We start from the raw sequence: 224,329 nt of genomic DNA on the forward strand, positions 1-224,329 counted from the left end.
GCATGAAGGGAGGGAGGGAGGGAGGGAGGGGGCATGGAGACAGAAGCAGGTGGAAAGGCCCTGGGGTATCTCCAAACCCTTCCCTCTTCACTTTCCTGCTGGCGTCAGAAAGCCTCTGCAGCCACAATTAATGGCTGAGGAGCCTGGAGGAAGGCATAGCAACCCACTTCAGTATTCTTGCCTGGAGAATTTCCACAGATAGAGGAGCCTGGCAGGTTACAGTCCATGGGGTCACAAAGAGTCAGATGTGACTGAGCGTCTGAGCACACTCAAACCTGAATCCCAGGAAGGTGGCAGCCAAGGCTACTCATCCCCTTACCCCCTGCCCGTCCAGGCCTTGAGCTAACCCTGTTTCCTGCTACCATGACACTGAATGAGCAGACATGTGATGTACTTTTAACATACACACCCTTCCAAACGTGGTGTTTGTTCTGAGACTCAACAGAGGCCAGGAGCCTGGGCAGTCCCTGCCCTGTGTCCCCCTGGACCAGAACCACCTCTCCTCCCCATATTTCTGCCATAGCCCTGAGCCAAGTAGGCAGGGACCTGGGTAGGTCCTTGGAGGCTCCTACAAGGTGGGGCATTCTGCCAGGCTCAGCCTTGACTGTGCCACATCTCAGGTGGGGTCTCTGAGATGTGGTCAAGGACGCACTCTGGCTAGCAAGTGACAAATGTCTGCCCAAGGTGACTTAAGCAGGAGAGGGGATCCAGTGGCTCAAAGTGCCAAGTGTGCGGTGGCAATGGGGTCCTGGGGAGGCCTGCCCTCATGGCATGGGCTCCTTTGTGCTGAGTGGCCTCTATCTAAGGACAGCTCTGTCTGCCTGACAGCTCATACTCTCCAAGTTTGGGGAGAAAACAGAATTTCTTTCCCCAAACTGCTTCAGCAAAAATCATGGGCCTGACAGCACCAGCCTCAACTGGACTACCTGTCGATGTCTGGGCTGAACCCTGTGGCTGGGGAGATGACCCACATGACCTGCTTTAACCTGGGGCCCCCAACTCCCTCTGGCATGGAGAGGTCCCCAAGGGTGGGGACACCCACGGGCAGTTCAGGATGTGCAGATGAGAGCGGTGCACTGGCCAGTGGCCACTTCTGCTCAACCCAGCTGAGGTGGGTCTCCCAGGAGGCCCCACTCACCCAACAGCCTAACCCTGAGGCTTGAACCCAGAGCTCCACTACCCAGCCCAGGCTGGATCCACTCCCTGTGTTGCCCGTCAATACTGGATCGGGGCCTTCCCTGGCAGTCCAGAGGTTAATACTCTGTGCTTCAAACATAGGGGGTATGTGTTCGATCCCTGGTCGGGGAACTAGGATCCCGCATGCCATAAGGTGAGGCCAAAAAACTCCAAACAAAAAACAACAAATCGGCCACAGCACTGCTCCTGCGGTGGGAGGGAGGCAGGCAGAGATCAGGACTGAGTCTTTTTTTTTTAATGGCTGCATTTCAAAGAACTGTTTTTTAACTAGGGAAACTCCCAGGAAAGGGCTGCATTAGTGCAACAAAGAGGAGTCTTGACCAGACAGGAGACTTTCCAAACACCTCCAGATGGAGACCTTTCAGCCCACGTAGGCCGATGGGGACACAGGGACTGGGCGAGGGGGAGAGGGGGAGGGACACGCAGCCCCTCCCCTGCCCTGTCCCTGGGCTGGAGTCCCCCACCTGCCCCGACTGGGCACTAAGGCACCTGGGCAGGTAGTGCACGGCCAGGCCCACCAGGGTTGGGGCCAGAGCCCCGTGCCATCAGCAGGCTGGCGGCTCACAGCCCTCCACCTGCAGCCCTTTGCTCAGGAGGAAGGCGTCCTGCTTGGGGTCACGACCCAGGAAGAGCTTCAACATGACACTGGCGTCCTCGGAGCCGCCCGGCCTCAGGATGCAGCTTCTGTAGTCCATGCCGACCTGCCAAGAGGGCACGGGGCTTGAGGAGGGTCGCGCACCCCTCCCTGGCTCCGAGGGGCCCTCGGCATCACCAGGGAGGAAGGACACCCAGCGTCTGGGGGCGTGGGGGGCAGGAGCCCTCAGGGTAAAGGGGCCCAGGCCGGCCTCTCACCTTGCCACTCAGGACGCCCTCCTGCTTGAAGCGCGTGTGGAACATGTCAGCAGAGTATACCTCACTCCATAGGTAGCCATAGTACTGGGCGTCATAGCCACCTGCCAGGTGGCCAAAGGTTGCAGGCATGTTGGTCCCTAGGATGGATGCGGAGAGGCTCTGGTCATGGCCCCTGGGCCCCCTCAGGATTTTTCCCAAGAAAAGGGCCTTGAAGCAGCCCCGTCTGAGGCCCATGCCACAGGAGGGGAACTGGTCTAACACTTCTAGAAAACGGGGGTCTTGTGGGCAACTCACAGAGGGAAATAAGTCTTTGCCCACTTTCTGCTCAAGCTCACAAGGGTTCACCCAGAGCACCTTACAAGATTGGCTGTTCAGGCTCTGATGAGTCAGGGCTCACCTGCGCTGGTCACCGCACTCCCTGAAGGATGTCTTAAGAGGCCCACAGAGGAGTGAACGTCGTGTATATACCAACACACACATGCTCAAACCTCCACTACTCATACATCCGGGTACAAACCCTTTCCTGACCCCCTGGGCTTCTCACAAAGCACGTGCAGAGCCGCCAGCCCACCGTGGCCCCCACGCGCCACAGCTGGAGCAACAGGCCCAAGGCTTGTGGTAGGATGAGCCCAGAGGCCAGCGGCTCCTCCTGGGCCTTGGCTGAAGCCTGTCAAACAGTCCCCACTTCATACATCACTAGATGACCTTCCCCACCTGGGCAGTGGCCACCACCCCGACTCCTAAGGCACCCAGCTGGAGCACGGCTACCTGGCGTGGCGGGGACCCCGAGGATCTCCTGGCACAGGCGGGCGTACTCCTTGGCCGGGTCTGCGGCTGTCTGCGTGTGCAAGGCCTGGTCTACCTTGGCCAGGACGATCTGGCGCAGGTTGAAGAGACCTGGGGGGAGGTGGGGGTGGGGAGATGGGGCGCTGGGTGTGTGTCTGAGCCACTTCCCCCGGGGGGAGGGGAGAAGGCAGTGGGGCGCTGGGTGTTTGGTGTCTGGGCGGCTCCTTCCTCCCCATTGCACCTGTATTGGCCTGGCGGGACTTGATGAGCTTGTCCAGCAGCTCCTGGGGGATGGAGCTGCCCGTGCGGTAGTGCTGGGACATCCGGAGCAGTGGCTCTGCCTCCCACACCCAGTTCTCCAGCATCTGTGATGGGGCCTCCACAAAGTCCCGCTCCACATGCGTCCCGCTGAACATGGCAAACTCGGCCTGTGGGGGGCGGGCGAGCGGGGAACTGTAGGAGGACCCAGACCCCAACCAACCCGGCATACAGGGAGGCAGAGAGCCTGCCATCCAGCAGGCCACAGCGCCCCTCCCCACCCACAGAGCCCTAGATGCAGTGGATCTAGGTGGCCGGCAACAGTAGGAGCTCCTTTCTCCTCTTTCCTGCATCTTGACGTTCTTTCTGAAGACAAAGTACCTGATGGCAGTGTGGCTGGAACCCAGGCCTGGCAGACACAGGGCCAGGTGGGCTGAGTGACCTGGCATGTTCTTCCTGGGACCCAAGGAGGCAGTCAGATGTCACTGGCTCCTGGGTCACTGGACCCCTGCCTTTGGGTTCCAGCACCAACTGCAAACAAGCGTCCTTCTCACAGTCTACTGACTGCCCCATGTGTGCATTCTCATGTTTCTGGGGGTGATTTCTCTGTTCTAGATGGCCCCCCAGCGTAGGGCTGAAGTGCTATCCAGCGTCTGGGGAGCGGGAAGGCAATGAGGTGCTCACGGAGATAGTGCGTGTGTCAGATGAGCTTTGTCCAGGTGAGGGTCACAGCCCTGCCAGCCAGGGGCTCAGCATGACTGAACCAACAGCTGGTATCAGACCAGGTGTCATTAAATAGAAACACAGAGCACATGAAGCTGAGTGAGGATCATCCTGAAAACAGGGTGACAAAGACTCACGGGAGGCTGGCTCTGCACAGTCTGCAGGGGTGGTGGCTCAGTAACCGCTCCCTCCACATTCACAGCGACTTTATAGCACAGAACTGCCTTAACACTGAGAATCAGCTCTACTGAGAAAGACATGACGGCTGCGAGGGAGCCATGAGGGTCACTGGCAGAGGAGTGGTTCAGGGACAGCAAGTCATCCCTGAGTGGATCGCGAGGAAGCTGCACAAGGAGAGGGGCGTGAAGGGGGCTAAAGGTGGTGGGGGCGAGGGCTGGGAGACCCCCACCCTCACGCCACAGACAGTAACACCAAAATGAAGAGCTCAACTACTAAACTTAAAGGAAAAAAATTTAGAAGAAATTCTTTGTGCCTTGAGTTAGAGAAGAATTTGCAAAACGTGCGAGAAAACATTTAACAACTTAAAAGTCAAAACATTCTGCTCAGAAATACAGCAGCAGAGGTCCCTCCACACCCGAAAGCATCCCTCAGCCATGAAAAGGAGAGAAGCCCTGACACTCACAACCACGTGGACGGACCGAGGACACGACGCTCAGTGAGAGGAGCAGACACAGAAGGACACACAGGGTGTGACTCCACTGATGGGAAACGTGCAGAGCAGGCCAATCCACAGACACAGACAGTGGGCTCCTGGTGGTCAGGGGCTGGGGGGGAGGGGTTGTGGGTAGTGATAGCTAAGGTGTGTGAGGGACATTTTTGGGGTGATGGAAAATTCCCAGAACACGGCACTGGGATGGCCACACGGCTTGGTGAGCTGTTCTGAACTGTCCCCTCACGCTCCGGGGCAGCTTGTGTGAGCATGGCTCTCAGGCTGAGGGCTGACTGCAAGAGGGCCGAGCACAAGCACATGTGCAGCCAGGTCCCAGGGATGGACGCTCATCTGGGGGGCCCGATGAGGAAAGTCCCTGGGACTTAACACACAGGGAACCGGCTCCACTTATGCCTTTACCCAGGGCTCCCAGCTTCCGGAGCCACGAGGACATCCCTTGCTGTTGTTCACATATCCCGGGCATGGGGGTCAGGGACGGAAGCCAGTACCAACCTTCCTGTAGACCACCACGCCCTGCCCTCCACTCCCCCACACCCACCTGGGAGCAGAGCTGGTGCATCACGTGGCCAAACTCGTGGAAGTAGGTCTCCACCTCGTCGTGCTGCAGCAGGGAGGGCGCATCGGGTGTGGGCTTGGTGAAGTTGGCCACCATGGCAGCGATGGCGATCTGGCGGCTCCCGTCCTTCCGTAGGCAGCCTGGCTGCAGGCCAAAGCAGGCCGCGTGCCCATACTTGCCTTCCCTGGGTGGGGACCAGGGACGTGGGGTCAGTCTTGGCCACTGGGGGTGGGCGGAGAGGGTGCCCAGCCCAGCCTGGCTGACGGGTCCCCCGTGCACACACCGAGGGTAGAGGTCCAGGTAGAACTTGCCAATGAGCTTGCCGGAGGCCGCATCCCGCACGGCATAGAGCGCCACGTCCTCGTGCCACACGGCGGCGCCCTCCTCCAGCTGGAAGCTGAGGCCCAGGAGCTCCTGGTAGATGCCCAGCAGCCCGCGGGTCACCACATGCATGGGAAAGTACTCCTTGAGCAGATTCTGGTCCACACGGTAGCGCGTCTCCTCCACCTGGTTCATATAGTAGCGCATGTCCCAGGCGTTGATGCGCCCGTCAAAAGCCAGGCCGCGCTGCTCGCACTCCGCCCTCTTCAGCTCCAGGATCACCGCCCGCTCCTGCTCCCCGAGTGGCTTCAGCTTCTGCGCCAGCTCATCTGTGGGCGATGGGGGTTGTGTGAGGCTCAGCTACCTCCCTGGGCCACCCCTAGCCCCCACCACTCACCCAACACGGGACCCCCAAGGGTGGACAGAGTGGGGCTCGCAGGCAGCACCTCGTCCAGTTGAGGTGGACCTCAGCCCTCACACCTCCCCCCAGGCACCTGGGGCAAGGGGGCGGGGTTACCTAGGAAAGTGGCCACCACCTGGCTGGTCTTGGCCATGTTCATCTCTAGCACATAGTCGGCGTGTGTGCTGAACCCCAGCAGACGGGACTTCTGAGCCCGCAGCCTCACCAGTTCCCTGAGAATGGCGCAGTTCTCCTAGAGCCCACAGATGGACAGATAGACGGTAGCACTGGAGCCATAGGCCAGGTGCCCGCAAGAGGGCTCTCAGGTTCCTGGCAGCCATGGCTAGTGCCCCCACGATCCACCCCCGCAACCCCCACTGCCCAGATTTCTCTGCACTTGCTCCTGTCATAACACACGGTCTTTATAATCCACGGGGCCTCCCTGGGCTCAGGGCTCTGCCGGCACCTGAGGGCTTCACTCAGCCCCCCCAGCTTGTGGGACAGACACAGAGCAACATTGACTGGGTTCATTTACAAGGAGAAATAGGCCTGTTCACAACAGGAAACCTAACTACACCCAGAAGCTGTTAGAGAACGTCCAGAAGATGAGGGGCCGGGAGCTGGTGGCCAGCAGTGCTGTCTCCACGGCACCAAGGCCCTAACCCAGGATTGCCCCAGTCAAGTCCATGGCCAGGAGAGGGAAGTGCCAACCCCTCCCATCCAGGCCAGCCCTGGGACTGGCAGACTCAACAGCCCTTGGGGCTGAGCCAGACCCAGGGGCGCTGAGAGGGGAGGCCGAGATTGAGCCCCGCTGGGCACTGTGCAATGGGTGGCTCCTTGCCTCCTTGCACCGGCAGTTGAAGGCCTCCTCCACTTTCCTCCGGGTCTCGGGCACGTGGCATTTCTTCAGGAGGGGGAAGTAGTGCGGGTACTTGAGCGTGACCTTCAGTTTCTCATCCTCGGTCTTCTCCAGTGAATTTAGAAAGTCTTCAGGGAGCCCTCCTGTGGGGGCCAAATTGGGGGCTCTGAGGGGACTGGCAGGCTGCCCAGCTGAGGTGGGAGGGGTGGAAGCCCCCGCGGATGGGAGGTGAGGAATGCGATGGCAGGCTGGGCTTCCCCATGCCCTCTGCAAGGGTCTGCACCCAGAGGAGCAATGTTGAGGGCTCTCCCACCTCAAAGCTCTGCTCCCTCAGGATGCCCTCAGGGAGGGGGGAGGTGGAGCTGTGTCCTGTCACCCCAGGTCAGCCTGCACCCCACAACAGACGCCACCCTGGGACGGCGTGGACTGCCGCCTCCTCCCATGTCCTTCCTGGGTGAGAGGCCACAGCAGGAGGTGGAACCTGCCAGGTGGGTTTCCCAGCTCCGGGTGACTGAGGGACCCGGGAGCAACAGCTCCCTGGCAGCCAGACCTCAGTTCTGACCACCCCGCTGGGGCCACGCCAGGGAGAGGACACAGCGAGCCCAGCTCAGTCCATGTGCAACAGGAGGTGCTTCAAGAACTACAGGGACGCGTCCATTTGAAGGGGCCAAACTGGGACAATGAGCATCTAAGAAAGTGAGGACAGCAAGGACACCCCCAGTGGACAGACCAGGGCCCGGAAGCCCGTGGATGCGAGGACACGGCCGGGGCTGTGGGGGGCTAGTTCTGACACGTGGGAGGACACCCACTAAGACAGGGACAGGACACGAGCCGGTGACAGTGCGAGGAGCTGGAGCCGTCAGGATTCTTGGGAGAAATCACTGATCATGAGGGGAAAACAGCCGACACTACAGAGGCGATGCCGGGTGGAAGTCCTAGAACTTCCACCGGTGGAAGGCCTAGAACTTCCACCGGTGGAAGGCCCCACGATGGGGACTTAGAAAAAGAAGACAGGGTTTCATACATGTATACACGACTCTCTCTAGAGGCTGGGGTGGGGAAGAAAACAGAGACACAACACCCTACCTACGTTCCTGTAAAATGACTCTCCAAAGCCTTTCGCAACCCAGAGAAATGACCCGGCATGGCTCCTGCTCAGCAGGGACTGAAACCCTGCCAGGCGGCCACACATGTCCAACTGCCATCCCAGCCCCGTGAGACTGGTCACCGGGCTCTGAGTGGCTGTTCCACGTGCTGGGGGTTCACATTCCTGCCCAGGAGGCCAGGCCGAACTAGCCGGGCCCTGGGCTGGACAGTGGGCAGAAAAGCAGCCCCATAGGACAGTGGACTCCAGAGGCCTGGGATGGCCCTTTGGCCTGAGAACCTTTGGAGCCACATGGGCCTTGCTTCCTGGGACACAACAGTAGGGACAAAAAGTCAGAGTGGCAGAGGTCAGCGTGATGGACCTGAAGCTCCTGCTCAGGACAGAGCACATCTGTGTCCCTGAGTCCCTACTGACCAGAGACCCAGGCAGTATCACAGCGTATGTGACAGCACCCTCGGACTCCCGGGCAGGGCTCACAGGCTATTGCCCACCTGCCTGGATTCTGCAAAATTGTCAGTGTGGGTAAAACGGAAGCAAATCTGTCAACAGGGAAGGCATCTGGAGAGATTAGAATGGAACATGAGGCTTAACTTGAGCTGATTGGGGCCAGAAATGAAAAGCCAGTCATCAGGATGGGTGGGGACCCCATCCCGAGAGGGCCTGTACCTAGGGACACAGGAGGCACCATCCCTGTTGATGGGTCTGGAGGCCCCAGCACAGGAGTTGCACACACACAGGGAGGCCAGGCCCGGGGCATGCATGGGGTCTCCCTGGTACTATTCTCGCCACTTTCCCACAGGCACCAAATTTTCAAAATAAGGCATCTGGGGAAGAAGGTAGAAGCTGAGAAAACCTCCCAGGCCCCAGGCCTTCAAGCCCCCATACACAGCCAGATTGGGAGGACACCATGAGGTTAAAGGATCATACCTCACAGAAAGGGTAGGGCAGAATCTCGGCAGACAGACCCCGGCCCTCTCCAAGGAAGGATCCAGGACCTTGGGCTCCAAACTCCCGGAGTGCCCGTGGTGAAGGCCCTCCCAGGGAATGCTCCCCTCCACCGCCCATCACCCTGTGCACCCTCACGCACCCAGCTCTTCGCGTGTGAACGGTAGGAAGGTCGTGTCCTCGTTCAGGTTCTTGTTGAAGTCGATGCACAGGAGACTCAGCTTCTTCTTGATACTCTTGATTTTCTGATGGAAGAAGACTGTTGTGAGAGTCCAGGGAAATGGAAAGAGTGGGGGTTCTAGATTTGGGGCCCACCAGGGGTTGTGCTGAGCTTAGGTATCTGAAGCCTAGACCCTGACCCCCTGTTCTTGCTTCCCAGTGATCAGTGAAGGACCTGGAAGCAGGGGTGCCCCATAGAGACCACCACTCTCACAGCCCTGGGGAATCTAAGCTTTGGCCATCTTAAGGGACCTAAACTGTTCATTCAGAGTCCATCTGGTTTTCAGAAACAGAAACTGACCAGCCTGGGTTCAGGAACAAGGAGAAGGGGAGCTGAGGAAAGAGCCGGCTCCCCTGGGCCCTGGGCCAGGGTGGGGGCTGGGCCTGGGCCTAGGCATGAGGGTCATCACAGGCTAGGCTCTCACCTCCTGTGTCTCCTCTGGCAGGTGCAGCCCGTTCCTCCGGCCTAGTTTGATTAATCGCTCCAGGTACCTTGATGCCTCGGGTCTCAGTGAGTCCTTCTGGACCTTCTCCTGGAACAAGAAAACCATAGAGACATTGCCGAATGCCTGCGAGGCCATGGAGAAGCAGGACGTCATCACTGGAAGGAATGTAGGATGGTGCAGTCGTGCTGGAAGGGAGTTTACAGGTTTCCTGAAAAGCGAAACTTCCTAACAAAGCAGCTATCGCAGGACTCAGCACTGCAGGCCCGAGCACTGACCCAGGGAACCAGATTCAAGTCCACATAGGACCTTGCGTGACTAGGGACAGCCCCAAACCAAAGCTGCTGGGGGCTGCCCCAGGGCAATGGGTGATGGGGCAGCTGTGTCAATGTTAGGACCCTGCTGTGACACTGACTTGTCACAAAATGTGACTTCAGGGACAAGCAGGCAAAGCTCAACTGGGACCTCTCTGAATCATTTCTTCCAACTACATGTGAACCTACAATGGTCTCAATAAACACTTCAGTTAACACCGCCTGTGCTTTCTGAGGCCCCCGCCCCCGAGTCTGCACAAAGTACCCCAGGGCCTTCCTGGTTCCAAGGCGGACATGTCTGGCAGGTTCTAAAAACCACCCACCAGCCACGCGAGGAGCACCTGCAGCCCCCTGACGCGGGCAGCAGTGCTCGGCCGGCACTGCCAGGGAGGCAGGAAATGCACACACCTGTCACTAGTCCCTTCACCTCACGTGGGAGATGGGATGTCCCCTTGAGGTGACCCCAGCAAGGTCAGGGATGTGAGATGACGTGCGTGTGGGAAGGCCTTGCACGCCTTTCCTCCTCCCGCTTGTCTCTGTCACGTCTCTAACATTGTCTGTTGTGGTAAAACGGCCCCACTGCCCCCTGCAGGGCTCTGTCCACCTCATGAAGCCGGGGGGCAGGAGGTCCATACTCTGGCCTGGCTCTCGCTCACCTGCAGCCAGACAATCCTCTGGTACACGTCCTGCCTCATGCTCATTTCCACATCGAATTCCGACAGCTTCTTGTCCGCCTCTGTGCTTGCTGTGCGGATGTCCTTGGAGGGAGAGACGTGCTGGGGGAAGTCAAGGATGTTCCTCTGAACTGAAACGGGGAGACAGTACAGGTGAGAGAACGGCCTTGCATTGAAATGGGCAGGTGAAGCCCTGGGCGAGAGACGAGCGTGGTTAACCCTGTCCTCAGGGACTCATGGTCCAGATGGGATGGCACTCAGTTCTGGACACCTCAAGCTGAGAAGGACGGGAACAGGAACAGTATGAGACCAGGAGAGGCTGAAGGGACTCAGCGCCAGAAAGGGCCCCGGCGGCCCATGGCCATGCTGCAGGGCACCAACAATTTTATACTTCAAGGCGCACCACGTGCGTGAGATAGGGGGTGTGTGGCAACTGTGAGAACACACGCTTCCGCTGCGTCACCATGTGACCCACAGCCCCACTCCCAGGTGGACACCCAAGAGGAGCAGAACACTGTCCACCCAAAAAACTGTCCACACATCATCATAGCAGCGTGATCCATAGTGACCAACCGTGGACACAACCCAGGTATCTGTCGGCAGACGACTAGACACACATGCGCCTCTGCACATGGGAGCATCACTCAGACATGAAAAGGAGAGAAGCCCTGACACTTGCTACCACAGGGACAGACCCTGAGAACATGATGCTCAGTGAGAGAAGCAGACACAGAAGGACACACAGGGTGTGACTCCACTGATGGGAAACGTGCAAAGCAGGCTGATCCACAGACACAGAGAGTGGGTTCACATTGTCAGAAAGTGACTGCTAATGGAGATGGGGGACCTCTTTGGGGTGATGAAAAGTTCTAGAATTAGATACTGGTGATGGCTGTATATGCTAAATACACTAAAAACCAATGAAATCTAGGCTTTATGTGGGCAGATTACATGGTATGTGAAATGTATCTCAACAGTTCTTTCATACCACTGAGTGGTATACAGGAACTTAGTTGCCCAACCAGGGATTGAACCTGCGCCCCCAGCAGTGGAAGTGTGGAGTCCTAACCATCAGACCATTAGGGAAGCCCTCTTCAACAGAGCAATTTTTTTAAAAGTGTATACTTTTCAGGGGGGAGAGGGGCCTGAAGTACCATCACGGTTTGGTGGCTTCCATGGCCCCAGGCCACTGAGAATGTCCCAGGGCTGGTGGGTCAGCTGCACAGTAGACCCTCCAGAGGTGGTGATCTGCTCAGCTGATTGGACCAAACATGGCAGGGTCTGAGGGGGCCCTGACACCAGCTGCCCGATAGCGAGCCATGTAAAGGACAGAAGCGGCCTCTGTGCATGTGGGATTTGAACGCTGTGACGGCACTGAGCGGACAACAGAACAGCAGAGTGTGGGATTAGTCTGGGCGGCTGGTTGGGCCGAGGGGGCGCGGGAAGGGGCACCAGGCAGGGCTCAGCCTGTACTCAGACAGCCCGACACCCAGCAAAGCAGGGGGAGGGGCTTCCCGGGTGGTCCAGTGGCTAAGACTCCAAACTCCCAATGCAGGGGGCACAGGTTCAATCCCTGGTCTAGGAACTAGATCCCACGTGCTGCATGGCACAGCCCAAAAAAAAAAAAAAAAAAGTAAAAAAATAATATAATTTGGTCTACTGAGGAGAGATGGAAAGGCCACAGGAGTGGGGGTTGAGAGACCAGATCTTGTCTGGCAGGGTTACGCCCCAGGTGGGAATTTGCACCAACCAGCCTCCAGAGCCTCCTGCTGGAGATGAGAGGGGAGACAGGTCTGCCCCACCCCAGCAGGTGACTGGCGGGCAAAACTGGCCTATGGGCTCTTGATCCACTGCCTGCACCATGGCCCCCACCTCTGAGCCCATGGCACACTGGCCTCCATGGGGTGGCCCCTCTGGAGTCTGAGCATGCAGCCGGGCCCGACACACCCAGCGCCATGCAGCATCAGGGACACGTGAGGCTCCTGCAGCCGGAGTTCAGGGATTCTAGACGGTTCTCAGAGAACAGCTTTCCCAGAGATGCAGAGACAGGGGTTTCCCTGGCTCAGCGTTCTCTGCCTCATCAGCCTCTGCAGAGGGGGCTTGGGAGGCGGACTGGGGATCTGTCTGACCACACAAAGTTGTAGGACAGACCCCCATAGATAAGAGGAGGGAAGGAACTCCAGAGTGACAAGAAGGGCGCCCCAGGGGATCAGGTTACTCAGAGCACAAGGTGGTGGCTGGGGTCAGAAAACCAAAGGGGACCAAGTTCAGCCGCTCAGAGGAAACAAACAACCCCTGGGACTCCAGTTTCAAGGCTGGCAGGTGAGCTGGTCTGATGACATGGCCCCGGGGGATAGTGCAAGCCAGCCAGGCCTGGCTGTCTCCCGTTGACCAAGGCCCACCAGGGGCCTTTCCCAGCCAGCGCCTCTCTCCACTGGGTCCCTGGGAAGGAGGTGGCGTTGCCAGGTCTGGGCATGGCTCACCTGTGTAGGACACCTCCACGTCAGCCAGCGCCTTGAGCGTGTTCTCGTAGGACACATCCTGGGGCTCCTGGGCGCCCACGCGGTCATACACGCGCTTGGTCTGCTCGATGAGTTCGGTGGTAAGCTCGGCGATCTGCTGGGCACTCAGGTCCCACCGGAGGTGGTTCACGGCTGAGCACGGCGCCACCACGTCCAGGGCATCCCCTGTGCAGGCTGGACCCGGGAGACAGACCCCACACCCAGCAGGTCAGTGTCAGGCCTGCAATCAGGGTCAGAGTAACAGGGTTGGGGGAGACCCCAGGGCTGTGTGTGGACGTGTGGCACAATTGGTCCTCAAACTTAAGGGGATCCTGCCCCCAGGGAACACTGTGGTTGTCACAATCAGGGAGTGATACCACTGCATCATTGGGGTCAGGCATGCTGCTCAACACCCCAAAGTGCCCAGGACAGCCCTCGCAGGAAGACTCAGCCCCCAAAGTCATCAGTGCTGAGCACACACCTGCGTTTCACTGAAAGAACACCTGCCTGCAGGGTGGAACCCCGAGTTCCCTGAATGTGACATGTGTACTGTGTTATTTTTCTAAAAGAGGGGGAAGCCCTGACAATTAAGACTTCCCTAGCCCCCACACCTCCACCCCCTCCCCCCGCCCCCACCAAGAGTTTTCTGGATGAGAGTCTGGTCTCCACTGACAGCTGTCACTTAAAAATCTTTGGGCAGTATTCTGCAGTGTACTTGCCTCACTGGGTTCCAAGACAGTTCTGTCCTCCGCACCCTAGGTTGCCCCATGTCACAGATGGGAACCCTGAGATAGCCTGATCCCATAGCCAGCAAGCGATAAGGATGGTTCAAAGTCAAGCAGCCTACTTCTCCTCCCATGCCTTGAACTAGCAGATGGCGCTCACCCCATCTTTGGAAATCTGCACACCCTGTGGTTGTCGGGTCCTGTCCCCTTTTCAGGGCTCCACTCAGGATTAAAATTCAAACCCTTTATCAGAGTCTACACCTGCAGTTGCCAAACACTGTCGCAACTGTTTCTGTCTAGCCCCTGAGCTAAAGGTGATTCTGCTGTGACCAAGAAGTTGTGTGGCCTGCCTGCCAAGTCTAAACCACTTGGCCCTACACAGACAGGTTCACTGACCCCTGCTCTACTTGGTCCAGACTCTACTGGGTCCAGCACAGCAGGTTTGGCCAGCTGGTTTGGTCAATTTCTCTGTGCCTGGACACACAGGCTTTTTCTTCGAGAAGTTTCCTGAGCCTTCTTACAGTTGTCCCCTCTGCCCAGAGCCCTACCATATCAGTTCTCCTTTTCACATCCCTTTCTCAGAGAGGGCCCTGATGGCGTTCCTGTAGCATCTGTAGGTTGGCAACGGCTATAGAGAAGGCAATGGCACCCCACTCCAGTACTCTTGCCTGGAGAATCCCAGGGACAGAGGAGCCTAGTGGGCTGCTGTCTATGGGGTCGCACAGAGTCGGACATGACTGAAGCGACTTAGCAGCAGTAGCAGCAGCAGGGTTTGAAAACTTTGAGCAGGCATGTTTGTAAACATTCACTGTCACCTACGTGCCAGGTCTCTAACAATCCTGAACCAAAGAAAGCAGACTACATTCCTGCCTTACTGCGGCCTGAATAACGGTAATTATGATTATCATCAATATAGGCTGCAGAGGATAGGTTGGGCAAGACAAAATTTGAGGTGGCCCTACTCAACATCCTGGGTGACTTCCTAAAACACGGTTGGTATGCAGGTGACATTGCTCCCCTAAAGGAAAACCCTTCTGTGGTGCCCCATTGTGCTTCACATAAAAGGGACCTGCAGCTGTGCCTTAGCCAAAATGACTTATTGCTCCCCAAACGTCTTACTGGTGTGCTTGCCTCCCTCGCGATTCCCACCACCTGGGACAGCTGCTTCTCCCCACCAAATCCAAGCTGAATGAAATGCCACCTCCTCCGAGAAGCCCTCCAGGATCGCCCCCCCCCCCCCCTAAAGAAGCACCACCAGCCATGGCACCGATCACTGTCTAAAGCCCCCGCTTGCTTTTTGCCTGTCGAACGTCCGGCTGTGGACCTAAGTCTAGAACTCCCTTGGAGTTCACCTCAGGGCAGACCCATCCTCAGGAGAAGTAACGGAGTTTGCCGAATGAGTGAAGCGCTGAAAAACCTGAATCATTCATTCGGCAACCGAGGGGGCGGGGTTCCAAGCTCGCCGACCCCCATCCCCAGCCTGGGCCGAGGTCACTCGAGGGTCACTGGCTCCGTTCTAAGGCCCCAGGGGCGACCCCGGGGGAGGGGCATAGGGCTCCCGGGTCCGACGAGCGGGGCCACACCAAGAAACGGCCTGTACCTGCAGGAGGCTTCATAGCTGGCGGGTGTGCACCGGCGGCCCCTGCTTCCACCTGGTCCGTGTCCGCGCAGCGGCCAGCAGCCTCCTTCCGCCCACTCAGAGAACGCAAATGTCCACACCGAGGCGCCCGCCGCACGCGCGCTCACTGAATGCTGGGAGACTCGTGCGCTGGAGAGCAGGGCGCTTGCGCGCCCTAGCTCCGCCCAAAGCCCGTGGCGGTGCTCCAGATGGCTGACTCACTCTGCGCCTGCGCCGGGACCACCCCCGTCCGTCATTTGTTCTCGGTTGTGAGAGGGTGGAGCTTTCGGGGAGGCGAGGAACAGGCGTTTCCGTGGAAACCCGCACAGCTGGCGCCTCCGAGCTTTTTATCTGGGCTCTTTCTGGCAGTAGTTGGCTTGGGCTTCCAGCTCCTGTATTAATTTATATTAGCCTCCTTTCTACATTAGTTGTGTATTTGTGTAGCTTTACAACTTTTCTCCCTTAAGTAAGGTCATCCGTGATCGCTTACCTTGTCTCAGGCGCTTATCCCATTCGAGTATCTAATGAATAAAGAAGGTGCGCCACATACATTAGCTGAAACCAGTTGGTCAATAAAATTAAACACACATTTACTTAAAAAACAAAAATGTGTGTAAGCAAAGTAAGTTGTTGAGAAAGCTTCAGAAAACGGATCCAGGACTTCAAACAACAGGTGTTTTTAAACAGTGAAGTTGCCTGACCTAGGGATTATTGGTTAAAACAGAATCTTGAGGCGGTCCAGAGGTTAGGACTCCACTCTTTCACGTTGGTGTTGGACAGGGAGGCCTGGCGTGCTGCTGTTCATGGGGTTGCAAAGAGTCGGACAGGACTGAGCGACTGAACTGAACTGAACTGTCACTGAAGGGGGCGCAGGTTTGATTCCTTCTCCGTAGGGCCCCAAAGAGTCGGACACGATTGAGCATGCACGTATGCATAGGAAACTAAGCGCAGTGCGCAAAAAAAACCCCCAAATATCAACCTTGAACCACCTGAGTCACCCAGAAACTCACGAGAATTAAATATGCCCCCAAACCCACCTCCTTTATTTATCCTTCATTTCTGCAAAAGAAATGAAAATACCCTGGGATGTTAAGTGTGCGTTTTAAGTAGGATAAAAATGAATTGGGAGAACATTTCTGGCAACTTTCACCCTAATGACGGTCACTTAGTAGGGAATTTCCCATTACCCACCCTCGATTTTTTTCTCTCTTGAGACCGTCAAATTTAATTCTATGTTAGTCTTCATTTTCGCTGTTTCCTATAGCTGGAGTGCTTTTCTCCTGTTCTTCAAATTCACCTGTGGGAGAGAGACCCTCCCTAATCATCCCAGCCAATTTACCCGCCAAACACAACACACCACGTTTTCTTCATAGTGCTTGCCATTGAGTAAAATCTGTTCATTTATATACTAGTTTGTGGCTCAGAGGGTAAAGCGTCTGCCTGCAATGCGGGAGACCCGCGTTCGATCCCTGGGTCAGGAAGATCCCCTGGAGAAGGAAACGGCAACCCACTCCAGTATTCTTGCCTGGAGAATCCCATGGACAGAGGAGCCTGGTAGGCTACAGTTCATGGGGTCACAAAGAGTCGGACACGACTGAGCGACTTCACTCACTCACTAGTTTACAGTGTACCGCAATACAAGGTAATGAGAGCAAACATTTCCCTTTATAGTTGGCGTGCATATTCGTTGACTACTAGGCACCTGCTGTGAACAAAAATCTGTGAATTATACTTTACTCTGATGGACTGAATGAATAAAATAATTCACTTGTTGGAGGATGGATGAGTAAAGAAAATAAATAACAGTTGCTCGAATTCAAAGATAGTCTATGATGCTCCAGGCGCCAGATACCCAAACGCAGCTGCACCACGTGGCCCACTCGGCACCACGTGAAGACTCAGCCAACCCACAAGAATCCTCCACCGTCCCATGATGCACCACTCCATTCCCGCTGTAGAGGACAAGTCAGTCCTGATTTCCGGCCTCCATTCGCTCGCAGTGGTTGGTTGCCCTAACGACTAGCTTGTCCCAGCCTCTAAAGTGCGTCACTTCCCCTTATGCCAGCCTTGATAATTGGCGCGCCTGCGCAGAATGAAAGCCAGGCGGTCTGCGCAGGCGTCTCAGTTGGGGGGGGGCGGGACCGGGAGGCGCCGTGGTGCGCAGGCGCAGCCGTCGGTGGGTCCCGGGTTCGGCTGCGTGAGAGGTGAGTCGGGGGGTTCGGCGCAGGTCCGAATGGGCCTGAGGTCCGCAGTTCGGGGCGTCTGGGGCTTCTGGGGCTCCTGTGCCCGTAGGAAGACGTCGGTCCGGGACCGGGGTCGCCATGATTTGCGGAGTGCTGTGAGTGGGCGGCGCGGAGGGGAAACGGGCCAGACCGCGTCGGGCAAGCCCTTGGCTGCCCAGGTTTCCTTCCTCTGGACTCCAGGCCTATGAAATGCGGATTAGGAGGCCCGGGGGTGGATAGCGGGAGGCATAGCGCCCCGCACGCAGTGAGCACTCGCTGGGTGTCCGCTGTGTCCCGGAAACATGGTCTTTTTGAATCGGGGCCCCGGTCCTTGGGGTTCAAGTCGGGGCTCCCTGACCCGGCTCCTCCACTGTCCACCTGGGTGACCTTGACCAGCCTCTTGGCTTCTCGGAGCCTGTTTCCCCCTCCAGATAACGGGCGTCGTCACAGTCCCTGCATGGGGTAGGGGGACTTCCCGAGAGGACTAAAGCCGCAGGGCCCCCAGCGCGAAGTGACAGCTCCAAGAGATCAGCAGCGGTTAGTCCAATTTCACGAGGACGACCTCTGCCTGTTGTGCCGGAGACGGGGGCGAAATCTGGCGCTAAGGACCGGCTCGTCCACCTCTCGCTGGCTCTGTGAGCTTGGGCAAGTCGCTTGCCCCCTCCACGACCCTTTCCTGCCACGAATAGGGGCTGTAGAAGTATGTCTCTTAGGGTCTTTATGAGGTTAAGTACACGTGGAACCCTCTTTCATTAGGTTCTTGCTACTTGTCTAGAGCTTCCTAGAGGACAGATGGTTTTGTTATCAGATGCCAGGAAATGCGTGAGCACTCTGCATCTCCGCCCAGCAACGTTTCCCATTTTCTTTTGTTTCTCTCTCTGGTTATTTGTTTTGTCTGCTTTTCCTCTTCCTAGGCCAGGCATTCTGTCCTCAAAGGGAACACGGGGCCATGTCTGGGGACGTCTATGGCTGTCACAACCAGGGGCGCTCCTGGTATCAAGGGGGTGGTGACCAGGGATGCTGCTCCACAATCCACAGGATGGCCCCACGGAGAACAGTCTGGCCCTCAATGTCCACAGTGCTAAAGTACGTCCTACCTCAGACTAGTGGTTTTTCACCCGTGCTGTCCAGAAGGGGTGAAGGGTGTGAACCCCCAAGAAATCACATGCAAGGTTTGGTGTGGGTGTCCACATTTGTGGGTGAGGAAAGGGTATTTTGGAGTTTGGAGCTCTAGGAATCAGGTTGCACAGGTTCAAAACTGCAGATATGCATCTTCCCTGGATGACCTTGGAGGTTGCTCCCATCCCTCTGGGCCTCAGTTTTTTATGCTGTACAGTGGGAGTTTGATTAAACAAACGGTGACCAGGGGGCCAAATCCCACTGCAGCCTCTTTTGGCGGGGAGGGATCTAGTTCCCTGACCAGGGATCGAACCAGGACCCCCTGCATTGGGAACATGGAGGCTTAGCCACTGGACCACAGGGAAGTCCCTGCAGCCTGTTGTGAATGAGGTTTTGTGGGATAGAGCCCACTGGATCACACACATGTTACCTGGCACCTGGGAAGCTGAACGTTCTCAGCCTGGCCCTTTTCAGAAGATGTTTGCTGACCCTTGAAATAAGCAAGTGTGGGTAGAGTATACAGCTCAGGTTTGTAAGTGCGGGGCACTCCAAGGATTTCATTCAGGGCTTTATAATTAAGTCTTCCTGGAAGGGTAAGTGGCCCTAAACTGGGTTAAGCACTGCCCTGTATTGAGAGCTATAGTCTTTTCTATACATTTTTGTTATTGTTTGTTTATTTTTGGCTGCACTGAGTCTTTGTTGCTATGCATGCGCTTTCTCTAGTTGCAGATAGCGGGAGTTCTCTCTAGTTGTGGTGTGTGGGCTTCTCATTGTGGTGGCTTCCCTTGTTGCAGAGCCAGGGCTCTAGGGCACCTGGGCTTCAGTAGTTGCCGTTCACAGGCGCAGTTGTTACGGTGCTTGGGCTTAGCTGCCCAGCCACATGTGGTATCTTCCCGGACCAGGGATCGAACCCATGTCCCCTGCATTGACAGGTAGATTCTTAACCACTGTACACCCAGGGCATTCCTGAGACTGGGGTGTTTTTAGTGAGAAAATGGAAAGGTGGATGGAGAGCCAGCAGGGCTTCTGAAGGCACCGGGAGGAACTGGCACTGGGTCCCTGGCCTCAGCCACACCCCAGGGCCATTGTCCATTCCCGGCCAGTCTCCTGCTTGCACCCCATGCCTGCAGCCAGTGCCCCTGCAGCCTTCTGGGCCTCACAAAGCCCTTGCTGTTCTTGTGAGAGAGAACGGTCCTGCTGAGGATTCTGTTCCCCAGCCAAAGCCTGACAAGTCAGAATTGTTCCCGAGCCCCTGGTGCCCAGTAGCAGCTGAGGAAGAGCATGTGCCAGCGTTTCTGTACTCACTTTGCTGGGAGCAGGAAGGTGATGTGGGCCATCCAGAGGGAGGAGAGTGGCCACTCGCATGGTCTGCCTGTGTCCAACAGGTGCCAGTCCCACTGCAGACTCGCAGTCTCTTGTCTGCAGTCCTGAAACCCAGCGTGCATGTGTGCTGAGTTGCTTCAGTCGTGTCTGATTCTTTGCAACCCTGTGGACTGTAGCTCTCTAGGCTTCTCTGTCCATGGGACTCTCCAGGCAAGAATACTGGCATGGGTTGCTGTGCCCTCCTCCAGGGGATCTTCCCGACCCAGGGATTGAACCTGCATCTCTTCTGTCTCCTGCATTGGCAGGTGTGTTCTTTACCATTTGAGCCACCTGGGAAGCCCTGTGTAACCCAAAATACTTGGCGAATGCAGGATTTGCTGAAAGTTCACAGCCGAGTCATTTGGCCAGAAAATCTGCCCTTTATTTTTCCCACTTGGTGTGTATCAGTGACTTTCAGCTGGGGGTTTGGTGACGTCTAGAGACTTTTGTGATTGGCAACACCCTGGGTAGGGTGGGGGGATTTTCCTGGGATCGAGGGTGTGAGGGAGAGGGATGCTGCCCCATCCCAGCTCCCAGGATGCCCCTTGCACAGTGACCTGACCCCTTGTCAGCTATGCCGCGGGGGAGGGCCCCTGCACTCACATTTGAGAAAAATACTGCATTTGATGCCTGCTCACACTGGACACCACAATAAATTCCCGACGGTCAGACAGTATGAACAGGAGGGCCCCAGTGTCACCTCCCCACAGTGGGTCACCTCTCCGCCCTTCCACTCAGGTGTGTATTTAAATATTCTCAGGGTCCCAGGACCTCAAAGGTCACATGGTGATGGAACCCAGTCTTGTCCCATCCCACCCCACGCCCTCTCCCAGAAGATGGATGCAGAGGGTGCTATTAAACACCCTTCAGTGCACATTCTCCCCAGCCCCCCATGTCTGTAGAGCCTGGAGGAGACACCTGCATGAGGTGCTAGAATCTCCCTGCAGCCTCCATTACCCTGTTTTATAGGAGAGAGTGAGGACATCCACTGGGCGCCCTTCAGATGGGGCGCAGAGCATCTCAGCCCTGAGGCAGCGGGTGACGAGGAGCTGGCCTCAGATGGAGACTGCTGGGCCTGAGGCATTAAGATTGTAGGGCCTAGCATCATCCCTGGGTGGGCTCCAGGGCCCTGGTCTTGGCGCTCAGTACGTCAGATTGGGGGCCAAACCTTGGGATAAGGTCCTGTCATAGACCAGAAGAAGCCCTGGAAGTGGGAAACCAGGCATCAGTGGCCTCAAGGGAGGCATCTGTCAGGGGAGAGGGCTGTTAGCAGCACATGCGAAGGTCCTGGGGTATGGTGGGGGGTGGGGCTGGAAGAACTGAGAGTGTGCAGGGAACACATGTGACTTTGTCTCTGAATTCCCTGGACCCCCAGCAACCCCTCAGAGTCACTCCCTCCATCCTTACAGCTTGCTCACATAGACATCAGGTTGCCCTTTATTTTCTTAAGTAAATGCCTGTTGTCACAGAGGCCACATTTATTCCCTGGAAGGGAAAGCAGACCCCCCGCCCCGTACCCTCCCAGCCCAGCATGAATCTCAGTGACCTAGTGCTGCCTCCCATGGGTATGACGGGGGGCCATGCCCCAAAGTGCTGCCTGGAACACATGGGGGAGCCCCAGCTACCCAGTCCTGTGACATTACCATGTCACCTTGACATGTGATCCCCCTCTGGGAGACCCTGACACCCTTCTATCCAGTTCAGTGAGAAGTCAGCAGAGGGGTCGGGGGTGAGCTGGTAAACATGAAGGCCAGGTGGTAAATTCTCTGGGGTTTGGGGGCAGTGAGGAAAACCAAGCATATTATGGAGGCACTTCTGTAGCATATGAATGCAAAAGACATTTTTAGCTAAGTGGATGGCTGCCAGGTGTGGCCCTTGACCCTTGATTTAGAGCAGAATATACAAAAGGACTAGGGTCCTGGGGTCTCAGAGGTCTGCATCCTAAGAGGACCACTTTGAGTGTTGAAAACAAGTTTTTTTCTAATTACAGTAGAAAACACATAATGTAAAATTCACCATCCTAACTATTTCAAAGTGCACAGTTCAGTGGCATAAAGCACATTCAACATTGTCATGCAACCATCCCCACCCTTATCTCCAGAACTTTCTCATCTTCCTGAACTGAACCTCTGACCTCATTAAACACTGACTGCACTCCCCTAGCCCCTGGCCCCACTATCTACTTCCTGTCTCTATGGATCTGACTCCTCCAGGGACCTCCTATGAGTAGAGCAAAACAGTATTTGTTCTTCTGTGTCTGCTTCTCTCACTGAGCATCATATCTTCAAGGTCTGTCCAGGTTGTAGCAGGTGTCAGAACCTCCTTTCTTTTTAAGGCTGAGTAATATTCCACTATGTGGATGGACCACACTTATTGACCCATCGTCCATCCACTGACATTGGGTTGTGTCCGCCTTTTGGCTGTGGTGAATGAAGCTGCTGTTTGCAAAACAAATACCTGTGAAAACCAGGTGGTGAAGATTAGGAAGACAGGGAAGCCTGGTGTGCTGCAATCCATGGAGTCGCAAAGAGTAGGACACGACTGAGCAACTGAACTGAAAAACCAGAACGTAGTTGACATTTTGGGTGGCAGCTCGCTGGTTCAGCTGGGGAATATGACTCAGTGTTGGGGGCTTCACTGTCCTCTGAGCACGTGAGCTGTGTGGGTTGGTCTCCATGGCCCCTGTGTTGTTCCTAAGATCCTGTGGCTGCAGTGCTGGCCATCTGCCCTCTGTGCCCTGGCCCATCCTGACCTTAGACCTCCCGATTCCAGGGATACGCTTGAGCCAAAGGCACTTGCTTGGTAAAGGCTCATTGTGTCCAGAAATGGGGGAGGAAAGTCATTCCACTTCCCCCACCCTGAAGAGCTTTGGGGAGTGGGATGGTGGCCAAGACGCCCTGTCCAGCTGCATAAAACACCACTTCTTCAAGTTCACTTTTTAGAAATTGAGATATTCACATCCTATAAAATTGAGTAGACTTCAGTACATTCACAGTGCTGTGCAGCTGTCACCTCTACTTCCAGAACGTTCCGAAAGAAGCCCCAGTCGCTGACAACCGGGGACCCACTCTCTGTGTCTGTGGATTTGCCTGTTCTGGACATTTCCCATCAGTGGAATCGCACATTGTGTGGCCTTTTGTGTCTGCCTTCTCTCCTTTCTTTAAACTGTCAGTGATGTAGTTTTCTGCAAACCGGAAACAGGGCCCTAAGTGCCTCCAGGGTCACATGTCTTGAACCTGAGGGCCGAGGGTGGACAGCACCCGCCTGCTCTCAGCCAGTGTGCAAACCCTGGGGCTTAGGACTTGCTCTAGTTTGATTTACCTGTCACTGACCAGTGATGGGTTAGTGATAAGTCGGCCGGGAGGCTGCCCCTCGATTTCTAGGCCACGCAGGCTCTTCACCCCATGGGAGCATGTTAGGGGAACCAGGATATTTCACACTGCACATCCCAGCTGCCAGGTCAGCCCTCTGCAGCCCTGGCAAACATGGGCTGCCCCCTCTGAGCCTGTTTACTCTCTGACTGGGAGGTGGTCCCCTGCAGGGGGCAAAGCTGCAGGGATGTGAAGTACCTGGCACATCATGGCACTGTGGGGGCCTGCCTTCCCAGCCATGACAACCATAAGTGTCACCAGGGTGTCCCGGGAATGGTCACACAAAGCCTAGGAATACAGCAGGGTGTGCTGGAACCCAGAGGAGGCCCTTGGGCGGCCTGGAAGGGAGGCAGTCAGTGCCCTCTGGGCCTTTGGTCTGCTCAGGCCCACCAGCTGGTCCTGTCTGACCCTCATGGACAGTGCTTGTTCCCCCAATGTTTGGGACTTGGAATGTCAGAATGTTTTCTTGTCCTGAGTGTAGAGAAGCAGCAGGTAGGGTTGTGGCCCACCCTCTGTGTCCCTGGGGAGCCCTGTGTATCCCATCCAGCTGGTGAGGAGTGACGACCACTGGGCCCAGGGCCATGTCACCCTGAGGCAGGAATCAGGCAGGACTGCCAGGGGCTCTGGGTGGCCTCAGTGTCCCCTATGTGAAATGAGGAGAATTAACTTTCCTGCCTCTCTCGTTGAGCAGATACAGCTAGCCAGTGAGTTCAAGTGGCTCCTGCAGGGTGGGGTGTGTTGGGGCCTGGATGGTCTGGGGCAAGAGGTGCACGATGGTGGATGTGGGGGCAGAGGGGGAAAGGCCTGGCTGTCCCTGCCACCCTGTCCTCATGCCCTGAACCATGTCCGCAGATCCTGAAGCCCCCAGGCCTGTCTCCTTCTATGTCTGCAGGTCCTGAAGCTCCCAGGCGTGTGTCCTCCCACCTCACGATGGACAACAAGAAGCGTCTGGCCTACGCCATCATCCGCTTCCTGCACGACCAGCTCCGGCATGGGGAGCTCTCGTCTGATGCCCAGGAAAGCCTGGAAGGTATGTGGGGGGTCACTGGTCTCCCTCCCTCCTTGGAGCTTGGGTCCTCTGCCCCCTGCTGCCAGCTACTTTCCCCCATCCTCCTCCTTCCTTCCCCCATCAGTGCCCAGGAGCTTTGTGGGGTGAGTGTGATGGGCCGGTCCCCGTCCTCTTTCACAGGGAGGGACGCTGGGCCCCCTGCTGGTTTTCTGTCACTTGCTCTTACAGTCAGGCACAGCCCCCTAGGGTTCTGAATCCCCCCCCAAATGTGTGTCCCTATCCACCAAAGATGGAAATGAGGCTGAGGACCCCAGGCCAGACCCAGCAGTCAGACCACCTGGGTGGCCCCAGCATTGTGACCCCACAGACAGCCCTGAGGTCACCATCTGCTCCCTGCTAGGCAGGGATAGCACTGTCCCCTCTCCTCCCAGCCTCATGGCTCGAGGGGTAGGTCCGTCCTCCACTTCCCCGAGGAATCAGAACCACAACCGATGCATTCCGAGGCCTTGGCAAGCTGGCCCGAGAAGGGAAGCTCGAATCTTGCCTGCCAAGATCGCAGTCTCGGGGCTGAGGTCAGCAGAGTGCACCTCCATTCCCCTGGCAGTTGCCATCCAGTGCCTGGAGACCGCTTTTGGGGTGACGGTGGAGGACAGTGACCTCGCGCTCCCCCAGACTCTTCCGGAAATATTTGAAGCAGCTGCCGCGGGCAAGGTGAGCCTTCAGGTCCCACGGGACCATGGGTCGGTCGCAGAACAAGGGCCTGAGTCACCCCCAGAGGCATGAAGGGTGCTGAGCTGGGTGGGGCAGGGGGACGGTGGTTTCCTACTGCCTCTCCAGCAACTCAATTTCGCTTTGGGGACAGGAGCTGCCGCCAGATCTGAGGAGCCCCCAGGAAACCCCGCCTTCGGAGGAGGACTCGGCCGAGGCAGAACGCCTCAAAACTGAAGGTGAGGAGCGCCCCACAACCTGGTCTCCAGATGCTGCAGGAAGTAGAAGCCAGCCGGTCCGTCAGAGTAGATGGCGAGCCAGCCTTGGAGTCGGGGTCAGGGGCTTCTGCATGGATGTGGAGACATAGAGAAGTCAGACCCTCAGTGGGAGGGATGTAAATGGCAAGGCCACTGTGGACCTTCCCAAGTGGTTAGAGTGACCACATGACCCAGTGGGTCCTCCCAGGGGTATGCCCAGAAGGTGTGCAAACACATCCACAAAGGTGCTTGTGCACTTGTGCTCATAGCGGAAACCATTGCCTATCAGCCGATGAGTGGCTGCACACGTGTGGTCTCTCCACACTCGGGAATGTCACTTAGTCCCAGAAAGCGGTGAAGCACTGACACTCGCTACCACGTGGACAGACCCTGAGGACACGATGCTCAGTGAGAGAAGCAGACACGGAAGGACACACAGGGTGTGATTCCACTGATGGGAAATGTGCAGAGCAGGCCAATCCGCAGACACAGAGAGTAGGTTCCTGGTTGTCAGGGACTGGGGAGTGGTAACAGCTATTGGTGCTTATGTTCAGCTGATGGAGTGTACTGGAGTTAGTGGTGATGATTGGGCCACTCTGCACATACTAAAAACTGCAGAATTATATAGTTTTAAAGGGTAGGATTGTGGTATATGAATTCCATCTCATTAAAACTGGGCTGTTTCTGAAGGAACGAGCAAGAGTGATGGCATTTGAGGCTTAGCTTCCCAAACGGCGCAGCCAGGGCCACAACAGTTGGCACCAGCCTGACCTGTGTTTGAGTGTCACGTCCTGGGCCCTAAAACCCCATCCCCTCACAGGGAAGCCAAGAGAGCCAAGAAGGCTGCCTCCGACCCCAGGATGGATGTATCCTTCCCTTTTTCTTTAGGAAATGAGCAGATGAAAGTAGAGAACTTTGAGGCCGCTGTGCACTTCTATGGGAAAGCCATCGAGCTGAACCCTGCCAATGCCGTCTACTTCTGTAACAGGTGCAACCTGGAGTATAGGGGAGGAGGGAGTTGCTGGCAGGGGCCTGGGCAGGCTGTGGGAGAGAATGGGGAGAGTGGTCACACCCAAGGCTGGGATGGCGATGCCTCAGCTGCCATCCTAAATGACACACCTGGCTGGGTGGGTAGCCAGGCGTGAGTGAGCATGAGCAGGTACCAAGCATGGGCACTCAGCTTGCCAGGGCCTCCCACTCTCGGCGACCCTGCCTCTGCCCCACCAGGTAGCCAGGGAGACCGGGCGAGGGGCTGCGAGGAGGAGCTGGCTCCCCGACCTTTCTGCTTGTCCTCCCCCAGAGCTGCAGCCTACAGCAAACTGGGGAACTATGCAGGGGCAGTGCAGGACTGCGAGCGGGCCATCTGCATAGACCCGTCCTACAGCAAGGCCTATGGCAGAATGGGGTGAGTGTGCCTGCCCATCCACCCCGCGGACACCTTCTGCCTGGGGCGCTTGTGTTAGGGACAGAGCCCCACACCATCCCAAGTCCAGGCTGACACCTGAGCTTCTGACCCCCTGGCGTAAGTCACAGTTCTTATGACCCCTCCCTGGGCTCAGCGATTCCCCATGAGGCTCAAAAAAGTCAGGAGGACATGTCATTTAGGTGATTTTTCTTTTTTTAATATCTCTTTGGCTGTAATGGGTCTTAGTTGTGGCACATGGGGTCTTTTAGTTGTGAATTCTCAGTTGGGGCATGTGGGATCTAGTTCCTGGACTAGGGATCAAACCCAGGTCCTTTGCATTGAGAGTTCACCATCTCAGCCACTAGACTATCAGGAAATTCCTGTGTCATTTAGTTTAATCAGCTTTTTGTGAAGAAACAGATGGACAGCAGATGCAGAGACATGGAGGGCGAGGCTGGGGAGGGTCCCAGGCAGAGCATCTCTCCTCATGGGGTTCAGGGTGCACCCCACCTGGCACTCGGGGGGGTCATCAGTGGAGGTGGGTTTTATAACTGTCTCTAGCACTTCTCTCTGTGGATGTTGGGGGTGGCTGGCTGGTGTCCTGGCCTGCAGCCCATCCTGAGGCGCCTCCTTGGCATGAACTCCCGGGTAGTCCCGGGATGCACCTGAGACCAGCTCTGCCAAGCAGGGAGGTAGGGTTCTGACCCCCCACCACGAGAACTGGGGCTGCCTCCCGGACCCTCCCCCATGCCCTCCGTCCCTCCATCTGCAGCCTGGCACTATCCAGCCTGAACAAGCACACGGAGGCCGTGGCCTACTACAGAAAGGCCCTGGAGCTGGATCCCGACAATGAGACCTACAAGTCCAACCTCAAGGTGGCTGAGCTGCGGCTGAGAGAGGCACCCAGTCCCGTGAGTCCCGTGGGACAGCGATTGGGGGTGGGGCAGCTGGGTTGGAGGGCAAGGCCAGAGCTGGGTGTGGAGACCCTCTGGTGCTGGGGGCTGGTCCTCTGTTCAGCGGGGTCCTGTCCTGAGAGAAGGGGCTGATCCCGGAAACAGAAGGGGGCGTGTCACCCAGGGAAGCCACCCCTTGGGGTGGGGACCAGAGCCTATCAGTGGTTCCCTGGGCAGGAGTCAGCCCTCAGGGCCAGCAGGCTCGGGGTACCTAGTGTGAGTGATCTGAGGTGATCAGGGTGGGGACTGTGGCTCCACCTGTGGGGGCCCCGTGAAGGAGGGGTCATGTTGGCCTGTGCTGGGAGGTGTGCAAGTGAAAGGTGCAGTCATGGACGAGTTGGTTACTGTCTCTAAGGACTTGCTACTCTCGGAGGACACTGTCCTTTCTCAGGCAGCTTCAAAGTAAAAGCTGAGGTTAACATGCTGAGCTCCTCCTGGGTGACCCACACGTGGTGCTTCCTTCTACAAAGCTCCCTCTGGCTGCAGGCCTGGACCGCCTGAGCTGCAGGGATGCCCAGGATTCCAGCACGCCCCCCATGGGAAACTTTACCCCTCACTTCCTGGGGACTAGCCTTCGAGGTCCTGTGTCCCGGCACCACTGACCAGGGTTTTTCTCATCCGCAGACGGGAGGTGTTGGCAGCTTTGACATCGCAGGCCTGCTGAACAACCCGAGCTTCATGAGCATGGTAATGGCCTCACCTGCCCCCGCTGCCCCTGCCTACGGTCAGAACAGCCACAGACGTCCCAGGGAGGGGGTACCTGCAGCACCCTCTGTCAGACTCCTCAATGTCAAGCATAGGGAGCAGACTGAGCCCACCTCTCCCAGCCCTGCACCCCATGCTGAGCCCCTTCTCAGTGTGAACACAATTACTACAGATGGCTACACCTGCTCCCTGAGGTGCAGATGAGACTCGGCAGGGCGTGGGGGCCCCAGAGAAAGGCCACCTTCTGTGCAGAGGTGCGTGTTCTGCACAGGGCGTTCCCCGGGAGCAGGCGCCTGGCGTGTCCACATGCCTGTGCAGTTCCAGGTGGTCTTGCTGGTCCTCAGGGCTCACTGCTGGCTCCAGGGGCCCCAGGGTCTCAGACCATCAGGAAGAGGAGCCCCAGCTGCCAGAGAAATGTCTGTCCTGATGAGACGTGTCCGGCCTCCCATGTTGTAGCTGGGCCTCTGCTCTCATCCAGGGACAGATGGCCACAAGGCAGGACGACACCCAGCCAGGGAACGCAGCTGGCAGTGGCCACTCCTTTGGCCTCGTCCATTGGGGTCAATGGTCACAGCCCCCCGAGGCTTTGTGCAGTGCTGTTAGTACCCAGCCATGCCTGGTGCTCGCACAACTGTGACCTGAGACAGCCACAAAGGGTGGTGGACGGTCCACGGCCAGGTGGTAGCGCTGTCTTGCCCTTTTTGGAAAGAGCCACAACCTGGAAGTCACCTCCCTGACCTCTGCTCATGTTTGTCTTAAAATTGGCCCAGAGGAGATCGTCCCAACTTGGCAGGGGAGGGGATCAGTGCAGGGGAGATAACAGGTGTCATCGTTTATCCACAGAGGAGAACTGGGACCAACTCTTCTGGGGCGTCCCCATCTGGGGTGGTGACGAGGTGCCTGGAATCTCCTAAGATGAGAGTCCAGACAGGATGAAAGTAGGGAAGCGGGGGAGGGTTGCAGCGCATTATGGGTGGTGAGGCCTGGGGAAGAGGCAGGCAGGCGCTCCGGGTGCTAGACTGGAGGCCCATGGTGCTCACAGGGTAACCTTGTCAGTGGCAGGATGTGTTGGGGAGCCTGCCCCATCTGACAGGTCTGTTCTCTTCTTCAGGCATCAAACCTGATGAACAATCCCCAGGTTCAGCAGCTGTAAGTGACCACTGTTCTCCTTTGGGTCTTTCTGAAATATTTCTTTGGCTGTGGTTTTAGTTGCAGCACTCGGGATCTGCATCACGGTGTGTGGACTCTCAGTCGTTCCACTCGAGCTCAGTAGTTGCAGTGCGTGAGCTCAGTTGCTCCCTGGCATGTGGGATCTTACTTCCTCAGCAGGGATTGAACCTGCATCTCCTGGATTGCAAGGCAAATTCTTAGCTACTGGACCACTAGGGAAGTCCTTTCTTCTTTGGACCTTGTGGTTAAAAATTATTGTGGTAAAAGATGCGTACAGTTTCCTATTTTAGCCATCTTAAGGTCTATAGTTCCATGGCATTAAGTACGCTTATAATGTCCTGTAGCTGGTCACTACAATCTAATTCCAGAACGTCCATCACCCCAAAATGAAGCCCCACCCCATGAGTGTGGTCTCCCAGCTCCTGACTACCAGTCACCCGTCTGTTGATCGGCCTGACAGTGTTTCACATCAGTGGACTCAGACATTCTATGGTCTTTTGTGTCACTGGCATGGCCTAGTGTCCCTGGAGAGCAGCACTGCCCCACTGAGAATCACTGTTTTTGAGTAAAAAATGGATGTTCCTGGGAAAGTTGGTGAAACTGACAGGTTGCAGTCAGAAGGGTGGGCTCAGGGGGAGTTGGGTCCCAGGGGACATCTCTTGCCAGCAGAGGGGAAGGGTTAAGCAGGGCCGCAGGGGGAAAAGGGGACTGAGCCGTCTTCAAGTCCAGGACTCTCTTTGCAGCATGTCTGGCATGATTTCGGGCGGCCACAACCCCCTGGGGACTCCCGGCACCAGCCCCTCGCAGAATGACCTGGCCAGTCTCATCCAGGCGTGAGTGGACCTGCCAGGCAGGGTTCCCGGGTGGGGTAGGGTCCAGGGTCCCCGGGTGCTCTGTGGGGCCTCATTCTCCAGGGAGTGGTCCCCCTGCCCTCCAGGGGCATGTCAGGTGGGGAGAGGTGGCTGGGTAGGTGCCTTGGACCTGGCTGAGCCCAGGCATGCCTCCCCTGCCCCCACCTGCAGGGGCCAGCAGTTTGCTCAGCAAATGCAGCAACAGAACCCAGAGTTGATAGAGCAGCTCCGCAGTCAGATCAGGAGTCGGACTCCCAGTGCCAGCAACGACGACCAGCAGGAGTGACCGCCCCGTGAGTCCCCGGGGCTGGGGGGCACCTTGGGCCCTCAGGTCTCTTGCCAGGTGGTCCCACTCAGATGTTTCTCCCTCCAGCCTGCCCAGCGCCATCGGGTCCTTCCCAGCCAACAGGAAGCCTTCTTGACCTTTTCCGTCTCTTTCCATTGGATCGCCCACGAGAGAAAAAGAACTTGGACCTGCATGTTAAGCCAGATTTTTATGATGTTTACTTTTACCTCCTCCCCTCCCTCCCTTTTTGTACTCTCTCACGGCCCCCAGATCCTTCTTGAAACAGAGCCAGCAAGCTGTGAGTGCAGACCAGCACCCATCTCCCTCCTGGCCCCCTGCCCTGAAGACCTGGTCACTAAAGTATTTTCTAGAACATTCTGAGGTGGGGGTGGTCTTCTCACTGCTCTCCAAGAAGTGGCCCATGGGGTGCCATGGCCCCGAAGCCCCTTCAGCCCCTGCCTGCCCCCCCAGTCTGTCTGCAGGGCCTCCCAGCCCCCAAGAAGCCGCTTTCTGAGTTGACTATGGCCTCCCTGGCCACCCCTGCTCGAACGAGCTCACTGCCAGCCAGCCTGGCCCAGCAGACCCGTGTTTTCACACAAGGAACTCCAGTTGCAAGTGCCCTGGAGGCAGTTTCTGCGTCCAGCGGGGGCTGAAGCAGACGTCTTGGATGCACACGACCCATTTCTGGGACTTGAATTCCAGTCCAGTGCTCGGATGGACTCGGGTCTGATCGCCATGCTTTTCTCAGTACTTAAAACCGACAGACTGCGAGGGGCCCTCTCGACCTTTGAGCTGGCTCCTGAGCCTGTCCCAGCCTGGCTGTGTATCCCAGCCACTGTCCTCTGCCCACAGGTGGTCCTGCTGGCCTGGCTTGCCTGCATCCTCAGCGGGCTCTCCTCCCACTTGGGGGTCGGGGCTACGGGGGTCCCTGATGGCCACCTGCCTGGGCCTGAGATCGCCAGGCAGCCACCGTGGATGTCCCTGCAGCTCAGGGCAGGGTGGAGAGGGTCCCTGGCACTGTGGCTCGTGCCACAATGTTGCGATGGGATTGCTGGAGGCTCCCTGGTGGTGTCAGGTCGTGTGGGAGGCGACACCGTACCAGTACTGTGTGTGTAGGTAACTCAGAGAGAGACAGCCCCACACACATCCCGCAAGGCATCCTAACTCATGAGTGCTACCATGGTGACAAGGTAACGTGTGGGGAATAAATAGACATCGTGACCTCTGCTGGCATCTGTGTGGACCTCTCAGTGCCGCTCTGCCCCCACCCCCTCACCTCCCAGAGCTTCCGGGAACCCCCAGCGTGGACCCTGCATGGGTCACCCTGAACCATTGACCCAGGTTGTGTGTGCCTTCCCTGTCACCTTGGAGACAATCTCACAAATTTAGTGGCCTTTAACCACACACAGTATTTCCATCCTGGAGGCCAGAAGTCAGACTGGGAACCCCCTTGGGCTAAATCCATGTGTTGATGGGTCTGGCTCACTCCCTGTCCAGAGGCTGACACGTGTGTAGGTGCAGGGGGTGTCAGGCCTGCACTCTACTCCCCCGGGTCGCTGGGCTGTGGAAATGCTTTTGGGCCATGCCACTTTCTTTGGCTGTGACCTGTGGCTTCCAGTGGGTGTCCTCATAGCCTCTAGTGACCTTGAGCTGCTGTGTCCTGCTGAGGTGACCTCCCCATGTTCCCTGCCACTTGGATGGTGGCTGGTAAGTCACGAAGTTCAGGAAGAAGAGGAGTCCATCCCCCATGCTACTGTGGGCATGAGAGCTCTATCAGAGCAAAGGAGAGGCAAGTCCTGGCTGTGTCCCACGGAAGGGTGGACTGGCATTTACGTCGCTCCAGCTACCTGCCTGAGGAAGTGGTCCCTCTTTAAAAACTGAGATAATAGACTTCCCTAGTGGTGCAGTGCTTAAGACTACCCACTCACTGCTGACGGCCTGGGTTCGATCCCTGCTCTGGGAACTAAGATCCAGCAAGCCATGAAGTGCCACCAAAAGCAGAAGTTGGCACAAACTCAGTGGTTCAGAACTGGTTCCTTCCCAGTGTCTGTGGGTCAGAAACCAGTGAGGCTCAGCTGGGGCCTCTGTTCAGGGTCTCAGCCAAGGCCTCATTCTTATCTGCCCATAGACCATCTGCAGTTTAGTCTTTATGGTGTGGTAAGTCAAGGCCTAACCTCCCTTAGCTCTGTGCCCCCAGGGCTTCCTGTATTCATTTCCTGGGGTTGTCCTCATACTGAAAGGTTGTTGTTGAATCACGTGAATACACCAGGATTCTTGGCCCCCGGAGGAGAAGAATTCAATCCGGGGCCAGAGACGAGGCTTGATCGCTCAGAGCTTTTGTGTAATAAAGTTTTATTAAAGTATAAAGGAGATAGAGAAAGCTTCTGACATAGGCATCAGAAGGGGGCAGAAAGAGTACCCCCTTGCTAGTGTTAACAATGAGGTTATATAATCCAAAGAATGTCTGGAGGTTGTAAAGACCTCATCAGACCCACTCCCATAATTTACATTTTAAGATAACACTGTCCTCAGGCAAGATACGTCCTTGTAAAGACCAGGTCTACTCCCATAATTAACATTTTAAGATAACAGAAGGTTGAATCCAAAGACTGTCCTTAGGCAGGATACATTATTGTTATATAATCCTAAGGAATGTGGAGAAAGAAAAGTTTGTCCTTTCTTCCTCCTTGGGAATTCCAGACCCTTCTCTCCTTGGGGACGCCTAGACTCCCTATCAACCTGCCTAGGAAATAACTCTCTCAATACCACAGACTCAGGGGCTTAAACCAACACACATTGAGCCTCCTAGTTCTAGAAGCAGGAGCATGGAATCAGTTGGTCCGTCCAAAAGCAAGGTGTCTGCCAGGGCCCTGCTGCTTCAGGGGTTCCAGGGTAGAGTCCTTCCTGCCTCTTCCAGCTTCCGAGCCTCGGTGTCCTTGGCTTGTGACCACATCACCGTAGTCTCTGCCTCTCTCTTCACACAGAAGCCTCACCCCTGCTGTCTGTGTCAAAGCGCGCTCTGCCTCCTCATGACAACACAGGACATCCTCCTCCTTGGGTGATCCAGGATCATCTCTTGTCTCAAGGTCCTTCATAATCCCACCTGCAAAGTCCCTTTTGCCATGTAAGGAACCATACTCATGGGTTCTGGGGATTCGGACGTGGACACCTCTGGGGGTCAATAGCTAGCGTTCCACAATTCCCCAGGTATTGCTGTCAGCACTTGCTTCACCCAAGCAGCAGGAGAGAGGAAGTCTGGCTGGCTTCAGCTCCCAGGTTGGAAACTTAGGCAACGTGGCTCAGTCTCAGGAATGATGGTCACCATCTATTCTATTGGTTAGGAGTCTCTGATCTAGCCACACACCGACAGGAGGGGATTACACAGGGCGTGACCTCTAGGATGTGGGATTTTGGAGTGCCTTAGGATCTGTCCACCACAGGCTTGAGTTCAGTGAAGTCTCCCAGCCAACCAGAGGGCTCTGATTGTGCAGCCTCTGTGAAGTGCAGGCATGTTCAAAAATGAATCATCAGGTTCCAGGTCTGGCAGGAGTCTTAGCATCTCGGGTCTTTACGGACCCTCCTGCCACCTCCACTCTTCCCCCAGCTCACCTCTACATAGGTCTCAGTTTATGCCAATCCATTTGAGCAAGAATTCTTCAGAGAGAAAAATCTAAGACTTACCAACCTTCTGGAATGCGCTTTTGGCAAAATTATTTTTTTGGCTGCATAGCATGCAGGATCTTAGTCCCCTGACCAGGGACGGAACCCGCGCCCCCTACAGTGAAAGCACAGAGTGTTAACCACCGGACTACCAGGGAAGTCCCTTAGCAAAGTCTTAATGCTCCATGATGCCAGTTAAACCTGTTCCCTCCTTGTCTGCGATGAGCAAGGATGGGCTGGTGGCCCTCAGCTCAGCGAGGAGGATGAACTGCTCCCCATCTGGGCTGCTGTTGAAGTCATCTGAGGGTCTTTATCCCTGATACCTTCCTCCCACCCCCCGATAAACTCTGAAAATTCACCTGGGTTGGTAGTTGTCAATAGAGGAAACCTTGCCCCCATCAGGGGACGATAGGTGATATCTGGAGATATTTTTGGATGTTGGCACTGAAGGATGCTCCTGGCATCGAGTGGGTAGGGACCAGGGTTGCTGCTCCACACACCAAAGGATTTGAGAAATATTGGTCAAGTCCAGGCATTCTCCTGAATTTATTTAGTGAGCCCTCTACTGGTTCTGAGGGCTCCTCAGATGGATCAGTGGTTAAGAACTCACCTGCCAATGCAGGAGACAGAAGAGATGCAGGTTCAATCCCTGGGTTGGGGAGATCTTCTGGAGGAGGAAATGGTAACCCACTCCAGTATTCTTACCTGGAGAATCCCGTGGACAGAGGAGTCTGGTGGGCTACAGTACGTGGGGTCCCAAAGAGTAGGACACAACCGAGCAACTGAGCATGCATGTGCTACCAGTTCTGCATTTTATTTTTACTTATTTATTTGGCTATGCTGGGTCTCAGCTGTGGCAAATGCAGTCTTTTTTTGTTCTTGCTATTGTTGCGGCATACAGACTCTAAGCTTCAGCATGCAGAATCTAGTTCCCTGCCCGGGGATTGAACCCAGCCCCCCTGCCTTAGAAACACAGAGTCTTAGCTACAGGACCACCAGGAAAGTCCACCAGGTTCTGTGTGTTAAGCAAGCATCTCAGGGGATTGGGACAGACCTGTTTGGAGAAGCTCATGCTGAGCATCAGCGTTGGCACAGGAATAGTTGTGTTTTCCAGGAGCATCTAACATGGCCCATAGGTCTTCTTAGATGGTCTGGGTTCCTTTCCTCCCATCCCATGTGCCCATCTCAGGGAGGCCCTGCACAGCCTCTTCCGAACTGACCCCACACCCAGTCTAAGTGTACAGGAAAGATCCAGAAACATTCTGTTTTGGAACCACTGGAAGCGTGGGGAAGAGGGAAATGGATTTAAAAAAAAATGGGGTCACTGTCAGCATCTCATCCCAGAAGCCAGTGGCTTTTCTAGGTAACCTGATGAGATGTGTATCCTGGAGACTCGCTGCTTGATCCCACACGAGTGCTGTTGTTCAGTCCCTAAGTGGTTCTTACTCTCTCTCTGACCCCCATGGACTGCAGCACACCAGACTTCCCTGTCCTTCACTATCTCCCAGAGTTTGTTCACATTCATGTCCATTGAGTCAGTGATGCCAACCAACCATCGCATCGTCTGTCGCCCATAGGATATTTCTGAATATCACTGTCAGAAGTGTATTGAGTAAAGGAAAAAAAAAAAGAGGCAATTAAACATAGATTTAGCATAAGTTGTGCCTTGGAGAAAGCTTCCAGGAGTGGGTTGAGTCTTGAGACTTAAGGCAGCTGCTGCTACAGTCCATGGGGTCAGGAAAACTGTTCTCTGCATCCCCACACCCTTGGTGCATAAATCCTAGGAGCTAGATGGCAAATCCCACCTGGATTAAGTCCAGTGGAGCAATGAGGTGGAAACAAGATGTGTCTCTCTTTTGCATAAGCAAGAGGACTCACCTGGGAGCAGTTCTGGCTCCTAGAGACACCAGGTGATGTCTGGGAGACAGACATCTGTGCTTATCACCCTGGGGACCAGGGATGCTGCTCCAACCCCCCAGTGCTCAGTTTAGTTCAGTTCAGTTCAGTCGCTCATCCTGCCTTGAATATCAGCAGGGCCAAGGCTGAGAAGCCCTGCCCTACAGCACACAGTAGACCCTTGATAAACATGTCAGAGAAACAAATATACCAAACCATTTTGCCAGCAGCAAAACATAATTTGTTCAGGAGAATTCCCTGGTGATTCAGTGGTTGAGACTCCATGCTTTCACTGCCAAGGGCCCAGGTTCAGTCCCTGGTGGGGGATCCAAGATCCCTCAAGAAGCTTTAGTTCAGTTCAGTTCAGTCACTCAGTCATGTCCGACTCTTTGCGACCCCATGAATCGCAGCACGCCAGGCCTCCCTGTCCATCACCATCTCCTGGAGTTCACTGATACTCACGTCCATCGAGTCAGTGATGCCATCCAGCCATCTCATCCTCTGTCGTCCCCTTCTCCTTCTGCCCCCAATCCTTCCCAGTATCAGGGTCTTTTCTAATGAGTCAACTCTTCGCATGAGGTGGCCAAAGTATTGGAGTTTCAGCTTCAGCATCAGTCCTTCCAATGAACACCCAGGACTGATCTCCTTTAGGATGGACTGGTTGGATCTCCTTGAAGTGCAAGGGACTCTCAGGAGTCTTCTCCAGCACCACAGTTCAAAAGCATCAATTCTTCGGCGCTCAGCTTTCTTCACAGTCCAACTCTCACATCCATACATGACCACTGGAAAAACCATAGCCTTGAGTAGACGGACCTTTGTTGGCAAAGTAATGTCTCTGCTTTTGAATATGCCATCTAGGTTGGTCATAACTTTCCTTCCAAGGAGTAACCACAGCCTTGTCTAACTCAATGAAACTAAGCCATGCCATGTGGGGCCACCCAAGACAGACAGGTCATGGTGGAGAGGTCTGACGGAATGTGGTCCACTGGAGAAGGGAATGGCAAAGCACTTCAGTATTCTTGCCTTGAGAACCCCATGAACAGTATGAAAAGGCAAAATGATAGGATATTGAAAGAGGAGCTCCCCAGGTCGGTAAGTGCTCAATATGCTACTGGAGATTAGTGGAGAAATAACTCCAGAAAGAATGAAGGGATGGAGCCAAAGCAAAAACAATACCCACTTGTGGATGTGACTGGTGATAGAAGCAAGGTCCGATGCTGTAAAGAGCAATATTGCATAGGAACCTGGAATGTCAGGTCCATGAATCAAGGCAAATTGGAAGTGGTCAAACAGGAGATGGCAAGAGATTTCGACATTCTAGGAATCAGTGAACTAAAATGGACTGGAATGGGTGAATTTAACTCAGATGACCATTATATCTACTATTGTGGGCAGGAATCCCTTAGCCATCATGGTCAACAAAAGAGTCCGAAATGCAGTACTTGGATGCAATCTCAAAAACGGATGCAGTCTCAAAAATGACAGAATGATCTCTGTTCGTTTCCAAGGCAAACCATTCAATATCACGGCAATCCAAGCCTATGCCCCAACCAGTAATGCTGAAGAAGCTGAAGTTGAACAGTTCTATGAAGACCTACAAGACCTTTTAGAACTAACACCCCCAAAAGATGTCCTTTTCATTATAGGGGACTGGAATGCAAAAGTAGGAAGTCAAGAAACACCTGGAGTAACAGGCAAATTTGGCCTTGGAGTACAGAATGAAGCAGGGCAAAGGCTAATAGAGTTTTGCCAAGAGAACGCACTGGTCATAGCAAACACCCTCTTCCAACAACACAAGAGAAGACTCTACACATGAACATCACCAGATGGTCAACACCGAAATCAGATTGATTATATTCTTTGCAGCCAAAGATGGAGAAGCTCTATACAGTCAAACAGCTTAGCAGGGCCAAAAAAAAAAAAAAGTTTTTTAATTAACTTGTTCACTGGCTCTAGAATGCTCCTGTTATCTTTGCAGTAAAGATTTCATCCCAACCTAGGTAACCTGAAAACCCCAAACTGAGTTGGCTTCCACGCCCGATCTGACCCCTCCCCAAAATCGACCCCAGCCTTTCAAAATGAATTATTTGAATCTATGATCAGAACACACATTGAACCCTCTGGACTTGGCCCCCGTATGTTAGAAGCTGAGGCCACCAGAGGGCGCGCAGGCGCCGCCTGCATCCTTGAGCATCAGGACCACAAAGAACACCGTCGCGTCTGACCCTGAAACCATCCGAACTTGAGCCTAAAAACGGCCTGCGTCCTAGAGATTGGGAGTTGCACGTTTACAGCCAATTCTCGTTTCAGAATATTAAGTCATCCTCAACAGGGACGTTCTGTGAAGCTCTGTGCTGTGGTGGGAACAAACACCACCTTGATTGCCTGATGTGATTCTCGGTCACAGAATGTGGGTCCCTGCCGTGGTGAGGTTGGAGGGTGCAGACAACGAATTATCTCAGCTTAGGGCTGTTCCCACCGTCTTTGTAAGCTCTCGCGGACCTGGGGAGGAGGTCGGAAATCTCTTTCTCCTTCTCATCACTGTGCTTCTTAAACTTTTTATCTGCGTGTAGCATACGTGCATACATTATAAGCAAACAGCTCAATGAAGTTAAAAAAATTTATTTATTTATTATTTATTTGACTGCTTCAGGTCTTATTTTTTGCATGCAGTATCTATTAGCTGCAACATTCGAGCTCTTATTGCTGCATGTGGGATCTAGTTCCCTGACCAGGGGTTGAACCCACATCGTCCACTGCATTGGAAGGTGGAGTGTTAGCCACTGGACCACGAGGTCCAGTGGCTGACCACCAGTCCTGACATGACATTCTAGAGCTGAGCATCTAGATACCCTAAAACCTCTGGATATACAGTTTCACCCAAGCCCTGCTCCCCCTCACCACCACCCCCCCCCCCCACCGCCCTGGGAATGTATGCCTAACAGCAACCTTCATGAATGGCCACCCAGTGTCATGCAGAGGAATAATGGGGGCAGTGCCTTTAGCAAAGCCAATATTGGAAACTACCCATGTTCAACCATAGTTGAACAACCATGACAGAATGGCAGCTGTTTGGGGATCGGTGGTGGGGAGGGGCAGGAGGTCATTTTTTTCAGTGGGTGCAGTTTATGTTCACTATGTTGATTGTGAGGATGGTTTCTCAGGTGTGTACATATGTCAACACTTATCAAACTGTATACTTAGAATATGTGTAGTTTATTGTACATCATTTACACCTCAGTAAAGCTTTTCAGATGGGTATTTTTGGTGGGTATTTTTGGAGGGGCCATGCCACGTAACATGTGGGATCTTAGTTCCCCAATCAGGGGGACTGCCCCCTACAGTGGAAGCAAGGAGCCCTACCCTCTGGACCTATAGGGAATTCCTGTTCAGCTGGTTTTATTTCCTATTTCCATGATTATCTGCACAGCTTGAGTATCTTTTCCTGTATTTATTCTCCTCTTGTGTTTGTTCTCCTAAGAATTGTCTGTTCATTTCCCTTCCCATTTTTATTTTGGGACGTTTGCTTGCTATCAAGAGCTCTATTTCATCTATTTTCAACATTTCTTCCTGGCCTGTCACTTATCTTTTGAGCTCATTCAGAATCTTTCATGATGGGAGATTTTTCAAGTACTCAATGCAGTCAAATTTGTCAATATTTTTTTCTATTGTAGTCGAAGATACCTGCTCTATTTATATAGGTCCTGGAGTCTAGGAAGCTTTCAAAAATATGTCTGGAACTAATAAAAGCTTGAAGCTATGCAGTTCCTTCTCTGAGCAGCCTCCTCCTCTAAACATTTATGAATAAATATTTAACATTATTGGAGGAGGAAATGGCAACCCACTCCAGTATTCTTGCGTGGAGAATCCCATGGAGGAGCCTGGTGGGCTACAGTCCATGGGGTCGCCAAGAGTCAGACACGACTGAGTGAATAACACACACATTGCCCTTTATGAATTCTCGTATAGGAGGGGGTCCTGTGGGCAGTTACCTAGTGTGCTGTAGTTATGAATGATCTTTCTTGTTGTTGTGAATTATGGAAAACAGAAAAAGAGTCAAGTCACTGTGTGTCCAATGGTAAAAATAGCTACAACACGTATATTGGCTTCCCAGGTGGCACAGTGGTAAGAATCCTCCTGCCGATGCAGGAGATGCAAGAGAGTCAGATTTGATCCCTGGGTGGGAAAGACCCCCAAGAGTAGGAAATGATAACCCACCATGGACAGACGAGCCTGGTGGGCTGTAGTCCATAGGGTCACAAAGAGTCAGACACAACTGAGCGACTGAACACGCACGCACACCCCACAGATATACAATGAATACTATTCAGCCATTAAAAAATGCAAAATAATGCCATTTGCAGCAACATGGATGGAGATCAACATACTAAGTCAGTCAGAAAGAGAAAGACAAATACTGTATAACATCACTTAGACCTGGAATCTAAAATATGACAGAAATAAACTTACCTATTAAGCAAAAACAGACTCACAGACATATAGAATAGACTTGTGGTTGCCATGGGGGAGGGTGGCAAGGAGAGGCTGACTGGGGGCTGGGGATTAGCAGATGCAAACTATTACACACAGAATGGATAAACTACAAGGTCCTACTGTATAGCACAGGGAACTATATTCAATATCATGTGATAAACCATAATGGAAAAGAATATGAAGAAGAATGTATATATATATTGAATATATATAGCTCAGTCATTTGCTGTATAGCAAAAATTGGCAGACCATTGTAAATAAACTATGCTTCATTAAAAAAAAAATAGCTACCATATATTGCATGTTTGTCATGAAGCAAATTCCATAGAGGCAGAAAGTGGCATTAAACGTTAAGAACTTATAGACTTGTCATACTTAAACTCTGCAAAGCCAAACTTAGTCTTCTGACACCTCCAATGTCTGTGCCTCCTCCAGTCTTTCCTATTTTAGTGAATACCACTGAGATCTATCTAACTGCTCAAACTAGAAAACTACAAGTCATCCTCAACACCTCCTACTCCCACAACCCACAGACAAACCAGCACCAAAGCCAAGTCCTGTCAGTTCACTCTCCAAGATGGTTTTCAGATTCATCCACTTCCCTGCATCTCCCTTGTCAATGCCCTTGTGTAAACTAGCATCAGTTCTTGGGACTTCCCTGGTGATCCTGTTGTTAAGACTCCGAGCTTCCACTGCAGGAGGCACGGGCTTGATCCCTGGTCAGGGGACTAAGATCCCACATGCCACACAACACAGCCAAAAATAAAGAAATAAAAATAACCCAGCATCGGCTCTTCCTCAAATTCCTCCACTGGTCTCCCTGCCTTCACTTGTTCCCTTTACAATTCTGTCTTTCTGTGGATCAGGAATCCAGGTTCACTTAGCTGAGTGCTCAAAGTTCAGGATCTCTCAAAGGCTTCAACCGAAGTGTGGACATAGGTCTCAAAATCAATATAAAATGTCAGTTGGATCACAAGCTTCTCCTGCTTGTGCTTAGTTGCTCAGTTGTGTCCAACTCTTTGTGGCCCCATGGGCTGTAGACCACAAGGCTAGTATGCCCATGGGATTTTCCAGGCAAGAATACTGGAGTGGGGTGCCATTTCCTATGCCAGGGGATCTTTCCCACCCAGGGGTTAAAACTGTGGCTCTTGTGTCTCCTACATTCTTTACCACTAGTGTCACCTGGGAAGCCCTCCCCAGCTTAGAATTTCTCAATGAGTTTTCATCACGGAATCACAGTGCATTGATGGGGAAAGCCAAATGCTTTAACATGGCTTCTGGGACTGACCTTCAGCTCTCCTCATCACTCACCAGCATCCAGCCAGCCTGGTTTTTCAGTTTCCCCAATGTGGCCAGCTTTTTTTTTTTTTTTTTTTTGCCATGTGGCATGTGGGGTCTTAGTTCCCTAACCAAGGATCAAAGCCATGCCTCCTGATGGAGTCTTAGCCCTTGGACTGCCACAGAAGTCCTCTTTTTTACTTTCACATCAAACATTCTGTCTCCCCCTGCTACTCCTCACCACTCTTTATTTGGTTAATGCAGAACTCTTTTTTTTTTTCTGAATAATTCTTAGTACAATCTACAGTTTTCCCTTTATACATATGTATTGTTATCTTTTGCTGCATAAAAAATTACCCCAAAACTTAGTGGCTTACCACAACAAGGTTTATTAACTCAGTTTCTGTGGGTTAGGAAGCCAGGTTCACCTAGCTGAGTCCTCAGCTCAGGATCTCTCAAAGGTTGTAACCGAAGTGTCCACTGGGCATGAGCCCTATGAATGCCCAACAAGAGCAGGACCCTGCTCTGAGATCACACATGGTTGTTGGCAGTATTCAGTTCCCTGCAGGCTCTTGTGCCAAAGATCTCAGCTGTTGGGCTAGAGGTCACTCTCAGTTTCTTGCAGTGTGGGCCTCTTCAGCATCGCAACTTGCTTTAACAAAACATACAAGCTGAAGGAATTTCCTGGTGGTCCCACGATTAGAACTCCATGTTCTCACTGCTGAAGGCCAGAGTTCAATCCTTGGTGGAAGGACTAAGTTTCTACAGCTGCATGGCGCAGCACCCTGCCCTCAAAAAAAAAAAAAAAAAAAAAAAGCAAGCTGAAAATGCAATAGAGAGAGTTGTGCTAGGAAGACAGAAGTCAGTCTTCTGAAACCTAATCATGAAAATGACATCGCATCACTTGACAATATTCTCTTCATTGGAATCAAGTCACTGGGTGTACCCTAAGATGGAGAAGGGAAGATTATACAAGGATGTGACTCCTAGGATGTAGGAGTCATTTGGAATCATCTTAGAGGTCTGCCTATTAAGTCTGCCTCTGTGCTAACTCACTCAATTGTGCCTGACTCTTTGCAATCCCAAGGGCTGTTGCCTGCAAGGTTCTTCTGTCCATGGAATTTTCAACCCACTGGAGTGGGTTGCCATTTCCTCCTTCAGGGGATCTTCCTGACATAGGGATGGAACCAGCATCTCCTGTGTCTCCTACATTGGTAGGTAGATTCTTTACCACTGAGCAACCTGAGAAGCCCCTATGGTGAGATATGCATAACATTAAATTTAGCATTTTCACCATTTTAAAGTACACAGCCCAGTGGCATTAAGCACATTCACATTGTTGTACAGCCACCATAATCTCCAGGACTTTCTTCTTTTCCCAAACTGAAACTCTGTCTCCATGAAACACTGACTCCCCAACCTCCCCCGGCCTCTGGTCCCACCATCTACTTCCTGTCTCTATGGATTTGACTCCTCTAGGACCTCCCGTGAGTGGAATTATACAGTATTTATCCTTTTGTGACTGTCTTATTTCAATTAGCCTAATGCATTAAGATTTATCCATATTGTAGCATTCTCCATTTTATTCTTAGTAACTCTCCCATGCCTGGCTCATGGTAGGCTGACAATAAGATTTTAGTTAACAAATGAATACAGTCTCTTCTTTCTTAAGTCTGGTTGCTTTTGGGGGGCTAATATCAAGATATTTTTTTTAAGTCTCCTTCTTCTTGTCTAAAAACTATCCATTTGTCCCAGCAAATTCACTCCTGGTTATATATCCTAAAACAATCAAACAAAAAAACCTCAAAATAGCAATTCACCACCCAGCACTTTATTTTTAAATATATTTTAATTTTATTGGAGTAAAGTTGATTTACAATGTTGTGTTTGTTTCAGGTCTACAGAAAAATGCCTCAGTTATACATATACATACATTCATGCTTTTAAAAAAGTGTTTGTTTATTTTTAATTGATTGATGATTGGTTTACAGTATCAGTTTTTCTTTCATATATCGACATGAATTAACCACAGGTGTACATAAGATATTCATTCTTTTTTAAGATTCCTTTCTCATATAGGTTATCACAGAATGCTGAGTAGAGTTCCCTGTGCCATACAGTAGGTGCTGTTGGTTATCTATCATATATAGTAGTGTGTGTGTATATATCCCAAACCACCTCCCAACACTCTTGATAACCCTCTCTGGGCTCTATTACTCCAGAGCACTTGTCACCTTCTGATACAATTTTATTACTTATTATGTTTATCAATTATTTTATGTCTCTTAGAACGTAAGCTCCAAAAGGGGAGAGAGCTTTGTTTTGTTGACAGAAGTTCTCCAAGAAAATATTCTGGCACATAGGAAGCAGAGATGTTGAAGGGATAAATCTGCTTCTTAAGCCGACAGGAAGGGCATCAGCAGCCAGGACGCTCCGAAAGGGACAGTCACTCGTAGTAAATCCTTTCCTGACAACGGCCAAGCCTCTACCCGAACGGGATTCAGCACCAGGAGCCCCTGGACAGCTCTGGAAGCCAAATACTTCTGGAACCCTTCCTCTAAGGTCTGAGTTTCCCACCGGAGCCGCCCTGTGGCAGTACCCGCCGCTCAGTGGGAGGAAACTACTTTCCCTTGCCAGTGGGAGAGGTGGAGTCGCAGTTTGAGTGGCAACTGTAACAGCCAATGGCGTGGAGAACGTGGCCCGCGGCGCTTGGGGTGGCCAGTGGTCAGAGGTGTGGGCGGGGCGTGGGCAGCGGCGCGCCGAGCTACGGCTCGGCCAGGAGCCCAGCAGAAGGGTCGACACCGCCCGGCAGTTGAGCGGCAGACGGCTCTGGTGGGCGGGCGAGGACCCGACGGAGGTACGTGCGGGCTGGGCCTGGGCGGCTCGGGGCCAGGCGGGCTCTTCTGCCCGTTAGCCGAGGCCCCTCCTTTGATTTGCGTACGGTTTCCCCAGCGGAGCGCGACTTGTCTCCTGTCGAGCTGGGCGCCGGATGCAGCGCTGGGTACACAGATGGTGCTCAATAAATGCTGAGTGAAAGGATGAATGAATGAGACCGTCCCCTCTGCCTAGCCCCATTAGCCCCCGGGTTGAGGGCGTCCAGGCCACACTCACCTCAACGCTGCAGCCTGGGGCATCCTGATCCTCGGCAGGTATTTATTGGGCGCCTACTGTGTATCTGGCTTCGGACTGGGGAAGACAGACTCCTGGATCCTGTGGAAGTCGCAGCCCAAGGTGAGTAAGGACATTCGAGGATTTTATGTAGTTTCCTGTAGCACCAGTGATGCCTAGGGACGGGGTGTGAGATATTTCCCCCCTGGTGGCATCTGAACTGACTAGGGGACGCGGGCAGTGAGAACTGAGAGGTTGGGGAGCAGCCGCAGTCTCTTGTATTAATGGTGACATTTTCAGATCTGTTTAGGGCGAGATCGATTTCAGTTTGGCTCATCAAGTCCCATAAAGAGGTCCACATGCTTCAGCTCATCCGTTTATTCAGCCAACTGATACTGAGCATCGGTTCTGCTTGGAGCCTTGAGGTGGGTACTGGCGGTACCATTTAGGGCAGGGGGAGGCCCCCTCAAGGGGTCCTGGAGGCAGCGATCTGAAAGACAAGCATTACTGGAAGGTTAGGGGAAAGTGGCCTGGGGAAGAGAGCAACAGGTGCAAAGGCCCTGAGGTGGGAGCAGGCTTGCCACAGTCAGGGACCACAAAGGCCAGTGAAGGGAGGCGGTGCAGAACCTTTGTTTCAGGGTAAAGCTGTTGGATTTTACATAAGGGCGAGGGGACCCAGAACATTGTACAATGATGGAAGTGTTCTCTTTGCTGTCCAGTATGGCGACTGCTAGACTCAGGTGCCTATTGGACACTTTTAATATGGTTAGTGTGACTGAGAAGCTGAATTCTACTGAATATTATTTAAATGTTTATATATATATATTTTTTGCCTACACTGGGTCTTAGGGTAGGCATGTGGGATCTAGTTCCCTGACCAGGGATTGAACCTGGGTCCCCTGCACTGGGGAGTCTTAACCTTAGTCTTAGTCCCTGCAGTGGAGTCTTAGCCACTGGGCCAGCAGGGAAGTCCCTATTTCTGCATTTTATTTAATTAACTTACACAGACACATGCGTCTAGTGACTGCCATACTGGACAGCGTAGCCGTGGAAAATTTTCTGCAGGAGACAATGATGCGTGCTAGGCCTGGAGTGGGTAGAAATACTGGGGGTGATGGGCTTGGTTTCTTGAGCTGGTCAGAGGACCAGTCCAACAGCTGATGCAGTTTCCCCTGACATTCACAGAGGCTGGACTGAGGCATGAGCCCCCAGCTGCGTGGTTGGACCCCCTAGCGCATTGTGGGACGGGAGTGTGCTCCCACACATGGTTTGGCCAGGCGGCGACCAGAGCAGCCGGGGGACGCCACCATGGTGAAGCTGTTGGTGGCCAAAATCCTCTGCATGGTGGGCATGTTCTTCTTCATGCTGCTTGGCTCCCTGCTCCCCGTGAAGATCATCGAGATGGACTTTGAGAAGGCCCACCGCTCGAAAAAGATCCTCTCGCTCTGCAACACCTTTGGCGGTGGGGTCTTTCTGGCCACATGTTTCAATGCTTTACTGCCGGCTGTGAGGGAAAAGGTAAGGCTCCTTGGGCTGGCAGTAGTGGCCCATGGCACCTTATGGCCAAGCGTCTCTGCTGCTTTTCTTTCTTCCATTTTTTTTTTAAACCGAGATATAGTTGATATACAATATTTTGTCAGTTTCAGGTATGCAACATAGGGATTCACAATTTTATAAAGGTTATACTCCATTTATAGTTATTAAAGGGCTTCCCTGGTAGCTCAGCTGGTAGAGAATCTGCCTACAATGCAGGAGACCCTGGTTTGATTCCTGGGTCAGGAAGATCCGCTGGAGAAAGGATAGGCTACCCACTCCAGTATTCTTGGGTTTCCCTAGTGGCTCAGCTGGTAAATAATCCGCCTGCAATGTGAAAGACCTAGGTTGGATCCTTGGGTTGGGAAGATCCCCTAGAGAAAGGAACAGCTACACACTCCAGTATTCTGGCCTGGGGAGAATTCCATGGACTGTATAGTCCATGGGGTTGCAAAGAGTCAGACACAACTAAGCAACTTTCACTTTCACTTTCTTCATAGTTATTAGAAGCTATTGCTATATTCCCCATGCTGTATAATACATCTTTGTAGCCTATTTAATCTTTTTAGTCTTTATTTTTTTGGCTGCACCATGTCTTAGTTGTGGCACATGGGATCTTCACTGTTACATGCACAATCTTCTTTGTGGTGTGTGGAATCTTTAGTTGCAAACTCTTAGTTGTGGCAATTTGGACTTTTGGTTGTGACATGTGGGATCTAGTTCCCCTATCAGGGATCAAACCCAGGCCCCCTGCATTGGGAGCTCAGGGTTTCAACCGTTGGACCATTCGGGAAGTTCCTATTTTATACATAATAGTTTATACCTCTTAATCCCCTACCCTTATCTTGCCCCTCCCCCATCTCTGGTGCTTTTCAACCCTGATACCAAGCTTAGGGACCTTGACACTATAAGGGTGAGGGGAAGTAGAAAATGAACTTGCTCTGTGACCATGAGCTGGTTGCTTTTCCTTTCTGGGTCTTACCTGGTAAACAAGGGGTTTGAACAAGACCTGGGGTTCCCAGATGGTAGGCTCATCAGTCGTTGCTTGACCAGACCACTTACACCAGGCATGTGCACTTTGTCCTGAAGCTGACAATTGTGGCCTCTTTTCAACTCCTGTATCAGTCAGATGTTTGCTGCATAACAAATTATTACAAACTTAGCATCTTAAAACAGCATATATTTTAAGACCACAGTTTCTGTGGGTCAGGAGTCTGGGTAACAACTTGGCTGCTGGCTTTCATGAGGCAGCAGTAGAGGTATCTGCTGGGCTGTGGTCTCATCCCAAGGTTCAGCTGGTGACAGGTTGGCATCTGAGCTCACGTGGTTGTGAGACATAGTTCAGTTCCTTCCTGATTGTTGAACTGGGGCACAGTTCCTCCCGAGCTCTTGGCTGGGAGCCACCCGCAGTCCCTGGCCACATGGGCTTCCTCACTGTGCCTTTTGCTTTTATCTACAAGTCCCATCCTGTGCCTGGACTGCTGACATTGAGGGCTGGGCAGTGTTTTGCACTTCTAAGCTTGTGTTCCTCCATTACAGAGCATGGGAAACTTGTGCACTTGGCATCAGTGAGGATGAGATCTGAGTCTTCTCTGGTGTACTCTGCACCCCATTCCTGCATTCTGACAGTGTCACCACCAGCCTGGACTACTGTAATGGCCTTGCCCCTCCCTGTTCCTCTCCAGCGCACAGGGCCCTCTCACAGTCCTCCCAGAACCACTCCTGTGCCGCACCCCTGCCCCAGACTCCCCAACACCTCAGTGGGCCAGGCCCCTCCTCCTGGCCACCTGCCAGCCCCCATCAGAGCTCCTGCTTCATGGTCCAGTGTGGCCGCCATGGACCTGGACCATTCCAGCTGGTCAGGTTTCAGTGAATTGAAGTTGAACACAATTCAACAGGCCAGTCCTCAGTTGCACCAGCCACATTTCAAGTCCTCAAGGGCCATGCGTGGCTGGTTGGTTCCATGTCAGACAGCATAGACAGAGAACATTCCATCATCTGGAAGGTATTGGATGGTACTGGCTCAAGGGGTCTGGTGAGGACAGCCAGATGTGCTGGCGAGCCTCTTATTGGTTCTCAGCACCTTCACCCAAGAGGGTGGAGTGACGGGGGCCCCCAGAAATAGCCTCTGAGTCATTTGGAAGCAAACCCATGGAGGCATCAGGGCCAGAAGGCCCGACTGATGTCATGATCTGGAGGCCAGAAGTCCAAGACCAAGGGGTCAGTGGTCTGGGTCCTTCTGAGGCCATGAGAGTGAGTCTATCCCGTGTCCCTCCTGGCTTGTGGGAATCGTCTGCAGTCCCTGGTGTCCCTGGCCCTTTGCGAGCATCACGCCATCTCTGCCTCCATCATCACATGGCCTCTCCCTGTGTGTCTCTTTGTGTGTTTCCTTTTCTTTCTCAGAAGGACACCTGTCATTGGATTCAGGCCCCATCCTTATCTGGGAAGATGTCATCTCAAGATCCTTATCTTATGAATGAGTTTCCTGGGATGACCATGACAGAAGATCAGAGATGGGGGGCTTGAACAACAGACACTTACTCTCTTCTAGGGCTGGAGGCCACAAGTCTGAGATCAAGGTGCTGGCAGGGTGGGGCCTCCTGTGGCCTCCCTCCCTGCCTTGCAGACAGCCATCTCTTGCAGCCTCTTCACAGGATGGCTCTTCTTCTTCCTGTTAGGACACCACCTAGTGGCTTAGGGCTGCCCCAACAGCTTTCTTTTAACTGAATCTCCTATTTAAAGACCTTTCCTCCAAATAGGGTTGGTTTTGAGGCACCAGGCTTAAGAGTCTGCCTGCAATGTGGGAGATCTGGGTTCAACCCCTGGGTCAGGAAGATCCCCTGGAGAAGAGAATGGCAACCCACTCCAGTATTCTTGCCTGGGAAATCCCGTGGACAGAGGAGCCTGGTGGGCTACAGTCCGTGGGATTAGAAAGAATTGGACACGACTTAGGACTCACACACACACACTTGAGGCACTAGGGGTTGGGAGACTTTCATATAAAAGTTTCTGTTTGTCAGGGACACAGCTCAGCCTGTTGCACCTCAGTTATGTCTGCAAAGACCCTTCTTCCAAATGAGATCACTTTCTGAAGTTCCTGGTGGACATATCTTTAGCACACTACACTATTTTATTTTTTTAAATATTTGTCTGTTTGCTTGTTTTAGAAGCTACCTGTAGAAGGCTGGAGGAGTACAGAAAGGAAGAATATCTTAAAGGGTATCAAATGGTTGCTTTTATTTTTTATTTTTTTGGCCACACCGAGCAGCATGCGGAATCTTGGTTTCTCCATCAGGAATCGAATTCATGCCCCCTGCTGTGGAAGCATGGATTCTTTTTTTTTTTTTTTTAACTATTATTTATTTATTTACTAATTTTTGGCCATGCTAGGTCTTCTGGGCTTCTTACTGAGGTGGTTTCTCTTGTTGCAGAGCACAGCTTCAGTAGTTGTGGCCCAGGGGCTTAGTTGCCTCAAGGCATGTGGAATCTTCCTGGATCAGGGATCGAACCTATGTCCTCCTGCATTGGCAGTCAGATTCTTAACTACCAGGCCATCAGGGAAGTCTCTACACCATTTGCAAGTTGGTCAACAGAGTGGAAGTGGCGTGAGCCCTATTCCCTTTCTAATAGATTTTTTTTTCAATCCATCGAGGATGAGTCACTGTCCCCTTCCCCTTTTAAAACCTGTATGAAGTGGGTATTTCTGTTAATTGAATGGTCATATCTGGTGAACCTGTTGTGTGGGCAGTGGGGTCACAGCCTCTTGCCTCTGAACCTCTCCCATCCTTTCCCCCTGGCACCCTCCGCTCCAGCTCCAGGAAGTCCTGACTCTCGCGCACATCAGCACCGACTACCCGCTGGCCGAGACCATCATGCTGTTGGGCTTCTTCATGACTGTCTTCTTGGAGCAGCTGGTGCTGACCTTCCGCAAGGAGAGGCCGGCCTTCATCGACCTGGAGACATTCAATGCCAGCTCAGATGCTGGCAGCGACTCGGAGTATGAGAGCCCCTTCATGGGCGGCCCACGGGGCCACGCACTCTACGCGGAGCCACATGGGCACAGCCACGGCCTGAGCGTTCAGGAGCTGTCACGCTCCAGCCCGCTGCGGCTCCTCAGCCTGGTCTTTGCCCTGTCGGCCCACTCGGTCTTCGAGGGCCTGGCCCTGGGCCTGCAGGAGGAAGGGGAGAAGGTGGTGAGCCTGTTCGTGGGAGTGGCCATCCACGAGACGCTGGTGGCCGTGGCCCTGGGCATCAACATGGCCAGGAGTGCCATGGCCTTGAGGGACGCAGCCAAGCTGGCTGTCACCGTGAGTGCCATGATCCCACTGGGCATCAGCCTTGGCCTGGGCATTGAGAGCGCCCAAGGCATGCCCAGCAGCGTGGCCTCTGTGCTGCTGCAGGGCCTGGCGGGTGGCACCTTCCTCTTCGTCACCTTCTTTGAGATCCTGGCCAAGGAGCTGGAGGAGAAGAGCGACCGGCTGCTCAAGGTCCTCTTCCTGGTGCTGGGCTACACTGTCCTGGCTGGCATGGTCTTCATCAAGTGGTGACCACTCTGCCCCCACCCAGCCGGAGCCCAACAAGATGCACAGGGCCCTGCCCCACCTCCCCTGAGGGTCAGAGCTCAGCCCCCAGGCCATGCCTGCACATAGAGGGGCCGCCTGGGACCACACTGCACCCCAAATCCTGCACCCTGAGCCTTGGGGCCCCACTCTTACTTTTACAAATTCTTCTCTTAAAAGTATTTCCCAAAGCCGTGTGGCCATGTCATCCTCGGGCGTGGAGATCTGGTGACTCACAGGGGAGGTGGAGTGGGACCCAGACCCTCCTCCCCCAACACTCCAGCTTGGATGATATGGAAGTAGCCAACCTCTGTCCTCCTTGCCCGTGGTGGCCAGCTGGTAAAGAATATGCCTGCAATATAGGAGACCTGGTTTGATTCCTGGGTTGGGAAGATTCCCTGGAGAAGGGATAGACTACCCACTCCAGTATTCTTGGGCTTCTCTAGTGGCTCAGATGTTAAAGAATCTGCCCACAATTTGGGAGACTGGGTTCGATCCCTGCATCTGGAAGATCTCCTGGAGGAGGGTATGGCCTACCCATTCCAGTATTCTTGCCTGGAGAATCCCCATGGACAGAGGTGCCTGGCAGGCTACAGTTAATGGGGTCACAAAGAATCAGATAGGACTGAGCGACTTAGCACCTGTGGCCACCCTCAGCCTCCCCTGGAGCCCTGCAGCACGAAGCTGGCGGAATGTCCCCAGGGTTAGAAGAGTGACACCCTGAGTGGTTTCCATTAGGAGGGCCCTTCAGGGAGCCTCTGTTCAGGGTTAGTTGGAGGCCCTGTTCAGGGTTAGTGGTTCCTGCTGCCTGAGGCTGTGCTTGGTGGGCGGAGGTATGGTTTCAGGAACCCTGGAGACACCTTGTTCCCTGTTTTTGGTGCGGCCTGCCTGCATGGGGAGGTTGTCCCCCAGGGCCTGGGGCTGAGCTCTTTGGTTCTGGCCCAGAGAGACATATGGGCAGGTTCCAGGGGCCTCAGTCCTTGGTTCTTGGCCTCAGGTGCCCAGGGACTCCCGGCAGGCCAGGGTCAGGGGCCACGTGACTCAACTCCCCCCACCAGGCACAAATGAAGCTCAGGTTCAGGAGCGTAGGGGACTAACAGCCCTGTGGGGCTGGCATACACCCTCCCCTCCGTAGGAACGAGCTGTGTTAGTGTTGTCGGGGCAACCAGCAGGCGCCCCCAGGGATGAGCCAGGGCTGAGGGCCCTTTCTGGGGACTTCGCTGCGTCTCTGGCACAGCCTTGGCTCCCCTAGCCCTGACCCCGTTACGCATACCCTTCCTGCCACCTCCTTCTTTCATTCAGCCAGGGGCCCAGGCCCCTTCCTAGAATCTCTAGTCTACTCCTGTCTCAGTCAGGGTCACTTCCCAGACCCATGCCAGCAAGACCTGCTGTGCAGTGGGGTTGTTTGAGCTTCCTGGCGAGGACAGGCCCCTGTGCCCTGTGGGCCTGGGCTCAGCAGGTGCTCTGGCCCCAGGGTGTACCTGGAGCACCTAACTGTTGTTCGAGCAGGCACCCCAGGTCCTGGCCTGCTGCCGCTAGCCAGGCTCCAGAAGCATGAGAATGCACAAGCTCCATTAGTTTCCCTGCCAGTCTCAGGGAACAAGGGTGTATGTCCAAGCAGCCCCACCACTGCTGATGGAACTATTGGGCCTGTTTCTAGGAACATCAATCTGGCTTTTACCAGGACCCAAATCTCAACCTCACCTGGCCTGACGCTGTCCCCATGCCAGGCAAGCGACCCCCGTGGGGGTGGGAGCATCACCTGCACCTTGTCCTAAACCCAGCGTTGCTGGTGACTGCCTGCCCCTGCCTCACTCTGCCCTCAGTGGGCAGTACCCAGCAATCTGCTAGATTCCAGGGCCTGTCTTCAGATGGAGGGGTGTGGCCCATGCAGTGGGTCCCTCAGGGGCTCCTCTCCCCAAATCCAGTAGGAACCTCCCATGTGGTCTGCTCTAGGAGTCCCCACTCCATACGCCTCCCCATCACCTAAAGCACACACACAGCAGGGTCCCTGCTCTCCTGCCTGCCATCAACCTCCTGGGATGTCCTGGGGACACCACAGGCCTGTCCACCCCTCAGTCCCCACATTTTCCCTTCCATCCCCCTACTGGAGCCCTCAAGGCCCGGTCGTTCCCTCTCACTCTGAGCCAGCTTATGGACCAGGAAGGGCACTGCAGCACCAGCAAAGAGGGGGAACCCCAGTGGACCCCACTCATGCCTTGGACACTGCCACCCCAGTCCCTGGCGTCCTTGGATCCCCAGCCTGCCCAGCCTCTGTCTGTTGGGCTCTGGCCTCCCTCCAGCCCCAGGAGAATTGCTTCCAGGCCCCTGGGGATGCTGGAACCCCCAAAATTGGGGAGGAGTGCTGTGTGGTGTAGGAGAGGACGCAAGCTGTCTCATCCACCAGCCTCCCCCAAGGCTACCCCTCCTGTCTGCTGTTGGAGGAGCCAGGGTCAGCCCCAGGGTCTGCTGCTCACTGAGATGATGGTGTCAGTCAGTTGTGGTCAGCCCTCCCCACTTGGGGTGAGGGTCAAAGCTGAAAGTTGAGGTGAGAAGAGAAGTCATCTCATCCAAGAGGGGCCTGGGGGGGCCAACCTCACTCCTGAGGGCCCCTGGCCGAAGTTGGTTGTGTCTGGTCTAGACCAGGGTCTTCTGAGGACAGCTTAGTGGCTCCACCTTCCCACGGGCTCTGACATGAGAGTGCCACGTGGTGACAGGAGCTTTGGCTGAAGGAGCCTGTGGGTTGGAAACCCACCTCCTGGGACCCCGGACCAGCCCTGACACAGAACTGCACACTGGCCACAAGCCTTCACCCATCTCTATTTAACTTTGCACCTTTGAGGAAGTGTCACTCTGAGCTCTGTGTGTGTCTCTCACGGAGGAGAAGGGGGCAGACACCTGCTGATGATCTGTTTAAGGTGTTGCGTGGCGACCAGGCACAACCACCTTTGCTTGGACGTGAGCAATCCCAGATAGTACAAATGCCTTTCTGTTTGAAAAATAAAACACAAAGCTTTCAGCACAAAATACCAGGTGCCACCTTTATCCGGATGTGCCCAGCTGGGTCAAGGCCACCCCTAGCCACTTGGCCCCGACCAGGCAAGCTCCTGGTGGTATGATTATGGGCAAGGGCAGAGGCACTGTTTAGAGCTCTGCAGACAGTAGAGTTGACCCAGAACCTGGCTTCGGTCCTCGGAGCATCACCCTCCCTGGGCCCCGCTGCCCTCCACAGTCTGCCTGGAGAGGAGGGGAGTCGGGGCTCCCAGTGCAGGCAATAGCTGGATGGAGTCGACTGGGTTCCCCTTCCTGATCCTGAGACAAAAAAGGAGAAAATTAGGAGGCGGCACCCAGGCTTCGCAGATTGAATCAACCATAATAACAGTGTGTCTCAGCCTCTGTTGTCTGCTGTTTACATTTCTGGTGGGGAATTCATTAGCATGGGACTGGGAGAAGGAGCTTGGTTCCCAGCCCTTCTGTGTCTTTTGGGCCCGAAAAGCAGGCATCGGACGATTGCTGCGTCCCTGCACACTGTGCCTCCAGGCCCGCCCTGAGCACTAGCCCTGGACCCTCAGTCCTGCTGGGAGGAGAGGGCTGTTGCAGCCCACCTGTCCTTGCCCCTGTTCACCATGAGCAGCTGTCCGTCAGCTTTGTGACAGAGCCAGTGACCTACCCACCTGACCTTCCAAGAGCCTCCCACAGGCCAGGAAGAGGCCAAGAAGGGCTGCTGCAGGGCATGGAGGTGGTTCTGAGAAGGCCCTAGAACTCTGTCACATTGCTGAGGCCAGATTGGGCTGCAGAAGGGAGATCCTTCCCCCATCAGCTCCTGTCACCCCCCAGACCTCTACAGCTCCCAGGGCAGAAACAGCTGACTGGCCAGACAGCAGTGTTCTGGCCAAAGGCCCAAGTGCTTGCTGTGTGCCTAGCCTGGCTGGGGAGAACAGGGTGGGCAGTTGGGCCTTTCAGACCCCCAACCCAGTGCCTACAGGCACAGCTGAAGTGCTGTGTTTAATGCAAAGGAAATGGCCATCATGGTTCACACACTGTCTCCCTCAAGGGACCGGCTGGGCCTCCCTCTGAGCTACTTCTGGTCCTGCCACTCGGGTGGACAAACTGCCCCTAGAAAATGATCCCCACACCCCCCCCCTCCCAGCCCCCCCCCCCCACCCTCCAGCCACCAGCCTCCTGCTTGGCACTGGGGACATTCAGCCCTCCTGAGCCTAATAGGATGTAAGCAGCAGTCCTGGTGGGGGGTGGGGTTAGAGATTTCGCATTTTCTCCAAGCTCCCAGGTGATGCTGGTTGTGGGGGACACGTTTGAGATACATTTTGACCTACACCAAGGTTCCCTCAGAACTGCTGACCTGGGGCCAGTTCATCCCCCGGGGAGGTCATTGTGGGTGCTGTGAGGTACGGAGCAGACTCCCTGCCCCCACCCACTCGTCACCAGGAGCTCACTCTGGTCATGACAGCCACACATGTCCCAAGCTACCTCTCAGTGTCCCTTGGGGGCAGGATCATCCACAGGTGAGACCCACAGTCCTAGAGCCTAAGCAACTCACTTTCCAGCGAGTGAGACACGTGATACATGGACACAGAATGCATTAAGTGCCTTCAAGATGAAAAAAAGCGAAGTGGGGCTTCCCTGGTGGCCCAGTAGTTAAGACTGTGCTCCCAATGCAGGGGACACATCAGGGAAGCAGATGCAAGCTTCTGGTCAGGGAACCAGATCCCACAGGCTGCAATTAAAGAGCCCGTGTGCCACAACTATGACCCGGCACAGCCTAAATAAATAAATTTTTTTTTTCATTGCTTTATTTTTTTTAAATTTTATTTTATTTTTAAACTTTACATAATTGTATTAGTTTTGCCAAATATCAAAATGAATCCGCCACAGGTATACATGTGTTCCCCATCCTGAACCCTCCTCCCTCCTCCCTCCCCATACCATCCCTCTGGGTCGTCCCAGTGCTCTAGCCCCAAGCATCCAGTATCGTGCATCGAACCTGGACTGGCATCTCGTTTCATACATGACATTTTACATGTTCCAATGCCATTCTCCCAAATCTTCCCACCCTCTCCCTCTCCGACAGAGTCCATAAGCCTGTTCTATACATCAGTGTCTCTTTTGCTGTCTCGTACACAAGGTTATTGTTACCATCTTTCTAAATTCCATATATATGCGTTAGTATACTGTATTGGTGTTTTTCCTTCTGGCTTACTTCACTCTGTATAATAGGCTCCAGTTTCATCCACCTCATTAGAACTGATTCAAATGTATTCTTTTTAATGGCTGAGTAATACTCCATTGTGTATATGTACCATAGCTTTCTTATCCATTCGTCTGCTGATGGACATCTAGGTTGCTTCCATGTCCTGGCTATTATAAACAGTGCTGCGATGTACATTGGGGTACACGTGTCTCTTTCCCTTCTGGTTTCCTCAGTGTGTATGCCCAGCAGTGGGATTGCTTAAAGCAAGATGGAGGGAGAGCCAGGAAGGGAGGCAAGAGGCTATTTTACTTTTATTTATTTTTAAATTTTATTTATTTTAATCAGAGGATAATTATAATATTGTGATGGTTCAGAGACTGTTTTAGCATCGTGGTTGGGGGGAATCTCTGAAGGTCTCACTTGAGTCAGAAGATGGGGGAGGAGGATTTCTGGTGGAGGGAGTGGGCTGCAAAGGCCCTGAGGTCTCCTGCACATCATGGTCCTTTCCTCTGACTGATCAAACTTCCCTGTCCATCTCTTTGTTAAAGGGGTTTTCCTGCTGGTGGCAAAGTCTATGCTGATGGAGGCGGTGATAACCACACAGCCCAGGATCTGGAGGAGCCCCTCTGGCCACCTCCAGGAGCCAGGCAGGCAACCTCAGCCAGGGACTAGCCTCTTCCACTGGGGCCTGGGGTCCAGCTTCCACAGGTGCTGGCTGACAGAATTCAGGCTTGAGACACCAGCCTGTTCATTTGTCAAGGCAACATGTGTTTTGACAAACGATATTCTTATTTTTAAATGTTGACACTAAACTTAAACAAAAAACCCTCTGTGGGCCAAACAGCATCAGTGAGAGGCCGTGGCGCCCAGCCTCAGCTTCGCCCACATAATTGCATTAATCCCAGGAGCACAGAGAGAGCAGAGCGTGAGACCCAGCTGGTTTGCTCCCTGCACAGTGGGCCTGGAGTGTCCCCCGCCTGGAGCAGCCAGCGGGAGGCCCTAGGCTGTGAGGCTAGGCAAGGAGCCGGGACCTCCTCCTAGGTGAAGGGATGTCCCATTGCATAAAGGAGGACTTGTGCAGATCAAGGATGGCAAAGGCCAGGTGCAGGTCCCTGGCCCAGGCCCCCAGACAACCAGGGACAGTGGGAGGCTGGCTCAGAACCCAGTGGGCCCTAGTTCTAGCCCCCACCTTGCCTCTTCTCTGCTGGGCCGCCTTGGGAGAGCCGATTCCCTTAGCTGACCTGGAGAAACCCAGCACACTCCCATGCTAGCTCATGAAGGCCAGGGCTCTTTCTACTGGCTGTGAAGGGGGACTGCTGCCTTGGTTTGGGGTGCTCAGGTGGGGGTTGGGCCCCGTGCCCAGGGAGAGCCAAGCAGAGACTCTGGGCCAGTCCTGCTCTGGCTCACGAGGCCAAGAGGCTGGCCTGGGAACTATAAATAGCAGCCACAGAGTGGAACTGCTGTCAGTGCCCACGCTGCTCCGCATGAGTCAGCCTGCCCTGGCCTGGGCTGGCACCCTGAGCAGCCAGAGGGCTGGCCTAAGGCCTGAAACCCAGATCAGCACCATTGTCACTCAGGAGACGGAGGCAGGCAGGCAGTTGGAACAGGAGAGAGCTCGGGCTGTCATCTCTGAGTTCGCAGGTGCCCAGCAGCCCCACCTAGGTGGACGTCAGGCCCAATCGCTCCCAGAAACCCTGACAAGGAACACAATGGTGACCTTCATTCACAGATGGGGAGACTGAGGCTCAGAGGCATGCTGGGCTGGGACACAGAGATGCAAACCAGAGTATAGGACCTGTCTGCACACGGGGCTGTCTCCATCGCTGGCTGAGAGCACTTGGAGATGCTAGCCTGGGACCAGGCCACCTTCTGTGGTACCCCACGAGGCCTAGGACAGGACAGGAGGGAGGTGTGCCCAGGGAACAGCTCCAGGCAGCCAGGGTTGGATGGGGAACTGGAGGGGAGCTTGAGGAGCGCTGAAGGGGGTGGTCCAGGGAGGCCAGGAGGGAGGTGGATGGTCCAGGCATGAGAGGTCGGGAAATGCAGCGGAGGGGCAGAATTAGGGAGAAATGGGGCCCTTCACACCCCAAAGCAGGGCGGACCTCAGGGGTCCAGACTCTGGGTGAACCAGGTGGTCTTGGGGATTGTGCCCACATCTCCAAGGGAGCAGAAAGGGTCTGGCTCAGCTGGAGCCATGAACATGATGGGTCAGCAAGAATCTGGAGCCAGAGGGGCCCTTGGGTTCCAGCTGACCGTCTGCTCACACATCTCATGATGGGGAGCTCATCACCTTATGAAGAGCCTCTTTCACTCTGTGACCACTCTGACCCCAGAAGGCACCTCCTTGTGGGACCCTGGTGTCAGCCTCCTCACCCGATCTAGGGGTACCTGCCTCTAAGAGGTGTGGGCCCTGGGGTGGGCTCAAAGCCACCCCTGCCCGTGCCCCAAAGCCTGGCCTGCTCTGAGAGTTCGCCCCCCGAGTCTGCAGGAGGGAGGGGTGATGGCATCCTGCTGGTTTAAACATGGATGTGTGGACGTCAGACACACAGACACTTCCCAAAGGTAAATGTCTACTCTCAGAGACAACTCTGCTTTGAGACAGAGAACATTTTCCTACAAGAAAACTGCAAATCCAGCCTCCTTGGCTCCCTTTGTTCACCCCTCTACCTTTAGAAGCATCCCCCCACCTCAGAGGCCCAGTTGCCATCTCTGTCTCAGTGACCTGCCCTTATAGCCATCAACCCAGATCAAGTCCCACCCCTGCCAGGAAACAGCCTCCCGTGAGGACTAGTCTCCTCAACACCCACATTGTCCGGAGCCTTCTTGGGCCACCTCTGCCTTCTCACACATCTGTTTATTGATTGATTATTTATTCATTCCATCAATGCACATTCCTTCCCTTGCCCCTAAGCTGGACACCTCCCACCCCCTGGACCAGCCCAAGGGGGTGCCATTCTGTCCCTCAGTACCCTTATCTACTTTTCTGCCAGCTGGCCCCTTCTCTTTGCTCCCGGGTGCCCCTCATCTTGCCCAGCCGCTGGCTGCAGGGTGACCCTGGGGTGCTCCAGCTGCATCCCCGAGAAGCCGACCCCACCCGCGTTGCGTCCCTGGCAGCACTCTGTGTTTGTCAGGCGGCGATGTAGGGGCGGGGGTCTGAGCGGGGCCCAGGAGGGACTGTGGGCGCGCGGCCGGGCGCGGGGCGGCGGTGACCTTGGCCGGGGGCGCGGGTCCCGGGGGAGGGGCGGAGCGCGGCGCCCGGCGGCGGGCGGGGACGGGCGGGGACGGGCGCGGGCGCGGGCGCGGCGGCGGCGAAGGCAGCTCGGGCGGGCGGCGGCGGGCGTGCGGGGGGCGGCGGCGCCCAAGCGGACACGGAGCCGGTCAGCAGCAGCCGCGGCGGCGCCGCAGGGACGAGCGCCCAGGTAGGTGGCCAGGGCGGGGGGCGGGGGGCGCCGGGGCCCGCTGCATCACCCCGCGAGGCCCGCAGGTCCTCTCCCCACGCGCCCCTCCTTTGTCTGAGCCCCATCCTCCGCGGCCGCGGGGCTGGGCCCTCCTCCCCGCCAAGCCCTCCACCGGAACCCCCTCCCCAGTCCGGCCGGGCCCTGGCTGGGCCTCCCTCCACGCGCCCACCTTGGACAGCTCCCTTTTGGCATCACCCCTCCCCCATGGTACTGACCGGGAGCCCTTCGACCAAGCCAGCCCCTCCGGCCCACCGCAGCCCCTCGGTCCCGCCGTCAGGGCCTCTCCAGGAGGAGTCAGGTGGGCCCCGAGCCGGTCTGTTCCGACCACACACCCATTCAGCCCTTCTGCTCCCTCTCCAAGCCAAGCCCCTCATCCAGGAGCCCCTCCTCCGGTGGACACCCCCTCCCCCACCACTTAGATCCTCCTTGGGCTAAGGGGAGCCCCTGGGCTGGCCTCCCCCCACAGGCCTCTCTAGAGCAGGCCCTCTGTCATCAAACCCCTCATTGGTCAGGTAGTCCCTACTAAGTCAGACCCCCTTGGGGCAGCCAGCCCCTGCCCCCAGGCCCTCCCCTGAGCTGGGCCTGCTTTCTTGCACCTAAGGTCGCTCCAACCTTCCTCGCTGGACTCCAGGGCCCAGGACTGGGCAGATTCGTCTGGCCTGGGAGTCTTAAGGTGGGCTGCCTTGCACAGGGGAAGGACCCCAGGCCTTGCAGCCAACTAGGGCCAGTTCAAACCCTGCTCTACTCGGCCACCTCTCTGCTGTGACCTTGAGCCTGTGCCACCCCCTATGGAGCCTCGGTGCCCATGGCCCCCTCCTCCTCCCACCCCAGCCCAGGGGAGGTGAGGGCGGGATTCAAATGGCACCCAGGGAGGCTCCTGGCGTGGGTTTGGGGGTTATGGAATGGGCCTCCCAGTCAGGGATCCCAGGCCCCCATGGACCCCTCCTGGAGGACACCCCTGTGGACATGCCCAGAAACCTTCTGGGGGGTCTGCACTCAGTGCAAGGCAAGGGCTGGGTTGGGCCAGCGGAGCCAATGGTTTACCAGCCACCCCAGATCCCTCGGCCAGTCTGGGCGGTGCCCAGCTGCCAAGTACTGAGCCCACTTCTCGGGGTGCTCACCCAGGAGAGGGCAGTAACTGCAGAGCAGGCTGCCAGCCTCACCAGCCACTGCCCCCCAATGCTATGCATGTCACCGAGATGCCTAACGGTCCCCCATGAGTTAGAGCTGCTAAAGCTCCTACAAGTTTGCCTGGCACGTCATTTGTGGGGCCTGTGTCAGCCGTTAGCTTCACTGTCTGTCTTTTTCCGACAAACCTGTTACTTTTGATCACTGAGAACGTGACTTCCCTACCCGCCACCAGCCAGGTGCTTTACATCCTGGGTCCTTGAGATGGAGAATCATGTCTGTCCATCTTTACTGAGGGCTCTTGTGTGCCAGGCACCCGGCCAAGGGCTTTCTCCAGCGTCTGACACTCTTTGTCCCAGCACCTCCATGGAATGGGTGCTGCAACTGCTCACATTTCACAGATGGCAACACTGAGGCTCGGGGACATCAATTTACTTACTAGGGTTTTCATTGCCAGGTTCACGTCATTGGATCTTGCATACTACCTGCCCCCCCCCCCCCATACCTGAGGGCAGTAGCACGGCCAGGGGGGCAATCTTGCCATGTCTTCTCTGTCTCATTGTGGACACACCCCTCCATGCTGAGGGACCCTTAGAGATGGCTGAGAGGAGGCAGGGAAGGGGATGCTGCTGTTTCTATAGATAAGGATGCAGATACTGGAGACAGGATTCCTGCCTTCTCGCCCCCAGGCCACAGTTCTTCCCCCACGGTCATCATTTTAGGAATTGCTGTGCTGTGTGACCTCCCGAGGTCACTGGACCTCTCTGAGCACAGAGGTGGGGACAGAGGATGAGAGGACTCCCTCGCAGAGAGTTCTGTTCCTACGGACACATCAGACCTGGGTGGCAGGCCAGACTATAGTCTGGGTTTGGAGTTTAGGAAGTGGGGGTTTCTCTAGGCTAAGTTTAGTTTTCTCATCTACAACCTGGAAAACTGGCTTTATGATTTGCAAAATTTTGGACCTCTCGCGCCAGGATCACACTTAGGGGATGTGGGAAGGAGAGCAGCTTTAAAATGCAAGTTCCCAGAACTGTGGCCCTGGACCAAAGGATTCACTGCTTCCAGGGCTGAGGCCCTGCCATCTGCATTTTAGATACCCCACCATGCAGCTCGCATGGGCTTGAGGGAGAGCAGAGAGCCTGTGATGGCTGGAGACAGGCACCACTTCACCTGTTTTGCAGAGGAGAAAACACTCAGGGTGGCAAGGCAGCTTGCCCCAGTCACAGATCCAGGGAAAAGCCAGTGCCTCCTGGGGGCTGGGGGAGCGCACAGGTGGAGGAAGCTGCGGGTGTGCACCCCATGCCGGCATCTCCACGCTCCTTCCAGTCAAGTCTTTCCACACCCCGAAAGGAGCTCAAGCCCCATATTTCATTGAGGGAAAGCAGACAGGCAGAGGGTGCAGTTCTGAATGGCAAAGTCAACCAGATCAACGGGGAGGCAGGAGAAATGCTGCCTCCTCCAAGAAGCCTACCCCTCTCACTCCCTCCCAACCTGGGTGGGCCTTTTGCATCTGACACTCCTCTCTGTGCAGGGTCGGTCTGGGGTTCTAGCAGCCGCAGCTGCGAGCTCTCCCGGCCCCGCCCCACACCCCCGTGTGGAAGATGCCTGAACAGAGCAACGACTACCGAGTGGTGGTGTTCGGGGCGGGCGGCGTGGGCAAGAGCTCGCTGGTGCTGCGCTTCGTCAAAGGCACGTTCCGGGACACCTACATCCCCACCATTGAGGACACCTACCGGCAGGTCATCAGCTGCGACAAGAGTGTGTGCACACTGCAGATCACTGACACCACGGGCAGTCACCAGTTCCCGGCCATGCAGCGGCTGTCCATCTCCAAGGGCCATGCCTTCATCTTAGTCTTCTCGGTCACCAGCAAGCAGTCGCTGGAGGAGTTGGGCCCCATCTACAAGCTCATCGTGCAGATCAAGGGCAGCGTGGAGGACATCCCCGTCATGCTGGTGGGCAACAAGTGCGACGAGACCCAGCGGGAGGTAGACACCCGCGAGGCCCAGGCTGTGGCCCAGGAGTGGAAGTGCGCCTTCATGGAGACTTCGGCCAAGATGAACTACAACGTCAAGGAGCTCTTCCAGGAGCTGCTCACGCTGGAGACGCGCCGGAACATGAGCCTGAACATCGATGGCAAGCGCTCCAGCAAACAGAAGAGGACAGACCGCATCAAGGGCAAATGCATTCTCATGTGAGCCAGAGAGCCCGCCACCGCCGCCAGCACCCCTTTGTCCCGGGCATGGGCCTCTCCCCAAGTCCTGTGCCCTCTTCCTCCTCCCTTTCTCCTCCTCTCCTGGCCTCCCTCCCACTTCTTCCACTTCTCTCCCTTCATCCACCATCTCCAGCGGGGAAACTGAGGCCTTGCCAAGCCTGTGGCAGATCTGGGCTTGTGGCAACCCAGCTCTGTTGCATCACTCTGCTGTTCCCTCCCTCTTTGCTCCAACCCCCCATCCTGTCTGTATCCCTGGAAGGCAAGTGCTGGAGGTGGCCCCCATGATCTGCACGTGGGAAAACAGGCAGTGGGGAGGAAGCTGTTTGTCCCCATCTGGACTGAGGACGCCGGTTTTTTCCCCCATCTCCGTGTCTGCCACTCCTGCCCCTTCCCCTTGGGTCCCCCCATTAGATCACTGTGACCTTGCTGGGGAGGAGGGAGTTGAAATGCACATGGACCTCAGATTTTGTTTTCTCCTATTTGGTGTTTAACATACACTCCCCTCCCGCTTCCATCCCTCATGACCTCTGACCTGGGCCCCCCCAACCCAGGTCCCAGACCACTCCTCTCGTCCCCGTCCCCACAGCTTGGTGGGGGGCTTTGCGGGCTGGGTCTCAGGCTGCTAGGCAATAACCAAACAGGGCCCTCAGCAGTGCCCCACCAGCCCAGAATCCCACTCCACACCCGGCCTGGGCCTGGGGTGCAGGCAGAGGAGGCCCAGAACCAGCCAATGGCCACAGCACAACTCCAGGAGACTGTCTGGGATGAATATGGAGGGCCTTCCTGGACACAGCCCATGGACAGAGAACAAGGGGAGGGGGAGCCGGACCCTGTCAGAGGCAGGCATCTGGACCCAGCACTAGCAGGGTCTGTGGGGCTGAAGGCAGAGCTCTGCCCAACCTGTTGCCTCCCACCTACTAGGCCATGGGGGCTGCCCAGGAAGGCATGTGTCCTGGAGTCAGGGTGTGCCCGCCACCCTGAGATTATGTTTTTGTAAGTGTCTAGATGACACCACACTCATGGGACCCGGTGAGGCTGTGTCGGCCAGTGTGAAGGTGACCTGTAGGCCTAGGGTGGTGGGGGAGAATCCCATGGGATGATGAACTGGGTACCTTGGTGTGCTGGGCGGATGGCTTATGTCTAAGCATGTATGGGGAGGCTCCTGTGTGTGTGACAGTATGCAGTGTGATCACAGTGTAGGGTGTATGGAGATGTGGGTCGTGTGGTTGCCAACAGGACTGGACACTTGTGATGGGTGACCTTGGCACCTGCAAGAGTGTGGCTGTACATGGCTGCATTTTTGGGTGTTGGGTGATGTGATTTATTAATAGCAGAAAGCATTGGTAAACCTTTTTGTCCTGACTGAGGAATGCCACGCCTGTTTCACTCTGTAGTAAGGTGTCTCTTAGCCTGACATCTGTATCCATCAGCTGTTGCTAGGGAACACATGACCACAAACTCAGCAACTTGCAACAGCATGCATTTGTGGCCTCATCTGAAGGCATGACCAGGGATGGACCCACATCCCAGCTCATGTGCTCGTGGGAAGCATTCAGTTGCCTGTGGTCTTGGGATGGAGGGTCTCAGCTGCCTGCCTCCTGGGCCTCTCCCTGGAGCCATTTAGCAGCACTGGTGTCATGAAGTGTGAGGAAGCTGTGTGTGTGTGTGTGTCTGTGTGTGTGTGCATGCACACATATGAGAGAGAGGCCCTGTGGCTGTTGTCATGTGACCACGCGGACTGTATGTGGGTGAGAGGGACTGTTTGTGTCCATCTTGGTAGCAGTGTGTTTTTTCCCCTTGCGTCTGTGTGGCTGTTCATTCCGCAAATATTTACTGGGTACACTGTGTGTGTGCATATGCACGTGTGTGTCACTGCCCGGCATGTGGACAGGCCCATGGAAGAACAGGTAACATCCTATTTGGGTATAGCTGAACCCCCCTGGCCTGTGGTGGGTCCAGGGCCCACAGCAACTGGTGTTGACCCCTCCCACTTGAAGGTGCCAGAGGAAGTGGGGCTGGGTGGGGGTCTGCAGCCCTTTCTCAGGGACACACCCTGATAGCACAATCTCCCTGGGGCCCTGCCCGCCTCCAGGCCTCTCCTGCCCCAGGCCCTGCCCCGACCCTGGGGGACAGAGGGGTTCTGGGGACCGTGCCAGGCCATGCTTGCTGTGATCCCGCCCCTGCCCCTTTGCCCCCTCGCATGTGGGTGTCCCCCTGCCCCCCGTTGTGGGGTCTGTGTAGCATTCACTTTAGAAATAGTCTTCCTGCAATAAAGTCGTGGATTCCACATTCCCCACCAGTGCGCCTTCTTTGGGGGTGGGGAAGTTAGCTCGCCACCTGGAAAGGATGAGGGACTGGAAAGATGGGGAGGTGTGGGGCGGGGCTGAGGGAGGGGGCTGACTCTGGGGCACCGTGGGGACATTTCAGTGCTTCTCCTCTATGGTCCCCACCAGAGATCTCACAGGCCCTGCTGGACCCAGTACTTATTGCGGTCAATGGAAGGGCTCTAGCAGGCATGATGACCCCCATATTATGTGGGGGGGAAAACCTGCAGGGCCTCAGCTTTCCTATCTGCTAAATGGCTCAGGACAGAGTTTGCAAATTTATTTTCTTTTAACTTTATTTATTTATTTGACTGCACTGGGTCTTAGTTGTGGCACGTGGGATCTCTAGCCGAGGCACGTGGGGTCTAGCTCAAACCCAGGCCCCCGGCACTGGCAGCTCGGAGTCTTAGCCACTGAACTACCAGGCAAGTCACCAAGTTTGCCAATTGATAAGTGGGGCTGGGACTAGAGGGAGAAACATTGAAATGTCCCCACGGTGCCCCAGGGTGAGGAGAATGAGGCTCTTTCCACGGGTAAGGGAAAAAAAATACTCAAGTCATCTAGATATATATTTTAATGCAATATTTAATGCAAAGGAATCCATGATGAGCAAAATATCGCTATTTGAAATAAAGATAGGATCTGACAGGGCTGGGGCTAGAGGGTAGCAAGGGAGCTGGTGTGCACAAACACAGAATCAAATCTTGTCTTTCTTTAAAACTGTAGTTATTTTGTTCACCATGGATTATTTCTGCATTTATTTTTAATTTTTAAAATATGACATTTATGGGGAATTCCCTGCCAGTCCAGTGGTTAAGATGCTGAGCTTCCAATGCAAGGGGCGCAGGTTTGATCCCTGATAGGGGAACTAAGATCCCACAAGCTGCACGCCCTGTGGCCAAAAATAAAAAAAGACATTTATATAGTATTTATCTTGATAGTGAATGTTTGGGGACACCCTTTTAGGTTCTAGATTTCAGAAAAGTGTCTCACTTCCCTTGCCCCAGCCCTGCCCGAATCTGTCTTTGGGGTCACTGGCAATCAGTGCCTTCACCTGACAGTTGAAGGAATTGCCAGACCTAATTTTTCAAGAGCTCCTGGAAATCTGAATTTCTTTTCATGAAACATCCTAGTTTTTCAATTTTGGCAGCAAATTTAGAATTTTTATAGGATTTGGCGGCCACATCTTGTCTTGGGGCCACCAGTTTGCCACCCTTGTTCAGACAGTAATTCCTCCTGAGGGATGGAGCTGGGGAAGGAGATGCAGTCCCCAGATCTCTGATTCTGTCTGTGCACTGCAGGGAGTGAGCAGGGAGATTCCTGCGGGGAGGACAGCAGCCCTGGGGGGCCCAGCTGGTAGGCCAGCAGTTCAGATCATAGAGTAACAGTGTTGCATAAAGTTCCTGATGTCCCACAGTACAATGGCTTCATCCTCCTGTATGAGAAACTCTCCTCTCCAAGACTGCTGTATACTTTTATTTTTTTTATTTTTTATTTTTTTGCTGTATACTTTTAGAGACACACCAAATGCTTCCCAACACCACCAGGGGAGCATGTCAACAATGCACACTCCAGGGGTCCAGTTAGCTTCAGGATTCTGATTCATTCCATCTAGGTGAGGGCTGGTAAATTTGCATTTTACAATCAAGACTCAGGAGTTAGGATATTATGAAACCCTGGAGAGGGTTGGGCGAATAACCTTGAGTTTGACCTCTCTGAGACTCAGTTTCCACCTCTGTAAAACGGGGATAATATCATTTCTCCTCCTAGCCTTATGCAAACAATTCAAGGAGAGGGAGCAGTTATTATCATTGTCCGGAGGTCAAGCGACAGATCGGGAGGGGACTTTCTTATGCCCAAGTGAGCTAGGATATGGATTTGAACCCTCGATCTTACCCGGGATTTGAACTGGCAAATCGCCTCGCGCCTCCTCGACATCAGTCTCCAAGTCATCTCTCAAATTCAGCTCGACCCTCGCGGAGCAGTCCACCACAACGTACCTATTTGCATATTAGCATAGCCCCGCCCCCCGCACGTTCTTCCCTTGCGGGTGGCCAGCCGCGATGCCACTCAGCACTCCGCCTCCCGGCCCCGCCCGCACCCCACACCCCGCTCTCTCGGGCGCACCCTACCCCGCTGCCTGCTCTGCGCCCCGCCCCCAGCCCTAGCTCCCGTCGCCGGGGCTCGCGATTGGCCTCATCAGCCTCCAGTGCCCGCCCCCCGCCCGCTGGCCCTGCCCCCGCAGAGGGGAGCAAGTGCTCGCCCGCCGGCGGTGGGTTCGGCTGCGCGGCGGGGCTGAGGCGGCCGCGGTGGCCCTAACGCAGGTAAGGGCTCTTGCTGCCGCTATTCGGGTCTGGGTCTGCCGCCCCCGCCTCAAGCCCCGGGGGCAGGGCGCGGCCGGGGCGGAGGGGAGGCCTGGGCGGCTGCGGGTGGGGGAGTCCTGGAACGGCTCCGATTTGGCTAGGGACGGAGTTGGGGGTCGGGGTCTGTGAGGAGGCGCCCGGGATTCTGGGCGGGAGCTGAAGGTCGGGGTCTGTGAGGAGACACCAGGAATCCGGGCTGGAGTTGGGGGTCGGGGTCTGTGAGGAAGGACCAGGCATATGGGCTGGAGTTGGGGATCGGGGTCTGTGAGGAGGCACTGGGGATTGGGGCTGAAGTTGAGATTCGGGGTCTGTGAGGAGACACCGGGGACCCGGGCTGGAGTTGGCGGTCCGGGTCTGTGAGGAGGCACTGGGGATCCGGTTTGGGGTTGGGGGTTGGGGTCTGTGAGGAGGCACTGCGGATCAGGGCTGGAGTTGAGGTTCGGGGTCTGTGAGGAGGGTCTGGGAATCTGGGCTGTAGTTGAGAGTCGGGGTCTGTGAGTAGGGTCTGGGAATCCGAGCTGGAGTTGGGGGCCGGGGTTCCTGAAGATGGGCTGGGCCCTGGGTTGGGTTAGAGTTGGGGTTCTTGAGCTGGGGGTTGAAGGTTAGCTGGGGAGGGGGCTGCTGATGGAGTTGAGGGTTGAAGAGGAGGTCCCTTGAGGAGGAAGAGGCTGAGGCTGGGAATTTGGATTGGAGTTTGGGGTTGGGGTCCATTGAAAGGAAGCTGGGGATCTGGGCTGGAGTTGAGGGCTGTCGTTGGAGCTGGGGCTCCAGGGTAGCAGGGGAGTGGACTGCGATGGAGTTGGTGATGGTGGAGGAACTTGGGGTCAGGGTGAGCTGGCACAGGGTCAAAGAGCAGACTTCGGGGGAACTGAGAGAAGTGGCCGGGGGTGGGGGCGGTGGTCAGGGTTCTTTCTAAAGGCATCTGATGGCTGTCGGGAGAAACGAGTGTCTGTGAGAGATGAGAGAGAGAGGAGAGTGGAGGGAGATGGGCTAGAGGCTGGGAGACACCCCCCTGCCCTGGACCAGGTGTTTTCCAGGAGGTTGACTATTCAGGAGTAAATAGAGGGGTCTAGGTTCGAAGTCAGTAATGAGGATAGCGGAAGGGAATCCGCCCCCCCCCCACCCCCCGCCACCACCACCTTGGCTAATCATCTGGTGTAGGCAGAGACCCCTTGGTAACTCAGTGAGTTGCAGACAGTGGATGCTGGACACACTGAGGTCTGTTTCTGGCGTGCAGGGCACAGAGGGGAAATGGAAAGGTTTGTGTTGGTGGCTGAATTTTTCAGGAATTTGGGGAGTCAGGAGTTAGGAATCAAAGTAGAAGTTTTGGGGACAATGATATTGAGGGAAGTGGGTGGCACTTGAGTTTCCCCGTGAAGAGGGGGTTGCTCAGGGCTGGAATATGGGTGGGAGAAGACAGGCGTGATGAGCAGCAAAGAGCCTTCACCATTGCTGGATGTCAGCAAGGCAAATGCCAAGTTCTCAAATTTGCTCAGTTGCAGGCTATGGTCTTGCACAGGTTGAGAGTGGAGGGGCTCTGATAGGCGGGCCTGCCTTCTCCTGTCCTCTCTGACTGCTCTTTTGGCTGTATCCCCTCTGGGGGTTCAGTTTACTCCTCTGTAAAATGGGAGTAATAAAACTGGAGCAGGTACCTCACAGGATCGCTGCGAGGGTGAAACGAGGAGATGCGTGTACCTCGCACACTCCTGGCACATGGCGAGGATACGTGCGTGTTGATAATAATGTTCTAAATTAAGGTTTATTGGGGGGGAGGAAGGTGGGTGGGTAGAATTACTGGGTTGTCAGGGAGGAGAGGGAAGAAATCACTTGGAGCTTGATTTCAGTCCCTCAATCTTGGGGTGCACGTAAGAATCCTTTCTGGAGTTTTAAAAAAAGAATCTGCAAAAAATTTTTTTCTTCACATTATTAAAAATGAGGGAAAAACAACAATGACAAAGGACAAGTCTACCTGGTTCTGCCTGGATTCTGAAGCTTTATCAAGGAACAAGCACATCTACTTAAGAGAAAGGTTCTTCGGTCGTTCTGATGAAGTGTACCCCACAGGAACCATTCAGATGTGTGCCCTGAAGGGGCCACTGGGCCACAGTTATATGCTCTTTAAATACATGAGCTTTGCATGGGACTTCCCACTCTGCCTTCCAATGCAGGGGGCGTGAGTTCAATCCCTGATTGAGGAATTAAGATCCCACATGCTGTACAGTGTGGCTGAAAAATAAACTAACAAAAATAAATATATGAGATTTATAAGTTGACTTCCTGTGATGGACCAGGGTCTTTCCGCTTGGCAGTGCTCATAAACAGTGCACTGCTGGCCTTAATGCCAGGCCTTCCTTTGTGGGGGGCCATCCTGGGCCCTGTGGAGTGAGGAGCAGCATCCTTGGCCCCATCCACTCAATGCTAGGAGCACCTCCCCACCAGTGTGACAATGACAGATATCCCAAGATATTGCCCCCTGTCCTCAGGGGGCAGAATCACCCCTGGTGGAAACCCCCTGTTGGAAACAAAACTATGTTATTTTCTCCTTTAAATATCACATCTCACCTTTCACCCTTGGGAAGTATGGCCATTCAGATTTGGATTGGTTTTTATGTCATCTTGTGTTCTCTTGAGAGAAGAAAAAAAAAATCACACCACTTTTAGAAAAATTTAGAAATGTTGAATTCTTTCTAGGTGGGTCTTTCATGTGGCTTTTGAACACTTCTACTGGTTTTGAGTATGTGATTAACTGGTCAGCTGCCGGCACTGAAAGAAGCCAACATTTGTGATTGTTTTCCTCGATTGTAACCGAGTACAGGCGTCTTCCTCAGAAGCTTGAGTTCTTCAGATGGTTCTTGGTCTTTTACTGAAAATGATTGTAATCAGTGCCATTGCTTTCTACTGCTCCATGTTTCATAAAGCCCAGGGCCCTATAGTTTGAAGGGAAAGACAACTGAATATGAATTACCCTGACACAGTGAGCTTTTTGCTTACTGAATGGAGGCATTTTTTTTGGTATACCCTGTAGTAGTGTAAAAAGTGCCTTCTTTCCTCCAAGGTGTTATTACAAGTTTTCTCATTTGCATCTGGTAATAAATAATTATCTTTAAAATAGTATTTTCTGGGGCATTTTTGTGTGTGTTATTTTTTGTTGGGGGGCCGTGCCATGGGTCATGTGGGATCTTAGTTCCCCGACCAGGGGTCGAACCCATACCCCCTGCAGTGGAAGCTCAGAGTCTTAACCACTGGACCTCCAGGGAAATCCTGGGCTATTGAATTCTTGAAACTCCTTTGTAGTTTCTTAGAGAAGCGTGATTGGGCCTGGCCTCCATGACTTTGGAGCTTTCTGGAGCTTTCTAGAGGGGATGGTTCCCAGGACAGTTGTGTGATTGTGGGGTGTGGACACGAACTTTTCTTTCCATTGCTCCCCTACAGGTGGCTGTGTGTTCACAGCCCAAGGATGATCGGCCGAGCTGTGTCTTTGTTCTGGGAAGGTTTGTCTTCTTTAGTCTTCTGTCCTTGATGATGTCAAGGGTCACCATGTTCAATGCTCACTTCAATAGCTCTGAACCTCACTTTTCACCATGTCTTTCTTGTGCTGCCCTTGGGCATGGCCTCTCTTTCTCTCTTCAGGGTCTAGAAGAAAGTGTTTGTTCCATATGACACCCAGGAGACCTCAGAGACCAGAATGGGTCACTGCAAAGATGGGTGACTTGTCCCAGCTGCTCAGGTCCCGCCTTCTCCTCTTCCATCCTGTGCTGTTGCATCTTGTCCCACTAGCTGGCGGGCAGGGGGGCTGGTGGGCAGCTCTGAGACTCTTCTAGGAAAAGTACTAATTCTCCTGGTGGGTGCATGCGTGTCTGACTCTTTGCAACCCCATGGACGGTAGCCCACCAGGTTCCTCTGTCCATGGGATTTTCCAGGCAAGAATACTGGAGTGGGTTGCCATTTCCTTCTCCAGGGGATCTTCCCCGACCCAGGAATCAAATCTGAGTCTCCTGAGTTTCTTGTTTTTTTTTTCTTTTCTCTTCATTTTTGTCTTGCGTTTCTTGCATTGGCAGGTGGATTCTTTACCACTGTGCCACCTGGGAAGCAAGTTCTCCTGGAGAACCTTGCAAAGGGATAAAGTCTTACTGCTTATTTCTTAAATGGAGGTACAATTGCCACATCATAAAACTCAGCCACTTTAACACACACTTCAGTTTTTTGGTAAGTTTATCGAGTTTTGCAACCATCTCCATAAAGCTGATTTAGAACCTTCCAGTACTCCAGTAAGACCTCCATCCCCATGAGCAGTCACCCCCACCCCCTCCCTAGCCCCTGACCACCAGGAACCCACTCTCTGTGTCTGTGGATCGCCGTGTTCTGGACGTTTCCCATCAGTGGAATCACACCCTGTGTGTCCCTCTGTATCTGCTTCTCTCACTGAGCGTTGTGTTCTCAGGGTCTGGCCACGTGATAGTGAGTGTCAGGGCTTCTCCTTTTCATGGTTGAGTGACGTTCCCGTGTGAAAGGACACACATGTTTATCTGTTCACTTGTTGGTGGACATCTGGGCTGTTTCTGCGTTTTGGCGGTGAAGAATCGGTCTGCTGTGTCAATGGCTTTTTTCTTTCCTGAGCATTTGACAGCCCTCCAAACTGAAGCTCCATAGTTGGGGGTCGTTCGGGCATGAGCCCTCTGGTTCTGTTTCTCTTTCTCTTGTCTGCATTTCTTCCCTCCTTGAGTTAAATGCTTCCCTGTTTCTTGCTCAGAACATCCCAGCTGGCAAATCAGCCTCTAGTCTCTCCTGTTCTGGTGGGTTGCCCCTCATGCCCACCATAACCAGAGTCTGGTGGGTTGCCCCTCATGCCCACCATAACCAGAGTCTTCTGTCTAAAGCTGAGATTGGTTCATAATTTTCCCTGCCATCTTCACCAACTCATCATCCACTCGACAAAATCAAATTGCCCCCTGGGTGGGGAGTTGGCCCCACCCCACCTTCAGGCTGACCTTCACTTTGACTCCAGGAATGGCCCTTCCCACTCTGCCCACCCAGCGCATGCCCTCAGCTTTCTTGGATGGTGCAGTTTGCTGTCTCCTTTGTCTGAAACCTTCCTTCCTTCCTTCCTCTCCCCAACAAAGGCTGGTTGTGTGCCTATTTTAAGCTTCAGACCGGGTGCCAGGCGCCGGGAGCACCACGTGAATGAAACGCTTGTGTGCATGGGGGGCGGTGTGGAGACGGGCCCCTGGGGCCATTCTGTCCCTGGGCCGGCTCTCTGAGTCAGGGTCCCTGGAGGGTGGCAGGGCTAGAGGCCCCAGGCTGTGTATTTCAGAAGCTCCCCAGGTGTGCAGTGAGAGGAAGCAGTCTTTCAGGGCACAGAGACATGGGGGTGACACCTGTGCCCAGGACATCAAGGGAAGAGGCCAGAGAGAAGGCCTGTGCTGAGAAGTTTGCTAGGAGACAGGTTGGGGGGCGGTGCAGTCATCATGGGCAAAGTCTCCCTCCTCCCCAGCACTCTGGATACCAGGCCTGGTCATCCTGTCTGAGGGTGCCCTCCTGGGCACCATGCCTGTGGAGCAGCCTTCCCAGCCCCTGCCCCCTCCATGCCAGATGCAGTGCCAAGGGAGAAAGACTGACTTGTAGAAATTGCTCCTTTTTTGGAATTTCTGAAAGTTAACTGTTTGGAGATGATAAAATACAAAAAAGTGACCCATCTTTGCTGCATGACAATTAGTTGAGAGTCTGCTTTTCATAACCATGGGTGTCTGTGGGTGTGTACATGTGTTTTCTGCGCCTCTGTGCTGACATGAGGAAGTGCCAGGGTGAGGGGCCAGGTGAATCTGGGATTCAAATGAATCTGCAACCTGCCTGGTAGCTTTGTGATGGTGACCACTGGTCACATCTTGTCCTTTTTTGTCAAGGCCATGACCTCAGCCTCTGCCTTCTTAAGAAACCCCTTCATTTGGTGGCCTAAAAAGTCAAGAGAAATCAAAGACAGGAGGTGAATTGGGCCAAGTCCATGTAGCTCCTGGGCTGGACAGACAGGCGGTTGCTGGGGGATGGGGTGGGGTCGGGGGAGGTTGAGAAATAATGCGCCAACCCTAGCAACCTTGTCTTTGGCTAATTGTGTGACTTTCCTGGGGCCCCGTTACAAAGCACCACAGACCACATGGCCTGAAGCAACAGAAATCTGTCTTTTCCCAGTCCTAGAGGTCAGAAGCCTCCAATCCTTATGGACAGAGCCATGCTCCCCCTGAGGTCCCCAGAGCAGGGGCTTTCTTGCCTCTTTGGCTTCTGGAAGGTGGTGTGTGTGTGTATGTGTGTGCTCAGTCCCTCAGTCGTGTTCAATTCTTTGGGACCCTTTGGACTGTAGCCCGCCAGGCTCCTCTGTCCATGGGGTTTTCCAGGCAAGAATACTAGAGTGCGTTGCCATTTCCTTCTCCAGGGCATCTTCCTGAGCCAGGGATCGAACCCGCATCTCCTTCGTCTCCTGCGTTGCAGGCAGAGTCTTTACCACTGAGTCAACTAGTAAAGTCAATTCTCTTTCCCTCCTGAGAAGGGAAACCCTTCTGAAAGATGGTGGTTGCCAGCAACCCCTAGCGCCCCATGGCTCACAGACATATTATTCTGGTCTCTGCCCCTGTTGTCACATGGCCTTCACCCTGTGTGTCTGTCAGAGAAAACCCAGAGCTGGACAGTAGTTACAACAGTAAAAACAAGAGTTTACCCAGAAATGATTGCAATGGGGAAAAGAAACCTCATTTTAGAACTGGGCTCCATTCTGAATACAGTGCAGACCAGTGGCAATGAGTAGCCAAGGAGCAGGTGAGGGTCAGGGGATGGGAGATTGCTAAGAGGAAGCACTGGGGTAATTCTGTATAAGGGATCTCTTAGATTCCGGGTGCAGACATTAGCTGGAGGAGGGGCTGAGGAGCCCAGTGAAGTATGGGGGTGACCAGATGTGGAAACTGGGGGAAATCTTAGTCCATCAACTTAGCAGGATTCTTGCTGAAATTGTACAGTGTAGAGATGAACATGGGGCCCAAACGTCAAGGCCCCATTGAAAAGTTCAAGGTAGCCTGAGTAGAACTGGTTAAGGAAAGAATCTGTATTAAGCCTCACGTGTGTCCGCATTTCCCTCTTCTGAGAATGCCAGCTGTTGGGTCAGGGCCACCCTACTCTGTGTGACCTCACTTTAGCTCAATGACACCCCCAGAGACACTATTTCCAGATCAGGTCCCATTCCCAGCCTCCAGGCTTAGGAAGTGTGCATATCTTCGGTGGGAGGGGTACACAGTGTACCCCATACCACCTAGAAAGGGGCCACCCTCGCAAGGTGAGAGTCAGCTTTTTGGGGGGCCCTCTGGTCCTAGTTGCTAAATGCCCTCCTGCCCTGCCCCACCCCATTCCCTCTTTCTCAACACCGGAACAACATTTGCACCATTGCACAGAAAATGGAGAACTTGGGGCCAACTGGGCCCCTGGGAGGAAGTGGGAGTTTTCAAGTTCACTGGGACAGGGGGGTATAGGAGGTCACAGGTGACCTTGCAGCCCCAGGGAAGCTCTTGGTTATTTGTCATCTGCAGGACACCTGTCTTGGCTGCCTTCCTGGTTGAAATGAAAGTATAAGTGTTAGTTGCTCAGTCGTGTCTGAAAAGTGTTAGTTGCTCGGTCTTAACCGACTCTTTGTGACCCCATGGACTGTAACCCACCAGGTTCCTCTGTCTATGGAATTCTCAGGGAAGAATACCAGAGTGGGTTGCCATTTCTCCCTCCAAGGGATCTTCCTGACCCAAGGATCAAACCCAGGTCTCCTGCGTTGCAGGCAGATCCTTTACCGTCTGAGCCACCAGGGAGGTCCCCTTCCAGGTTGTGCAGATCCAATGAAGCATCTCCAGAAGGAGGCGGGGGGAGTTCTCTGTAAATATGAGATGTTGTTGTTATTGACATGGTGGTTCTGATTAAGGCAAGATCTCTCCTTCTTGGCACCGAGGACTGCGAGACCAAGTCATCCACTGTGGGGCCGTCCTGGGTGCTGTGGGGTGAGAGGAGGCTTCCCAGGCCTCCACCCACTCAATGTCAGGAGCACCTAGTCCTGAGGACCACAGATGCCCCAGTCATGGCCCAGCATCCCCTGGGAGGAGGCAGAACCACCTTCTGATGGAAACCATTGGCTAAACTATTTCTAATAAGATTTTATGATTCTATGATTGCACTAAAGTAAGAAGATATTTTCCCGTAAATTTATTGATTTATTTTTGGCTGTATGGGGTCTCCTTGCTGCAAGCAGGCTTTTTCTAGTTGCGGAGAGTGCGGGCCAGTCTCTAGTTGCCATGTGCAGGCTTCTCTTTGTGGTGGCTCTTTGTGGAAGGCATGGGGACTTCAGTAGCTGTGGTGCATGGAGTTAGTTGCTCCAAAGCATGTGGGATCTCCCCAGATCAGGGATTGAACCCTTGTCCCCTGCATTGGCATGTGAATTCTTATCCATTGTGCTACCAGGGAAGTTCGATTTTTTTTTAATAAGCTTTATTTATTTTTTAGTTCACAGCAAAGCTTAGCAGAAGGAACAGAGGTTTCCCCGCATGCCCCTGCCCCCACCTGTACACAGTCTCCCCATCATCAAAGTCCCCCACCAGCAGGACATCCATTTTAATCAGTAGACCTGCATGGACCTGTCACTGTCACCTAATGTCAGTAGTTGACCAGAGGGCTCGTTCTTGGTCTTGTATGAGTTGAGACAGATGTACACTGACATGAATCCACCATGAGAGAATAGTTTCACTGCCCTAAAAATCCTCTATGCTCTGTCAGTTCATCCCTCCCTCCCCAGTATTTTGTTTTTATGGGGAAGGAGCTAAGAACAACTTAGTAACTTGGAGTGCCTGTTGGGAAAGGTCTAACTCTATACTGTGTGGAGTTTTACATGAATCATCCCTCTACATTCTCCACTCCTCAAAGCCGTGCTGTCCAACGGAAACAGGGCTGAGCCTCAAATGTCATTTTATTTTTAAAAAGTCTATTTTGTTGAAGTATAGTTGATTTACAATGTTGTGTCAATTCCTTCTGTACAGCAAAGTGATGCAGTTATATATATATATATTCTTTTTCATATTCTTTTCCATTATGGTTTACCACAGGATATTGAAGAGAGTTCCCTGGTCTGTGCAATAGGACCTTGTTGTTTATCCATCCTATATGTAATAGTTTGCATCTGCTCACTTCCGGTCCTTCCCTCTCCCATCCCTCTCCTCCTTGGCAATCACATGTCTGTCCTCTATGTCAGTCATAATTTTATTTTTTAACACTTTTATGACATCTCATCCTCTGTCACCCTCTTCTCCTCTTGCCCTCAAATCTTTCCCAGCATCAGGGTCTTTTCCAGTGAGTCTTTTCACATCAGGCGGCCAAAGCATTAGAGCTTCAGTTATAGCATCAGTCCTTCCAATGAATATTCAGGGTTGATTTCCTTTAGGATTGATCTCCTCACTGTCCAAAGGACTCTCAAGTGTCTTCTCCAGCACCATAGTTCAAAAGTATCAATTCTCTGGTGCTCAGCCTTCTTTATGGTTCCATTCTCACATCCGTACATTGACTACTGGAAAAACCATAGCTTTGACTATATGGACCTTTGTCGACAAAGTGATGTCTCTGCTTTTTAATATACTGTCCAGGTTTGTCATAGCTTTCCTTGCAAAGAGCAAGCGATGTTGCCTCTGATGCTACCTAGTTTGGGGCTTGGATTCCCAAAGCCTTCTGGGTGGGCAGGGGTTAATGATTTGGGAACAAATGTGTGGAGTGATTGTATTTCCCATAGCATCATCGTGCCCTACTGAGATGGGTCACTGATTTCCTTTAGTGTCTCAAAATGTGAGAGACATGCATCTTAGAAATGACAGGCTCTTAAATTTGATGAACTGTGGCTTCTGATAGCTCAAAAAAAAGTCATATTTTACAACATCAATTATGTTTATTACAACATTCTTTAAAAATGTACAAATGTGAAACTTTGTTCATAAATGTCTGTGCTCATAGCTTTTACATTATAAATCCCCCAAAGCAGGTAAAGTAAATTAAAACAGATGCAATGAACACATATTCAGACAAACTCTTGTAATGGCAGGCGCTGGGTGTTTTGTAGAATGATGTTCCAGGAGTCACAGTTTGCCAGGCAAAGCATCCCAGAGCGAGCTTGGAAGAGGCTGGATTGACGTGAAAACTAAAGCTTCCTGCCCTTGGCTGGGCGCCCACAATGGGGCTCCTCGCTCAGCAACTGCTGAACTTAGCAACGCCTTTCTCTTTAGGTTGAGAAACTGACAGATTAATTCTTCCAGGCTGACTTTTAAATATTTGAGGCAAGAGTGAGAAATGGAATTTTTTTTCCCCTTAAATTGCTGCTTAATGAAATGCAGAGTTGTTTTTGACTTGAATGATCAATAGCAATGGGGTTGGTGGGGCTTTGGGGATGAGCTGGGCATTTATTGTTTGAAAAAATAGATTGGCTTCTCTCTCTCTCTGTCTGTCTTTGTCTCTCTGTGTCTCTTTTTCTGTCTATTTCTTCCTGTCTCTCACTCTTGCTGTCTCTCTTTGTCTCTCTGTGTATTTCTCTCCTTGTCTCTCTGTGTCTGCATCTCTCTGTCTCTCTTTCTCTTATCAGACATGTCCAGGAGCCTCTCCGGGACTGTGTGAAGAAAAACTGAAACACATCCAGTGCTGTTCACAAACCTCAGGTGTGTGTGCGGGTTTGGGGTGATGAAAGACAGGGGCCAGGGTTCTGGAAACTTGGGTTTCAGTCTCGGCTCCATCTCTGATTTCCAAATTGTCAAAGTCCCCCCACTCCTCTGAGCCTCCACTTCCCTCGCTGTGAAATGGGTGTAGGATGAGCTGGTACCCATACCAGCCACTCTGGTACCACCACCAGCATCCCACATGTCATCTCTAGGAAAGATAGTGGACTGAGTTTTGAGATCTATTTCTTTTTATTTAAATTTTATTGAAGTATAGCTAATTTACAGTGTTGCATTAATCTCTGCTGTACAGCAAAGTGACTCAGCTGTAATATATAGATTCTCGTTCACATTCTTTCCCATTATTGTTTATTTCGGATATTGGATATAGTTCCCTGTGGTCTACAGTAGGACCTGGTGGTGTATCCATCCTGTATATACTAGTTTGTATCTATCTGCTAATCCCAAACTCTTTGTTTCCTTTTTCTTTTTTTTTTTTAAATTAACTTTTTATCTTGGACTAATTGCAAATGTCCAGAAGGGTCACAGAGGTAGTACAGACGATCCCGGGTGCCCTTCGCCCAGTCTCTCCCACCCCAGCACCCTTCCTCCCTAGAGCACCTGTGCCACCCCCAGAACTCAGTGTGGGTGCATCACTGTTGACTCAGGCCCTCACTAAGTTTGGATTTCACTGGCTTCCCTTGATGTCCTTTTCTGCCCCAGCCCCGCTCTAGGACCCCACGTGACATTCAGTCATCAGCTCTCCTTCGCCACTCTGAGTGGTGACAGCTCTCTGACTTTCCTTTTCATGCCTGGGCAGCCATGAGGAGGCCGGGCAGGAGTTTTGCAAGATATCTCTCCGTCTGGGTTTGTGTGATGCTTTTCTCATGATTACATCAAAGTCGTGGTTTTGGGAAAGAACACACAGAGCTGAGTGCCTTCTTAGCACGTTCCAGTGTCCCTGACACCCACATGGCTTCACCCAGATGTTAACCTTGATTACCTGTCCCCTCCCCCAGGATACATAGAGGCCTGGATTAGTCTCCTCGGACCCCCAGATCACCTCACTGTGTTCCCAGTCCAATGCCAGATCCTTCACCCTCTGTGCTGAGAAATTTTTTTTTAATATTTATTTATTTATTGAGCTGCCTCAGGTCTTAGTTGCCGTACGTGGGATCCTCCATCTTCATTCCAGCAAGCGAGATCTTTAATTGTAGCATGTGGGATCTAGTTCCCTGACCAGGCTCCTTGCATTGGGAGCACAGAGTCTTAGCCACTGGACCACTGGGAAAGCCCTTGCACTGTGAACTTTGCATTGAGTCTTTGCAGCGTGATGTCAGCTTTCTCCGGGTTCAGTTGTACCCAATGAAGGCTGTGTTCCTGGAGATGAAACTGAGGAGTTGACAGCTCATCATCTTGCATGTGTGGCTGCAGACACTATGGGATGTTGGGGAGAAATGTCTTCATACTACTGTGAGACACATGGGCCCCTCACATCCCAAATCCATGCATGAGGGTTGCGGGCCTTGGGCTCACTGCTGGTGACTGAAATCCCAGTGGAAGCCTGCCTAAGGGTTCTGGCCTGGTTTTGTGAAGGTGCCATGTTCTGATCAAAGGAGGTGAGTGAAGTCGCTCAGTTGTGTCCCACTCTTTGTGACCCCATGGATAGTAGCCTACCAGGCTTCTCCGTCCATGGGATTTTCCAGGCAAGAGTACCGGCTTGCCATTTCCCTCTCCATCAAAGGAGGGGGAGCTTTGAAACCCCAGGGGAGAGTTTTGGCACAGGCAGCCCAAGACTTGGAAGCCCCGTGAAGCTGCTGCTGTTCCTGCCCTCTCGCCCCATCTCCCAGAGCCACATCCTGAGTGCTGGCTCACATGTGGCAGAGTGTCTGGCCAAAGCAGAGGGCTGCTGGAAATCAGGCTGCTTTCTGGGGGGGTGTTTGGCATGTCCTTTGAAAGTGAAACTGGGTGCCCCTGGGAGATGTCCCAGGAGAAGGCAGGCAGGAGTTGCTCCTTCTCTGGGGTGTGAATGGAACCCTTTGTTGAGCCGAAGCCTTTTTCTCAGTGGCCTCTTCACTCAGCCCACAATGGCGGGATGATGCCAGGGGTGAAGGTAGTGACCATCCGTGCTGCCTGTCTCCTGTCGTCCTAAGGGAGGGCCCTGCCGGTCACAGCAGTTTCTGAAAATCAAAAATTAGTTTATCACACACCAGACACAGCCCACCTTCTTTCTCCCCCCTCCCCCCACCCCCATTCATTTCTCTGCTCAGCGCTGCATGGATGAGGAGGTGAGCTCCTTGCATCCACTTCAACCCACTCTGATTTGCTCTGTTTTTTCATTGTGGTGAATTACATGTCACATAAAATTCACTGCTTTAACTGTTTTTAGGTGCACAGTTCAGTAACATTAAGTATATTCACGCCATTATGCAACCGTTCTTCCCCTGTCCCCCATCTACCCGGCACCTTTTCATCTTCTAAATTTGAAACTGTCCCTGTTAAATACTCCAGGCACCAAAGACCTGCCTGTTCTGGACGTTTCCCATCAGTGGAATCACACCCTGTGTGTCCTTCTGTGTCTGCTTCTCTCACTGAGCATCATGTTCTCAGAGTCTGTCCACTTTCATAGTTTAGAGCAGAATCATGTTCCATCATATACGTCTGTTGTGTCTTGATGCCTTCATCTATCAATGCTCACTTGGCATGATTCCACTGTTAGGCTGCCATGACTTGCGCTGCAGTGAACATCCATCTTCAGGTTTTTATGTCGATGGTTGTTTTCAGTTCCCCCGGGTGGGTCCCCAGGAGTGGCATTGTGGGGCCGTTGTCTATTTTTAAACTTCTCGATTGTTTGTGCTTCTCTGCCTGGTGGGGTTTTCGTCCATTTGCTGCTTCTCTCTCAGCTCAGCCTTGGGGACTTTGGAAGGACTTGAGTTCTTCTGGCTGACTGCATTCATCCCCAAGGCCCACTCTCGTCCCCATCCTTGTTAACTGTGCAGCCAGCCCACCGCAGCTTTCTCTGTACTGTTCATTTGTCTCCCTCCTGCATCTGGGGTCACACTCCTGCCTCCCCCAGCCTGGAATGCCCTCTGCTCTGACAAACACCACCTGCTTGCTGTTGACCTGCCCACCTTTCCACTAAGGCCACCTTTCCACCTCACCCGGCCTCCACCTGCCCTCGTGTCCAGTGACGCCGCCCCGAACCCACTGGACTCCCATCGGACTCCCAGCCACCTCTGCTCTGTAGTCGCCAGGGGGCCTCACCCAGCTTTCTTTAGCCAGAGCTTCAGTTTTTGGTTGGTTGGTTTTATCTATAAAAGATGCTCCTCTGTCAAGGGGGGTGGAGCAGGCCACACAGAATGTATGTCTAGTAGCCAGCAGGTATTAAATATGAAGAAAAAAATGGATTAAAAAAAAATTCAGACAAAAACATGGAGGAAAAAATCAGAAGCAAGCTGTGATAGAGTGATGGGGCCCCCAAGGACACGTCACCTCATGGGGCAGAGGCGACTCTGCAGGAGGGATTAAGTTAAGTAAGGCCCCTGAGATGGGGATGACCCTGGACTCCCCGGGAGGCCCAGTGTCATCACAGGGTCCTTATAAGAGGGAAAGGGAGGGTCAGAGGCAGAGAGACAGGAGGTGCTGCGCTGCTGGCTGTGAGGATGGAGGGAGGGGCGATGAGCCAGGGATGCGGTGCCTTTGGAAGCTGGAAAAGGCAAGAGCTTGTGCTCCCCTGGAGCCTCCGAAAAGACTAGCCCTGCCTACGCCTGGATTTACCCCCCGTGCGGCCTGAGCCAGACTCCTGAACCCCAGAACTATGAGAGAATCAATGGGTGTGGTTTTAAGCCCTGAACTGGTGGCAGTTTGTTACAGTAACTGCAGGAAACTGATGTGGTTTAGGGAACCACAGTGTAGATAAAGTTCTGTGTCCTCACAGCTTCTCGTCTCGTTTCTGGTACGTGATGCGGATCAAGAGCCTCCTGTCATGGGCTGCGCTGGACCCTAAAGGGCAGCTGGAATTCCCAACCACATACTTTCTACCAAGTCTGTGGCTGAGCCCACGATGCGTGATTCTATCCTGGAGCCTCTTGGAGATGAACTTTCCATTTTAGTTATGTCACCTGCATGTCTTCAGAGGGGCTCTTATTCACTGAGCCCAGGTTGAATCTTCCAGAATGCTCTAGAGTCTGTGTTCTGGGGCCAATGTGATGACCTCCTGTCCCCAGGGCTGCAGCTGCGTCTCTCTCCCCCTCCTCCTGCCCCAGGTCAAGGTTCTGGTGATGGGCTGGTCACTGTTGACTTGCATTTAACTTTGTGCATAGTGGTTCCCACCCAGGGCTGTATTGGCCCCAAGAGCACCCACCTGGGGTGCCCCTCTGAGGGTCTGTCTTCAGATAAGGAAACTGAGGCTCAGGACTGGGGAAGTGACACCCCAATGTTCATAGCAACACTATTTACAATAAATAAGATGTGGAAGCAACCCAAGTGTCCATTGACAAATGGAAGGACAAAGATGTGTATATATACAATGGAATACTACTTAGCCATCAGAAAGAATGCAGTTACGCCATTTGCAGCAACATGATGGATTTAGAGAGTGTCATACTAAGTGAAGTCAGTCAGAGAAAGACAAATACTATATGATATCACTTATATGTGGAATCTAAAAAGTACTACAAATGAAACTTATTTACAAAACAGAATCAGACTCACAGACTTAGAAAACAAACTTTTGGTTACCAAAGGGGATGGAGAGGCATAAATTAGGAGCATGAGATTAACATATACACACTACTGTATATAAAATAGATAAACAACAGGACCTACTGTATACCACAGGGAACTAAATTCAACATCAATATTATGATCTTTTAATAAACTATAATGGAAAAAAGGTTAAAATAATCTAGGTATATGAGGATGAGATGGCTAGATGGCATCACTGACTCAATGGACGTGAGTCTGAGTGAACTCTGGGAGTTGGTGATGGACAGGGAGGCCTGGCGTGCTGTGATTCATGGGGTTGCAAAGAGTCGGACACGACTGAGCGACTGAACTGAACTGATACATAAACATGTATAACTGAATTACTTTGCTGTGTACCTGAATCTAACACAATATTGTAGATCAATTGTATTCTATACTTCAGTTAAAAAGAAAAGAACCAGGGAGCCAAGCCAGGAAGGACCCAGCCCCAGGCCCGCCACTCTGTAGCTCTTCCATGAGACAAAGCTGATCATGTTGTCTGAATTTTGCACAGGCTTTTTTCTCTCAGTGACAGAACCAGCCATGCTTCCTTCTGGCTGTGTAATTGGGTATGTGAGGCTGGCTTTGGTGCACCTGTCTCCTAGGATTAAAAACTGTGGTGTTGGGAATTCCCTGGCGGTCCAATGAGTACAACTCAGCGCTTTCACTGTTGAGGGCCTGGGCTCGATCCCTGTTCAGTGAACTAGGATCCCACAGGCTGCACAGTGTGGCCAAATCTGCCCCTCTCGGACTATGGTCTCATGAAAAGATTCTCCACACTATTAGCTTTCAGAGAAATGCAAATCAAAAGCACAGTAGGACACCCCTTCACAACTATCAGGATGGCTAGAGTTGAAAGACAGACAGTGACAAGCGTAGGTGAGGGTGTGGAGAGGAGAGAACCCTGTGCCCTGCTGGCAAGAATGGAAATCAGGCAGCTGATTGGAAAACATGGAGTTTCTATACGACTCAGCAATTCTACTCCTGGGTGTCCGCTCAAGAGAAATGAGAATATTCATCCACACAAATCCTGAACATCAATGTTCACAGCAGCATAATTCACAACAGCCAAAAGGTGGAAACCACCCAAATGTCTCATCAGCAAACAAGCAGATAAACAAAACTGTGTTCCCTCCACACACATCCCTCAGCCACGGAAAGGGGAGAAGTGCTGACACTCGCTACCACGTGGACAGACCCTGAGAACACGATGCTCAGTGAGAGAGGCAGACACAGAAGGACACACAGGGTGTGATTCCACTGATGGGAAACATGCAGAGCAGGCAGATCCGCAGACACAGAGAGTGGGTTCCTGGTTGTCAGGGGCTGGGCATGACTACTGATGGGAACGGGGCTTCTTTTGAGATAATGGAATGTTCTGGAACTAGTTAGTGGTGATAGTTACACAACTCTGTGACTGTATTAAATACTATTGAATTGTATACTTTAAAATGATTAAAATTATAAATTTTCTATTATGTTTATTTTACTACAACACCGCCCCCAACCTGTTGGTCTAAGGGGGGTGCCATTTCATGGAGTGAGCCTGCATGCAGTCCTTGATGGGCCCGTGAGGGATGCCCATCTCTGGCTGAGTTCAAGCTGTGATCTGACACTTTCTCCTTCTAAGCCCTGTCCTTCAGAGTCTGGCACAAGGACGTGAACTCTCCTGTGGCCTGGGCTGTTGAGCAGTCACACCTTGGCCATAGCTTTTGCCAGCACTGGGCCCCAACTGGCCATGGGTGGAACTGGGAGGGAATGGGGGTGCTCTGGGGTCCCTGGGAGAAGGCAGCAAGTGGGGCTCAGCACGAGGAGTTTTGAGAGTCCTTCCCTCCTTTGTGGGATGGGGACTCCTGGGAGGGGTGAGATGTGAAGGAGGTGTAAGGTCAAAAATGATGGAAACTTCTGGAACCTTTTGGAACCTGGTGGAATGTCGGGGGCCTTGTGGCACAGTGAGACTTTGGGATTGGGGTGACTACTTAGACACTGGATAACTTTCTCCCTGGGCAATTTTGGGCAAAACCTCTTTGTTTCTGTTTCCTTGTGGGCAAAATGGAATATAAATCACTGTCCAGAATCCTGCTAAGGGCCGAGATGATGGCCAAGGCGGTGACCCAAGTCAGGGGTGGACAGGTTATTACTGCCTTTGATGTAATAGTATTATCACTGTTAATGTTACTATTTTATTATTATTATTATGTAAAACATTTTTTGGTGACACCACATGGCATGTGGGACCTTAGTTCCCCTACCAGGTTGCACCCACGCCCCCTGCGTGGAAACAAGGAGTCTTAACCACTGGACCACCCTTATTAAGGGACACTCTTAATATTATTATTTATGTCACATTAGAGATAATATTCGTGTTACAGTCGGTGTATGTTGTGCTGGGTCTTTGTGGCTGTGGGGGCTTTTCTCTAGCTGCAGCGAGTGGCGGCTGCTCGCTTGTTGTGATGCAGGCCTCTTATTGTGATGGTTTCTTTTGTTGAGAAGCACAGACTCTGGGGCCCAGGGGCCCAGTAGTTGCAGCACGTAGGCTCAGTTGCTCCATTGCATGTGGGAGCTTCCCAGACTAGGGGTCAACCTGTGTCCCCTGCATTGGCAGGCGGATTCTTAATTCCTGAGCCACCAGGGAAGCCCTAAAGTGTATGTTAATATTAATACTATTGTCTTCCCAATGGCTGCCACCACAGCCACGGACCAAAGTGAGGAATAGACAGGTCTGTCCCTGGGGAGATGGGATCAGGTGTGGAGGAGACTCAGTCGTGGTGGATGTGACTGGACACTGATGGCCATCCCTCGGCCCAGGGACTGAGGACCAGGGATGAGGCTGAATGGGCTGGAGGTGAGGTTGGGAAGGAGCTGCCCACTGTTCAGGCTCCGCCCTAGGCTGGACCATCCCATCTGTGCTGCAGACGGGGAATCTGAGGCACCATCCCAGGTGTGGCCCTGAGTTGGGGCAAAGTGAGGACTTGCTCTCGTTTACTGCGGTGCCACCCCCAGAGCAGGTGATTGTCCACGAGCCAAGTGAAGCCAAGTGGAGGAGGACCCAGGAAGACAGCCTGCCAGGTGTCACACTGTGTGGTCACTTGTTGTGGTTCCTTCTCCATCCCTTCCTGGGCTCCCCATCCCAGCCCAGCCACGGGAACTGCGTGCCACACGTCCACCTCCCTGTGTGTAGCTGGGAGCTGGGGGCATCTGCTGCCCCTCTGCTCAGGGCCACATGCAGGGGACGGGACCCCATCAGCTGTCTCCCATGGGCTGCTGACCCTCCACTGACCTTGTTCCCAGGCCCTGGTGTTCAGAGGCAGACGGCCGGAGGATAAGAGGGCTTTGGACAGGGTGAGAGGGCTTTAGGGTGTCACAGGCCGTGTCACAGGCCTGGACTTGTCCTTCAAGCCCAAGGACCACGTCTGTGGAAGGGTGTCATTGCAGGCCACACATGGTTGCTGCTTGGGAGATGGCCGGTTACCCCGGAGTGGCTGGCGGGCTGGGGAGTATCTGTCCCCTCCTCTGCCCTGCTGACATGGGCTGGGTCACCCTCTGGAGGCCGTCCTAGGTGCTGTGGGGGGTGGAACAGCATCTCTGACCCCACCCCTTAGGGGCAGGGATCCGACCACCCTGCCCCCAGTCGTGATGACCACAGATGTCCCCCAAAGTCCCAAGTCCCGGCGGGTGGGCATGCAGCCCACTACGTATGTAATGGGCTCAAAGCCAAAGCTAATATGTTTGAATTGTCAGCGGCAGGTGGTGCTAGTGGTAAAGAACCCACTTACCAATGCAGGATACAGAAGAGTCGAGGGTTCGATTCCTGGGTTGGGAAGATCTCCTGGAGAAGGGAGTGGCTACCCACTCCAGTATTCTTGCCTGGGAAATCCCATGGGCAGAGGAGCCTGGTGGGCTACAGTCTATGGGGTCGCAAAGAGTCAGACACGACTGAAGTGACTGAGCACACACTGTGATGCCTGTTGACAGCAGCTCCGCTCTGACTCAGCACCTCCTGGAACATTCTGTCTCCAGCCGATGTTCCCAAACTGTCTTCCCTAAAAAAGTTCCCGGTAGCACGTATGGAAATGTAATTACGGGACTGTTTTTCCTCCGCGGGCATGACACAGATTTGGGTCTGTAATAAAGACGAACGAGTCCCTCTAGCCCTGAGGGCCAGGCCAGGCAGGCTTTCAGCCTTGGCCCTGCTGACATCAGGGCCGCCATGAAGGCAGGTTGTCCTCTGTGGGGTGTCCTGAGCGCTGTGGGGGTGGTGCAGCCTCCCTGACCCCACCCCCTCGGTCCTAGGAGCACCCCAGCCCCAGTCATGATGGCAGCAGATGTCCCCAGACACCACCTAGTGCCCCCCGGGGGCAAAGTCGTTTCTCTTCCTCATTGAAAACCACCATGCAATATATGTGAACTAAGCCTTTCCTGTGTTTCTCTTGGCGTTCTAGAGGAACGGTCCCCAGCCTTTTTGGCACCAGGGATGGGTTTCGTGGAACACAGTTTTTCCATGGACCGAGGTGGGAGATGGTTTCGGGATGATTCAAGCACATTATGTGTATTGTGCACTTTATTTCTGTTATTATTACATCAATTCTACCTCAGATCATCAGGCAGTAGATCCCAGAGGTTGGGGACCCCTGACCTATAGGACCCTGGGAAAATGTTCCCCAGGACTTCTCTGGGTGGGGGGAGGCGAGGCCCACACATGAACCAGTTTAGGTCACGGCTGTCCTTCATAGTGGTCCTAGGAGAGGGGCCACACAAACTGAGATTTGCAGTCTCTCTCACCAGTCTGGTTTGGTAAATAGTGTTCTCTGCCTTTTTGCCTTCAAGTGACCTCTCTCTCTCCTTGCTGGCCAGCATTTCCCAGTCTTTGCAGTCACGAGTTTTCAAAGGATAGCACTGAACATGGCCATGACATTCTCCCCTCCAGCGTTCCCGTTTCATAAAAGCCAGGATCCTGTTTCCTGTGATGGTCCAGGGGATGTAACCAGGCCTGCTCTGTGGTGGAGAGACCCTCTAGTCCCTCCATGCATCTGTCTCTAAAAGTGTAATCTGTTTAGATTCACTTGAGAATATGACCAACTGTCAGGGCAGTTGGCACAGTCAGGATATGTTTGAAGAATATAAAACAGTTTGCAACCTCATAGAATGTTCCATGTGTTAAAACATTGCCGGTCCCAAGTGTGTAAAAATCTGGACTTTTATCTATTCTGGTCTCAGCCAGAGAGGGAGGCGTCATGGCAGTTCTGTTTTAAGAAAAGTAGTACGATATATATATATATATATGCACACACACACACACATATATATATAACATACAGCGTTGTTTTCTGAATCAGTTTTTCTTTTCGGTGACACACAACAGCACAGCTTTCAAACCCAATAACGCAGAAAAACTGCCTGACGTAGTATATGCAATTGAGTGTGAAAAATCTGGTTATAATTGTCAGCTAAGTAGAATCTGTTTTGTTCATTACCCCAGATTTCACATCTCCATTTTCAAACAATCACTTTGGGAGTCCTTGTCCTTGAAACATTGCTCCAATGTGATTGCCTTCAAGACCAGGCTGGACTGCTTTTGTATATTTCAAATCTAGAAACTTGTATGTTTCAAATACATTTCAGATTTTCACCTTTAGAGGGTGGGTTTGAATTTGGAAATAGTCTGTATTAGTGTACTGATGCTGCTGTAACAAATCACCACAAACTTAGTGACTTGAAACAACGCATGTTTATTGCCTTAGAGTTTCTGTTTCTGTGAGTCAGGAACCCAAGTGCAGCTTAGCTGGGGCTTCTGCTCAGGGTCTCTGAGCAGAGAGGTTGCAGTCAAATTCTTGGCCTGGGCTGCTGTCTTAAAAAAAAAATTATTTATTTATCTATGGCTGCATTGGCTCTCTGTTGCGGCACGTGGACTTCTCTCTAGTTGAGCTGTGCGTGTTTAGTTGCCTTGCAGCACATGGAATCTTAGTTTCCTGACCAAGGCTTGAACCCATGTCCTCTGCATTGGAGGACAGTTTCTTAACCACCACCGGGGAGGACCCCCCTGGGCTGCCATTTTACCTCAGCTGGGAAAGGATTGCTTCCAAGCTCACTCACATGACTGCTGGCTGGAGGCTATTCTCAGTTGTTTGGCTGTGGGCCACTGGGCCTCCCCAGCCTGGAAACTTGCTTCATCACAGCAGCAAAGGAGAGAGCCTGCTGGCAAGGTGGAAGCTGCCTTCTCATAAGGTGGTCATGGAAGTGATGTCCCATCTCAATGCTGTGTGCTAGTACAAGTCATGGGTCCTGCCCACACTCAGTGGGAGGCAGGAACACAGGCACAGGGACCAGGAGTTGGGGATCACTGGGGGACTGTCTCAGAGTGCCCTCCACCCAGCCAGAGGCCACTCAGTGCTAAATAAGGTGGAGGGTCCAATAGGAACAGGGTTGCTTTTGGTTTAACGTCACATGTTATTATTGCTAAGTCACAGGACAGCATCTCTTCTGAGATTTTTCTTTTGTCTCTGATGGTTTCCAAGGACACATCCATGAGATGACATATTGTTCAGAAATAGTTTCTCAAGGCGGCTGTTTGCAGGGAAGGATGTCTGCTTAGTTCTGTCATGGCGGTTCATCACCCAGTTATTAACACTTGCCGTGGATCACTTCATGTGTTAATGGAGAGTTGGAGACTAACTTTTGCGTGTTTGAAGGGACTTGAGATGACAGGGAGGGAGGCATGCTTGGAGTATTCCTGGATCTAGAGTTCTTCAGGTGTGGGTTGCATCCAGGCTGTGCCGTTCAGCAGCTCTGTGATGTTGGCAAGTCATTTAACCTCTCTGAACCTCCATCTTCTCATCAGCAAAATGGAGGTGTAGGAGTGTCTTAAGGATTAGGGATGACACGTTGCTGTTCAGCCCCTAAATTGTGTCCGACTCTTTGCAGCCCCATGGTCTGCAGCACGCCAGGCTTCCCTGTCCTTCACTGTCTATGAAGTGAAGAGTTTCCTCAAACTCATTCCCATTGAGTTGGTGATGCCATCCAACCATCTCATCCTCTGTCGCCCCCTTCTCCTCCTGCCCTCAATCTTTCCCAGCAGCAGTGTCTTTTCCAATGAATGCAATATGGTATCCTAGATGGGATCTGAAACAGAAGAGAGCCTTTAATGGAAAAACTAGTGAAATCTGAATAAATGGTGGAGCTTGGTTAGTAGTAACGCAGTTACATCGATGTTTTCATTGTGCAAATGCACCTTACAGAGGCAGCCAGGTGAAGGATAAATAGGAGGTTTATGTGTTATCCTCGCAAGCAGTCTTGTTCAAACCTAAAATCACTCCAAAGTTAAAAAATTATTTTACAAAATCCCAAGAAGACTCTATTTTTCACCTTTAAACTGGTGAATATTAATAAAAGTAATACCCATGATAATGAGGATGTGGATACCAGGATATTATCAGTCAGTTCAGTCGCACAGTCGTGTCTGACTCTGTGTGACCCCGTGAATTGCAGGATAATATAAGATGGCATAATCTTTCTCAGCACCAATTTAGTAGTGTGTTTCAAGAAACTTAAAAATGTGTAATGGTTTCTGATCCCATAGTGCCATCTCTAAAAATATATATTAAGAGGTACATCATGGGACTTCCTTGGTGGTGAAGTAGCTAAGACTCCGAGCATCTCCTGCATTGGTGGGCAGATTCTTCACACAGAGTCACTTGGGAATTTTTTTGTGTGTGTATACATCCACATATACAAATATATCTTTTTTAAAAAAAGATTTTAATTTAGATGGATTGTACTAGCCAATGTACTGGTCTGCAGTTCTTGATGTGGACCTTTTTTTGTCTTTACTGAATTTGTTACAATATTGCTTCTGTTTTACGTTTTGTTTTTTTGGGCCCTGAGGCCCCTGGGATCTTAGCTTCCTGACCAGGGCTTGAACCCACACCACCTTCATTGGGAGGCAGGTTCCTAACCACTGGACCGCCAGGGAAGTCCCTGTCCTGCAATTCTTGGTAGTCAGAAGTACCTGGGGTGACTTCCAGTGTTAGTACACATGGGTCTGGGCATATGACAAGAGTTAGTCCCCACCTGTTGAGCAGAATCTCTTGCTCAGCTCTGTTGACATTTGGGTCCAATCAGGCTCTGTGTGGGGCCATCCTGGGCACCGTGGGGTGTGGAACTGCATCTCTGACCCCCACGCACTTGATGGATGCCTGGAGCGCCCCCACTGCCCTACCTGATGTCTCCAGACAGCACTGAGTGTCGCCAAGTGGGAACCGTTGGGTTTTCCCTTTCATGAGCTTTGGACTTAAACTCAAGTTTAAAGTCTTTCTTTTCCACTTACTGACTTTGGGCAATGTCTTATGTTTTGTGTTGTTGTTATTGTTCAGTCGCTAAGTCACGTCTGATTCTTTGTGACCCCATGGACTGCAGCACACCAGGCTTCCCTGTCCTCCACTATCTCCCAGAGTTTTCTCAAATTCATGTCCATTGAGTCAGTGATGCCATCCAACCATCTCTTCCTCTGTTGTCCCCTTCTCCTTCCGCCCTCAATCTTTCCCAGCATCAGGGTCTTTTCAAATGAGTCAGCTCTTTGCATCAGGTGGCCAAAGTATTGGAACTTCAGTATCAGTCCTTCCAATGAATGTTTTGTCTAGCTTTTTTTTTTTTTTTTTTTAAAGCAGGTTTTTTCCTTACCTTAAATAGACAGGAAATGGTTCCTGACCTTGCAGGTGTACTGACCTCAAGATTCCCCAGGGCGCCAGCTCTGAGCTGGGCAGCCGTGGTCACTATTCCTGCTCCAGAGTGGTGTCCACAGACATGGTTTTAAGGCCTTTTTTGACTCGGAGGCTGCTGGGGGCCAGGGACCTCTGCGCCCCTCGGTACCATAAATGGCTGTACCCCGTGTCTCCTCTCAGGGGCTCCCCACCTCCTAACTTTTTGCGCCATCATTTCAAATGCCTGGGAGCTTAACTAACCTAGCTTTTCTTTATTATTCTCATTATTGATCTTTTACTGCACCAGGCAGCATGTGGGAAGTGCAGAGTCTTAACCACTGGACCGCCAGGGAAGCCCTTCCCCAGTGGTTTCCTAATTTCTAAAGAAAATGGTCATAACTATATGCTTACGTTTATATGGTGGTCCCCTTGGAGAACAAGCCCGTCAAGTTTGGAAGACATATTTATAAGGTTCTGAGCGTTCTGCAGTGTCTTATGCTATATACCTTGTTTCTAGCGGTCAAGGTTTTCTTTAAAGTAATCTCTTGAACCCACGCTGGATTTACAGAAAAGTACAGACAGTGCAGGGAGTTCGTTCCCACCTGCCCCGTACCCAGTTTCCCCTGCTAGCAGCATCTTAGGTCCAAGGCTGTACATTTGTCACAGTGGTTGAACTGAGATTGATAAATTTTCTCTTCATAGTCCATACTTTATTTAGATTTCCCTGAAAGTGTTAGTTGCTCAGTCATGTAGGACTCTTTTCGACCCCATGGACTGTAGTCCACCAGGGTCCTCTGTCCATGGGATTCTCCAGGCGAGGATACTGGAGTGGGGCGCCATTTCCTCCTCCAGGGGATCTTCCCAAACCCAGGGATCAAACCTGGGTCTCCTGCATTGCATGCAGATTCTTTACCACCTGAGTCTTATTTTTCCCCAGACGTCCTCTTTGCTGCCTCAGGGCACTTTCTAGGACCCCACATGGAGTCACCGTGTCTCCTTAGGCCCCTCCCGGCTGTGACAGTTTCTCCAACTGTCCTTGTCCCTGACTTTCTCAGACCGTTGTGAGGACAGGTCAGAAGTTTGGCGGCACCTCCTCTGACCTGGGCGTGTCTGGTGCTTTCTTGTGATCAGACTGCGGTGTGGGTGTGGGTGAAGAACCCCAGAGGTGAAGCAGCCCTTTGTCACACCCCACTGTGGGGCTCATCCGGCCCACAGCACTTATCACTGTTGGCTGCCTGAGGCAGAACCCAGTGTTGTTTGTTTGTTTGTTTAATTTTAATTAATTAATCAATTTTGGGCTTCCCTGGTAGCGTAGCGGTAACGAAGCTGCCTGCCAGTGCGGGAGACGGTTTGATCCCTGGGTCGGGAAGATCCCCTGGAGGAGGAAATGGCAACCCACTTCAGAATCCTTGCCTGGAAAATTCCACAGACAGAGTCTGGTGGGCCACAGTCTACGTGGTGGCAGAGTCAGACGTGGCTGAGTGCGCGTGCACACGTGTATTTTTTGGCTGTGCTGAGTCTTTGTCGGTGTGCAGGCTTTTTCCTAGTTGTAGCAGGGGCTCCCTCTAGTTCCGGTGCCTGGGCCTTCACTGCTCTAGTTTTCCTTTTGCAGAGCACAGGCTCCAGGCGCACAGGCTTCAGTAGTTGTGGCGTGTGGTCTCAGCGGTTGTGGTGCTCGGGCTTAGTTGCTCCTTTGCATGTGGGGTCTTCCTGAGGGATCAAGCCCATGTCCCCTGCACTGGCAGGTGGATTCCCATCCACTGTGCCACAGGGGAAGTGCCCCAGTGGTTTGAGACGTTGAATTATTGTTGTTCACTCACCCAGTCATGTCTGACTTTTGAGACCCCATGGACTGCAGCACGCCAGGCCTCCTGGTCCCTCACCCAGAGTTTGCCCAAGTTCATGTCCATGGCTTCGGTGATGCCGTCCATCCGTCTCATCCTCTGACGCCCTCTTCTCCTTCTGCCCTCAATCTTTTTCAGCATCAGGGACTTTTCCAATGAGTCGTCTGTTCACATCAGATGACCAAAAATACTGGAACTTCAACTTCAGCATCAGTCCTTCCAGTGAATATTCAGGGTTGATCTCCCGTAAGATTGACTGGTTTGATCTCCTTGCCGTCCAAGGGACTTTCAGGAGTCCTCCAGCACCACAGTTTGAAAGCATCAGTTCTTTGGCATTCTGCCTTCTTTACAGTCCAGCCGTCATAACTGTACGTGACCGCTGGGAAGGCCATAGCCTTGACTGTATGAACCTTTGTCAGCAGAGCAGTGTCTCTGTTTTTCAACACATTGTCTAGGTTTGTCATAGCTTTCCTGACAAGAAGCTGTCGTCTTCTGATTTCATGGCTGCGGTCACCATCTGCGTTGATTTTGGAGCCTAAGAAGAGGAAATCTGTCACTACTTCTACCTTTTCCCCTTCTATTTGCCATGCAGTAATGGGGGCAGATGCCATGATCGTAGTTTTTTAATATTTAGTCTTAAGCCAGCTCCTTCACTCTCCTTTACTCTCATCAAGAGGCTCTTTAGTTCCTCTTTGCTTCCTGCCCTTAGAGTGATATCATCCACATGTCTGAGGTTGTTGATGTTTCTCCCACCTATCTTGATTCCAGCTTGTAATTCATCCAGCCCAGCATTTCTCCTGATGTGCTCAGAGTGTAGATTAAACAAGCAGGGTGACAGCAGACAGCCATGTTGTACTCCTTTCTCATCTTGAGCCAATTCATTGTCCCATACAGGGTTCTAACTGTTGCTTCTTGACCCACATACAAGTTTCTCAGCAAACAGGTAAGATAGTCTGGGATTCCCAGAATTACTGAATTACTGCCAACATTTAAAAACCAGGAGCTTTTGGACTTCTCTGGTGGTCCACTGGTTAAGACTCTGCACTTCCACTGCAGGAGCCCCAGGTTCGATCCTGTTTGGGAAACTAAGATCCCATAAGCCAAGTGACATAGCAAAAAAAAAAAAAAAAAGTGGGAGCTTTTACATTTAAAAAACAAAAACAAACCTCCCAGCTTCTCAGGACACTTGGAGGGGCTGATGACATTGGGGCCACTTCCCATGTGGTGACAGCTGAGCCTGGAGCAGTGCCCCTGCCAACAAGCCAGGTGTCATCTCTCCAGGGACCAGAACTGCCGTCACCTGCCCATCTGCCTCAAACTTGTGACCCCGGGACGGGCATGGAGCTCAGCGCGCCTCCTCCTCCGGGGGAATGTTCCCAGTGAGCTCACAGCCCTCCAGGTGGGAAGTCAGGGAAGCAGGTGGGACGCCGGAGAGATGGCGACCTGGGAGTGCTTTCTGATGGGCATGAAGGACACAGCTGGAGGGTCAGTACAGTATGTGGGGGTCAGGAGAGCTGGGGTTCAGGGCAAGGCTGGGAGAGCAGGCAAAAGGCCAAAGAGGGGGTGTTGTGAGCTGAGCTCTGTTCCCCCCAAAGCTGGCTGTTCCCCCCGGCCAGCACCCGGGCATCTGGCCTCTTGTGGAATTAGGGTCTCTGCAGATGTAACTAGTGACAATGAGCCAAGGACCTCCCTGGTGAGCCAGTGCTTGAGACTTCGCCTTTGATGGAAGGGGTACTGGTTCAATCCCTGGTCAAGGCTAAGATCCCACATGTTTTTGCAGCCAAAAAAGCAGAACATAAAACAGAAGCAATACTGTAACAAATTCAATAAAGACCTTAAAAGAATGGTGGTTTAGTTACTAAGTTACGTCCAACTTTTTGTGACCCATGGACTGTAGCCCGCTAGACTTTTCTGTCCATGGGATTTTCCAGGCAAGAATACTGGAATGGGTTGCTACTTCCACCTCCAGGGGATCTTCCCAACCCAGGGATCAAATCTGCGTATCCTGAAGAACTCCTCTGGATTCTTTACCACTGAGCAACCTGGAAGGAAGCTCAGCTCATATTAGCCACCAGAATAAACCCCTGATGGTCAGATGGTGTGAACCAGGGTGGCCCCCAGCATCTATGAGTTACCTCCCCTCCATCTCACTCAGGTGTGTATTGAAATGTAAGCAGCCTACCAGACCTCGGAGATCAGATGGTCACGGGACGCATGACTTCCTGGGAGTCCATGAAATCCCTACCACAGGGGTCTCACTCAGGGTGAGTCCACCCCCAGGGGACACTGGGTGACATCTGGGGACATCTGTGGTTGTCACAACTAGGGGGTGCTCCTAGATGAATGGGTGGGGGCCAGAGAGGCTGCTCTACCCTGAAGAGTGGCCTGAACGCCCACAGTACTGGTGAGGAGAAAGCCTAGACGGAGGTGACCTTCAGATGACAGCACGATCCATGGGTCTCAGCACTGGGACCAGAGCGACACTGAGGCACTGGGGCTCTGGGAAGATGAGCTGGGGCAGCTGCGTGCGTCCTCGCTCAGCACACTCTACCCTCCGGAGGCTGCAGGGCTGACCATGCAGGCTCAGGGGAACATGGTTCCGTGAACCCCAGAGCTCAGAGCAGAGGCCTGGCTCCATCCCATGGGAGAGCAGGGTCAAGATGAGAGTGCAGCCCACACACCTCGGGTGACGGGCTGGCATGCTGCCTGTTGCCAGTCAACCCGACAGTCCCACGCACCTATGATGACATGTGCTCCTCCCGCCAGGGCAGGACTGGCGGGTGGGCAGGGGTCAGACCCCCTCCTGGCCGAGGAGCTGATGAGTCCAGGGACCGGCCTCCTCATCCTGAACCAGGCAGAACCAGTCCAGACTCCTTTCACTGCCAGCGAGGCTGTCTCTGCTGTCTTTATTCCTCCGACAAAGTCTTTAGTGAGCGCTCAAGAGTCTGGAAAAACCATGCAGGGCTCTGAGGTGGTGATGGAGGACCTCTGTAAGGAGCCAATAAACTCTATGAAGGGCCAGCCGGTCCTTTGTAGGCATGAATGTCATATGTTGTTCAGTTGATAAATTGTGTCTGATTCTGCGATTCCATGAACTGTAGCATGCCAGGCTTCCCTGTCCTTCACCATCTCCCTGAGTTTGCTCAAATTCATGTCCATTGAGTCAGTAATGCTATCTAACCATCTTATCCTCTGTCATCCCCTTCTCCTCCTGCCCTCAATCTTTCCCAGCATCAGGGTCTTTTCCAAAGAGTCAGCTCTTCACATCAGGTGGCCAAAGTATTGGAGCTTCAGCTTCAGCATCAGTCTTTCCAGTGAATATTCAGGGTTGATTTCCTTTAGGATTGACTGGTCTGATCTTACAGTCCAAGGGACTCTCAAGAGTCTTCTCCAACACCACAATTCAGAAGCATCAGTTCTTCAGTGCTCAGCCTTTATCGTCCAATTCTCACATCCATACATAACTACTGGAAAAACCATAGCTTTGACTATATGGACCTTTGTGGGCAAAATGATGTCTCTGCTTCTTAATATGCTGTCTAGGTTTGCCATAGCTTTCCTTCCAAGGAGCAAGCGTCTTTTAATTTCATGTGAATGTCATAGCTGATATATAAATCAATGGATGTGGCTGTGTTTCAACAAAACTTTACGGACACAAGAGGTGGGCTGTATTTGGCCCTCAGATGCTGACAGGTCAACACTGCTGCCCCCTCCCCAGGCAGAGGCCTCTCCTTGTTAAACGTGGTATTGGCCACTCCTGACTACCCGTTCTCTGAGACTTCCTCCTGGTGACCAAAGGCTGGCTTTATCGCCTCTCTGAGCCTCAGATTCCCCATCTGTAGAATGAGGATAATTACACTCCTATGGTCCTGTGTGTACATTGTTAGTTGTTGTAAATTATTGTATGTCAGTGTTTCTCCTCAGGACATCCTGCCCTGGGGGACACTGTCTGGGACATCTGTGGTCGTCAGGACTAGGAGTGCTCCTGGCATCATGGGAGCAGGGTTCAGGGAGGCTGCTCCAAACCCACAGTGCCCAGGATGCCCCAACAGGGAATGACCTGTCCCTAAATGTCTGCAGGGTGGAGAGGGAGAAACCCTGGTCGAGATGAAGGTGTCCAGTAAGTCAGCTTGCAAAGACCAGGATCCATGTCACATCACCCGTCTGTTTGTCTGTCTTTGGACCATGGCTTTACCCTCACGTTCCAGAGCTCTCCATCTGTAAAACCACCACCCTCCCCAAGCCCAGGCTCTGGCTGTGCACTCAGCAGGCATTGCTCCTGAGCAGATGTGCCTCATTGCCCCTGTCCGCCTGGGACGTTCCAGACATTTCCTCCCGTGGAGCAGCCCCAGGGCCGGGGTCCACCCTGATTGTCTCGGGAACCACTTAGCCACCTGTCTTTTCTCCCCCTCCTCACTCCTCTCCTAGGAGCCAACTTCCCCTGCTGATTAGCATATCCTGTTTTTAGCGTCTTTCTTCTCTGGGCTTTATATAACCCTGTCATTATCGGATGCTGTCACAGGAACTTAATGTTCCCTCAATCACATTTCAAAGCCTCCTCAAGCATAAGCAGCTAATTGTCGTCACTCCCCTCTCTCCTTTTTCTTCTTAGATGAACTTTTCATTTCAGACTCGTTTTAGATTCACAGGAAAATTGGGAAGACAGTACAGATAGATCCCACGTACCCTGTCACCCCTGCTCTTCACATCTTGCATCAGACCTGATACGTTCATCCCAATTAAGAAACCAACACTGATATGTCATTATTATTTTTAATTTTTTTTGGAGTATAGTTGCTTTCCAATGTTGTGTTAGTTTCTACTGTACAGTAAAGTGAATCAGCCGTATATATACATATATTCCCTCTTTTTTGGATTTCCTTCCCATTTAATTCATCACAGAGCATTGAGTAGAGGTCCCTTGGCTGTACAGTAGGTTCCCAGGTGGCACAGAATCTGTCTACCTATGCAGGAGGCACAAGAGGCGCAGGTTCCATCCCTGGTTCAGGAAGATCCGCTGGAGAAGGAAATGGCAACCCACTCCAGTATTCTTGCCTCGAGAATCCCATGGACAGAGGAGCCTGGTGGGGTGCGGTCCACGGGGTGGCAAAGAGTCGGACACGACTGAGCACAGCACAGCAGAGCAGCAGGTTCTCGTTAGTTTCTATTTCATGCATAGTAATCTATATATGTCAACTCCAGCATCCCAGTCCATTCCCCTCTGCCCCATTTCCCCCCTTGACATCTGGGTCTCTATTTCTGGTTTGCAAATAGTGTCATTATTAACTAAAGTTCACACTTCATTTGGATTTCTTTAATTTTCCCCTGACACCCCTTTCTACCCCAGGACGCACACAGATCCATAGGACACTGAGTTGTCACATCTACATCTACACTGAGGTTTTCTCAGTCTCTCCGTCTGCAGAAACCATTTCTCCCTCTGGGGATGGGTTCTTCGGGGCTGTTAGCGGTGGCAGTTTTGCAGATGGTAAACTGCCCTGTCTAGAATGATCGGAAAATAGTTTGCTCACCAGGTCAAGAGCTTTAGGATGCCTTTTGCAACCAAGGTTGATAAAGAGCTTCTATACTTGCTAACAGAGGTTGGCCCATGGATTTTTCCCAAGGTATTGAGAAAGCAGCAGCCCCTTCTCTGAATCTGAGGGAAGTGGTGTCTCTGTGGTGGCGACCTTCTGTGTAGTGGATGGCCTGGGGTGAGGGGCAGCTGAGGGCTTTCTGATAGGACCCAGGATCCCATTTCCCTTTGCACTGGTGTCCCCATATGAGGCCTGGTGCCATCTGCTCACAGACCATCTTCCAGTCTCGGGGTCTAAAATTCCAGCCTCCAACCTCTGGGCTGGATCCAAGTCGCCTGGGTTTGTCAATTTCTTTCTTTCTTTCTTTTTTGGCTGGACCTTGAGGTGTGTGGGATCTGAGTTCCCTGACCAGGGATCAAACCTGCACCCCCTGCATTGGAAGCATGGAGTCTTAACCACTGAACTGCCAGAGAACTCCCAAAATCAGATTTCTTTTTTCTTGAACCATGCAGCATATGCAACTTTAGTTCCCCAGCCAGGATCGAACCTGCATCCCCTGCTTTACTGGCACAGAGCTTCGCCCACTGGTCCATGACTGGCTGGGTTCAGTAGTAGCGACAGTGACCAAAAACATTTGTCACCTGGTCCTTCACAGAATCACTCTGCTGAGTCCTAGCCTTGTCAACAAAGCAGTTACTAGATGTTCTAGGATTGTGAAAAAGTTCCAATGGTAAAGAAGTGATCCGCTATGAACAATATGCTAGGACTGATTTATCCATTTGCTAGATATTCACTTGTTTAATCCAAGAACCCCACCCGCTCAGGGGGTGCCACCTTCACCCCCACCTTGAAGCTTTGGAGACTGAGGCCCTGGGGGAGTTAGTCCATTTCGAAGTTGGGGTAGAATGAAACCATGCTGCCTGTCAAATACGGGAATATCTGTCCCTACCCACCGCCTTCTGGGGGACAGACAGAAGCTATTTTAATTTTGAGAGGAAAAAGAAATCTGTGCATACACATTTTTTTTTAATTTGTTAATTGATCCTCTTCCCAAGTCAGTTGCCTGTCCCTCCATACAGGACAGTGCCAGGGGGTAGGAGGTCTGATAATCGATGCCTGGCTCAGCAGGTGATCCTGTCCCCAAGGGGACACTAGTGTTGTCTGGCCACATCTGTGTTGGCCACACTGGGGGGCTCCTGACATTGAGTGGATGGGGGCAGGGAGGTTGTTCCACACCGCACAGCTCCCAGGACGGCCCTGCATGGAAGATGATGCGCCCAGTGTCAGCAGGTCTGGGGATGAGACTCTGTGTTCATTATTTGGAAAAATGTTGAGTTTGGTCCCTGCTTACATCATGTTGTTGTTGTTTAGTCACTGAGTCATGATTGGCTCTTTTATGTGATCCCTTGGACTGTAGCCCTCCAGGCTCCTCCATCCATGGAATTTCCCAGGCAAGAATACTGGAGTGGGTTCCCGTTTCCTTCTCCACGGGATCTTCCCAACCCAGGGATTGGACCCACGTCTCCTGCATTGGCAGGTGGGTTCTTTACCACTGAGCCACCAGGGAAGCACTAGCAGAACAAAGCTCCAGTGATTAGAGAGTAAAGCAGGGAGATGCTGAGATTTCCCTGGTGGTCCAGTGGTTAAGACACTGAGCTTCCAATGCAGGGGGCTCAGGTTTGATCCCTGATCGGAGAACCAAGATCCTACTTGCTGTGCAGCTTGGTCAAAAATAGGAAAGTGGGGAGACCCCACCCAGTGTTAGGTGGAGGAGGGTTGAGAGACTCAGGACACAGAGCCAGGGTCAGCACCCTCCTCCCCCTACATCTGCTGGGCTCCTGGAGACCTTTAGCCCCTGAGTCAGCCCTCCGGGCCCTTTTGTCCCATTGGACTGGACTGTGCTGGCCCCTGATCTGAGTCAGTCTCAAGACTTTGGAGTGGTGTGTCCATCCCAGGCACTTCTCCAAGAGACTCCGAGGGCTCAGGGCTTGGAGCTCAGGTGGCGAGGCTCAGGCTGCCGTCCCCCACTCCAGGCTTCTCCTCCTGCCTCATTTGCAATCAGAGCTCCTCGGGGTGACACATTTAGATGGTTGCTGTGGTGATGAGTGAAGGCTGGGGTGATAACTGCAGTGCAGGTCTATATCAAGCCTCCAGCGAGGCAAGGTGTTCCTGCCACGCGCTGGTGGGATGTCGTGTGGGGAGGGAAGGGGGCGCAGACATCCCAGGCCCACCTGCTTGGTTCCCAGGAGTGGGGAACTGTATCCCAGGCAGGGGGGCTTCCTGTTGCCAGATGCTGAGTCCCTGCTGTGTCTGTCCATGAGGGATGTGCTTGGAGCAGGGATCTCAGTGGGGGTGATCTCACCTCCCAGGGGACTCTGGACCACGTCTGGGGACATCTATGCTTATTACAATTGGCAGGTGGCTCCTGGAATGAGGGGTGGGGCCAGAGAGGCTGTTCTACCCACCACAGTGCCCGGAAGGATGCCCCCACCTCCAGCAAGGAATGACCAGCCTCCACATCAGTAGCACTGAGGGAGACCCTGCTTTATTTTTTATTTACTTTAAAAAATATTTATTTATTTTTTGTTTATTTATTTGGCTGCACAGGGTGTTAGTTGCAGTATGCAGAATCTTTAGTTGAAGCAGGTGGGATCTAGTTCCCTGACCAGGAATGGAACCCGGGGCTCCCTGCATTGGAAGCACAGAGTCTTAGCCACTGGACCACCAGGGAAGGCCCAAGACCCTGCTTTAGAAGGAAGCAGATCAAAGTAGTGGATTCGTTTGGTCTCAGAACCAGGCGATGGTATCTCTTGATAATCTGTGAATCCCAAAGGCTTCATTTTCTCACCTTAATTGTTCTACTGCTCCCCCCTTGTTGAATTTACCAAGTCCCTTTAGTCTCTTAAGTCTCCCAGATGATCAGATCTATAGATGGGGGAAAAACCAGAAAGTGAAAAATCCAGTGCTGTTGGTTGCTTGCCATTAGAGAATTGTAGTGGTTGACAAAGAAAAAATAATGTGGAGCTGTCAGGTGGATCAGCCTGGATGACAGGTGTATCAGTTATCTCTTGCTGTGTAACAGATTACCCTGAAGACTTATTTTATTTTTTATTTTATTATATTTTATTTCATTATTTTGACTGTACTGGGTCTTCATTCCACTGCATGGGCTCTCTAGTTGTGGCTTGTGGGCTCAGTTGCAGTATGTGGAGCCTAGTTCCCTGTCCAGGGGTGGAACCTGGGCCCCTGCATTGGGAGCACAGAGTCCTTGCCACTGGACCACCAGGCAAGTCCCTGAAAGCTTAGTGTAAACCACCAGTGTTCCCTTTGTCACAGTTTCTGTGGGTGGGAAACTTGGAAACAGCTTCCCTTGGTGGTTCTGGCTCAAGGGCCCTCGGGAGGTTGTGGAGCACGTGTTAGCCCAGGGCCGCCTCGTCTGAAGGCCCAGTGGGGTCAGAGGAGCCGCTTCCAGGATGGTGCCCCTCGTGGTCCCTGTCCACGACGTCGCTTCCTCACTCCGTGGTGGCTGGCTCACTGAGTGCAGGCAGAAGCCACATGTCTTTTATGACAGATCTCAGAAGTGACCTGCTGTCACCGCAGGTGATCACGCAGAGCCGCCCTGACCCCAAGCAGGAGGAGAACTGATCCCGAGTGGCAAGTGGGAGGAGATAGCACGTAGGACATGAGCTGAATCTCTGGAGGCTGGCGATGTTGGAAACGCTGCCACAGCAGGTGAACGGAGCTCTGGAGATCAGGATGGGGGGGCATTAAGTTACTTGCCCAATGTCCCTAAAAAAAAAACGATGCACCACTGCCACCAAAGGAGAAATGCTCTGCGGAGTGACTGTCTCAGTGATTTCACCAGGAATTAGGGTCACAGTCCGTTCGCGGGCAATCTAGGGAGAATTGCAGTTTCGGGACCCCTACTTGGGACACCTGTGCCCACTTACTTCAGCTGCTTTTACCCTCCTCCCCACAAAGCTTTGGCCTCAGAAACAGGGTGGAGGGACTTCCCTGGAGGTCTCATGGCTGACTCCACTCATCCAATGCAGGGGCCCCAGGTTGGGGAACTAGATCCCACATGCTGAAACTTAAGACCCAGCCAAATACACAAAATATTAAAAAAAGAGAGAGAGGGAGATTAAAAAAGAATGGGTGGAGGACAGGTTTCTTCTGTCTCATTTCTGCATTTGCACGCACCTTGGAGCAGAGGGAGGAAGAGGGGCCTGGCCGATGCTGCATGCCAGGAGGTGGAAGGGATGGAATCTCTCCAGGCGGAGTGGCAATGGGAATGGTGAGGGTGGGAATGGTGAATGAGCGGGAAGGAAAGAGGTTGCCTCCTGCCCTCAAAATCTGCAGAAATCGGCTCAGCACCAGCCAGAATATGCTTTCCACTGGCCAAATGGGATTTGGGAGTAATCCCAGGGCACATTCTATTAGGCTCTTGTCTGATCTGCCCATAAGTCCGCCCTGGTCCCCTGGCCTGGGGACAGCTTTGGAGTAGGTTAATCCAGGCTGGAGGGGCCAGGAGGTCTTGATCTGGGCAGTGTGATCCTGTTATGATACTGGCAGGGGCCTTGGGAGAAACGTAGAAAATCCACTTGGCAGGACTGACCAGCTTGTGTCTGGGTCTTGGTTCACAACAGCCTGACCCACCTGCTGGTCATGTGTGTGTGGAGCCTTCACCCGGGCTACGATGGCCTCACCCTTCCTTCCCTCCCTCCTTTCTTTTCCTCTTCAGAATTCCTGGTTCTCAGTATAACTCTCCCAATTCATCCCACTTTTTTTTTTCTTCTTTTTAAAAAATGTTATTGATTTACTTTTGGATGCGCTGGGTCTTCATTGCTTTGCGAGGGCTGTCTCTAGTTGCAGCGAGCGGGGGTCACTCTCTAGTTGTGGCGCACGGGCTTCTCGTTGCAGTGGCTCCTTGTTGCACAGCGTGGCCTTTAGGGTGTGTGGGCTTTGGTAGTTGCAGCACGTGAGCTCCGTAGTTGTGGTTAGTGAGCTCTAGCGTGCAGACTCGGTAGCTGCAGTTCATGGGCTTAGTTGCTCCTTGCCGTGTGGAATCTTCCCCGACCAGAGATGGAACCTGGGTCCCCTGCGTTGGCAGGTGGGTTCTCAACCACTGGACCACCAGAGAAGTCCAATTCACCCAGCTTTTACTAGGCTGATTTTTAGAGTACTTTAGGGTTATAGAAAAATTAAGCAGAAAGTACACGGAGTTCCTATATACCCCCTCCACACACATGGGCACACACACCCACACATACACTTTTCTCTATTATTACCATCCTGCATTAGTGTAACTCAGTTATACTTGATGAGCCAATATCCATATATTGTTACTTTAAAAAAATATTTGTTTATTTACTATTTATTTGGCTACACCAAGTCTTAATTGCAGCACATGGGATCTAGTTACCTGACCAGGGATGGAGCCTGGGCCCCCTGCGTTGGGAGCACAGAGTCTTAGCCACCGGACCACCAGGGAAGTCCCCATATGTTGTTATTAACTAAAGTCCATAGTTGACATCTGAGTCTAGTCTTGGGGCTGTGTGTTCTGTGGGTTCGGACAAATGTATCCATTATCGGTCATTTCACTGCCTCTGGGCCCTACCTGTTTATCCCTCCTCCCCACAACCCCCAAAACCACTGATTCTTCTAGTCTCCAGAGTCCTGCCTTTTCCAGAATGTCCCACAGTTGGAATCACAGTGTATAGTCTTTTCAACCTTTTAACGAATTAATCAACTTTTTTGGCTGCACTGTGGGGCATGCGATATCTTAAGTTTCCCGACCAGGGATTGAACCTGAGCCCCCCTGCACTGAAAGCACTGAGTCTTAACCACTGGACCACCAGTGGAGTCCAGTGCGTGGCCTCTTCTACTGGCTTCTTTCACTTGGTGACTTGTATCTGAGGTTCCTCAGTGTCTTTCCCTGCTTCATAGCTCATTTCTTCTTTAGCACTGAGTAATATTCCTTTGAATGTAGGTCCTCTTTAGTGTGTATATTCTTAATAGTGAGCACCCACAAACTCACCACTGAGCACAAAAACCAGAGCCTTGCCAGCTCTCTTCCGTTCCTGAGACCCTCCCCACCCAGCCCACCCACCTGGCTCCGGTCTCCAAGTCAGCCGAGGTGGAAGCTCGCGTCACATTTCCCGTCCTTTGTCTAATTCTGTCTTGTTTACATGTACTCCTTAACAGCATACTTGGAGTAGATTTTTACTCCTAAAAATCTGTTTTAGAAAGTTGAGTTGTTTTTAGCTTTGTAAATAGGATATCATGCTACATTGTACTCTCTTGGGATCTGTTCTTAAATGCAAAGTTCCAGGGCTAGATTCACACATGTCAGGTATTACAGGGTGCAGATGGCAGCATAATGGCCCCCCCAAAGATGTCCGTGCCCCAGTCCCCAAAACCTGTGTGTCACCATACGTGGTAAAAGGATTCTGCAGATGGGAAGAAGTTAAGGCCCCTAGGATGCGGCCAACCCTGGATCCTCTGGGGGGTGCCCAGTGTCATCACAAGGTCCTTATAAGAGGGAGGGGGAGAGTCAGAGGCAGAGAGAGACAGGAGGTGCTGCGCTGCTGACTGTGAGGATGGAGGGAGGGGCCGTGGGCCAGGGATGTGGCACCTCTAGAAGCTGGAAAAGGCAAGAGCTTGTGCTTCCCTGGAGCCTCCGGAAAGACTAGCCCTGCCCAGGCCTGGATTTAGCCCCATGAGGCCCAGCCCATGTTGGAGTCCTGACCGTAGTGCTGTGAGATGAGGGTTCAGCCAGGCCAAGGGTGCTATGTCCTGGCTCTGACCATCCCACTCCTGCTTGGCGTTGCGTGTCAGGCCTCCTGCCCCTGGACACCAAACCATTCCAATCCGCCTCCACATGATGGTCAGGGAAGGTGGTACCTAGGGTGGGCCTCTCCCAGCACCACACAGCTCTGTGTGGGGCCTGCACCCTCTCCCCAGACCCACCGGGCTCCTCACACTGTGCCCTTGGCACCAATTGGATTGTGCAGAATCCCCAGAACTAGCGAGATCCCATCATGGGCCGGCTCAGTGATGGTGGCATGGACTGCATGGCAAGCAGAGCACCCTTGGCTCCTGCAGCCTAGGATCTTGCGTCTCCCTGGGAGCCTCAGCTTTGAACCATGTGATACTGATGAGTGCGACAAAGGTGTCCTGGGATTAGTGTGATGGTTGCAGAACCTGTGATTTTCCTGAAAGCCATCAAACTGGACATTTTATAGTAGGTGAATTCTATCTTAATTTTTTAAAAAGAATAAAGAAAGGAAAGCATGTGGATGAGGTGGGGTGCACAGGTTGTAAAAAGTTTTACTCAGGGGACTACCCTGGCGGTCCAGTGGTTAGGACTCCATGCTTCCAAGGTAAGAGGCACAAGTTCGATTCCTGGTGGGGAACTGAGATCCGAAAGCCATGTGGTGCAGTCAGAAAAAAAGAAGTGCCGCCCACGACAAGAGTGTGCAGTCATCCTATCCTCTTGGGTCCCTGATTGCCACCGTTGTGAGCTTGGCCTCTTTCCTTGCAGTGAAGTCACTTGTCGGCAGTTCCAAGGGCAGGGTATATGTGGGGTCGGCAGGCCCGGCTTCTTACAGCCCCTGCACCCCAGGTCTCTGCTGTCACTGTTTTGAAATTTGTCATAATTTTTGAATGAGAGGTCCCACAGTCACATTTTCCACCAACTTTTCAGATTAAAAGATGAAAATTGAAAGATACTTGCTCCTTGGAAGAAAAGCTATGACAAACCTTAACATTGTATTAAAAAGCAGAGACATCACTTTGTTGACAAAAGTCCGTATAGTCAAAGCTATAGTTTATCCAGTAGTCATGTACGGATGTGAGAGTTGGAACATAAAGAAGGCTGAGTGCCAAAGAATTAATGCTTTCAAATTGTGGTGCTGGAGAAGACTCTTGAGAGTCCCTTGGACAGCAAGATCAAACCAGTCAATCCTAAAGGAAATCAACCCTGAATATTCATTGGAAGGACTGATGCTGAAGCTGAAGCTCCAATACTTTGGTCACTTGGTGCAAACAGCTGACTCATTAGAAAAGACCCTGATTCTGGGAAAAATTGAGGGCAGGAGGAAAAGGGGACAACAGAGGATGAGATGGTTGGATGACATCACTGTCTTGATGGACATGAGTTTGAGTGAACTCAGGGAGATAGTGAGGGACGGGGAAGCCTGGCGTGCTGCAGTTCATGGGGTCACAAACAGTCAGATACAACTTAGTGACTGAACAAGTGCAGATTCTACAGGAGATCCTCCTGATGGCCACCTCCACAATTCACGGGGGCCTGTCATGGGGGCTTGGAGTTCACCCTGGCGGGAAGGTGAAAACCCAGCGTTTCTGTCGCTGAAGGTCACGGGCACAGCCTGGCACCAGCCGGTGCACCTCGCAGCCTGCTGTCTGTGCGCCCCAGGGATGGATTTTGTCCTCACTGCTCTCTGTTCTAGTCTAAGCTGGTCTGGGCTGAGCGTAGCCAGGGTGGGGGGCTCTGTGGGGCTCATCTCCCTGCCCAAGTCCAGCTTCAAGGGCTAGAGGACAGCCCGCAGCTGGCGCTAAAGGGCTGGGGATAGGGAGACTGGCAGATGGTAGATGTGAGGGCAGAGAAAGATGCCGTCTCTGCAGTGATTCATAAGCTGCCCGTGTTCACAGCAGTGTGATTCACAGGACCCAGAAGTGGAAACAACCTGAACATCCATCAGGGGACAGTAAACACAGGGTCCCTCCACGCACTGGAGCATCACTCAGCCACACAAGAGAGAAGCCCCAACACTCGCTACCACGTGGGCAGACCCTGAGAACATGATGCTCAGTGAGAGAAGAAGACACAGAGGGATGCACAGGGTGTGATTCCACTGACGGGAAACACGCAGAGCAGCTGATCCATGGATGCAGAGAGTGGGTTCCTGTTGTCAGGCTGGGGAGCAGGGGAGTGACTGCTGATGGGGACAGGGCTTCTTTTGGGGTAAGGAAAATATTCAAAAATTGGTTGTGGTAATGGTTACACAACTTTGTGAATGTACAAAAAGACCACTGAGTTGTGCATTTTGAATAAGCAAATTGTGTGGCATGAGAATTGTATCTCAGTAAGACTTAAAAAACAAACAAACAAACAAACAAAAAACGGTGCCTAGTTTATCAGTCACTTTCTCCAGTTTGGATAATGTTCCCCAGTTGTGTAAGGAGCGGCCATCAGGGAGCTTGGTGAAGAGTGTTCCCTGGCACCCTTCTGTACTAGTTTTGCAACTTCTCATGAGCCTTTAATTGATTCAAAAATGAAATGAAGAATCAGACGAGCAGATGGTCCCTGCAAGGTTGAGGCAAGTCTTGGCCTCGGGTCTGTGACGTTGCTCCAGCCCTGTCATCTCTCATCCCTGTGGCCCACTGTGCTCTACGCTGTCCAGGGCGCCCCTCTGGTCTCAGTGGCCAGAGAAGCTCCAATCCTAAGGGGCTGGGCCAGGTAGAGCAGATGCTGCTGCTGGCTGAGTTTTTATTAGAGCTGCTTCTAGAGCCCAGAGGGCGTTCCTGAGGCTGCAGCACCACCTGCAGGTGGTGGTGGGGACGTCGCTTCTCCATCCTGGCCTTTAATTGACAACCAGTTAGATAGAGGGCAGGAGGAGAAGGGGGCAACAGAGGGTGAGATGATTGGTTGGCATCACTGACTCAGTGGACATGAGTTTAAGCAAGCTCTGGGACGTAGTGAAAGACAGGGAAGTCTGGCCTGCTGCAGTCTATATGGTGTTGCAAAGAATGGACACAACAGCAACTAAACAAAAAAAATAATATAGCATTTACATGTTTTAAATTTAATTTTTATTTTATATTGGGATATAGTTGGTGTACAGTGTTGTGTTAGTTTCAATGTATAGCAAGGTTGTTCAGTTATACATACACATGTATCCATTCTATCTTGTATTTTCCCATATAGGTTGTTACAGAATACCAAGTAGAGTTCCCTGTACTATATACAGTAGGTCCTTGTTGATTATTTATTTTATATATAGTAGTCTGTATATGTTAATTGCAAACTGAATTTATCCCTCCTCCCAAAATCAAAAATTTGTTTTTGAAGTCTATGAGTCTGTTTGTGTTCTATAAATAAGTTCATTTGTATAATTTTTTAGACTCTACATATAAGTGATATCATGGTATTTGTCTTTATGATTCTTCACTTACTATGATAATCTCTAGGTCCATCCATGTTGCTGCAAATGGCATTATTTCATTCTTTTTTATGGCTGAGTAGTATTTTGTTGTGTGTGTATATATATTGGGGCTTCCCTGGTGGCTGAGACGGTAAGGAATCTGCCTGCAATGCAGGAGACTCAGGTTTGACCCCCTGGGTGGGGAAGATCCCCTGGAAGAGGAAATGGCAACCCACCCCAGTATTTTTGCCTGGAGAATTCCATGGATAGAGGAGCCTGGCGGGCTACAGTCCAAGGGGAAACAAAGAGTCGGACACAACTGAATAACCAACACTTCGTGTGTATATATATATATATATATCTTATGTTCTTCATCAGATACACCATATCTTCTTTATCAGTTCATCTACTGATGAACTTTTAAGTTGCTTCCATGTCCTAGATATTGTAAACAGTGCTGCTATGAACACTGAGGTGCATGAATCTTCTCCAACTAGAGTTTCTCCAGATACGTGCCCAGCAGTGGGAGTTTTGGATCCATGGCAGCTCTGTTTTCAGTTGTTTGAGAAATCTCCACACTGTTCTCCATAGTGGCTGTACCAGTTTACATTTCCACCAACAGTGTAGGAGCGTTCCCTAAATTTTTATGTATTTAAGACTTTATTTATTTTGGGGGCACACTACGCAGCTTGTGGGATTTTATTTCCTCAACCAGGGATCAAACCCACACCCCCTGCGGTGGAAGCTTGAAGTCCTAACCACTGACTGGACCATCAGGGAAGTCCCTCCCTAAATTTTTAAACTGAAGTTTTTTAAAAAGTTTTTTAGAATAATTTTAGATTTTCAGAGGTATTTCAAATTACCCATCACCTAATTTCTCCCAATGACTGGGTCATTCATAAGCATAGTGTGTTTGTGATAACCAAGAGGTGGACATGGATACATTTCTGCCACCTCAATCCACTCTTTATTCAGATTCCACCTTGCATTTAGTTGGTCACATGCCTCAGGCAAAGCTGGATGAGCTGGGTACTCCATGGCAGGGAGTTGACTCAGTTCTCTTGCCTTCCTCCCAGGAGACCATGGGGGTCCAATGATGCTGGTGAAAATCTTCTATAAACTATAAAAGGTCATGTGAACATCCAGTCCTTTCATCCAGTTCAGTTTCGGAACACGTGGAAACTTCATCACGGGTACCACCACAGATCGCTAGCAAACCTTTCTGGCAAATTGCCGTTATTCTCATCTCTCTGCATTTCTGAAGCATCCTGTCTGTACCATCCCCGATGTCTGGCAGAGTGACCAGAAGGCAGCCCTTCCACACTCCCCACCCCCAGCCAAAGGATTTTTCTATCTCATCATAGTACCACTGACCCATGTGGCAGTTCAGGCCAAATCAGACCCAGCTAACACGGTTCGTTTTTCTTCCAGGGAGCGGACACTGGGTTTCTGAACCTCGTCGCTGAAGACGGCCAGGACTTAAGAAGCACAGGTTGGTGTCACGAGGTTTTTCTTTTCTCTATGTTTAGAGTTCACTCAGGTGTTTGGCTGGCTGTTTGGAGCCAGGATGAGTTAAGAGGCGACCTCGCCGTGCACGCCTGCATCTTCTTAGCTTTGCTCACTTCTGGGGGTTTGTCTCACCTGCCAAGAGCCTATGGGAGCCACAGGGAATGTCTTCCATCCAGGCTCCGGGGTTGGGGGGACATGGGGCTGACAGGTCAGGTTCTAGCGCACCCAGCATGGGCACATGGCCACAGTGGCACCTGCTTCCCAGCTCTTAGCTTCCTCCTCGAAAGGCTTGATTAGGGTCTGCGGCGCTTCATCCCGTTTCCCATGTGCGTGGAGGGTGACCCATCAATGCCGTTCACTCAGAGCAGAGCCCGTTCATGGGACTGAACAAATATCTCAACCCTATCGCTCCCCTGGTGGGACAGCAGATTGGGAAATGTGCCAGAGGCCTCAGGAAGAATTAAGTCAGGAGCAAAATACAGCTCAGTCCTGATCTCTCAACTGTTATGCATTTGCTTGTCTCTGGTTTTATTCCCAAGAGGACTTTGAGTGGCTTTTGTGACGTAGGAAGAGGAAACAGCATGGGGATGAATAAGGTGGCTCCATGGCATCCGGTAGTGCCCCGCCCAGTCCATTGACTCTAAGTGTCTGGCGGGGACAGCTGTCTTTAGAATCAGCTTCCAGTTTCTAGCAAAAGTTCTGATGGATCTTTGATTCAGATTGTGTACCATTTAGCAATAAATTCGAGGGAGATCTGATGTCTTTATAACACTTATTTTCATCTAGTGCATGTGTGTGTAAAATAAAAAGCGTTAGACAAGAAGGCAGATCCCAAAGACAGCACATCGTATAATTCCATTTAGATGAAGTCAGCACAAAATGTAACTGTGTTGGAACGGAAAGGTGACTTGGGCTTGCCAGGGGTTGGGGGGAATGGGGGTGAACTGTGTTTGGGCCCAGACACGTCTTACAGTGCTGAGGGGACGGCCCAGAACTGTGGGGCTGGGGCGTCAAGCAGCTTGGTGAACTGACTAAGAAGCTTCGAGTTGTGTACTGCCAACCAGCTGATTGTATGACGTGTAAAGCGAACCTCAGTGAAGCTAAAATATATATTTTATCTCAGCCCGGGAGGGATGCTGTCCCCACAGACAGACCAGGACTGAGATTGGAGCCCTGTGGTCCATCTGGCTTGTTTATGCTCCTTGAAGGTCCCAAACAGGTTCAGTGTTAACTCTGTGTCACAAAGTCACCAAGCAGGAGGGGGGTTTGGAGAACCACGTGGAGCCGGGCGAGGTCACATAGACTGTATGTGTCATCACAGCATGATGAGTGAGCCCCACTCAACCCTTCTCCAACATGTTAATGTCTGACCAACTGATTGTAAAGAGAAACTGAATGGACAAAGGAGAGACAAGATACCCCAGACCCCACACCCAGCGGGGACCACTGCTCACACCTCAGTGAGCATCCTCCCAGACCTCTCTGAATTCCATTCATTCAAGGGACTTCGGATAAGAAGAGTTTTCTCTTTGCTATGTTCTGGGATGCAAACTTTGTTTGTCCTTGTGCAAACTTTGTTCATCCTTGGTTGGTTGTTGTTTGGGGTGAGTTCCTGGAAGTAAGTTTGCCTTGCCTATGACTTTCAGTCGGGGTGTTCTCATTTTTGTTTTGACCTTTAGCCACAAAGAAATGCACCATTTTCCATCCCAGGATGTGTCTCACCGCCCTCTCAAGTGCAGCTTTATGTCCTGGCCAAGCCAACAAGCCAGGACCATTTTAGTTGCTGTGTCCAGGCCTCCTTTTTACGAGCTCAGCTGTTTCTCTAAGGCAAATGGCCCGGATGCATCCTTTCTGTTAGGGTTTCTGTCCTGTGCTGTGTTTAGTCACTCAGTTGTGTCCAACTCTTTGCGACCCCATGGACTGCAGCCAACCAGGCTTCTCTGTCCATGGGGATTCTTGCTTGGAGAGCAAGAATACTGGAGTGGGTTGCTATGCCCTCCTCCAGGGGATCTTCTCAACCCAGGAATCAAACCCAGGTCTCCCTCGTTGCAGGAGGATTCTTTATCGACTGAGCCACCAGGGAAGCCCTGGTGATGTTTAAATTCTCCCTATTTCTCTGTCTGGACATGGTCCACTGCAAGTGTTTTGTGGAGAGTGTTTCTGCACTCTGCTCACAGTGCATATTGTCATTGGGGATCTGAAACTTTGCACAAACCTGTCTTCTTTATTTTGTGTGGTTGTCTAACACGTCAAGATTATAAAAACACAATCCACCTGCATTTTGTTTTGGATGGTGTATTCTGCACTTCAGTCCTTGAGCCATTTGAAATTCAGCTGTGCTAGGAGGTCTCACCTAGGGGGGTGATTCTGACCCCCTGCTCCCATCTCAGGGGACACAGGTCCATGTTGGGGGACATCTGAGGTTTCACACTGGGGGGGTGCTCCTGGCAACGAGCAGGTGGCTGTTTGCCTTGGCTAGGAAGGTTGCTCCACACACCACAGTGCCCACGATGGCCGAGGGTGACCAGCTGCCTGGTCATCAGTGCCTGGTGAACACTGCTGGGAAAGACAGAAAACACTCCTGAGCTGGTACACATGGCTAGCCTTGCAGTGGTTCCCTGTTCCAAGGGATCCTGCTGTCCTACAAGTGGGGGGAATCAAGGTTTTTCCCGATTGCTTGTTAGTTTCATAGTGACTTGGAGCACTTCCTGTTTGTCAGGCCCCTCACATCCGAGGTCCCTACAGTATGGACTCTCCCATTTCTGGGCCACTGCCTGTCCAGGGGAGACAGAGTGTCACCGAGCAAGGGCCACACTGTCCATCCTGGTGACAGCACCTTGATCCAGTGTGCTGAATGTATGCAGACGCCAGGGCTAAAAGTGGGACCTGGCGTCTGGGGCTCCAGAGGAGGGGTCTGGGACTGGGGCAATCCCCAGAGTGCTGGGATTCCCACTGATGGCCACTAGGGGGCAGTGAAGGTCCATGAGGTCTCCAGCGCAACTAGCAGGGATGGATGTGAAGAGGGTGCAGGGGTGCAAGTGAGCGCCCAGCTTCTTCAGTCAACCCCTCGGCCCTCGTGGAGCCCTGTGACCCCCTGTCTACATGTTCCAGGACATTCTGGTTCAGCACCCAGAGTCCACTGGCACTCTTTCCTGGGGGCCTTCACCTCACAGACCTGGAGCCTCTGCGAGTTCATTGGATGTAAGAGGAAGGTAGAAAGCACAGACTCTGTGACCTTGGAGAGCTCAGATCCCTGCACCCCCCAACTCTCCCAACCCTGGCACACCCCGGTGGCCAGAGCAGAGCTGGGACCAGAGAACGGAAGGCCAGAGCTGGGGGTGGGCAGCCCTACTGGGATGACTGGATCTTGCTTCTGGGACTCCCCCTCTGTCGCCTGGAACCAGCCAGTGGCTCTGACCCTGGGCAGCAGCAAGGGTGAAGGGCTTCTCCCCAGGCTGGTCTCTTGAAGCACCTCCTTTGGGACTCACCTAAATGCCAGAGACCCTCAAAGCCACCTCGGGTCTCCTGGCTATGGAATCTGCCCAGTGTCTCCTAAGGTAACCCTGGGTGTGTGTCACCTGGGCAGTGACTGCTCGGCCTGGCCAGATGCGGTGACCCTCCCCAAAACGTTCTCCATCCCCTCAGCAAGGGTTTCTGAGTGTCTGCCAGGCCAGGCTCCAGGGGATTCCAGTGTGCACGGTGGATGTTCTAGTGAGAATTGTGGACCCATTCGGAGTCCCTTACATCCAACACTGCTGACATGGGGCTGGGTCACCCTGTGGGGTGAGGTGGGCATCCTGGGTACTGTGGGGGGAGGGTGGAGCAGCCTCCATGCCTCCAACCACATGATGCCAGGAGCCCTCAGTTTTGACAATTGAGCCCACACAGATGTCCCCAGGCATCACCCAGTGTCCCATGGCAGCAGGCCCCCTGCCTCACTGGTTCCTCTCATAATGTCTCTGGATGTGGTTGCCCCCCTCCGGAAACCGGATGGATCTTCCCATAAGTTTGGAAGCTCTGGCAGAGGGGAGGTGGGGGGGTGGGGGACAGGGACCATAGCCGGTTGGCTCCCGCCTCGTGAAAGGATGAGAGCATGGGCCTTCATGGCGCTGGCTTTCCTTATGGAGGTGCCACCGCCCTTTTAGCCAGAGCTGGGCTTTCCAATAGGGTAGCCGCGAGTCCCCGGCAGCCACTGAGCTCCTGAAAGGGGGCTCAGATGGAAATGAGTGTATTTTGCACAGACCGGGGTGATGATTCTTAGCTGAGAACGATTTTTCCAGCTTTCCACCAGCCCTCCCGCCTGAGGCAGAGCTCAGTGACCTCCCAGCAGCGGGTGTTTTCCTGATAGCCCCTGTTCTCTGGGAGTTTGTGAACATTTCAGCTGAAAGCGCCTCCCGGATTCTTTATCTCGAGAGGGTGGCCCTCGTGTGAGGGACAAACTCCAACCCGGCGCGCCGCGTCAGAGACCGTTTCTTCCTCCTGGTTGGTCCCCTGCTTCAGATGTGTGTTGAAATGCCCACATTTATCAGTTCTCTCCGCGGACAAGCTGTTCTCCTGAAAGAGCTGCCAAGATAGACAGTTGAAACCTTAAAACGTTCTTGCAGAAGGTCATGGCTGCTGCCGCAGCCTCACAATACATATGTAATTACTGGGTCCCCGCCCAGAAACCCACCAAGGGCACCCCCCCTCCGCAGCACACAGGACCCAAAACCACCCCCACCCCTGTATCCCATGGCTCTGATTCTGGAATCTTGGGGAGAGCAGGCCCCAGGGTGCTTCCCATGGCAGCAGGGGCTGCTCAGACGTGACCTCGACCCCCTCCAGAAGGGTCTCACCCTTGTGATCCTGCCCCCAAGGAACACTGGGCAATGTCTGGGGACGTCTGTGGTTGTCATGACTGGAGGGGGCCCTGGCATACAGTGGGTGGGGGGCCTAGGGGTGTGTTCCACCCCCCACAGTGCTCAGGACGGCCCCACAGAGAATGTCCCAGCCTGTGTCAGCAGCGCCCAGCCGGAGTGGGGAGTGGAGACCCTGCTTCCCAAGATTCTTGTTCCCAGGATGAACCAGCATCACTTTCTTTGTGCTCTATGTATGTTATCACACCGGCTCCCACCCTGGCCCCGTTATTCCGCATGCTGCAGGCGAATCCCCTCACACACTGGTTAGTGCTGCCACCCAATTGAACCAGCTTGAACACTGAGGCCCAGAGAGGCTCCCATCTGATACCGGAGAGCCAGGCTTCCACCTGTGGGGCAGTGAGAACTGTCCCAGCCCAGGCAGCAGCCATGGCTCAGAGACCCACGCATCCCCAGGCGGGCACGTTGCTAGGCAATAGCTTGACTGGTCAGCCTCCCTCAGAGCAGGGGTGATGCACACGCGGTCATCGGTAGTCAGATTCAAGGCCTCCTTTGACTCAGAACACGCATGGGATGACAGTCACGTATGGTAAGGTGGGGGCAGGGGGACAGGGAGCCACGGGGAAGCTGAAAAGGGGCTCATTTGTGGTGGGTAGAAGGAGCCCCTACACCTCAGGGCCCATTCCCACCCCCCGCCACAGTGCACAGACCTGAATTCATCTGAGCCGGTGCACACTGAGGATGTGGTTCTTCCTTTTGTTCCCTCCGCTCTGACTTCATTTGTTGAGTCAGCAGACACCTGTGTGCCAGGCCCAGCTGGCTAAAACACGTGCGTCTGGGTGCAGAAGCTCCCAGTACAGTGTACACGGTGGGTATGTGTAACGGAGGACTGAGGCATGACCTGGGGAGGGCCAGGCTGGGATGAGCTCAAAAGCTGGGGGCAGAGGGAGGGTTCTTGGGGGCTGAAGGTGGGGTGGGGGCTTCAACAGGCACCCCAAATACAGGATGACAGGGAACTGGGGTATCAGGAGCTTGTTTCTAATTGCCACTGGTATCCCCCCAAATTCAAATGTTAAAACCTACCCCCAGTGTGGTGGGAATTGAAGGTGGAGCCTTTGGGGAGTGTGATCTTGGGACTTACATTAATATTAAATACATATTTTGAATTTCAGCCATGGTTCCTAGCTCCCAGCTCTCAAAGCCCTTGGAATTTCTTGAGCCAGTGGAGCATCCCCTGTGTGTGACTAAATGTGACAGTGATTGTGAAATCCCAGGCTCTCTGCTCTGCTATCACACGAGGAGGGTACTGGCTAGCTATTGCTAGCTTCTTGTAATAAACCACCGCAGACTCGGCACCTTATCCCTCCCCTGTCTCTCCAGGCAGAAGTGTGGCTGAGGCCTCTGCTCACAGTCTCCCTGGCCCTGGCCCAGGCTGAGTTCTCTCCTGAGGCTCAACTGGGGAAGAATCCACTTCCAAGTTTGCTCAGGCCATTTGTAGGGTTTGGTTCCTTTCAGTTGTCAGGCCCAGGGGCCCATTGTCTTGCTAGCAGCCCACTAGGGACGGCTCTCAGCTCTTGGAGGCTGCCACCAGGTCCTGGCCTGACTGCATGATCTCCTCCAGGGGGCCCCTCATCCCTCCAGTCACTGCAGGAAGGGCCCTGCCCTAGGGAGCCAGGGCTCACCTGATTAGGTCAGGCCCACCCATGCAGCCTTTTGATTAACTCAAAGTCAACTAATTTGGGAATTTACTTAATTTGATTTCTTTCTCTTTTTTATTTTTTAAATTATGAAGTTATGATAACACATTTATAGGAGACTTGGAGAATACAGAACAAGGTTACAAATAAGTTCCACTGCATATGACAATTAATTTATAAGTAGATAAATTTTTAGCTGAAGTTTCAATATCAAACTCTCAAAAAGGAATAGAATGAATATTCAGAGAAGTAGAAGGATACAGTAGACCTGAAAAGCACTATGAACCAATTCAACATAATTAAGATTTATACAATTTTCACAACAGTAGGATACAAATTCTATTCAAGTTTGCATAGATTATAAACTAAGAGACACTGGAACATATCTGGGGACATAAAACAAGGTGCAAAAATTTCATGGTCTAAAGGTATTGAAATGATACAGAGCCTATTCTCTTATCACTGTGGAATTATATTAGAGATCAGTATCAAAAGATATTTGAAAATAACCCCCATATTTTCAAGTGTAATGTAATGTTACCCAGAGAGATCTTTGACTTAGCCATTGAAAGCCTCAATAAAGTTAGAAGACTGAAAAACCACAGAGGATGATTACAGAGAAGAAAGCATTTAAATGAGAAATTAATATCAAAATGAGAAATTAATATCAAAGATACTTTATTTATTGGCTGCACCACACTGCATGTGGGATCTTAGTCCCCTGACCAGAGATTGAACCCACACCCCATGCAGATTCTAACCACTGGGCCACAAGGGTGGTCTCTAATTGGGACTTAAATTACACCCTCGAATTCCTTCCTCTGCAGGAAATCACCTAATCAGGGGAATGGCATCTTATCACCTTCATAGTCCTGCCAACCCCTGGGGCTTGGTCCACCGGGAGCCAAGGGTTTGGGGACTTAGACTCCTCCTGGCCACCAAGGGGCAGCAGGGGGCCTGGTCACTGCAGATGCTGGCACCTGCAGCGGGCACCAGGGCTGGCAGGGGGCCTTTGCACCCTCCTGTTCCTTGCTGGCAGCACCGCAGGAGGTCAGTGCTGGGTGGAATGGCAGCGGTTGGAGAAGGCATGCCTTGTTTGTCTCAGTCACACCTAGACATACCTATGGGTTCATTTGTTTTTTTGTTTTTGTTTTTTTCTGCTGCACCTCTTGGCTTGTAGGGTCTTGGTTCCCCAACCAGCAATCAAGTCTGAACCCCTTGCAGTGGAAGCTTGTAATCCTAACCACTGAACCACCAGGAAAGTCCCCTCACTTTTTTTTTTAAAAGAAAGCCTATAATTTGAAATAATTCCAGATTCATGCATGCATGCTCGGTCATGTCTAACTATTTGCCACCCAAAGGACTGTAGCCTGCCAGGCTCCTCTGTCCATGGGATTCTCCAGGCAAGAGTACTGGAGTGGGTTGCCATTTCCTTCTCCAGGGGATCTTTCCAACCCAGGGACTGAACTGGCATCTCCTGTGTCTCCTGCATTGGCAGGCGGATTCTTTACCACTGAACCAGCTGGGAAGCCCAATTTCAGGTTCATAGGAAGTTGCAAAAACCATGCAGAGTGATCCCATGCACCCTTTCCCCAGCTCCCCCCAGTGGCCTCATCTTATAAGTAAAGTACGATAGGAAGTTGGTGTGTGTGCAGGCCCCTGCCCTCTGTTTAATCTGTGGGCATGCAGGACCATCACCCATCTACAGAATGGAGAGTTCTTCCATCCTTGAGGTGGGGGAGAGGAGGCGGAGAAAAACAGACACGAACATCTAACCGTGGATGGCACTGGGACCCACGCTCGCTGTGCAGGTCCAACTCTGTGTCTTGTCTGCTACCTCGTGAGGCAGCCAGCCCTTCCAGTGGGTTTATTCTCTTGGGGGGATTCTGCCAGTTTGTGGGGGCTCCCAGCACCAAAGACTCAGGTTCAAATCCAGACACACCCCCACCTGCAGGGCATCCCAGGAGACTCACTTTCGTTTCTGAGCACAGAGCTGGGCTGGCTATCAACCACCACAGTGCTGGCACCCACAGGAGGATCACCAAGTGCTCCCCTTGAGGATTCTCCGGAGGGAGGGGTGACTGGGAGGGCCAGGAGTTATTGTGAGGGACCCTAGAGCTTTCTGGAGGTGAGAGTCATCCCCCGCCCTCCCCCAGCCATCTGCCCAGGCTCCGAGGCGGCTGGGACATCCCCACATTGGAGTCAAAGCCTCCTCAACTTCCCCAGAGGTCTCTGCTGTCTTCTCTGTGCTCCACATGGTCGGTCAGTGTTCTGGGGGGTGGGGCGGGGGGGTGGGGCGTTGTGTGCTTCTTACTCCCAGGACCCTGGTCAGTAGCAGCATCCCTCACATCTGTGTACCTCCTAGGGGAGGGGGAATTCCAAGATGGTTCTCTAGATCTCCACCCCTGGTGTCGACGCTCTGAACCTGGGATGGGTGGGCTCCCACTCCATGGTTAGGCTCACATGATGTGGCCAAAGGAACGTGGCAGGTGTAACAGAGACCCCGATCAGTGGACTTTGGGGTTCATCCCAAGGGGGATTGTCTGGGTGGGCCTGACCTAATCAGATGAGCCTTTACAAGAGACCAGAGACATATCTAGAGGAGTCAGATCCACAGAGACAGAAAGTAGATGGTGGGGCCAGGGGCTGGAGGAGGAGGTGGGGAGTTAGTGTTTCATGGGAACAGAATTTCTGTTTGGGAAGATGAGAAAGTTTTGGGTGGTGGTCCAGACAATCATACAACAATGTGAATGTGCTTAATACCACTGAGCTGTGCACTTAGAAATGGTTAAAATGGTAAATTGCTTTTTACCACAATAAACAGAGAAGGAGAGAGAGATCAGAGCAGCAGCAGACACTCCTGCTGACTTTGAAAAAGGCAAACAGCCACGTTGTGTGTGTGCTTCCCCGGGGAGAAGGCCATGCAGCTGGGAGCTGAGAGCACCCCCCACCCAAAAGCCAGCAGGGAAACAGCACCTCAGTCCCTCCACTGCAGGGCAGTGGATTCTGCCAACCACCTGTCAAGCTTGGAAGGGGGCCCTGCAGTCCCAGATAAGGACTCAGCCCAGCCAGTCCCTGGGTGTCAGGCTTTTGAGACTCCAAGCTGAGAGCCCAGTGAAACCACATCCCCATTTTCTGACAGAGCAACCGGGAGACAACAAAGGGTGTTGTTTTGGAGGCTGTGTTGGTGGTGACTTGTCACGCAGCAGCAGCTGGCTGATGCACCTACCCTGCTGCCTTCCCACACGCTCATTCTGGAACTCACCACAGCCCTGCCAGTTAGAGATGGCTATCTCCACATCACAGAGGAGAAACTGGGAGCAAAGAGAGGCTGAGTAACCTGCCCAGGGCCACGCAGTAACTGTTCTGTGACATTCAGATCAACTGCTTGTATCACCCAGGCTGGACCGTAAGCTCCTCCAGGTCAGGGGTCTTGCCCAACCGCCCAGCCAGATGTTTAGGGAGTGAGTGGAAGAAGGGAAGAGGGAGGCTGGGGGAGGAATCCTCACCTGACCTCCTGCATAGAGAAGTGAGCCTGTGACCGGGGTGGGTGACATGGCAGGGCTGTCGGAGAGCATACTCACCCTACCCGGAGTGATCCCAAATGGTAATCCCTGCGGGCTCCTGGCTGAGTCAGTGGCCGCCCCGAGGTCTGAGCTCCTGAGCCTCCTGGAACGGGACATGCTGTCCCCAGCTATCTGACTAACGTCCCGCTGAGTCACAGTTCTGGCCGGATGAGAGGCAAGAGGTGAGCCAGAGCCCTCTCCCCACGGGAGTCGCAAAGCCAGGCACCCCAGAGTCCCAGAGAGCCAGGCTGCCAGCTCTGGGTTCCTCGGTGCGAGCCAGGGCTGCAGGCTGAGGATGGACTTGCAGGGTAGGCGGTAAGAGAGGCAGCCACACCTGCACACACCCCTGGCAAACCAGCAACCAGATCTCCCTCGTCCCGGGGCCGAGGGGCAAGGCTAGCAAGTCCCCTTGGCAGTGCAGGGACCATCCTGGAAGCTGTGAGGGGTGCCCCCACTCTTAATCCCCCACTCCACTGATGCCAGGAACCCCCAGTCCTGACAACCGCAGATGTCCCCAGACAGCCCAGTGTCCCCTGGGTGACAGACTCACCCTAGTTGAAACCCTGATTGAGGGGCTTCTCTGGTGGCTCAGTGGGCAAAGAATCTGCCTGTAGTGCAGGAGATGCAGGAGACACGGGTTCAATCCCTGGGTCGGAAAGATCCCCTGGAGGAGGAAATAGCAACCCACTCCAGTATTCTTACCTAGACAGTCCATAGGGTCCCAAAGAGTAGGACATGACTGAAGGGACTTAGCATACATGCATACATGTATTACCTGATAATAATAATAAGAGAGACCCCGGTCAACGGAGCCGATGGTGACAGCCCTGCCTGAGGACAAAGCAAGTGCTCCCTCTGGGGCTTCAAGCAGGGAGGCCTTCCTGGAGGAAGTGACATCTGAGTTGAAGTTGACAATACCCTGGAGTGGATCAGGGGAAAGAGTGGGAAAGACTCTCCAGGTGGTGAGAGTGGTGTGTGCCAAGAACCATCCTGGTTCCAGAATGGTGGGCAGGGATGTAAGGTGAGGGGGAGCAAGGAGGCTTCAGGTGAGACCACTTTATTCTGAGGGCAGTAAGGAGCCAAGGAGGGTTTCAGCCCTACCCATGGCAACAATCAATTGACCTCCTTGTTTTCCGGATTAGGACACCGAGGCACAGAGAAGGTGACGGGCCCTGGTGACCACCAGCAGGGGTGGGCAGAGGCCTCGGGAGCTTCAGGGCCATTTCTACAATGTTTGGGGGTGGGGTGAGCACTGGAGCCAGACCTGGGCTGCAGCACTTCCCAGCTCCAAGACCCCTGGTCAGGAAGGCCTCTTCTCCCACCCTCAGTTTCCCTTCGGTAAAATTCACCCAGGGCTGCTGCCGGAGGGGTGAGGGCAGCGGCTCTGTAGCCCATGTCCTCAGGCGGCGCAGCGAGGGTCCTGGGAGGACGGGAAGTGTGTCCTGTCACCCCGCTGTCCTGGGGTCTCCCGCCCGAGCCCCGCATGCCTCCCTTCTCTGGGCTCTGACTTCCTTCTTCCTGAAGATATCAGGGGTCATCCGGCCTCTCTGGTATCCATGGAAACATGGGCCTGAGTGAGGGACCCAGGCCCTTCAGCAGATTGGTGGTGAGCCCTGACCGAGGGCAAGAAGGAAGCCAGGGAGCAGTGGGGAAACGATATGCCCCTGGCCCAGAGCCCGCACCTCCGGAGGTGACCAGCAGGGGTCTACCCTCCACAGGTCCCGGCCCCACATCCACCAGGAAGGACAGCGGCCAGGGAGGTGCTTCCCTGTCCTGAGCTGAACTTGTTTTCCTGACCTCGGGGCAGGAACTGCCTAGCCTGTGAAGTGGACACGTACGAGCTCAGTAAACAGCCTGGGAGCCGAGAGTGGGAGCTGAAGTGCCGGGCGCCCTCCCACCCGCCTGCCCTCCGCTCTGTCCTTGGGAATCCTCAAGAACACTCGGGGTACCTGGTCCCTGCTCCCTTCCCTTAGGACTGAGATGTCAGCCACCTCCTGGGGGGTGGGGGGAATGGCAGAAGTGCCACCTGGGGACGGTCATCTGTGTGGCGAGAACACCAGGACCGCCGTGTTTGCTCACGGGCTACTTGGCTCCACATGCACAACTGGGATGCACACGGGCTCTTGTGAGCATTTGGAGCATCTTTGTGTCTGTGTGTGTGTGTGCGTGTTGAAATACCCATAACATAAAATTCACCCTCTTAATCATTTCTAAGTGCACAGCTCATGGCATTAAGCACATTCACACTGTCGTGCAACCATCCCCACCATCATCTCCAGAACTTTCTCATCTTCCCAAACTGAAACTCTGTTCCCATGAAACACTCACTCCCCGTTCCCTCCCCCAGCCCCTGGCCCCACCATCTACTTCCTGTTTCTGTGGATCTGACTCCTCCAGGGACCTCCTGTGAGTGGGATCAGACAGTGTTTGTCCTTCTGTGTCTGGCTTCTCTCACTGAGCATCACAACCTCAAGGTTCACCTGTGTGGTAGCAGGTGTCAGAATCTCCTTCCTCTTTAAGGCTGCATCATTTTCCACAGTGTGGAGGGACCACGTTTATTCATCCGTCCTTTGCTGATGGACACTTGGGTTGTTTCTATCTTTTGGCTGTTGTGAATTGTGCTGCTATAAACACAGGTGTATAATTATCTGTTTGAGACCCCACCTTTTTTTAAAAAAAAAGTGTTTATTTGGCTGTCTCGGATCTTAGCTGTGGCACGGAAGATCTTCATTGAGTCATGTGGGGTCTTTCGTTGAGGCTCTTAGACTCTAGTTGTGGTGCGAGGGCTTAGTTGCTCTGTGACATGTGGGCTGTTAGTTCCCAGACCAGGGATCAAACCCATGTCCCCCTGCATCGGAAGGCATATTCTTAACCACTGGACCACTAGGGAACTCCCTGTCTGTCCTCCCTTAATAGGGACTGGGTCAGGGCCCACCTTATCCCAGAGTGACCTCATCTCTCTTTAGCTAGTGACATCTGAGAAGATCTTATTTCCAAGTGAGGTGTCTGGACTAGTCTGCTCAAACTGCCACAACCTGATACCACAGGTAGGGACCTTGGACAACGGACACTTATTCTCTCCCAGGGCTGGGGGCTGGACGTCCTGGATCAAAGTGTCTACAGGCTGGCTTCCTCTGAGGCCTCTCTTGGTGTGAGGATGGCCACCTTCTCCCCAAGTCCTCGTGTGGTTTCCTGTCTGTGTGTACCTGTGTCCTAATCTTTTTTTTTTTAAGAATTTTTTTTTGGTGTGGACCATTTTAAAAGGCTTTATTGAATTTGTTACTATATTTTATGTAACATAAAATATTAATATCTTCTGTTTTATGTTGTGTTTTTTTGGCTCAGAGGCACGTGGGATCTTAGTTCCCCAACCAGGGATCAAACCTGCACCCTCTGCATTGGAGGGTAGTGTCTTAACCACTGGACCACCAGGGAAGTCCCTAATCTTTCTGATAAGGACCCTTGTCCCATTGGCTCAGGGGCCACCGTTAGGACCTCATTTTACCTTAATCTCCTCTTTAAAGATCCATCTACAAATACAGGGGTTTCCCAGGTGGCTTGCCAATGCAGGAGATGCAGGTTCGATTCATGGGTCAGGAAGATCGCTTGGAGAAGGAAATGGCAACCCACTCCAGTATTCTTGCCTGGAGAATCCCATGTACAGAGGAGCCTGGCAGGCTATACAGTCCATGGGGTCGCAAAGAGTCAAAGACAACTTAGCAACTAAAACAACAGCTCCAAATACAGTCACAGTCCAGGGTCCTGGGGGTCAGGGCTTCTACTCAGGAATTTGGGAAACACAATTCAGTTCAAAACAGTCACCATCTGAGGTTCTGGGTGGACATGAATTTTGGGGGAATTGCTCAACCTACCACGGGGGAGATGGGTTGAACTCAGTAAGAGACTGGGGGGTGGTCACGGGTTTGGGGAGCTTACAGCAAATAAAAGCACCGTGGATGGGGCCCCTGTTGGCAGCAGCCCTGAGCAAGTCACTTAGTCAAGATATAATCCCCACCCTTGGAGTGTGCTGCCAGCGAGGGAGCCTTCACGCCTCTGTAAACCATGGCTGGAGGAGGTTACCCAAGGTCACGGGACAGCCTCGACTGGAGCCAGCACCTCCACCCTGCGAGGTCATTCCTTGCACGCCGCTAGCTGCCCAGCCAGGGATGATGGTGGCATGGGGACACCCTGGGGTCCCCCTGTGAAGCTGGCACTGTGGTCCCAGGATCCTGCCCACTGCTGGGACATTGCCTTGAAATCTCTTCTGCCTATAGTTGCTTAAAAATGTTGTATTCTTGCCTGAGATCTTTGCAGTTTGTTTCGAGGAGAAACGGCTTTGACTTTTCCCCGTCTTTATACTGTGTTGTATCTTGCGGTGTGAGCCATCCCTTGGGGTGCCACAGGCCCTGTCCTGGGGTGTAGTTGGGGGAAGGATGAGGCTGTTACTGTGTCTGAGGGGGAATTGCAAGGTGAGGCAGTGGTGGGGAGACCAGGTGTGTAGGAGATGGAACACGGCAGCGTCCGGCAGCCGGAGCAGAGGCCTGTGGGCTCTTTTTCCTTTATTGAGATGTAGTTCACACACCATCAAATTCGTCCTTTAAAGTGTACAATTCAGTGTGTTTTCATGCCTAGTTGTGCAACAACCACCATTAGCTAATTCCAGAACATTCCATCCCCCCAAAAGGAGCCATATCCCCATCAGCAGTCACCCCTCCCCCTCCCCAGCCCTTGACAACCAGGAACCCACTCTCTCTGTCTGTGGGTCGGGCTGTTCTGGACATTTGCCGCCAGTGGAATCACACCCTATCTGTCCTTCTGTGTCTGCTTCTCTCACTGTTCTCAGTGTCCCTCCACATGGCAGTGAGTGTCAGGGCTTCCCTCCTTCTCATAGCTGAAAGATAGTTCATGGTGGTGTTTGCTTTCGATTATGTGGTAGACATTTCGATGGTATTTGATGTTTCTGGGGGCTCCACACCCTGATAAGGTTTCGGCCTGATTTTTAACAAGCACTTGCCCCAAACTTGCTATAATGTAGATCAACGGTAGCAAACCTTCTGTAAAGGGCCAGACCTTAAATATTCTCTTGTTTGCAGGTCAAGGTGTCTCTGCCGTAGCTACTCAGCTCTGCCCTTGTATTTTGAAATCACCAGAGACAACACCTGCAGGAACAGGTGTGGCCATGTGCCAATAAAGCTTTATTTACAAAAAGCAAGCAGAGGGCCACACGTGGCCCTCAGGCCAGAGCTTGCCAACTCTGCTTTAGGATGGAAGTTCTCCAGCATTTTGATCCTGCAGGTTCCAAGGAGTTTCTGTGTTTTTTTTTTTTTTTTTCATTAAGAAATATTATTTTATTTTTGGCTGCACTGCATGGCTTTAGGGGTTTTAGTTCCCTGACCAGTGATTGAACCCTGGTCCTCAGCATTGAGAACACCAAGTCCTAACCACTGGGCCACATGGGAATTCCCCACAGAGATTTTTTTTTTTTTTAAATTTTGGGTTATATTCATCAAAAGTTACCAGATTCAAAATTAAAACTGAGAAAATTTTTAAATATTTACCAATTAATTTTAAAATAACAATAATAAACCCTAAATGGCATTTTTAAATGGAAAGAAACTTTTTTTATTTTTTTTAAAAACAAACAGTGAGAAGATGGTGAGGAAAACCAAAAGGTTGTCATGACCCAGAGTTAACTAAGGACATGTGACAACTGAACAAAGTGTGGGACCCTGGGGCAGAAAAAGGACACGGTGGGTGGGGGAGCTAGTGAAATCTGGATGCAGCGTCCCCATGTCACTGTCCCAGCTGTGACAGACACGCCCCAGGGAAGAGTGGTCTGGGAAGGACAGATGGCACCCTCTCTACTGTCTTTGCAACTTCTCTGTAAACCCCAGCTCATTTCAAAGTACGTGTTTGTTGAAAAAAAAAAAGGACTGAACAAAACAACTGTTTGGTCTAGTGAGGGCTCCGGCCACATTAGAGGGGGGTGAGGCCAGCATCGGGGGAAGTGGCTGGAGAAGCTGGGGAGTGAGTGGTGGGTCAGGCAGGGGGTCAGAATAGCGCCCCGGTGCCCAGCACAGGCCAAGGGAGATTGTAGGTGCTGGACCCAGTGGTGAGTCTAAGAATGAAGCCCCGCCCTCTGAGGACAGCACTGGCCCAGACACCCAAGCAAACAAGGACAAGAGGAAGAAATCAGGAAAGGTGCCGGGTAGGGCCGAGCAGAGAGACGAGAGCCCGGGGTCCAGGGAGGTCTCCCTAGGAGGCCACATCCACGGCAACCCCTAGGGGTGGGGAGGAGGCAGGCGCTGAGGAAGAGGGAGCTGGGAAGTGGTGGGCAGACTGTGGACAGTCCTGAGGCATGACAGCCAGATGTCCTAGAGAACGGCCTTCTGTCTAGGCTGGTCTCCTGCTTTTTTTTTTTTTTTAATATTTATTTATTTGGCTGCATTCAGTCTTAGTTCTAGCACTTGGGATCTCCAGTGTGATGTGGGCGTCTCTCTAGTGGTGTGCAGGCTTAGTTGGCCAACGGCAGGTGGGATCTTAGTTCCCTGACCAGGTATGGAACCCGAGTCCCCTGCACTGCAAGGTGGATTCTTATCCACTGGACCACCAGGGGCGTCCTTGATCTAATGCTTTCTATCAGACCAAAGGAGGGCCACAGCTTGCAGTCTCCAAGGCAGGGTCAGAGCTGCAGTGGCCAGTCGGGCTCAGCCCCAATGTGGGTCAGCTCAGCCTCCCTGCAAGAGCCCAGTACCCCAGCTAGGATGGCAGTTCTCAACCGAGTCTGTTCTGACCCCCCACCCCCATGTCCAGGGCATCTGTGGTCATCATGATGGAGGCATCTGGCATCCAGGGGGTGGGGCTCAGGGAGGCTGCCCCACACCCCACAGTGCCCAGGACAGCCCCCCACAGAGACTGTCCCAGCTCTGAAGTCAGCAGTGCCAGGGAAGACCCTGTGCTAATTATCTGGAAAGAGCATTGAGCCTGATCCCTGCTCATACTGGACACCTGAGTTTAGAGTCAGGTGAATTCGCTCTCTGCTTGCAAATTCAAATGCCTATGGCCCTGGGCTTCCCCGGCCATCCCCTCCCCCATCCTGAGCATCCCCCAGGGGGTTGGTGGCCCACATGGTGCTCGAAGTGAGGAGGCCCCAGGAACTCCCCATCTTTCAACTGCAGCATTGGGACAGAATCTTCAGGGCTGGGTTCGAGAGGAATACCTGGGCCCCTTGTCCCAAAGTCACCCAGAGCATTAAAGCAAGGGGTTGAGGGGAGCCTTGGGCTGGCGCTGGCTCAGCCCCAAGGTTGAGGCCAGAAGGAGGGGTTGCTCTGGGCCCCACGTCCCACTCCCTCCCTGGGCAGGGCCGTGTCCCTGGGCTCATCCCCACAACGGGTGCCCCGCCTGCTCTAGGCCAAGCCTCTGTCCTTGGCGCCCAGCCTGTGTTTACTTCACCCGAGGCCATGCGCTGGGCCGGGTTGACCAGGAAGGGGCTGGGAAAGACGGTTCTGCAGGGAGGCCTCCAGGGCCGTGGCTGCAGACCCGGGGGGAGCACGGGGCCTGGGCTCTTCCTTGGCTTGGCCAGAGCCCTGGATCTATGTCCTCCAAGCCCTGTCCTCCCGGGTCATGAGGGCTGTGGCTTCTCCCCGCCTACCTCCTCCCAGTGTGTTCCTGACGTGTAGATGGAACACACTGCCTAAGTGGGAGCAACAAGAGGCCAGTCCCAGATCCTGGGGTCACCCCAGTTTGTACCGTCTGACTGGCAGGAGCTTATTCTGGGTCCAGCATGAGCAGGGATCAGACTCAACTTTTTCCCAAATAATTAACCCAGGGTCTCCCCCTCGGGGCTGTGGATACTGGGGCTGAGTCATCCTCCGTGGTTGTAGGGGTGGGGCATCCAGGGCATGACGGGGCACAGAGCGGCTCCCTAATCCCCATGCACTGGATGCCAGGGACACCCCTGTCCTGACGACCACAGATGTTCCTAGACTGCCCCCCGGGTGAGAGCCGCCCCCAGTCCAGGACCTTGGAAGGGGAGGCAGTACTGCGGAGTCCCATCTGCTGGGGCTGCTGGGGCAGCTGGGTCGCTTTCTCAGCACCTGCCTGGAACAGGCCAGGGTCAGTCGGAGCTGCCGTGGCGCACAGTGCCAGGAACGCAGCCCAGCCACGGCCGGGTTTCTTGGCCAAGAAGTAGAAAGGCTGAGAGCTGTGCTTTCCAGGGATTGGGCAACGAGGAGTCTCTGCATCTGTCTTCTCTTGTCAGATACACAGCAGCCCAGGACCCTGTGCCTCCACGGTTCCTCACTCTGCTTCTCACATCTGAGGCCCTGGGCAAGGGGCTGAGCAGCTGCTTCCAGAGTCATTTCTGTTATTAGATCAAGACGGGTGGTCTCATCAGGGTTCATCCTGCCCCAGAGGACACTGGGTGGTGTCAGGGTTTCATCTGTGGTCGTCATGACTGGGGGCTCCAGGCATTGAGGGGTGGGGTGGAGGATGCTGCCCCACATCCTGCAGTGTCCAGGACAGCCCCCTAGAGGATGACCAACCCCAGTGCTGTCTCCTGGCTCCTTCCAGTCCTGAGAGTTTAAGATTCTGGTCTTGGGCCCATGGAATGACGCCAGGATGCTGGGACAGCCCCGTCTTGTGATGGGGCGGTCACGGGTATGCAGGAAACTCGCCCTGTCTGGAGCTCCTGCACCCCCTGCATAAACAGGGCACTGTCCTCTGGGGGTCATGGGGTTCAGGGAGGTGCATTATCATCCTTACGCCTTGTCCCCATTCCTCAGAACCTTTTCATGGCAGCCCACGTTCTTGATGGCCGTGGCCTTTCATGGTGATGTCAGTGGACCGCTCCGTGGTCACTGGCCTGCAGCTTCCAGGAATCTCACGCCCGCTACTGGGAGGGAGCTGGGAGGGTGGCGGCCGCCTGTTTCCAGCAAGCTACAATGCATAGGGAGCCAGGTGAGGTGGACAGGGCGTCAGGGCCTGGCCCGGACAGTGCCTGCGAATTCCCTCTGAGGTGAGATGGAGCTGCAGGTCCCACAGCCAGGCTGAGTCAGGGCTGTGTCACTCAGAAAGAAGGAACCCCAGCTCAGCACCAGCTCAGGCAGCCTCAGAAGCCCTGTCAGATCACATGACCTCCCAGCTCAGCACCCACCCCCGCTCCATCCCCACCGTGTGCCCCTGCCCCAATCTCCTGAGGGCTAACACTGCCCTCTCGGGGGCCACAAGACCTGTCAGCTTTGGACCTCGCCACTTGCTCCCCCAAAGGACTTCCTGGTAGCTCAGTCTGCAATGCAGGAGACGTGAGTTCGATCCCTGGGTCGGGAAGATCCCCTGGAGGAGGAAATAGCACCCCACTCCAGTATTCTTGCTTGGAGAACCCCGTGGACAGAGGAGCCTGGGAGGCTATGGGGACAGGATGTGATTCCCCCACAGCAGCCGCACAAGGCAGGTGGAGTTCACCGCTGCCCAGCCCGAAATAACCACATTGGGGCGACCATCAGGACGTGAGGGGACATCAAGTGTCCACTTCTTGAGGGCCCCCCTCAGGGCACATTATTGGACTTTCATTCTTCTAAAAAGTGAATAAAATCTTAATGAATGTATAGTAACAACCCAGCGTGCATTCATCTTCACATGCCTGCAGTTACAAATTATCACTTCCCAGGTTACTCGTTGGTGGCAGGGGCCTACAGGGCAAGCCGGCCCTGGACTCCCCACTCCCAGCCACAGGCACCTCCACAGTGCTGGGGACAGTCCCCCACAGAGAATGACTGGGCTCCAAGGTTGGCAATGCCCAGGAAGAAACCCTGAGTTCATTACTTGGAAAGATGTTACATTTGATCCACAGCTCAGATTAGACTCCAGAATAAACCCTTGATGGTCAGACGGTGTAAACCAGGGTGGCCCCCAGCGTGTGTGAGTTACCCCTCCCCCTCCCCCCTCAGGTGTGTATTGAAAGGTGTGCAGCCTCCCAGGACCTCTGAGGTCACACAGTAATGGAACATAGTCTCCTGGGAGAGGGGGCAGTCCGTGGGATCTCCTAGCCCAGGGGGCATCACCTGCCCTAAATCCATGCAAGTTTTTCACACCCTCCCTCTTCATTCTCAGGCTCCTCGGGGGCTGGGACACTCCCCACCACCACCTCTTGTTCTCAGCTGATGCCTCATCACCTGGGGTCCGCCTGCCATGTGCAGTCGCGGTCACCAGGTGGCAGCACAGCCCTCCCGCTGGCTGGCGTTTCTGCACCGCCCCCCTCCACCCCCCACCCTAGCATCCCAGAAACACCACAGTCTAGACGCCCGCCGGCCGGATGCCTCTCCCCTGAAGTCAGTCTGCGGAGACCTTCGCGCTCCTCAGGCTCGGTCACCGTCTCCCACGGTGCATTTCCAGGCTGTCTCGCCAGGGGCCAGATCACTGGGCTGAGCGGTTTCTTGATGGTCTGGGCGGGGGCAGCCCCGGCCGGGCACCCAGCTCCCCCACTACACACCCCGCTTCTTGGAAGGCACGAGGGGAAGGGAACTGGCCCAATAGCAGTTTCTGACCGCCACCAGGGCCAGCGCAACCAGCTGAGCTGGAAGGTGGCGGTTTCTGAGGGCCGCTGTGGCTTTGCTCCCAACTCGCTCTCAGCCCAGCCCGCAAGCTCGGGCCCAGCGCCTGCCCTGGGTCTGTTTGAGTTTCTTCCCTTTGCTGCCTTTTGAGAACCGAGAGTCCCAAACTCTGCTCAGAAGACAGACGTGCGCACCCTTGTGCGTGCGTGCATGCGTGCTGTCGTTTCAGTCCTGTCCGACTCTTTGCGACCCTAGGGACTGTAGCCCGCCAGGCTCCTCTGCCCTGTGCCCTGAGCCAAACCAACCAGGAAGAAGCGTACCCCCAACCCACCTGGCTCCGGACCCCACCTGAAACGCGGAGGCGTCTTGCAGAGCTTACAGCCAGTCTTGTCACCTCTCCCGAGGCTGCTCGAGCCCGCCCCCTTGTGGCCGAGACCCTTGAAGGGTCATCGTCTTTTCTGGGGGTTTGAGGGTGGAGACCCGGAGTTGCCAGGGTCCCAGCAGAATGTTCTAGGGTGGACAGTCTGTGGCTCTGGGCTCTGAAAGCCATTCCAGCGTATGAACCAGCGCGTTGGTTTTCCAGCGTGGTCATTGTTATAAATGTACCATGAGCCGAGTGCCTGAAATAACACGTTTATCCTCTCCCAGTTCTGGAACCCTAACACCAGACTCTGGACTCCAGCCTGAGGGTCCTGGACTGGGGACCAGTGCCCCAGAGACACCTCCTACCTTGCTTCCTGGGATTCTGGCTCCTGGGATGCGGGCCTGACTTGGCCACATCAATGGAGCACCCGTTCGGAGCCAGGCAGGGCTGAGGGAGGTGCCTACTGGTGCCACCTGCAGAACAGATAATTTTCTAAGAAAGTGCTGATGAGCTTCCTTGAAGCCCTGTAGGTTGGTGAGTGGTGGAAAGTTCCCCAAGGGAACTTGTGCTGACTTGAGGTGAGGCCAGCGGCCTCCTCTTCAGTACACACACGCCAGGACGGTTTTCAAAAGGGCCTCACCAACACAGAACACCCGCAACAGGAGCCTTGTCGTTTTGTTCAGTTGCTCAGTCGTGTCTGACTCTGCAACCCCATAAACTACAGCATGCCAGGCTTCCCTGTCCTTCACTATCTCCCGGAGTTTGCTCAAACTCACATTCATTGAGTCGGTGATGCTATCCAACCATCTCATCCTCTCTTGCTCCCTTCTCCTCCTGCCTTCAATCTTTCCCAGCATCAGAGTCTTTTCCAATGAGTCAGTTCTTCACATCAGGTGGCCAAAGTATTGGAGCTTCAGCTTCAGCATCAGTCCTTCCAGTGAATAACCAGGGTTGATTTCCTTTAGGATTGACTGGCTTGATCTTGCAGTCCAAGGGACTCTCAAGAGTCTTCTTCTCCAGCACCACAGTTCCAAAGCTGATGCTTCGAAGATTCATATTCACATTCTTGGGTGCTCAGCTTTTTTATGGTCCAACTCGCATCCATACATGACTACCGGAAAAACCATAGCTTTGACTAGAGGGATCTTTGTCAGCAAAGTGATGGCTCTGCTTTTAATACGCTGTCTAGGATTGTCATAGCTTTTCCTCCAAGTAGCAAGCATATTTTAATTTCATGGCAGCAGTCACTGTCTGCAGTGATTTTGGAACCCAAGAAAATAAAGTCTGTCACTGTTTCCATTGTTTCCCCATCTATTTGCCATAAAGTCTGGGGACTTGATGCCATGATCTCAGTTTTTGAATGTTGAGTTTTAAGCCAGCTTTTTCATTCTCCTCTTTCACCGTCGTCAAGAGACTCTTTAGTTCCTCTTCACTTTCTGCCATTTGGGTGATGTCATCTGCATATTTGAGGTTATTGATATTTCTCCTGGCATTAACATTTTTAAATGTTTACATTTATATATATATTAAATCAATTTATTTACTATTGGTTGTGCTGGGTCTTGGTTGCTGCACGGGCCTTCTCTAGTTTCGGTGGCAGGCTTCTTATTGCAGTGGCCTCTCTTGTTGCAGAGCACAGGCTCCAGGGTATGTGCTTAAGTAGTAGTGGTGCTCAGGCTTAGTTGCTCCAGGGTGTGTGGGATCTTTACAGACCAAGGATCAAACCCATGTCTCCTGCATTGGCAGGTGGATTCTTAACCACTGTACCACCAGGCAAGTCCCATTTCAATTTTTTACAACAGCATATGAATATATTATTTATCTTTTTTTTCAAATTTTAAACTTTTTATTTGGTATTGGAGGATAGCCAATTAACATTGTTGTGATAGTTTCAGGTGAACAGCGAAGAGACTCAGCCATACATATACTTGTATCCATTCTCCCCTACATTCCCCTCCTATCGAGGCTGCCACATAATACTGAGCGGAGTTCCATGTGGTATACAGTAGGTCCTTGTTGGTTATCCATTTAAAATATGGCAGTATGCACATGACCTTCCCAAAGTCCCTAAGATATTATTTATCTTAATCACTGGGTTTTTTGGGGGGACGCCCTTCCTAAGATCCTCACCCCCTCACCCCAGGTCATGTAGATGCCTATCAGAAGTGCACCTGCCACTGTAAGGAGTTACCTTCCCAAAAGCCAGCTGCAGGATGCGGGGTGAGGAGGCCTGGTCTGGAGCATCTCAGGGAAAGAAAAGTGATAAAGGAGTCAGTTGACCAAGAGAGTCCACTCCTAGGTGTGTATGCAAGGGAATCAAAGTGATACTCAAACATACACACGTACATCGTGTTCACAGCAGCGAAAAGGTGGATCCTCCCAGACCAGGGATTGAACCTGTGTCTCCTACACTGGCAGGCAGATTCTTTACCACTGAGCCACCAGGGAAGCCCCTGGAATGTTCACTTTCAAAGGCTGAATCTGATTTTATACAACCTCACCTCAAGTCTTTGAAAAAGTTTGCAGAAGGAGGTGTGGCTGTAGAACAAGCACAGGGGTCCGGGCTGTGCTCACAGGCTTGCAGGCATCCGTCGGAGGCCATGGTGCTGGCCCAGAGGGTGCCAGCAGACTGCAGGCCTGGGAGACCCCCGCTCTGCTGTGTCCCTCGCTTCTGTCCCCCCCAGGGGGTACTTGGGGACCCTCCCTCTGAGCTCCTCACGGGAGAAGAGGGGGCCCTGAGCACCTTGGCCCGGGATGTCCGGTGGAAGGGAAACTCCACCAGGATCGCTGCCTCGTGACTCGGGGCTGAGTCTAGGACTGCCCAGGTGTGCCAACACTGGGGCCACGTGAGCCAGGTGCTTGCGTCGCATCGCAAGCCTGCGTCACTCGGGAGCCGATGCACCGTACCCTCGGCTCCCTCAGTGCTGGCTAGGCTACCCCCGTAGGAGTATCCATCCTCCTCCTACCCCTGCCGTGTGTGTGACTGTGCGCACACATATGCACACGCATGCACACACGCACAGAAAGCCTCCAAGGTCCCGTTTGTCATCTCATTTCGCAAGTTTGCCCTTGCCTGGTATTGGGTTTCTATTTGTCACGGGGCAGATCCTCTGTGGGCAGAGAGCCTTTGCTGAATCAGATCTCGCTCTCGCCTTTCGGTTTTTCTCCTCCTCCCTCCCCCACACCTCCTCCTCTCCACCTCCTCACCACCTGCAAACTGTTCTGACTTTTAGGTGTCGAAACTGAGGTGGTTTGTGTTGCGCGGTGGCCAGGCAGCCAGGAGGCTCAGTGTCACCTTTTTTCAAATGTCATCTGATCTCAGGAGCCCCTGGAGGGGCTGCCGGTGATGCATCTGAGCCCCCAGCGACCTTCCCGGCCCCTCCTCCGCTGTGTCCCACGTGCCATGTGCATGCATGCTGCCTGGCTGCCTGCCAGGGAGGAACCTGCTTGCTACCATCTGCTGCAGCTGCAGGCTAGGCTGTCTCAGGCTGCTCCCTAGATAACCTCTAGCTTGTTTTTAGTGGCAACCACATGTTAATCCTGACACCCCACTGTCTCCCACTGCAGTTGGTATCAGCAAGGGAAGTGAATGGGGTGCTACCGGAGTGGGTCCCCTGTGCCAGGCTGAGCCCTGGATGGGAAGCTGAGCCGGGACACATTTTATTTACCATCTTCAGTTTTCTTTTCTTTTTTCTGGCTGCACCACGGGGCATGTAGGATCTTAGTTCCCTGCCAGGGATCGAACCCATGCCACCTGCAGTGGAAGTGCTGAGTCTTAACTGCTGGACCTGAGAGAAGTCCCCTCTCATTTAAAAAAAAAAAAAGTTCTACCATTTTAATCTTTTTTAATGTATTTATTTATTTGGCTGTACTGGTCTTAGATGCAGCATGTGGAATCTAATTCCCTGACCAGGGGAGCCTCAAGAGGCTGCCTTGGGAGCCTGGAGTCTTAGCCACTTCGCCACCAGGGAAGGCCCCCATTTTGATCTTTTTGAAGTGACAATCCATTGGCATTCAGCACATCCAGAGTGTTGTGCGACCATCATCAGCTGCCTTTGTGCCTGTGGAGCCCACCTGGCTCTGGGCATGGGGGCATTCCTGTCAGCACACACATTTGCCCTGAAAACAGACTTCGGGGTGGGCTGAAGAATGGCCCCAAGCATATCAGGTCCTGAGTCCCAGGAATCTAAGCTTCCCCGGTGGCCCAGTGGTTAAGAATATGGCTCACAATGCAGGAGACACAGGTTCGATCGCTGGTGGGAGAACCAAGACCCCACATGCCACAGGGCACCTAAGCCTGTACACCGCAACTAGAGAGTCCACGTGCTGCAAGGAAAGATCTCATGTGCTGCAACTAAGACCCAACACAGCCAAATCATATTGGCATATTTCTCAGATGCCATCTGATCTCCAATATATTGGAGATAATATATAGCCAAAAATAGTCAATAAATATCTTTTAAAAATAAATAAATCCCAGGAATCCTTGAGTCTGCTACCTGAGCAGGCAAAGATTTTGCAGGGGTGATTCAATTAAGCCTTCTGAAATGGAGCGATTATCCTGGCGGGCCCTTAAAGCAGTCATAAGTATAAGGAAGCTGAAGCTCAATACTTTGAGCGACTAAACAATAGATCATACTCCATTCCTGAACGTGGGGGGAGAAGACGCAGCCCCTTGAGGTGAGAAGTGGAGGGCGGCGGGAGAAGTCTCGCCCTGGTTCAGAGGCTCAGAATAGAAAGCATTCACTTCCTCAAAAAAGAAATGTCCCTCCCTGGGATCTCAGTGGTTCCTGGTGGGCCAGTGGTTAGGACTCTGCACTCTCACTGCCGAGAGTGTGGGTTCAGTCCCCGGCTGGGGAACTAATATCCTGCAAGCTGCGCTCCATGCCTTCCGCCCCCCAACCACCAAAAAGAAAAAAGAGAAAATGAAACATCTCTCCCTCTCAAGTTCAGGTCCCCACCTGTGAAATGAGTCTCTCTGTGTGCTAAGTCGTTCTGTTGTGTCGGACTCTGTGCCACCGTATGGACTGGGGCCCACCAGGCCCCTCTGTCCATGGGATTCTCCAGGCAAGAATACTGGAGTGAGTTGCCATTTCCTTCTCCAGGAGATCTTCTTGACCCAGGGATCCAACCCTGATCTCATACATCTCCTGCATCATCAGCAGGTGGGTTCTTTGCCAGTAGTGCCACCTGGGAAGCCGTGAAATGAATCTAGGTGAGGCAGACTCTGAAATTCCTCCCAGCTCTAATGCCCTACCAAAAAACCAACCAAACAAACAAAATATCTGAACAGTGAGTAAAAACAAATGTACATTATCCCCCCAAAAGCAGTGCTGTATTCTCCAGATAGTCAGTTTCCTTGTATTTAGCTGCCGCCCGACCAGCGGGAGCCCTTGTGTGGTTTTGGTCCATCTCAGATCCAGGCTCTGAGAACATGGTCCAGCAAGTGCGTTTCCCAGTCCAGGACGGCTAGATTCCTTGGGCTTCTCCTCGGAGCCCCCGAGGTTCCAGCAGCCTGGTGGGGTGGAAAGAACACAGCGAGCCTGCTCTTGGTAGCAGGATGCCCGCCCTGCCCTTTCACCCTCGCCAACCCTTGACCTCCGACCTCTCAGTACTTCTGTGCCCAGCACCTGTCCCAGAACACAGGGTCCAGGTTCCAGCCTCGATCTGGCCTGTCCTCCCAGGTCCTACCCTTCATCTGTTGCCACTCTCGCCTTCTAACTTCTTTGGGTTGTTGAGTATCAATCTGGCTATAAAAGGCGATTCTGGCCTAAGGAAAAGTGGAAAAGAGGAAAGGGGTGGCCAGCTGCCTGAGTCGAGACCAACTTCTGCTTGCAGCCTGGCGTCTGGGCCTCATTTAGATTCCCAGAATACCGTCGGAGGTGGCTGTTCGTGGTTTGCACTCAGAGTCTCCAGGGCCCCAGCCCAAGATGTCCTGGCAGCCACCCGCGATCTCTGTCCATCTGCTCGAGGACTCGAGGTTGGGGTGACCAGGGCCCCTCACACAGACTGTTCTTTTCTGCCAGCTGTTTCTCCCCATGGCCCAGGGGGAACAGAGTGAAGCCGGAGCTGGTGGGTGGTTCAGCCTCCATCAGAGTCATGTCTGGGCCCAGTGGGCTACCTTCCTGGGGACGCATCCCAAGACGCTTCTCACAGTTTCTGAAAGGAGCGTGAAGGATCTTTTGGGATTCCCACTGTCTCTTCTTTTCCTTGATGGCATTTGGCTGGGGCAGGTGACCTCACTCCCTTTTCTGCAGGCGCCTCTTTCCCTGCTGCCCAGCAGTGGGGACGCTGGGGCAGGGCTAGGGCGACAGAGGCATATCCTGTATGGGGGTGCCTGAACCTACAAAACCTCAGGATGATCCCCTGGAGGAAGGCATGGCAACCCACTGCAGTATTCTTGCCTGGAGAAGAATCCCATGGTCAGCGGAGCCTAGAAGGCTACAGTCCATGGGGTCCCAAAGAGTCAGACATGACTGAAGCAACTTAGCACGCATGCACCTCCATCATGTCACCTTGGAAACACCAGGTGTCAGTGGTTGGCCCAATTGAACTGAGGCATGGTTGGTCTGCGGCTGCCTACCCACGGCCCAGGTCTTTAGAGACACATGGTCCCAGGTCTACCAGGGAACGTGAGCTGCACGTGGTGGACTCGGGCAGGTCTGGTGCCCATTCCGAGCTCGTTTTCCCAGAGGTGACCTGGAGCCAAGATCCTGCAGCCGGTTCTCCCTGGTAGTGTCCCAGGGCTCAGCACCCCTGGCCTGTGTTACCCGCATTTTCTCACATGTGTGTGCTGTTTTCCAGTAGTTACGTGGCTCTGATGTCACAACAGATTGAACACAGGAGCTGGTATGAGAATCCAGCTGTCTTCCGTTAAGCCACACACGGAAGAAATTTGCAAAATGCAGCAAATACCACTATTCTCCCTAAAAAACACATTTTTGTTTTTGAAAGACTTGTCATTTAAAAATGTAGTCCTGCTAAAATTTTAGAGATAGTTTTTTTTTTTTTTAACATGAGCTGTCTGGGGTCCTCAATACATATATTTTTTAAAATAGACATTTTTGGGGGCATTTTTAGGTTCACAGCAAAATTGAGAGGAAATACAGGGTTCCCAAATACCCCTGCGCCCCCACTCACGCCCACCCTCCCCAATACCTTTTTATCATCATAACAATGTGTGTGTGTGTGGTTTTTCTAGGCAAGTTCCTCATCCAAAGATAGGACTTGCAAATATTTTGTCCCATTCTGTGGGTTGTCTATTCACTTTCTTGCAGTGTCCTTTGAAACACAAATACTTTTAACTGTGATGAAGTCCCCCCATTTATCTATTATTTTCCTGGTGTCACTGTGCTTTTGGTGTTGGGTCTAAGAAGGTTTCACCTGTATGTGCTTAAATTTTTTTAAATTTATTTATTTTAAAATATTTATTTCTTTAACTGTCCCAAGTCTTAGTTGCAACATGTGGAATCTAGCTTCCTGACCAGGGATGGAGCCCGGGCCCTCTGCATTGGAAGCATGGAGCTTAGCCCCTGGACCACAGGGGAAGTCCGGACTGTTGACTTTTAGATACAGATTTATAGGGAGTTGCAAAGAAGTGGGCAGGAAGTCCTGTGGACTCCTTCCTCCTCCAACTTTTTTTTTTTTTTTTCTGGCCATGTCACTCAGCCTGCGGGATCTTCAATTTTCCAACCAGGGGTCAAATCCATGCCCCCAGCAGTGGAAGCTCAGAGCACTAACCACTTAAATGCCAGGCAAGTCCCTTCTTTCAGCATTAACATGTTGAATAAATGAAGTACCATATCAAATCTGGGAAACCGACATGGGTACAGCCCGCAAAACTCATTCAGACTTCACTGGCGTGTAAACACACACTCAGTTGTGTGTGTAAACACACACTCAGTTGTGCTTGAGAGTCTTGCAATTTTATCACACATGTGACCTTAATCATTTTTTATATTTATTTATAATTTATTTGGCTGCACCGGGGTCTTAGTTGCGGCATGTGGGATCTAGTGCCCTGACGAGGGGTTGAACTGAGGCCCCCTGCATTGGAAACGTGGAGTCTTAGCCATTGGGCCACCAGGGAAGTCCTGCCTCAATCATTTTTAAGAGTGTAAATGGGTCCCACAACCAGAAAGTGCAAGGATCCCTGGAATAACAGTTCCAGGAGATCTTTTCCTCATTTGCCTTTTAAGGCAAATGCTGCTACTGGCTTCATTTTACAGGCAAGACGCCAGGAGATTCATTCCAATTCCATTTCCCCATCTCCCACAGCCACTGGACAGCAGAGATTGGACTGGAGAACCGACTCTTTTAGAGTTGGTGTTCTCAGCTGCCAGAAGTGTTCCTCTACTTGTTATCTTTTAAAAGATTAAAATGGAGATAAGGCAGAATGTCCCAGGACCTGTCACTCAGTGAGTTTGACATGGCCCGTTTTCCCTCCACTGTCAGAACAGTCAGCTGTAACCTCATCTACATCCAGAAGCAGATGGCTTGCATTGAGGGGCTGTGCTGTTAAAAATAGTAAGAATAGAAGTGGTCATCACACGGTGCAAAGCTTTGCACCCTGAGAGTGTCTGGAACAGGGACTGAATGGGGGCAGTTTAACTGGGCATGACCATCTCGCTCTGGGCGCGTCCCCTGTGAGTGCCTTCACAGAATGGCAGGTGGACTTCCTCTCTGCTCCGTTTACAGAATTTCCCTCACGTTGTGCTTTCGGTCCCGCTCACAGTTTTCGAATTGAATTCGTGATGCTGAACGCTCAAATACTGAGACACACCTTAACACCCCCGCCCCTAAACACAAGTTGCTCTCAATTATAGTAATCTGAAATTATGCAAATTGCATCTTATTTTTTAATATTTATTTATTTATTGGTTTTATTTTGGCCACTCTGCATTGCATGTCATGGCGTGCGGGATTTTGGTTCTCTGACCAGGGACCAAACCCATGACCTCTACAGTGGGATCACAGAGTCTTAACCACTGGACCACCAGGGAAGCCCCTGGATTGCATCCTGTTGTAAATGATTAGGGACTTTCATTAAGCGGTCAGCCCAACCTGAAGGCCACAAAAAGGCCGGACTAGACCTTGGAAGGCATGGAGTTCCAAGGAGAAAATGCTATTTCCAACCTTATCACAGTCTTGGAGGCCACAGTTCAGTTCTTTTGTCAGTCGTTTTTCTAAACTCCTGGCTGACATTTTCCCAAGTCATTTGAAGGCTGCAGATGGAACTTTATCAAGGAGGACACGGATGAGTAACAGGGGGTCATTGATGGCTTCCACGGGTGTCAGCCAGACTTCCCCACTTTGCCGTGTCTTTTTTCCACACTGTTCCTTTGTGCCTTCACCCATCCATGGTGCCAAGTGGCAAGCACCCACTGGGGCACTGACTGCACAGCCCCAGGAGATGCAGGAGGGATTGACTGGCCTACCAGGGCTGGATCACCGGGGAGGAGGAGTCCCCAGACCAGCCTTTCAGCAGTTTCACTGTGGACGTTCCTTGAGCTGAATCCTCAGAGGCCAGTTGCTTGTTCAAGTATGAGTTCTTCTAGACCAGGGCTCTCACCTGGGTGGACTGGCCCCCAGGGGACCCCTGGGCAATGTCTGGGACGTCTGTGGTTGTCATGACCAGGGTGGGCTCCTGGCATCAAGGGGGTGGGGCCAGCGAGGCTGCTCCACACTTTATGGTGCCCGGAACGCCCCTCAGAGGATGACCTGCCCTGAGTGTCCACCTGAGAACACTGTTCCTATCCCACGAGGTGTGTCAACAAATGAAGAAGCCAGTCTTAAAAAATACAAGAGGCAAGGATCCCCGGAAGGTGGGGGCGGGGGTGGGGTGGGAGTGGGGAGACCACCACTTCCCTTCCTTCAAGTGCTTCTGTGTTGCTTCTGAACTTTGATGTCCCAGACTAAACCCTGCTGGACAACCTACTCCACAGCCTTAGAGAAATTCCCAGACTTCCCCGAATTTTGGAACTTTGGTACCCCCAGGGCATGCAGGGCTGTTGAGGGCTAAAGGCCTCTCTGCCAGCTCCCGCATCCTGCATTCCGGAGGCCGGCAGGGCTGCGCCCATCTCCCCTTGAAATGCTCTCAGAAAAGTGGCCTGGTTTATTTGGATGAAGCGAGGAAGGGCTGGGCCAGCGCAGGATTTATTTTGGTGAAACTGAAACCTCAGATCCCAGCGTAGATTCTCGAGAAGACTGACATTCCCAGAGTCAGCAAGGAAAAGTGCAGCTCCGCACGGGGTCAGCCCGGGCCAGCGGGCCAGCCAGCAGAACACCACGTGGTGTTTGAGCTCAGGACCCAGCCCCACCCCCCTCCCCTCCCTTCCTCCTGGCCGCCTTCCTCACCCAAATTCAGTGGAAATGTTCCTTGGAAACTCAACTTCCCATTTTTGGAGAAGCTTCTTAGAAACAAGACATATTCCAGCTTGTAATGAGATGACCTTTTAGCTCAGCGTCTATCTTTTGTTTCCTTCACATGAACGTAAGTTGATACAGAAGTGATACTGGCTCCGTGTAAATCAGTGTCCTCTCAACCTTCTGTTTGCTTTTCTGTTTTTCACTATCACTCTCCACCCCCAGAGCCTTGTTAGACTTGCTTGTCCTAACTGCTCATCAAAAAGAATAATGCAAGGAGTGGATGAGAACGCACTGTATATCTAAATGCCGTGAGTTCATGTGGTGCATTTTTTTATTTTTTTGCCATGAGTATAGCAAAAAAAAAAAAAATAGCAGAGAAGGCAATGGCACCCCACTCCAGTACTCTTGCCTGGAAAACCCCATGGACGGAGGAGCCTGGTGGGCTGCAGTCCATGGGGTCGCTAGGAGTCGGACACGACTGAGCGACTTCACTTTCACTTTTCACTTTCATGTATTGGGGAAGGAAATGGCAACCCACCCCAGTGTTCTTGCCTGGAGAATCCCAGGGACGGGGAGCCTGGTGGGCTGCCGTCTATGGGGTTGCACAGAGTCGGACACAACTGAAGCGACTTAGCAGCAGCAGCAGCATAGCAAAATAGATTTTTTTTAATTATTTATTTTTAATTGGAGGATAATTACTTTACAATATTGTGCTGGTTTCTGCTGTGTATCAATGTGAGTCAGCCATAGGTATGTATGTCCCCTCCCTCTTGAACCTCCCTCCCACCCCATGTGATACTTTTTAAAACCGTAATTGTCCAACCCTCCTACACTGTTGGCAGGAATGAAAATTGGTGCAGCCACTATGGAGGACAGTATGAAGGTTTCTTAAGAAAGCAAAGATAGAGCTACCACATGATCCAGCAATCCCACTCCTGGATATATTTCCAGATAAAACACTAATTCAAAAATACATGCACCCCAGTGTTCATAGCAGCACTATTCACAATAGCCAAGACATGGAAGCAGCCTAAGTGTCCACTGACAGATGAGTGGATAAAGAAGGTGCAGTATATACACACAGTGAACGCTACTCAGCCATAAAAGGGATGAAATGCCATTTGCAGTAACATGGATGGACCTAGAGTTTCTCACACTAAGTGAATTAAGCCAGACAAAGACAAGTATCAGATGATGTCAGTAATATGTGGAATCTAAAATATGATACAAATAAATTTATTTATAAAACAGAAAAAAACTCACAGACATAGAGAACAAATTTATGATTACCAAAGGGAAAGTGAAAGGAGGGATAAATTAGGAGTATGGGATTAACAGTCACACAGCAATAAATATAAAATACATAAACAACAAGAATTTACTATAGAGCACAGGGAACTATATTCAATATCTTGTAATAACCAATGATGGAAAAGAATCTGAAAAAGAATATATATATATGTATATATGTACACACTCACACATATATAGCTGAATCACTTTGCTGTATTCCTGAAACTAACACAACATTGTAAATCAATTGTAGTTCAGTTTAAAAAACAAAAACCAAAAAAACCCCTTATTTGTTCTCCTTTGGAGGTTGATCATTATTGGGAAAAATTGAAGTTCTGGTAATCAAAGAGCTGATGAGGGAAAATCCTCCTCATAGCAGCCCTGTAAAATGCTAACAGCACAGGGACACTGTATAATTGCTCATGTGCTGTCTGCACAGGTACGCTTCATGCATAAAAAGAGTAAGATTTTTCTCACGTCCCCAGGAATCGAGTTCCACCACCCTCCCACCATCAAGAATGTATTTATTGGGCTTCAGGGGTGGCTCCGTGGTCACAAATCCCTGAGTCGGGAAGATCCCCTGGAGAAGGAAATGGCAACATACTCCAGTGTACTTGCCTGGGAAATCCCATAGACAGAGGAGCCTGGCGGGCTACAGTCCACGGGGTCTCAAAAGAGTCGGACACGACTCAGCAACTAAACAAAAACGTTGGTATTAGTAATTTAACACTGTCATAGGCATTCAGAAAGCTGAACAAAATGCCAAATAAAAGATACATATGACAAAGAGCAATAGTTGAAAAACTGAATCATCCTGACACTATTCAGAAAATGTCTTTATAAACAACACAGGCATGAGAAAGTGGAAATCTCTAATGGCAAGCCCCGCTACCTGGAATTAACCCCTGTTGAGAGCGTGGGGCGGACAGGACTGACAGTCACTGAAGGGGGACAGAGGGCGGGCCGAGTGTCCAGTCTAGAGTTTGCCCACAAATTTTAATTATGAGTCTTGAGCAAGTTTCTTTGTTTTGCTGTGTTTCAGCTTGCTTGTTTGTTCAATGGAATAATAACCATCAAAGAGATGTTGTGAGTGTGAAATTGGATAATTTATGGGAAAAGTTAAGTGGAAGGCCAGATGAGAGTAATGTGTTAACTAAATGCCATCCATCACTGTTCCCCTTTCACCTCTGACCCTTCTTTCTAGACTTCCCTGTGCTCTGGTACCCACGGAGGCGGGGGTGCGTGAAGACGCCAGGTGTGTTGCGCATTTGTGGTCCCAAGCTTTGGCTGAGAGAATCCTGGGTGGCCTGGGCTCAAGAGTATGTCCCGTTGCGGTGGTTGGGTTCTGGTAGCTTCCTCAGATGTTTAGAACCACATTATAGGTTGATTTCTTAGTTCTGGTTTCTAAGCCACCCGGGGGTGAGAATAGAACTCTGGCATCCAATCCTCAGGGAAGCCCATAGACTCAAATGGAGGCGATGTCTTACTGCATCTCTGCACGCCCAGGTGGACTTTCTGTCTAATCTCTTCTCCTAAGAATCCTGGCCTTTTAAATATATATATATTAAAATTAACCATCGCAGCACCTAAGCATAGCATCTGGTCCTGGGTGGGATCCTATGACTGAAAAAGAACATTGGGGAAATGCTAAGGAAATCTGAATAAATATGGATTATTGTTAATAATAATGTATCCATATTGGTTCATTCATTAAGACCAATCTACCATGCTGATGCCAGAAATTAACAGTGAGGGAAACTGGGTATGGAGTATATGAAGACTCTATACCATCTTCACAATTTATCTGAAAACCTAAGGTGACAAATTAGAAAGAGAAAGAGATGATAAGCACAGTAGAAACACAAAGGTGGCTGAGCCCAGCTCCCGCGCTCTCGCCTAGCGGTGGGGACACCACTTCCCACCACCCAGGTGCCCAGTCCTCTCACATCTTGAGTTTCTGCTAGTTTTCTTCCTTTCTGTGAGCCCAGGGTGTTAGTTTTCTTTCCTCAAGTGTTGCTTGGGCTTTACAGGAGGGGAGACACAAGCAATGGAGTCTGCCCTGTTGCTAGAAACATGTCCCATGACAGAGACTGATCTTTCTCAAAGCAAAACAAAAATACAACAACTCTACTTTTCTGACTTTAACAAAAATTTAACAGTATATTTTGCCTATCACTTTTTGTCAGTTACAATAAGTATGCCCTATTTTATTTCAATAGATTTAATTTTTAAGACACTTGCTGGTTCATAGGGGAAGGTGCAGAGGTTTCCGTGTGCCCCCCCACCTTACCTGACACATTTAAAACTGAGTTAGTCATTGAGAAATAACCTTCTACAAAGCTTCTATCAATTTAAATGCCCTTCAACATCACCATTGCCCCCACAGCCTTGCCATGATGGTTAGTAATTAAATGTAAAAGTTTTGCCAGTCAGTGGTGTGAAAAATGATGTCTCAATCATCAACTGATTAATCTGATGTATTAATCTTCATTTATTTGGTCATTAAAAATATTGATCACCTTTTTCTTCCTTCTTTTTCTTTCTTTCTTCCTCTCTCTCTCTCTCTCTCAGGTATCTGTATCTCTTCATTAAGTATTTTATTTTTCCTGAGATTTTCATCTTATTGATTTGTAGGTATTCTTTACATATGATGGTCACTAACACTTTGTCCATTATATATGCTGTGAGTAATTTTCCCAGTTTGTTCTCTGCCTTAGCTCCCAGATATAAAGAGAGTTTTTAGTCATTAGCCCTGGGGAAAACTTTTCCTCTATATTGGTTCTGTAGCTGAATAGCCCTGTCAGGGAGTTGGGAGAGAGAGGAATTCCAGGTCACATGCTTGGTCCCTTATAATCTCCCCCTTAAAAAAAGTCAATTAACTTTTTTTTAAATGACAATATACTGAAAAATCTAGGATATACCACGAAAGCATAAAGAAGAAGCATGTTTTTCCTCTTAAATACCACCACTGCTTTTCAGCCTAGCTTCAGCAAAGCAAAATTTGCCCTGAAGCTCTGCAACCCTGATCCATCCTTGAGAGCCATGAGTTGGGGGCAGTTCATGGGTTTTGTGGAACACCAAGGTTGGATCCTGCTTGCATCACTAGCATCTTACGAGAGAAAGCAGAGCAGGGCGGAGTGGAGATGGAGCAGAGTTTCGGCAAATAGTATGGGCACCTAGGAGTATTCCTTACAAATCTTGTAAGAGATGGTGAGGAGGAATGATTATTTTTGCCCTCTTCATCATTGGTTCCCAACAATTGTGAGTGGAGCATGCTGCGGGAGAATTTTCTGCCTTATCCTCTGAGAGATGTTGCGTTGCTAGGTTACCAAGTGTACCAGGCTTCCAGGGAACAACGTACCAATAAGAATCGTGTTCAACTTTGAAAAATAAAATAGATATTGATATTTTTAAAGGGTAAGAATAGTATTGGAACATGATTTGCAAGTCCTGAGTTGCAATTCTACCATTTCAAGTAAAAATGCCATTCCAAGTGTGTGTGGATGGATGGATGGATGAATAGGTGGCTGGAATGATGAAGAATGACAGCTTTATTGACATACAGTTCACATAATTCTGCCATTTCTAAGCCTTGGTTTTCTCATCTATAAAATATGTGAAAATGATTCTGTGCTCAATAGAGTTGAAAACTGCCCTCCTGTTTTCCCTTACCTGTTCTGATTCCCTCATAGCACATCTGATCTTTTTTTTTTTTTTTAATGATACTTTAAAAGATCAACACGTCCAGAAAATTCATTTGGATAAAGGGCCTGACTTCTTGATAATGTAGTTCCCTATCATTTATTTTCTAACAACATTATGTAGTTTAAATTTATATACTATAGGATTTCCCTGGTGGTCCAGTGGTTGGGTCTCTGAGCTTCCACTATAGGGGACCCAGGTACAACCCCTGATCTGGGAACTAAGATCCCACAACCCACATGGACCAGCCAAAAAAAAATTTTTTTTGAAAAAAAATAAAACAGACATTAAAATAATTTTTTCCATACTATAAACTTTACCATTTTAAATGTTCAATTCAACAGTTTTTAGTATATTTACAAAATTTACAACCATTGCCACCATCTACTTCCAGCACATTCTCATCATCCCCCGGGGTCTAAAGGAGACCCCGTCCCCATTAGCAGTCACTCACACCCACCCCCAAGGCCCTGGGACTCAATAACCCACTCTTTGTGGATTTGCCTATTCTGGACGCTTCACATAAATGAAATCACATGCTATGTGGTCCTTTGTGTCTGGCTTCTGAAATTCCCCTGATTTTGTTGTTCATCCGTGCTGCATTGTGAGTGCTGTTACTTTTTAAATTTTAATTTTTAAGATTAATTTTTATTGAAGTAGAAGTTGCTTTACAATGTTGTGTTAATTTCCACTATACCACAAAATGATTCAGTTATACATATATATCAATATATATACATGTGCATTCTTCTTCATATTATTTTACCTTATGGTACAGGATATTGCCTATAGTTCCCTGTGCTAAATGATCATAAACATCATACAACTGTCTGTGCTCAGGGCCCAGGGGGGCCAGATCAATGTTTTATTCCGTTTCCTGCTCCCATGGTCTGGACATGGGAGGAGAGGACAGGATTCAGGCAGTAGAGGCAGGGACGATGCAGGAAGGCTGAGACAGGCGGGAGGAGCCATGTGACAGGAGGCCTGGCAGCAGGACAACACTGGGATGTCAGGGTCCTGCCTAAGACCCCAGGAGAATGATGGTGCCCCCAGCCTGGCGCTGGGAGCCTGGAGGGAAAGGGGATCCATTGGGGGAGATGGTGGGGTAACCACCCACCCTGGTTGGCCAGGGCTGAGGTGTTCCCAAGATGTAGGACTTAGAACACTTCAACCAGACGGGCTGGTTCCCTAGAGTTTGGGGTTCCCACGGACCAGCCAAGGTCAGATACGTCAGCAGACAGTTGGGAGCAAAAGTCAGAGGACTATGGAGAAGAAATACAGCCCCGACAGTACAATGTTCCCACAGGGCCGGCATCTGGCTCCAGCTGCCCTCTGTCCCCACCCCGTTCCCAGCCGAGGAATTGGCCCTTTGACCCACTCTGCTGGGCTCTGGGCAGCTGTTGACTTTCAAAACAAAACCCGAAAACCTCATGACGTGTTTTCCGAGGTCTATTTACTACCTGTCCATCTGCAGAGAGCCTGTTGTGGGCCTATCTTGGTAGGACTTTTTCATCTGATGCCCTCCTGGTCGTCCCGAGGGAGTCGAGGAGGCTGTAAAACCCAGTCTCAGTTCTGCAGGACCCCTATCGCCCCCACCAGCCCATGCTCCTGCCCCCACCGAGCTCAGGAGAGACTTGTGGCTCCAAGGGCAGCTGGGTTTCTCTCGGGGGCGGGTTGTGCGCTGTCCACTGCTGTGCAGTTTGTACCTGATCATTTCATCTGCATGCAAACACGCTTTTCCTTCTTCCTCTCCCATCTGGATGCTTTTTATTTCATTTTCCCACCCAACTGCCGTGGTGGGAACTCCTAGTAGACGTCAAATAGAAGTGATGAGAGTAGGAATCCTCCGTTTGCCCTGGTCTTGGAAAAAGGTGTGCAGTCTTGAACTGTGAGACCCTGGTGGCTTCAGGGTCTGCACAGGTGCCCTGGTCAGGCTGAGCAAGTCCCCTCCCAGTCCTGGTCCTGGTCTAGGGAGCGTTTTTATGACAGAGAAATGTAGACACCTGTTCCATCATCCTCTGCATCCTACTGAGACGATCTCATGGGTTTCACCCTTTATTCTGTTGACCTGTAGTGTGTGCCCTGACTGTCAGATGTTAAACCAACCTTGCATTCCCCAACATGTAGAATCATTTACATATGTTTCATGCATTTGGTTTGCTAATATTTTGTGGAGGAAATCACTGCAAATGGTGACTGCAGTCACCAGAAATGAAAAGATGTTTGCTCCTTGGAAGGAAAACTATGACAAACTTAGGAGAAGGCAATGGCACCCCACTCCAGTACTCTTGCCTGGAAAATTGCATGGATGGAGGAGCCTGATAGGCTGCAGTCCATGGGGCCGCTAAGAGCGACTTCACTTTCACTTTTCACTTTCATGCACTGGAGAGGGAAATGGCAACCCACTCCAGTGTTCTTGCCTGGAGAATCCCAGGGATGGGGGAGCCTGGTGGGCTGCCGTCTATGGGGTCACACAGAGTCGGACATGACTGAGGGGACTTAGCAGCAGTAGCAGCAGACAGTGTATTAAAAAGCAGAGGTATCACTTTGCTACCATAGTCCATATAGTCAAAGCAGTGGGTTTTTTCTAGTAATCACATATGGATTTGAGAGTTGGATCATAAAGAAGGCTGAATGCTGAAGAATTAATGCTTTTGAACTGTGGTGTTGGAGACTCTTGAGAGTCTCTCAGACTGCACGGATATCAAACCAACTAATCATAAAGGAAATCAACCCTGAATATTCATTGGAAGGACTGTACTGAAGCTGAAGCTGCAATACTTTGGCCACCTGATATGAAGAGCTAACTCATTGGAAAAGACTCTGATGCTGGGAAAGATTGAAGGCAGAAGGAGAAGTGGGTGGCAGAGGATGAGATGATTAGAGAGCATCACTGACTCAATGACAGGAGTTTGAACAAACTTGGGAGATGGTGAACCCCAGGGAAGCCTGGTGTCCCTGGGGTCACAAAGAGTCAGACATGTCTTAGAGACTGAACAACAAGTAGAGGAAGAAAGACCAGAGCTCTCTGCTGTGCAAGTTCACAGCCGGAAGTTGGCCATCTGTAGGCCAGGACACGGGCCCTCACCACGAACCAGCCATACTGGCACCCTGCTCTCAGACTCCAGCCTCTGGAACCAGAGAAATGACTGTGCTTTAAGCCCCCAGTCTGTGCTATTATTCCTGCAATCCAAGAGGATGAACACACTAATCATGATACTAACTATAATTGTAAGCTATTGCTACTGGGAGAGGTGGGGAGAAGGGTCCACAGGATTTCCTGTGCATGGTTTTTGCAACTTCCTGTGAATCTGTAATGATTACAGAAGTTCTTTGAAATTCCTTTTTTTAAAGCAGAAATTAAAAACAGAAAAGACAGTGAGGAGCTGAGTGGAAGAGTGTGGCTAAACCCATACAGAATGGGCAGCCTCCATGGGTGGCCCTGGGCCCAGAAAGGGACCGTGTGTGTGGAGGCTTCTACCTAGGACAGCGCAGGGCGGGGCCTCTGGCTTGTCCTCTCTCTGAGCTCAGTGTGGCAACACCGACTCTGTAGTCCCCTTGTGAACCCAGAGCAGAAGTGCCAGAAGCCTCCAGCAGAAGAGGAACAGTCATGCTCTCAGCACCCTTGAGAGCTGCCAGCCACCCGAGGTCCACAGAATTTTCCCATAAAAGGCGAGGTAGCAACTGATTTTCGTTTTGGAGATGAGGAGGCCTCTGTCACCACTATGCAATTCTGCCATGTAGCCTCCAGAAACCTCTTGTAAAGGAATGTAGACAGCTGTGTTCTAGTAAAACTTTATTTACAAAAGCAAGCAGTGGGCCAGACGGGGTCCAGCCTGGGCTTTCCCCTGGCATTCCCCTCTCAGTTGAATGTGGGCACAAGCAACTTGTCAAGAATCACCTGAGTCTTCCGTTTTGCTGGGTGTTGGTGAACAAGCAGTGAGACCTTCTGGCATGTGGTCAGAAACCTATAACTAGATGCAGAGAAAGACAGAGGTCTGCTGCTCCACGGGCACAGGATCTTCTTAGGGGACTCTTGTGTCAAGTGGAAGAGTCTCACAGAGATCATCAACCTGTGTGTGGGGATGGACCAGCCTCATCGTGTGCCTTTGCGGTGTCATGGCTTCTAGGTGGCTGGTTGTGTCTACTTACCTATCTGTCTATTGGTCGTCTGTCTGTGTATGTATGCTTCTCTATCTATTAATATCTGACATATATCCATCTATCTATATCATCTATTTATCTATCTATCATCTATTATTCAGCTATTTATCTATCTACTGTCTATCTATCTTTGTTCAGCCGCTGTCCTGTCCAGCTCTTTGTGACCCCCATGGACTGCAGCACACCAGGCTTCCCTGTCCTTCACTGTCTCCTGGAGTTTGCTCAAATCTGTGTCCATTGAGTCAGTGATGCCATTGAGCCATCTCATTCTCAGTCGCCCCCCTCTCCTCCTGCTCTCAATCTTTCCCAGCATCAGAGTCTTTTCCAATGAGTTGGCTCTTCACATCAGGTGGCCAAAGTATTGGAGCTTCAGCATCAGACCTTCCAGTGAATATTCAGGGTTGATTTCCTTTAGTATTGACTGGTTTGATCTCCTTGCAGTCCAAGGGACTCTCAAGAATCTTCTCCAGCACCAGAGTTCAAAAGCATCAGTTCTTTGACACTCAGCCTTCTTCATAGTCCAACTCTCACATCCATACACGACTGCTGGAAAAACCATCTATCTGTCTGTCATCTACCTATCATCTACTGTCTATCTATCTATCTACCTACCTACCTGCTAGAGGAGCCGTGCATTCACACTGAGATCCAAGTTCTGAGCCCATCCCTCCTCACTTCTTGTCACCCCACCTTCTCATGCTTGCAGACATCTCCTTCAACCACAAGAAACAAGACTCTCAGCATCCCCAGTGTGTCTCTTTCTTTGCTCAAAGATACCACCCTCTGGATCTTGCCCATCCCTCCCCGGCTGCCCCACTCTGTCCAGCACCCCTGCCCTGCCCCCTGGTCCCAGGAAGCATCCCGCCAGCTCAGTGCTCTGGGAGCTAATTGAGCTCCCCACCCCCTTCTCTGCCAGGTGGGGGACCCCGCTGCCTACCCTGAGCCAGGAAGTGAAGATGGGGGGCCTGGCCTCCATGGTTCTTCCTTCCTGAACGTTTACTCAGGAAATAGATCGAAATGGCAGAGGAGAGTGAGAGGGGGTTATTGATAAGTGTCTGCTAACCAAGTGGGGTGCTGCCCCGAGGCTTAACAGTGAGAAGTGTGTGTGTGGGAGGGGCACCAAGAAGGAGATGCTGATCTAATCAAGCTCCCCTTCCACGAAATCCTGCAGTGAGGGACCGTCCTTGTCTCCTTATCTGGGGCTGATCTGCACTTCTGAGTTTTCCAGGAAGGAGCAAGCAGCACTCAGGTCCCCAGAGAGGAGCCATCGGAGCCTGTTGGCAGAGCACACCCCGCCTCCCCCTCCCTGCACTTTCTCTGAGTCATCGAGTCTTCCTGACCTTGTTTCCTTCTGAGCCCAGAGCCCAGCATCAGGCCCCTCGCCCTCCCTCTGACCCTGATGTGTTTGATCCAGATGCTGACCCAATTCTCAGTGCATGTGGTAATGGAGGCAGGGCAAGGTGAGGGGAGGCTGGCCGTCACCTAGCAGGAGGCTTGCCCCAGACGACTCTCTACACCAGGACACTGGGCAGTGTCTGGGACATCTGTGCTCATCACACTGGGGGAACTGCTGGCATCGAGGGTGTGGGGCTAGGGAGGCTGAGCTAAACCCCACAGAACCCAGGATGGGCCCCCACAGAGAAGGATCTTCTGGTCAGCAGGGCCTGGCGGGGACACCCTGGCTAAGATTGACCCCCCTCCCGCCAGGAGACCAGCATGGAGCCTTCCTGGCATCTCTGAGTCCTGTTTCGTGAGCAGCAGTCAGATGCTCCTCCCACAAGCTCCTGGAAGCTGAGATGGCCTCTTGGTCCTTGTACTCCACGGTGATTGTCATGGCGCTGCCTCGAGTTAATAACCTTGGTGAAATGCCACGAGCCCCAGAGTGACTCAGCAGCCCTGCTGTGCTGCCCTTCCTCCAGGGCAGGTTCTCACCTGCAGCCCCCAGCCAGTCAGTAGTCAGTGGGTGGCGGCTGCACATCCCATTCCCCAGAGGCCCAGCTCCCTGTCGACATAACAACCCAGAACCCGGTCCCTGGCATTCCCAGGCCCAGACGATAGCTCCTCTGGGTCCCCTGACACTCCAGGACTTCAGCTGCAGCTCCAAGGCAGCTGGGGTTCTTATCACAGAAATCCGTCCGTCTGTCTGCTGAGGACTGGGGCAGCAGGTCAGCACCAGAGCCCTCCCCAGGTAGAGGAAGCAGCACGGGGATGCACGTGAGGTCCAGGGGCAAGAGAGACCCAAGTCCCATCAGGAAAGGGTTTGGTCCAGATCGGGAAGCCCAGAAAGGGTCCAGTCCCAGTCTCCTCCTGGGTCTGTGAGTCAGCCATGGTGAAGCCCCCAGCTCTGTGTGGGCCTCACCCAGAGATCCTGAGGTGGCTGAGATGCCCATGCTCATCACGACGCCAGGGAGGGAGGTGGGGCTCCTGGCATCCAGTGGGGGGAATGGATGCTCAACATCCTACAGTGCCCAGGACACCCCCCAGAAAAGGACCCACCCCTGAATGTCCAAAGTGCCAAGGGGAAGACAGCCAGGAGCACACCCGAAATGTATGGAGTCAGGTTCTGGGCCCAGAAGGATGGCAGCGTGTGGGGAGGGTCCAGAGGGGCCAGGCCAGAGCGGTGAGTGGCCCTGGAGGACCTACAGATGTGACAGGACAGTGCCCAGTGGGGGCTGGCAGAACACAAGGCCTCATCTCTCATCTATTTATCTCTGTCTCTCTGTCATCTGTTTGTCATCTATCTATATATTATCTATTTTTAAAATAATTTTATTTATTTGGTTGTTCCAGGTCTTAGTTGCAGCATGTGGGATCTAGTTCCCTGACTGGGGATCGAACCTGGGCCCTCTGCACTGGGAACATGGAGTCTTAGCCACTAGACCACCAGGGAAGTCCCTATGTTCATTGTTAACAGTTCATTTTGAAGATTTTGAGATAGTTTGTTTGTGCCCTCCAAAAGTGTCTGTTTGCCCCAGTCCTTTGGAAGCTCTGTAATCAAATCCCTCTGGCCTTCAAAGTCGGATTCCCCGGGGATTCCCAGTCCCCTGGCCAGATCCCCAGGCTGGGAAGCCTAATGTGGGGCCTAGAACCTTCACAACAGTGGAAGAACTTCTTTGGTATTATTGTTCTCCAGTTTGTGAGTCGCCCACCCAGCAAGTATAGAATTTTATTTTATCGAAATTGTTCCCCTCCTACCCCTGGTGGCTCAGATGGTAAAGCATCTGCCTGCAATGCAGGAGACCCATGTTAGATCTCTGGGTCGGGAAGATCCCCCCAGAGAAGGAAATAGCAACCCACTGCAGTACTCTTGCTTAGAAAATTCCGTGGACAGAGAAGCCTGGTAGGCTATAGTCCGTGGGGTTGCAAAGAGTCAGACACAACCGAGCGACTTCACTACACTACCTACCACTTCACTGTGATTTCTCCTTTGTCCTTGGATGTGGGATATCTTTTTTTGGTGGGTTCCAGTATCTTCCTGTTGTTCAACAACTAGTTGTGATTTTGGTGCTCTGGCAGGAGAAGATGAGCACATGTCCTTCCACTGCGCCATCTTAATCTCATCTCGAGATAGTTTGCAACTTAGAGAAGAGGTGCAGAAACAGCGGTACAGAGGGCACCCTTACACCCTTACCCAGCTTCCCTGGGGCACATCTCTTCCATCGCCATAGAACATTGATCAAGGCTGAGAAGCTAGTCTTGCTGCAGTGCTACCGACTAAAGCATAGAACCAATTCAAATTTCACTGGTTTTTCCACTAATGAACTTTTTCCGTTTTCCATCCTATCCAGGACCCCACATTCATTAAGTTGGTTTGTTCATCTCTTATTGATTAATTGAAAATCTTTATATATGAAGGACCTCATGGTTTTTCCCTCGTACCTGTGACAAAGTATTTCCCATTTTTCCATTTCGTTTTGTTGTGGGGAACTGGGAATCCCGTAGACCAGTCCTAACTCCAACCAGAGGGGATGGGAGAGTCCCCTAGGAAGATGCCGCATCCCACGTTAAGGAGAGTTATGGGAACATCAGGCACCCAGCAGGGCACTAGCCACATGCCGGGCCCTCCACAAACTGTTCCCACACCTTCCCATCCCCCTAAGCATTCACTGTTGCCCTAGCACGTGTTGAACAGCGACACAAGAGCATGTGAAAACCCTTAGGATTTCACCCTGCAGAGCTGTGCTGGCCATGAGCAGAGCTTCATCCCTCTGAGCCAACATCTGTTGAATGAGGAGTCAGTGAGGGGACCTCACCAGGCACGCGGGGATGCAGGGTGTGTCTCAAGGATCTCCAGGGAGGAGCAGAGGCCAGTTCTCACCCTCCTGTGGTCTGGGAACTCCGCTGACCTCTCCGGGGAGCCCTCCTGGGCAATTTGCAAGTGAGAAGATTGGCACCTGGTATCCAGGCCGCCCCCTCCCTACCCTTCTGTGACCTAGATTGTCCTTTTTTTTGGTTGTTTTCTCTCTAGTCTCATTAAGGGGGGGATTCTCTGTCCTTAAGACGAACCCTGTTGGGAACAGATAGAGGCCGCACCATAGATTCACGACTTGTGAGGCTGGGATTGTTCAAGATTGCACTTCTGACGTGGGGGACCACGGAGACTAGTCTACACATTACAAGTTGAATCTTCCTCATGTCCTAATCTGGGGCTAAAGATGGGATGAGAAATGGACCCCGAAGAACTGGGGAGGGGCGTCTGAGCCAATGAGAGCTCTCCCGTGCAGACAGGGGCAGAGGTCACGGGCTGAGGGCCGAGGCTGAAGATGGGATCAGGGGAGGGGGTGACATCAGCTGTGGCATGTGTTACCCATCTCCTCACACACATCCCTCCCACTCCTTGCTTCATAGTTTGTAAAACACTTATCGAGTGTCTGCTCAGGACACCAGGGGTTCAAAGATTGCTTAAAGCCCTGATGTAGCCTAGTGGAGTGGCTGGAGAGGCAGTGGCACTCAGGCAGTATGACCAGGGCAACACCAAGCCAGGAAGGCTTCCTGGAGGAGGTGGCAGCCAAACTGAGTTTGAAAGAAAGGCAGAATAAAGGCCATCAGCAGACTGGTGGGTGGACTGGGAATCAGGTGGGGGAATCCAAGAGAAGTTCTCCCAGCTCCGAGGTGATGAAAACGTTAGGAACTTTTCTGTTTTTTTTTTTTTTTTTTGATGTGGACTATTTTTTAAGTCTTTAATGAACTAGTTATAATATTGCTTGTGTTTTTTGTTTTATTTCGGTTTTTCGACCCCAAGTCATATGGGATCTTAGCTCCCCAGCCAGGGATGGAACCTTTGCCCCATGCATTGGAAGACTGAGTTGTAACCACTGGACTGCCAAGGAAGTCCTGCTTCTCTCTGTTTGAGATTCTTCATTTGTAATATTGGAATCTCATTCTCTCCTGCTGCATGATCCTCACCAGCTCTGAAAATGGTACCTGCTGAGCTGTCTGGGGCAGCCCAGAAGAGCACCAGGAACCCAGGGACTTAAGGAACAGGGACTTACCCCCCTGCAGGGCTAGAGGCTGAATGTCCGAGGTCAGGGTGTGGGCAGGGCAACTCCTACTGAGGTGGGGTGTCTTCTGTGCTCCCCTGCTTCTTGGGGTGCTGGCAGTCTGGCATCCCTTGGCCTAGAGAAGCACTGCCCACCTTTGCCCCCCGTGGAACCGCTTGCATGCTCGCATCCCAGCCCTGAGCCTGCTGTTTGGCTCCTGCCAGATGTCCACCCTGTGACTTGCCCATTCTCCATTCTCCCTGGATGCCTGGCTCCCAAAACCAGCCCCACAGCCAGAGTGAGGGTCAGGGTCCTCCCTGGGCCCCCCGTGAGTCACCACCCAAGGGTATGAGTGCCAAACCAGCCACCCCTCTGCAGGACGGGGACCTGAGGCCCAGGAGGATGGCCCCCTTTGCTGTGGTTAACGTGACACGTGTCAGGTGTGTCCAAGCAGCCGTCTCCCGGGCCTCTGTGTCTGGCCCTGTCCAGGCAGGGGCAGGACCCCAGAGTGAAGGTCCCTCCAGAGCAGGCAGGGAGGGCGGGCAGGCAAGCGCCAGGGTAGAGGAGCAGCTTACATTCTCGGGATGTTTGTCCAGTCCACCATCCCTCCCAGCCATTTCCTGGCCCCTCTCAGACAAGTGGCGCTGGCATCCAGCCAGGGCTGGTGGTTTTCCATGCAGGGGATCAGTCTGGGTCCACAGTCCCAACCTGGGAGGCAGGACACACAGGTTCCAGGCCCCCACCCCACTGCAGCGCTTCCCAGCGTGTGACTTGGAGTTCCTATGACACCTGACACTGTGGACACTGGGGCTGTGTGATTTCCAGGGGGAGGGGCAGGGATGCTGTAACAGTCCCAGCACCCTAACCCAGGACCACCCCCCACAGAGAAGGACTTGCCTGGCTCAGCAGCACCCAGGGGTCTGTAGGCACAGCAAACAGGGGCTTCTGCGTCCAGGTGTCTGGATCCTGGAATACCAGAACCAAGGGTCCTCTTCACCGGACCGGGTGGTCCTCACCAGCGCTCTCGCCTGCAAGAGTTGAGTCTGTCACCTGCTCTCTGAGCGCTGTTTCTGTGGAGTTATTTACATTCTGCCTCATTCCACAAAAAACTGAGGTGATGTTCAATCAAATAGAAAATCACAAATAGCTTTATAAAATCAAGTTGGGGGCTAAGACTCTGTGCTCCCAATTCAGGGGCCCAGCTTTGATCTCTGGTCTGGGAATTGGATCCCACACACCACAACTAAGAGACGGTGCAGCCAAATAAATAAATGAATAGATATTTTTGAAAAATCAAGTAGGGGGCGATGCTATGGGGCCCTCTCAGAGCTCCAGTTCTGGCACTGGCTTCTCCCAGCTCTGCCGCCAGCCGACCCTCAGGGAGTTTCAGAACCTCATCTCAAAACCTCCACCCTTTGTGATGTGATGCTGCACTCGAATTCCATTTGTTTTATGTGGGAAAGCCCTACTTTCTTTTTAGATTTGTTCGTGAGTATAAATATGTAGTATGCATAGTATGTATGCATAACTGTATAATGTGTTTGTGTGCTCAGTCGTATCAGACTCTGTGCAACTCCATGGCTGGTAGCCTGCCAGGCTCCTCTGTCCACGGGATTCTCCAGGCAAGAATACTGGAGTGGGTTGCCATTTCCTCCTCCAGGGGATCTTCCCGACCCAGGAATCAAACTTGCACCTCTTTCATCTCCTGTATTACCTGGCATGTTCTTTACCACTGGGTCACCTGGGAGGCCCCTAAATGTGTAATGCATGTGTGCAAGGTCGCTTCAGTCGTGTCCAACTCTTTGTGACCCCATAAACTGTAGCCCACCAGGCTTCTCTGTCCATGGGATTCTCCAGGCAAGAATACTGGAGTGGGTTGGCCATACTCTGCTCCAGGGGATCTTCCCAACCCAGGAATCGAACCCTCGTCTCTTATGTCTCCTGCATTGGCAGGCAGGTTCTTTACTGCTAGCGCCACCTGGGAAGCCCATAAATGTGTAATACATGTATAGAAGTATATAACACATGCATACAGCACACTATATACATGTGGTATATGTACACGTGTATATGTGTGTGTATATATGTGTTACACACACGTTATATGTGTCTACAATACATGTAACAGCAGATCCACTGTTGGAGGCCTTCCCCACTTTAGATTCCTCCCCTTGGAGTCCCGGTTCAGCTGCCTTGAGAACCATAAACCTTCTCCGTGTCTGTTCTCAGCTCTGGGGCCCAGGAAGGTGGTCTTGGGCACATGCTGACTTTGTATCGAGACGTCTACCCTGCCCTTCCGCTCCCATGCCCTGTGTAGTCCCCTCTCCCTGAGCCTGAGTGAGACCACCACCTGCTTCTCCCCAGGAGAGGGTGGCAGAAGTGACGGGCTGTCAGGCCCGTGTATGGGGTACATCCTCTAGGGCTCCCTGAAGCAGGCCCCCTCGACACCCCCTCTTGCCAGCTTCGATGAGATCAGTTGCCACGTGATGAGAAGGTTTGTGAAGGGGCCCACATGGCCAGGACCTGGGGGCAACCTATGGGATCTGAGAGCTGAAAGCAGGGACCGCAGTCCTGAGCCCTGAGGAGGCACCTATAGCGACAGCCTGAAGGAACTCAGAGGTGGCCCTCCCCAGTCGAGGTGCTGATGAGCCGACAGCCCCAGCTCCACCTGGGTTGCAGCCCTGGGGGCCCTGGGGCCAAGCCCGGACTTAGCTGTGCCTTGACTCCTGAGCCCCCAACCTTGAGACACTAGACGGTGGAAATTCGTCACTCAGTGTAGAAAATGAACCTGCTGCCCTGATGCCCCAGCCTGTGCCCTGCAGAGGAAACACAGAGATGCCAGGCTTTGCACACATGCCAGCAGCCCGCGTGACCGTGTGCAGAGCCAGTGAGCTCAGGACAAAGGGAATGCCCAGGCTCCCCATTCCCCAGACGATGGGGGCTCACCTGAGGCTGCTTCCAGGCCCTGCCCAACCTGTGCCGGTGACCCCACCCTCCAGGGGGCTCTGCACGTGTCTGGGAGCCATGCTGGCCCTGCAGGAAGGGCTGGACCCCACCCCGTGCCGAGTTCCAGCGCCCCACGTGCAGGCTCGGACGGAGCTAGCTGCTGGAAGTGACCCCAGCGTGTTTGTTTTTCTTGCCGGTCTCCCTGGCCCTCCCGGCTGTATGTCTGCACGTCATGTGGGTTGGGAAACTCAGTCTCGGAGGCCAGCAGCCCTGTGACCCCTGCTCTAGGAACATGCATGCCTGCAGCATGTATCCGTGTGTCTGCGTGTGCGCGCGTGCATGTGTGCGTGCCTGAGGGTGGCATCCCTTCTCCTGGGCTGTTCATCTCCCAGCAGCTTTCCAGATGGGTCCCCAGGGAAGGCACACACACTCACACAGACACACACACACACACACATGCAAGACAACCCAACCAGCATTTCTTCCCTCATTCCCCAGCAGCCCAGGGACAAATGTTGTCCCCCCCAAAGCAAAACAAAGCCTAACATCCAAACATCATCTTTCATGGGACCACCCAGCAGGCCTTTGGGAGGAGCCACGAACCCACTAAATAGGTATGTGAGTGTGTTCAGTCGTGTCCTACTCTTTGTGACCCGATGAACTGCAGCATGACAGGCTTCCCTGTCCTTCACCATCTCTCGGAGCTTGTTCAAACTCATGTCCACTAAGTTGATGAGGCCCTCCAACCATCTCATCCCCTGTCACCTTTTCTCCTCCTGCCTTCAATCTTTCCCAGCATCAGAGTCTTTTCCAATGAGTCAGTTCTTCACATCAGGTGGCCAAAGTATTGGAGCTTTAGCTTCAGCATCAGTCCTTCCAATGAATATTCAGTACTGATTTATTTCCTTTAGTATTGACTGGTTTGATCTCCTTGAAGCCCAAGGGACTCTCAAGAGTCTTCTCCAGCACAATTCGAAAGCATCAGTTCTTCGGCACTCAGCCTTCTTTATGGTCCAACTCTCACATCTGTAAATGACTACTGGAAAAACCATAGCTTTGATATACAGACCTTTTGTTGGCAAAGTGATGTCTTTGCTTTTTAATATACTATCTAGGTTTCTCATAGCTTTTCTTCCAAGGAGCAAGCGTCTTTTAGTTTCACGACTGCAGTCATCAAGGACGTGGCTGAAGACACTGAGGCTCAGATAAGACTGTAACTTACAACAGGTTTTCATGTGAAGACACTGAAACCCTCTTGCCCTGTCTATGGGAATGTGCCTGGGGCAGCCACCGTGGAGAACAGTCTGGTGGTTCCTTAAAGAACTTAGCTTAGAATTACCGCTGGATCCAGGATTGAAACCAGGGGATGGAAGGAACACATGCACACCCATGTACACAGCAGCGTATTCACAGTAGCTGAAGGGTGGAAACACCCCAAGTGTCCATCAGTGGATGGTGGGTAAACTAAATGTAATGTATACACACTGTGGGATATTACTCGGCCTTATATAGGAAGGAGATTCTGACACCTGCTACAACATGGATGGACCTTGAGGACATGATGCTCAGTGAGAGAAGCAGCCGCAGAAGGACAGACACTGTCTGATTCCACTCACAGGAAGTCCCTGGAGGAGTCAGATCCACAGAGACAAGAAGATGGTGGGGCCAGGGGCTGGGGGAGGGGATGGGGAGTCAGTGTTTCATGGGGACAGAGTTTCTGTTTGGGAAGATGAGAAAGTTCTGGAGGTGATGGTGGGGATGGTTGCCCAACAATGTGAATGTGCTTAGTGCCAGTGAGCTTAAAAATGGTCAAGAGGGTGAATTGTTTGTTAAGTATATCTGCGTGTGTGTGGGCTCAGTTGTGTCCGACTCTGTGACCCCCATGGACTGTAGCCCACGAGGCTCCTCTGTCCAAGGGATTTCTCAGGCAAGAATGCTGGAGTGGGTTGCCATTTCTTACTCCAGGGGATCTTCCCAACCAAGGGATCAAACCCATGTCTCTTGCGTCTCCTGCATTGGCAGGCGGATTCTTGACCAGTTGTGCCACCTGCTGCTGCTGCTAAGTTGCTTCAGTCGTGTCCGACTCTGTGCAACCCCATAGATGGCAGCCCACCAGGCTCTTCTGTCCCTGGGATTCTCCAGGCAAGAACACTGGAGTGGGTTGCCAGTTCCTTCTCCAGTTGTGCCACCTAGGACAGTTTTAAAAAAATAAAAGCTCTCCCATTGCCTCTGCCCTTCTGTCCCCGCCCAACCCCGCAAGAAGGCCCCCTTCCTCCCTGACACACACCTCTCTCTCTCACTCCCCACTCTGAACCTTTGCTGTAGTCGTTAGCCTCCCAGAATTAATTTTTTTAATTAAAATTTGAACAAAAATCAGGCTTTCCTGAAGAGGAAGCTTAGACTCCAGCTTGGCAGGCACTGACACGTGTCCACAGCAGACCCTGATTCTGGTTTCTTGTCACCAGCCCCTCCCCACAGTGTCACACCAAGCCAGCACCCAGGGGTGTGTGTGAGTCCCCCAGGGCTGTTGTAACAGTTACACACAACAGAAACATGTCTTCTTGCAGCTCCAGGGGCCAGAAGTCCAAGACCAAGGTATCAGCAGGGCTGGCTCCATCTGAGGCCATGACAGAGGGTCTGTCCCAGGGTTTCTCGAGGCATTGGTGTACACCTCGCCCGACCTCTGCCTCTGTCTTCGTGTGCATGTTTGTGTCTAATCATCCCTGTCTTACCAGGATGCCAGTCATGTTGAATTAGGACCCCCCTTGCTCTGGTGTGGCTCCACCTTCGCTGATTGCTCCTGCATGTGTGTGGGCTAAGTCGCTTCAGTCGTGTCCAACTCTGTGCCACCCCATGGACTGTAGCCTGCCGGGCTCCTCTGCCAATGGGGTTCCTCAGGCAAGAATACTGGAATGGGCTGTTGTGTCCTCCTCCAGGGGATCATCTTGAACCAGGGATTGAAACCACGTGTTACTCCTGCAACGGCCCTGCCTCCAAATCAGGTTGCATTCTGAGGTCTGGGGTTAGGGCTGCGACATCTGATATGGAAGAGACACTATGTTCCCCACACCAGGGTGTGGGGTTCCCCCGAGTGTCTTCCCTGAATCTTGAGAGGAGTCTTCCAGCTCAGTCAGTAAGTGTTGTGGAGGAGACGCTATTGGGTGATGGGCCTGGGCAGGGGGATGGTGGAAGGCCACAGAGGGTCACGGGAAGGCCCACTCCCAAAGCAAGCACATTCCTGAGGCTGGCTCCAAACTCTTCTTCACTGAGAGCCGGGGTCTCCATGACTCCCCCTGCCCCCACCCCCAGCCCAGAATGCACCCTGCTCAAAGGCTGGGCTCTGCTCCTCTGGCTGCAGTGACTTCTCAGAAAAAAGGATGTGTCTGGGGGTGGCCTTGCCTAACAGAGTAGACACCCCTATCTTCCCAGTCTCAGGACCACCTTCTCCTCTCCCCTGCAACCTACACTTTCGTTTGGGTGAGGAGAGCCTCCCAGAACCTCAGATCCGCGTTGATCCCTCCCCGACCTTTTCAACCACTTAAATTCCTCTCCTTCCCCACCATGGCCTCCATCCAGGCCCCCCTCATGGTTCTCATTCAGGCTGTTCCCACCTGGGCTCCAGGTCTGCTCACCCATGAAACCCATGAGAATGCTTTAACGTAACATCAGAAGATAACCACGAATATGGTAACCCAGCCTGGATGCATCCATCTTTATACCAATGTGGTCATAAAGTGTGTTTAGTTTTTTTTTTTTCTGGAGAGGGACCTCAAAAGTCATGATGAGACCCTGCTTCTTATCCTCCCACCCTAAACCCATCACTGCTAGCATGGAAACTTCCCTTCACCCCCAGGAAGAGGCCCAAACTCCCTACATGGCAGGCATGTCCATTTTGGGCCACACTTGTGTGGCTTGAGTCATTGGCCCCTTGTCCTCTCTGCTCTGATCACCCACATCCTGGCTTGGACTCTGGGGACCGTCCAGCTAGGGCCTCTCATGGAACCCCCAGCCCTGGGGTTACCCATCCTCAAGCTCTGGGCCTGGACACTGTATACTGCAGGAAGCTTCTCATACTTAACCCCCCCCTTTTTTTTTTTTTAGAAAATGAGATATAATTCACATACCATAAAATTTGGGCTTCCCAGGTGGCTCAATGGTAAAGAATCCACCTGGCAATGCAGGAGACACGATAGATGCAGGTTCGATCCCTGGGTCAAGAAAATCCACTGAAGGAGGAAGTGGCAAGTCACTCCAGTATTCTTGCCTGGAGAATCCCATGGACCGAGGAGCTTGGTGAGCTACAGTCCATAGGATTGCAAACAATCAGTCACAACTGAAGTTGGACACGATGCACGCACCATAAAATTTACCCATTTACCAATCCAGTGTTTCTGGTACATTCACAAGGTTGTACAGTTATGACCACTACCTAATTCCAAAATATTTTCTTCACCCGCATAATAACCCTAGACCCTGTTCTCTCTTCCCCAGCCCCTGACAACCAGGACCCACTCTCTGTGGATTTTCCTGTTCTGCACGTTTCCCATCAGTGGAGTCACACCCTGTGTGTCCTTCTGTGTCTGCTTCTCTCACTGAGCATCGTGTTCTCAGGGTCTGTCCATGTGGTAGCGAGTGTCAGGGCTTCACCCCGTTTCATGGCTGAGTGATGCTCCCATGTGTGGAGGGACCACAGTTGTTTATCCATTATCCGTTGATGGACATTTGAGTCCTGTCCACTTTTGGCTGTTATAGATGATGTAGCTCTGGACATTGTGCACGCTTTTCTGTGTGGACATGTGCTTCCATGTCTCCTGGGTACATGCCTGGGAGTGGCATTGCAGGGTCAGAGGGTGATTCTATTTTAACCTTTGGAGGAACTGTCTGTCGTTCTTTTATCTCAGAGGCTGTTCATCTCTCCAGCTCAAGGTTCTGCAAACTGCAGCCAGGGGAATGGAATCTGGCCCTCTGCCTGTTGTTGCAAATAAAATTTTATTGGCACACAGCACACCCACAACGTGTTGTCTGTGGCAGCTGCCGAGTTGAGTTTTTGCCACAGACACTCTGAAATATTTCCTATTTGGCCTTTTATAGAAAAACGTGTGTTAGTAGGTAGCACTTACATGATATGCTATGAGCGTCTATTTGTGCATCTTGAGAATCCCTCCCTTCCCCCATCCTCCCCTCAAACAGAAAGTTCCCTAAGGGCGGGAACGGGATCTCTCATTCCTGTTTCCTACCATCATTAAACACGCGGATGCACTACCCCACCCTCCCATCCGGGAGCACTGAGCCTGTGGATCGCCTGAGCCTCTCTTTCCTGTGGATGTGAGCCAGCCTCACTCGGGGGTCCCACCCTGGCTGCCCATGGAAGTCGCCTGGGGCCCCTCCAATGGGCCGCACCCCAGCCAGCTGCCTCAGCTCCCCCAGATGGGTGGGGCATCACCCTGGGGGATTCCAAACTTTGGGAACCCTTGATGACTGGTTCCTCATCCCAGATGTCTGCAGTTCTTGGGGATTTAGTCCTAGAGGGTAGGAACCAACAGACCCTTTCTCCCACTCAAACAGCTTCGATTTATCCACCCAGATGGCTCAGGGGTCTAAAATCTGCCTGCCAATGCAGGAGACACAGGAGACTCGGGTTTGATTCCTGGGTGGGGAAGGTCCCATGGAGGAGAACATGGCAACCCACTCCAGTATTCTTGCCTGGAAAACCCCATGGACAGAGGAGCCTGGTGGTCACAGTCAGACATGACTTAGTGACTAAACAACAGCAAAGTATTCTCAGTGGAACAGAGGTGGAGGCAACTCTGCCCCCCAGAGGACACTGGCCCGTGTCAGGGGACATCTGGGATTGTCATGACTCCGGAGGGAGCTGCTCCTAGCATCAAGGGGGTTGGGCCAGGGATGCTGTGGATCTCCTCACAGTGCCCAGGATGGCGCCCCCCACAGAGGAAGAGCCAGCTCCGACGTCAGCAGAGCTGAGGGGGAGAGATCCTGTCATAAATACTGAAGATAAGGATAGCTTTCAACTGAAAAAAAAAAAATATATATATATATATAGTTTGTTATTTTCAGCACCAGCTGTAGGTGTGTCCCCTGCAGCCGTAAGGAGTTGGCCCCTGTTGTGCAGAGGACAGGCTGAGGGCACGTGGTAGCAGCAGCTCCTGGGACTCAGCCTACTGTGAACCTTCTGAATCGCTGGATTTTTGCTTCAAAGCCCCAAGCGGGTGGAGGGCATGAATGCTCACCCTGGAGCCTAGTTTCATTCTAAGAAGTAGAATGTAGAGAAACTTCTAAGAGAAGTGCCGAAGGAAGGGGATTACCCTCCTCTCTCCCCAAAAGAGTTGGTGAAAATCTATGAGAAGCACTTCTGGTTTCTTTCCCTGCCAAGGCAGCTTCCTCCGCTGGACGCTGTGCTCTTAGGCATCTCTGAGACAAAAAAAAAAAAAAAAAAAGCAGGTGATCTCTTTTTTAACCCTTCTAGGAGAGGCTCTTGGAGGTTGAGCAGCTAAGCTGAGAACAGCCAGGATGAGAGCTTTAGGCAAAGGCACCCAGAGGTGGAGCCCAGAATCCCAGGCCAGGAGGAGCTTGTGCAGAGACCGGGACTGGGTCCCCCACACCCATCCCTCTACCTCCCCTACCTGGGCCTGCTGACCTCAGCCAGTCATCCTCTGGGGGTGCTGTCCTGGGGGCTGTAGGGTGTGGAGAAGCATCCCTGGCCCCCACCCACTCGACACCAGGAGCCCCCCAGTCCTGATGACCACAGATTTCCCATGGTGGGCAGAGCTTCCCTGGGGAAGATCCCCTGCCCTAGTGACCCATTCCCCCAACTGCGTGCGTGTACGCACATACACACACACACACACACACATATGTGTGACCATCTCCCTCCACTCCTGAGTATACAGCAAGGCCCTGCTAATGAAAACTCAGTCAAGGAGCCAGGCTTTCTGGAATTTTCCTCCCTGGCTCATGACTGAACCAGGGAGCAGCCTGTCTCCTGAAACATCAGGGACCCTGCAGACTGGGTCTGCAAAGCAGCCATAACACCTTTCTCAGGAGAAAGAAGGGAAATTTAGTTTCTGACCCAGAGTAAACACTCAGTGAGCATGACAGTCCCACCCCAATCCCATGTGACCCCAGCCCAGCCCCTCCCCCACCAAGGCTCCACCATCCAGGAAGCGAGGATCTTATCAGTATGACCCAGAAGCCGGGCCTCCCCAGCTGTACCCATGCCAGCCCAGGACCCAGGGCCTTCCCACTGACCCAGGCTACTCTGCCCTTAATCCCAGAGCCACAGCTCCTACTTCTCAGGATTCGGGTTTAGTTAAAAAATACTTTGTTGCTTTAAAAAAAAACAAACAAAAAACCACTAGCCATCATCTTGCGCCTTCAGTGAGTTCTAATCTTTTTGCTGGTGGAGGGTCCTGCCTCCTCATTGTGGACGGGGGAGGGGGCCGTGGCAGTTTCTTAAAATAAGACAACAATGAAGTCTGCAGAATTGATGGCCTCTTCCTCTTATGAATGGTTCCTCCGTCATGTCCAATGCCCTTTGATGGCATTTTACCCACAGGAGAACTTTCTTCACAGCTGGAGTTGATCCTCTCAAACTCCTTATCAACTAAGTTTGTGTCCTGCCTTCTGTCCTTTGTCGTCATTTCAACAGTCTCCACAGCTTCCTTACCAGGAGGAGATTCCATCTCCACACCCACTTCCTTGGACTCAGTGCAGAGCAGCACTCTTTATTCCTTGCAGGAACGTGTTGCCACAGACATGCAATTTGTAAAAAACAAAACAAAAACTCGATATCCATGAAGTGAAATAAAATGAGGCATGCCTACGTATTGTGTGTCACATCCACTGTGTTATTTTTATCATTAGATCGGTGCTTCCCGCCTCAATGGGCACTGTGTTTGTCTCGTTTCATCCTCACCTTGACCCTGAGAGTAATGTTGTGGGTCATCATGTTGCAGATGGGGCTTTAGGGTTCAGAGAAGCAGAGAACTGATGTCCAGACAAGTGCCCAGAGCCAGGGCCAGAGTTTGCTCAAAATCCCCTCCCTGCACCTCAGTTGGGCCAGAAAGACCGACTCCTCTCCCTCTCTGAGCAGATGCTGGCTGTCTGTCTTCTACAACCTTCTAGGAAGTTCTTCCTCTCACCTAAGTGGGCACCTGTGGTTAGAATCTGTACCCTCTTTCCCACCTTCAGAAGTAAAAGTCAGGATGATGATGATAAGAAGAATAAAAAGTAATTCCATCAGAATAGTGATTCCCTTGGGGAGGAGGCCCTGGGATGCCTTTGGGGACCTGGAGATGTTCTGTCTTGATGCAGGCGATGGCGACCCAGGTGCACACACTTTTTAAATGCATGGTCTATACATGAGCCATCTGCACACTCTCCTGTAGGCACGTCCTACGTTAATAAAAAAGTGTAGCGGGACTTCCCTGGTGGTCCAGTGGTTAGGACTCTGAGCTTTCATTGCCAAGGGCCAGGGTTCAATCCCTGATTGGGAAGCTAAGATCCTACACATGTCTCACAGCCAAGGAAAAAAAAAAAAAAGTGTGAGAAAATAACACGTGTCTGAATCTGAGAAAATAACTTGGTGCCCAGGCCTGCTGAGGCAGTGGGTGACTGAGCAGCCTGGTGGCCCTGCTGGAACCATTTTGCCATCTTTTTGAAGGCCAAGCTGGGAATCGATCAAGTCCTCTATATCTTTAAACTCAGTAAAAGTTGCTCAGTCATGTCAAACTCTTTGTGAATTCTCCAGGCCAGAATACTGAAACGGGTAGCCTTTCCCTTCTCCAGGGGATCTTCCCAACCCAGGGATTGAACCTAGATCTCTCACGTTGCAGGCGGGTTCTTTACCAACTGAGCCACAAGGGAAGCCCAAGAATACGGGAGTGGGTAGCCTATTCCTTCTCCAGGGGGATCTTCCCCACCCAGGAATTGAACCAGGGTCTCCTGCACTACAGGCGGATTCTTTACCAACTGCACTATGAGGGAAGCCCTTAAATTCAGAGTTAACTCTTAAGAATTCATCCTCGAGCAGGAGGGAAAGAAAGGGGTACACAGAATTTCGTATGCTTGGATATTTGTTTCATGTGCATTTGATTTTTGTGGTATAATGATTTAAGTAAAGGAAAGAATCACAAACAACCTAAACATCCATGGGACTTCCCTGGTGGTACGGTGGCTAAGACCCTGTGCTCGCAATGCAGGGGGCCCAGGTTTGATCCCTGGTCAGGGAACTATATCCTACATGCCAAAACTAAGAGTTTGAATGCCACGACTAAAGATCCCACATACCACAAAGAAGATTAAGATCCCGAGTTCCACAACTAAAGCCTGGCATGGCCAAATAAAATTAATTAATTAATATTTTAAGAAAGAACAATAACCAACCCTAACATCCAATAATGGGCAACAATATGTATACACCATACTTGTTCAGTCGTTAAGTTGTGTTCAACTCTCATGGACTGCAGCACACCAGGCTTCCTTTTCCTCCACTATCTCCCTGAGTTTGCTCAAACTCATGACCAATTGAGTCAGTGATGCCATCCAACCATCTCATCCTCTGTTGCCCCCCTCTTTCCTGCCCTCAACCTTTCCCAGCATCAGGGTCTTTTCCAATGAGTCAGTTCCTCGAATCAGGTGGCCAAAGTATTGGAGTTTCAGCTTCAGCATCAGTGAATTCATTCCAATGAATATTCAGGGTTGATTTCCTTTAGGATTGATAGGTTTGATGTCCTTGCAGTTCAAGGGACTACTACTAATCATATAAATTACGGTACATCCAAAAAGATCCTGTTTCTAAACGTAGTATTAGTATTATAGATGGGACCCCAAAACAGAACAGACATAGTTTGGAGAGTGGAGGGGAACAGCGAAATCCAGATAAAGCCTGGAGCTGAATTTAAAGCAAGGCGCCTGTGTTCATTTCTTCATTTTGGCAAGATGGCAACCTTAGGAAGAGCTGGCTGAGGGCAGGTGCAAGTTCTCCATGCTGTTTTTGTCACTTTTCGTTCCATCTAAAATCATCCCAAAATCAAATGTTAGAATTTGTGATGGTATGGGGAAATACAGTAAGTCCCCACTTATGAGTGAGTTCCCTTCCAAAAGCACATTCATAAGTCCCATTTTTTCGTAAGTCCAACAAAGTTAGCCTAGTACGCAACTTTTACAGATAATGCCAGACAGGTGAATTAGCTTATGTGATTGGACATGTGAACACAAGTTTGAATCTTTTTTGTTTGTTTGTTTTTTACTTATTTATTTCTGGCTGAGCTGGGTCTTTGTTGCTGCACTTGGGCTTTCCTCCAGTTGTGGCAAGCAGTGGCTACTCTCTAGTTATGGTGAGAGGGCAGTGGCTTCTCTTGTTGCGGCCCACAGGCTTAGTTGCTTCTCAGCATGTAGGACCTTCCCGGACCAGGGATCGAACCCGTGTCTCCTGCACTGGCAGGCAGATTCTCACCCACGGACTGCCAGGGAAGCCTAACATTCGCATCTTTAAAAGTCTGAAGAGATGGGGTGGAGCGTGGTGGGGAGGCGCTAACTGTAATGGTTCCCTCACAATGTGATATTAAGCAAATTAAGAAAAGTTTTAAAGGCAGGTAATCAAATAGCATAAAGGACCTGAATTTGTACAAATGGATAGATACGTGTATATGTTTTTTAAAAAATCAAGGTGATAGGATTATGGATGATCTTTGTGACTTTACCTAATCTCTAGATTTGGGAACATGAAATTGTGTTCCCTCTGTGGTCGTAAAGAAGAGAAAACATGGAAACAGTAGATTATCATCATTGGCAGCAGTTCTGGGCCAAACAGTTGCCACAAACACTGAATTAGTGAACCTGGCACGCCGCTTCTGGGAACACTCAGGGCCAGGCTCCCAAGAGCCTCTGTCGCCTTGTTGTCACGACCAATCCCCACTCAACCTCGTGTGACGTGTGTTTCTGTTTAGAGACACCCGATCTGACACCAGTTCTTTGATTAAGTCACTGCGGGGGCTGTGACCCTTGCCTGAACGAAGCTCGTTTGATACACTTATTGTCTCCGTGAGTGCCTCACTGCCCTGCTGCACTTGGATCCTGGCCAGCTCTTCAGCTTTATGCTTGGGGCCATTAGATACAAAATCACCCAAAAAACCCCCCAAAGCCAAAAACGTGGCCCTGAATGGTGGAAAAGGACCCTGGTTACCGCCTGGTTCCACCTCAGATGGGAAAATGCTTCTTGTTGACTCAAATTGTTTCACTGCTCTGCCTGTGTCCTCGAATGACTGCACACCCCACCCCCGAGTATCAGTATGGGGGTTACAGATACCTTCTAGCCCGTAGGTGGATTCCCAAGCACAGAGTCCACAGGTATCAAGACTTTGCCCTGTTCTTAGGGCAGGCTATCAGGGAGGGTCCCAGCCCTCGAGGGGAGCATGGGTTGGTGGTAAGGGGCCAGCTCTGCATCCTGGAACCCCAGTGCCTCAACACACTTGGCCCAGCAGTGGTGTGTCTCCCCACTCCACAGGCCACAGGAGAGCGCAGTGTTGACCTTTAGCAGGAGCTGGGGACACCTCCCCACCTCCCTGGATCGAGGCAAGCACTCCCGCTGCCGCTGCCGGGTGCCTCCCTCTATGTCTGTGCGTCTCACCCAGCGCTGCCTCAAGGCAGAGGTCTCACCTGGGGCTGATTCTGCCCCCAGAGGACACGGGGCCATGTCTGGGGATGACTGTGTTCATCAAGACTGGGGGAGCTCCTGGTGTTGAGCGGGTGGGGGCCAGGGATACTGCTCCACACCCCACGACACCAGGGACGGACTACAATGTCAGCAGTGCCAAGGGCGGAAACCCTGCTTTATAGAAAGCTGCCCAGTCCCCTCCTTCCTGAGGCTGGGACCCGGCTAGGTCTCCCTGGTGGCCTCTTATGCCAGCCCCCTGGGCCTGGGGCCACTGAGAAAGGCTCACCGTGGCCCAGGAATGACAGCAGCAGCATGTGCCTTTGTGTAGGTGGAAAAAAACACTGTCAGTTTTTGGAAAGAGCTAATGTTTGCAGAAAAGAGGGGCCGGCTCTTGGAAACCACCGGGGACCTTTGGAGCCAGGGGGAAACAGCCTCGCCGGAGGCCAGCCTGCAGCTGGGGAAGCCTGGCCTGTGCTGAGCAGGGGGCGGGGGCTTCTGTTGGCCTCCCCAGGGCGGGCCTCCCTAGAATTCAAGAGTCGGCTAGCTGCCGGCTTTTCTGTTTCTTTCTCTTTTTTTTTAAATTTATTTATTCAGTTGCACCAGGTCTTAGTTACAGCTCGAGGGATTGTCATTCTTCGTTGCGGCTGGTGAACTCTTAGTTGAAGCATGTAAGATCTAGTTCCCCCACCAGGGATCGAACCTGGGCCGCCTGCCTTGGGAGTACAGAGTCTTAGCCACTGGACCACCAGAGAGGTCCCTAGCTGCTGGCTTGTGAGGTGTAGTTGGTGGCCTGGCAGCTGCAGGGGTCCCCGGGAAGCCCAAGCTGAGGTACCTGTGTGGCCGAAGAGGACGGGCCTCTGTAGCCCACAGCCTCCTCCTCCTCCCATGGGAGGTTGGTACCAGCTGTGTGTGGAGGGGACAGGTGACTGTTTGCCTCTCCCCCTGGCCTTGGCGAGCGCCTCCCTGGGCAGTCTGTTCTCAGGGCAGTGGGTACAGCGTGGGGAGCAGCGTGGAGGCTGGCATTCAGCCTCTGGGTCACGCTGACAGCTGGGCATGGCTGCCCGGAGCCCCTCTTGCCATGCACACCAATCATCAGACAGAGGCTTGGCTCCATCCAGGGTTCCACTCGGAGCAGCGGGTCCTCTGGAGAATGACGGCTCTAAAGCACCAGTGCCCACCCCGCCCCCGGGGTCCTCTCACAGGGACTTCCTTTCTTTCCGCGTGACCTCTCAGCCTGGGGCGGCCAGCTTCAGATCCCTCAGCTTCCTGCCCCCATATACCTGTCACCTCTTCCACCCCGAGGTTAATTGCTTTGCCCCCAGATCGCATTTTCCACCTCTCCCTTTTTTTCACCCTGGCACGTGGCTTCCATCAAAGCCGAAAACCAGACATGGAAAAACCCCAAGCCTGACACGCGTCAAGGCTGGGTTCCGTATCAAGGCTTGGGGTCCCTGTGTCCCAAAATGGAATAGTACAATTTCCAGAAGAAAACTCGACGCCCCTCCCCTGCCCCCAGAGAAACACCATTGTGTGTCCTGCATGGATTGGTAATAAAGAATGAAGTGGAGGGGACTTCCCTGGTGGTCCAGTGGGTAGGACACCATGCTCCCAGTGCAGGGAACCTGGGTTCGATCCCTGGTCAGGGAACTAGATACCACATGCAACACATAAGACCTGGCACAGCCAAAAAATAAGAATATTTTTAAAAAAGAGAGAATGAAGTGGATTCTCCAGAAATAACCCCCCTTTCTCTGGAGGACACGGTCTGTTTCCACATCAAATGCCACATTTTCGGTGACAGCCAAGTATTTCTCTGAGAAAAGCTGGAGATAATTAAGTTAAAAATATTTAACCAGGATTTTTTTTTCCTCCCTGTCTTTCTAAACAGGGTAAAGCAGTGCTGCTTCTTGGAAAAACTGAAAAAAGGTATGTCGCGTTTTCTCTTACTTCACGAGCTTGGAATCCCTTGTTTTTCAAAAAAAAGGAACAAACAAGTGGGAGTATTTGGTGCGCATATGACACACTGGGGATTGTGTCACCGGGAACAGAGCTCTGGGCCACCCGCCAGGAAACCTGAGTTCAAATCCCAGGCCCGCCTCTGCCGTGTCTGGGCAGGTCCCTTTCATCTCCCTGCAGCGGAAATAACATGCTGTGACTTCCCAAGCGTGGTCGTGTCGAGATGAAGGGAGGGAAGCTGTCAATAGGAAACCGGGCGTCGAAGGGCCTCCAGCCAGCAGGCAGGAAACATGGGTCTTTCCAGGAACTCCGTCCCTTTCGTGTAGATTACCTAATCTACTGCTTACCTCTCTCCCTCCATCCGCAGCATCCTCCTACAACCCTCCCCTCCTATAGCCCTTCCCAGGTCCAGGAGTCCGGCAGGCACACCCCGCCATGGTCCCTGGCATCTTCCCCCAACTTTCTCCTCATCAGTCTGGCTGAATGCCTGTCAGGGTGGCCCCTCTTGTCAAAGCACCAGTTTCGGTTTCTCTGGCTTCCCTTTCATTTCTCTCGGCTATGTCGTTTATCTCAGGCTGTGTCACTTCCTTCCCCCTGCGGGCCTGGGGTTTCGCTGGCCCTTCTGGTCCCTGTTCCTCCAGGTGTCCAATCGGGTCATGGATCTGGGAACTTCCCTGATGTGCCATCTGCATCTGGCACTTTTCCTCCCACGCCCTCATCCCACAGGTTTCAGCAGGTCTCATTTTCACACCGAGCATTTTCCACCTGCCCCCGTGGTTGCTCCATAGCCCCGTTGGTCGTCTGAGAGCGTGTGAGTTAATTTCCACAGGTTCCGTGGCTGCTTAGGAAAGAAAGCACATCGCAGTGCCTCTCTTGGTGAAGGATGTTGATGGTGGTGTGGCTCAAACAGGGTTCTCTTGGGACCCTTTGCAGGACTTGCTGAAGATGCAGTGGGAGGGCTAGTTTGAGGTGGGGGGCTTCACTCTGGACCCGGCTTCTCTGCTTCCTCTCTGAGCCTTTTCTTGGCCAAGTCATGCAGCATGTGGGATCTTAGATCCCTGAGCAGGGGAAATGCAGGGACCCTAACCTCTGGACCCACTAGGGAAGTCTTGAGATTAAAATTTCAGTTAAAGAGGGAATTGTTTCAAGCTAACTCTGGCCCTATTAGATCATGTCTCTAATGAATGAATTTTTTAATTTTTTTTTTGAATTTTTTAATTTTTAAAATTTATTCATTTATTTACTTTTGGTCACGCTGGGTCTTCATTGCTGCATGGGATTTTCTCTATAGTTGCACTCTGTGCGATGTGCAGGCTCCTCATTGCCGTGGCTTCTCTTGTGGAGCACAGACTCTTGGGCGCACAGGCTTCAGTAGTTGTGGCTCCCGGGCTCTAGATCATGGGCTCAGTAGTACAGGCTTAGCTGCTCCACAGCGTGTGGGATCTTTCCAGACTGGGGATCAAACCTGTGTCCCCTGCATTGGCAGACGGATTCTTTACCACTGGGCCACCAGGGAAGTTCTAAAGAAAATCTTGACATTTGATTCCTTGTGGATATTTTGCATTCATTTTGACTTCTTAAAAAATATCACATGAAGATACTGATCGCGGTGACTGAGTTTCCTGTGTCCCTCAGATTCTGTGCCCAAGGCAGGCGCCGTGCTGTCATCGGCACAGTCTGGCCGATGGGAACTGTGATGATGAAGACAGTGCTCTGAAATGAGGGTGCTTCCCAGTGGTCACCGATCCTCTCGTCTTGATCTTTTCACATTGTTCATCAGCAGAGCATGGGTCCATGGCCCCTTTTCCTAACAGGGAGGCCAGACCTCAGGTGCACCTGGTCCCCCAGGACACACACATGTCTGGAATCATGGCAGAGCCACAGCTGCCAGGCTCAGGTGTCAGGAGAGCCAGGGCTGCAGCCATGTGGCCTCGTGCTGGGGGATTAGGTCCCCGCCCTGCCTCACCTGTCAGCCGGCAGGATACCGAGCTACAGCCATGACGTCAGCTCCACCCAGGCCCTGGCCCTGCTCCCAGGCACCTGGCCAGCCCCTGCTGACAGCCTCTGCCCACCTCCTCCCCTCCTGCTGCAGACCCCACTCGGCAAGCTGGCTGGTGTTTATCAAGTGCCTCCTCTGGGCCAGGCCCGGCCGCTTGGTCTGATTTCGTTCTGGTAGGAGCCTGAGGGAGCAGGTTTCCTTGTCCTCATTTCTAGGTAGGGAAACTGAGGCAGCAGAGAGGCTCAGTGGGACCCAGGGCTGGTGGACCACGAGGCTAGGGCTCAAGCTCCTTTCTCTCCACCCACAAGGCACCTGGCGGTCCGTATTACTCATGGTTCTCCAAGAAACAGAACCAACAGGGTGTGAATACAGAGAATTACTTTCAGGAATTGATTATGGAGGCTGCAGGGTGGAGACCCAAGAGAGCCAATACCAAAGCCCATCACTGGAGGGTTCCCTCCTGCTCAGGAGAGGCCTGGTATTTGTTCTGTTCAAGCCTTCCTGTGAGTAGAAAAGCTCCCCTGCCACCTCCCACATCCTAGGGAGTAATCCATTTGACTCAGTATCCATCAGTTTAAGGGCTTCCCTGGTAGTTCAGACGGTAAAGAATCCTCTTGTCAATGCAGGAGAGGCGTGTTCAATCACTGGGTCGGGAAGATCCCCTGGTGGAGGAAATGGCAACCCACTTCAGTATTCTTACCTGGAGAATCCCATGGACAGAGGAGCCTGGTGGGCTACAGTCGCAACGAGTTGGACACGGCTGAGCAGCTAACAGTTTCACTTTCGACCAGTTTAAATGGCAGTCTCACCCATAAACACCCTCACAGAAGCATCCAGAAGAATGTCTGAGCGCATATATACCTGGACATGCCATGGCCCAGCCAAACTGACTTGAAATTAGCCATCAAAAATCTCTCTCTCTGTTTTTTAATACTTATTTATTTGACTGCACTGGGTCATAGTTGCAGCATGTAGGATCTAGTTCCCTGACCAGGGATCAAACCCAGCCCCTCTGCATTGGGAGCTCGGGGGTCTTAGCCACTGGACCACCAGGGAAGTCCTTCTTCCTCTTTTTTTTTAGTTTTTTAATGACAAAGTCACAACTTGGTACCAGGTCTATTGACCACCAGCCCAGGGTCCCTCCCACCCACCCACCCAACAGGTTTGAATTGGTAATGCATTCTGAGGAGATGGAATTCTGCTTGGTTGGATTGTACTGAATTCTTTTTTATCTGCCTGTCCTGGGATTTCCTTGCTGCATCTTGTGGGCTTTCTCTAGTTGTGGTGAGCGGGGACTACTCTCTAGTTGCACTACGCAAGATTCTCATTGCAGTGGCTTCTGTTGTTGCAGAGCACTGACTCTAGGCACATGGGCTTCAGTAATTGTGGCCCACCAGCTTAGTTTCCCTTCGCAGGCAGATTCTTAACCACTGTACCACCAGGGAACCCCTGTATTGAATTCTTTAATTCAAAGACAAAGTGAGCACAGTTCATCTCTTTTCTAAGAGCTGGGTTTGGGAGAATTGGGGCTGTGCCAACTTTTCTCTAAAAAACAGTAAGATGTCATTTGACCAGGTTCCTGCTGCACAAAGACTAGAATTATCAGATTTTTCTTGGTTGGGTAATGCAGTGAAAATGGTTTTTAAAAAGTCTCCAAAAATATCTGGGCAGCCCATGCATGAGCGTGTGTGCTAAGTCACTTCAGTCGTGTCCTACTTTTTGAGACCCCATGGACTGCAGCCTGCAGGCTTGTCTGTCCTTGAGATTCTTCAGGCAAGAATACTGGAGTAGGTTGCCATTTCCTTCTCCAGGGGATCTTCCCAACCCAGGGATCAAACCTGTGTCTATGGCCCAGCCAAACTGACACATAAATGAACCATCACACAGTCTCCAGGCCCCTTGCCCAGCCCACTTGGGTGGGACCGCCCTGAGCCCTGTGGGGCCATCACCACTTTCTCTGAGCATCAGGGCAGGGCCAGCAGCGGGAGTTCAGTGAGGTGAACTGAGGAGGCCAGCTCTGAAAAGCCACATACTCAAACAGATGCTTGTTCAGAAATGTCCACAGCAGCAAAATTCACCTATGCAGAGTACATCACGAGAAATGTTGGGCTGGAAGAAGCACAAGCTGGAATCAAGATTGCCGGGAGAAATATCAATAACCTCAGATATGCAGATGACACCACCCTTTTGGCAGAAAGTGAAGAGGAACTAAAAAGCCTCTTGATGAAAGTGAAAGAGGAGGGTGAAAAAGTTGCCTTAAAGCTCAACATTCAGAAAACTAAGATCATGGCATCTGGTCCCATCACTTCATGGGAAATATATGGGGAAACAGTGGAAACAGTGTCAGACTTTATTTTTCTGGGCTCCAAAATCACTGCAGACGGTGACTGCAGCCATGAAATTAAAAGACGCTTACTCCTTGGAAGGAAAGTTATGACCAACCTAGATAGCATATTCAAAAGCAGAGACATTACTTTGCCAACAAGGGTCCATCTAGTCAAGGCTATGGTTTTTTCAGTGGTCATGTGTGGATGTGAGAGTTGGACTGTGAAGAAGGCTGAGCGCCAAAGAATTGATGCTTTTGAACTGTGGTGTTGGAGAAGACTCTTGAGAGTCCTTTGAACTGCAAGGAGATCCAACCAGTCCATTCTAAAGGAGACCAGTCCTGGGATTTCTTTGGAGGGAATGATGCTAAAGCTGAAACTCCAATATTTTGGCCACCTCATATAAAGAGCTGACTCATTGGAAAAGATTCTGATGCTGGGAGGGATTGGGGACAGGAGGAGAAGGGGACAACAGAGGATGAGATGGCTGGATGGCATCACTGACTCGATGGACATGAGTTTGGGTGAACTCCGGGACTTGGTGATGGACAGGGAGGCCTGGCGTGCTGCAATTCATGGGGTCACAAAGAGTCAGACACGACTGAGCGACTGAACTGAACTGAACTGAATGGTGGGCACAGCCCCACTGTCCAACAGTTAGTGATGGCCACACATACCATATCTCTTCACAGATGGGAGCATGGCTTAGCCACGAGAAAGAGAGATACACTGACACTTGCTACCATGTGGACGGACCCTGACAATAAGATGGTCAGTGAGAGAAGCAGACACAGAAGGACACAGGGTGTGACTCCACTGATGGGAAGCGTCCATAACAGGCAGATCCACAGACACAGAGAGTGGGTTCCTGGTGGTCAGGGCCAGGGGTGGGGATGGGGGTGACTGCCGATGGGGACAGGACTTCTTTGGGAGAGATGATGGAATGTTCTGGAATTAGGTAGTGGTGATAGCAGCACAATAATATTAATGCACTAAATGCCAGTGAGGGGTATGCTTAAAATAGTTAAAATGACAAATGTTATGTCATATGAATATATTTTGTAATTTTAAAAATCTAGTAACATAATATATCAAAAAACTATTGAATGAGTGAACACTTTCAGTGGTGAACTGTTTGTTTTCTGACTTGATGTCTCAGCGAAGCTGCCGAAAGGGAAAAGAGGAGGAAGTACTGCAATGTGCGTGCTGTGGGGGCGTCAGAGCAGTTGAATCACAGAGGTTGGTTTTCTTCCCCATGTTCCCAGCATCTCATGGCTGGGGTAATGGGGACATTTGCTGGGGAGGCGTGAGTGGTGAAACACAGGGACGGAATCCTAGTCCCGCCAGCCTCTGCTCCAGCCAGTGGATGGTGGGGTGGGGTCACGGTCCCCACAGTGCCCTGTGTGGGACCCACCCGGGTGCAAGTGAGACCCACTGGGCGCGTGCAGTGAGTGCTGGAGGGAGGAGATGCTGGAGGGCTAGGGGAGGGATTCCAGGTGATTTGTTTTAAAAGTGCAAGAAGAGGACTTCCCTGGTGGTCCAGTGGCTGAGACTGCTCTCAGTACAGGGGGCACAGGTTCAATCCCTGGTCTGGGAACTAAGATTCCTGCCTGCCAAGGAGCAGCGCAAACCTCGATCTTTTTTTCCCAGCTGTGCCTGGCTCTCCCCTCCCCACCATCACTCTGTCGCTCCCCTGCCGTCAGGGGAGCCTGGGGGGGCTGGCTTTTCAAAGCAGGATACACAGCTGGACCTTCCTAGAGTGGTCATTTTAGTCAAAGACCTTGGGGCCAGGAGGGAGTCATTATTTCTTGGACACTCATGTTATATTTTCTTTTTTTTTTTTTTAATGGTACTTTGTTTTGGGGGAATGAGGGACAAGCCATGCAGCTTGCAGGATCTTAGTTCCTGGAGCAGGGATATAACCCATGCCTTCTACAATGGAAGCACCGAGTCCTAACCACTGGACAACCAGGGAATTCCCAGTGTTATATTTTCTATTTATATTATTTTCACAGTCATGTAGATGAATTCAGGAGCAGCAGGTCCAACTGACATGACAATATAGGAAAAAATGAGGGAACCTCAACAGATGACCTTAGTCCATATCCCGTTCTATCTCCTCTAGGCCTGGGCCCTCTCTGCAGGTCCTCTGATGTGTTAGTCTGTGATGCTGCATAACAAATACCCCCAAGTTCCACCCACTCATCATCTCATGTGAGTCAGGGCTCTAGACACAGCCTCACTGGGTCCTCTACTTGGGGTCAGAGCAGGCCACCATCCAGGTGTCAGCCAGGCTGCACTCTCACACAGAGGCTCGGCTGGGGGAGAGTCTGCTCCAGGGTCCCTAGGGGTGTTGGCAGAATTTGCCGTGGCTGCAGGACTGTGTCCTGGGTGCCTTCTGCCTGTCCGATAGGGGCTGCCAGCAGCTTCTGAAGTTCACCCCCACTGCTCCCAGCCAAGTGCGCTTCTTAAACACAGCCACCTGCCTCAGCAGGCTACCAAGGAATGTCCCTAGGGGCAGGGGCAGAACTCTGAGCAGCCACCAGCACCCCCCACCAGTCCCTGAGGGTCGCACAAGGTCACGTCCATGCATTCCATGTACCCTCTCTACTTCCAGGGTCCAGTGGGCCCCCAGCTGCCTCTCCTAAGCCCTGCAGAGACTCCTAGAACCGGGCACCCAGCCCTGCGGCACAGTTCCCCTTTTTAGCCAGGGCCACAGGAGACCTGGGCGCTTCCCAGGCAGCCCGGCACTTGGCCAGGTTTCTGCATTAACGAGAAAAGGCGTAATGGAATTTGGATGGCCGAGAAAAAGGATGTCAGTGTGAACAGATCCAGACACTCGATCTCATTGTTAGAAATTCCTCACGGGTCACAAAAACCTCATCTTGGGGCAGAGGCCACTGGGAAGCTGAGATTAGCTCACTCTCGCTGGGAGTTTCTGCAGACCGGGCGCTGGTCTCCGCACCCCTGCTTCCCACCCCACTTGCGGTCACCCAGCTCCTGCAATCCCACCCAGTCACTGGGGCTCAGCACTCCCCAGATGGTCAGCAGGGGTAGCTGCAGGGGTAGCCCTCTCTGGAAGGTTCCACAGTGTCCCCAGATGAGAACACAGCCAGACTACACCCTGGTCAATGCCGAGACTTGCAGTCTGGATGGAGACTGCTGCTTCTCTGCCCGCCCCCCACCCTTCATCCCCTGCCACCCTGTATTTGAAGGTCAGGCTTCCAGCTGAGACACACAGGAGTCAGCACCCGAGTAGGGCTTCCATCCAGACATCCTGATGCTGTGTCTTACTGCAGGGCAGCCTGAGCTTTGACCCCAGACCCCCCTGTCTGCTGGGCACCTGGGGCCCCTTGGAGTTGGACACTGAGGACATGTGGTGTTGCCTGGAGCAGGTGCCTGGGAGCCACGTTGGCCCAACCAGGCTCCTCGATGGACCAGAATCACATGTTCATTTCACAGGAAAGGGGCTCCTGAGCTGACACACTCCTCAGCCACTTGTATAGGGGTCTCCCCCAGACCCCAACTGGGCACTACTGACATAGACCAGCTGTTCTCTGATGGGCCATCCTGGGTGCAGTGGTGTGTGAAGCAGCCTCCCTGGCTCCATCCCCTCGATGCCAGGAGGCCCCAGAGGGAAGACCACAGACCTCCCAGACGTGGCCCACAGCCCCTATTCTAGGGTCTGGCTCCCCACACAGGCATGCCTCTAAATTGTGCACCTAATTGCACTGTTTTCCCCCTGCCTTTTTAATATAAAAAATATCCCTGGACTTGCCTGGTGGTCCAGTGGTTGGGAGTCTGACTGCCAATGCAGGGGACACAAGTTTGATCCCTGGTCCAGGAAGATTCCACCTGCCAAGGGACAGCTGGGGCCATGCACCACTGCCGAGACCGAGTGTCACAGATACTGAAGCCCACATGCTCAAAAGCCCGTGCTCTGCAACAAGAGAAGCCACCTCAGTGAGATTCCTGCACGCTGCAACCAGAGAGTAGCCCCAACCCACCACAACTAGAGAAAGACCTGTAGTGACAAAGACCCAGCGCAGACAAAAAAAATTTTTAAAAGAAAGAAAAATGTCCCTGACTGCAGCTAACCCTTAGGGTGAGTCTCTCTGTGTGTGCGTGGTTCCAGGAATTTGTAACCACATCAGAGGTGAAGTAACAGGTGCTTAGTCACCATTGGTCATTCTGATGCTGGGCTGTTTCGCCTTTGGTCCCACGGGTGTTGACCAGCGACCCAGGGCCCAGAGCAAAGAGCTGGAGCCCGGCACCCAAGCCCCAGGTCCGTCCACAGCAGTGCCTCTGCGCAGGAAAGGCCGTCTGCACTCTGCCCTCCTGGGCGCCTGCCCTCGAGTGGCGTCCGCTGTGGACGTCAGATGTGGCCAGGTGCGCTCCTCTGGCAGCCTGATCCTGGGGCGGGGGGCCTGTCCTGGCAGAGAGATTGGCCCTGAGGACAGAGTGAGTGCCAGGACGGAGCCCCCTTGGTAAACGCCCTGCCCTGCAGCCACCTGTCCCTTTCGTCCAGACGCCACTCTGGTGCCCAGCTTCCCAGCCACAGCCCCCAAAGACGCCCCTGTCCTGGTCCCAGGACTTGTGGACACTTCACCTCATTGGGCAGGGGCGACTTTGCAGGAGGGATTATTTAAGGCCCCTGAGATTGGGACAATCCAGGATTCCCCCAGGAGGCCCAGTGTCATCACGGGGTCCTTATAAGAGGGAGGGGGAGGGTCAGAAGCAGACGGGAGATGCTGCTCTGCTGGCTCTGAGGGTGGAAAGAGGGGCTGCAAGCCAGGGATGAGGCGCCTCTGGAAGCTGGAAAAAGGGAGAGCCAGTGCTCCCCTGGAGCCTCCAGAGGGACCAGCCCTGCCCATGCCTGGATTTAGCTCCATGAGGCCCGAGTCAAACTCCTGACCTCCAGAACCACGAGATAATCACTGTGTGTGGTTTTAAGCCAGCAAATTTGTGGTGATTTGTGACAGCAGCCACGGGAAATGCAATGCCAAGGAGCATCCACAGAGCTGTGGCTACCCCAAGGAAGGGTCCCAGTGCAGCCTTGTGCATAGATGGTAGACCAGGAGCTTCTCAGAGGGGGAGGACACTTCGAGGGGCTTTGCAGGATGTGGAGGAGGTTGTCCAGGCTCAGGTGGGAACACTGCCCTGCCCTCTCCCAGCCTCCTGCCCTTTGGATCCGAGCTGCAGCCTCCCAGGGCCAGGGTGACGGCATTTCCTGGGTGCCAGGAAGCCGAGAACAGGGCTGACATTAGCCACAGGCGCTCAGCACGCTGGCCCAGCCGGGTTACCCGCTTGCACACGCTCACATGATTGCAGTCATCCTCTGGGCGGACAGAGAAGGCCCTTTCTTCTGCTCCCGCACCAGCCGCACTGTCAGCCCTCTGTCACCGGGGCACATTGTCCGCCCGCCTCCGGGCTCAGCCGAGGGCGGCCACTCGCCCTGCAGCTCTGTTTTTCCCTCGCCTGTGGGCATCTCATTCATTCCCTTTTTTTCCTAGCCCTTTCTAAAAATAGCTGCCAAGGGACCCGATTTAGCCCATGCATGAAAGGACCAGCTGACAGCAAGTCACAAGACCCTGGTCTCCAGGGGGTGCGGGCCTCCTGTGGGGAAGCATCTGCCTGGCGGAGACCCAGCTGGTCTTTCATGGCCCCTGCGGCCCACCAAAGGTCACCATGCTCAAGGTCACAGAGGCCGTCACATGGCTGGCCCGCCCCACGCCAGGCCAGGGTGACCTCGATCCTGGGGAAGCTCAGGCCCAGATGCGAGGCCAGGAAGGGGGATCCCAGAGCCAACCTAGCTGGAGATGGGGATGGGGGAGAGGTGGGTGGAGGGGGTAGGGATGGGACAGGTTGGGGAGAGGTGGGATGGGGGATAGTTGGAGGCAGGGTGGGGATGCTGGGGAGTCAAAGAGGTTTGGTCCACCTCCTACTAAAGTCCAGGTGCCGGTGTGGTGCCCGTGGCCCTGTGCACGCGACCCTGCTTGGGACTGGGAGCGAGGCTAGGAGGCCCCCACGTCCAGCTGCTGGGGACACTGCAAGGCACCCTCCCCTCCCTCTGACCTTATCACCCTAAGGGCCAGTGTGTGCCGTTTCTGTGGAGTCTGGAGCAGGTCTCTCCCCACCCCCAGGCACAGTGAAGGAGAGAGGGCCAGGCCATCCTCTATGAGGGCCCGTCCCCGGCACTGTGGGGTTTGGAGCAGCCTCCCTGGCCCCACCCCTTTGATGCCTGGAGCCCCCCGAGTCGTGACAACAACAGATGCCCCAGACATCATCCCTGTGGAAACACCCTACTTAGGGGCTTCTATGCCGTGGATTGTGGTGCAGGAGGCCCCCCAAAGGCAAGCAGAGCCAAGGCCTCATGCACACAGTAGGTGTGTAAGAAACACAGGGTAATCAGCTTGCATGTGGGCACAGCTGGTGGCCAGCCAGCCCCCCAAGCCCTGCAGGAGGGCAGCCTGTTCTTAAAAGAAGCCCAGATACTGTTCTCTCAAACCTCATCTCGTTCTGTTTGGCTTTGGGATTTTTTTCCCTCTTTCCACACAGCGGCCTGCCTCCTCTTCTTCTGAACATCGTGTTCTGGGGGGGCGGTTACCCCCGGGATGGGGAGCCTGCTTTCTCACCCAGGCCTTGTTTGTCCTCCTGTCCAGTCTGGCTGGAGGTTTGTGTTTGGTGGGGGTGGGAGGGGGGTTGTTTTGTTTCCTTCCTGTTTCATGGCAGGCAGGGAGGGGGGTCGAAATTCAGAAGCTCGGTGAGCTGTAAAGCTACCAGTTCTGGAAGTGTTAAAGCAGAATGAAGGCTGTTTCTGTTCTCTCTGAGGACGCGGACTCGCTCCCGCCTGCCTCCCCTCCCCTCCCTGCAGGCCAGGGATAAGGCCTGCGACACAGGCTCTGGCTGCCCGCAGCTCCCCTCCCTCTACAAGGCCACCTTCCTGGGCTCTGACTCACCCAGCATGGCCTCATCCGCCTGGATGAGGAGGTGGGGAGGGGGCTTTCAGAACCGCCTGGAAGCAGCCGGCTTTGTCTGAGCTTGGATTCACTGAGATCAACTTCCTGTGCCTTCAGAGATGAAATGCATGTGGCACTCTTGTCCCAGGGAGCAGGAACCTCAGGGAACAGGCTGGCTGCTGATGGAGATACTGCCAGTAATTCCTCTGGCTTTAATGCTTCGCCAGCATCTCAGGGCCATTACAAAAGAGAACGCGCGTCCTGTGCCTGCTCAGCGGGAGGAGTGGCTGCCAGCTGGAATTGTCCAGCATCTGGAACAGAGAGTGCTAGAAAGAGGCCAGGCCAACGGTCAGGAGATCCCACTTGGGCCTCGCCTGGCCAGTGTATCAGCTGTCCATGCCAAGTAACGAGCCAGCACAGACTTCGTGGCTTCCAGCTCAAGGCCCTGAAGGTCGTCAGTAAGACCGTGGTGTGGCTGCCCCCTCTGCTCAAGGTCTCTCCCGGCTGCTGTCAGAATGCTTCACCTGGGGCTGATTCGGATTGTTCCAGAACTTGGTTTCATGCAGCCGTAGCAGGGGGTCCCCCTTCCCTCGAAGCTGCCCCTGTGTCTTGCCACACATCCGCCTCCAGCTTCAAAGCCAGTGACAGAGGGTTTCCCTTGTGCAGAGTCCCCTTCACACTCGCTCCCCTAATAAGAGCAGGCCCACCAAGGTTCTCCCCCTCCTACATTTGTGCCACACGACACTGCCCCGCCCAGAGCTGAACCCCGTCCTCTCCTCAGGTCCTGCCCGCACCCCAGGAAAGGGGATTCTCCAGGTCACTGGGGGTCATCGTAGAGGTGTGCACAGCCCCAAGGACCCCTGGCTAGGTTGCTGGTGAAGGTCGGGTGTGACAGATGCATTCTCATCAGTCAGCCCCCACCAAGGAAGTGGGGTCCAGGGGTCACTCCCGGCCACAAGTGAGATCAGGCACATTAGCTCTGACTCTGGATGGGCCCTGAAACCAACGTGTGTGTGCCTGTGTGTGTTCAGTTGTGTCCGACTCTGCAACTCCGTGGACTGTAGCCCACCAGTCTCCTCTGTCCATGGGATTTCCCAAACAAGAATACTGGAGTGGGTTGCCATTTCCTCCTCCAGGAAATCATCGAGGGAATCATCCCTCGTCCCATCCCAGGGATCAAACCTGAGTCTCTTGTGTCTCCTACATTGGCAGGCAGATTCTTTACCACCATGCCACCTGGGAAGCCCTGCCACACACAGAAAAAAAACCCTCCTTCCATTTCCTGTGATGCTCTTTATTTCTTTTTTTTTTTTTAAGGTGACAGTCCCCGTACATTCTTTTAAACATTTATTTATTTTTTGGGGGTGTGTCGGTTCTTAACTGCAGCTTGTGAACTCTCTAGTCGCAGCATGTGGGCTCAGTAGTTGCGGCCCATGGGTTTAGTTGCCCCACAGTATGTGGGATCTTAGTTCCCTGAACAGGGATCAAAGGCCACGTCCCCTGCATTGGAAGGCAGATCCTAAACACTGGACCACCAGGCAAGTCCCATCCTTATTGTCTTTAATAGTAAAATCCAGGGAAGAAACGTTGTGAGAACTCCATTGGGAGATTCTAACCCGATTCTTCTCAAATGAGGGGTGGTTCTCCCCTGGGGACACTGGGCCATGTCTGGAGATGCCTGTGGTTATCACAACTGGGGGGCTCCTGGCATCAAGGTGGGGGGCAGGAATACTGCTCCACCTCCCAACAGCTCCCAGGACAGCACCAATGTCAGCTGACTTGTCTGTCCTCCTCAGGACAGTAGGTGGCCTTTTGCGGGGGCACTCTGTCTGAGAGTCAGGGGGTCCCAGCCCACCTTCTCTCAGGCCTGGCATCTTGTGCTTATGGAAGTTGTAGCCGAGGCTTTCCAGGGAGTAACTTGTCTCACACTGAGGCCCTGGGGCTGCAGATCCATCTTCAGTGCATGGAATTCAGAGCCAGGCTGACTCATTGGAAAAGACCCTGATGCTGGGAAAGATTGACAGCAGGAGGAGAAGGGGGCAACAGAGAATGAGATAGTTAGATGGCATCACTGATGCAATAGACATGAGTTTGCACAACTTCTAGGAGACTGAAGCACAGGGTAGCCTGGTGTGCTGCAGTCCATGAGGTCGAAAAGAGTTGGACACGACTGAGCAACTGAACAATTGGGGCTGTGCCTGGGTGTCCACCCACTGCGGGCAGACACTGCACCCAGGGAGTGGTCCCCAGTGGCCCCCATCACACCTCCTCTTGGACCACCAGGACCAGGAGCCGCCAGTCTTTCAAGGCCCTGCTCCTTGCCTCTGCCCAGCCAGCGAAAAGAATTTTTCACATTCTTTTCCTTTTACGCAGCTTAGCCAGCCAACTTTCAGAAACGTCCCCTGGCGTCCTATTCTTTCTTTTCTGGTAAGAGAGCAGCCCCAGCGGCTGGGTTTTGGTTTATCGCGAGCAGGCTGGGAGTGGAGCTCTTCCCAGCTATGAGAGCTATGCGTGGAATTCAGAGGAATCTCCTGCATTTTTGTGTCTCCCTGTCACTGCTTCCTGTGCAGCCGGAAAACACCTCCAAGGGTGGAGATGGCATCACAGGCTGAGCCAGGGAGCACGTCTGCTCTTGCCGGCCTCTGCTTCTGCCCACCAGAAACATGCCCAGCCAGTCAGGGCTTCCCTCGATGCCTGGGTGTGTGCCCAGTCCACTTTCCCATCAGCCCTGCTGCTCAGGGTCCCTGCAAGGCCTGGGCCACCCCAGCCGGCTGTCTCCTTCTTGGTTTTGTTCACGAGGTCGCCGAGGCTCAGCCCGCCCATCCCCGTTAAGGTCTTGGGTACCTATTTGCCATGCATCCTCCCCACCCCCACCCCGTGAGCGATATGCGCACACGGTCGTGCTGAGCATCTTGGCAAGACCCAGAGGCCAAACGGCATCTTAGAGCTCCTGCATCCGCACCCATTACTCCATCTGACTCTCTGAGGCAGAAGGAAGCGGACTCGACCACCAGGAAACTCCAAGCCTACATCACCAGGAACCAGGGGACAGAGACGTGATCTTGAGACGCCTGGTGGGGGTACAAGGTGATGATGCAAAGGTCTCCCCAGCACACGTGTGCGGCCCCATTGGAAGCCGACGTGACAGTCTGCTCCAGGTCTTGGGAAAAGCGTCCAGGATTCCAGGAGCCCCAGGGTCACTTACAGACCACCAGACAGGAGGCGCCACGCTCAGGCTCTCCGCTGTTCCATCTCACTTGGGGTTTTCTCTAACCCTGATGGCTACACAGTTGTCGTCAGCATCCCTAGCATTCTGCACATTCTTCCCTAAAGAAAGAAGCCACATGAGGATCCTGACACCTCCCCTCATGTATGGATCCAATCCCTCAGATCCAGGATCACTGTATATCTAAACCCTTTGCCAAATCCACTGGGCCATGGAGGACGCAGATACTGCATCCCTCGGCCTCCGAAGCTTGCCTCTGGGTTCAGAGCTTTATGAAGCTTTATGAGCTTTATGTTGGGACCTGCCTTTTCCAGGGAGCTCTGGTTTGGGAATTAAATGCAAACCCTGGCGCAACCTCCACCTGATGCGTGGTCTCGGGAAGGTTATTAACATACTCACGTCTTTGAGGCTCCATCTCTCTCCTCATCTGTAAAAAGTGGGCACAGTAACACCTTCATGATGCCTGACATGGGGTCCACCCCTTGCACTCTGTCACCTGCACATCAAACACAGTGCTCAGCGCTCCAGTGCACTTGTCCACAACCCAGAAACACAGCCTGTATCCCTGAGTCCAAGGCAAATAAACCACTGATTTGTACCATCTTCCACTTCCTTCCTAGTTAGGAAAATATATGGCTACCATTTCTCCGCCTTTTGGCTGAGATCAAGTATAGTATGGGGGCTTCCCTGGTGGCTTAGTGGTAAAGAATCCAGCTGCCAATCCAGGAGACACAAGAGACATGGGTTCAATCCCTGGGTTGGGAAGGTCCCATGGAGAAGGAAATGGCAACCCATTCCAGTACTCTTCCCTGGAAAATCTCACGGACAGAGGAGCCTGGTGGGCTACAATCCATAGGGTCCCAAAGAGTTAGATATGACTAAGCAGCTGAGCACTTCAACAACAGCGAGGAGGGCTTTTCTTTTGAAAATGTGTGCTTAAAAATGTTATTCCATGCACACAAGGAAATATTATTCACAAAAAAGAGAGAAGCCCTGACACTCTCTACTGTGTGGACAGACCCTGAGAACACAATGCTCAGTGAGAGAAGCAGACACAGAAGGACGCACAGAGTGTGATTCCACTGGTGGGAAAAGTCTTGTTTCTTCCTGGGGCTGCTGAGGGCTGGACTGAGGAGAAGTCACCAGGGACAGTTGGCCTGGTCCCCATCACTCTGGCCTTGAGCCAGTTGCAGTAGACAGAGAAGTATACGTGTTTTTTCAGATGTTGACTTTTTTTTTTGGACTGGGTGGAGGTAAATATCGAGTTGATGGCTCTTGTGATTCTTTTGTGGTCCAAGGGCTTTTAGGGTTTTCACTTCCTGTTTATTTTCCTATGAAAATTTTGGAATTATTTTATCAAGTTCTTCCCCTTCTTCGATACTTTGGTTTGGTTTTGTTTTTTACGTCCTCTTAAACCTCTCGCCTTCCACCTGGGGTCATTTATCTCTAATATCTTTTTGTTTTATTTCTAATAAGGAAGTTCTGCTGGTGACAGTCTGTCTGAAAATGTCTTTTGGCATCGTTGCCTGCGTGCTCGGTCTTGTCCAACTCTGCGACCCATGGACTGTAGCCCACTAGGCTTCTCTGTCCATGGGATTTTCCAGGCAAGAATACTAGAGTAGGTTGCCATTTCCTACTCCAGGGGATCTTCTCGATCCAGGGACTGAACCTGCATCTCCTGTGTCTTCTGCACTGGCAGGCGGGTTCTTTACCACTGAACCTGTGAAGTCTGAAAATGTCTTTGTTTTACCCTAATTCTTAAAGTTTGTTTTCACTACGTCTAGAATTTTCACTGGATCCGTAAAATTGTTAGTCCTTTTTCCTCCAGCACCTTATGTTTGTTCATTAGTTTTATAATTAACTGATTTTATTTAATTTTTAAAATATTTATTTATTTATTTGGTTGCCCTGGGTCTTAGTTGCGGCCTATGGGATCCTAGTGCCCCTAGCAAGTATTGAACCTGGGTCCCCTGCATTGACAGCGTGGAGTCTTAGCCACCAGAACACCAGGGAAGTCCCTAACTGATTTTATTGAGGTATAATTCCTCTTCAGTAAAATGAACAGATCTTACATAAGTAGTTTGATGACTTTTGACAAGTCAATACACCTGTGTACACTAATACCTCAGTCAAGATAGAGAATATTTCTAATGTCTGTCTTCTTTCACCTGACCAAGCATTTTGAGAGTCACACACATGGCTTCATTTGCCAGTAGGTTCTTTCCATTGTGTGAGTATCCATGGTATGAATTACCAGTCTGTTTACCCATTCTCCTGTTGACAAGCATTTGGGTTACTTCCAACTTCTGCTCTTATAAATACAGACATATGAACATCTTGTACAAGTGGGTAAATCTCTAGGAGTGGAATTGCTGGGTCATAGGTTGAGTATGTGTTTAACCTTATAAAATCTGTCTTTGCTGTGCTCAGTCATGTCTGACTCTTTTTGACCCCATGGACTGTAGCCCACCAGGCTCCTCTTTCCATGGGATTGCCTCTTTCCCATACTGGAGTAGATTGGCATTTCCTCCTTCAGGGGATCTTCTCAACCCAGGGATTGAACCTGTGTCTCCTGAGGCTCCTGCATCGGCAGGTGGATTAACCTCATAAGAATCTGCTAACTCACTTTCCAGAGCGGTTGACGCTTCTGTCGGTAACATGTGAAACTTTCTGTTTCTTCATCCTCCCCAGGACTTGGTGTTGTCGGTCTTTTAGATTTTTGCCACTCTAGCAGCTGCGAAGCAGACTCCGTGATGATTTTCAGTTATTCTTGCCCTGATGACTAATCATTGAGCACTATTTCATGTGCCCATTGGCCATTTCTCTGTCCATTTCTAAAATGTTTCTCCTGCCTGAGGTTCTAGAGCTTCTTGAATCTGTGGCTTAAGAGTTTTTTGTTTTTGTTTTTTGTCAGTTTTGGGAACTTACCAGTCACTATCTCTTCAAAGATTGCTTCTGTTCCATTCTCTCTCTCTCCCACTTCCAGAGCTCTGACATGTGTCAGACCTTAGTAGAGCTTCCAGGGGGCACTAGTGGTAAAGAACCTACCTGCCAATGCAAGAGACATAAGACACACACGTTTCAATCCCTGGGTCAAGAAGATCCCTGGGAGAAGGAAATAGCAACCCATTCCAGTATTCTTGCCTAGAGAATTCCATGGACAGAGGAGCCTGATGGGCTACAGCCCATGGGGTCTCAAAGAGTCAGACACGACTGAAGTGATTTAGCACACATGCATGCCTTACTGCATCCTGTGTCTCTTCCCTTGTTTCACGTGGTCCACGCTTCGATCTGGATATTTGCTATTGTCTGGTTCACTAATTTTCTCCTTAGTTGTCTTTAATGATAGTGCTGCTTCTGTTGTGTTCGTTTCATATATTGTCAGTTTCTACACACTCAGTCTTTTTCTTTAGTTTCCAATTTTCTGCTAAAATTCCAGCCTCATTTATTTAGCATGGTTAATATCGTTATTTTAAACTCTGTCGATTTTAGTGTATGGAACCCCTGGGGGCCTGTTGGTAGAGCCTGTTATTTCTGCCGATTTTTGTTTATACGGTCCTGTCTTCTTGTGTGCCTGGTCATTTCTTCTTTTTTAAAAAATATTTATTTGGCCTTAGTTGTGGCACCTGGGATCTGCAATCTTCACTGCAGCATGTATACTCTTATTATAGTTGCGTCACGTGGGATCTAGTTCCCCGACCAGGGATCAAACCTGGCCCCCCTGCACTGGGAGTGTGTGGTCTTAACCACTGGGCCACCAGGGAAGTCCTGCCTGGTCTTTCCTGATTGTGTGCTAGATATTGTGCCTGCTGACTCATTGTAGAAACAACGTGAAGCCTAAGGTGATGCTGTCTTCCCCAGAAAGGATGGACTTCCATTTACTTCTACTTAGCATTTCGGGTCACGTCAATCTGGTGTTGGGGACTGAGGTTACTCAGAACTCAGCTGCAGTTGCCGTGAGCGCCTGTCTGCTGCCTGTGGACCTTTTCCTTAGAAGGCAGCACTCTTATCCCAGCTCATATCAAGGAGGTGGGGGCTCCCCAATCTGTCTCCCCTCAGGAGGCCCTGGATCTCAACCTCTGTGCCCCTAGCCTCATGAGACCCCCTCAGCCTCTTGGCAAACCCTCCACCCCAGGAAAAGGCAGCCCCAAGCCAGACTCCTGGGCTTCCATCCCCCTCCCCAGATTCGGGATGGAAATCCTTCACTCTCTCAATGGTCCTCCAGCGCCTTTGAGCATCTCTACCCTGTGCAGCTCTGCTCACGGCCCTCATCAGAAGGGTGTCCACACTAGCTGGCCACCATTGCGAGTGGACTCTGCAGAGAGAAAGGTTTATCCAAGGTCCAGATGGCTAAGGAGGAGGCCAGGGACATAGATCATTGTGATCTTAGAGCCACAGAATGACCACTGGGGATCCAGTCTCAGCTTTTAATATTTTTTTAAAGTTTATTTATTTCTTTGGCTTGGTGGGTCTTTGTTACAGTAAGTGGGGTCTGCTCTTCATTGCAGTGCACAGGCTTCTCACTGAAGTGGCTTGTCTTGTTGCGGAGCATGGGCTCTAGGGTGCAGGGGCTTCAGTAGCTGTAGTGCATGGGCTCAGTTGCCCTGAAGCATATGGGATCTCCCCAGATGAGGGATGGAGCCAGTGTCCCTTGCATTGCAAGGCAATTCTTAACCAAGGAAGCCCTTGGCTTTTACTTTTTATTTTATTTATTTCTGGCTCCACTGGGACTTTGTTGCTGCACGTAGGCATTCTCTAGTTGTAGCAGGTGGGGGCTACTCTCCAGTAGCAGAGCACAGGATCTAGGGAGTACAGACTTCAGTAGTTGTGGCTCGTGGGCTTAGTTGCCCCGTGGCATATAAGATCTTAGTTCCCCAACCAGGGATCGAACCTGCGTCCGCTGCGTTGAAAGGTGGAGTGTAAACCCCTGAACCGCCTGGGAAGTCCTATTCTCAGCTCCTAGAACATCCACCCCCTTCTCCGGTTGAGGAAGCCCAGCCCCAGGCCAGGGCAGAGCCAGGCTGTGAGTCCAGGGTCTCCTGTTTCTAGACTTTATCTTTAGGAACGGGGAGACAGCCTCGTCCCCTGGACTGAGACCAGAGACTCTGTGGACTTAGCAGGAGAGTTTCACAACCGAGGATCACCTACCAGTAAAAGGCCACTAACCATGTCCAAAAATGGCAGGAAAGTGACTGGACGTGACCAGTGTCGTGGGCTCCGAGCCCAGCTGGAAGTCTCACCTCAGTCTCACCTCTGCTTCTGGGCTCAAGGGGAGGGCCCTGCAGGCATTCAGTCTGGCGGAGGAAATAGACCATCTACATCTCTCCATCTCTGACTCTGCTACTGATTCCATCCACTCCTAGTTTTAACTCAATTCACTTCAAACTCTGCCCCTCTCTCTCCCTCATCCTTTGCGATATCCCACCCTGCCTGGCCCCTGGGCAGGTGAAGGGAGTGGCCACCGAGCTGCCAGCAAACTGCGCAAGGAGCAAGATTTCTCAACAGCTTCCAGCAAACCTGCCGGTCTACGTTGGCTGGGCGCAGCAGGTCTAGGTCACCTTATCTCTCATCCCATCTCCCTCGCAGCTGTGTTTGTAGGGCAGGCCCACCATGGCTGCCAACCTCAAGGGTCCCTGACCCCCAGAATAGGAACTTGGGGACCTGGAGTTTGGCCAGGCCCTGCGCTTGAGACGGGGTGTCGCTCTGAGTCCTGAGCAGAGCTAACTGGAGCTCAGAGCCACACAGCTTAGGAATCTGGGGCAGAATTAGGGTCTGCTCTTTCTGCAAGACCTCTGCCTCCCACCCTGCCCCCACCCCCACCCCCACCCCCACCCGGAAGGCTGTGCTTGCTCCCACTTCTGTTGTTGGTTGAGTTCAAGGGAACCTCTGACCCTGTGTGACTTCTCCCAGCCAGGTTGTTGGATACTAAGAAATTTTGTTTCATATTTTGCTGTTGTTGCCAGGCTGAACCGCTTGTGGGATCTTAGTTCCTCGACCAGGGATTGAACCCACCCACTCCACAGTGAAAGCGTGGAGTCCCAAGTACTAGAACGCCAGGGAATTCCCAGATGCTAAGAAATTTAAAACCTGTTTGGAAACAAACTTCTGTTCTGCTTAGTACCACTTCACTTCAAGCTGAACCATCTCAGTTCCCCAAAAATTGTATTTTCCTAAAAGAATATCTTTTAGCTACAGAGAGTCTTCTGATAAGAGAGTTCCACAAAAGCTTTAAATGCTGCTCCCAGGAGACATTGGGTGGTGTCTGGGGACATCTGTGGTTCATCACAACTCGGGGGGAGGGGGGACTCCTGGCATCAAGGGTATAGGGGCCAGGGAGGCTGCTCTACTCCCCACAGCTCCCGGAACAGATCCCCACAGAGAGTGATGCGGCCTTAGTGTGAGCAGGGGCTGAGGTGACCCTGTTCAAACTAGGTGTTCCCCCATCCAGCCATCCTACAGCCCACCGTGGAGAATCATTGCCCTCCCCTGGCTATGGTTGATCCTCATGTGCACTGGGGTCTGGCAGCCGGGTTGGGGTCTGTAGCGCTCAGGGGTGACCCTCTGTCTGTCATCAGCCCAGCTCACAAAGCATCCTGGACGCTCCGGCCCACACGGCCCTTGCCTCTCCGCCACACGCCCTCAGCGCTTCTGTGGGAGCCCGCCTGACCCCAGTGACTTCCTGGCCCTTTACTGGGAGGCCAGCCAGGGCCCAGTGGCGTCTGTTAAGCTTCTATTTTTAGGCAAACCTCACCCCCAAGTCATGCCCCCAGCCTCGCCAGGCCTGAACTGGCCTCTCCCCAGGCGGGAACCTGACCGCGGCCTGCAGCTCCAACTGCCTCCTCACTCCCTCCCAGAGGGCCCGCTCCCACCTTCTCCCCCCGCAGCTTCCCAAGGCCCTGCCTGGTGTCCAGGGCCTTCCAAGGCTCCGCTGGGCCCAGGCAGGCCCAGCCAGGTCAGGTGCCCAGGGCATCACGTGCCTCTGGAGGAGAGGCTGCTGGTGAGGAATGTTCCTGGGCTGACTCAGCGCCTGTGCCTGCCCGAGGGAGTTGACCTAACCCTGGGGGCACGCAATGAGGCTGGGCTGGCCCTGCCTCTGCCAGGACCAGGCTTCAGTCTGCTGTCTATGTAGCCATGACATTGCCACGTCTGGTCTCAGCCGCTCAGCCCACTCATGCCCACACATGGATACATGCTGACACACATGCATGCACACACAAACTCATAGACACATAGGCATGCATGCACAGACACAGACACACACTCACCCACACATGTGTGCACACATACCTGCACACAAGCACACAAAACCCAAGGGAGCCCCCTGTGACCGTCCCCAGGTGCCCGGGGTTATAACCCAGCCTGGAGGGCACCTCTTAAGGGCATCGTGTCCAGAAGAGGAAGCCAGCAGCGCTGAGGGGCTTAGTGCCCACGAGGGAGGCCATGGTTGGGGTGGCCCCACAGGGTGTTCGGGGCTCCCAGGGTCCTGGTGGACATTCCAAGTGTGGGTGCTGAGCAGTACTCCCCAGCCTTCCAAGGAAAACACGCCATGGGGCCACCCCGTTTGTTCTCTGTCAGCGTCTATATTTAGCACTGAGTAATTTCAGTATTTTTAAGTTGAACCAAGGGCGGTTTTCCCTGAGCTGGATGTTTTGTGGCCGCTTTGAAGCACTGTGCTGAATCAGAGCACTCTGGGAGCCCACACGTGGGCCCCGCGCACCCGGAGCAGACACATTCAGGCCTTTTCTGGCCCAGAGAGGGGCCAGGATGTCTGGCAGAGAGGTAGGTAGGCAGGCAGCAGCACAGAAGGGATTTTTTTTTTTAATGGAAACTTGGATTGAGATCACTATAGATTTACACACGGTTATATCAGATCACCAACAGAAAGGCCCTGTATCACCTGTTGACACAGATTCCTGAGGTTTGACGTGTGTGCATGTATTAAGATCTTTGCCAGTTCATCCCCCTACCCTGGCAGACCTGTGAACCTCCCCCCCGCAACACACACACACACACACAGTCTGGATACTTGGCTCTTGAGTGAGGACCCCTGGTGTGCACCTGTCTCCCCAGACCCTTCCCCAGGGCGCCGCCCCCCTGAAACCAGGAATCCCTCCTTGTCTCTACTACCTTGACATCTCAGAGATGTTCAGTATGCAGAACCACACAGCATGTGACTCTGGGGGCTGCCCTTTTCACTCTGAGTGATTTCTTGGAGGGCCATCCAGGATGTACACTTCCACAGTCCATTCCTTTTGTTGTTGTTGTCTTTAATATTTATTTGGCTGTGCCGGGTCTTAGTTTGCGACACTCTGGGTCTTCAGTCTTCGTTGCAGCACAGGGGATCTTTAGTTGCAGCATGTGGGCTCTAGTTCCCTGACCAAGGATCGAACCCAGGCCCCCTGCATTGGGAGCACAGTGTTGGCCACTGGCCCACCAGGGAAGTCCCCAGTCTATTTCTTTTCATTGCCCAGTGGGAAATTTTTTGAAAACCTGGAATCTGCCTTTCCTTTTCGGCAACTGCCCCTCTCTACTGACTGGGACACAGACAGAGGCGCCGTGTATCATGACAGAAGCACGCGCTTCTGCTGAATGGCCTGGGTCAGTGCCAGCCTGGCCAGGTGGCTCCCTGGGACCCATGAATTTTGGTTCCTGAACCTGGGCTCTACCCACTCCATATCAAACTAATACTATGCAGACCCACTGGGCGCTTCCTCAACCCGGACAATGCGCTCACTGGGGTTAGGTCATTTTCTGCTCTGATCTCAATGCCAGAAGCCCCTCCCCAGTCATGACAACCACAGACACCCCCAGAGGTTGCCCAGTGTTCCTGGGGACAGGATCTCCCTGGGTGAGAGCCCCGGACTAGGGATCCCATGGACCCCACAGGACACTGGGTTCCTTGACCATGTGACCCCTGAGGTCCTCAGATGCTGCTCACACCTAAATACACACCTTGGGGATTCTCAGGCAGAGTCCAGTGGCTAGGACTCTACACTTTCACTGCCATGGGTCCAGATTCAAGCCCTGGCCCAGGAACTAAGATCCTGCAAGTGTATAGAGGAGCCAAATAAATAAATACATGTCTGAGTGGGAGGGAGGGGAGGTGACTCACAGACGCTGGAGTCACCCTGGTTCACACCATCTGACCATCAGGGTTTATCCTGCTGTCTAGTGTGAGTTGGGATCAGATTCCATTCCACAGCCTTGGCGCTGTCAACGTTTGGGGCTGGGTCACCCACTGTGGGGGGCCGCCCTGGGCACTGTCAGTGTTGAGCAACATCCCAGGTCCTGACGGCCACAGATGTCTCCAGACGTCACCCAGTATCCTCAGGGGACAGGATGATCTCAATTGAGAACCTCTATCCTAGGGCTCACTAAACGTGGATTGATGGAATAGGTAGGATTTTTAATCACCTTAAGGAAAAGAAAAAAAAATTCGCATGACCAAATTATAAAAATAAATTAACATCACTCATACATGACTGGTGGGTACATACAATGGTGCAACCACTCTGGAAAACAGGTGCTGTTTCAAAAAAAAAAAAGTCAACAAGCAGTTGCAGTCCTCAGCATTTATCTCTGAGAAATAAAGGTTCGTGTTCACACGGAAGCCTGCACACAGATGCCTGCTGCAGCTCTGTGCTGACATGGCCAGAACCGGAAACTGGTGCAGGTATCCTTGGACAGGTGAAGGGTCCACACCATGGACCTCCACTTGGCCTGCACGTGAGTGGACTCTTGATGAGCGCAGCTGCCGGGGTGGGGCTCCAGATCATGAGGCCAAGTGAAAATCAAAGCCAGTCCCAAAAGGCCCCATACCGTGTGTGTGTGTGTGCTTAGTTGCTCAGTCCTATCTGACTATTTGCAACCCCATGGACTGTAGCCCAGCAGGCTCCTCTGTCCATGGGGATTCTCCAGGCAAAAATACTGGTGTGGGTTGCTGTGCCCTCCCCCAGGGGATGTTCCCAACCCAGGGATCGAACCCAGGGCTCCCACATTGCTGGTAGATTCTTTACCGTCTGAGCCACCAGGGAAGCCTTCCATACCACATGGTCCCATCTAAAGAGCATTTTCATAACTAATTGAACATGGATGTAAGTCAGGTGGAAATGGGTATTTTAAAAAATATTTATATATTTGGCTGCTCCAGGTTTTAGCTGCAGCACAGGGGCTCTTCGATCTTGCTGCAGCATGCAGGATCTTTTTTATTTAGTTGCAGCATGAGGACTCTCAGTTGTGGCATGTGGGATCTAGTTCCCTGACCAGAGATCTAACCCAGGCCCCCTGCAATTGGAAGCTAGGAGTCCTAACCACTGGACCACCAGGGAAGTCCCAAGACATTTTATATTTAATTACATTTCAATTCACTGGACAAATGACCAAATGAAGGCAGGAAACTGGCCCAGGCCCTCCAGAGGAAGAGTAGGGTACTCAGGACCCATGGGTACAGGCTGCTCATGTAATCTGCCTGCATCTAGGGCCAGGGGTCGAGTCCTGGGCAACTCCACCTCCATCGGACACTGGGCCATGTCTGGGGACATCTCTGGTTGTCACATTGGAGGTGCTCTTGGCATCCAGAGGGCTGGTCTACACCCCACAGGGCCCAGGACAGCCCCCCAGAGAGAATGACCGGCCTCAGTGCCAGCCATGTTGGGGGAGGAGCAGGTGCAGGAATCAGACAAAGCCCCTCCATTCTGAGCCAGCCAGGAGTGGAGGCGGAGCTTTTGTGAGCTCTCCTGGGGCCCTTGGGTGGTCACATCCGGGGAGCACTCAACCCCAACCAACCATGGAGGGGACTGTGGGAGAAGGTGCCCTTGGCCAGACCTCTCACCAGGGCTGGGTTCAATCCCTGGGTTGGGAAGGTCACCTGGAGGAGAACATGGCAACCCACTCCCCATGGAGAGAGGAGCATGGGAGGCTACAGTCTATGGGGTTGCAAAGAGTTGGACATGACACGACTGAAGGACATGCACGCACCCACCACGACCCAGAGGACATAGGCATCATGACTGCAGGGTGGCCAGGCTAGGGGCCCCAGAAGGCTCCAGAAGGGGGACGCATCCCTCCTTACCATCCCCTACCTGCAGTCCCAGGACTTTAAGAGTCAGCTCATGTCCATCTGTTCCCCACCCAGCTCTCTGGACAACGGGGGCCCAGAGCTGATGGCAGACAATGTCAGCCACTAACAACATAGCCCAGGCTCGGAAGCTGGTGGAGCAGCTCCGCATCGAAGCTGGGATTGAGCGCATTAAGGTGAGTAGGGGAGAGGCCGCTGGACACACCAGCAGCAAAAGGTGGGCACGGAGGCTAGCAGGACAGCGGGGGTTTGCACTTGGCTGTGCCTCTTGCTGTGTGACCTTGGGCCACTTGCCTAACCTCTCTGAGCCTCCATTGTCTCAGCAGAAAGACACACCACCTATTAAGCTAGGTTGTGGGTTGTTGTGATGGTAGATGTGCCAGTGTGCTTCATAAACACAGTGAGACCAAAGGCAGGCCTCAAGGTCTGTTGTGAGCCCTTCAGCCCTTGGGGTCCATCCCTGGATAGCCCCAGAGAAGGCCGGATGGGGCCCCTCCAAGAGGGTGAACGTGAGGCAGGCACTTTCTCTTCTGGCCCCTCATCCTCAGAGCTCTATGCCACTCCCTTGTTATGACAGATGCAAAGAAAAGTCAGAGACCTGGCCCTGGGCAAGGGAGGACGTGGGGCCTTTCAATGTTTACTTTTGCCACTTCTGCATGGATTGCATTTTTGGAAATAAGCATGTTTGATTTTTATGCTAAAAAAAAAGAAAAAGAAAAAGACAAGCAGTTACTCCTCACAAATGCTTAACCCATCAGAGACCAGGAACATGCAAAACAAAATAAGATACTGCATAATTGGGCAGTCAGCTTGCAGGCTTTTTTTTTTTAATTATTTGTATAAAGTTAACCATTTTTAAAGTGTACAATTCAATGACATTTGGTGAACTGAAAATGTTGTGCAACCATCATGACTAATTCCAGAACATTCCATCACCCCAAAAAGAAATGTTCCCATTAGCAGTTACCCCCATCCCCTCCCCAGCCTGACAACCAGGAACCCACTCTCTGTGTCTGTGGATCTGCCTGCTCTGCACGTTTCCCATCAGTGGAGTCACACCCCGTGTGTCCTTCTGTGTCTGCTTCTCTCACTGAGCACCATGTCCTCAGGATCTGTCCATGTGTTAGCGAGTGTCAGGGCTTCTCTCCTTTTCATGGCTGAGGGATGCTCCCATGTGTGGAGGGATACATGTATTTATGTAGCTGAATCTTAAGTCCATAAGTGGACATCAGGATGACATCCAGCCCTTTCAAAGAATAAGGACCAATGGGCCAGTCATGGCCTCTTACACAAGAAAAGTATCTGCCACTTTTCAAAATCATCTTCTCACCAAACCCATCCACTTTGCCAAGGATGCCGGGCTGCCTCCAAGCAGCTGACTCCTGCCACAGACCCCAGCTTGTGCAGGTGGCCGGGCGAGGGCCAGGGAGTATCTGTCTGGAAGACACTGGTGGTTTACGCTCCCTCATTAGCCAGGCTCCAGCTGCCCACTGCATTAGTCAGAGATATACGATGATATATTACAGAGAGAGAGGGAGCGTAAGAGGCAGTTTAAAGCACTGGGTCACGCGATCGTGGAGCTGGCAGTTCTGAAGTCTGCAGGGCTGAACAATGGACTGGAGACCCAGGGAAGAGCTGCTGCAGCTCGAGTTCCAAGGCCATCAAACAGTCTTTTTCGTTAAGGTCTTCAACTGATCAGATGCGGCCCACCCACATTAGGGCATGTCATCTGCTTTATTCAAAGTCCATAAATTTAAATGTTAATCTCGTCTAAATTTAAACGTTCATCTCATCCCTGGTAGCTCAGCTGGTAAAGAATCCACCTGCAATGCAGGAGACCCCAGTTCAATTTCTGGGTTGGGAAGATTCCCCTGGAGAAGGAAATGGCATCCCAGCCACTCCAGTATTCTTGCCTGGGAAATCCCATGGACAGAGGAGCCTGGCAGGCTACAGTCCATGGGGTCTCAAAGAGTTGGACATGACTGAGCAACCAAACAACAATAATAAGAGACATCTAGGCTGGCCTTTGACCAGACAACCAGGTACCCATGGCCGCGCCAAGTGAGCACATAAAATCAGCCATCACCCATGTTTTTGTTCACGGCTTGCCTCCCCCAGCACCGTCATCCTCTGTCATTGCTCAGTGCAAACACTCGCCCCGTGGCCCTGTGGTGGGAGGGGGAGGATCTTTGAGCGCTTTGCACCTCCAGCCCAGCCAGGTAGAAGGAGGTCGCTGCAACCCCCGGGTGGGGTTGGGGGCCCCCCACGAGGCGTCTGAATGTTCCAGGACTCTGAGCACTCAAAGCATTCCTCAAGGCTGAAGACAGAGCAGCCCGGTTGAAGTGGTTTCCTCCGCCAGTCCCAACCCTGGCAGAGATCGCTGACTCACCCACCCGTTTGATGTTGGGAGGGCTCCCTGGCAGCCTTTGAACATGGGGAGGAGCAGAGTCAGGCATGACCCATCTCCCTCCTAGTGCCTCCTGAGGTTTTGTGGCCCCAAGACAGCAACCAGGGACCGCAGGGCCAGCCCGAGGGAGCGGCGGGGAGATGAGGCTGAAGGCACATGGCATCCTGTCTGCAGGGATCCAGGCGGAGCCATAGAATCCGAGCCAGGGCCCATGCAGAGGCTCCTCTGAAGACTTTCCAGAGCACCCCTGCTGCAGAGGTGTGCCTGCGCCCCAGACTCAAAACGGGGCTGGAGCGGGCAGCCTGGACAGTGCAGCCTGCCCCCACCCCTGCCCTCCCTGCACCGGACACCAGCCACTGCTCTCCCCAGGTCTGCTTCCCCAGCGCCGGTTGGGCAGTCCCTTCCTCTCCTCCCTCCTATTCTGGGGACCCTGATGCAGGGGGTCCTAAGTGTCAGCTTCCTCACCATGGCCACGGCAACCCCACTGGTCAGACAGCACAGGAATCAGCCACTGAAGGGCCTGTCCCCCATGCCGGGCCACCTGCCAGCTGGGCTGTCCCCCATCAGGTCCTTTCTTGGATGGACATGGAGACTTAGACCCAACCCTCCCCTGACCTTCCCTTCAGACTCCACACAAGCTCTGCTGGAGGGGGCTCAGTCCTGCAGCTGCTTCTTTAATCTTAAAATTCCAGTAAAATACACATCAAATTGACCACTAATGGTATTTTGTGTGTTGACAGTGCTGTGTAACCATCACCACCACCTAATTCCAGAACATTCCATCACCCCCAAAAAGAAGCCCCCTATCCGTTAACAGTCACCGTCCCCCTAGTACCCCAGCCCCTGACAACCAGGAACCCACTCTCTGTATCTCTGGATTGGCCTGCTCTGCACGTTTCCTGTCAGTGGAGTCACACCCTGTGTATCCTTCTGTGTCTGCGTCTCTCACTGAGCATCGTGTCCTCAGGGTCCGTCCACGTGGTACCAAGTGTCGGGGCTTCTCTGCTTTCTGTGGCTGAGTGGTGCTCCCCTGTGTGTGGGACACGGTGTGTGTCTTCAGGTGACGGGCACTAGGGTTGTCTCCATCTTTTGGCTTCTGGGGACACGGAGCCTCGGCCCTTTCTCATCTTTCCTCTCTCCTCCTGTGCCCATACCCAGGTCTCCAAAGCCTCCTCCGAACTCATGAGCTACTGTGAGCAGCACGCCCGGAACGACCCCCTGCTGGTGGGAGTCCCCGCCTCCGAGAACCCCTTTAAGGACAAGAAGCCTTGTATTATCCTATAGCTTGGTTGTCTCGCTCGCTCAACTCCTCCACCCCGCTCCCCTTCCCCCAGCCAGGGCGTCAAATCAAGGAAAACTCTTAATTCCGAAAGAAATGCAAACAGTCACCACTGCCCAGATGGGGTAAAATTTACCATCTGGGTTCAAATGGATTACCAGACCCAGTATCGCAGCCCCATCAGGGGCCGGGCTTCACCGCCACTTCCAACGGGGAAAAACTGACATGCCCCAGCGATGTGGTGACAATTTCTGAAAACTGAACTGCCATTTGAGTCGTAGTTGGGGCGGAACTAGGCCGGAGCGGGGAAGGGAAGGAGGTGGGTGAATCCGCCACTGGCGTGGGCGGCCCAAGCAGGTGGCAAGTCTCACACCTTTGGCTGCTGGGAAGGCTTCTGCCAAGTGGATGATGCGATGCTTTTCTGGGGAGGTGGGAGGCTGTTCAGTGGAGTAACATTGGGTGGGAGTTGGGGGGAGGGACATAATGCACCCTTTTGCGGAAATTTTTCTCCTTTTCATTTAAAACCTTGTAATTCCATACCACTAAGATCAGGCGTCATCAGCTGAATCTGAGGCAAAGCCAGGTCATGTAACAATGCACACGTGGATGGTAGGGGCCAGGAGGGGAGCTCTGCCTGTGAAACACTGTCCCCCAGGGCCACCCCACTGCGTGGCTTTCCTGTGGCCTGTGTCACCCTCCAGCCACGCTGAGGCTCCCGCCCACCCCAGAAAGGGATTTTCAGCCTGTGGCCCCGGTCACTGTGACGTCCAGCTGTGTTTTCTTTAGTTTTAAGCAGGAGACTGGCACTGGCAGTTAAGAGGCCACGGCCCTGTTTAGCTTCTCAGTGTTTTGTTTTGTTCCACTTTCTGCATCTCCATGGCCGTTTTTCCAACAGAAATGCCACCTGGGGAGACCTGCCCGGGGTGCCTGGTGCTTCCGGGTTTGAAAAGGTGTGGGATTTGTCTGGAAGTCGCTGCAGAAGCCGTGGAGATGGGAGCCTCTGCCCGGACACAGAGAGGCACTCTCTGTGCTCCACTCCCACTCACACCCGACCACCCGGGGTGTTTGTAAAGTGTCCTGGAGTGGCCAGTGAGGGACGGGGCGGTGGGCTTTTTACAATGGCTGTTTCCTATGCTGTGATATGGACGGTTCAAGGAGCAGGAGGCTGGAGGACTGGCCGAATGCACACCTGCCCTCCTCAGCTGCCGGGGCCACCTGCAGCTTCCAGGACCCCACGGCCTGAGCTCCAGGGGCCTCCCGCTCCTACGGCCTGGGGTGTCAGGCTCCCAGGCTGAGCGCGAGGGTCCTGGGCAGCCAGCACAAGGCACGTGGGCTGGCAGGACCCAGAGCCTCCGCTCCTCTCGTGCCCCTGGGCTCAGACCTCACCTGGCTGCACAGGCTGGTGGGATGCCCAGCACCCCCAGAGTGCAGACCCAGGGCCACGCTCCCCTCACCCAGCACCCAGCTCTCTCCGGCTGGTCCGGGAGCACCTGGGGCCTCAGGGAGCCTGGCTCCTCCGCACCTGCAATTGGACTGGGAAAAGCCCCCGAGCCCCTGACCCCTACACTGCAGCCTAGGGTGGGGAGGCCCCACCTGCCCACCCCTGGCAGAACAGCAGGATGAAACAAAGCCTATTCCAGAAACCCTGGGCACACCCCAGGGGTAGGGGTTGGGGCAGCCATGGCACAGCGGGGCTCAGCCTGAGGGGCAGAGGGGCAGCAAGGGCAGCCTACGAGCCATCTGCTAACCCGTCACCCTTTGCTCTGGGACAGAAGCCTTAATCCCTTGAGCCAGAGCTCAGTCCGCGCCCACCCAGCCTTCTTCCCGAGCCCCCACTGACCCAGGCTCCCACAGCCAGGTCCCAAAGAGGACAAGTGGTCCTGATCTCATTGGGAGCACCCGGACCCAGACCTGCCTCTCTCTCCAGCCCCTGCCCTGCCAGCACCATCATGTGTCCCCACCAAGTGACCCTGGAGAAGCCAGCAGAAAGCAAAGCTCAGGACCCCTGGCAGAGGGGGTGGGGGGAACCTGAATTCAGCAGCCCCATCGCTGGCTCCAGGCTCAGCCAGCCGATGGCCACCCACCGCCTCAAACCCTGAAGCAAAATCAGACCTGGGCTAGAGCTTCCACCCTCCCCCCTGGTTGAGACCCCAGGGATTCAGTGGTCTGGGTAAACTGAGGCCCAGAGAGCATGGGGACCACTGTGCCCCCACCCCATGGCCACACCTGCCCAGCTGCCTCCCAGGTACCCACCCACAGCCTCTGAGCTCGGGAGAAGGCGGCAGCAGGAACCCTGCTGTGGACTTCCTTCCAGCAGAGGAAAAAGCGCTTTTTCCCTTTTTTATTTTTCCTCTTCAACATCAGAGTCCCTAGGGTAGGCCTGGAGCATCGGGGCACACAGGACGCTGTTCTGCTTGTGCTTTTCTGGCATGCATGTCAGCAGGAAAACACGGCTTTCAGGGTGTCTTGGAGACTGTAAGAGCCCCACAAGGCTAGTGCCTCTCAGCCACGTCCCGAGGGAATTAGGGACACACACACACACACACACACACACACACACACACACACACACACACACGGCGGTGCTGGGCAATGGCTGAGTCTCCTCTCTGGAGCCTGCAGTGCTTCCCTGGGCCTGGCCCAGCCCCCATTCCATGCCCCTGCCCCATCCTCCCCAAAGGCGACCCCTAGGCCCAGAACGAAGTAACTTGGTTGTGACCTCCAGCCCCATGGAAGTGCAGAAGGTGCTTTTTCTTTCTCTGATGTCCTGACTGCCTTGTCTGGTAGTCACTGGGCCTCCAGGCAGCTCATGCAGCTCCAGCCCCCAGGTGGGCAGGAAACAGTCATTAGACCTCCGCCCCGAGCCTGAGTGATCAGGGGCAGTTTCGGGGCCATGGGGAGGCCACCACAGGTCGCTTGTCCTTCAAGAGCTTGCGGCTGGGTCCCCTGAAAAGCCATACATCGACACCCCGCCCACTTCCCCCCCACCTGCCCCCGTCCCTGGAGACTATTGCCAAATGTTGTAAAGACTGGTCACCAGGTTCTCAGAAGCAATCTGTGGTTCTAGCAGGTTCTACCCCATCTGTGTGTGGATGTCCAGTGGTTTTTATTTCTGATTAAAAAAAGGAAATTCCAGGTGTGCCACACCCACTTTCCTGCAGTGTTTTAATATTGTGTGGAATTGTTACTACCGAGTGAATTAATCCACAATAAAAAGGCTCACTGCTCCTTTCCTCCCGCCTCCGGCCCTTCCTTGGCTCCCTGGCTACTTCTCACGGGGACCGGGAGGGGTGTGCGGGCTTGGCTTCCACAGTGGTGACAGTGGTGATGGCTGCCCTGCCACCCCAACTCCTCCTCTTCCCCCCCACACCAAGAGGCAGACAAGTCACCTTCAGTTTCTGATCTCTGGTTAGAGAATGTACTGTGGTGTTTAGTCACTAAATCATGTCTGACTCTTGTGACCCCATAAACTGTAACCCACCAGGCTCCCCAGTCCACGGAATTTCCCAGGCAAGAATTACTGGAGTGGGTAGCCATTCCCTTCTCCAGGGGATCTTCCCAACTCAGCAATCAAACCCGCACCTCCTGTACTGGCAGGTGGATTGCTTACCACTGAGCCACCAGGGAAGCCAGTTAGAGAATTCAGTTAGAGAATTCAGAGGGAAGCTATCTGAAGTTCTGGCACATGTAAGCCATGGGTCCCAAGGTTTGAGGGTCGTGGGAAAGCACCATGCTCCTATGAGAACTTGGAGCCCGGGAAAATCTTAATCTGGCCCCTTCCTGCTCTCCATCACCCAGACTCCCAGGAAGAAGAGGGGTTTTTTTGACTGTGGTGGGTATTTGTTGCCGCGTGCAGGCTTTCCCTAGCTGTGGTGAGTAGGGGCTGCTCTTCATCGCAGTGTGTGGGCTTCTCACTGCAGTGGCTGCTCTTACTGTAGAGCACAGGCTCCAGCGTGCCAGCTTCGGTAGTTGCAGCATGTGGGCTCACTAGTTCCGGCTCATCGTCTCTAGAGCACAGGCTCAGTAGTTGCACCACTCGCGCTTAGTAGCTCTTCGGCATGTAGGATCCTCCCAGACCAAGGATCGAACTGGTGTCCCTTACGTTGCAAGGCGGATGCTTAACCAGGGAAGCCCCAAAGTTCAGAGTCTTAACCTCTGGACCACCAGGGCTCATCTTAACTCAGATGTTCAGGGATAGAACCATCACATCGTCATGGCAGTCTCCATAGCCAGGTCCATAACACAAGGTTCATTCAAACACATCATACTTATTTGTTCTTTTGATTTATCAACACAAAACACTGAGTAGTACAGAATGGGACATGAATATGGAGGCAAGAACACAGAATTAAGGTGCCAGACCCTACATCCACCTGTGTAACTGGCCTTAGAGCCTCTTGAGACCCTGATGCTCTAGTCAAAAGAAACTGGACGTGAGAGGCACCAACTGATGGGACTGAAAGACCAGATCTGGGACTTCCCTGCTGGTCCAGTGGTTAAGACTCTGAGCTCCCAGTTCAGGGGGCCCAGGTTCCATCCCTGGTCAGGGAACTAGATCCCGCATGCTGCAACTAAGAGTTCACAAGCCACAGCTAAACGATCCCGTGTGCTACAACCAAGACCCGGTGTAGCCAAATAAATAAATATTTTAAAAAAAGAAGACCAGATCTATCACTCAATTTTAAATCTGCTGCCAGTCACCTGACCATAGTTCAGTGAATTCCTATGTCTGCTGTATCTATGAATCCTCTCATCACTTCTTGAATCGTGTATTCCAATTTTTCTACATTTTTCTCTTATACAATTTCTTCACCCCATTTTTACATTTCTTCCTCTTCGTCTTTTTGATACATTGAAAAACCTCAACAAGTGGAACCTGCTTGGCCTCCTGGGAAGCTTGGGCAAGTCACTCTAACTATGGGCGCTTAGTTTTTCAGAGCTGAGAGCAAGACCAAAAACATCAAGTGAGACCTTTAGGGTTTCTTCATGATGATAAGAGGCACAAGCCACAACCGAGATGAAACTCACACTGATAACACTAGCTCAAAATGTCAAAAGAACCTTAGGGGCTGTCAAGATCCTGTGATAGTTCTGGAAGACGAGCGCTATTATTCTTTCAACATTTTTTTGTCAAGTAAGAAAATAAAGTAAATTTTTTTATTTTTTAAATTAATTTTAAAATTTTTAATTAATTTTTAAATTATTTTTAAAATTAATTTGTATTGGAGTATAGTCACTTTACAATGCTGTGTTGGTTTCTACTATATAGCAAAGTGAATCAGCTATACATATACATATCCCCTTTTTTGGATTTCCCTCCCATTTAGGTCACCACAGTGCACTGAGTAAGGTTCCCTGAACTGTACAAGTTTTTAAAAACTTTTGTTGTAGTTGACTTACAATGTGTTAATTCTGCTGTACAGCAAAGTGATTCAGTTATGTGCGTGCTAAGTTGCTTCAGTTGTGTCTGACTCTGTGTGACCCCACGGACTGTAGCCCACCAGGCTCCTCTGTCCTTGGGATTGTCCAGGTCAAGACTACTCCAGTGAGTTGCCATGAGAAGTTCTCTAGGGGATCTTCTGTCTCCTGCATTGGCAGGTGGGCTGTTTATCACTAGCTCCATCTATACACACACACAGACACACACACATATATGTTCTTTTTTAATATTCTTTTCCATTATGGTTTATCACAGGCTACTGAATATAGTTCTCTGCGCTATCCAGTAAGACCTTGCTGTTTATCCATCCTACATGTAATAGTTTGCCTCTGCTAACCCCAAACTCCCAATCTGTCCTTCCCTCCACCACCTCCCCCTTGGCAACCACAAGTCTGTTTTCTGTGTCTGTTTTCACCATTTCCATAATGTCAAGTTCATGCACACACACATACACACACACACACACATATGCATGCACAGTTGTCCCTGTGTTACAGGGGCAGGTTGGGTTCTCATGGAAACAGTCTACCTTGTGTTCACAGTGCTTATTAGAAAGGACTTCTGGGGTCACCACATGTGGAGGAGAAAGGAGGGGGCCTCAGGCTACTCCAGAGGAGCCCTGGAGCTAGGACAGTCTTGCAGAAACTCCTCTGTTGAACCCAAAGGCAGGCCTCTCTAGCTCCATCTGGATCAGCCATTGGACAGGCTGCCTCCAGGACGCAGGGACCTGGGGCCGGGCAGCTCTCTGCATCTCCTAAAGGAGCTGACAGCTGAAGGGTGTCCACTGACAACACTCCAGAAGCCAGGGTAACTCGTCCCTTTCTCCTTGAAGGGCTGCAGGCAGCACATCTCCATGCCCACCTGCCCCACAGCCCCATCCCTCTTGAGTTTTCACATCCAACATTCTATGCATGAACCAGTAACCTCTACTTAAGAGAGACTTTTGGAAACTGGTTGACATCAATGAGAGAAAGATAACAAGTCCTACCAGCCAGACTTCACGTCGCACGCATGTTACTTATGATTAGAAAGTTTGTTTTTGTGCTCAGGAAAGTGTAAGCAAGCCTTCCAGGAGGTTGTGGTGCAGAAGCAAAAGTGCTTATCTAAACGATGACTCGAATCCTGTTTATCTGCACTTCCGCCTTTGACTCGCGGCCAGCCTCAAGCCCCTTCCCCTGAGGTGGTCCCGCCTCCGAAGCCCGGCCCCTCGCCGGTTCCCAGCCCTGCTGAGTGGTCTGTGCTAGAGCCCAGGCAGCCAATGAGGTGGCTCAGGATGCAGTCTCCCCACCCAGAGTGCCCAAGAGATGAGGGACCAGCATCCCACATGACTGGGGCCTTTGGAGGCGGCAGCAAAATCTCCAGGACGAGGGTGATGCCCCTGGGTGGCCACGTCAGGCCCAGCCCTTTCTGCGGTACACGTGTGGCTGATCAGGAGAAGCCAGCCGCACAGTTTACAGTGGAAAGAATGATGCAAGGCCTCACTGGAGAGCCAGCCCTAAGAACGTAGGGCTCTTTCTCACTAGAATTTATCACTCTGGGAAGAATTCCAAAGCCACAGCGGACAAAGGTATTTTCCCCGTGGTCAGAACGCAGTCTGCGTCTCGCACCTAAGCGAAGTGGTGGTGTGGCGGCTGGGCCAACCAGCAGGTGTTTAGGGTCCCGTCTTTCTTATACATTCGGTTTCCATAGTCAGTCTCAGTGATGCCTGTTAACTCGCCTATTATAAAGAAAACGTATTACCACAAATTGAGCACAAGTACGTGTGACACACCCTCTTCAAGAGCCTCCAGTCCTAAGTAGGAGATGAGCTATAAGCAGAAGGGGGAGTTTCCACTCGACAGAACATTAGGGGGAAAACTCTGCATTCACAGCCCCCAACCCACTCTCCATGTTATCAGGAGAATCTAGATGAGTCTGGCAAACACTCACGTCCCCGTGCTCAAAGCCACGTGCAGCTGCCCCAGAGAAGAGGAATTCTCAGACCAGGGGCTCAAAGTTTCACAGGATAGTCTGGGCACACTGTCTGGGGTCAGAATTGCAACCTGGGGTCAGAATTGCAGTCCCTCATCTGGTGCAAGGCTTAGGGGTGAAAGAAAGACAAAGCTTGAGCCTTGGGTCAAGCAACTGCTCTCCCAGCATCATCCTTCCACTGGGAGGAAGTAGTGGAAGCCCCCCTTCCCCCAACACTCCTGTTTCCCTTGACCTTCTGCCAGCCTCCTCCCGGCCACCTTTGGAGCAGAGAGGAACTGCCCTTCGTGTCTGGTCTCCTTCCTGGCCAGCACACTTTGAGACATTCCCTCTGTGGACTCCTGGAGGTTCTGTGACTTCAGAAGGAACCTCAGATCCGGAGGGCCCAAGATCCTGGAACCCAGTATCTTCCTGTAACTGTAGTGACTGTTCGGGAGGGTGGGGACAGGGGCACAGCTGGGCAATGGGTCTGCACGGCCTCGGAGAGCAGCCCAACCAGAGGCAGTGCCCTGAGATGAAAAACAAACAAGCAGGGCAGGTTCTACCACAAGGTTAGATGCAGGACTTCAGCAGCTCAATTCTCTGAGTCTCCATTTCCCTGCCTGAAAAATGAGGATAATTAATAGCATGGAGGTTGTTATGAAGATATTTAATAGGTGTACATAGTAAGCCTCCAACACATTGAACTTCTGGCTGACAGTTTAAGATGCTGTAATGCCCTTGACATCCCACTGGCTTGTGGGACAAACGAGACAGGCAGGGATCTGTGATTTGAACCTGGAAAACTGTCTCCTATAGCAACACAAGACAGAGAAACTACAACGGACTAAAAATTAACTGTACACATGTGCAGCTGGGAAAATTAGGAACAAAAAAGTACAAAAAGGCCAAAAGGCAACTGCCACTTCTGAGGTGCTAGAGAAAAGGGGGTCCTGTTCAGGATCCCTGCACACAGCACCACCACGGGGGTGGGCAGGCCACCTAAGTCACACCTCCTGCATCCACCCCTACCTTCACCCCATTTGAAGGACCAGTTCACCCCCTCGGGGATCCTGCAAAGGAACTGCTACTTATTCTCCCTGCCTGGGGCTGCCGCACAAGTCTCAATAAAGCCTTGCCTGAATTCCTCCTCTGGCCTCTTATCAATTTCTATTGACCAGAGTCCCAGGACCCAGGTCGGTATCAACTACGTGATCACTGTCTCTTTTAAGCCCCGGGGCACTTCTCTGTTCCTGGGCCTTATCTCCCCTGCCAGACTCCCCTCAAGAGGCCTGCAAGTATCACTCAGCACCACAGGAAAAGTAAAAAATAAACATAGGAGATCACCCGCTGTCATGGCCGCCGTGATCGAGGGGGAAAGTCAGGGAGGGTGAGTTTAGGCAGCGCCTCCTTCCATCCCAGCACCTAGGCCCCCCTGGCCCACCGCCACTTCCTCTCCATTTCCTGCCCATTTCTCCGAAGATGGGCAGCCGCATAGGAGGACCCGGCCTCTTCTCAGAAGGGGCGCTTTGCCTTCGCCCTGCTTCCTGGGCCTGGGGACCGCCGACCGGCCTGAGGGGCCGAGCCCTCCGGCCTGAGGCCTAGGAGGGGCCTTTGCGGGCGTCCACCGCCCCAGGCTCCAGCAGCCCTTGCTCCCCTCCAGTGCCAGGGCCAATTTCGCTGCAAGCCAGAGCGAAACCCCACCTCCCTCCAGGTCCCACCCCTTGGAGGCTGCGCAGAACAAACCAGAGTTAGGGGGCACGCGCATCCTCAGACCCTGACCTTAAGACTCGCCTTCTGATTGGCCAAGCCTCTCAGCGAGGACGCGCCTGTACAGGCTCAAGGGGCGGAGCTTCGCACAGGGCCCACCCACCCCGAGGCTGGGCAGTGCTCTAAGAAACCTCTTACAGTAAGTGAGCTCCTGGGTGCGAAACTTGCGTCTGTACCTGGTCTCTTTCTCCACACCCAGGTCACTGTCATTCTAACACACGTATTGGATTATTTGTTAGCCTTAAGACCCTTCCCTGCCAAGTTATAACTTGTGGTCTAATCACCCATCAGAGTACTATAGTTATTTTTTTATGAGTCAGATATTAAATGAGAAATACATATATACTTTTTAAAAAATTATTTTACCTGTAAGTATGTCCCAGATCAGATCAGATCAGATCAGTCGCTTAGTCGTGTCCGACTCTTTGCGACCCCATGAATCGCAGCACGCCAGGCTTCCCTGTCCATCACCAACTCCCGGAGTTCACTCAGACTCACGTCCATCGAGTCAGTGATGCCATCCAGCCATCTCATCCTCTGTCGTCCCCTTCTCCTCTTGCCCCCAATCCCTCCCAGCATCAGAGTCTTTTCCAATGAGTCAACTCTTCGCATGAGGTGGCCAAACTACTGGAGTTTCAGCTTTAGCATCATTCCTTCCAAAGAAATCCCAGGGCTGATCTCCTTCAGAATGGACTGGTTGCAGTCCAACTCTCACATCCATACATGACCACAGGAAAAACCATAGCCTTCACTAAATATGTCCCAAGTACTTTATTAAATATACTAGTATTATATGAAAAAAATGTTGCTTATCCATAATGCCAAATTTAACCAGGTGTCTTGTATTTTATCTGGCAAGCCTATTTATAATCACGTGTTCAACATTGTGACCACCTGATGGATGTTGCCATGGATCCTGGTGATCCACCAGAGCAAGCATCTGCCAGCTTTTGTGTCTTGTTGTCCAGCACCCAGCAGAGTCTGGCCAAAGACAGATAACTGTGATAGGTTTAATAAGCCCCCTCTCTGCCAAGATGTCCTATTCTATTGCCAGACTATTTTCCAGACTTTGCTGATGGGATTAAATTAAAGATTCTTTGAGATGGGAATGATCCTGGATTCCCTGGAGGAGCCGAAGTCATCATGAGGTCTTTATGAGAGAAAGAGAGAGAGGCAGGTGACTTAGAGAAGGTGATATGATGCCTGAAGTAATAGAAAGAGCATGTGTTCCAGGGCTATGAAGGGAGAGATGGGACCCTCTCTAGAAGCTGAGAAAGGCAAGAAAATGGATCCTCCCTGAGAGCCTCCAGAAGACACGTGGCTGGCCTTGCGGAAACCTTGATTTTAGTCCAGTAAGAGGGACTTCCAACTCCTGACTTCCAGGACTCTAAGAGAATATATCTGTGTTGTTTGTGGTGACATTACAGTAGCAATAGGAAACTCCTACAATGCCCAACAAGTATTTGCTGAGTGAGAAAAGGAACAGATGGAAGAATGCAAAAGGCAGCTTTGGAATAAGGCCTAGGTCAGAGCCCAGAGCATCAGGACATGGCTCTGGACTCCCATGTATCATCCAGTCATGAGACCCTTGGCCCGTGAAATGATCCCAGGGCCTCAGTTTCCTGATGTGTAGCATGAGGTCACTCCTGAGACCCTCAAGGACTGTGAGCCAGCCAGAACCCAAAATGTTCCTGTTGGCTCCAGCCATCCCATCACCACATCTTTTCTGGGGCCACCCGCTCCATCACCTGCCAGAACTGTTCAACGCTCTTTCATCTCTTCACTCACGTTTTTACAATAACTCTATTGTGGTTATTACCCTGTTTTCCTGAAGGAGGCAACTGAGGCACAGAGAGGTGAAGTCACTACTCCAAGGTTGCCCAGCGGTTAAGCTGGAGAGAGTAAAACTATCAGGGAAGGAGCCTTAGATGGGTCCCACTCCTGCCCTGGGTCCTCTGTACCTCGGTGTACGCTCCCCAAGCAGATATTCCTCTTGGGGACATGAAAGTCCCCCTGCCAGAGTGTGGAGATCAAGACCTATTCTCAGCAGAGCAGACACGTCACAACCCTGAGAGGAGGTGAAAGGTGAGTGTGGGGAGCCCCACCCTGTCCTGGAGATGGAATTCAGATGAGGGATGTCATAGATTCCGAGAGCCCGGAACGTCTGGCTCACCTGGAACGTGGGAACGCCCTTGAGAGGCCCCTCCCCCACAACCAGGAAACGGGAGCGGGGTGCGGAGTGTGGAAGGAGGGTCCTCTCCAATCCAGGTTTGCCCCAGGGAAGGACCCCCTCCCCCCAACACACACACACACACACACACACACACACACACACACACACATTCCTGCGGGCTATGTGTCCCCGTCTGCCCTTTAAAATCCAGGCGAGCCTTGGGTCAGCCAGGAGGAGGAAGAGGAGGAGGAGAGGCGGGGCGGCTAGCCTGGGTGGAGGAATCCCCAAACCGGCTATTTTTAGCCGGGGAATTTATTCCAACACCTTCCCAAAATAGAAAGCAGCCTCCTCGCCTAACAAAAGGCTAGGGCGGCTCGAGAAGGGGGTGGGGCTTCAAGAAAGGTGGCCTCGGGCAACCCCTCCCCACCCCACCCCCGCTCCCCCCTTCCCCGCTGTAGGTCCAATTTCTTCCCAGCCGGTACACATAGGACTGGCTGTGCGCAGAAGAGGCTTCCCTGGTGGGCGATCAAGGGACTTAGAGGGGTCGGGATGCCCAGGAGCCGTAGGGACCCTGGAAACTGGAGTCCCTCACCCACCCTCACTGCCATGGCCCGAGGGCTGCTGACCCGGGAACTGGGAGGGCCCGAGCCACGTAGGCTAAAAATAGCCCTCGCCTCCTCCCAGGCTATTTTTAGAGTCCATTCGTCCTGTCCTCAGCACAGAGGCAGCCAGTCGGTGGGCACACCCCGCCGGCCAGCCGGGGCGCCCGGGCTCAGACGCGGGCACCGCCTCTGGCCACCGCAGGGGCCAGGACTGGAGAGAGACCAACAGCGTGGACAGATCTAGCTTGACTGCCAGACTTGTTGGGTGGCGCCAGGATAACCAGGCCTCTCTGAGCCCGCTTGCTGCGGAAAAGAGAGGGAGACGAGCAATTGGGGGTCCGGACCCCAAATGGCCCTAGGCAAAGGGGTCTTCCAGCCAGGGACCCTCACTCCAGACTGAGCCACGGCCTATGCCCCAGGCAGGCAAGTCTCACAGATGAGGGCCCGCGGGCCTCAGTTTCCGCATCTGTGAAGTGGAGACCTTGGTCGCGCTCAGGGCCGGTCGGAGCCCAGCGCTCAGCCCGCGGCCGGGCAGGTACCAGGCGCGGCGCACGTGTCACTTTCATTTCTCCGGTTCCCCCTCCCCTCCCAGGCCGGCTCCACAAACGCTGGGGCTGATGTCATCCCAGCCGGGTCCAGCCTCCCCGCGCGGCCGACGCAGGCCGGCGCCGCCGTCACAAGCGTTTCTGCGCCAGGGAATCCCGGCCCCCGCGCGGAGGCCCCAGTGGAAACCCGTGACGCCAGCGCCCGCTGCCGCCGCAGATCTTCCGGCCCGGGCGGCGGGGCGGGGCGCGGCGTGATCCTGCTGGGCCCCTCCCATTCCGCCACCCCTACCGCTGCCAACGCGGGTCCGGGGAGCGAGAGTGCACGCTCCCGGAGCGCAGAGTGCCCGGGCGCCCTCAGGGACGCGCGCTTGCGGGGTGCGGGCGTGCACAAGTTCACGGGCATGATCTCGTGTGGAAGGCACCGTAGGCCTGCGTGCGGGAACCCGGCTAGCTCTAGGGAGTGGGTGGGAATCCCTCGCCTGGGATCCATCTCATACATAATATAATCCACCTCATACTAACCAGGACCTGTCCGTGTTATCTGGCGTGGGGAGGTGGGGGCTTAGCCTGGACACACACTCACTGTCGAGTGCCGGTGGCCTGTGGGCGTGGGGCCGCCGCGATGACTCTGAGCCTGTTCACCGTCTCCGCGCCAGTCTGGGAGCTAATTACTGTCAGGACTAGACGGGTTGGCTGGAAAGATGAACAAATCGCAGTGTGTCTGCAGCACGTCTGGGTCTGCAAGCCCCACCGGCGTCTGTTCTGGGGGTGTAGGGCGTGACAACTACGCTGTCTGCTGTATGCGCCGTGGGGAGCCCTGGACATGTGCGTGGGACCTGGCGGGTCTCCAATGGGTGCTGGAGGCAAGATCCCAGCCAGCAGGTGTGTGTGTGTGCGCGCGCGCGAGTGCAAGTGTGAGAGATCTGTCGAAGCGTTCACTTCCCTTATGTATGAGATGGATCAATAATAGTTCTCACCTCCTATATTATGAGGAATAAATTAAGAAATGTGAGGTGTTTACACACGGGAGGCGGCCCAGTGACTCCACTCCTGGGTCTATCCAAGAGAAATGATTACTTGGCTCCACACCCAGACCCCACTAGCAGCTTTATTCTTTATCACCAGAAACTGTAAACAACCCCAGTTATCTGTCCCAAGTGAACAGGTAAACAGGTCAGGCCATACATACAATATTAGCCAGCAATAAAACAAACTGACTTTGAAATATTGACCCTCAGTAAGAGAAGCAGACCCAGAAGGCCACACAGGATGCGATCCTTTTGATAGGAAATGTCCAGAACAGGCCAATCCACAGACACAGAGAGTGGGATTCTGGTTGTCAGGGGTGGCGGGGAGGCCTGGGGAGTGCCTGCTTGTGGAGCCAGGCTGGTTCTAGAGGGTGATAAAAATATTTTGGAATTAAAGATGATGGTTGCACAAGTCTGAATCCACTAGAAGCCACTGAATTATACCCTTCAAAGGGGTGAATTTCATGGCATCTGAATGGTAATCTTTTTTTTTAAGGGGACAAACTGCTTACACAGGCAGCAACGTGATGGGTCTCAGCTGCCCTGTGCTAAGTTCAAGGGCCAGACTCAGAAGGCTGGATACTGTGTGATCCTGTGTATGTGACTTCCTGAAAAAGGCTGAAGCCTAGGGATGGGGGAGATGGGTGGTGGCAGGGGCTGGTTGTGGGGGAGGGTTGGACTATGCAAAGCGCAGGAAGGGAAGGAAGTCCGGAGTGTTGGCCTGCTCTCAGCCTCTATTATGTAAGGGTTATACAACTGTATCCTTTTGTCCACACTCACCAAATCACACACCTAAAAAGTATAAACTTACTGTTTACAAATTAGATTTCTATAGACTTGTCTTCAAAAAAAAAGTTAGATTTTTTTAAAAGGTATTTTTTTAATGGTCCATTTTTAAAGTCTTTATTGAACTTGTTACAATATTGCTTCTGTTTTATATGTTTTGGCCCTTGTAGCATCCTGCATTGGAAGTCAGAGTCCTAACCACTGGACCACCAGGAAAGTCCTGAAAGTAAGGTGTTTAGAAAAGTGCCCATTACTTAGTAACGCAACAGGAGATGCCAGCTGTTACTATTATTCCCCTTGTTGTTGCTGCTTGTATCTGTGCGTGTGTCTGTGCGTGTGCAAGTAGCCTCAAACCCCAGGTCCCCAAATATGAAGCTTGGGTCTTGGGGACACCTGGAGCACTGGAGCCTCCCTCTCCAACACACACACACATCTGTGAGCACATATACAACACACAAACACATGAGCATGAAAGCACGTGTGTGGACATAATACAAAAATACGTATGCACATGGACTTCCCTGGTGGTCCAGTGGTTAGGACTCTGAGCACCGCAGGGGGCGCGGGTTCGATCCCTGGTGTTGGGGAACAAAGATTCCGTAAGCTGCAAGATGTGGCCCCTAAAAATATACATGGGCATAGAAACACACACAAAACACATCCACACAAACACATGCATGCACACTTATAAATACACAAGAAGCACACGTGTGTTCATACAAGTGCACACATGGGCACCCACAAAAACATGCACACACAGCTAAACAAGTGTCCACATACACAATTACACACAAAAAAACCACAGGTACACTCATACACACAAAAACATACACATGCATGTCACCTACACACACACATAGACACACTGGCAGGGCAGGCACCCCAGGAGCCCCATCTGGAGGCTGGGGAGGAAGCCTCTGAACCAAGACAGGAAGGGGAAGCATGTCTGTGTGTCCCAGATTGGGTCTCTGTCACCGTGAGTGTGTCTGTCTGCCGAGGTGGGCGTTTCTGGGCCACTAGCCTCACTCTCTGTCTCCAGGACGCAGACAGGCCATCTCCCCCCAGGCTTCCTCCCCACTTCCCCCCGCATGGTCCCCACCTTCCTGTCCCCACCCTGGCTGCTGGCTGTGGGAACCTACTGTTTGGGCTGAAAGAGGGGCAAGAGGGGACCGGCGGCATCATCCGCTTCTCACAGTTCCCCCTCCCCTCTGGGCCTCAGTTTGCCAAGCTGAAAAATGGAAGGATGGTTTCTGGGGGATCCAGGAGCCACCTCTCCAAGCTCCCCCAACTCCTCACAGCTCAGATCCTGCCAACTCTGACTGTGTTTTTCTGGAGGCTTCTGCAGACATAACCTAAGACTAAGAAGAATTTCAAAGGGTGGAAATCCAGGCCGCAGTGCCACCTGGTAATAGATGTTCAAAAGGTCAGGGGCAGGGTTCATCATGCCCAGAAGAGCCCCTCAAAACCCAGGTGTGGACACCCAGGGGCCTCAGGAAGGCAGGTCCGGAGCAGGCTGGCAGATGGAGAACACAAGCAGATTTCAGGCAGAGAAGAGGGGAAACTGTGTGTCCAGGAAAGCATTTCTCCACAAGGCCAGTGTGTGCATACCTGACTCTGGTTTCTGCAGATGAATGAATGAAGGTGGCCTCAGGTGTTTCCTCAAAGAAGGTGATGGCACCCCACTCCAGTACTCTTACCTGGAAAATCCCATGGACGGAGGAGCCTGTTAGGCTGCAGTCCATGGGGTCGCGAAGAGTCGGACACAGCTGAGCGACTTCACTTTCACTTTTCACTTGCATCCATTGGAGGAGGAAATGGCAACCCACTCCAGTGTTCTTGCTTGGAGAATCCCAGGGACAGGGGAGCCTGGTGGGCTCCCGTCTATAGGGTCACACAGAGTTGGAGACAACTGAAGTGACTTAGCAGCAGAAGCAGCAGGTGTTTCCTGATCCATGTGCATGGTACCCCCAAGTGTGCACAAGTGTGAACTTGTTCACACCCTGCATATATGTCTAGAATGTCAGTCCAGGGATCTTTCTGTTCTTCCTGGAGGTACAAGTGCCCAGCACTTGATGAACACTTGGTACATCATTGCATAATGATGTTTCCACTTACTATGGTTCACTCCGCAAATACTTAACTGACACTGGAGACACACAGGAGCCTAAGGCCGAACACAGACCTGGGGGCCATCGCCTGTGTCTTGTGGTTAGCATACAACCCACAAATGAATGCAAGCCTGTGTGTGTGCACAGCACACATGTTGGCCCGTGGGCTACAGGGTTCACACATGCTGGCACACAGGGTGTGTGTGTGTGTGTGTGTGTGTGTGTGTGTGTGTGTGTGCCTGAGCGTCCCCAGTGGCTCCTGTGCAGGCATGTGCAGGCCAAGCCAGGCTCCTCCTTGGCATTGCCTGCAGGCCCCACCCATCTGCCGAGAGTGCCCCCGGCCAGGTGGGGCCGGGCGGGCCCGGAAACCTCTCCCAGCTGCTGTGCCCAGTTTCAGGGAAGCCACCCGCTGGCGAGCTGCCTGCGGAGCTTGCCTGCCTTTGCACCTGCCCCCTGGGCTTCCAGGAAGCTGATTAGGAGAGGCCCTGCCCCCAGCCTTGCCGGCCTGTGTCCACTGCCCAGACCCACAGGTGGAGGGGGGAGTGTGCAGCTGGCTTCCTCTACTTCCTTCGGAGCCCCTCACAGCCAGAACCAGTAGAGACTCTGGAGGGGAAACTGAGGCACACACAGGGGCCCCTTGCAGAGGGTCCCAGCTCTCAGGGAGTGCCCCCCCCAAATCCGCCTGGGGTCGGAGGTCTGTACAGAGAATGTTTGACCTGGGGAAGAATTTGCAGTCTTGGGGCCCTCACGTGGTGCTTGCCTGTGAAGGTATGCGACAGGAGGGTTTCCATCTGCTCCTGGAGCCTGCACAGACGCGGGTGTTGGAGGGCACAGTCGTCTCAGTGCCTGCTGAGAGGCATTGGTGAGCCTGTCAGTGCCTGTGCACAGTGGATGCAGGCACGCACTCAGGTGCCACATACAGTGCTGTTTAACGTCAGTGTCTGCACACCGTGGGCGACGCACGCACGGAGGGCGGTCCTCTCCGCAGGTGTTTGCAGGCAGGTGGGTACCCGCACGCAGTAAGCCTTGCGCTCAGAAGGAGGGCCGCCCACAGTAGCATTTGCAGGGAGGAGAGGGGGCTGCCCAAGGAAGGCCCTGCACGCAGATAGGACCGGGGCTGATCCCCGTGGGCGTCTGCAGCCGAGAGGAGCTCCGCACGGCAGGCCTCACGCGCGCAGCCCTGCGCCTCCGCGGCCCGCTCCCCACCCCCGCGCCTGGCCCGGCAGGTCAGGCGGCTCCGGCGGGGCGTGGGGCGGCCGGCGGGGCAGGGAGGCTATTCCGGGGCTGGCGCGGTGCCCGGGCCCTGCGCGCCAGGCCGCCCGGGGAAGGCGCCGCTCACAAAAGGAGGGTCTGTGCAGACGCCCCGCCCTCGGCCCGGCCGCCCGCCGCCAGGGCCTGAGGGGGGAGACGCCGCTAGGGCAGCCGCCGGCCTGGACACCCCCCCCCACCCCACCCCGCCTCCACGCCGGGGCAGCCGCAGACACCGCGCCTGGCGGGCACCACAGGAAGGCTGGCACCGCGGGGGACAGGAGGGGGTCGGCGGCGGGCGCTGAGGCTGCGCGCCCAGGACGCACCCGCGGGGCGCTGGTGAGGGTCGGGACGTGGGGAAACTCGGGGGACAGGTCTCTGCATTTCGCCCACTCGGGAGTTTCTGTCTCACACACACCCGCCTCTGTCTCCAATTATCCAATTTAAGGATCGAGGAGGCCGGGACTCCTGCCTGCTGGGAAGGGAGGGGCGTCTGGGGCCTGGGTCAGCGCCCCCCGCCCAGTGTCTGGCGGGAGGGCGGGGTGGAGGGAAGGGGTAATAAGCGTTCTCCCGGTCGGGCGCTCTGGTGTATTATCTACTTCGCCTCGCCATGTGGGAGGGTGGTTAGACTTTCCCTTTTGCGGAGGGGGAAACTGAGTCAAGCTTGCGCACACCGATAGCTGGTTAACCGCCAAAACGAGATTCGAATCCCGAGCTCTGCGATTGCCCTTCCCCCTCGGGCCTGAACTCTGCCCTTCCACTGCCCTGCCAGCGGACCCAAAGGCACTTATGGTGCCCCTGCTGTGTACGCGTTGGTACAAACGCCATCCCGCGCCTGCACGCAGGCAATTGCACGCTCACGCCTGGGGCAGGCGCGCACACGTGTGCAAGAAGGTCGTAGGCTCCTCCGCGACGCCCCTCACCCCACTCCATCCCAGAGCAGCTGCGGGAGCTTGGGAACCTGGCACCCGGGAGCAGGGGATGGGTGGGAACGAGGAAGAACAAGGAAGCAGGAAAGAATAGGGAGGGACTGCAGACTGACCCCCGCCCTCTTCAGATGGAGCTGCTCTATGCGTGTGTGTGTTTGCATGCACGTGCTAATCCCCGGGCATCCTAGGGGTAGGGGTGTCACTCAGGCTGTGTGTCACTCTGGGTCTCTGCAGGCGATCACCGTGGGTCCCTGGGTACCCATCTGCAAGGCTGTGGGGTGATGGTGAACTTGTCTACCTGGAGCCCCCCTCTCTACACTGGAGGGTGGGTCTGGGGCCCGCAGGCTGCAGGTCTTCCAGACACCTTGGTGTGCAGCTGTGGGGGAGGGGACATCATTCCCAGACTTCCCCTTTCTAGCAGACAAGGCCAGGCTCCTCCAACACTCCCCACTGCCTGTGCCCAGGGAAATACTGCCACCACCCCCCCCCATAATCTAATAAGGAGGCCACGCCCTCTGCCTGGGTACCGGGGTCAGGAGAGAAAAAAAAGAGCAGGTGAGGCACTGTGGGGTTGGAGGGGGAACACACCAGACAGGGACCATGGGCCAAGGGGAGGACCTAGGAAGTACTTGGTGGGGGTTTGCAGAGGCCAGGGGACAGGGCTTGACCCTGGGAGCAACATTTGAACACACTTTTAGGACTGCAAGACAGCAAGACCTGGCCACTTGTGCACATGAACTTCAGGGACCCCATGTAGTGACACAGATCCAACCACCTAGATGCGTAGCTACGAAGTTTCAGAGAGGGATCTCGACTCACAGGGACACTGAGAGGCAGAGGCCCAGCACAGGTAGAAAGAATCAGATAAATAGTCACATACCAACCAGCTCTCCTGGAAATCTCTCCCAGCTGCTCTAAATGCCTTGCATATTTTCACTCATTTAATGCTCACAACGCCCCAGAGATGAGCACTCCTATTCATGTGCCCATTGTACAGATAAGGAAACTGAGCCCAAAGAGGAGAAACAATTTTCCCAAGGGCGTGGCCTCCACAGCCTTCCAGCTTCCCTGACGAGGTGGTGTCACTGTGTCTGGCTGGGCCCCCAGCCCTTAGCAGGTCAGTGTATGTGTTCTTTAGGAACAAAACAGTCTGTCCTAGGTCACCCAGATGACCGATGGGTCAATCTCTGGTTATTCATTCGTCCAGATCTGGCCTTGAATCTTCACACCAGGAGCACTGAGGGTACCACGAGGGGCTTGGCCATGAGGGGCCTGGTGGGGGTGGAGGGAGGAGGTGAGAAAAACACAGATGGTAAAGAATCTGCCCACAATGCAGGAGACCCAGGTTTGATCCCTGGGTGGGGAAGATCCCCTGGAGGAGGAAATGGCAACCCACTCCAGTATTCTTGCCTGGAGAATTCCACAGACAGAGGAGCCTGGCAGGCTACAGTCCATGGGATCACAGTGTCGGACATGACTGACTAATACACACACCCAGCCCAGTTGAATCTGAAGCCTAACCCAGGAGACAGTTAAGGCACAGGGGGTGGCAGGATGAAGTGTCATTCCAAACCCTCCAAGACGGGGGTGAGGTAGGGGAAGCAGATGGAGCCAGGAGACAGGCTTTCAGGGGTCCTGCCTGCCTGGAGGGCTTCCCTGAGGAAGAGGCAGGTGAGGTGAGGACAAGAGGGTGTGTGGGTGTTAGCTTGCCGAAAGGGAAGGACAAAGGGTTCTGGGCAGAGGTTAGAGGGCCAGGTGTGCAAGCAGCAACTGGACCTAGGGTGGGTGTGCACTGACGCACGCCAGGGGTGGGGTGGGACGCCTCCACAGATTCTGGGCTTCAGGGAGGTGCTGGTGCTGCTGGGGTCCCAGGGACACAGAGTAGGCAATACAAGTTCAAACTTTGGCAGGGACACACACCCTGCAAAACAGATAAGCCCCCAGATACAATGCAGGTGAGAAAAGTTAAGACACAGAAGGCCATAGAACATGGGATTCCATTTCTACGAAACTCCAGAACAAGGAAATCCACAGAGATAAAAGAGTGGATTCGTGATTGTCCGGTCTAGAGGAGGATGGGGGTGACAGCTAATGTGTGTGCGAGTGTGGGTACCCTGAGAGGAGCGTGCACCCCAGTCAGGCATGTACCTAGCTGAGAAAGAGTGCTGGCCTGTACCCTCTGGCTCCTGGTACCCAGCCCTCAGCAGTGGAAGCCTCAGCGAGGGGGTACCTGCAGTAGTGGCCAAGCCTTGGTGACCTATGGCCACTCCACCCTGAAATCTGGTGGGGGCAGGAGTTTATTAGGGTGCAACCTGCCCGATCCCTGTACCCCTGGGTTTTTAAGACTCCTGGCCAAGCCCGGGCTCCTCCACGCTGGACCTCAGGCTTCTCTACTGGAAGATGGAACAACAGCATCGTCCTCAGTGGACAGTGGTCAAGTTTAAGGGTGTTTGCATGCAGAGAAGACTGAATCAACGAGCTGCTGTTAACTCCTCGGTACAGCCGTTGGGTTCCGGGTTCCGTCAGGAAGACTCAATGCTTTTTTTAACGACAGCAGGAGCAATAGTAGTAATAATAATGGGAGAACTAGAGTGAGAACGTAAGAGCCATGACGAACGTTCCCGTGTTCGCGCAGTGGCAGCCGAGTTCAAAGCGTTGGTTAGCCTCTCCTGGAAACCACGCCCCTAAGAAGTCACGCCCATGTGAAAAGCCACGCCCCCTACGAGCCCTCGGTTCTTTGCCTGCAAAGAGCCAAATATCCGAAGTTTAAATCAAACCCGGTCAGGAACCCTGCCCGCGGAGAAGCAGAGGGACAAATCAGCTAATCCTCTCATGATT

The 224,329-nt window shown here is 52.6% G+C and overlaps 5 protein-coding genes across 11 annotated transcripts; 4 read left to right on the plus strand and 1 right to left on the minus strand.

Moving 5' to 3' along the window:
- Positions 1 to 1,384: 1,384 nt before the first annotated feature.
- Positions 1,385 to 15,396, minus strand: THOP1 (thimet oligopeptidase 1). Its single transcript, XM_061422755.1, has 13 exons — positions 15,170 to 15,396; positions 12,827 to 13,039; positions 10,326 to 10,474; positions 9,338 to 9,445; positions 8,836 to 8,938; positions 6,626 to 6,786; positions 5,902 to 6,037; positions 5,347 to 5,713; positions 5,046 to 5,247; positions 3,077 to 3,263; positions 2,818 to 2,946; positions 2,050 to 2,186; positions 1,385 to 1,898 (listed from the first exon to the last, which is right to left on the minus strand). The coding sequence occupies exons 1-13, from the start codon at positions 15,183 to 15,185 to the stop codon at positions 1,743 to 1,745; spliced, it is 2,064 nt and encodes a 687-aa protein (XP_061278739.1). The 5' UTR covers positions 15,186 to 15,396; the 3' UTR covers positions 1,385 to 1,742.
- Positions 15,397 to 17,286: 1,890 nt separating this feature from the next.
- On the plus strand, positions 17,287 to 31,831 carry SGTA (small glutamine rich tetratricopeptide repeat co-chaperone alpha). Of its 5 annotated transcripts, none has more exons than XM_061422757.1 (12): positions 17,288 to 17,391; positions 24,154 to 24,291; positions 24,875 to 24,981; positions 25,133 to 25,217; positions 26,124 to 26,223; positions 26,536 to 26,640; positions 27,413 to 27,551; positions 28,218 to 28,280; positions 29,410 to 29,447; positions 30,212 to 30,301; positions 30,491 to 30,612; positions 30,693 to 31,831. In XM_061422757.1, exons 2-11 carry the CDS (start codon positions 24,192 to 24,194, stop codon positions 30,603 to 30,605), a joined length of 942 nt encoding a protein of 313 aa, XP_061278741.1. In that variant the 5' UTR covers positions 17,288 to 17,391; positions 24,154 to 24,191; the 3' UTR covers positions 30,606 to 30,612; positions 30,693 to 31,831. The 5 variants fall into 5 exon arrangements, with proteins under 5 accessions (XP_061278743.1, XP_061278741.1, XP_061278742.1 ...); XM_061422758.1 differs by having other exon boundaries at positions 30,876 to 31,831; XM_061422761.1 differs by lacking the exon at positions 17,288 to 17,391 and adding an exon at positions 17,420 to 17,525.
- A 12,826-nt stretch (positions 31,832 to 44,657) lies between these two features.
- On the plus strand, positions 44,658 to 51,324 carry SLC39A3 (solute carrier family 39 member 3). 2 transcript variants are annotated; one of them, XM_061422762.1, is made up of 5 exons: positions 44,658 to 44,790; positions 44,886 to 45,164; positions 45,352 to 45,466; positions 46,227 to 46,559; positions 50,387 to 51,324. In XM_061422762.1, the coding sequence occupies exons 4-5, from the start codon at positions 46,350 to 46,352 to the stop codon at positions 51,119 to 51,121; spliced, it is 945 nt and encodes a 314-aa protein (XP_061278746.1). In that variant the 5' UTR covers positions 44,658 to 44,790; positions 44,886 to 45,164; positions 45,352 to 45,466; positions 46,227 to 46,349; the 3' UTR covers positions 51,122 to 51,324. The 2 variants fall into 2 exon arrangements, with proteins under 2 accessions (XP_061278746.1, XP_061278747.1); XM_061422763.1 differs by having other exon boundaries at positions 45,083 to 45,164.
- An 8,306-nt stretch (positions 51,325 to 59,630) lies between these two features.
- Positions 59,631 to 65,435, plus strand: DIRAS1 (DIRAS family GTPase 1). Its single transcript, XM_061422770.1, has 2 exons — positions 59,631 to 59,761; positions 62,460 to 65,435. Exon 2 carries the CDS (start codon positions 62,530 to 62,532, stop codon positions 63,124 to 63,126), a length of 597 nt encoding a protein of 198 aa, XP_061278754.1. The 5' UTR covers positions 59,631 to 59,761; positions 62,460 to 62,529; the 3' UTR covers positions 63,127 to 65,435.
- A 2,248-nt stretch (positions 65,436 to 67,683) lies between these two features.
- On the plus strand, positions 67,684 to 206,148 carry GNG7 (G protein subunit gamma 7). 2 transcript variants are annotated; one of them, XM_061422774.1, is made up of 5 exons: positions 67,684 to 67,791; positions 110,951 to 111,011; positions 173,577 to 173,614; positions 199,287 to 199,405; positions 202,795 to 206,148. In XM_061422774.1, the coding sequence occupies exons 4-5, from the start codon at positions 199,325 to 199,327 to the stop codon at positions 202,918 to 202,920; spliced, it is 207 nt and encodes a 68-aa protein (XP_061278758.1). In that variant the 5' UTR covers positions 67,684 to 67,791; positions 110,951 to 111,011; positions 173,577 to 173,614; positions 199,287 to 199,324; the 3' UTR covers positions 202,921 to 206,148. The 2 variants fall into 2 exon arrangements, with proteins under 2 accessions (XP_061278758.1, XP_061278759.1); XM_061422775.1 differs by lacking the exons at positions 67,684 to 67,791; positions 110,951 to 111,011; positions 173,577 to 173,614 and adding an exon at positions 181,905 to 182,356.
- The last annotated feature ends 18,181 nt before the right edge of the window (positions 206,149 to 224,329 follow it).

The sequence above is a fragment of the Bos javanicus genome, chromosome 7 (assembly GCF_032452875.1).
Source record: "Bos javanicus breed banteng chromosome 7, ARS-OSU_banteng_1.0, whole genome shotgun sequence".
In the NCBI taxonomy this organism is placed as follows: Eukaryota; Metazoa; Chordata; class Mammalia; order Artiodactyla; family Bovidae; genus Bos; species Bos javanicus.

Excerpts from the sequence above, each read along its gene's own strand:
- THOP1 (XM_061422755.1), bottom strand. Across the intron at positions 5,714-5,901 it reads GGTGGTGGCCACTTTCCTAG|ATGAGCTGGCGCAGAAGCTG; the intron begins GTAACCCCGCCC and ends CATCGCCCACAG. Across the intron at positions 1,899-2,049 it reads AGGGCGTCCTGAGTGGCAAG|GTCGGCATGGACTACAGAAG; the intron begins GTGAGAGGCCGG and ends CCCTCTTGGCAG.
- SGTA (XM_061422757.1), top strand. The coding sequence starts at position 24,192 with ATGGACAACAAGAAGCGTCTGGCCTACGCCATCATCCGCTTCCTGCAC. Across the intron at positions 28,281-29,409 it reads ACCCGAGCTTCATGAGCATG|GCATCAAACCTGATGAACAA; the intron begins GTAATGGCCTCA and ends TCTCTTCTTCAG. Across the intron at positions 30,302-30,490 it reads CTGGCCAGTCTCATCCAGGC|GGGCCAGCAGTTTGCTCAGC; the intron begins GTGAGTGGACCT and ends CCCCACCTGCAG.
- SLC39A3 (XM_061422762.1), top strand. The coding sequence starts at position 46,350 with ATGGTGAAGCTGTTGGTGGCCAAAATCCTCTGCATGGTGGGCATGTTC. Across the intron at positions 46,560-50,386 it reads TGCCGGCTGTGAGGGAAAAG|CTCCAGGAAGTCCTGACTCT; the intron begins GTAAGGCTCCTT and ends CCTCCGCTCCAG.
- DIRAS1 (XM_061422770.1), top strand. The coding sequence starts at position 62,530 with ATGCCTGAACAGAGCAACGACTACCGAGTGGTGGTGTTCGGGGCGGGC.
- GNG7 (XM_061422774.1), top strand. The coding sequence starts at position 199,325 with ATGTCAGCCACTAACAACATAGCCCAGGCTCGGAAGCTGGTGGAGCAG. Across the intron at positions 199,406-202,794 it reads CTGGGATTGAGCGCATTAAG|GTCTCCAAAGCCTCCTCCGA; the intron begins GTGAGTAGGGGA and ends GCCCATACCCAG.